The sequence below is a fragment of the Carex rostrata genome, chromosome 26 (assembly GCF_964058835.1).
Source record: "Carex rostrata chromosome 26, lpCarRost1.2, whole genome shotgun sequence".
NCBI lineage: Eukaryota > Viridiplantae > Streptophyta > Magnoliopsida > Poales > Cyperaceae > Carex > Carex rostrata.
Window position 1 is genome coordinate 7,329,652 of NC_135943.1, and position 253,885 is coordinate 7,583,536.

Consider the following 253,885-nt stretch of genomic DNA (forward strand, 5'->3'; position numbering starts at 1 on the left):
TGTTGCTCTACCATAGGCGGATGGGTCATTCTTATTTTAGTCTTTTGAGTCGTTTGTATCCAGCTATGTTTGAAAAAGCTAATAAAGAGAGACTTGTTTGTGATGCTTGTGAGCTTGGCAAGCACACCAGGAGTTCGTATGTTAGTACAGGTAGTAGGAGCACCTGTAGTTTTGATTTGATACATTCTGATGTGTGGGGACCTTGTTCCACAACTTCTGTTAATGGTTTTCGATATTTTGTGTCTTTCATTGATTGCTTTTCTCGTACTACTTGGCTTTATTTGATGAAAAACAAGAATGATGTGCTTGCTTGTTTTAAAGATTTCCACAAAGGGGCTCAGACTCAATACGGGGCAGTAGTGAAGGTATTGAGGTCTGACAATGGGACAGAGTACACGAACAATGCGTTCAGAGAATACTTATCCTCCCAGGGAATCCTGCATCAGACCACGTGTCCGTACACACCAGAGCAGAATGGAGTGGCAGAAAGAAAGAACAGGCATCTCCTTGAGGTAGCGAGAAGCATGATGATCTCAATGAATGTACCAAAGTACTTGTGGGGACAGGCAGTCCTGACAGCTGCGAGACTGATCAATAGGATGCCGTCACGTGTGTTGGAGTGGAAGTCCCCGCTTGAGTTATTGAAAGGTGAGATTAGTGATAGTCTCCCCTTGAAGGTATTTGGTTGTGTGTGTTTCGTGCAGAACAACAGACCAAATGTGGGAAAACTGGATCCGCGAGCGGTCAAATGTATCTTTGTGGGGTACTCGGCCACTCAAAAAGGCTACACATGTTGGAGTCCCGTGGAGAGGAGGTTGTTTGTTAGTATGGATGTCACATTTCGAGAGCATGAGCCATACTACTCCTCTCAGGTTACATCACCTTTTGGAGACTCGCACTACTAGAATTCTAACTTATTGCATGCCCTGAAAAATAGCTTGTTGCAAGGCGATACTCTTGCAACAAGCCCGAAAACACTTGTTGCATGCGTTTACCCTTGCAACTATACCCTTGTAACAACTTCCCTCACAACTGCTAAGTAGTTGCAAGGACTCCCTTGCAATAGACTTGTTGCAAGCCTATACCCTTGCAACAAGGGCGCATGCAACTACTTTCAGAGTTGACCCCATTTTTAGTACTTGCAAGGGGAGGCAGCATAGGTCCCACCTGACTATATGCAAGGCTAACAATCGTGGGTCCTACTGGACTATATGCAAGGCTAACACCCGTGGGTCCCACCTGACTATATGCAAGGCAAGGGAATATGGGTCCCACCTAACTATTAGCATGAGAAAATTATTAACTTATTGCATGGGTGATTATTAACATGTTTTGAATGCAGTTCATACTATTTGCATGGACATACCAACGTATATAATAATAGGAAATAGCTAAAAATTAGCATGCTCCAATTCTACAATCCTCCCTCTTTGTACCAATCTGGTACCAACCCATTAATTTTTTACAATTCCCAGTTTTCCATTCAATAACATTCACATAAAACACATTGAAACATAAGTATAAAGCAACTAATAATCATTTACTAACATAGTATAGTTATCTTACATTGAACCAAAATTTAAAAAGAAATAAAACAACATCATTGATAATAAAAGAGGTGGCTTCTAAATATATCCAAAATGTGTCCACCTATCAAGCATTAACAAAATAAACTCACCCCCTATGAGTTAACAAAATATTCCCACAATATAACCTGCAAAGTAATATAGCATACTTCATTAAAAGTTGCAAATAATTGAATAATACAAATCTACAGAGAGAGGCATGGGAGGGAGAAATACCTGAAATGCACCTTCAAGAAGCTACATCATTACCAACTTGCATACTATGAACAACCTTTAGAAAAACATTTGCAAACTATTCATAAGTACCTAAAAAATAGTTGAAAATTTTATTTAAAGGATAATGAACAAGTAATAGGGATTGTACAACATATTGTCCGAAAAGGACAGTTTGAGTCTGGAACTGATACACCATAATTGTGCAATTAAGCTTCAATCGGCCTTAAAGTAAGCCACAACAACCCTCCATGCACCCTTTGATTTATTCAATTATCAAATGAACAAAGAAAAATAAATGCAAAGTAAAACTTACTGGAAAGACAAAAAAAAGGGAAGATTACCTTCTTGTACCAAAATTATGTTTACACATACACATGTTTGGCCACTGTTTCTGAACTTGCCAGCAAACTGAAAACATTAAACATTTTCAAGTCATGAACATAAATTCATACTAGTCATGAACATCTGCAAGGTGCACTATCAAGCTCTATTTTATTGATATGAGGTGCAATTTGAAAAAATAAAAAATGCTTTGCATATAATCATGGTCACACAAGCAAGGATGGGTATAATGAAGTACTAGTTTAAACTTTATTAAGCAACCAAAGCAGGCAACATTTTCGGAAATTGGCATACTACATACCTGAGAAGAGGCCAGTGATGCTCGAAGAAATATCCTAAAATAATAAATTCAATGCAAGTGATAGTCAGTACAAAGGTTTGACAAGTTAAAAGTAGCTCCTAAACTGAAAATAATAAATTCACTCACGCCACAAGGTCCAAGCACCTGCTGCCACAAGGCGTGACACTTACTGTCATCTACTGATGGTGTTGTTTGATGTGAGTACCATGTATTGATACAAAATTGAAATATATGATGGGCTTAATATATATACTGCTACTCTTTATGGTAATATCTGGCTAATTCAAAGAATCTGAACAATTAAAAGAAACGAGTCAAATCACTAATTAGAACTTTAGATTGTCCTTCTATATATAATATGCCTAACTTTTTGTCCTTTTTTATTATAAGACACAACATCTAAGAGACAAAAAAAAACACACCTGAAATTATCAACTGTGCATTTTTTATTATAAGACACAACATCTAAGATCCACAAAGTACAACATTCTTCAATGTTATCAACTGTGCCGCCTCCTACATGAAATTTGAACAAATAAATTCAATTATACAAGTAAGAACAAAAACTTAACATATGAAAATAAGAAGAGAATTAGAAGCTCTGGAAAACTTGTATTGAACCCTACCAATACTCATTTACCCAATTAACCAGCTTGTTCCACAATTACCCAATTATATCATGCACAATCCAATTACATCCAACACACTTGTAGCCTACAACAAATTTAAGGAAAAACATATCATGTTAATAACATCAGCAGTAGTGATAATGAATTAGCAATATTATTAATAGAAAATATAGAACCAGATTGCTAATGATCAAGAAATTAAAAAAAAAAAACACACTTCCTTAGTTTTCAATATTGTGGTAAGGTCACTGAAATCATTAAAATTATGCTCTAAGGATGAAAAAAGTGACTACATAAATTTTCATTCATGCACTTTGCTTGTTCCTCACCAGGTCTCGGACCAACCGGTACTGCACTAATCAACACAATTCACCTAGCTAGGAATAAGATCTACAATAATCAACTCCTAAACCACCAAACACAAATTGAGTCAATTTTGCAAGGACACGGACAAATTATTTCTAAGCAAGTTGAGGAGCAAGAATATTTGAGAATTGAGCCTAGGAGCAAGAATTGAGCCTCTTTCCTTAATAAGCAGCCCATATATTTGAGACAAATTTGTGTTAATTCTGAATTTATAACATAAAGAAAACCCAGGATAAAATTAGTGGTCCTTTAACCTGACAGAAGGAGCAGGAAGTGGAGAGGGGATGCACGAGAGTTGCAAGCAAGACATTCCATCATAGGAGAAATGACCTACTTAATTATATCCCCTCTGTATCTCTCAAAAATCAACTAATAGCACTCAATAAAACTAAGGAAATTGATCTCACACAAAAGGGGCAGCCTCGCCTGACGTAAATGAGCCGCCTCGCCTCGCCTCGCCTGACGACCAGCCCTGCTGCACGTCCGCACCTGGCCAGCGATCGACTGAACCGGCCCCACCTGAGTCGCCTCTTGCCTTGCACAAGGGTTTAGTAGTGGGATTGGGCAACATTTTAGTGGTTATATCGTAAGTGAAAAAGAAGAGGCGCGGCGCCATTTGGAATTTCCGAAAAAGAAGAGGGAAATGGCGGATAAAATTGGAGGGAATGGAAAAATTTAGGAGAAAAAAGGAAAACCTAAGTTACTAAGGAGGCTGCGCACAGGGAGGAGCAAAATGAAAAGTTAAATGCAACTAAAGAATTCATTTACTCTGAGGTAACATGATATTTGTGTTTAGATTGGACCGTTTGATCACCTTTACACACTACTATCAAAGGATTTTCTGCATCACGTACCGCCAGATTTAAACAGAAATATTATGTTACATCAGATTATAAGGACTTCCTACCCACATCTATTCAAAATGAATAAATCAGAACCGTTATTCTCTTATCAAACGGCATAAAAACTTGATATTTACAAATCACCTAATAGATGTACAGAAACACATATGAATAATTTTCAGAAAAAATAGTTTTATTTTTTTTACATCTTATATAGTCAAATAATACTTATACATATCATTTTTATAGACTTTCATTATTATATGCCTCTTCAAATTTATAAAATATTTTCGGACCGTTCATTTTCATGCGGAAAATCAATGGTCGATCTGCAATAAAAAAATTTCAAATCTGTTTTAAAATGATCAAGGAAGAACATTGAACGTAACTAATATAAAAGTTCGGAAGTTTTATTATGTATGGGCTTCGATCCAACACGGAATATTTATGACCATACGATACTTTAATTTTCAATCAATTAGATGGATGGGTAAATAAAAACAAAATTTGATCAAACTTGGATACAAGACAATAAACGTAGTGCTTTTTAATTTAAACGGTTCCGATCGACCAACAAATGATATATTCTCGTGCTTCTTCATTAACTCACTAAACAAGAGTTTATGTTTCATGTTCATGTATAGAAGATGTGAGTCATGTAAGCAACATACATATAATGCTATTTAATTTAATATGTCAAAATCATTTAATTAAGTAATAAATATGTTATAACAGTAATTATTGCATAAATTTAATTAATATAATTTTCATTACAAAAATACTTGAATAATATTCACTCCTAATTTTATTTTGACTTTATAAAATTCGATTTTGACTTGAATAATATTCACTCCTTCTTAGATAAATTTAAATCTAAATAAACTAAAATTGACATTTATAACTATTATTTGGCCATAAAAAATATAAAAAATTGTAATTTTTATTTTTATTTTTTCATAGTATTTGTTATACATGAATTATTTATCAAAACCGTGTCACTGACTAGTGAAACCCATTTGTCAGCTCCGAATTTTTTTGCTCCCCTCTCTGTAAAATTTGTTTTATCCATGTAATGCTATATTATTTAATGTGTCAAATTCATTGAATTAAGCAATAAACATGTTATAATATCAAGATGAATGAATTTCATTAATATAATTTTCATTACAAAATATTTTCTAAAATTGAAGTCGATTTTTGATGTTAATTGACTAAATTTTACTAAATATTTTCACAAAAATTAACACATGTTGAAGGGCCTAATTATGATGAAATTTTATAAAATATAATATAACTATGGGTTAACTAGTTGCATGGGTATGGGGTTAAGTACTTGCATGTACCTCTAATAAAATATAGTATCTTCCATGTGATTAAGTAGTTGTAAGGCAATAATTTGGAGTTATTGCATGGACCTCCAATAAATTATAATATCTTACTTTCAAAACGTAGTTGCAAGGTGAGGTATAAAACAGTTGCATGGTTGCACATCAAACATTTGCATGCGATACATGTTGCATGGGACTACCCTTGCAACAAGTTCGAGTCCTGATCAAACGCCATTTCTATTGCAAGGACCATCTCTACCTTGCAACAAACAGGTGCTCCCCTTGCTATAAGTTACAATTCTAGTAGTGTCGCTCGATACTGGAGGTATAAGGCGAGAGGGGGAGAGTAGCAGTGGTAGTGAGAGGAGGATGGTGGGTGTGAGCGATGTCCCTTGCGCGCCAACAGTTGAGGAGTCGACTGTTGTGGAATCGGCTGTGGTGCCGGAACGAGGAGGGGATGATCCCGATAATGGTGGCACTCAAGCTCAAGGGGAGTTGCGAGTGTACACGAGGAGAAGGAGGCAGGTTGAGGATACCGCGCCTACAGTGCCGCTTGTGCCAAGTCCCTTGTCCCTTCCTACCCCGACTTCTGAGACACCATCCACTGACTCAGAGCACACAGGTGATATGATTCCTCTCTCTACTCCTCCCACTCCCATGTCGGTAAGGAGGACTCCTCGCCTCAATGCGGGAGTTCCCCCTGATCGATACGGTTTCCCACATGATATTGCCCAGTTTGTTTCTTATTCTCACATCTCACCTGCACATGGAGCATTCATTGCATCTCTGGACATTGTCTCTATTCCTAAGTGTTGGCAGGTTGCTAAGGAGGATCCAAAGTGGAAAGCCGCCATGCTTGAGGAACTTGAGGCTCTCGCAAAGAACAAAACCTGGACGCTTGTGCCATTACCACCAGGAAAGAAGGCGGTTGGATGCAAGTGGGTTTTCACTGTGAAGCAAAGCCCAGAGGGTCGGGTTGAGCGTTACAAGGCCCGGTTGGTGGCAAAGGGGTACAGTCAGACGTACGGTATTGACTATGATGAGACTTTTGCACCCGTGGCGAAGATGAGTACAGTGCGGACGCTTGTTTCCTTAGCAGCGAATGGGGGTTGGAAGTTACATCAGCTTGATGTGAAGAATGCCTTCCTTCACGGCGAGTTGTTGGAGGAGGTGTACATGGAGGTCCCACAGGGTTTTGGCACGAAACAAATGGAGGGTAAGGTGTGCAGACTTAAGAAATCTCTTTATGGGCTGAAGCAGTCCCCTCGAGCCTGGTTTGATAGGTTTAGGAGGGCTATGGTAGGCATGGGGTATCAGCAGACCAATGCAGACCATACAGTGTTCTTCAGGCGACATGGAGTTCACATTACGATGCTGGCAGTGTATGTGGACGACATGATTATCACTGGTGATGATGAGGGTGAGATTGCATCACTGAAGAAGAGGTTGAGTAAGGAGTTTGAAGTGAAAGACTTGGGGCAACTCAGATACTTCCTTGGGATTGAGATAGCTCGTGGTGCAGAGGGGATTGTTTTGTCTCAAAGGAAGTATGTGCTGGATTTGCTTACAGAGACAGGTATGCTAGGGTACAAGCCTGCGGTGGCCCCGATCGATCAAAAGTCTAAGCTGAGTGCTGAGGCAGGAGAGCCAGTTGATAAGGAGAGGTACCAGAGGTTAGTTGGTCGCTTGATCTATTTGAGCCACACTCGTCCTGACATCTCCTTTGCGGTGAGTGTGGTGAGTCGCTACATGCATGACCCTAGAGAGGGTCACATGGATGCTGTGTACCAGATCCTGAGATACCTGAAGAGTGCACCAGGCAAGGGGTTGATCTTTCGCAAGAATGGGCATTTGAATATTGAGGGATATTGTGATTCAGACTGGGCTAGTTGTGCCGATGATAGGAAGTCCACGTCTGGATATTGCATGTTTGTAGGAGGCAATCTGGTCTCCTGGAAGAGCAAGAAACAGTCGGTAGTTGCGAGGTCCACAGCCGAGGCAGAGTACAGGGCCATGGCTTTAGGTGTTGCAGAGATGATGTGGTTGAGAGCTCTGTTGGTGGAGCTCAAGATGGACCAAGGGGCACAAATGAAGCTGTGGTGCGACAATAAGTCAGCTATTAGCATTGCTAATAACCCTGTGCAGCATGACAGGACCAAGCATGTGGAGATCGACAGATTCTTCATCAAGGAAAAACTGAATAGCGGACTACTTGAGCTGGGACATGTAGCTACTAGAGAGCAAGTGGCTGACTGTCTCACTAAAGGGTTTAGTTCGTTGGATTTGTCGAGACTATGTGACAAGATGGGCCTAGTGGATATTTTTCGTCCGTAGGCTCATCTTGAGGGGGAGTGTTGGTATGTTTATCATTGTATTAGGATAGTTTGAGGGGGTTATTTGTAAGAGTGTTTGTAAGGCTCTATATAAGCCTAACCCTTGATTAATAAAGATAATCTTTTTACACAAATCTAGTGTCCCTCAACCTAAAGGACCTATTTGTTTGAAGAGATCTTCAAGAATGGTAAAGGCATGCTGCCAAAATTTCAAATTTTTACTATTCTTGAGGGACTTAATTGCAAATAAGTGAGAGGCAGAGGGCATGAATGCCAAAAGACAGTAGCTATGACTACTTCATGTCATTTGCACTTCATTCCCTATGACAAGCCTTGATGATTTGTCCTTTAATCAAGTGAAAAGTTCATAAAAATTATATTTTGCATAAACCAGGGACCTTTTTGCATAAATCTTGGTTTTGACAGTCCCTTGAAATGCTTTAAGAATGTTGAATGTTGAATCTTGATGTTTTGACTTGATTCTCATGCATATTGGTACTGTCACAGTGGTTTTCAAACCCTTAAACATGATTTTGACCCTAACCAGCCTTTTAATCATGATTGAAACATTTGAGAATTGTTAATTATGCAATATATGACTTGAACTCAGCAGCCATCAGTGATCATATACCACTGGTACAAGCAATGCCTTCAAAAAGGCTGATTTGACTCCTTCTGACAAAACAGTAATTTCTGACACAGAGAAGGGTTAAAGTGTAAAATGGTTTAAACAGTCAGATATAGGACTCAAAAACACATAAAATAGACTCAAATTTTATATTTTTAGGATTTTTCTACAATTTCGTATGAATTTCTAAACTTCAGACTTTAAAAACAAAAATTCTGAAAATAAATGAGTATATTTACCATTCAATACCCCTGGTTTTCATAAAAAATCTTAAATATAGGAATGAATTCTCTAAAATTGTAAAATTTGGCATGCAAGCCTCTGATATACACATCTTTGATTTCATGAAAGAAACTACACCACTGTGTGCAAATTCTATGAGAAATTAACTTGAAAATATCTTAAAATATGTAGCCCTCATGTCACTTTGATTCAAAACTCGGTTCATGCAGAACTAAAACTTCTGTTGTACTCAAACTCTTTCAAAATAGTCAAAACAAGCTCTTTGAATCCTCGAACCAGTTTCAGACCTTCTGTACCGGTCATCGGTACCAAGTTAACACCTTGTCAGTATCTGAGATCCATAAATCATGTCTAAATCTTATTTAAATTTCAAATTGATTCCTTTAACGTCTTCTATGACTTTATATAAGCCCAAATGATTAAATTCCAGAAGAAAATTGTAGCTAAATCGATCAAAATCGAGGTAATGCTCAATGGTACCGATGGGCACTGTTCATGCCGATATTGCCGCCTCCAGTGACCGCCGACGGCCGAAAACACTACCGTTGGACTGCTGACACCATCACGATCACAGCCATGCCATTGGTCGGCGTTGCCGTGACCGGAGTCGGCTAGAACTAACTTTGTCAGAGCCTTGTCAGAGCTAACCCCAATCCTTATCGGGTTTGCACAATTATTGATGCACCCGTTTGATCCAATGAACCGTATTTAAATTAAATCCAACGGGTTCTGACATGTAGAACCCATTTGTGAATCATCTGATTAATTAAGTGATCTAGTACGAATCTCAAAGCCCATGTGATGAAATCCTGACCTGTACACACCTATGAAAGGACCAGTGCGCTTGTTAAGGCCTCAAAAGCCCAATCTCAAAGCTCTTTGAGCAAATCAATCTCAATGCCAATCTCAGAGCCCAAATGGCAAACATCCAAACTTGTATACATATTTCAAAGGCCCAAGCCTGAATCCTAATGTCCCAGCACTAAGCTTGATGGAGCCGAATGAAGTTTCTTTTACAAATAAGCTCTTCTGACAAGTCATATTTAAAATACAATTCCTACAAATTTACGCTTAGGTCTCTGACTGTATAAAACACTTAAAAATATGCCCTTGAAAGCCCAAATTGCATGTTGAATCCTAACAGAAACCCATATTACATATCCAAGGCCCTTTAATAACTACAAATAAGTCCCTGGAATATAAAAATCTTCACAAACAGGTCCTTTTAGTTCATAACTTCTTCATTTTAAGTCCGAATCAATTCAAACCAGTTTCAAATGACTCCAAATTAAATTCTCTATTATTTTAGATGAAATCTCAGATGTGTCCAAGCTTCGGCCATGACCTGAAATGACCAAACTACCCTCTTTATAATTAAAATTTCATAGATAAATTGTAAAATTCTCAAAAGACATTACATATCTCATATCATAATTAAAATGTCAACATGTACAAACTTTTCCATAACATTGTCAAATGACCAAAGTACCCCTTTTCATATGAACGTCATGTTTTCCCAAATAAGTGACACAAGTTAGGAACATAGATGCATATAGTCACATGCAATATACACATACACATGACAACATAGATGACCAAGAATAAACGAGAACCAACCACACGACCAAAGATGACAATACATGAGCCCTTTTAGCCCTATCTCAGTTCACAACCAATAGGCACAAATCCTGAAATGAACGAGGTATTCAGCTTGACTCGAAAAGTCTTTCTGATGTAATTAACGGTGGGAGCTTGCACCCGTCGGGAGTTAAACATCCCCACAATAAAATAATAAAACCCCGATGGGCTGATCATGAACTTAGGTCCGTCACAAGCGTTAACCAGGAGAAATGTAGAAAGATGTCCAACGAATGCCCCGAGTTCGGTGCCCTGCTCATGGTCTTTTGGAGAACTAGAGCACTGAACCCATGCGGGAGCATTTCCTCGTTTAAAACATGCCCACACCGTTAGCTAACCTAGCCGTGCAACTTTCTGCGCCCTACAGATACAAACACCTCACTTTTTTATCCAAGAGGCATATACACCTACCAATATCATATCAGTCAACTAATCCTTTGAACAAAACAAAAAATAAAAATCCGCAAAAAGTCAAGGAAAACTTTAGCCTACAAAATTCCAGAGATAGAAAAACTAATTCATATCTAATAGACTAAATGAGTAGCTTAGAAATCACCAAAAGCTAAATCATGTCAATCACAAAATAGCAGTGAAGGACCTTGGATTTACCGGTCCTCAAATCGTGCAACAGAAAGCCTCCCAGTCTTATTGCTCCAATCCCATCTTTTAATGTTGTAATAGAAACTGGTGTATCAACCAACAAAGCAGACCCGCCCCTCCAATTAGTGATTTTATATTTACATTGTAGATCATCAAAAAAATTAACGCAAAAAAAGTAGAAAAGTGTTGCATTGCACCCAACTACATAATGAACAACGAAAGTGAGCCACGTGACACTCTCAATTAGAATCCTCGTCTCACCATGCATCTCAAAGGCAAAGCGAGTTGGTACCCCAAATCTAAAAAAGTCCACGTGAGTCTTATGATTTCTAGTCAAATGGCTCTCCAATAGATATCCTGAGCCAAATCGATAGAAATATCTCGGGATTGGTCATCTTACGGATTGGGCATCTAAGATGAGAATATTTACAAGATTTTTCTACATGATAAATCACTTCATAAAAAGGGAATTTTTCGTTTCAAGTCTGGATCTTATTTGGACAGACATCCGTAATGGTATTAAGAATAACATTCAGAACGGTGCAGGGAAAAGTATATTTTTTGGACACAGAACAAATGACTGGAAAGACACTGTAGTTTTTAAAACATATATGATCAATGAGAAAGAAGTTGACAAAAATATGTAAAAAACAAATAATGTAAGGGGGTCCTTGTAACTTTTTTTTTGTTACAGGTCCTTGTAGTTGCACATAATATAGATTGATTTCTCTTTTGTTATTGTTTGGTGGAAAGCCAAGAATCACAAATCAGGGAAAAAGATGAATAGTTTAATAAGTGCCATAAATAAGAGCAAGTCAAGATGTCTTGTAATTCATATTCGGTCTTTTTCAGTAAAAGAAATTTAGCTAAATTCCTAGCCTCCAATAGGCTCAAACAGTGACTCTCCCATATCTAAAATTCAGTGAATTTCACACAGAGCTAGGTTTTGTTTTGGCGCCAAATCTTTCAAAAGTAAAATGAACAAATAATAATAATCTATCGGACGAAATCAATAACAACAACACTTAAATATTGATTCTTCATAAAAAAAATACATTTGTGAAAACTTTCTATCTTAATAATTACTTCTTTTAATTAATTCCTAATCAACAGCAAACTAAATGTATCTACAGAGTAGAAACATTAATCATTAATCGATAAAATAATTACCTGTCTGATAGGCACCGTGAGTGGATTGGAACAACCATTATTTTGACAACTGATCAGTAGATCCATGTTTGTTATATTTTAAATCATTTCTAATTATTGAGTTGATTTTAATAATTTTTAATTTTGATTTTCTCCAATATTTAATAGAGTCAAAAGTGTCCCAACAAAAAGAAATATAATTGCCGCCGTTTTTTACTTGAAAATAGTGACAAAGATAAACTAAAATAAAATAATAATAAGAAGTGTAGTGCAAAGTATTGGTAATTGTATTTAAAGGAGTTATGCGACATGTAAAACTTGTGTAGTACTCAGAGATATATCACTAATTAAAAGTGAGTATTGCATGTCTTTTTTGTGGCAATTTTGTGACCATTGGCACCTGGACCAATTCAACAAAGTCCGTAACGCATGAGGCAATTTGTGCAAATATATAACCAACGGACCAGATTCAAATTAAAAATTCTGTTACTTGAGTGAAATGAATTTGGGGGAAACAAATCTACAGTGATTCATTCTTTGATAATCACATAACTTAGTTATTTTAAATCCGCTCCTTTATTTATTTTGAGATTTGTGTATAGAAGAAAACAATTTTTGAAATTTATAGGGTTAAAATGCATCATTGGTTTTGTGCTCCAACCATACCTCACGTTTCTATCTCCGTTTACAAAGTTCAAACAGTTAATCCAAACCGTTCATCTTGTTCTACATATTAAAATGTGCTTAGAGACCAAATTCTATATTTTTTGGAATATTTTTTACTATTTTTTTAGATAGGTACAAAATCACTGCATTTGGACCATCCAAAAACAGTGATTTTGTACCTATATAAAAAAAATAGTAAAAAATATTCCAAAAAAAATATAGAATTTGGTCTCTAAGCACATTTTAATATGTAGAACAAGATGAACGGTTTGGATTGACTGTTAGAACTTTGTAAACGGAGATAGAAACGTGAGGTATGGTTGGAGCACAAAACCAATGATGCATTTTAATCTCACTCATAAAAAAAAAAAAGAATGAATTTTAAAAAACAGGATCCTATAATTCTCAAAAAATCACACAAGTAGACAACAGATTTATTTTCGAATTGGGGAGGCTAATGGAGTAAGCCGAACAATGTTTGTTGGGGGCTTGGGATAGATAGTAGGCGGCCATTTTTATTAATATCCTTAAAAAAAAAATTAATTTTAAAAATACCTCCACATTGAATTTCTTTTTAAAAATGTCCCAACCGCTAGGCCCACGGGCGGCCCAAAACAAAAGCAGACCGCCCGTCCCACTGGCGGGTCACTTTAACTAGCGGAGCGCCCGTGGCACGGGCGGTTCACTGTTCACTGTTCACTTTTTTTTTTTTTTTTTTTTAGTATTTTGATTTGAATAATTTTGTGAAAAAAGTTTTCTTATTTATAGTGTATGCCAAAAAAATAAAATATTTGATATAAGTGATGTCGTAAATTTTTATAACTTTAATTTTTTTATTTTTTTGGTGAACTTTGATTTTATTTGTCAGTTGGATATCACAAGTCTAAATATAACACTAATTAAGGACTTGACCTTTATTCTGGTTTTAATAATATATGTATAATTAGGGGTGTACAAAAATACTGTCGACCCACCCGACCCGTCTGACCCGATCCGTATTTTACCGGGTTGAGATGTTATTGGGTCGGGTATGGGTTGGATTTTGACAAACCCGTTACTCTGGGTCGGGTCATGAATTTGCTCTTAACAACACGTTTATACCCGGACCCGCCGGTCTCAAATCTATGTTTTTACATTTTTACATAACTTCTTAATAGATTTGTATTCAGAGAAGAGAAAGAGGAGAATTAATGAATCAATCTTTTTATTATCTTGATTGAATGATTTTACAGAGAGAGAGTTCGCATATATAGGTTCAGTAGTCAATTGTTATTACAGGATTCCCTAACTGCTATTTTACATATTGGTACAATCTAATTTGCCTAATTACATAAATGACCTCTATTACTTCTCTTTCTATTTACTCCTCCCCTCACGTTTAAAGCACTATTTATTTCTATCCAATTCGAGGATATTTAAGAGTTTTAAGTTTAATTTGAATTTGAATTGTTATGCTTTTTTATTTCATGGATTTTATATGCGATTGTTATATGTCGCTGCCTTTTTTTTTAGGATATTACATTTTGGATATGTTTTTTTTTTTTTGTTATGGATGTTATATGCTAAATTATTTCTATTTTATTTATGTTTCTCACTTTTATTTGTACCTAGTTTTAATAAAAATAGTAAAAAATATATAATATATTTTCGATCAAAATTATAACCCGTCTAACCCCGCATAACCCGTAATAACCCGTATATAAAAAAATAGATGGGTTGGGTTAGGTTATGGGTGGGTCAAGTAAATAATTATTTTAACCCGGTGTAATTGGGTTGGATTCAAATTTTAATAAAATATCATCGACCCGCCCGTTGTACACCCCTATGTATAATATACACATATACATATACACATATACACATATACACATATACACATATACACATATACACATATAAACATATACACATATACACATATACACATATACACATATATACAATTTTTTTTTATAAACTCATTTAATTATAATATATATATATATATAGAGAATGGCTAAGCTCAAATCGTTTGTTCCTGGGCTTAGGAACAAACGATTGGGTTCTCCAATTTCCGAAGTTCAAACGGCCGATCCAAACCGTTAGATGTTTAATCTATATTAAAATGTGCTTGGAGACAAAATTTCATATTTTTTGGAATTTTTTTACTATTTATTAAGAGGGTTTGAAAGTTGCTGTTTTTATTAAAATTCTGCACCATAAAAAAACAGCGACTTTCAAACCCTCTTAATAAATAGTAAAAAAATTCCAAAAAATATGAAATTTTTTCTCCAAGCACATTTTAATATAGATTAAACATCTAACGGTTTGGATCGGCCGTTTGAACTTCGGAAATCAGAGAACTGAATCGTTTGTTCCTGAGCCCAGGAACAAACGATTTGAGCTTAGCCACTCTCTCTCTCTCTATATATATATATATATGAGATGGGCTACGGTGAGTTGTGAAGTAAAGCGACTATTTTACTTCACGCTCATATTTTGTGATTTTAAAGTTCAAAATGTCGATCCGAACCGTTCATCTTGTTCTCCATATTGAAATGTGCTTGGAGACCAAATTTTACATTTTTTGGAATTTTTTTACTATTTATTAAGGAATTTTGAAAGTCACTGATCTGATGGTCCAGGAAATTTTACTGTTTTTCACTGTTCACAGCAAAAACAACAATTTTAAAAAATGCTTAATAAATAGTAAACAAATTCCAAAAAATGTAAAATTTGGTCTCCAAGCACATTTCAATATGGATTAAATATCTAACGGTTCGGATCGGTCGTTTGGACTTTCAAAATAAAAATACGGCGTGCAGTAGAAACGCGTTTTACTTCGCAACTCACTGTAGCCCATCTCTCTCTCTCTCTCTCTCTCTCTATATATATATATATAATAAATATATACATATACATATATTATATATATAATATACATATATATACATGTAGAGTAAGGCTACGCTACTTCATGAATTAAACGGAGCACTAGTGGAGCGCCCGTGGGATGGACGGTTCTCTAATTTTGAAGTTCAAATAGCCGATCCAAATCGTTAGATGTTTAATCTATATTAAAATGTGCTTGGAAACCAAATTTTACATTTTTTTGAATTTTTTTACTATTTATTAAGATGGTTTGAAAATCGTTGTTTTTTAATGCCTACCATCGAACGAAAACTTAAACTAAAATTTTGAGATCCTAAACGACATTTTTTTGAAATTCTGATGCTTCCGATACGACGATGCCCGGTGTTCCACCGGGGCAAAACGGATCCGTCTCGTTCTCCCTTTTCCGAAAAGTGCTCATATGCGTAAATCCGAGTTTCCTAGCCAAAGTTACAGCTGTTTAAAGTTTTTTCAAAAATTAAACTTTGAAAATTCTTAACTAATTGTAAAAAAATGCAAATAAGTTGAAATTTATATCAATTATGTGTATTTTTGAATGCTCTACATGTGTATATGTGTATATATGTATGTGTATATTATACATATATTATAAAAACTAGAATAAAGGCCAAGTCCTTAATTATTGTTATATTTAGACTTGTGATATCCAACTGACAAATAAAATCAAAGTTAACCAAAAAAAAAAAAAAAAAAAAAAATCAAAGTTATAAAGATTTACGACATCACTTCGTAAATATATCAAATATTTTATTTTTTGGCATACACTCTGAATAAGAAAAAAAAATTTCACAAAATTATTCAAATCAAAATACTAAGATCTAAAAAAAAAAAAATTTGTGAACAGTGAACCGCCCGTGCCACGGGCGCCCCACTAGTTAAAGTGACCCGCCAGTGGCACGCGCGGTCTGCTTTTGTTTTGGGCCGCCCGTGGGCCTGGCGATTGGGGCATTTTTAAAAAGATATTCAATGTGGGGGTATTTTTAAAATTAATTTTTTTTTAAGGATATTAATAAAAATGGCCGGACAGTAGGTCGAGCCCAAGGATAAAGTTAAACTCACATATATCTATAATTATTATTTTAGGTTAAACTCACACCCAAAAATTTGGTGTCCGCGCCAAAAATTTGCCAAATTTATAATATCATATTTACCCTTCTAAATATCAATACTTGCAAATTTATGCAATTTACTGTTTTTTATATTAATATTCATTTTAAACTCATAAAAAATTTATTTTTCACTTTATTAAAAAATATATATATATATATAAACCATGCATGTAACTTTTTTTAAGTAAAGATAGTAATTAAAGTCACCAAACGATTTAATATCCATAAAAGATTGCTCCTTAATTACGGATTTCGATTATATGATATCCCACATGAAAAGTATTATATTTGTCATTAGATCAAAGAAAAAGAAATATTCAATCTAATTTGTCAGTTTGTGAGGGCAAATATTTATAAAACAAAGACTTGAACATATATTTTTGTTTTTTGCATTTTATTCTTTTTAGTAGGTTAAGCAGAAATTTCCGATTTGACGAGGACACCAATGTTATCAACTTTGCGCTTGTCTTTTCTGGGTTTTGTGCAAATAAGAGTTTCAATATTTCGGATCTTAATTTGTCATATTATCCACTTCGATCTCTTGGTACCCTATGAATTTAATTAATTTATTCAATAATGTTAACTAGCTTGCTTGGTTTAATTTGACGTCCACACAATTAAATTTATCTCCTCCGCTTTATCTATAGGGAATATTAATTGTTGAAAATTAAATCAACTTGCTGATCTCGACTAATTGATGTGCTTTTCTCCGCTTTTTCTACGGGGAATATTGAAAAATCAACTTGCTTGGCTTTTGTTTGAATTAATAGGGGGAAAACAAAATGCGGGCGGCTATCGACACGTTGAATGCAACCGTACATATATAAATGGACAAATTCCCTGTCCCATTCTTCATTCTTCATTCTTCATTCTTCTAGTGGAGATCGACATATTGATTTTTGCTAGTTAAATAAGACGGATATGTATCGTATTCAGGGCCTCAGGGGTAGGGGTGTGAACCGATCGGATATTATTATTAAGTCACTGTTGGATCAACAATTTTCAAAGTAGCTTAATAAATAGTAAAAAAAAATTCAGAAAAATGTAAAATTTGGTCTCCAGGTACATATTAATATGGAGAACAAGATGAACGGTTTAGATCGACTTTTTGAATTTTGAAATTTCAAATTTGGACCGTTTGTATTTCGGCCCATATGCTACCGAAAGCACATTAGCCTATCTATCTATCTATCTATCTATCTATCTATCTATCTATCTATCTATCTATCTATCTATATATATATATATATATATACACACACACACAGAGGAGGGATCAAGTTACAACAATTTTTGAGTTACAACAAGTTACAACAACTATTTTTTACATTTTCAAAGTCCAAATCGTCGATCCAAACCGCCACAATAAAATGTGCTTCCAGATCAAATTTTACATATTTTGGAATTTTTTACTATTTATTAAGATGGTACAAAATTTAATGGTTTGTATTTGACCAGTTTTTGTACCCATCTTAATAAATAGTAAAAGAATTCCAAAAAATATAAAATTTGGTCTCCAAGTAGATTTTATTGTAGAGATCACATCTAACGGTTTGGATCGACGATTTGGACTTTAAAAATATAAAAAATAGTTGTTGTAACTCAAAAATTGTTGTAACTTGATCTCTCCTCATATATACATGCATAATGATTGTTGGTGATATATATATATTAAAAAAATGTGGGGGCACTGTAGCAGTATCAACTGAATACCCGTAGTAATTAATATATAAGTAGTGCTTGGGTTGTGAGTTTGGGATTTTGAACCAAAAAGTGAGATAGAGAATTAGAGATCGATGGAGTACTTTCACAAGTACCGCAGGCATCTCAAGGATTCGCCGCAGACCCAAAATTCTACTGCTCAAGGTACGTAAATACCATAATATATTTTATAAGATTTTAATTAAGAGTTTCTGTTTTCAATTAATATTGTTGGTTTGCTAGCTTATTTAGATTTCTAAATTAAGAAATTAACATCCAGGGATACAGAGCAAATCAAATTCTTCTTCAGCTGAGATTCCAGTAGTGGTTTCGATTTTAGTGGTGGTCATATGTTGCACATGCTTCTATTTTATATACTGTTGGAGATGGAGAAAAAGAAACGGTAAGACTTAATAATTACCTACCTACCTACTTATGTGTCTTATTTACATGCATGTACATCTTTTTTTTTTCTTTTTAAATAACAGAAATAACTATTTTGTTTACTTCATGCATGCATAAATATATAGCAATAAGAAGAGCTCAGGTCCAGAGCTTGGTTACTTTGTCAAAATTAGATCTGCCGTTGATGGATTTCTCTACAATTGTTGAAGCAACAAACAGTTTCTCCGAATCAAACAAGCTTGGTGAAGGTGGATTTGGCCCAGTTTACAAAGTAAAATTCATTTCCTGATTTAATTTACTCTCTATTTCTTCAGCAAAGATATATAACTCATGGCAATAATATATATGTTTTCACCTTTTAACATTTAAGTTGAGGTAAATAATTTTACTTGAAATATTATCTCTTGGTTAGGGTGCTTTGAGCAGTGGGCATGAGATAGCCGTGAAGAGGCTCTCGGCTAAATCGCGTCAAGGAACAGTGGAATTTCAAAATGAGGTGGAATCAATAGCAAAACTTCAACATAGAAACCTTGTGAAATTATTGGGTTGTTGTGTACATAAGGAAGAGAAGTTGCTCATCTATGAGTTCGTTCCTAACGGAAGCCTTGATGCCTTTCTTTTTGGTAATTATAGCTTCCTTACTCTTTTTCTTTTTTTTTTGAATAATTATAATCATCTCCACACCTCTATCTCTCCATTTATTTCCGCATTTTCATTAAAGAAAAATTATACTATGATCCCAACTAATTATATAGTTCTCATTTTATAGTTAACATTCATAAGTATAAATACTAAAATATAAGAAATTAATACTTGCATGCATAACTTGATATGATCACCTATTTTTCAGCCCTCAATGGTCCCTGCGTCAACCTTCATCAAATGAAGTAGTGGGGACCCTGCATCCTCGCATCAACCTTCCCCAATCGTCCCTGCATTAATATTTTTCTAACAAAAATAGTTGATCACATAGGTATAAATTGTCCATTATAAATACTTGTAATACTTGATATTAATACTTTCATATATCAGCCAGTATCTTATGTAAAAAGTACTTGCAAGTATGTATAAATACTTGCACGACGAGGTATAAATACTTGTGTGACGACGAGCCTGAAAATATAAAATTATGGATCTCATTTCAAAGAGAAAATTGTATAGAAGACATTCGTGGTTTTAAATTGGCAAAATTCTTCATAGATCGTCCAAAATGTGGACGAGATTGAATGAAGAAAAAAATCCACCTCTAAAAACATGTATAGCTCACCCATGTAATTTGAGATTTTGTTATAGAGACAATTATTTATGTAAAAATTATTCACCTTATAGGTACTTTTCTTCTTAGGTATAAATATTTCTGTGCATGGAGATTAATACTTAAAAAAAAATCAGTGATGGAGCTTTTGTGATCTCCAAAACAGTTATAGAAGTTAAATGCAAGGATAAATAGGAGAATAGAGGTGCAGAGACAATTATCAGGATCATTTTCTTTTATTAAAGGATCTCAGTATTCCGGAAATTTTAAATGATATTTTTCAAAAGAAAATGTGTACCTTTTTTGGTATTCCGAATCTTTTAGATGATATTTTTCAAAATCAAACTTGAATATTTTCGGAGAGATACAAAATTTGCACAATTGTACTTGTATGGTTCTTAGCTAGTAGTTAGCCTCCTTACTTTAATATCTTTACTATTTTTTTTAGATTTTTTTAAAATCAGTGTTTTTCATAAATAAATAAAAAATTCATGATGAGAAGTTCGGATTGACTATTTGAACTTTGAAACTAGAGATATGAGCGCAAATTAAAACACCCACTTTAACTTGCAAAGCATGATAGCCTCTCTCTCTCTCTCTCTCTCTCTCTCTCTATATATATATATATAGGTTGGCTATTCTACTTACATAAGCATATGTGGGTATATACTTATAACTCGTTTTTGCGTTTTCAATGTCCAAATGGTCGATCTGAAGCACTCAACATGTTCTTCATATTAATATGTGTTTGGAGACCTAAATTTATATTTTTTGTATTTTTTTACTATTTTTCAGAACTTTTCAAAACAATCATAAAAAATATTAAAAAAAATTATAAAAAATTTAAAAACCCTATTTTGAAAAATTCTGAAAAACTAATAAAAAAAATTCCAAAAAATATAAAATTTGGTCTCCAAACACATATTAATATGGAGAACATGTTGAGCACTTTAGATGGACCATTTGGACATTGAAAATGCAAAAACGAGTTATAAGCATATGCTTATGGAAGTAGAATAGTCAACCCGCCCTCTCTCTCTCTCTCTCTCTCTCTCTCTTTTTTCGAGAACCTGGCAGAGGCTGCCAGATATAAATTTTATTGAAGATTAAAGTTTCCTTACATCATAGTTTCCAAATAAAAATACAAATACAGAGGCTGCTTCTAAAAAAAAGAAAAAAAAAAAAAAAAAACAACATAACCAATAAAAAAAATTGAAAAACAAACACCACGTCCATTCCTCTGACAGCACTCTATAATTTCCTTAATCTGGCTCTTCAATTAGAGTGTGATCACGCATTCTTGTTCCCAGATTACAACATTTCATCCACAATTTTGTTTCAACAATAACCCTGTCAACAATTATTTGTGCCGGCACCATCTTCCCAGCAAAAATACACTCATTTCTTTGTTTCCATAACAACCAACAAGTGCACATGAACAAAGACTCCCATGTCTTTCGGCAATCCTCCCCATGCATTGCTACCTGTTCCCTCGATTTTTTTAAAATTTCATCAATCGTCATAGCGGGTATCATTACCCGAAACCCAAAATGCCTAGAAACTCCAAACCAAACTTGAACCGCATAAGGGCACAGAAAAATCAAATGCAAAGCCGATTCTGATGGGCAATTTCGGCACATTATGCACTGGTTCCCCCCTCCCATATGCCTCTTGGCCATCACATCTCCCGTTAGAATTTTCCCTTTTATCATCAAGTAAGAGAAAATACGTACCGTCGGCGGTATTCTCAATTTCCATACATATGAATGAGAAAAATTCACATTGCCCGCTGTGATCATCATCTTGTATGCTGAATTCGCCGAATAGGTTCCATTAGCCGTCCATCGCCAAAGCATTGTATCTATCCCAGTATTTAAATGAATAGTTAATTGAATCTCCGGCACCAGGGTGTGAGCAATCGGCTCTGCATCTCTCAGCGAAATCTTTGGCTGAGTTATTCCTCCTTGCTCCACCACGTCAACCAGTGATCGACCACTCCACGCATCATACCAAAAGGAGATAGAAGAGCCATCTCCAACCACCCATGCCGTGCACCACCTAAAAATATGGAGAATTCTTCTCAAAGCTCTCCAGAAGAAAGACCCTGCCACCATCCAAAAGTTCGGACCAGTGGCATTGAACCCAGTCCACTTGAGAGTTTTGATTGTTGATGCCCACAAGCTAGTATGATTAGTATGTGCCCTCCACCACCAGCGAAGAAGCAAGGCTGTGTTGTGCAAAGGTAAATCATGTAGCCCCATCCCTCCATTCTTTACTGGTAAACAAACAGTACTCCAGCACACAAGTGAAATTGCCCTACTTTCCTTCTCATTTCTTCCCCATAGAAAACCCCTCCTGATTGCATCAATCCTATCAATTACCCACTGCGGTAGTTTGAAACACATCATGTAATAAATTGGTATCGCTGAAAGAACCGACTTGACCAATTGTAATCGGCCGCCCCTCGATATAAGTTTTCCTTTCCACCCCTCCATCCTTTTTTCCAATTTTTCAATGAGCGGCATAAAATCTCTACGTACCGGTGCATTTATAGACAAGGGCATTCCAAGATACTCAATAGGCAAGGACACCTGACTGAACATCAGAATTACCTTCGCCTCCCACGTTGCTCCTCTATCCAAGTTAAAGGGTACAAAATTACTCTTTTCATAATTTATCTTGAGCCCCGATAAGTTTGCAAATAGTCTCAGAATTATTTTTAAAGTGACCAAAGTTTCCGTGCTAGCATTTGCTATGATCGCGGTGTCATCCGCATATTGTAGGGCTATTATTGATTGAGAGCATTTGTTGGAAAGTGATTTCGGCAGAATTGCATTTGCCGAGTCTATCATCCGTTGGAATACATCAGCGGCAATGATAAAAAGCATAGGAGAGATGGGGTCTCCTTGACGGAGGCCCCGCTTGTGAGTGAAATAGTCCGAGTGGTCACCATTCATAACCACCCTGGACTGTGAAGTGGTCAATACCGTTTCTATCCACTTTATCCACCTTATTGGAAAGCCTCTAGCCTCCATCACTTTGATCAGAAAATTCCAATCGATTGAATCAAACGCTTTGGCGAAATCAATTTTTGCAAAAATTGCTCCCTTTTTGGAGTCTGAGACATGTTGCAATATTTTTCGAGTCGATAGAAAATTCTCTGCGATGTGTCTGTCACTTACGAATGCTGTTTGGTGGGAGGAAATTAGACTCGGCAACACAAGTCGGAGTCTATTTGACATAACCTTTGTTAACAGCTTTGGAATGATGTTTATAATACTGATCGGTCTGTAATCTCCCATGGATTCTGCCTTTTCCTTTTTTGGTATCATGACTATATTAGCCTTGTTAACATGAGTCAGGTTCAGTCTATGTTCATAAAATTCAGCAAACATTTGCATGATATCACCTTTCAGATACTCCCAATATTCCTTAAAAAATTCATGCGGCAGGCCATCCGGGCCCGAAGCTTTGTTATTAGCTAGTTGCCTTACCGCCTGTTGCACTTCTTGCAAAGTGAAACAGTTCTGCAAGTGATTTAGATCCAGAACCTCCTCATGGTATAAAGCTTGCGGGTTGAACTCCAAAGAACCGACCTGTGACCCCAGTAGCTCTTTCATGTGTTTTAGAAACGTCCCCAAAATAATTTTTGGCTCTTTTATTGTTTCACCATCCACCTGCAAGGTTAATACTGCTTTCTTTCTTGCCCTAGCCGAGGCGTAAGCATGAAAGAAGCGTGTGTTTTGATCACCATTTTCCAGCCAATTACATCTAGATCTCTGATGCCACCTAATTTCCAAGTTGTTTGCTAGTTCATAAGCTTTTTGACGGACCTTCTGTCTAAGGCCGAACTCCCTCCTATCCAGCTTTCTTTTCTCTTCAATTTTATCAAAAAACGAAATTGCCAATTTGCAATACTGTAGTTGATCATTCATGGTATCAAACCTTTCTCTATGCCACTTCCTTAGGTCCTGGTGCAACTTATTTGCCTTTTCATCAAAGGCAAATAGGGTATTTTTTTGTGTTGTGTCATGATTTTGACTCCAAATGAAAGCCACCTTTTGTTGTGCATACTGATATTGAAACCAGAACCTTTCCAACCGGAAAGGAGCACGTTTTGTTGGGGGAGTTTTGCATTGTAGTAGCAAAGGCACATGATCAGACACGATCATTTCAAGTGCCGTGAGTGTAATGGACGGAAAGCGAAGTGCCCATTCGGGTGACAACAAACATCTGTCTAATTTTGAAAATATCGGTACTGGTTGCTTGTTGCACCAGGTGTAATCCCGGTTGAGCAGTGGGACATCAAGTAATTGGAGATCTCGTATCAAGTCATTGAACTCAAACATCAAGTCAAAACCTCTCATTTGACCCGAGCGATCAACAAGCCATCGAACCAAGTTAAAATCTCCCATCATTACCCATGGATACTGAATCAACTCTGCCACTCCTCTAATTTTTGTAATAAATTCCTGTTTGCATTCATCCCGGCTCGGTCCGTAAACCGAGGTGACTACTAAACAACCCCCAGTAGTCGTTTGCTTGAGTAAGACAGTGCATGTGTGCCTAGTCACAAAGCAGTTCAACATCTCATAGGCGTGTTTCCAAGCAATTAGAATACCCTGCACAGTTACTTGCATCCAACACAACACATCTCCTACTAAAAAAATTAGGGAGCACATTCGAAGCATGAGAAAACTCAAATTTGTTTAATTTTGTTTCCTGCATGCAAACAATGTCACATCTTGATCTTCTAATCACATTCTTAACAACATGACTCTTTTCAACATCATTCAAACCCCTTACATTCCACGAGAGAAATTTAATTTTTGTAATATTCATAAAAATATGTTGAACATGAAACACTCAAACCTTCACTATTTTGAGACTGCACTGATCATTCCTCTTCGGACAACAGTTCGTCTTCAGAATCAGGGTCGAAAGAGACATCGTGATCTCCTATTCCATGTCCTGTTTGAGGCCTCTCTTCATCTTCCTCACCCGACTGCGGTTGCTCAGTAATTTGTCCTCTTTGCATATTATCCTCTTTTATTGTTTGAACAACATCCGCTGGTTTGAGTCCACATCCATTAGCCATCTCTACACAGTGAGAATATTCTACATGGATCTCAAAAAAACCTTCACTATTTTTTACCAGGCCCGTTTGCCTCTCTTTGCGCGGCCCTGAGGATCCTTGAGAAAGGCCTGCTCCACTTGAACTTCCAAGCCCAAAAGTTAGCCCCACAGCACTCGGCCCAGAACTTGATGATTTTCTCTTTTTCCTTACTGACCTACGCAACTCCTGCAACGGTCGGTTGACAGCACATGGCGTGGTTTGATCATTTAATGCCCCCTCGCCTTCCGTACCCGACAAATCCCCCATTCGGTTAAAGAGTTGTGTTTCCGAGGTCCTAGGATTTGATATGGTACTGACCTCCATACCCAAGTTGTTTGGTGAGGGAACGCGTGGCTCAGCCATAGCTTCCTTGAACAGTGGGAAATTCTCATTTTGTTGGCCTATAGCTTCAGACTGTGTAGCAAATTGTGTAGCAGTTTGTTGTAATAGAGTTTCCTGACTCGCATCTCCAAATAATACTTCATTCTGCTCACCTTGATCCCCAAGTGCATCACCACTTTTTCCTCCTTTGCAATTAATGTCTCGCACGATTTCTTTTAGCACAGCAAAGGACTTCCCTAGTCCTGTACGTGATGCATGGATTCTCTGTGCCTCATCATCCTCTCCTTGTGGCATAACAGGTTGGCGTGTGAGTAGTGTAAAACCCGCTACAGGGTCGGTGGAAGTAGTCGTGATCGGGTCTAAGTTTGTTGTGTGCAAGACCGGTGTAACCATTCGTGTGTTTACCGGCAAAGATTTTTGTGGATCATTCGAGCTCTCACCGGCCGAGCCTTCCCCAGCCATGAACTCCTTTAGCAATGGTGGCAGCATGTTTGGTTCGAAAGCTTGACACAGCTCCCTCAGCACTCTACGAGACATGGGGATCATTTCCTCATCTTCTTCATTGCTTTCTTCCATGCTCACCATTTTTCTTTTACTAGGAGCCATCTCCTGTGGCATGGGAGGTTTAACAAATTTTTTCGGCCGCTTGGGATAGTCCTCATCACTGTATATTTTCCCCTTACACCAGTTGATCGGTTTGAGTGGAACCTTGTGTTTTAGTCCCTGTGCTATCATAGTGACCTGTAGAGGTATGTCCTCAAGCTTTTCAGTCGCAACGACGGCCGTCCATCTTGAGATATCATCTTGGTTCTGTTGTGCCACAGTGCCGAGATAAAGTCCAAACTTGCTCACCGCATTGATGACTTGTTTTTCACAGTACAAAGGTGGTGGTATGTCTATGAAGTCCACAATAGTTTTGAACTCAGGAATCATACGTTCAGTGTCTTCCAAAGGATCCCATCTCTGAAAAGACAGTCCTTCATCCCAAATTCTACGAGGCATTGCTTCAATCAGAGTTTCAGGTGCCATTTCTTGAGGCAGGATTATTATGAACCTACCCCTGGATATACGCGCAATGGTTATCTCATGTTCCTTTATGACTCCAGATTCAGCCACCCACTCCGCCACCTTGTCTACTGATAGCTCGAAATTGATGGCCAGTTCAGTTGTGTGTACCACCACCGCTTGGTGAAGCCGGTTCACCTCATGGTCATATTCTTCGTCACAGTCCACATAGCACTTAATATCTTGGGGCCTGTTTTCCGGCATGGGTGGTGGGTTTAGTGGCCTGTCGGCCTTGAGCAGGTCCATGAACCCCGGCTCGCTTCTTGCCTTAACCGTTGGTGCTGTTGGTGGAGCAGTAGGCATAGGAGCTTGTTTCTTGTCACTTTGGGTGCATTTGTTTCCGATGTGTCCATTTCCCCAGCAACGACCACACTTTGGTGGATTCCGACAGTTGGCGATCGCGTGTCCAGTTCGACAGCATCGGAAACACCTACCCTTCCATTCATCAAACCTTGGCGAAGGAGGGAAGCGCAAAGGGGTGGGGCTATGAGGGGAAAGGTAGTAGGTGGGGGAGTGTGGTGAGGTAGGCGGGGAGGTGGGTGGTGTCTTGTTAACTGGTCGGGTGGAGCTAGTTGGCGTTGTGACAGCATGGCGAGCCCAGTTCGCCGCAAGTTCAGCATAAGTTGGATGGGTTTGGAAAGGGATGTAGGTTTTAGATCTTGGGATAAGGACAGCCGGCGAGGCTACTGGGCCCGGCCGCCAGTGGTCAGGGAAGCTGCGCTTCCTGCGCACTACTTGCCAGGCGGGTGGCTGTGGGGGAAAAGCTTCACGGTTTCTGTCAATGATTGATTGAATGCTCAGCCTCTCTGAATTTTTCGCCATTTTCTCTCTCTCTCTCTCTCTCTTCTCTCTCTCTCTCTCTCTCTCTCTATATATATATATATATATATATATATATATATATATATTGGATACTCTATTTAAAGAAGCATGTCATCTGCTCATATTTGTGTTTTCAAAGTTTAAATAGTCGATTTGAAGTGCTCAACATGTTCTCCATATAAAATGTGATTAGAGATCAAATTTTACATATTTTGAAGAAATTTTACTATTTTTTTTAGAATTATTCAAAACATTGTTTTAATATGGTAAATAAAATATAATAAAATAATAAAAAAATATATGAAAAACACTATTTTGAAAAATTCTAAAAAAAATAGTAGAAAATTAAAAAAAAATGTAAAATTTGGTCTAAGCACATTCTAATATCAAGAACATGTTAAGCACTTCAGATCGACTATTTGGATATTAAAAACGCAAAAATGACTTATAAGTGTGTGTGTGTGTGTGTGTGTGTGTGAGATTGTGAACATTAGCAGTCATTTGGTATGAAATACTAACGTTACAACGCATATAGAGTTTTTCTAAGTAGAGTTCATTGTAAATTTTCTCTTGGTTAACTTCATTCCTTTTTGTTTATACTAGTATTTTTTGGTATGAATCCACAGATTCAAAAAAGAGTTCCCAGCTGGATTGGAAGACAAGGCATGACATAATATTGGGCATTGCAAGAGGCTTGATTTACCTACACGAGGATTCTCAAGTGAAATTTATACACAGAGATCTTAAGGCTAGCAATGTTCTGTTGGATGATAGAATGAATCCCAAAATCTCTGATTTTGGTTTGGCAAAATGTTTTTATGGCGAAGATAGCAATGAAGTTAATACTGGCAAAGTTGTCGGCACCCTGTAAGTTAGACAATTAACCATCAAAGTTTTCTCAAAAAATAATATCATTTTTTTAGAAATGGCCTAAAAATATTGCTTGTTGCGTATACATGTATTAGTACTCCTAGCAATGATATTAATTATATCTATAACATATTTTGGATCTTAATTTGTAAATTACTGCAGAGAGGTTTTGTTTAATAAACTTCTGGTACAGGTTGTTTTAGAATTAATTGTTTATACAAGATACAATCAATAATCAATGGACTAGAAACTAGCTACCACAAGGATATCAATTACTGTATTTTAAAATTTCAATGTAGAGCAAAATAATAATAGTCAAAAGTCAGTATCTGTATTTCATTCCTTGGTATATTATTTGTAATCATATATTAAAAAACGTTGCTTCTACAGCGGATATATGGCTCCAGAGTATGCATTGAATGGAACATTCTCCATAAAATCAGATGTTTTTAGTTTTGGTGTTCTACTTTTGGAGATACTTAACGGGCAACGAAATAGTAGTGCTTATCATTTACAACAGCATGACGACACTCTTCTTCATCATGTAAGACATTTCAAATTAACTAGTTTCTAATATTTCTCATACTTTGCAAATATTTGCATATGAATTACCAGTATATTAGCATAGTTGAAATAAATCTGCTGCGATTCCAAATCCCTCCCTTCATTTGTTTAGAGATTTGTACATAAAAGGTAACTCCTCTTTGAGATTTGTGCATTTTAGAATCTCTAAACAAATGAAGAGATGGATTTGGAATCGCAGAGATTGCAGGGAATTTGGAATCGCAGAAAATTTATTTCCCATTAGCAGCTAGTAGTTGAAATGGACACCACTATGATAATGTCCTTTACATAAAAAAATATGAGTGAGTCTATGGTACTATGCATATTACGATTTATTATTGTGCTACGGCTCTATATTTGAGTTTTCAAATCCTAACGGTCGATCCGAACCATTCATCTTGTTTACTATATTAATATGTGTTTGGAGACCAAATTTTACATTTTTTGAATTTTTTTTACTATTTTTTTTAGATTTATTGAAAATCACTGTTTTTGGATGGTCCATAATTTTCAGATCAAGTGATTTTCTAAATATCTAAAAAAATAGTAAAAAATTTTCAAAAAATGTAAAATTTGGTCTCCAAACACATATTAATATGGAGAACAAGATGAACGGTTCGTATCGACCAGTAGGATTTGAAAACTCGAATATAGAGCCGTAGCACAGTAACAAATGCATAGTACCATAGACTCACTCAAAAAATATTGAGAAGATTGCACAAATTGCACAAATTTATGTTTGATATAGAAGGAGCCTGTGGTATTGGTATGTTTCCTTCCATTACATGTTTTGTGAATATATATCTACATTTACACATTTAAAAGGCTTGGATATTATGGACCGAAGATCGAGCATCAGAATTCATAGACCCAACACTCAGCAATTCATGCTCTGCCAATGAGGTGTCTCGGTGCTTCCACACAGGACTGCTCTGTGTGCAAGAAAACCCCGAAGAAAGACCAACTATGTCAACTGTATTGCTAATGCTAATCAGTGATCAGATGCAGTTGCCTTCACCAACCGAGCCATCAAATTATGCAAGATCAAATACAGTGTTAGATTTTTTGAGGGGCCGTGACACTGCTTCATCTCATAATGAATCTCTAAATGGGGTCACCATAACTTCGATTGGGCCAAGATAGAAAATAACTCTAAATGGGGTCACCGTAACTTGGATTGGGCCAAGATAGAAAATAACTCTAAATTGGGTCACTATAACTTGGATTGGGCCAAGATAGAAAATAACTCTAAATGGGGTCACCATAACTTCGATTGGGCCAAGATAGAAAATAACTCTAAATGGGGTCACCATTTACATGTCGTGAAAATACAGAAACATAACATCTTTTTGTTTCTTGTAAATGTAGAACTGTTTGTAACTATGTTCTGGTGTTTACTCCATTTGCACAGGGGATTAAATTGTAAGTTTCATATCAATTGGATGAAGTGATTCTGTTCTTGGAAAATATTTGAGTATTGTACAATAAAGTGTAGAATAGTCAACTTCCTAGCTTATAAATGAAAGGAAAGAGTTTAGAACTAGCTAGATTGTGTCTCCTCTCTCCTCTTTTATAACTCTATGAATAATGTTCGTTTGAAGGTCAAAATTCTTTATGATATGAAAATGAACCAGGCCGGACAATGTTTGTCGGGGGCTTGGGATCGATATTAGCTAGGTAGAGCCCAAGCATAAGGTTAAGCTCACGCAGGTTATTTAAATATTATGATGTATTTGAAAGGGTTTCAATAAATTAACTTAATTATCATGATGGTTGTGTATTTATAAGATTAAATTAGACATACTAAAGAAAATTATTATTATTATTTAATTTTGTGCTTAAGATATATGATTTAGAATTAAAGAAATGTATAAATGGTGAATAGTTAGACTGGGATAGCTAGGGCCAGACTTGAATTTGCTTGCCTGAAGACTCAGTCTCAGAGAGCTGATTTCACAGTGCTAGCTTTACCAGAAGAAATGCCCCTACTTTGAATCTTGGTTTTACCCTCAAACTCAATCGCTGCTACAACAGTCTCTAAAACCTCATTGTGAAACGAATCTAGTGCTTCATTGGTCATCGTAAATATTAAAAGTAAACCCTCTTCACCATTCTCTAGGCGGTGAGAAACCACGGCTGCCACCATTCCAGGCTCATTACCAGTCCCAGCTCTCCCAGGCCCACCATACACTGCCCGACCCCATCCAAAGTCCACATCAGCAAACCTAAGCTTGCTTTGATCTGAGATCACAAATGCTTCTTTTCCACCACGAAACCCAACCTTTCCCTGGTACACTTCCAAATAGTCAATCACTGACGAACGGTACTCCGGTTGCGAGGCTAGGTGCTTTGTCATGGCAATCTTTGAAGCAGCATAGCTTAGTGGTTGCTGACACAGCTCCTCTACAGGCACTGACACACAAGGGAAAACAACAGCAGCACCGTAATAGCATTTGGGCAGAGGTGAGGCTCCCTGAAGGTGCCGTGTGTCAACAGGAAAGAGGAAATGAGCAATTTCAGTGTTGCCAAAGCCAAGTGCCCGGGCACGGGATCGCCAGAACAGAGCAGCAACTGCATCAAAAGAGGCACTGGCTCCTGCTAGTGTTTTAATAGCCGAAACAGAAGCTTGTGGTAGGAATAAGGAGGATTGCATGTGTGTGTGGAAATCAGAAGGATGATAAATCTTGTTGGATTTAGGTTTTTCGTACTCCGGATGAGAAAAGGAAATGCGTGGTGGGCTCCGGGGGATGAGGGATTTGCGTGACCAAACTGGAATGAGAGAAGGATTGGAAAGGTGTGGGTTTCGAGCCATCTCAGCAACAGCAGTGATGAACTGGAGAGCACCGGCGGCATCACAAGCACAGTGGTTGAAACTATAAGCAAGAACGAAGCCACCACATGCAAATCTTGTCACCTAAAAGAAAAATAACATATGAATAATCTTGGTGATTAATTACTGATTAGTAGCTGACAATCTGACATATCTAACATGAAACAATGTTTAAAGTTTACACTCATGTATGTACCAGTGGATCACAAACTGAAAAGACATTTGTACTTGTACATACACGAATCTGGCCTCATTAAACATTAATTGTGTAAAATACTAGATTGAACTTTGAAGTGACTAAAGTATCGATTCACAAACGGCAGAGCAGATAGCCTTTACCTGCATGCGGAGCAACGGACAGTCAGTAACAGAAAATGATCCATACACATCATCAACTAGAAGCTGGTCCCACTGCAGAAAGGGAGGAACAAACCCAATCTGGGTCTGTTGCAGTTGCTCAATTGTTGCATCTGCATCAGCCTCACGAAAGAAGACCCCTTCACCGGTACACTCAACAATCAGCTTTTCATTTTCAGCATGTCTAAGACGGCCAGCCAATGGATAGTAATACACGAGAGCACGGGATAGTGCATGTCGAACAAGTCTCACTGGATCGGCTGAAGAGCCGCCTTTTTGCAAACGGTAAATATGTGCAAAAGGAATGTGATTCTGAAGACCGAGCTGGTTGTCTATGTTTGAGAGATACTTGAACTCGTATGGAGTTGGTTTCTCTGGCCGGACCAACTCTGGCTCGGTAACATGTATTGTGAAATGTTTAGAAGCCATATATATTATATTAATATTGTCTCTCACACACTCAGTCACATTATTTAAATGCATGGCTGCATCTTAAGCTTGTTGATATTTATGGAGAGAAGTTCCGTTAAAGCTATATATGATGCATGCATAATTTTCGGACGGTTAATTTGTTGTACAATAAATGAAAGTAATAACATGTATATATGTAAGAGATAAGATAAGATAAGATGAACAAACTTCAATACTAGCACCCATGCATGCATATCTAACTTTAGAGGGCGCCTTGTTCATGAAGTTTCCAAATTCTAACAAATTTGTATTAATTGTATCTTAGAATTTCGAATAACGAATAAATTCTTAACTATACTATTGGTGTCATGGACCAGTTGATGAGTTGAATTCAGCAGCAGTGAGCAGTGAGCAGTGAGCAGTGAGCAGTGAGCAGTGTCATGTGTCAAACACTTTTAATTCAATTATATTATTAGGCTTGTTCAGCCTTGTTACTAATCCAGAAAAAGACAAAGTGGGCCTATTTTTAAAGCCCATATTTCGGATTTTGCACTTCTCTCTCTACCAGCCGCCGATTGAGCTTTGAGCGTCCTTATATATTTTCAAATAATTTCAAAATCAATTCAAGTGTTTAAACTTTAAAGCATGCTAACTAATGGATGCACATGCACTAGTATTAATTATTTAGTACTTTAGCGAATGTTTATGATAGTAATTTTGAAAAAATAATATTAATTGCAACGCAAATTAAGTAATGGAGTGGGTATATATATAATTATATACTAGCTGCTTAATTTCTACCATAGTGGGAGGCCTAGCTAGCTAGTATAGCAAATTAGCAATTGCCCAATATATAACCTTTACTATTCGAAACCATATTCTTTTTATTTAGCATATAATTAAAAAGTTCTTATATATATACGACAAAAATAGAAAGAAAAAGAAAAAGAAAAAATCAAATTACTTTTATTGCATGACTGTCAAAAAATTAAGGTGCTACCAGATGCTAATTTAACTCTCTTCCCTAGCTTCTAACAATTTGATAATTTGAATACGGTAAACAGTTGCAAACATTGTCCTTTTAATCAATTAAACTTTAGTGGTTTATTGTCCTCAATGTTTTAAATGTGTTAATATCTTAATTATTTATTAAGTGCGTTTAATGCGTTCAGGATAAGTTAGGTTGGCATACTGCATGATAAAATATATATCTGAATTAATCTAGTCTGCTAAGTGCTAATTAATAAAATATTGCTTAGAATTATTCAAAGCATACTATTTACATACTTGAAGGCTAGCTGGTGGATATCTCATATCGATCTAAGGCATTACCTACATTTTAGCCGTTTGATACTGATCTTATGATTCGTATAATTAAAGCAAAAAATCATGACAACACAGATGTGTTCACATTTATTAGATGAGAAATTAAATCAGACACCATAATTGTTTAGTAATTTGTGTATGGGGATGATTTTTAAAGGTTAATGGGTCTTAAAAGAAAGCCGCAGATGGCATGGCAGTCTTGTGAAGAGAGAGACCACGGAATATTTCATTTCATTTCCTTCCAATATCTCAAAAATGCACGTGATAGATATATATATAGAAGATAAAATTAAAGAGCCGTCATATATAATTCCTAAGTTAATTAGCAGCCGCAGACCCACCCTAGCTATGGACTAAGCACTAAGGACTTTATAAGGACTAAGGAGAAGGAGATACAATTACAGACGCGCTCTCTCTCTCCATTGAGCTACTTCCCCGGCCCCTTCAAGTATTTGAATGTTAAAAAAATGAAAAATAAAAAGGTACCCGCTCTGTTCCCGAGTGCGTATCCTCTGAGTCTCTGAGATATCTCAACTTTTGCGTGACCGGCATCGGTGCCTGTTCGGGGGAGTGCGTATCCGCCCAGTACCTGAGGTGCAATTTAAAAGAATGAACAAACGGTTCAGATTAATTCTATTCAAATCAAACTTATTTCGGTAGCTATTGTGACTGTAGGGGATGCTTTAAGATTTGTGCCATCCTAAAAGAACGGTACTGATTTTGAGCTTGCACCTCAAGTACCTGGGGTGATACGGATTCTATTTGGGGATAGATAGCACGAGATCGTATCCTATCAGGTATTGCAAAGGATTATCCTCACTTTACGGTTTGAGATTAAATCTCAACCGGTTTAGAATTTGGATGACTATAAATCTATAATGGGGCAGTATTATTGAGCTTTGAGATTCGTGCCAAGTTAAAAATAACGATCCAGATCTAGTAATTGTAAAATATTTCCTTATCATATATTGGAGAAGGATGTGATTTCAGATAGCACAGGGCCGGTGTTATTTTTGCTTTCAGATTGTGCAGAGTGTATTTGAACGGTTGAGATTTTCCGGAAAACACTCAAAGTTCTCAGTTATCTCAGAGGATGCGACTTCTTTGTTCACAACCTCACATGGATCGTTCGTGAATTTTTTTTTATAAACCATAATTAGAAAAAAAAATATTGTTATGAAACCCACATGATTATTAATTTTTTTTACAAAAACCATAAGAACCGAAATATTATTTTGGTTTTCAATTTTTTTTTGAACTGAAATGACAATTCGCTCTGAAGTATTTTTACAATTTTTTAACGTATTTTTTTTCGTTCGATGGAAGATTGATACTCATTAAATCCACCCTCTCCGCGATGCCACTCCACTTTATGCAAGCCTTCCGCATACCAAAGTGGGCAATTAAACACATAAACAGAATCAGGAGGAACTTCCTTTGGAAAGGCCAAGATCCATGCAAACCACTCAACTGCCTGATTAATTGGAAAAAAAACATATCCGCTCAAGCGAAATGGAGGTCTCAGAATAATTGACCTCCAAACGCAAAATGACGCTCTCCTCGTCAAATGGATTTGGATCCTCCATACAAATGCCCAAAGCAACTGGTCCCATGCAGTTCAGTCTCTCTACAATACCACGGACATCCATCAACTGAGCCTCATCACTCACACTTCTTTCATCCTCAAAGATTTACAAAGGCTCTCCCATTCTACAAAATTTCAACTCATACAGACCCTTCCGCGGATGCGACTGCTTGGTCATGAGAACCATCAGGCCGATTCTCAACCTCCTCTGCCTATAAAGTTCTACATAACATAGGAATCATCTACCCCTTCTCCAACAGATTGTAAAAAATCAGGGCGCCACCTAAAGTCCGTGTCTTTATCTGGGTTATGTTACAAAACAAACTATTAACTCGATTGATTCTATACAAAAGGGGTTGTGGGATGATTATGAGTTGCACACTCTGCCAATCGCAAATCCTAGAAGATGCTCGGCATTTGCTATGGGAATGTCCCTACACACAGGTGCTCTGGGGAGCGCTATTCATTATGCTCCAACTCCCCTCCATTCCATCAACCGCGGCAGATCACATTCGGCTATGGCAATCCCAACCGCCACAGGCACTGCGCGATTGGGATATTGCCTGAGCAATGGGCCTCTAGGGCCTGTGGTGGGAACGGAATAGGAGAATTTTCAACCATACTTCTAAGCCGACATTAATACTGGCCCGAGAAACTACATTTGAGGTCAGTCAGTGGCGGGTTCATTGCAGTGGATAAGAGATTCCACAAAGTTATGTACTGAGAAATCATTATGTTGTATATATGTTTTTCCTCTTCGTTTTTTGTTTTCATTTTCTTATTATTTTTCTTTTAGTATTTGTTGATTAATTACGGGCCGTTGGGGTCATAGAAATACGTTTTTTTTATCAATGAAAAACCGTAAGATGGCTTCTTGCCACTTTACCTTCCAAAAAAAATTATTCGGGTTTAGTTTGGCGAGGTCAAAAATTTGTGATTCGGGTATAATTCGGGAATAATTCAGAATTATCCGGATCAGAGATCTCAGTCCTGCAAGAGAGTAAAAAAAGAACCAAAAAAAAAATTATGGGAAAATTCGAAAAAAAATCGCGAATAATTCGTAAAATTTGGGGAAAAAACCCGTAAAATTCGCGAATTATTCAGGTTTAATTCGGTCAAAGTTCAGTCAACCGAATACTTTGATGTTCGGTTCAGTATCACCAAAAAAAAAAATTATTTGGATATAATATTCAGGTATAATACGTGAATTGTCACTATGATTTTGCGGATGTTTTGAAGCTTTCAATTTCAATATGTGGAACGTCGCACGTGGATGCTGCCAGGATGAGCCACAAACCATCCTAACTGGAGACGTCCGTGGCATTAGGGATTCACCAACTTGTATTGTCATAATTCAGAGTAGGTCGGATACTTATCGGACCTATTTTTGATTTGATGGATTCGATCACCCGTTAAAATGTGTGTGCTTTGTTTTAAAATTTGTGTCATATGGATTTTTTAGAATGCATATCTTCTGATATATCTCATATTTTGCGTGACCGACATATCCGGCAATAGCAAGGGGCAGTATTATTTGAGCTTTGAGATTTCTGGATAACGTATTTTGAAAGGTTAAAATTTCCCAAAAAGTCACGCAAAATATGGGATATCTCAGACTCAGAGGATGCGAATTCGATTTCTTATGGCTGATTCCGTTGTCAAGTTGTGTGTTGAGGCTCCCTTTTAAGTTTAGAAAAAGTTTTGATTCATCTGATTTTGATCGGAACCAATACAGCAGTTATTTTATTTTATTTTTAAAAAGAAGGAGAAGAAGAAAAATAAGAAGACAGATTTTCATTTTGCTTCTAAAAGAATCCATCAGATGATGATCTGATGATCTAGAAACAATATGCACATTGTCTGGTAATTTATCTCTTACCATTATTCTATTTTCAAATAGAAAAACAGACCATAAAATTAAGAAAATCTATACTCTAAAAGTATATTTGATATACCTAAGATTTTGTGAAAAAATCAAAATAGTATATAAATTTGTGAACCACAGACAGTAATGTTCAGGAAGTGCTATATTAAGGTTAAAATTATAATATTAAGGGCTGAGAGAAAATTTTCTATCTAAATATTTATTTTACCCTTAGACTCATCTCTTTTACATCCGTCTCATTAATTGTCTTATTAATTGAGATTAATAAAGAAAATGCATGGTTAATAAGGAAGTTACTTGAGCTATTCCTTCAATTGATAGTTATTTTAGTGAAAATTTTTTGTTGGTTTCTTTATTTCTTTTTAGAATGAAATCTTTTGCTAATCTCAATCAATGGAAACACGATCTTGTTGAATTTTTTTTATAGGGAAAATTGTGAAAATGCCATTCCAAAACTGTGAAAATGTGAAAATACCATTCCGAATTTGGAAAAATGCCACTGCAAACTTCATAAATTGTGAAAATGTCATTATTGCTGTATTAATCTTTAAAAAAAAATATATAATACCTAAAATACGCAAAAACACGAACTCAGCGTATTCATACTGGAGACGAACCGTAGCCCCAATCCCTTCCGCCTGGAGACACGTAAGATCTCGCCATTTAGCTATCCTGAACAAGTAAGATCTCTATTCAACATTTCTCACTATTTATGCTCTTCTGTTTTGTTCACCCGCTCATGCAATTTCGTCGATTGTTTCACAACGATTTAATGAGCAGCCTCCAATCTGTGCCTATGGTAGAGGTTATGACTCTTTTCTTGATGTGGAAAGATATCTCGTCGTTTCTCTGTTTTTCCAAGTTTATTTTGAGTCTATTGATTAAAGGAATGATTGCAGACGCTCTAGTGTTCTCCTGTCCATAAATACAGTCAAATCCTGTCATATTCTCCAATCTGTGTTCAGTTTATATTAATACTTGATCGAATTTCATCTTTTTCGTCTTGAATCGTGCTTATGTAACTAACTGAGACTGCTTAATTGTGCATCTACATTAATGCCATCATATACTGCTATTTTATTCAAATCTATTAGCTAATTCTAGTACTTACGCCACCTGGAGGATAACTTCGTTATTCCTCACTTCTTCTAAGCATTTAGTGTTTGTCTATGACACTAGTGATTATTCAGCTGTTTCCATGTGCTTAACTGTGCTTCGTTAATTAGGCCCTAAATCGTGACTTTAAGTCAAATATTGACCAATTGTAGTCAATTTGAGGTTATATAACCTAAGCTTACTGGTATGGCACAATACCAGTACAAACCATTTGAACAATGGAGGGTACTATACTGCCTTGTATTTCTTTGTACAAACAAAAAGGGTTCCAAAGGTAAGCAACACCATCTCTCAAAAACCTTGTCCAGATTTTAAATCAGCCATACAAAGTGTTTGAGTAGGAGAAATAGAAGGGCATAGCATAGATGCATCTGTGCTATGCACCTTTGTGTAGTTTTGATTTTTTTATGCTTTTCTTTTGATTTTTTAGGGAAGGAGATTGGTATCGGGTCACTACATTCTTCTAGCAATGTGCATTTGTGAAGGAGCTTGAGCATTCCCTAAATCCTAATTTGTGAAAAAGACTGGTACCGGTACTGTACCGGGTCAATACAGCTCAAGCATATGGAGAAAAAGCTGCATTTGTGAAAAATAATTTTGATATATTGTAACTTGGAAGAATGTTTTCTATATAATTTTGATATTTTAGAGAAACTGATAAAAATAATTGTTTTTTTATGTATGCAAATGCTGTCATAACTCGATGATTGTCCTTGCTGTTGTTTTTTCTTCTCATTTGTATTGTTTGAATCATGATATACTAGTCACAACTAATCTAGTCTCGCACTATAATTTGAGAATGGTTGTACTAGTAACATAATTGACAACAAACTCTTCTAGCAAAATATATACGTTTGACCTTAAGGTTATGTTGAATTTCTGTCATCAATTATTCACAAAAGCAGCACTTGGATTGTTCCCTGATTTCAATTGCTAAAATGTATGCTAGCACTTAGTTATTAATTTCCTGGAAAATAAATTACAAGCATGACAATAAATAGAAATAGAAATAGAAATATTTGAATAGCATCAGAGTTGTTTTCAAGAGGCATTGTTATCATAAAAATAAAATATCATACTGTACATAATTTACATAATTTACAAGTATGAAAATAAAAAGAAATAGAAATATAAATACTTGCATAGCATCACAAAGACACATAAAAGTTGTTTTCAAAGAACATTGTTGTCATAAAAATAAAATTTATAAAGATTTATATGATAACATTGCCACAAATTGAAATAAGGATTCTATACATCAACAATCTCCAAAATTTATAAAGCTCATTATTTTAACTCTTATCAGAATTGTGCTTCTCTCTGTCGTAATCTCTCTATACTTGGTCCAGCAGTGGATCTCCTGGCCTTCTATTTTTTTCGTAGGTCTGATCACCAATTTTGACCTCATATGCATGGCAACACTGGGATCACAGTTAGCAGCCGCTAGAGTAACCTCAGCTTGAGTTTGAAACAGAGTTTAAACATTCAGAATTTAATACAAGATAATAAACTTTGTAAACATGACATAAATTTCAATTATCTTAAACAGATTGCAAATTCATAAACTTCCTAAAATCATGTGAAAAAACTATAACAACCAGTCTCACTTTGATTAAATTTTGAATTGTGAATTTTAAATTTTGATTAAACCTGCTAACTCTGATAGAGAAAATGTGGTTTGCTAAATAGACATATAGCAATTGATCACCCAAAGAATATATAGCAATTAATGTTTACTATTTGCTAACTATTTTAGCGCCGTAGGTTCCCCACTTTGATTAGTCGTTGTTAATGAATGGACCACTGGTAACTGATGATCAGACAGTAAATGTACTGCCGTCTCCCCTGAATTAGACAAGCACATCACATAGTGCCGCTCACAGTTTACCCCTCTTCTTCGTAGCACGTCTCTTGTCAGTATCTTCCGCTTCATCATTAAATACCCAAAAATCCTCTGCATAATTACTCTCCCACCTTCAGCCATGATTTTGTATACGGATTTTGGCAAAATTGACACAGCCCCGAACAAAATTGACACAGTATAAGGAGGATTGCTTGATACCTTTTATGGTGAGTTGCGAGACTGATTTTCAGGTTGCCTCTGAGGTTTGAGACGATTAGGGTTACTGCTGGGTAGGAGAAGGAGGAGGAGGCGGCGGCGGCGGCAATTATGGAGGAGGAGGCAGCAGCGGTGATTGAAGAGTTTCGCGTGAAGAGTTCGCGTGTTCTTTGATCAGAGGAATGGCTCAACTGGAGGCATACGGTGTCCAAATAATTCTTTTAATTGTATGAAGGGTAAAATTGGAATTACATAAATACATATACAAAATAATATAAGAATACAACAGTAATGACATTTTCACAATTTATGAAGTTTGCAGTGGCATTTTCTCAATTTTCAGATTCGGAATGGTATTTTCACATTTTCACAGTTTTGGAGTGGTATTTTCACAATTTTTCCTTTTTTATATGTCATTTAATAAAAATTATAATAATAATAATTATTTCAAACTTAATTTTGAATTAGCGTCAAGATTCATAAAAAATAAATGGATTATTACTTTTTTTCTTTATTTGCAAATTACTGACGTTTTCATTTAGAAGAATCTTGTCATTTATTATTATAAAAATATACATATCATATATAAGGATATTGTGTAGAGTGTAAATGGATCGGATGCATATGGATAGTAATCGAATCGTATCCATGTCCATTATAATTTATCTAATATAGAGCAAAATAATTTTATTATCAAATAATCCGATTTAGTACTGCCGGCACTCATTGAGTAGATAAAAGCATTCAACTAGCATGTTTCCTTAGTTTTGTTGTAGTATTCAGAACAAAGCAGGTAATTAAGTTTAGGCGACCAAAAGAATTTCATTCTCAAAAAGATAATAAAAAAATAAATAAAAAGAACCAACAAAAGAATTTCACTCAAAATATTATAATATATATATATAGGGTCCGTCTAAATTGCTGCTGGCAGCATTTCAGCAGAGGTGTTGCCGGGGCTATATTTAGCCGTGTGATGTCCAAACAACAAATCCAAACCGTTAGATGTTTAATCTATATTATAATCTACTTGGAGATCAAATTTTACATTTTTTGGAATTTTTTTACTATATATTAAGCTGGTTTGAAAACCGCTGATTTCAGTAAATTTCTGCAGCATTGAAATCAGCGGTTTTCAAACCAACTTAATATATAGTAAAAAAAATCCAAAAAATGTAAAATTTGGTCTCCAAGTAGATTATAATATAGATTAAACATCTAACGGTTTGGATTTGTTGTTTGGACATCACAAAACAAAAAAATGGGCGACAGCACCGCCGGCAGAAATGCTGCCGGCAGCAAATTAGCCACAGCATATATATATATATATATCTTGAAAATCTCATATTACTTTACAGGTATCCAATCAGTGTTTTTGACGTTGTGGAGCACGGCTAGTCGGCTACCTACCCTAATTATTAAGTATTAAAAAGTATTAGCACATTGGTAAAAGATTTATATTATCTTATTAGAGTAGAACTAGGGTGCTCTTAAGCTCACCAAAGTTTTGGTAAGCTTAACTCTAAAACTCATCAAATCGATTTCAAATGACGAATCCGAACTATTGAAACCCGCCTACCTTACGTGTGATGCATCTACATGTGAAATTTTTAAACATTCGAATTAATTTAGTATAAAGTCAAGCAGTCAAAATTCGAAGGTTAATAAATTAATTTTAGTGCATTCATTTTTGAACGTTTTTTGACCGTTTGACTTTATACTAAATTAATTCGAATGTTTAAAAATTTCACATGTAGATGCATTACACGTAAGGTAGGCGGGTTTCAACGGTTCGGATTCGTCATTTGAAATCAATTTAATGAGTTTTAGAGTTAAGCTTGGTGAGCTTAAGAGCACCCTAGTTCTACTCATCTAATTAATATGATTGTTTAAAACGTACATCAATATTTTAAACACATAATAGTGTCTTTGGTATTTTAAAACACCATTAAAGGTCCCCAAAAAAAAAAATTAAAAAACATAATTAATTAAGATGTTATGGACAAATTAACGAACTTGCAATTAATTTTTTGTGTAAAACAAAACTGATAAAGTTCCTCAATGACATAAAAAAAAAAAATTGCAAACCTTTTGTTAATTGTACAATAAAAGTAACATCGTTTGCCGGACAGGACTACATGCCATAAAAGATTATAATTAACTGGAAAACCCCAATAAATGAATGGTTTAGAAACATTTTATATGTTACAATAAAGATCAATTGCAACTTTGCAAACCATTTATATTATTGCAAAACTTCTGTATTTATTTAATATGATAGTATGAGAGAGGGAGAGAAAAAAAAATAAAAAAGATATATGAGTAGGCCTGCTCCCCTGATTTGGCACATATATATACATATATATATAAGGTGGCCTATATATTTCTTTTTTTCTTCCATTTTATTTTCCTGCTGTTTGTTTTGTCAAAAAAATTACAATACGGCCCTGACCCTGACCCTGACCCTGACCCTGACCCTGACCCAAAAAAAGTTGAGAGCATTGGTCCCGTTCGGCAACACATGGTGGATTAAATAATAATCCGTGCTAAGGAGGGGTTGTTCGGTAAGCTAAAGGAAGGGGCGAAGGATTAAGATGGCTAAAGGAAGCTAAAGGAAGGGGGGGAGGTGCCTTAAGGAACGGGCAGGGGATTAAGATCCGGGCAAAAGGAGGCTAAAGGAGGTTGTCTTAATCCGCGCTAAGGAACCGGTGTTCGGCAAGATTAAGTGGCTAAGGAAGCTAAAGGAGGCTCCTTTAGCCTTAAGGAGGCTTAAGGAGGCCCTAGCCGAACGGGGCCATTAAGATGACAGTAACGGGTAATTGAACTCAAAAAGAAAAAGAAAAAGAAAAAGAAAAAGAAAAAGAGAGAGACAGTAACGGGTACGGATTTTATTAGGTCAGGTCATTTGAATCAAAATTTATAAACCAAATGTTTATTTTATGTCTATTGTTGGCCAAATGTGACCAATTTTGCATTTTTTTATGTGTATTGTACTATTGTTGGCTTATTTGAATAAAAACAAAAACAAAAAAGTTATTGGTAAAATTTGAATCTACACTTTCAGTTGCATTTATAGACAATGGAGCAATAATATATATATATATATATATATATATATATATATATATATATTTCGATTATATTTGCTATCTGAAATTAACTTTTATATATATATATATGAGCTAGGCTACGGTGAGTTGCGAAGTAAAGCGACTATTTTACTTCACGCTCATATTTTGCGATTTTAAAGTTCAAAACGTCGATCCGAACCATTCATCTTGTTCTTCATATTGAAATGTGCTTGGAGACCAAATTTTACATTTTTTGAAATTTTTTTACTATTTATTAAGCAATTTTGAAAGTCGCTGATCTGATGGTCCAGAAAATTTTACTGTTTTTTACTGTTCACAGCAAAACAGCAATTTTCAAAAATGCTTAATAAATAGTAAAAAAATTCCAAAAAATGTAAAATTTGGTCTCCAAGCACATTTCAATATGGATTAAACATCTAACGGTTCGGATCGGTCGTTTGTACTTTCAAAATAAAAATACGGCGTGAAGTAGAAACGCGTTTTACTTCGCAACTCACCGTAGCCCACCTCATATATATATATATATATATATATATATATATATATATATGAATGAAGTTGCTATTTTAGTATTTTCTACCTGAAAAGATAATTAATTACAACAAGTAGCTCATCTCATGCTCATGGGACGTGCTTAATTATTTGTTTGATATGGATCGAATATATATTGTAACGTCAACCCGACCCAAATCGTCCTTACTATAACAGCGAAAGGGAAACATAAAGGCGTATGAAAGCATTAATTGTTTTTTCTTCGTTCCTCTCCTCTCCTCTCCTCTCCTCTCTGAGGAATGAGACCTTTGGCCAACCAAACACTGAATTTTTATTTCTCTGTCCTTTCAAACTCGATTCACACTCCCAAGTCATCTTTATTTCTTAACCAAATTAAATTGGCGTCAAATAAAACCCTGCTCGCATGTATACAGTATATATGAGGAGGAGTTCAATCTAACAAAAGCCTCGATCATAAAATTTTTTTCTACTATTCGCTACTATATATGAAGTTTCACTTTCACACCCGCCGGTATCTTATGGATTCACCGGCACCGCACTCCCAAGATACTACGGATCAAGGTACGTAATACCACAATTTTAATTTATTTATGAGATTATAATACAATAATATATATATAGCCTTTCTGTTTTCAAATGTTGTTGCTAATTTAGATTTGTGAAAAAACAGGGAACCAAAGCAATTCCAGCTCTTCGTCAGCTGCCATGCCTATAATGGTTTCGGTTTTAGTAGTGGTGATATGTTGCACGATCTTCTATTTTATCTACTGTTGGAGATGGAGAAAAAGAAATGGTAAGTTCAACATTATATTTATATATATATATATATTTCTTTCTTTAGTGTTGACATACTTGAAGCTTTCTGTGACATGTTATTAGAGGTTCAAAAGCACAGTACGTAGTAAACCATGCACTATGTGGAATTTCAAATATAAAAGATGGTACTTACATATATAGTTATCTGAGTAATGCGGAATGTAGGATAATTGCTTCTTAATTTGCTAATTATACATTTTCTTTCGTTCTTACTGAATTTACTGTTTTTGTTCTGTATAGCAATAAGAAGGGCTCAGATCGATAATTTAGTAACTTTATCAAAATCAGATCTGCCATTGATGGATTTCAACACAATTGTAGAAGCAACAAACAATTTCTCCAAATCCAACAAGCTTGGTGAAGGTGGATTTGGCCCAGTTTATAAAGTATATTCTCCTTATTCATGATTCTCTCCTAAAATTTTCTTTATTCTTGGAAAAGCTAGTTCAAAAACTCCAAAAACATGGGGCAAAATAGTAATTTTGTCACTGTTAATCATTTTATCATTTTGGCATTGAAGTAATTAATTTAAGCAGAGTTGCATAAATTAGTATCCCAGCTTTTAGTAGTTATATAAAGAACATATCAAGAGAAACATTATTTAGTCCTGAAAAATTTAACCATCCCATTCCCATAATCATAAAAACCTTAAAAGTACAAATATTAAAGTTTATATATGGTTTTAATGAAATGTAATTCCCTGAATTGGTTAGGGCGTTATGAGCGGTGGACATGAGATAGCCGTGAAAAGGCTGTCGGCTAGATCGCGGCAAGGCGCGGTTGAATTTCGAAACGAGGTGGAGTTGATTGCAAAACTTCAACATAGAAATCTAGTGAGATTATTGGGTTGTTGTGTAGACATGGAAGAGAAGTTGCTCATTTATGAGTACCTTCCTAATAGAAGCCTTGATGCCTTCCTCTTTGGTTAGTTCCTTTTCCTTACCACAACACCTACTAAGATCTTTTTGTGTAAATAACTAAATATATTAACACAGTAGTAGTTACTTCAGGCAGCGCACTGACAAAGAGTCAAAACAGAGCTATGTATGATCATGCGCTGCATGAAGTAAAAATTCATCTGTCAATATATTTGCTCCCCATTTTTGGTCAATTAATTATTTTGATAGATTTTTCAATTCCGGGACCAACCGCTCCAAGGCAATATCTTCTGAAAAAGTTAATTACAGAAGATTTAAAAAAGTTGTAGATATTCACTTCACATTAGTAATTACGTACCTTGGAACTTTCGGTGCTTTGATTGACATTGTCATTATATGGAGGCTTAGGTGTTAGCTAGCATTCCCACTTATTTAAATTATAGCCTATAGGGACAGGTGCAGAGTCGTGCGGATGTGCAAGTGAAGAAAATTCCACACATTGTGTCGAAATTTGTTGAAATTTGAACCTACATTAGTCGAACAACTTTGAAAATGATGTGTAGTAAACAATGCGCACATGGCCATTTGCTAGCTCTTGATTTAAAAGTTAAAACGGATTTCCATTGACCCATGCCAATGACTCAACCATGCATGATATCTTCAATTAATATATATTCCTTAATTTGTATGCACAGATCCAGATAGAAATCCCCAGCTGGATTGGAAGAGAAGGCATAACATAATACTGGGGATTGCTAGAGGGTTACTGTACCTACATGAGGATTCTCTATTGAAGATTATACATAGAGACATGAAGGCTAGCAATGTGCTCTTGGACAATAAAATGAACCCCAAAATCTCTGATTTTGGTATGGCAAAAATCTTTGATGGAGAAGATGCCAGTCAGGTTAATACTGGCAAAGTCGTGGGCACCTTGTAAGTTCATTGTAATTAATTATAGTAGCTAGTTACTGGAGAGCATTCCAAGCATTCCTTTTTCTTTTTCTTTTTTAATTATATAAGTATAACACAGGACAGGGGTCAAGCCCCTGACGCTAGCTAGAAAGTTCTAGAGGTTTAATTTGTTCATTAATTTATCTTTAAAGATATTTTAGGATTGTCCTGTCCACATCAAATGTAACTTATGAAATTAACGATTAATTGAAAGCTACAACCTGGACATGGACAGCAACCTAGCTAGCTCTAATTAATTAATTGTAATTGTAATTTCAAATAAGGTCCAAGCTAGGTAATGAAAAATATATATATACATTAATTATAAATATAAGCCTTGAATTAATTAATTTACAGTGGATATATGGCCCCAGAGTATGCATTGGAAGGCACTTTCTCTGTAAAATCAGATGTGTTTAGTTTTGGCGTTCTACTTTTGGAGATACTTAGCGGGCAACGAAACGGAAATTATTACGTACAACATCACGGTCACACCCTTCTCCAACAGGTAAAGTTCTTTTTTAATATAAGTTAATTAATTGTACATATATGAAAGTATATATATGTCATATATTCCTGTTATATATATGATCTCCATTAATATAATCTCCATTAATTTAAATCTGTAATATATATATATATATATATATATATATATATAGGGTTGGGAATTATGGACCAGAGATCAGGCATCAGAATTCATGGACCCCACACTCGAGAACTCTTACTCACCCACCGAGGCGTCTCGATGCTTCCATATAGCACTTCTTTGTGTGCAAGGAAACCCCGAAGAGAGACCAACTATGTCAAAAGTACTACTAATGCTAATCAGTGATCAGATGCAGTTGCCTTTACCAGTCGAGCCGCCGATTTATGCAAGATCAAATACAGCAGATTTCTCCATAAGCACTAAAACGGGTTCAGCATATAATGAATCAGTAAATGAGGTCACTATAACTCTGGTCCAGCCACGATAGAAATACAAATACAAATTGGAGTCTAAACGCTACGGTTGTCATCAAATTTAATTTGAGGAATATTTAATTACATGTTTAATTAAGATGTATTTCCCTTTCTTTTTTTGATGTTCCTTTTAATTAATTACGGCAACCCTTCTATTGTGGATTTGTGGCGAGCTTTATTTTTTATGTAAAATTGTTTGTGTGAAAGTGAAAGTGAAACTGCTGTTTGATCCTCCCTTTAAAATTAAAAGAGGATTTCTAAGTTTAAATTAATTATTGGATAATTGAAGGGGTAAAGAGGAAAGTGCGAAAAGAACAATGATAATATCAGACGGTGTGATTCACACGATAAAGATAAAGATAAAGTTGAAAAGATATTGTGGAATTAAGTTATTCAACACAATTAAATCGTTTTCGTACGTAGGTGACTCACCTATGACCTAACCCGAGCACCGAGCATTATGTTATTGGTATGTACGAATCATCAATGAATTGAAAGGTGTCCCACTCCCTCTTGAGTCTTGCCAGTGAAATTAAATTCCTAAAGTACGGAAAGAAATGTCAAAAGATGTATCTGGTCTGGTCTGGATGCAATGCAATCATTTGGTTGCCATTTTTTTTTTTTTTTTTTTTACAGGGTTGGTCCAAATTTCTTGAGAAAATTAATTGTTTTATCAATAACCTATGGACATATTTATTAATCAGTCCAACCTGACTTATCCATTAATTCTTCATTTTCATTTTTATTTCAACACTTTACTTTATAAGTTAGACTAATTTTACGCTTTTTGAGTCCAACAACAATTAATTCAATTCAGCTACTACCAAGTTTAAAAAAAAAAAAAAACAATTAATTGAATTCATATAGCTACAATTAATTAATAATTACGCCTAGCTTGAACTGGGTTCGATTGTTATTAATTATGTAATATATATAATTGCTAATCTAATTAAGGTATAGCGCCTATATATGGGTCAAATGTAGAGTTTATCTGTTCAATATATATTTCTGTTTCCTAGCTGTCCAATGCATGATGTGGCATGCACCTTAAAATTAAATTTACACATGAATCCCCCTTAATCCACGGCTTAACGCATACCCCACCAGTCCCACACCACACACATTGAGTGTTCTTCCTTCTTTTTTTTTAATTATTCTTCTGTTTACCAAACATCGATCGCCTGTTTCTGGAATCTGGGTGCAATTAAACTGGCAGTATCTGCTTTAGGCCTCCGGTTATACATCATAATTATTGACAAATTTAGGCTTCTTCTCCAATCCGAGTTCAGGTCCACTAAAGCATGCACTTCATTGGAATTAATTAATTAATTAATTAATGGTCCAAATTTGAACCAATCTATATGAATTTTAAAACTATTGGTTTATTTTTAAGATGAAAGTTGGAGATGGAGTCTTCATTTGAGATAGAGATTTATATATGTATTTGTCACTCTATATGTAAATTTTTAAGATAAAAATGAAATGCAAATATTTTCAGAAAAGGGACAATACATACAGGTCGGTTAACTAATTAATATAAGTTTGTTGGTAAAGGCACTAGAGGGAGGTGAATATGCATTTTTATATTTTTGGTCTAAGTAATAATATTTTAACGTGTCTATAAGTTATTCTTGATGGAAACTAGAATAATTTTATCCTAAACTAAATGTAATGTAAATAAAGTAAATAGTAGAGTTTAGAGATACTTGACACGAGAGTTGTTTACGGAGTTTGGCACTAACGCCTACGTCTCCGGGGCTCGCGATGTTATAGATGGCGCGTCTTTCTTTACCCAATGAGAAAGGAGTACAAAGTGGAACCGGTGAGCCCCTACAATTCTTCTAGGAAATCATACAGCCCTAACAGGACAATCCGAGTCGCAAGGACTTCAAGGATTGCAAGATGAGCACAAAACTCGAAGTAGTAAATGATTCGATCACACAGGATCACTCTAGGAGTTGGTTAATTGATTGAATAAGTTTGGGATTGATTGTGTATATTGAAGTTGGAGTGCACAAGCAACAACAGCTTTCTCTAGATCTGTAAATACGAAATATTGAAGTTGGAGGCGGCTAGAGTAATACTGCAAACCTTGGTATAGCTTCTATTTACAGAGAGCTGATAAAAAAAGAAGTGGTGCTGACCGTTGTAATGGTACAGGAGACCGTCACAACGGTAGGTCAATCGGAGTGGTTTGGAGTATAATGGTGGTCACTGTTGATAACGGTAGATGATCGTCATGCCCGGTCCTGTGGCAGGGCACCCAGGGCGATGACCCCGGGCCCAAGGATCCAAAGGGCCCCAAAAAAACTTTTAGTATGTATATATTACAAAAAAAATTATTTGTATATATAAAAGCACTAAACTTTTCTATAAATAGGAATGATCTATTGGCATATTAATAAAATAATATATGTATATAAAGGTAAGGGTATAAATGGTCGGATACGGATCGAATAGTGATCAAACCGTATCTTTATCCGTTATATTTTTTTTAATACAGATGCGAATATGGATAGTCTTGGATACGGATACAGATACGGATCGGATATTAAATGTATACGAATATGGATGAGATATCGGATGGATATGAATATGATTCGGATAATTAAAAAAATACTAATATACATTCTAGTAAAGTATAATATCTAAATATAGTTTTTTGTTTTCATTCATTAATTAGATCTAATATTTTTCATAATAAATTTGTTGGATCAAAACATATATCATATTACCAAAATATTAGTCACTATTCATCTCCTAATATTATATTGTTAATCAGAAATATCAATTTAAGATCAATAATATTTTTGTCTAAGCATACAGGACAAAAAAAACAAAGAGAGTCTTGAACCAGCTACATTAACGATCATATATCAATACTATGCAACTAAAATATAAGTAATAAATCATTGGTATTTAACAAATCATTTCTTGTGGAGTAGAGGTGTAAATGGTTAGATAAAGATAGTTACGGATAGTTAATTATTAAACCGTATCATTATCCATTGTAACTTTTCGGATACGAATATGGATGCGGATACAGATAGTTAATTATTAAACAATATCCTTATCCGTTATAACTTTTCAGATATGGATACAAATATCGATAGTTTCGGATACAAATACAGATCAGATAATTTAAGTAATTTTTCTGATTCGATCCGAATGAAATCGAATAATATTTGATTTATTTACACCCCTGTATAAAGGACTCAAATTTTTATCCCGCCCCGAACCCCAAAATCTTCAGGACCGGCCCTGATGATCGTTACAATGGTTTCCACCACGGAAATCCTCTGGAAGGATTACTGTTCGGTGACGCTAAAACCTATTTTATGCGTCACGGGATTTGTACATAATTTATTTATTCCGTTGTCATGGTCACTGAACCGTGACAACGATAAACCTCACTTAGGTCAATATCAAGCTTATTTTACCAATCTTACATATACGTTATCCTTAATCTTGAATTAATGTTTTTGCTATCTAGTGTCTTGTGTCTTCATGACCATATCCATGATGTTGTATTGCAGTGTATTAATTCATCTTTGATGTGTAAAATGCAATTATATATGTTTTGCAAATCTAGTCAAACAAATAAGTCGAGGGCTCCCAAAAGCCAACAATATGTGTAATATGTCATGTAATACCTATTTTTACATATTGTTAATTTCATTTTTACATTATTTAAAAAAATGACAATCAGTCGGAATAGCCTGAACATAAGGGCCATGTCCTTGTTCCAGATCATAGACTCGTTAGTTTGGGAAGATGACGACACAATAGGATTCCGATGTGGTTGGATTTACTACATAAGAGAAGAAGAGGACACCAAGCCAACTGAGATACACAAGAAAGTCATAACAGAGCTAGAAGAGATGCATGAGGTATTTAATTTAATTTTTTGTATTCAATTTCAACTTTTAAAAAAATTATTGAGACAATGAGATTTAACAGTCATTATTTCTTTGTAAATTTGCAGGTTGAGAGGCAATCCATGGATTGAATGTTTATTTAGGAGCTAAATTTATGTTTATGTTGTATTTGATGTTTTAATTGTATTTGTAAGAATATTGTTTCTTTATGTCTATTAAACGTATTTTTATTGTACTTTTCAGAACAAATTTATCATAGTATTGTTCTATTTATAGCTTCTTTTAATTTATTTTCAAAACATTAAAATTAGAGTCTCGTAGATTTTATTTAAATACAACAAAACTAACTAAACAAACAAACAAAATAATAAAAACAACCAACAAATATCTATGTTTCTATTTTTAAAAAATATATGGTAGGCCGCAGACCTCCTATGAGGTCCTCTATCTAGGACCACAGACTGGCTATGCGGACCCCCTTAATTGGGACCGCTAGGTCATTTTGGAATTAACCTGGATAATGATGAAATTTTCTCAAAATGGAGGTGTTTTGATTTTTTTTTTTTTTTATTTCTTATTATGCTATTAATAAAATTTTCGCGTTAAGAAACAGCTGATAGGTAACAGTGAAGTCACTTTTTCATAAACAGCTGATACATACGTAGGATGATAAAGTCCCCTATATATTTTTTCATAAACAGCATATGAAACAGTGAAGTCACTTTTTCAGAGAAACGTCTAAAGATCTTATTAGTTGTCAAATATTTCATCATGAATTTATGTATTGTATCGATTATTTTCAGAGTACTATTTCAATGTATAATACATTAATTATTTCTTAGTACTTTAAAACTCAACAGTTAAAGGAAAATGTTTGACTGCGACCATGCATGCATATTTTAACCATTGTTACTACATATATACTATATACAAATTAAAATATTGAAAATCATGTCAGTCCATGTAATATTAAATTTATATAATTTAGTGTTCAGATTAGATATCCTAGTACTCGATCAGAAATCTTGTTTAGAATTCTTAGTTGGGATAGGTTATATATTATTATAGTTAGGTCCCTTATCAATAAATTACGTTCAATTTGTCAAAAATTCATAAATAAATTCTAACTTAAGGTAATTAACTTACTATTCATGTTATGTGTTATTCTAAGTCAAAGATCATTTTTTTAAATATGACTTATTGGTTAGACTGAATTGCCTCAAAATATTATATTGCAAGTCTTAATTAATGTTCATTTTTAGCTTGTTCAAAATTCACAGTACGTACGTAGATGATTTAATTTGGTGTGTCGGACTAAACCGATTTTTTTATTTATATCCAAAAAATAAATTAAATCACAAAAAATAACCATTGTGGTGTTGAAATTTGAAAATTACCCAATCCGGTTATTCAGTAACCGGATTTTTATTTTTTTTCCGGTTACCCAATTCCCGGATTAGTGAAATGGGTCCGGTTATTGGTTAACCGGAAAGGATGGAAATGTTTGATATGTATATGTCCGGTTAATGGTGCACCGGTTTTGTGGTTTTTTTTTTTTTTTTTTTTTTTTTTTAAAACAGAAATTTTTTATTTTTCTTTATTTTTTGTATTAAAATATTAGAAATGTTGAATATATTTCTTTGAAAATAGATGGAATACAATATAATTTATTTTATTAGAAAGACTGCAACAAATAACCCGGATCAATATTTTTCAGATCGAATTTTTCGCGGCTGTAAGAAAAATTAATATATTTCTTTATGTGTTATTGGAAAAAAATAAAAATGCTTAGATTCCGAGTTATTGATCCCGGTTCAAAAGTCACTTCTAGGTAATCTAGAAAATATTATGATCTTTCTAGTACATTTAATTTATTAAAAGTTGTATCTATTTTGAGAATTATTTTTGAATAACAATCATTAAATAAATTAAAGTTTTTATTTTTTTTTCAAAATAGATACAACTTTTAATAAATTAAATCTATTAGAAAGATCATAATATTTTCTAGATTACTTAGAAGTGACTTTTGAACCGGGATCAATAACTCGGAATCTAAGCATTTTTATTTTTTTCCAATAATACATAAAGAAATATATTAATTTTTCTTACAGCCGCGAAAAATTCGATCTGAAAAATATTGATCCGGGTTATTTGTTGCAGTCTTTCTAATAAATCAAATTATATTGTATTCCATCTATTTTCAAAGAAATATATTCAACATTTCTAATATTTTAATACAAAAAATAAAGAAAAATAAAAAATTTCTGTTTTAAAAAAAAAAACAAACAAAAAAAAACCACAAAACCGGTGCACCATTAACCGGACATATACATATCAAGCATTTCCATTCTTTCCGGTTAACCAATAACCGGACCCATTTCACATTTCCGGTTAACCAATAACCGGACCCATTTCACTAATCCGGGAATTGGGTAACCGGAAAAAAAATAAAAATCCGGTTACTGGATAACCGGATTGGGTAGTTTTCAAATTTCAACGGCGCAGTGGTTATTTTTTGTAATTTAATTTATTTTTTGGATATAAATAAAAAAATCGGCGGACTAAATCTTTCAAAATTTTAATTAAAATTAAGAAATGAGGAGTCGGTTGATATGGGGAGAAGTAGCTAGCTAGCTAGGACGCACCGCTTAATAGTTAATAATATATAGAGCAAAATCAGTTGGTACTATATTAATTAATAAGGAGATTTTAAAAGTAGAGCTAGTCTACCACAAATAAAGCTTCTTTAATTTATACATTGAAAAAGAAAATTAATTGTTCTCTAAAAAAGAACTAATTTTGAAAACATGCACAGAAAAGGTTGTCACTGGCCTTTCCTTAATTTACATATACATAATTAATCATCCTCATATATATCTAATTAAAGAGAACTAGAAGCATTTTCTCACTCCTCACTGATTGGCGATTGCTCCGACTAGAATCGCAACCTAAAATTTGTCTCTCCTTTCCGTACGTGTTAGGATTTCTCATTTAAGTGATAATTAAAATGAAGCATAGCCAAAGTGATGAACTTGAGATATATCACATGCCATGCCAGCTGGAACAAAACATTTCCACGTGATCGAATTAAGTTGCCTTTTTATAATTAGATGATTAATGTTGTTGAATCAATGCAAATATCTTTGATCATTTGTGCCATTGAATTATAATTAGTTAGTGCATAGAATTAAGTGATCGATGAGCAAAATAGTATAATTAATATAAAGAGTTCGTAATCTAAAAAGTTGGTGTGCATATCAAATTAATTAATGTTGTCGATATATATTTATATATAATCTTTTTCATAGTTGTCTGCAAGGTTAATTATAATCTGTTGAACTTGTTTTTCTCTTTCAGGGCAGGCATATATATATATATATATGCAAGCATGTGGTACATGATCAAATAATTAATTAATGTCCCTTCTCAAGAACAGGTACGGCGCCTAATGAGCATTTTTTTTCTCTATAATTAGAACTCATGACCGCTTTCTATTCCTTTCATCTATCAGTAAAAGTCAATATATACATCAAATAATGAATTCTGCCTTGATTAGTGGTGCCAACGTGTCTGATTTGATCGGAGATGGATCCAAATTAGTTATTTGTTTTCTATAAGAGGGTTGATAACAAGTCGCAAGTGTACGTTTTCGTCAAGCTAGCTAATTAAGAGTGACGCATTGCAATTTATATAAGAGGAAGAGGGTATGATATGAATGTATGTATTGTATTGTATGATCGATTCTTCCTCCCCAGTCCCCAGTCGGCCAGTCGGCCAGTCCCCAGGATAATGATTGATGGATGGAATTAATTATCCCAAGAAAATTAAACTGGAGCTTAATTTGTGACAATTATATTATATTATATTATATTATATTATATTATATGCATCGAATCGATCATAGCAAGGCAAGGCTTACTTTTGGGCTGATTTTATCATTCAATCAAATATATTTTTAGCCCAAAATTGTAAATTGTATTGTCCCTTATTACAATACAGGCTAACAAAACCCAAATAAGCATCTTCAAGTCTAATAAATGTCTTAATGGGCCTGTAGAGCTAACTAACCTATCTTCTTATTTTCTCTATCCGAACAAGTAGCTGCATTCTCCTCTCTGAATTTTTATTCATACAAACATCACTGCATGTCAAAGGAACAAGTGGAATCCTATGATTAGTTTTCAGGATATTAATTTATCTTCCGTTGCATACCCAAAAAATGTTTTGAGCAAATTGATGAAGCTCAACTTAAATGATAGAAATCAGATTAATTTCACGCCACTTCGTTTAAGGTGTTTCAACCTTCAACTAGTACAGCATGAATCATGGTGGTTCTGCAGCTTCATCATGACTGCATCAACATATTAAAACATTACTATAAATTTAATTATATAAAAAAACAAAAACAAAAAAAATTAATGTTTCATCAAAGATTTCTAAAACTGTAATGTCAAGAAAGGTTCAGTTTTATTAAAACGAATAACTAAGACTCCCATTGGTCCGAATTTTCTTTAGGGAGCACCTAGCTATTCTCCGCAACAATCTCCCATTTATCCCCCAGTCATTAATTACTTAAATAACTACTAACTACCTAGGGGGACCACTTACTATTTGAGGACCATCTAATATTTGAAAGATTTTACAACTGTATTCATCTATAACACGTCAATTATTCATATCTAAGATATCAAGTATTTAAAAAAAAAACTGGACACGTTTTTAGAGGTGGTTTTTTTTCTCCGTTCAATGTAATCAATATTTCTAACGATCAGTGAGAAATTTTGCAAATCTAAAACCACGAATGTTTTCTACATAATTTTATCTTTCAAATGAGATCCATGATAACATATTTTCAAGTTGTCCATTGCACAAGTATTCATCCTCATCGAGAAAGTATTCATCCTTATTGTGCAAGTATAAATATAAAAACTTAATACATCACTCATCCATCTTTTACACGTTTTTAGAGGTGATTTTTTTTTTCCGTTCAATATAACCAATATTTATGATGATCTGCGAGTAATTTTGCAAATTTAAAATCACAAATGTTTTTTACACAATTTTATCTTTCAAATGAGATCCATGATGACATACTTTCGAGTTGTCCGTTGCACAAGTATTCATATCTCATCATGCAAATATTCATATCTCATCATGAAAGTATTCATCCTCGTCGTGCAAGTGTAAATACAAAAAACTGGACACGTCACTAATCCATCTTTTACACGTTTTTAGAGATGGTTTTTTCTTCTCTTTTAATTTAAACAATATTTCTGACGATTTGTGAGAAATTTTGCAAATCTAAAATCACAAATGTTTTCTACACAATTTTATCTTTCAAATGAGATACATGATGATATACTTTCGAGTTATCTGTTGCACAAGTATTCATGTCTTGTCATGCAAATATTCATAACTAAGATATTAAGTATTCATTGATACACATTGAAATATTCATTCGTATACCTCTATTTTTTTTCAAAAAAAATTTATATCATTTCTTAGTACATAGTGGCTTAATTCATCATCAATAAAGCTTTGTTCTTAACAAATAACTCTCTACTTTATGAGGAAAGATAACATAGACATGAAAGGGATTAATTGCATCCACAGATACAAAAATATTTTAATACGGTCGACAGTGGTGGATCTGACCCGGCAGAGGCGTGCTCAAGTATTCATTCATACACGTTGAAGTATTCATTCATACATGTTGAAGTATTCAATCCCGGCAGAGGCATGCTTGATTAGGATGGAGTGACGGATGATCTCCGGCAAAACGTCCGTTGGAGCAGGAGCTGCAGGCATAGATGAGAAAAATAGAGGCGGAGGTAGAGGTGAAGGTATAAGAGGAAGGGAGCTTATCGTATTTACTATTTCGAGGTGGGAGAGGGTGAGAGGTGGGAGAGAGAGAGAGCTTATCGATGAAAAAACGGAGGCGGAGGCGGAGGTGGGAGAGAAAAGTGGAGGCATAGGTGGGAGAGGGAGGCGGAGGTGGAGGTGGGAGAGGGAGGTGGGAGAAGAAGATGGATGTGGAAAATAAAGATGGAGGTGGAAGAAGAAGAGAGAAAGAGGAAAGAAATAAAAGGTTGTTAGAAATGATAGTTATAGTTAAAATGGAAAGTTAGTTAGTTGGGGGGATGAATGGGGGATGAATAGGTGAGGGATATTATAATTACTCTTTTTTTTATTTTACAATCTTTGGAAAAAAAAAAAAACAATAGCTACTTTTTTTATTCAAAAAAAAAATGAAATTATATATTTGTCCTAAATATCAACATTATCTAAGTTTTATAGAACAATAAATAACACCAAATTGATTAAGAAATTATAATATTCATATTGAATCAATACAAAGTCCAAATTGCGTCTCAAAATATCCATAGTAATACTAATCATAAACTATCGATCTTTTTCTATTCAAAATATCTTAAGCATCATGACATAATCTATCTTTTTTCTATTTAAATTACAAAATAACATATACATCATGACATAATTAACTATCTTAATCTATTCATAATTAATTGGGTTTTTATTTACCTTTTTAACTCATTGATGGACAACAGGAGTTCCTTCTCACTTAAATTAATAATTTAAAAACAATCACAGTTAAAGCCAAAGCCCAGTTTATAAAGCCCATATAAATTGAAAAAAAAAAAAACCTCATGTTGCATAGCGTGCGCTATTTGCACTACACGCTATGCGCTATAGCGTCCATAGCTCAAATAGCGTGTTTTGATGCCATAGCTTAGCGTTTAGTCTCGAAAAATGTTATAACGTGTTATATAGAACACTGTACAAAACTATGACCAAGAATGTATTATATTTTATACAATTAGGATAGTTCTCAGCCTTCATTCTGAAAATAATAATATTCATTTGAAAGTTGATTAAATTTTAACAATGCTAATTTATATAAAGAATATTATAGTCAAGTAAGTTTTCATAATAAAAAAAAATATTTTTTTTTCAAAAATCTAAAAACCTATATAATAAAAAATAACACTATTTTTTGGATATCCGTGCAACCTATATAATAAAAACTTATATTGTAAATATTTTTCTTATTAATACAGATGTTGGAAGGCTCTTAGCCACCAACCTTCAAAAAACAAAATTATCTTAGAAAATTTAATTAAAATTACAATATGTTTAACTCGTACAACTTCCATGTAAAAAGTTAGTTTAGTTTGATCTTTGCGATTCATTTACGGAAGCGGCTGATTTAAAAAAGAATAATTGAATGAATATAATAAAGTGGATTTAAATTATGTACAAAAGTTCATTATTGTTTGCACCCTTGTAGATCATTACTCTTATATTATATTTTATCTTACTTGAAATTTGACTGGCGAGGGAAAGGGATACAACTACAAGTCTACAACTAGAATTAAGTAGATCGAAGACATGAGACATCACTTCAGTATGCCTACGGGCTTTTCCTCAAAAAAAAAAATCACTTCAGTAGCCTAATATGGAAACGCCATTGAATCCATACTGGAGGTGGAGCCGTGGAGGGGACCAAATCACGGATTTCTCTCTCCTCTGGCTCTGGTGATATCAAATTCACGGGACAGAGACACCGATCGATATCAACTGATTTCACTAATTAATTTAATTTAATTTAATGAGTCGATCATATTCATATATAATTGAGTTGTGTTTTACTTTTACCTGCGCCGCTGCGCGCATTGTTTAATTTAATAATTAAAAAATATACAGGACCCAGCTGGTTAAATCTGTCGATAAAGTTTCTCTTCTTATACAAATACAATCAGAGATGAATCTCTATATATATATATATAGATGGGCTACGGTTAGTGTATTAATTATCGGGCCGGGCAGGACGGACCGGGCATACCCGGGCTCGGGCACGGGTATCTCGGGTAGACGGGTATCACGGACCGGGCATCCTCGGGTTTCTTTTCGAAAAACCGTGCCCTGCCCGTCCTAAACCCTTGCCCGCAGTACCCGCATGGGGCAAGGCGGTCCGGGTAGGGGGGCCGTCCGGTTCGGTTTTTTTTTCAAAACTGTTTTTTTCTATTTTTTTTCTGTTTTTTTTTTACGGTGTCGTACGAATATTAATACGTGTTTATAATTCGACATTTAAAATCTTAATAGACATAATAGTTCAATATCAAATAGTGTAAAGTCCGGTTTTTTTTTTTCTGTTTTCTACTCATTCTGTTTTTTTTTTCTGTTTTTTTTCTGTTTTTTTTACGGTGTTGTACGAATATTAATACGTATTTATAATTCGACTTTTAAAATCTTAATAGACATAACAGTTCAATATCAAATAGTGTCAATATATATACATAAAATTATCAAGTCACATCTTTATAATTTCTAAATAAAAAAAATTTGTAACTTATATATAAAAAATATTCGTGCGAAAATTTACATGTTTATTCGGCTAAGTACAAATGTATTTATTTATTTCTTTACACGAGTCATTTTATTTTATTTTCAAATTCTCATTCTAATTATATAGTTTCATAATTTATTTATATCTCAAAATTTTTAGTTTACATTTTAAATTGTTAATATATTTTCTAAACGTTCATTTTAAATTAATAATATATTTTGGAAACGTTCATTTATTTTCAATGGGTTAAATAAAATATAAATAAAAAATATCTTAAATCAATTTCTTTAAAATAATAAAATATAAATAAAAAAATTCTTAAATCAATTACTTTAAAAATAATTATGAATTATTTTAAAACAATAGATTAAAAAATAAAAGTTACCCTCCTCCTTTATTCCGAGCTTGGGACCGGCTATGTAAAATAACATAGGCGAAGTTCTAACTTTTTTTTTTGTTAGTAATTTTTCTTTAAAATGAATAATTTAAAAACTAATTAAAATGTTTAGAAATTTATAATTTAAGAAATAACCATAAAGATTAAAAGACGTACAAAATTTATACCGACACTACCTATCTAGAAGTTCGCATTCCTATACCATTCTTCGCTCTCTTCTGCACCGTCTGAATCCGAATTAGCCTCGTGTCGCGCCTCGGTACCACTTTCTTCAGTGTCGACTTCGGATGATGATGCTTGTTGATGCGTATGTTGCTTGCGCTCTTCAGTCTGAATCCAATCTTTCAAGCACACAAGTCTCTCAAAAACATGTGGACCCAACTTACTGCGTTTATCGGAGAGGATCCTGTTCACCGAACTAAAACAACTTTCGGAAGGGACGGTTGACACGGGCATGGCAAATACGTCGCGGGCCATCATCGCCAGCGTTGGATAGGCCCTTTCATGCCGCCTCCACCATCTCATGATGTCATGTCCATCTTCATTTTCGTTGCGCATTGCAAAATAGCACATTAGCTCGTTTGCGGATGTCTGCGGTTGGCTCTCCGACTGAAAATCTGCTAACAATCCACCACTGCTAGTGCTCCTGGGAGTAGAACTATTAAAAAATTAAAAAAATTAGTGGACAAATAATGTAGATATTATAAATAATAAAGATTAAAAATACATGTATATTTATATTCATACCTAGGGCCGGCACGGGACGAAGACAGGCGGTTTTGGTTGCTACTCATTCTTGAGTGGTATATGTTAAACATCTCATCGAAATTTGAATTCACGTATGCCTCCACCCTGGTTGAGTCTAAATGTAGATTCTGTTTGTACCTTTGAACTGCTAAAATCGTGATATGCTTCTTGTATGCCGGGTTGAGACAGTTTGCGATAATGGCCAGGAGGGGTACATCTTCCCAATATTTGAGATATTTTTGTTTCATGGCTTCTATGATCGGCGTGAGAAATTTATCGTGGATTTCAGCTTCTTCCAATCTAATATACACCTTGGAGATCTCATAGAGATGTTTGAGCAACTGAAATGACGTCGGTGAGTACGAGCAGGATAGTTCGACGGTTGCTGTAAAAAAGATTCCTAGGAAATTGCCAAGCCTTTGTAGTTGCTCCCATTCTTCGTTGGTGAGTTCCAATTGCATTCCCTCGGGGGTGGAGCTTCTCAAAAACTCACCAATGACAGCTTGGTAAGGAATGCATCGTTTCAACAGCCTATAAGTAGAGTTCCAACGGGTATCTATATCCCATGGTACTTTTAACTTGCTCAGTCGAGAGTTGGCGCACATGAAGAAATTCAAGATACATCACACAATACAATATCTGAACTAGATCAGATTAACCCACCTCTTGATTTTTTGGCTGATGAGCATCTGGAAGTACCAAGTCCACAAGTAGTTGTGGATGAGGTTCTAGTCTCGAGCTCAAGTGTTTCAACGCAAGTTGAAGTAGAACTGGATCCGCAGACAGTTGTGGATCAAGTTTGACAGCCTGAAGAACAAGTGCTACATAGGTCAACGAGAACAGTCCATGCACCCGAGAGGTACTTGGGACTGCACGAGGTCTCAGTTTTTTGACACTGAAGATCCTCTGACCTATGCGGAAGCAATGGATAGGCCTGACTCTGATAAATGGCTGGAGGCCATCAGATCCGAAATACAGTCCATGTATGACAACACGGTTTGGAACCTAGTTGTACCACTTGATGGGGTGAAGCCCATAGCTAACAAGTGGGTTTTCAAAGGAAAACAGACATGGATGACAATATGACTATTTACAAAGCACGGCTAGTAGCGAAAAGGTTTCAAACAAATTCTGGGAATTGATAAAACTTTTTCACCCGTGGCTATGTTTAAGTCAATTCGGATACTCCTAGCAATTGCCGCATTTCATGATGATGAAATATGGCAAATGTATGTCAAAACTGCCTTCTTAAATGGAAATTTAAGAAGAGGATGTGTACATGACACAGCCTACGGGTTTTGAAGATCCAAAGAATGCTGGGAAGGTATGCAAGCTTCTTGAATCCATTTATGGATTGAAGCATGCATCACGGAGTTGGAATCTTCGATTTGGCGAAGAAGTCAAAAAGCTTGACTTCGTCAGATGCGAAGAAAAATCTTATGTGTACAGGAAAACTAGTGGGAGTGACATCGCATTTCTTAATCTTATATGTAAATGACATACTCTTAATAGGAAACGATATTCCTCTATTGCAATTAGCCAAGTCTTCATTAAAGAAAAGTTTTCTCGATGAAGGACTTGGGCGAGGATGTCTATATACTAGGCATAAAAATCTACTGAGGTAGATCAAAGAGACTTATAGGATTAAGTCAAAGCACGTACATTGACAAAGTGCTGAATCGGTTCAGCATGCAGGATTCTAAGAGAGAATTCCTGCCAATGAATCATGGTACACAACTTAGCAAGACTCAGTGTCTTTCGACAACTGATGAGCAAAGCACTATGAGTAGAGTACCATACGCTTCGGCTATTGGCTCTATCATAAACACCATGTTGTGCACTCGCCCTGATGTCTCGTACGCTTTGAGTGTGACGAGTAGATATCAGGCTAATCCAGGCATAAAGCACTGGAATGCAGTAAAGAATATCCTTAAGTTCTTGAGGAGAACTAAGGATATGTTTCTCGTCTACAACGTTATCACCTAATACGAGAGATCGTAAACATAATAAGATGCTTATAATTAATTATAAAAGATATAATTAATATAAAGGTGATGTAAAGGTTTGCAAAAAAAAAAAATTGACACAAACAGCAACACAGCTGATCCACTCACAAAATCTCTTCCTCAAGCCAAGCACGAGATGCTTAATGCTTCTATGAGTCTGGAACACATAGAAGATTGGCTGTGTGATTTTCTCAGGATCTGCGAGATCTTAGAGAATATAGAGTTTTGTATATAAGTAGGGCCTACGATGATTGGCTTCTAGCTTAAGTGGGAGATTGTTAGTGTAATAATCTAGAAGTCAATAATACGATAATTTATCATAAAGCTTTGTTCATGAATTGGATGATTAATATCATTTTGTTGCCTTGAGTATTATTGCATTTATGGATCATTTCGAGTTCATGACTGAAATTGTGAAACTCCATAATATAGATGATATATACTCTTAAAAGGTCACTGACCAAGGTAATTAGCAGGAACACTAATTACCGCTGTAAGGTTAGTATGTGGATTAAATGATGGTCAAGTTTTACAGACCATAGACAAGGAGTTGTCATTTTAATCACATAGATATATGTTCCAGGAACATGATATCTGACAGACCCCGAATGAAACATTATACGGAATTGTGTTCGTGTCATTAATGCTTTCATTCAATGTTAAGTTCTAAAGTATGAGGTATTCATCTTTCCTACTAAGAAATGTATATGTGTGATTGTTATCAAACACTGTCAGTAAAATGCAGTTATAACGGTAGCTCTTCGGTATACATGGCTTAGGTGAGGTAGTGATGGTTTACCAAAAGTACTATTGTCCCTCGTATCTCTATACGAGCTATAGCATCACTGGGCCCCTTGATAGAGTAAGATTATCAGCGCGCGGTATGATTACAAGAGTAATCATATTTGATAATCTGCTCAAGATCAAGAAAAGATTAAGTTTATAAGGATGACACACACCTACCTTGAAACTAATCTGATAGCTATGTGACAAAAGAACTGACACAAGTAAATTGTTTACTGGATCGTGATATTGTACTGTACAGCATCATCTGTGTAATTGGATGGTCATGATGTGTTGCCAGATGCCACTCATGATTATAGAAGTTAAAACAGTTTTAACTCTATTTACCAACATAACACAGATCCTATTGGGTCACACCATATAGGAGTTAATCGGAGAATCTTATTGTGATTGATTATAAATTGGTTATGATCAATAGTAAGATGGTTATAATTAATTATACGTGTTATAATTAAATTATAAATGTTATGTAAAAATAACAAGCAAAAACATTGGTTAATTTATAAACGTGTGTGACACGTTGTATAAAAGTTAACCGGTTAATTTATAAATGTGCAGGACACGTTGTATAAATTATCGAAACAACAACCGCAAGAAAAATATATATAATTGTTCAGAATAATTATACGAATATTATTTGTATTCGGGCCGAGGGCATTCGGGTCTTTTCAGATTCGTCCTTATCCGCATGACATGTCATCGATCCTATCCAGATGACACGTCATCGATCTTATCCACATGACATGTCATCCTTATCCATTCAATGGCATATCTTGTAAATAGGCATATGTTGAGGGGTATTTCGGTCTTTTGCGAACCTCCTCAAAAGCCTATAAATAGAGGGGTGCATGTAGAGAGAAAAACCACTAATTCACTTGTATCGTTTCGTGCAAGAATCGAATCGGTATTTCGGTCTTTCTCGGTTTCTCTCCCAAATAGTGTTTCGGTTGAGAAAAGAAAGTTATACGTAGTTGACGTATAATCTTGCGGGTTGTTGTGGAGAATATTTATGGGATCGATGAATAGTGTTTTACCGAATTTCGCAGTATGTCAGTTTTGCTCATTTGATGAAACTGAGTAACCGAAAATTCGTGTTTACGGGTTTTCGTCTTTTTCCCTGTGAATAGTGTTTTTGCAGAATTCTGTGGTTTATAGTATTTCTGGCAAAAGAAATAAACCGCTCTCTGGTTAGTCCTGGTGGATAACCGATAGAGGTATCACACGTGTGATACTCCGAGTCGATTCCTTCCCTGGTGAGGCTCTACTCGCTCGGTCTACATTCCAACTGTGATTTGGAAACAAGGTATAAATATGCTATATTAATCTATTTAATTGGTAAGTAGATTAAAGTTTTAGAAATCAATCATGGAGTAGATCTGTAAAAGGATTAAATTGAGTTTTGATGCCAAAGGAATACTGAAGGTGGACCGCCTTGGAAAGTTTCCTGACATACCCCGTTTAATCCTGAGCTTAAGTTGGCTGTAGAAATTTTTGTTCTACGGTCATTCCGCACCTTAAGCCTAAACGGGTTTTGGTTACAGCACCGCCGAAACCCCAACAATTTGGGAGGAAGAACTATCAAGATAATTAGGTGGATAGTTTTCTGAATAATTAGGCGGTGGCATAGCGGGGCCAAAAATTGAGGCCGACAATCTCGCAGCAAAATCTTCCCCCGAGTGGCGATGAGGAGTTGTCATTTTTTTAAACCTATTGAAAAAAATAAACATAAATTACTTCACATATTCCAGAAAATAGAAATTTAAAAACAGAAATTAAAAAACAGAAATTAAAAAACAGAATTTAAAAGACAGAAATTAAAAAACTGAAATTAAAAACTGAAATTAAAAAACTGAAATTAAAAAACTGAAATTAAAAAACTGAAATTAAAAAACAGAAATTAAAAACAGAAATTAAAAAACAGAAATTAAAAAACAGAAATTAAAAACAGAAATTAAAAAACAGAAATTAAAAAACAGAAATTAAAAAACAGAAATTAAAAACAGAATTTAAAAAACAGAATTTAAAAACAGAAATTAAAAAACAGAAATTAAAAAACAGATATTAAAAAACAGAAATTAAAAAACAGAAATTAAAAACAGAAATTAAAAAACATAATTTAAAAACAGAAATTAAAAAACAGAAATTAAAAAACAGAAATTAAAAACAGAAATTAAAAAACAGAAATTAAAAAACAGAAATTAAAAACAGAAATTAAAAAAAAAAGAAATTAAAAACAGAAATTAAAAAAAAAACAGAAATTAAAAAACAGAAATTAAAAAACAGAAATTAAAAAACAGAAATTAAAAACAGAAATTAAAAAACAGAAATTAAAAAACAGAAATTAAAAAACAGAAATTAAAAAACAGAAATTAAAAACAGAAATTAAAAAACAGAAATTAAAAAACAGAAATTAAAAAATAGAATTTGAAAAATAAATCTAACATTTTTTTTAACCTATTAAAAATAAATCCGAATTTGAAAAATAAAATCTAACCTTTTCAAAACAAATCTAATTACTTCACATATTCACAAAAATAAATCTAACATCTTTTTTTAACCTATTAAAAATAAATCCGAATTTGAAAAATAAAATCTAACCTTTTCAAAACAAATCTAATTAGTCATCACTGCTTATAAAAAATTATTATAAAAAATTCATGTTCATGCAAAGTTTACCTAAATTAAAGCTTTAGAAATAACCAAAATGTGAACTCTCTATCAATAAAAATTAAGTTTTGCATCGCTAAAGAGCAGAGTGGATTAGTCATCACTGCTTATCCCTACAAGAAGATAACACCAGAAAAAGGAAAACAAATCATCAGAGTGAATTTCTTGTACGATCCTTGAAAAAATTCCATAATTTTGGCACCAAAAACACAATATCAAATAAATTTCAGAATCTGTCCTTGCCAAAAATAAGCCTTAGCATGACCCTCCCTCTCACGAATTGCAAAACCAGTATCTAATAGAGCACCATTGAAATCCCCTAACTTCAATTTGCAAGTCTGAAAAAATACCAACAAGGTAACGTTCAAAATAAAATTTGCAAATGGAAGACAAAATTAACATCAAAGCTCTTAAATCACATGCAAATCCACTTTGTTAATAGACCTAAAATTAACGGTAAAGCTTACTGAGTGGAGAGGGTGAGGCGAGAGGGAGAGTGGCTTTCAGAGGTAGAGACGGAGACAGAGAGAGAGAAACACGGAGGAGAGGGAGAGATGGAGACAGAGAAAAAGAGAGACACGGAGGAGAGGGAGATAAGAGAGAGGGATGAGTTGAGACTCAAACATTTTGGCTAAGTACAGAGCTGCGAAACGAAAATAAAGGGATGAGTTGAGACTCAAATATTTTGAATAAGTACAGAGGTGGAAAACGAAAATAAACCCTAGTGCTACATAAGCATTAGGATCAGTTAATTCCAAAAAATCGATCCTGATACTATTAGGATCGGTTATTTTAACTGACCCTAATTCCAAAAAAAAACATTTAGGATCAGTTATTTTATACAACCGATCCTAATAGTAGTAATCTGGATCGGTTATTTAAAATAATCGATCTTAATTCTAAAAAAAAAAACTTTTAGGATTGGTTATTTTAAACAACCGATCCTAAATTTTTTTTTTTTTTTTTAGAATTAGGATCGGTTATTTTAAACAACTGATCCTAATAGTAGTAATCTGGTTCGGTTGTTTAAAATAACCAATCCTAATTCTAAAAAAAAAACTTTTAGAATCGGTTATTTTAAACAACCGATCCTAAAAGGTTTTTTTTTTTAGAATTATGATCGGTTATTTTAAGAAGACCGATCCTAATAGTAGTAATCTGGACCGGTTGTTTAAAATAACCGATCCTAATTCTAAAAAAACAAAAAACTTTTAGGATCGGTTGTTTAAAATAACCGATTCTAAAAGTTTTATTTTTATTTTTATTAGAATTAGGATCGGTTATTTGTTTAAACAACCGAACCTAAATTTTTTATTTTTTTATTTTAGAATTAGGATTGGTTATTTTAAACAACCGATCTTAATATGTGTTACATTAGGATCGGTTGTTTGTAAAAACCGATCCTGATAGTATCAGAATCGGTTCTAAAAAAATCCGATCCTAATAGTTCATAAATTAGGATCGGTTGACCATAAAACCCGATCTGAATAGTTTTTAGGATCGGTTTTTTTAATAAAACCGATCCAGATAGATATTAGAATCAGTTGTTTCATATAGTCAATTCAGATAGGCCGATCCTGATTTCAGTTTTTTCACTAGTGTTAACTAACTGTTAGCTAGAATGCAACTCTATATATTAGGTTAAAATATTATCTCTCTTTTTTTATGGACACAATGTATGCATGAAATTGATCATGTCTAATGTAATAAATGTATATATATTTTATATGTAAAAAAATATTGTTGGGATAATTCATTTATTCAGATGATCCCTTCTTTTGATTTCACCAAATATTTTTTTAGTTTCGAACACATTTTAACATTCTTTAATTGCAAATTTAAAAATAAAAATCCAATTCGGTCTTTATTGAAACTTGATCCTAGTTAGATAGATCTCTATGACACAAAATTATATGAATGTAATGAAACCGTAAATGAGGAGGGTTCAAATGCGTCTATGTTTTTGTGCCTCCATCATGCCTCCATTTCTCTCCATCATTTTTAAAGTTCAAACAGTCGATCCGAACCGCTCAACCTAACCTCCATACTAAAATATGTTTGGAGACCAAATTTTATATTTTTAGGAATTTTTTTACTATTTTTTTAGATAGGTACAAAATCAGTAAATCTGAACCATCTAAAAACAGTATTTTTGTATCTATCTAAAAAATTAGTAAAAAAATTCCTAAAAATATAAAATTTGGTCTCCAAACATATTTTAGTATGGATGTTAGATTGAGCGGTTCGGATCGACTGTTTAAACTTTAAAAATGATGGAGAGAAATAGAGATACGATGAAGACACAAAAACATGGAGGCATTTGAACCCTCTCACCGTAAATTCAACGACAATGCGGCTTTTAAGAGGTGAGGTGACCATTATATTTATATATTTATATGGCTTCATTCATTCTTTATCGGTGTCTGTGTTAGGGTTTTACCCATTAATTTATTATTTTATAATTAATTTGTGTCATTCAGTGCTGTTAGCCTGTTAGCTAAGCTAGGGAATCTAAGCCTAGGGCTTTGGATACTAATATTCCAATTTGATAAAATACTAATGGGGTTAAAACAAGACAAGGTAAAGATTAATTACGCACGAGCTAATTGAGGTTGTGTTCGTTAAAACTGCTGCTAAATTCTTGAGACGTATTAATTATTTGAGAGCCGATGCCGGAAACGCTAGACAGACCCAAACAAATTAAAACAACATTTTAATATTGATTTAATGCGATATATCGTACGTATGATGTATATATATATAAAAGGAAAAACAAATTGACAATTTTTTTATTCGGCAACCGCAACGACAGAAAAAGCAGATCAAATCAGCAAAATATAATTATAAATATAGATACTGTTCCATTTTTGTAATAATATTAGTAACATGAAAAGTTTCTTAAGCAAGTATTTTTGTTACATTGTTCATAATTTAACTAGTAATTTTGAGAAACTTAACACATCTCTTAAAAAAAAAAACTCAGTATAATGCAACGCAAAGTTTTAGAAGCAAGCTGTCTTTGCATCCCTTTTAAGGTACTTTAGGTCTAGGATGCAATTAATTGCCTGGACCAGAACCCAAAGGACTGACTCCATCGATAGAGAGATAGAGAGATAGAGAGAGACCTACCCGACCCGACCCGTGACTCAAAAAAGTTCACGAGTCAGAACAGAATTAATGGATCTTCTAATATAAAGCGCTAGCTGTCTCCATTTTGAATGTATATATACTATATGTATACCAAAGCAAAGACAGCTTGAACGACTTTGCAGATTGGCATTTATATATGCTTAATTTGAAAACAGATGCTACTTACGAGTTACGACAGCAAAATCAAATTGATAGTATCAGCATGATATATATATATATGGTATTACTATTACTAGCTCTATTAGTCTAAGAACTAATTAATGGATCCACTTAGAAGACATTCATGTAGCAACCTGTTGAAATAAAATAACATATAAAAATATGTAGACATATATATGTTATATACTTTTGTGTACTTCTTATATACATTAATTAAAGTAATGTGATTTAAAATGTAAGTGCACAATTAATTTACTGTTTTAAAAGTTAAACATTTTCGTTTTTACAGTATTTTAACAGTACTTAGTAATACTTGTGTATTTTAAAATTTTAATTTTATAAAATCTTTACTTCTGTTGTGAATTTTTGTTAGTGTTTAAGTGTTACAAGTTTAATATAACATAAAATACTCATTTTTACATACCAATATTTATTATAAGATAAACAAAATTACTAATTGTCAAATAAAAATTATTTACAAAAGAACTGTTATTAGTCTTAGCTAGGGGCGGAACTACTGCTTGACTTGGGGTGCTTAACCACCCAGCTCGTGATTTTAAAATTTATAATTATATATATTTAAATTTAATTAATTTTTTAAAGTGTTTATATATTGTTAGTCCTCTCATAAACGGCTAATACGTGTATGTAGGTTAATGATTAGAATTTTACTTTGTAATCACACAAATTTGGATTCAAATTTTGACTATATGTATTTTACATTTCATCTCTCTCAATGGACATTTTCTAGTTTGTCTCTAAACTCTATGACTCAATTGATTTTCGGCTTGAATATAATTAGTAAACATATCAAACTAGTTTTAAATTCATATTACTAGAGCTTAGATTTTTGTGCAATCCCTTTTTTACACATAATATATATACCTTCTCACAAAAAGTAGAGCAAATTTATGGTGTGATGTGCTCATTGAGAGAGTTTGGTGAGAACAATTCCAAAGGTCTATCGGATTGACTTTAAATAACAAATTCAAGCCATTGAAATACATCTACTTTATGAGTGATGCATGTATATGAAATTTTTTGTAAGTTTCGAATTTATTTAGTACGAGAACAAGCAGCAAAAAAATGAACATTTTATAAGTTATTTTAGAAATTGTTTTATTATGTATTCATTTTTTATCATTTTTTTTGACAACTTGACTTTGTACTAAATGATTTTCGAAACTTTCAAATTTTCAACGGGTTGAATTTTTTGCTTAAAGTCAATTCAATAAACTTATAAAGTTGTACTCATCAAATTCTATTATATCACACCCTAGCTTTGCTCAAAAAAGTATCTAAATGTGCGCACTGTCCTCTCCCTACGCACGACATAAACGAAAAAGAAAAGAAAGCTAGGGTTTGGGTTTCTGCCGTTTTCAGAGTCGGAGGCGCCACCCTCTGCCCCTGCCCCTACCCCCGCCTCGTCGCCCCTCGCGCTGCCTCCGCCCCGCTACCCTTCACCCCGTCCACTTACTGAGCAGATGAGGTTCTCTTTTCGAGCCAAGCCGACAAGCTGACAAGGTTCTCCTTTCGAGACGACGCTTCACCAACTACTACCACCTCGTTTCCATTGAACTGACACTTCCACTTTGGATATAGTCGCGGCTCATTTACTCCGCCTCATTTTACTCTGTCATCCTCGTCACAATCTGTCAGCGACGATATGGATTTCTCATTTCCGCTTCCTCCAACCTCGGATTGCACTGAAGTCCACCTTCCCCTACTTCGTGATAGCACTTGGTAGCATCGATCTCCTTCTTGTCTCTTCTCTTTATCTATCATAACTATATATGTGAATAAGTTACATGCTTTATGGTTGTTGCCGATAATGAGATTGCAAAGAGTTGTCTCCTTCCTCATCTCGTTCTTCTTTCTCCTCTCTGAGTGGTGACTATCCCGGTCCGGTTGATTCACTTTCCATTCCGGTTTGATTTAGTGCATTTTCAGCTGAGTGGTGACTGTCTCGGTCTGGTTTGATTCAGTGCCCTCTCCTTCCTTCTCTCTGAGTGGTGACTGTCTTGGTCCGATTTGATTCAATGCCTCTCAGCTATGCGTTCCTCTGGGTGGCGTAGATTTTAGAAAGAATAAGATGTTTCGTTCTTAAGGAAGGATTACATATCATATCCAACTCAAAAATTACTATTGTGTCTATATTCCTAGAGAAGGAAATTAGAAGGCCCACCTACTTGCTAATCGGACGCAAATAGACTAATTCACATTCTCTGACTTCATATATATGTTATTTTCTGACATAACAAATTAAATAATTTTACAAGTAGCTCAATACATAAGTTTCATGCTTTTTAATTTAAACAAAAAACCCATATAATAGGTACCTTGTAAATGAATGAATGCAATCGGCTTTCAACCAAAATATATATATATATATATATATATATATAGAGTACGGCTAACGCGCTTCCTCTAGCATATGGGCCGAAATGCTTCCGGTGGAAAGTTAAAATTTCAAAATCCAAAAAGTTGATCTGAACCGTTCATCTTCTTCTCCATATTAATATCTGCTTGGAGACCAAATTTTACATTTTTCTGAATTTGTTTACTATTTATTAAGCCATTTTGAAAATCGCTGATCCAACGGCAGCTTCTGATTTTTACTGTTTGGTAAGCCACCGTTGGATCAGCAATTTTCAAAGTGGCTTAATAAATAGTAAAAAATTTCAGAAAAATGTAAAATTTGGTCTCCAAGCAGATATTAATATGGAGAAGAAGATGAACGGTTCAGATCGACTTTTTGGATTTTGAAATTTCAACTTTCCACCGGAAGCATTTCGGCCCATATGCTAGAGGAAGCGCGTTAGCCGTACTCTCTATATATATATATATATATATATATATATATATATATATCTAAATGTTAAAATATTTTTTGTGTACATCTATAATGAATGTTATGATGAAAATTGAGATCCTTGTTTCTATACTATATTTTATGTTATGTTATTTATTTAGTTAATATTATATTATAATTTTGTGGGGGATGGGGGGCACGGATATATTACGTTTGATCTGAAATAGGAGAGAAAAATTGAGCAATGAGAGAGTTGAGAGTGATAGGAGAATTTGGGGGCCATTATATTCACGGGCAATATGTGTATCAATTATTAGGCTGAGACCACCGTACCACACCTCGCCCCACCTCACCTCACATGATATTATCATGAGCATGGCACTATTCCCTACTCGGACGAGAGGCTTATCTAGGCGATACAACAATACATTCATTAATTAAGCACCTGGAATTAATTAATAATTGCGATTATCCTTAATCACAATATTTAATTAATTTCGATCTTGCTTATTTATTAATAATTTGTTTCTTAATTTGCTTGCTTGCTTAGAATTAATGTGGTCATTTCATCACACGTCCTTCAATTCCCTCTCTCTATGCATAATGCATGCAAATATGCAATGCAATCCTCAAGGAGCAATATATATATATATTATATACAACCAATTGCTGTTTACTGTTTAGGATTTGTTGTGATTTTAGCCATTAGTTCTTTTAAAAAAATATTATGAACTAAAATATATATTGCAAAATACCGTCAAATTAACGATGAATGGAAAAATATGAAAATTTTAATACCAGTGCTTATAACGGTTCCAACTGAATCAAACAATATTCGTATTTGATTCATTTAACATAATTATTATTGACTGACCCAATTTAATAATAAAGTTGATGGTTTATTCATTCTGAATATTTTTCAATAAGTACTTTATTCTGAATATTTTTTTAATAATAAATGGATATGGATTTTTCAATAAAGTTGATGGCTCAAAGAAAGGGCTAGTAAATTTGATGCCTTTTGAACTGTATATTGGGTAACAGAATAATGTTTGCAGAGAAAACATGTATGTATATATATATATAGTGTGGTAAGTGGTAACCTTGACTTGACCGACTGCTGAGTGCTGAGAGCCTGATAAAGGCAAAGGCATAAAGCCACTCAACTCAACTCAAGTGTTACAAGAAATGTTGTGCTAAAAAAAAAAAAAAAAGTATTAATTAAAGAAGTCCATGATTTTGCATGATGTTCTGCAATTGCATTAATGACCATCATCAATTCCTGCGTGCAATCTCGTTGGAATAAAAATAATGCATTTCATTTGTGTTATCTTAGTCACTACTCTTGCTTCTTCTCATCTAAAGAAAAATTATGATTCATGATCCACAATTCCATTCCAGATTGTATTGGTATTGTTTTTAATTTTTAACATGACCTAGCTCTTAGACTCTTAAGTCATGTTTGGTTGTGGAGTAAAGTTAAACCGGATTAAATTTCTTACTCCAAGCTAAACCGGAGTAAGTTAATCATGTTTGGTGGAGTAAGCTAAACCACCCCTCTAGGTGGTGTAAGTTACTCCGGTTTAACTCAAATCTTACTCCATCTTAAACCTCCTATGTTACTCCTCGTTTGACTCCTTAAGCGTGGAGTAAGGGGTTTACTCCACCTCTTACTCCACAACCAAACATGGCCTTAGTTCTTACTCCACCAGTCAAACAAGGATCAGATTCTTTGGTGCAGTTCAGTGTGGCGAATTGTATTGTGAGTTATTCCAAAAGCTCCTACGACAAACATTAAACTCATTATATAATTACTGGGTCCCTTGTTTACCTTTCTAACAGTGCTTGGCTGGTACCATGAAGAATTAGCAATTAATCAATAAAAAGTTCAGATACTGTCTGTAACTAACAAGAGAATTATATTAGGAAAATGGAAATACTCACCAAATAATATTTGAGTGTGAACAAATATTGAATGATGCCTCAAAGAATCGAGTCTGTATTCAAATATGTTTCTGGAAAGGGAGCGGAGAGTTTCCAATGGACACCGAATCCAAATATGGCTCGAATCAAAATCCGGATTTGTCGAATAATGTTAATTTTTTTTTTTTCAAAAATAGATGAAGTAACTTTTAAATAAAAATTTGAATGTACTAAAAGAATTATAATAATTTCTTAATTTACTTACTCAGAAGTAACTTTTGAATCAAGATCAATACTGGTATGATCTTTGATATCAACATTGTGCTTTAAAAACTGAATTCCCTCAATTGTTTTCCATATGTACTACTCCTAATGTCACCGTGCAAGAGGTCGTCGTTGCGTCACAGGGAAATTGCATATCAGGTTTAGGAGATGCCTTAGTGGTATTTTAGCTCAAGAATGACAATCCATTTTACACCTTATCAGCTCGGTATCATTTACACATGATCAAGACCAACTAACTTGGGCGGGAGAAGCCTCGGGATTATATAGTGTTAGATCATTGTATAATTAAATTTTTAAACTTTCGTGGTGAACAACCAATTAAGCCTTTATTGTGGTGGAAACTACCTATACCTCCCAAAATTAGGGCTTTCATGAGACTTGTAACTAAAGATAAAATTATCACCAAAGTTAATCTCCAAAAGAAAGGCTGGTCAGGAGATGTATCATGCCAATTATATATATATATATGTAATTGTCCTAAAGATGTTAATCACTTATTTTTCCATTATTTTTTTTGCTAAACATGTTTGGTTCTATATGGGACAATGTCAACAAACCTTTCTCTCGTGGCATTCAATGGATGATGTCATCCAATTTGCTCTTACCCTCCCCAAACATAAAAGACATGCTTTCTTAATTGTGATTAGTGCTGTTACGTGGGGAATTTGAAAACATAGGAATGATCTTTGTTTTAATAATATATTCAATTGTTCACTCATACCGTAATGTGATTCTAACTATTATTTCACTTATTATATATTGGATATATTGGACAGGGAAAGCACCTATATATGCAGGTCAAAGTGGAAACCAACAACTGGATGCCAAAGAATATTGATGAGATACCGGTGCAAGTGATACATCCGGCAGTTCAGCAGCTTGTGGAATGGATTTTCGATGAATCCGATTAGGATATGACTTTGTATCTAGGAGTCTCCAATACTGTTATTTTGCTCATATAGCCCTGATGTGGCTTAGTATCTAGGTTTTTTTTCTTATATACCAACTAGTATTTGGGTGCCTGTGTGCACAAGCTTGTGGTTGTTGAGATGGTTTAGACATCTGTTTTCCCTGGGGCTACTATGATTTTTTTGTGTAAAACTTCTAAGTTTCATCTAATGAAACGGGCTTATGCCTTTTTTTTAAAAAAAAAAAATCAGGATCAATAATTTAGATTCATAATATATATATTTGTTTTGGTAACACACTAAGAAATATTTTAAATTTTTTCTTACAGCTGCAAAACACGCGTCTAACTTTATAAATACTGATACGGATTATTTGTCACAGTCTTTCTGGTAAAAAAATATACAAAATTTATAATATTTCAATAGAAAAAAATAAAAAAAATCATAACATCTTCTATTTAATTAAAAAAAAAATCATAAATTCTATTTCCGCATAATAATTACGTGGAAAGTTGAATTTCGGATCTGCATAATAATTCACTAGCAATTCAACGAATTTCTAATGAATTATTTTGCGGATTGTGTAGTTTTCGAATTTTGTTCAAAATAGATGTGGATTTTGATATTTTGAAATTTTTTTGTATGTTAATAAAAAAATTCGGAATAAAAAATAGGATATACTGTAAAAGTACCACACACTAGGGGTGACAACGAACCGAACCGAACTTACCTTAGGTTTGAGTTTGGTTTGAATTAATTTCGAACCGAACCTGGTTTGATTCGTTTCGAACCGAACTCATTTCGAACCGAATCCATTTCGAACTACACATTTTTCGAATCGAACCCGAATCGAATCACGAACTAAATTATTTTTTAGCAGTCCTAGTTATACTGGTAGTTTGGACTTGGCTACGGTGCTATGGGTAGCTAAGAGGCCTCCCGTGCTACGGCTCAATATTCGACTTTTCAAAATTCTAACGGTCGATCCGAACCGTTCATCTTGTTCTCCATATTAATATGTGCTTGGAGACCAAATTTTACATTTTTTGAAAAAATTTTACTATTTTTTTAGATTTATTGAAAATCGTTGTTTTTCAGGCAAATCTGGACCATAAAAAACAGCGATATTCAATAAATCTAAAATAATAGTAAACAAATTCCAAAAAATGTAAAATTTGGTCTCCAAAGACATATTAATATGGAGAACAAGATGAACGGTTCGGATCGACCGTTAGGATTTTGAAAAGTCGAATATTAAGCCGTAGCACAGGAGGCCTCTTAGCTACCCATAGCATATTAGCCAAATCCCTGGTAGTTTATACATTAATTTTTTCTTGCGGGACAATTCACATGGCTTCTTTTTACCGGTATGAACTATGAAATGAGTGTTTTTAAGTTGAAAAATTGTTCATGAAAAAATACATCAGAGACAGCTTTCCTGGTATGAACTATGAGAGACGACCGAAGAGAGAGGAGAGACAGTCATCTAGGCCGGAGAGAGGAGTGACAGCCGGAGAGATAGTTAGTCGCCGAGAGCGTCAGCTAGATTTTAGAGCTAGAGGGAGAGTGAGTTAGGGAGAGGTGGAGAGAGAACTAGGTTATTGAGATTTGAGAGCGAGGGAGTATCGGCTAAGTTAAATTATGACTCTCTAACTTGAATTTTAATTTCATAAGGTAAATGGACGGCCGATGTTATTATGAGATTTGAACCATAAAAATGATCGAACCCATTTCGATCGAACCAGGCTAGGTTTGGGTTTAGTTTGAATTAATTCCGAACCGAACCTGGTTTGATTCGTTTCAATTCGAACCCATTTCGAATCAAATTAAACTCGAATCAAACCCTAATCGAATCACGAACCTCGAATTTTTTTGCCAGCCCTACCACACACTAATAACTCCTAGTTCAAAATGTCCATAACAATAAAAAAAAACAAAAACAGAAACAAAAGAAAATTATCCTAAATTCCCAATAATTACTTATAGTGCTATTCCTTAAAATGTGTTCAATACTTGTATTTTTTTTTTTTTCATGTGAAAATGTAATTTGGCTCTATATTTCATTATACCAACTAGAAAAACTTTAACAGCATGTTAATTACATTTATTCCCTTGACAGCCGCTGTGAAGCCACTCTAAAAAAAAAAGCATCGCATGTTTCAAATTGGCAACAAAAAAAGGTAGGGACTAGGGAGTGATCACACAGTAACACAAACACTATACTATTTGAAGCCAGGAACAAAGCAAAGCTCCCCACTCCCCAGTCCCCAGCACTGCCTGAGCTGCTTAGCTTTGCTAGCCCTCTCTCTTCCTCTCTCTCTCTCTCTCTCTCTCTCTCTCTCTCACTCTCCAGTTCCACCACCACCTCTAAATTCTAATCCAACAAAAAAGCAAAAGCTCACCAGTACTCACCACCGACCAATCTAATCATTACTCCCTCCCTCTTCTCAATCCTCAATTCCTCATCATACCCTCAACTCAACTCATTCCCTCACTTTTCATTTTTCATTTTCACTCCTCTCTCACTCTCTCTCTCTCTCTCTCTCTCTCTCAAAAAGCACAATGTGTGCTCAAACTCAAACCCTAGTTCTTCTCCTCTCCCTCTCTCTACTCTCCCTCTCTCATTCCCTCCCAGCCATACCCAATCCCTCTCTCGTCATTCCCTCCACCACCGATACCAACCCCACAGCTACCACACCTGCTACCTTTGACACCACTATACCGGCCTTCCCTGAGCAATCCGATGTTGCCTCTCACACATGCCCGTTAAACCCTAACGATGCTCTCCTCCCTTCTCTCTCTATCTCATGCAACCCTAACCCTAACCCTAACCCTGCCTCTTCTCCCCTTTCTCTCTCTAAATGCTGTCCTTCTCTAGCCGCCTATTTGTACGCTGCATATGCCGCCACCTCTCTCCAAGCTACACCTGATTTGACTGTTTCCCCCTCCACCCGACCCGACCCGTTACCCGTTTTGCCCGATGATGCCGAGGCTTGCTCTGGTGCGGTGGACAGGGTTTTGAGAGAGAAGGGGGTTGAGTTGCCACGTGGAAATGGTACTTGTGATTTGGCGCTTTGTGGATGTGGGGTGAAGCTGAGGAGGATGACATGTCAGAGCGGGATGTTTGCTAACGTGGAAGGAATGTGGGTCCCGGTTCCTGGCGTTGCGAGGCGGCTGGAGAGGGACTGTGCTCGGCCTGGGTTGACCAGGTGCGGTCGCTGCTTGAGAGCACTTAATTTGGTCAGTATACCATTTCTTTATTTGCTTGTACTATATATACTCAAAATTAAGCCATCCTTATGTTTGGTTTTCTGAGGATAATATTTTTAATGATAATATATATTTTATATGTTGTTAACAAATGAGCTAATAAATGCATCTATATATCTTTAATTCTTTTTCTTTTCGATCAAGTGACTAGAACGACAAAGAGATGATCTAGACGGACTCGCGTTTAAAACCGTACATAATAAAATCTGAATGCATATATATGTAGTATATGAGGATGTTGAAGGTTTTGAAACGGAATATGATTATGCCTTTTTTAGTGATGTTCTGCTTATAAAGTTATAAGCACGCATTGTCAGTGCAGCTTTTGTTTTATTGGTTTTGCACATTTGCATAGAGATTCGTGCTAACTGGGGCACTCTCTGATGACATGTTTGACCTAACATTAACGAGTCCAATAGAAAATAGTGTCAGAGACTGAGACTCAGTTCATTTTTTTTTTTTTTTGGGTCCAAGTGGGTACATAACGGGGGATCTCTGCTTGCCTGTCGGTGTCGATGATAATTGTATGGGTCCTGTTGTCAGTGATACAAACTAACGGAGATCCTCTACTCCATTTGTTCGAGTTTAGCTCCTCTCCAGTTATACGAGAGAGAGACTCGTTAATCTGAACGTAATACCATTGTAACCAAATTTCTTTCTCATAGGCCGTTTAATTTATTTATTCTTATCTTTTTCGTAATTGCACAGTTAAAGACAAGAGGTGGAAACACCACAGCAATAAAAAAGATGAAGGAGAGTGGGGCCCACGAGCAGGAATGTCAGCTAATGGGGGTGACGTGGCTTCTAATGAGGAATGGGACCCGCTATCTTCCTGCTGCCACCGGTGCCTTGCGTGCTCTAATTGCAGCCGATCTATCTGGTTCCAAGGTTGACCCCACCACCTGCTCTCTATCCACTAACAATCTACCACTGGCCGTTGGATCTGAACAGATTAACGGTCAAGATTCGTCCTCAGCTCATCGACTACTGGCGCTGGCCCCGACAAATATCAATTTTCCGTTGGTTTTCTTTGTTTCTGTTTGGTTATTACTGGTCCGTGCTATGTCGTTGTAACTGTCGCATTTTTTATTTTTTTTTATTGTCGATTAATGTTAGAATTAATTACTTTGAATGTAATTATTTACTTCTGTAGCAAATCTGTTTTCATGACGAAAGTATCCGATTTTTTTAAAAATACCCAAAAAAATAAATAAATTATTAATAATAACCAGTTTTTTGAAAAAAATTTAAAAATGTCCAAACCGCCTCAAAATTCGGCGGTCCTGAACTTTCATTCCGAACCGCGGTCAGTCCGATTTTTTTTTTTTGTTCGAAACCGCCGAATTTATGGGCGGTCCGAGATTTTTTTTTTTTTTTTTTTTGCATTTTTTTACATTTTTTTCATTTTTTTGCAAATCAAATTTGCAACTCTGGTTAACATAGTAAAACATTTTCAAAAATCGTGAAAATTGACCGACATGCAGTCTTGACATCGTAGAACAGGACTGTGAAGTTTCATAGAAAATCTCCGAACAGGTCGTGAGATATCAGCTCTCAAAAATTGCCCGAACTGCTGAATATTTCATTATGAGCCCAACTTTGCACATCTGCTTAACATAGAAAAAACACCTTCAAAATTCGTGAAAATTGACCGACATGCAGTCTTGACATCGTAGAAGAGGACTGTGAAGTTTCATACAAAATCTCCAAACAGATCGCGAGATATCGGCTCTCAAAAATTGCTCGAACTGCTGAATATTTCATTATGAGCCCAACTTTGCACATCTGCTTAACATAACAAAACACTTTCAAAAATCGTGAAAATTGACCGACATGCAGTTTTGACATCGTAGAACAGAACTGTGAAGTTTCATACAAAATCTCCTAACAAATCGTGAGATATCTGCTCTCAATAATTGCCCGAACTGCTGAATATTTCATTCTGATCCCAAATTTCCACATCTGGTTAAAATTTGGGCTCTCAATATCGGCTCTCAATTCGTGAGATATCGGCTCTCAATATTTCATTCTGATCCCAAGTTTCATGCTGAATATTTCATTATGATCCCAAATTTGGGATCAGAATGAAATATTCAGCAGTTCAGGCAATTATTGACAGCCGATATCTCACGACCTGTTCTGAGATTTTGTATAAAACTTCACAGTCCTGTTTTATGATGTCAAGACTGCATGTCGGTCAAATTTTACGATTTTTGAAGGTGTTTTGCTATGTTAAGCAGATGTGCAAAGTTGGGCTCATAATAAAATATTCAGCAGTTCGAGTAATTTTTGAGAGCCGATATCTCGCGATCTGTTTGGAGATTTTGTATGAAACTTCACAGTCCTCTTCTACGATGTCAAGACTGCATGTCGGTCAATTTTCACGAATTTTGAAGGTGTTTTTTCTATGTTAAGCAGATGTGCAAAGTTGGGCTCATAATGAAATATTCAGCAGTTCGGGCAATTTTTGAGAGCTGATATCTCACGACCTGTTCGGAGATTTTCTATGAAACTTCACAGTCCTGTTCTACGATGTCAAGACTGCATGTCGGTCAATTTTCACGATTTTTGAAAATGTTTTACTATGTTAACCAGAGTTGCAAATTTGATTTGCAAAAAAATGAAAAAAATGTAAAAAAATGCAAAAAAAAAAAAAAAAATCTCGGACCGCCCATAAATTCGGCGGTTTCGAACAAAAAAAAAAAAAAAAAAAAAATCGGACTGACCGCGGTTCGGAATGAAAGTTCAGGACCGCCGAATTTTGAGGCGGTTTGGACATTTTTAAATTTTTTTCAAAAAACTGGTTATTATTAATAATTTATTTATTTTTTTGGGTATTTTAAAAAAAATCGGCGAAAGTATGGATTCACAAATCATGCGTGATGGAGAATGATTTTAAACTGCCGTACGTAGGAGGCGTAATCACAAAAATTGACAACTTATGCATTAGCATTTACAAATTTAATTTAATAAAAAAAAACATTTATAAATTAAAGAATAAAACAGGATTAATTCCACATTGATTAGTAATATAAATACTTTGTATGAACAATGGAAAGACATCAACACAAGAGAAGCTAGCTAGCTAGGGGAGTTTGTTTGTTTGTTTGTTTGAAAGATAGTGGCCATGACAGACAGGTAGGCAATGAAGCAAGCAAGGATCCAGCATGCCATGCCGTTATGGTGCCCACATTTTATTTGTCTCCATTACAAATTCCCAATGTCACATCAAACTGCTCTCTCCATTACAAATTCCCAATGTCACATCAAACTGCTCTCTCCATTCTCTCAGCAGCCAACTCAGATAGTTTTGGACTAGCACCAAAACGTTGTAACAGTTCAATGTCTGTTTTTGTCAAATTATACTTTCCAAAGCTAGCGCAGTGGAGCATTGCTACAATCCAAAACTATACAAATTAATTTTATCCGTCCTACCTACCAAATACCAATCCATTCAAGGGAAAATTACCAAAGATTTAATTAATCCAATTTTCTGATTGACCCAAAGCCCAAATGAATAGGGAAACCTTTATTCGGCCCGGCCCGGCCCATCGTAACTAACTAACTAACTAACTAACGCTGGTTTCGTGACTAGCTGAATGACTTGACTATGCCTCCCTCAGTCCCTCAGGCCTCAAGTCAAGTCCCTTAATTCTATTACGAGAACATCGCACATTCACACTCAGACTCAGACTCAGGCTCAGCTCAAAATTGAAACCTTTGTCTGACTGCAGAGGCAGCTATGCTATTCTATGCTATGCTATGATGCAAAAGCCAAGCTATGTGATTGTGATGTCCTTTCAATTTCGTCAAATATCACAGCTGGTTAGACCTCATGCTACAATTGCTACTCATTTTTTTTCTAACGCTAGCTCGCAATTCCAAACTTTTCACAAGCCTGTTTTTCTCAGTCAACTATGCAACCAAGGAAACCTCAGACAAGCTTTTTTCTTCCTCTCCAATTCCAAATATCAACATGTTACACCAACCCCAAAAGAGTATGCATCACTTCTCGAGCTATGTGCTTTCAACAAGGCAATTTCACAGGGGAGGCAGATCCATGGCCATATTGCTAAATTGAGCTGTTTCTTGGTAGATGGGTTTCTTCCCACTAAACTCATCTTCATGTATGGGAAATGTGGCTTTCTCAAAGATGCACATCACTTGTTCGATGAAATGCCTGACAGAACAATCTTCTCCTGGAATGCACTTATTGGTGCATATGTCAATACTGGAGATCTATTTCATGCCTTGAATCTCTATCATAAAATGCAGATTTCTGAATTTATACCTGATGCTTGCACTCTTGCCTTGGTACTCAAATCGTGTGGTGGATTGGAGAACTTTAACTTTGGAAGAGGGATTCATGGCTTCATTATTAAATACGGGCTCCAGACAAACACACTAGTGATGAATTCTCTTCTTTGTATGTACTCAAAATGTGGATATTTCAATCATGCCTTTGACTTGTTTAGACAGCTTGATTATGAGAGGGACATGGTTTCATGGAATTCCATCATATCGGCTAGTGTGCAAAATGGTCAATTTTTGGATGCTTTGAATCTTTTCCGGGAGATGCAAAGACATGGACTTAGGTGGGATTCATACACCATAGTTGGTATTCTCCAAGCTTGTGCAGAATTATCTCTTTCAAAATTGGGTCGAGAAATTCATGCTATGGAAATAAAAAGGTTTCAGTTGATTGACGTACATGAAGGAAATGCATTGCTGGTGTTATATTGCAAATGTGGCAAGATGGATTACGCTGGAAAGGTGTTCAGCATCTTGCCCGAGAGAGATAATATTTCATGGAATTCTATGCTATCGGGTTACGTGAAAAACGGGTATAACACCAAAACAATGAAACTGTTTGATAGAATGGTCAAATTAGGGTTTCAGCCCGATGAGGTGTCAGTCATAAGTGCAGCTTCTGCCCTAGGGCGACTAGTTAATATCAGAAATGGAAGTGAACTCCATGCATATGCATTGAAACAGGGTTTTGGTTATAGTTTAGAAGTTGGAAATGCTTTGATAGACATGTATACTAAATGTGGCTACATCAACTATGCAAAGGCCGTGTTTGATAGAATGCGTATGAGAGACTATATCTCATGGACTACTATGATTGCATCCCATGCACAAATTGGAGGGCGTTTTGGGTATCTGAAGGGAATAAATTTGTTTAGAGATGCACAAAATAATAGAATAAAGGTAGATGGAATGATGGTTGGTAGTGTATTACAAGCATGTAGCGGGTTGGCAAGTCTATATTTGTTAAGGCAAGTGCATGGCTATGCAATCAGAAACAGGCTATTGGATCTTGTTTTGAGGAATACCTTTACAGACATTTATGGTCAGTTAGGTAAGGTTGAGCAGTCATTTAGCATTTTCAAAAGTATACAGAATAGAGATGTCGTAACATGGACTACCATGGTGAATTGCTACACTAACAATGGTTTGTTTAAGGAAGCTCTTGAAATGTTTTCTGAAATGATCAGATATAAAATTGAACCCGATTCAGTTGGTATTGTGAGTGTGCTGGTTGCTATTGGTGGCTTGTTTTATTTGAAGAAAGGTAAAGAGATTCATGGATTTATAATTAGGAGAAACTTTGATATGAATGTTGAGGTCAATAGCACTCTTGTGGATATGTACTCAAATTGTGGGAGTTTGAACAATTGCAGTACAGTTTTTGCTTTAATAATAAGGCGAGATGTGGTACTGTACACAGCCATGATTAAGGCTCTGGGGATGCATGGAAGAGAAATTTATGCACTGAAAGTGTTCAATGAAATGCTTGAGAGGAACATTGAACCCGATCATCTTGCATTTCTTGCTTTACTGCATGCTTGTAGTCATTCGGGATTAGTTGATGAAGGAAAATGCTACTTTGACATGATGGCGAGAGAGTACAATTTAACACCTTGGCCAGAGCATTATGCATGTATAGTTGACTTGTTGGGTCGTGCCGGTAAGGTCATGGAGGCATACGAGTTTATCCAGTCTATGCCTGTGGAGCCCACAGCTGTTGTCTGGTGTGCGCTGCTTGGTGCATGTCGGATCCATGGAGAAGAACAAATTGCATCAGTAGCAATGGCTAGGATTGCAGAGTTGGAGCCGAATAACCCGGGAAATTATGTGCTAATTTCGAATTTTTTTGCCTCCAGGGGTAAATGGGTAAATGTGAAGGATGTAAGAGAAAGGATGAGAGAGAGAGGTGTTAGAAAAGTGGCAGGTTATAGTTGGAATCAAATAGGAAATAAGATCCATAATTTTGTTGCCAGGTATAGTTCCCATGAAAGCTCTTGACTATTTTGATGAGAAATTGAGAGATAATATCTAGGATTAAAAAGCTTTTACTTGAGGGTATTATTCATCTAAACAAAGTTACTACTTGTCTCAAAGATCCAATAGTGATCCTAGACCAGTAATTATTGTAATTAAAAAAGTTGATTGCTTGATTGAAGTAGTTAAACCAAATTAGCCTGATTTCGAGACTTAACTGTTATCTGTGGAAGTTGCTTTTGTTATTTTACCAGCTGCCTTAACTAAAACTCTGGGACTTCTTATTTACTTTACACTAATTTTATAGGAAGCTGATATGAGTACCCGCGCTACAGTACCCGCACCTAAACTGCCATAACTGTTTGTGGGGACCAAACTGTCATAACTGCATTTCAGATTTGTAACTTTTTTTTTAATATTAATAGTCAAATCTTGAAGTATGTAGTTCAAAGAACACAAGTATTTATATCTATATAGTAAACAATGTAAATGATGAATTAATTATTTTTAAATAATTGTACCCGTACTTTTTTTTGAAATTTCTGATGTCGTACCCGCACCTAAACTGCCATAATTGCTTGTGGAGACCGCAACTGTTCCAGATCTGTAATTTTATTTTAAAATATTAATAGTCGAATCTTGAAGTATATAGTTCAAAGAACACAAGTATTTATATCTATATAGTAAACAATGTAAATGATAAATTAATTATTTTTAAATAATCATACCCGCACCCTTTTTTGAAATTTCTGACGTCGTACCCGCACCTAAACTGCCGTAATTGTTTGTGGAGATCGCAACTGTTCCATATCTATAACTTTTTTTTTAATATTAATAGTCAAATCTTGAAGTATATAGTTCAAAGAACACAAGTATTTATATCTATATATGTTACATTCAGAAATTTTAAAACTTGATTAAATTGATAAATCAATCAATTAGCTTAAATAAAAAGTTTAATTAACTTAACGATCGTTCAGAAATTTTCTGACCGACTAAAACGAAACTAAAATTTCGTAATATTAATAATGTATGAAAATATGTATAATAAAATTTAGAGATTAGAAATAAAATAAAATATAGCACTAGGAATAAAATTATAATTATTCGGTAAATTAGAAACTTAGAAAATTCGTTACAATTCTTTTTAAGTTTTAGGAAAGAAGAAATTGATTTAATTAACTTCGTGTAAATAAATAATTAAATTAAATTCCAAAATAAGAGTATAATTATACGAAATAATTCGTACGAGATAAATTATATAAAAGTTACCAATTTCATTTATTTGAGAATGTTGAGGACTTGATTTGATATTTATATATATATAGACATAGATACTATCCGATATCGATTTATTCGAATTCAAAAATTTAATATATATAATTATATAAAAGGAAAATCAAATTATTCGAATCTTAAATTGAGAAATAAATATACGAATTATATGTACAAATATAGTTACAAAATATTATGAAACTTCGACTCGAATTTATAAAAGAAACAGAATTAAAACCCATTTAAAAGAAACAATGTTTAAATTCTGAATTGTTTGGACCTTTGGATTTAATCTAACACGGATCTTAATAGTGTAATTTAAATGCTGGAATTATATCCACCTTTCATCTTGATCCAGCACGAATCTTAAAGCCACCCAATTTAATCCCTCCATCTCTATTTCTCTCCTCTCCCTCCCAACCCGTGACAGACCCACCCCCTCCCCATCCCGTCCCCTCTCTTCTCTTCTACGCCAAAGCCAAGAGGGCCCCGCCCTCCCCTCTTCCGTCGCCGGCGATCCCCACCGGAACCGCCCCCGTTCTCTCCTCTCCTTCCCTGTCCGTGAGCCCCAGCCCCTCCCGCCCCCTTCTTCTCTGCAGCGCCAAAAACAGGGGCCTCCGCCCCTCCCCTTCCGCCGCTGCCACGGCCAGCAGAGCCGCCGCCGCCCCACTGCTCTTCTCTCTCTCTTTCTCAGTTCGGAAAAGCCACAGCCGCCCCTTCTCTCTCTCGGTTTCTGCCCTCCCCTCCCCTCCCTTGAAACCCTAGAAACTAGGGTTTAGGCTTGGTGCTGCCTCGGTGTTTGATTGGAGCTGTCCCTGTGCGAAATTGGTGCTTGAAGACGCATGAAATTGGTAGTGTTGATCTGCTCCGACGGCCGTGAGACGGGACAATATTCGATGTTTTCTCTTTCGGTTAATTTCTAAAATTCTTGATTTGTGTTTTGATGAATTGATTAATGTCGTAGGATGTGAATTTGTTAAGTTTCGAGTACGGGTTGTTGATTTTCCCGACTCGATCGAATTGCTCGAATAAATTAAGTATGAGGGGTTATATTGCAAAATTATTTTATTAATGGTCGGAATTGTAAAATATAGAACCATGGTGATTTGTATGAATTAAAGGGACTAAAATGTAAGAAATGATTTGTTTGAAATGGTGGCCGGCCATATGTGAAATTATATTGAATTGGTATTGAACACCTTAAATATTCTAAGTGTTGGTATCAGTTTAATTGTGTTATTAGTTTATTAATTATTTGAAGTTACATGGACTGAATTGTTGAAATTGAAATATAACATAGTTCAAAAATGAATTATGAATCTCAAAATTTAGATTAGATTTGGACGGTTTTAATTTAAAATGATTTGGACTGTACATATATGGATTGTCAGAGTGAATATGAATTGGAGTGGATTTATTGGACGTGATTTTAGACTATTAGATTAAAATAAATATAAAGGAAACAAATAATATAATAATTGATAAACCATGTTCTTATTTATAAATGATGTATTGTTATTAAATTAAATCCAGATTGAGGGTGATTATAGATGTGACATATTATATGCATGGCTTGATATTATGAAGTCCTATATGGCTCTAAAATGTAAATAAATTAAATGGAGGGTTGTTTTGTGCAAAATACAAGCCTTGGGATATACTTGAATCGAATTGAAATGATTGATTGTTTTGGGCCTTAATAAATTGGACTTGTAATTTCATAAGCCTTGTAATATTGAAATGGATATGACATGATGTGTATATGTAAAATTTGAATTGGACTTGAATTAAAATGATTATAAATGAGCCGAAAGGTATAAAAGAATTGACGAATTGAAAGACGGCTTTTGGAAATTAAGTTTTGAGAATGTAACCGAACTAAACCAAGTAATCGTGTAATATAGGTGTAGGCTCAGTCGAGCCAGATTTCGCAAGGCAATTCGAGACGCCTGATCTTTAAATTAAGCGGTACGCTCGTCATAATAAGGTGCGGGATTCTTGGACTTGTCTGATACTTTATTTTCAGGAATTAAACTGTTTATTCGTTTGTCATGTTGAATGATTAATTGTTGCATATTTTGGAATTCATATTGCATATTGATTCTTGCATAAATGAGAATGATTGAATTGTTTTAGTTAAGGTTGATTTGCATGTTGGTACGGTTATTAATTGTTTAGTTCTATGAATTGTGCTTGTTGTGAATGAATCTGCCAGGCCGACCTGTTTAGGTGGCTGGATAAGGTAACGGTGACCTATCCGTTGACCTGTGTTTATGAATTTGCCAGGCCGACCTGTTTAGGTGGCTGGATAAGGTGACGCTGCTGACTTATGCGTTGACCTGTGAGAATTTGCCAGACCGACCTGTTTAGGTGGCTGGATAAGGTGACGCTGCTGACTTATGCGTTGACCTGTTAGAATTTGCCAGACCGACCTGTTTAGGTGGCTGGATAAGGTGACGCTGCTGACTTATGCGTTGACCTGTTATGATTTTGCGAGACGGACCTATATGTGTGGCTTTGATAAATATATTTGTTGAGATTAAGCAAAGTTGACCGGTATAGGTAACTTTGATTTCCGTGTGTTGCATTGTGTCAAGTTGACCTGTATTGGTGACTTGTAACCGGACCTTAGGAAATGGTTAAGCCAAACAGCAATTGCAGATGGGTGTCTGATAAAGGGTCCAGCGGTTGGCCATCTGTAGGCGTCTGTAACCCTACAGATGTGGGTTTGATAACGGTTCAGCTCGAGAGAACATTTGTAATTGCTACAAGCCCAATTGAACTGAGTTAGGAATCGAGTTAAGCCAAAATATATGTTGTGTTTGAAATCCATATTGTAAATTCCGTAAACTGTGTTTCAGGTTGATTAACTGTTGTCGAGTAGTGCCATTCTGTTATTTATTTTTCTTATATAACTGTTGCATTGTTATTGTTTGGGTTTCATTTTTGAATATAGAGTTTGATTGCAAGTCCAATAATCTAAACAGTGGCAAATTTCGCACTGAGGATTTATTCTCACCCCCACCCTCCCGATTATTTTCAGGTTTGTTGCTCGGACGCAGCAGATGAGGATATTGGCAATGCATATAAAAGATCCACTGCCTTGCGTGTATATGTGCCGCTTGATTTATACACGCGGCAGGCTGTCAGACCCCCGTGGATTTGGGGTGTGACAATATAATAAATAGTGTTGTAATTTTTACATAACTGCTTGTGGGGACCTAAACTGCCATAATGTTGTAATTGAATCCCTCCTCTTTTTACATATGACACTGAAAGTATTAATATCTAAATATTGAAAGTATTTATATCTATGCACTCAAGTATTTATTTTTACGAGGTCAACTATTTTTGTTAAAGAAATGTTGACACGAAATTAGTACCGAGGCTTTGAAAAGGTGCTGCTGGGATTTTATAATAATAATTAGTTGAGACTATATAATATCTTTTTATAATAATAATTAGTGAACACAATATAATTAGTGGGGACCATAATACATTATTCCTCTAAATAGAGTTACTGTAGCGCGGGTACTGTGCGGATACTGTAGCGCGGGTACAGAAATAATTATTCAATTTTATATGCCAGATTTTATACATGAGCTGGTTTCAGCGACAAAAAAGAAAAAGAGGTAATAAATGGTTAAAGCTCTGAGTGGATAATAAATATGTTTGATTGAAAATTATTTCATGTAATGATTTTTACTTTTTTATGTATTCTAGATTTATTAGGACTTGTTGGATTTCAATTAGGAAATAACAGAAGAATTCAAAGTTTCTTGAATGTAAAAAAAAATGTATTATCTTAGAGAACTTCTATATTTTCTAATGAGTCTTAAAAGCACCTCTCAGAATTTAAAAGTTTCTTAGATTATAATTGTTGGATCAAGATCTATTAAGTCTTAGAGCTCTATTCCTAAAATTGTAAGACTTTTTTTTTTATCACAATAGCAATTTTAATAATAAGTTTCATGTTATCTCTTCTATTTTTGCAATTTGAGTTATGTTTAGTAATTGCAAGTTTAACTAACTCCGTAAGGTCATATTTGATTGTGGACTAAAGTTAATGAGGTATAACTTGGTTATTCTAACTTAGGTCGATCTAAATTATTCATGTTTAGTTGATATCTAAAGTTATACCTTGACATAACTTATTTCTTGTTTGATAAGAATTTGATGGCTTAAAGCATGATTTGATTTTACAAATTATTTTGTTCTACAAAATTTGTAATAACAATAATAAAAGTATTATTCATATTTTTTTTTCTTTTCATTTTGATTGAAAGAAACTGTACAAGAAAATAAGTTATATATAAATTAATTATATATCTTAAAGAAGCACATTGTATTTAATTAAAGTTATATGTGTACTAATTTATTTGTCAAAAATATGTTAGGTTGATTAACAAAATTTTTATTATTTTGTAATACAATTTAAAAAATATTTTATTTAATTATTTTCTAGATTGCATATTTTGTTGATTTAAAAAGTTATGCCATTTAAAAAAAATGTTGATTCTATAATTGATAAAGTTATAAGTTTCTTAAAAAAAAAGTTATTCCATCTAAAAAAAATTAATTGCTTATTTTATATTTTTTAAAAGGTGATTAAAAATAATAAAAATAATAAAAAGTTAGGCCTCATACTCAATTAAAATTAAACTACCTAGAGAGGTGGTTTAGTTTAAGCCAATTTAGTCCGGCCTAAAGATTGGCTTATTCCGTGTTAGTCCGGCTCAATTAAACCACGTTTGGTGGAATAAGTGAGGCTTAAAGCCCTTATTCCACTGTTTTTGTCAATTGTTAGTTGGCGTGTTACTTTTAAATAGATTGCTAATTTAGTAAGAGGAATTATGAAATTTTTTTTGTAATTGAAATTGTAACGATTATATGTTGGAATTAATTTCATTAATTACAACATATATGAGCTTATATGTGTTATAAATATATATTGAATAATAGACTGTCAAATATCTAATTAAATCTATTATGAAGTGATCAAATTAAGTATTATTTATCGGGTTCAATATGTGTCATGAGAAGTGGGGCCTTCAATGTTTAGAATGCGTATTAGTAACTTTATGATTTAGTGATGATCTAAATTATATAAAGTTTATAAATAATATTATCATGCTATTGGTTTTTGGGAAACACAATTAAATATAACAATGTTATATAAATAAGAAAATACCCAATAAGACAAGTTTTGAATTCAAACCTGCTAAAGATCCAATAAAAAAATAAACTACAGATTCAATAAGAAAAACAAAATTAATTAATTAATTAATTAATCAAGAGGTGCCTATTCTCTTTTGATAAATCATGAATGGGTCTGTATCCTCTCTGATGATATACGGCTCTATATCTCTCTCTCTTATTTATCTCTAAGGACATACAGAAAATCAGAAAATTGAGAACTTGAATCGGATATTTTCCTTATGCAGGAAGAGAACGCTGTCGCTCCTGCCTCTTTTGCTCTCTCCATCGAACTTGAGAGAGATTACTTAGAAATCTAAAGGCTTCTAGTGATCAACGGTGATTGTGTATCTCTGAAAGACCATGGCTACCGATCAAGATAATTTAGAATTTCATATTAGAGGTTCACTGGAGAATCATGACATATCTAGAATTTATATATGCGATATGATTATGTATAAAATAAATCTATCATTATTACTAGTGGAAAAACTGGAATCAGGATCGGTTATATACGCATATTAGTATCAGAATACAACCGATCCTTATCAAGGCGATACTAATTGTCACACCCCCAAACCAGAAATTCTGGATTAAGGTGTGATCAAACTCGCCTCGTGTTTACTAATCGATAAACACGCAAGGCTAAAATCAACAAAATAATAAAGCAGCGAAAGCATAACAATATAAAATGTCAAGCATCAGTCACATATCAGATAAACAAATATAAATATAAATATCATACAGTCTGATCCGTCTCGGATCCAAAATAACATTATCTAGTGAAAGAGATACATAATCTACCGAGCCCGTATATATAATACAAGAAATACGAGACTCGTAAACCTAACAAAATCCTAACCCTAGCTAAGTCAAGCGATGTGGCCATCGGGGACAGCTCCTGACAACTCATGCTACGGGCTGCCAGGACCAGTACCTAAAACCCACGAAACAACTTATGGGTGAGCAACGAGTTGCCTAGTATGTGACCCAGAATTATCCCCTCAGGAATCCTCTACGGTCAAAGCACTTTTATTTATAAATTGCGTTCAGTTATGAATATAATTTAAAATATGCACAAGTATGAACCCATATTAATATCTAATAGAATTTACAATAATTTTAAATGATGCTTTGATGCGATCAATCTATTATGCCAACATGAAAAACAAACCCAAAATCAGAATATCATAACGGATAATAATCAAGTCGGAATCCAGTACTCCTAGCACTGTGTGCCCCAAATAAAATAATACTAATAATGATACAGATTAAGTAAATCACTCCGTGCCGTGCCAATAGGATCAAAAGATCCGAAATGATATATTCCAAGGACTATGTTCAGAGAGCGATGATACACGTGGCCTAGTGACATCGAGCATTGCCCACAAGATAATAGCACACTAGCCGATGGGTATATCAAAATCCGGTGTATCATCTCACCTAGATGATTCATAAGCCAAACATATCCAATAGGAGAAATCATACAATGCAAGTCATAAGAATGTCACCACCAGTGCCACAGAACTCGAGATCGAAACTGTGCACTCGAGATCGGAACCATGCAGTAGCGTAAAACAGACCTACACAGAACTCGAGATCGGAACTGTGCAGTCTCAAGTAATAAAAATACCACCACGAAACTCGAGATCAGAACCATGGTGGGGTAACCCGTTCTAGGCATGTAGCTCCTAATGTAGACTTGGGAAGCATCCCAAATCGTCCGTGCCACAGAACTCGAGATCGAAACTGCTCACGTAGAATAAAAATAAAATGATCGAAAAAGGGTATATATATCAAAGTGTATATATATAGTATAATCCTAATGGCCATCCGGGAATCAAGTGACGCCTCGGCTCAATGGCCGCGGCCCGTCCCATGCCAAGTGACACAAGACGGAATGAAGTCACTTGGCCCTGCTCAGCTCTCACCAATGCATGTATATGCACATAAAGTAATAATATATTGTCATCTACGAGAAGAAAACAACTAATGACATAATATTCTAATAATACATATATATAATATTATTTAATTACTCTACTCCTAAAATACAAAAATTTTAGATTTTTCAGGGTTTACGCAATTCTACCTACAGTGCAGAAAGGATAAACATGCTCTACAGTTTTAATGCAACTACTTAAAAATAAAGTGCGGATGTCAGGTCAAATGGATCGACTGGTAAGAGTAAGCCCACGAAAGGAATAATTCAGATATCCCACACCTGTATGGCTGGAGTCTCTGTGGCTAACCCTCAGCGAAATCAGCGTGCTCCGCGTATGCTCCGAACTGCATGTCAGCCAGATCAGACTTGTACGGAATGTGTAAGTAAAATTCTTGATTATTTTAGTTTTATAAAAATTATCGATTTAGTCAGTCTGACTGAACCAATTAATCAAATATTAATTATTTACTTTGATCTAAATAAATATAATTTTATTTTAATATAACTTGTATTTTTTTATAATTTAATTTGAAGATAAATTGCTTGTAAAAATTCAAATGTCAAAATATTCGCAAAAATAATTTTTCGTGAGTTACGAAAATTTTTGTATTTGTTTTATATAAATAATATATTCTAACTACTTATCTACTTGATTTACTTTAATAAAACATAAATAGTTTATTTGTTCGAAGTTCAGTTTCGAAAGCTAATCTATTGTTTAAAATTACTAATCCTAATATTTTAATAGAATATATAAAATGCATAATTATTACAAATTTTGTATTATTTTAGTATAGTATAGTTGTACTATACTATAAATATGAATTTAAAAATAAATTTAGCATACATTTTCATTCATAACATAAATTTAACCTATTCAAAAATAAATTCGAATTTTAAAAATAAAATTTAACGTATTAAAAAATAAATCCGAATTTTAAAAATAAAATCTAACCTATTCAAAAATAAATATAGCTACTTAACATATTCAAAAAATAAATCTAACCTATTTATATAACCTATTAAAAATAAATCCGAATTTAAAAAACATAAATTAAAACATAAATTAAAAACAGAAAAAAAATATGATGTTTCGGCCTCTGTTCCTGGCCGGAACTTGCCGTTTTGGCCTTTGCCGAAAAGCTGTATTTTCTTCAAAGGCCAAAACAGTCTGTTCCGGCCAGGAACAGAGGCTGAAACAACATATATTTTTCTATTTTTAATTTTTGTTTTATAAAAAAAATCTAATATTTTTAAAATAAATCTAACATATTTAAAAATAAATAAAATCTATTCAAAAATGAATATAACCTATTCAAAAATGAATCTAACCTATTCAAAATAAATCTATAAATTTTAAAAATGAATCTAACATTTAAAATCAAAATAAATCCGAATTTGAAAATAAATCTAACATTTTCAAAAATAAATCTAACCTATATAAAATAAATCTAACATTTTAAAAATAAATATAACCAATTTAAAAATAAACCTAACATTTAAAATTAAAATAAATCTAACATTTTCAAAAATAAATTTTAGTTCAATACTTCAGAGGTGATTTTCTTTACAATTTGAAAACTTTAAGCAGAATTTATTGTGGTTCTTAAATAAGGGAAGCATTGTTAGCTCTGTATTTTCTTTTTCATAATTTTTTGCAAGGAAAGGTAAAAAAAAAGGAGAAAAAATGTTGTGTACCTTAATATTAGGTGTAAGATGGTTATGCCACTTTTCCCTGCATTGTTTGCCTATTCTTCCAGGAAGCATTTGAGCAATGTGAGATCATTTTCTTATACCATACTTCTCAACTAATTTTATCAACCGTCTACAAAATAATAACACACACATACTAATTAAATCAAAAGAATTGAGATCCATGCATATCAATTAGCACCGCTGCCTCATAATAATTAACATGTTTCGAAATTTGTGAGTGAAAAGAACAGACGAAGCAGCCAAAATAAGTGTAAAGTCTATATTTGAAATATACAACAGCTACCTTAACAAAAAAAAAAATAATAATAATAAAGTAAATTCTTATAACGGTGATAGCATAACTTTTTGCCCGTACGGGAGAGAATTTGGAATAATTGATCACCTACCAAAATTATAGTACAAAGAGAAAGGAGAATAAAAATGAGCGGAATTAGCAATTAAAAACAATAATAACCTCTAAATGTAATACCTATCTTCTTCAAGTGTCCATTGACCTTTTATCATGTTAGTTTTCTTCTTGTTTTTACGGAGATTCCGACATACCGTCTTAATAACCATTTTGTCCTAATAGTTAGTCATTAGAATTGGTTATTTGTAACAACTGATCTTAATGATACTATTAGGATCAGTTATTTGAAATAATCGATCCTAATAGTTGGTCATTATGGTCTATTATTTGTAACAACCGATCATAATAATATTATTAGGATCGGTTATTTGAAATAACCAATCCTAATTCAAACTTTTAATATCGGTTGTTTAACCGATCCATATTAGTTTAATATTTATATCGCCTGGATCAAGATTGGTTATTTTTTGATCCTAATGTGAGTAAATAACCGATTCTAATTTCAGTTTTTCCACTAGTGAATAATGGCGCAACAAAGTCAAAATAAATACAAAATTAATCGTGTCACTATTTATAGCGCGAATGGGTGTTAATGTAAGCACCCTATGAATTTTCCCATTAAGGCAATAAATGTCATGAAAAACAATTCAACTAGCGGTATCAAAATGATACTCATTAACAAAGGAACATAAAAAGAAAATGATTCCTTTAATGCACATGAATACATATTGATCACATGACGTTCACTACAAAATATTTAAAAGTCTGTAAAAATCTATCTTTAACCTTCCTTTATCACGCTATGAGTATCTATCATGCACAAATTTTCCTCAATAGCCATATTATGCAAATTTTTGTGTTATATATATATACAATTCACTAATTTCAATATTCTGCCTAAATAATTATAGGCAAATTAATTTGATCAATTTTTAAATTTCAATATTCACTTATATTTTAGAAGACTAAAATTGATCGAATCGTGACTAGTCGTTAATTTCAAAATTCCGCCTATTTTAGAGGCATTACATTTGATCTTTAAATATAACTTCATTATATTCATGATTAAAAGAATCAACAATGATCAACTTAGTCGATTTCAAATCCCGTATAATTTCAATATGTATGCTTATATTTAGAAACGAAATTACTTGATCATTTCTAAAATTCAATATATATATTATTTTTGGAAGGATAATAATGATCAAATTAAAATAATTCTAATTTCAATATTTTCGCCTATTTTAGAGGCTCATATATTTGACCACATCTAAAAATGTCTAAATAAAAAGACAAAAATATGATTGATTCCAACAATATAATTTCAATACTTTGTCTAACTCAAAGGCACAACTTATTGTAACATCGTGAAAAAAAAAAAAAAAAAAAAAAAAAAAAAATTCCTAAAACGTTATAACGTTTTAAAACGTTATGTAACGTTTTTCGCTGTAAAACTTGATGAAAAACGACGATTTTATGAAGGCTGGATTCAATTAAAACGTCATAACGTTTTCAGAAAACGTTATAACGTTTTATACACCAAATTATGCGTTTTATACACTATTTCCTGCGTTTTTCACTAGCTGAATCGTTATAACGATTTAACAAAACGTCATAACGTTTTATCCGATAAAGTGAGGGTTTATTTAGCAAAAATTCCTGTTCTCTCTCCTTCTTTCTCTTCCTCCTTTCCCATTTTTCTCTTTGGCCGCCCCAACAGAGAGACACGAGAGAGAGATAGAGAGTGAGAGAGAGAGTCTGATTTCCCGCGGAATTGACCGAAACTTGAGAAAATCGTAGAGGAGCTCAAATCTCGCCCCTTCCTCCACTTGGTTTGGTAATCCCTCTTCTCGTTTGCTCTATTTTCTCGTCCCTTGATTTTTAGGGTTTCGGTGAAACCCGACCAAATTGAACCAAACTCGAGAATCAATGTCTTTGTTGCTTCTTGAGCGTTATTTGATTGATTTCATGTCTCAATTCCAACTAAAACCCGAATGGTGAGATTATCCCAAATTGATTAGGGTTTTTAACCAACTTTCGAACGAATTGAATTGTAAATGACCGTGATTACGAGTTTGAGTGAATTGAGACTTCCGTGTTGCTATCTATTCGATATAAACCCCAATTGAGAAGAAATGTGACTTAAACCCTAAAAAAAAAGGGTGAATTGCAAGGGTAAGATGGTAAAACGTCCGAATTTGTTGAATTGACCGTTTACGAGTATTAGAATGCGATTGGGTATAGGAATTATGAAATATATTGAAATTGACTTGCTATGCCATGTAATTTAGGCATAGACCCGATTGACCGAGGATTAGCGGATTAGACGAGGTCGTCGAGTTTAGCGATACCGGATCCTACCCAAGTGCCCTACTTGATCAGGTGCGGGGGTTCACGGGATCTGTTTTGGATTCTATTACTTAGAATTAAATAACGGTACATGTATATATATATATATATATGTGCTTATATATATATACCGATTGAATTGTTAATTGACTTATTGTGCATGACCTCATGTTGGATCTCTATTGTTAGCATTATTTGCAGCATTGCATGAAAATAAGTAATGATATAATTGAATTGATATGATATTGTTGATCTAGCATGTTGGTATTGTTATTCGATTGATTGTTCTATCGTTTTGATAATTGAATGGAACCACAGTACTGAAATGTGAAGAGGGCAGAGGATAAGTTAATTGTGAATGAAATGAGTGAATTGTAGGGACAATGTCTAGCTAGCTACTAGACTTTGTCTCAGGGCCCATATGCGCATACGGTGAATAACCCTAATTGTGGAGGGTATCGGTAACCAAGGAGAAAGGCAGAGCTAGGTTAACTGATACCAAAAAGGTAGAGTATAGCAGGAGGATTGAAACTGTGGATAATTGATTGTTATTGGTCTCTCTTTGGAAGAGTGACAACCCGTTGCATGATCGAGAGATATGCAATCCTAAATTGGAAATTGACGAATTGATATGGATGTTTGACTATAAACCAGACCAGAGAAATGTTAAGCCAAATGAGATGGATAGTCGATATCTATCAATTGTAACCGGACTTAGCAATTGTATCTGTTATACCAAACCATTCTATGAATTCTTCGATTTCATTTGATTGTGATATGAGTTAGATTTCAATTGCTTCTATATATGTTGCATATGCATTTCTTTTATCGAATTGTTGAATTGAAACTCGTTGCGGGTTTCTTTAGTTCCGGTAATGGATTTCTTACAAATCCAGTAGCCCTGACTAAATTCCGCACTGAGAAAACGGTTGACAAGTTTTCTCACCCCCTATCCCCTCGGGGAACTTTATTCTTTCGTATGTGTTAGCAGGTAAACGCGAATAGAAGGGATTCGAGTGCTCGACCAGTGAGGTTTAAGCCGCATAGCGATAGGGTATGCCTCACATTGAGTCCATTTTGATGTCGATAGGGTTTTGGTATGGTATTTGTGTATAACCTTGTTATCGGACCGTGTCGAGTGGTTTTGTAAACCTAATTGTATATTAAACGTTTACTGTGATTTAATATGAATTTTCTTTTATGTTTTAAACTGTGTATAAAATGTTAATGGGAATGGTTTATATTGATTTGGAAATATGGGGATCGATCGAGTTGAAATCGGGGAAGAGAAATGGTATAAAATGGGAATTGATTTGGGATTGTTTAATCTTTCGATTATATAGTTATTGCACGAATTTATACATATACTATTGAGTATAGTTTGATAATCTATAAATGTATTTGTATAAACATGATTTTAAATCGGATTAAATGATAAGTGGTGATGTTGTAAACCGATATTATGTTAGGTTTACACCGTAATTGCCTTGTGAATGTATAGTCATCTATATATTCACGGCGTAACTGCACGACCCCTAGTTCCGGGGTGTGACAGTTATAAGTTGGTATCAGAGCACAAGTTTGGTTCGTTTTTCAAATCCTAACCAGACCAAACCATAACCAGACTTGATAGGATTCGCGAGTGGGGATTAAAAGTAGAATGGGACGGTAGTTTAAATTGTCGTGAAACTTAATATGAAGCGTATTAAGTGATCAGATAATGGAGCGCGGTCTAGAGGAGATGTTGATTGCGGCCTACGAGAGAGGTCGTAGAGCCGAGCAACAGGCACAAGGACCAGCTGCACCGGTTGCTCAAGTGGCACCGGGAGAGGAGTTTAGGCAACTCTACGACGCGTTCATGCGCTCAGCACCCCCTCGTTTTGACGGGGCAGGGGGATACCCTGAGGCGGAAGAGTGGATGGTGAACGTGAGGGCCAAGTTCACTCTGTGCCGGATTCCGGATGCCAACAAGGTGGAGTTGGCCGTGCAACTGCTAGAGAAGTCAGGCAGGCATTGGTGGGAAGGCGTGAAAGCGGAATATGAGGGAGCTGAGCAAGACATTCCCTGGACATGGTTCGAGCAGATGTTCGGGGAGCAGTATCTGAGTGTTATGCATCAGGAGGCTCTGAGGAGTCAGTTCCTGAACTTGCGTCAGCGGGAGAGGTCGGTTGAGGAGTACAACCGAAGATTCTTTGACTTGTCCAGATATGCTCCAGATGTGAAGGCAGATCCTGCAAGGTACCGCAGGCAGTATCTTGACGGGTTGGACCCGAAGGTTGCTCTAGCCATACACCACTCCACAGCTGCAGGGATTCCAGCCCTAATGAAACAAGCGGAGCAAACCGAGGTGTATCTCAAGAGGAGTGCACAACAGACCCACCCGAGGAATGTTAGGCCAAAGTTTGATCACAAGAAGCAAGCAAGTGGGTCGGGGTCTCAACCCCCAACTTCGGGACACCCGACTGGACAGTTAGTGGTATCGAGGTTTACACAGGGGACCACTGGACCCTGGTGTAATGTTTGTCAGAAACCACATACCGAGGCATCCTGTCGCCGCATCAGAGGAGCCTGTATGTTGTGCGGTGACATGAACCATTGGGCTAGAGAGTGCCCAAAACAAGCTTACTCGGGTGCTTCGGGAAGTAGTGGCAGAGGAGGCTATCGGGGTCCACAGGGGCGTGGAAATGGAGGCCGAGGCACTCCACCACAGACGCGAGGAGGCCGTGCAGGAGGCCGGGTTGGTGCTAATGCCGTGCATGCGATCGAGCTGCCGGATAAGGAAAGCGAGCGGGCATCGGGATCCGCTCAGAATGATATGTTGGCAGGTATTATTTCTATCTCCGGGCATCTTGCATATGTGTTGATCGATACGGGTTGTAGTCACTCGATAGTGTCTAGTATATTCGTTGAGAAGTGTGGATGGCCAACCGAGTCGAGTGGGAAAGTTCTGGATGTTCGTACCCCACTCGGTTCAACTACCAAAATTGCAAAAATCTGCCGAAACCTGAAAATAAGAATCGATGGGAGAGACTTGTTAGCGGATATGTTAGTAATGGATATCTCAGAGTATGATGCATTGTTGGGTATAGATTGGTTAACCCGACACGTAGCCACCATTGAATGTTTGCGTCATACCGTGAAATTTGCGTTGCCGAGTGGTTCGAATTGTACCCTTAGGTGTAGGGGCGTGAAGGAGGTGGTACCGTACATCTCGGCGATTGAGGCAAGAAACTTAGTGGAGTCGGGATGTACAGCATACCTGGTGATGATTATGGGTGCCGACACGGAAGTTTCCGAAATAGCGAACATTCCGGTTGTTTCGGAATTTGTAGATGTCTTTCCGGAGGAGATTCCCGGGTTACCCCCGGCACGTCAAGTTGAGTTCAAGATAGATTTAGTACCGGGTACAGCTCCAATCTCGAAAGTTCCGTATCGAATGGCTCCTGCGGAGCTAAAGGAGTTGAAAGTGCAATTAGAGGAAATGTTGGAGAAAGGACTGATAAGGCCAAGCACGTCCCCGTGGGGCGCGCCAGTATTGTTTGTGCGGAAGAAAGATGGAACTCTGCGGTTATGCATCGATTACCGAGAGTTGAATAAAGTGACAGTGAAGAACAAGTATCCGTTGCCACGGATTGACGATCTATTTGATCAGTTACAAGGGTCGTCAGTCTATTCCAAGATTGATCTGAGGACGGGGTACCATCAGCTGCGGATATGTCCGAGTGATGTGGAGAGGACGGCTTTCCGTACTCGGTACGGGCACTACGAGTATCTAGTCATGCCATTTGGGCTGACGAATGCACCCGCGGCTTTTATGGACCTCATGCAGCGAGTGTTCAGAGATCTGTTGGACACTACGGTGGTGGTGTTCATTGATGATATCCTGGTTTATTCCCGGTCATATGAGGAGCATGCAGCTCATCTCAGAGTAGTGCTACAGCGGCTACGCGATCACCAGCTGTATGCGAAGTTTTCTAAGTGCGAGTTCTGGATGGACCAAGTGGCATTTCTGGGCCACATTGTTTCAGGTGAAGGATTGGCGGTTGATCCTGAAAAGATTCGAGCCGTGACAGAGTGGAAGAGACCAACTACCGTGACCGAGATCCGTAGCTTTCTCGGTTTAGCCGGTTATTACCGGAGATTTGTGATGGGGTTCTCTCAACTAGCTCGACCTCTCACCGAGCTGCTGCATAAAGGGGTAAAGTTTGAATGGGGTGAGTCTCAAGAGAAGAGTTTCGAGGAGTTGAAGAGTCGGTTAGTGTCAGCACCGATTCTTGCAATGCCGGTAGTTGGGAAGGACTATACGGTGTTTACCGATGCATCGCGTTCGGGTTTGGGATGTGTTTTGATGCAGGATGGGCATGTGATTGCCTATGCGTCTCGTCAGCTGAGACCACATGAGCAGAATTACCCGACACATGATATGGAGTTGGCGGCGGTGATCTTTGCTTTGAAAATCTGGCGACATTATCTGTATGGTGCAAAGTGTCAGATTTTCACCGATCACAAGAGTCTGAAGTATATATTTACTCAGAAGGAGCTGAATTTGAGGCAAAGAAGGTGGCTCGAACTAATGAAAGATTATGACCTCGACATTCAGTATCATGCAGGTAAGGCGAATGTAGTTGCGGATGCGCTGAGTAGAAAGAACCAGGTGAACCTGGCATCCCTGGTTACGAGAGAGTCACACTTGATAGAGGAGATGCGGAGAATGAATTTGCACGTGGGCGCTTCTCGTGAATTGGCTGTGGCAACAGCAACTCGCTTGCTTGGAGCTGAAGCGGGTACGAGTGCATCGGCAGCTATGTCGATTATTTCTGCTGCTATTGAGGTGAGACCCGAATTACACGATCGTATTCGGGTAGCGCAACATGAGGATCCGAAATGTCAGAAATTCCGAGATCATGCGACATCAGACAGAGAGACTCCATTCCGGATAGATGATGAAGGAATCTTGCGGTTTGGCAACCGTATATGCACTCATGAAGATGCAGAGTTGAAGACCTTGGTTCTATTGGAGGCACATGATTCGGGATACACTATCCATCCCGGGGAAGTGAAAATGTACCAGAATCTGAGGCGATACTTCTGGTGGCCCAACATGAAGAATGACGTGAGGAAATACGTCGAGAAATGCCAAGTCTGTCAGCAGGTGAAGGCTGATAGACGAAGGACAGCCGGATTACTCCAGCCGTTGGACAAGAAAAGAGTTAAATTTGAGATAATTACGATGGATTTCGTAAGTGGCTTTCCAAGGACAAAAAGGCGACATGAGACCATATGGGTGATTGTGGATACGCTGACTAAGGTGGCTCATTTCATTCCGCTTGGACCTGATACCTCGGGTCGGGCCTTAGCGGAGATATTTATGAAATTTTTCTTCAGGTATCATGGTTGTCCACGTGAGATCATATCGGATCGAGATACGAGATTTACCTCTTATTTTTGGAAGAGTTTCCAAGAGGCTATGGGAACAAAACTGAGGTTCAGTACCGCGCATCATCCGCAAACAGATGGACAGTCAGAGAGGACCATTCAAACCCTGGAAGACATGCTTCGAGCGTGTGCGTTGAGCTTCCAAGGGTCTTGGTTAGATCATTTGCCCCTAGTTGAATTCGCTTATAACAACAGTTACCACTCGAGTATTGGGATGCCACCGTTGGAGGCACTTACGGGTGAGACATGCCGGACACCCTTGTGGTGGGGTCCCGCGGGCACTTATTTGCCTACAGGACCAGAAATGATACAAGAGGCTGCAGAAAAGACACAGGTTATCTTGAGCCGACTAAAGTCCGCTCGAGATCGACAAAAGAAGTACGCGGATGTACACCGGCGGCATTTGGAATTCCAAGAGGGTGACCATGTGTGGCTCCGAGTATCTCCAGTCAGGGGAGTACATCGGTTTGGTGTATCGGGCAAGTTGAGTCCGAGATATATCGGTCCGTTTCAAATTCAGAATCGAGTGGGACAAGTGGCATATGAGCTTGCGTTACCTCCGGCTTTGAGCCGAGTTCATCCAGTGTTTCACATATCGCAGCTCCGGAAGTATGTAAAGGATCAATCTCATTGCATCGATCATTCTGACCTGCGAGTAGATGAGAATCTGGCGTATAAAGAAGAACCAATGCGAATTCTGGACCGAAAAGAGCAAAGGTTGAGGAACCGAACGATTGGACTCGTATTGGTGCTATGGGGACGACACTCGGTAAAGGAAGCAACGTGGGAATTGGAGTCGAAAATGCGCGAGCAATATCCTGAGCTATTCGACGGTTCAGGTACGTAATTAAGTTCAAAGGATTGAACTTTGTTTTTAAGTGAGGGAGAAATGTAACATCGTGAAAAAAAAAAAAAAAAAAAAAAAAAATTCCTAAAACGTTATAACGTTTTAAAACGTTATATAACGTTTTTCGCTGTAAAACTTGATGAAAAACAACGATTTTATGAAGGCTGGATTCAATTAAAACGTCATAACGTTTTCAGAAAACGTTATAACGTTTTATACACCAAATTATGCGTTTTATACACTATTTCCTGCGTTTTTCACTAGCTGAATCGTTATAACGATTTAACAAAACGTCATAACGTTTTATCCGATAAAGTGAGGGTTTATTTAGCAAAAATTCCTGTTCTCTCTCCTTCTTTCTCTTCCTCCTTTCCCATTTTTCTCTTTGGCCGCCCCAACAGAGAGACACGAGAGAGAGATAGAGAGTGAGAGAGAGAGTCTGATTTCCCGCGGAATTGACCGAAACTTGAGAAAATCGTAGAGGAGCTCAAATCTCGCCCCTTCCTCCACTTGGTTTGGTAATCCCTCTTCTCGTTTGCTCTATTTTCTCGTCCCTTGATTTTTAGGGTTTCGGTGAAACCCGACCAAATTGAACCAAACTCGAGAATCAATGTCTTTGTTGCTTCTTGAGCGTTATTTGATTGATTTCATGTCTCAATTCCAACTAAAACCCGAATGGTGAGATTATCCCAAATTGATTAGGGTTTTTAACCAACTTTCGAACGAATTGAATTGTAAATGACCGTGATTACGAGTTTGAGTGAATTGAGACTTCCGTGTTGCTATCTATTCGATATAAACCCCAATTGAGAAGAAATGTGACTTAAACCCTAAAAAAAAAGGGTGAATTGCAAGGGTAAGATGGTAAAACGTCCGAATTTGTTGAATTGACCGTTTACGAGTATTAGAATGCGATTGGGTATAGGAATTATGAAATATATTGAAATTGACTTGCTATGCCATGTAATTTAGGCATAGACCCGATTGACCGAGGATTAGCGGATTAGACGAGGTCGTCGAGTTTAGCGATACCGGATCCTACCCAAGTGCCCTACTTGATCAGGTGCGGGGGTTCACGGGATCTGTTTTGGATTCTATTACTTAGAATTAAATAACGGTACATGTATATATATATATATATATGTGCTTATATATATATACCGATTGAATTGTTAATTGACTTATTGTGCATGACCTCATGTTGGATCTCTATTGTTAGCATTATTTGCAGCATTGCATGAAAATAAGTAATGATATAATTGAATTGATATGATATTGTTGATCTAGCATGTTGGTATTGTTATTCGATTGATTGTTCTATCGTTTTGATAATTGAATGGAACCACAGTACTGAAATGTGAAGAGGGCAGAGGATAAGTTAATTGTGAATGAAATGAGTGAATTGTAGGGACAATGTCTAGCTAGCTACTAGACTTTGTCTCAGGGCCCATATGCGCATACGGTGAATAACCCTAATTGTGGAGGGTATCGGTAACCAAGGAGAAAGGCAGAGCTAGGTTAACTGATACCAAAAAGGTAGAGTATAGCAGGAGGATTGAAACTGTGGATAATTGATTGTTATTGGTCTCTCTTTGGAAGAGTGACAACCCGTTGCATGATCGAGAGATATGCAATCCTAAATTGGAAATTGACGAATTGATATGGATGTTTGACTATAAACCAGACCAGAGAAATGTTAAGCCAAATGAGATGGATAGTCGATATCTATCAATTGTAACCGGACTTAGCAATTGTATCTGTTATACCAAACCATTCTATGAATTCTTCGATTTCATTTGATTGTGATATGAGTTAGATTTCAATTGCTTCTATATATGTTGCATATGCATTTCTTTTATCGAATTGTTGAATTGAAACTCGTTGCGGGTTTCTTTAGTTCCGGTAATGGATTTCTTACAAATCCAGTAGCCCTGACTAAATTCCGCACTGAGAAAACGGTTGACAAGTTTTCTCACCCCCTATCCCCTCGGGGAACTTTATTCTTTCGTATGTGTTAGCAGGTAAACGCGAATAGAAGGGATTCGAGTGCTCGACCAGTGAGGTTTAAGCCGCATAGCGATAGGGTATGCCTCACATTGAGTCCATTTTGATGTCGATAGGGTTTTGGTATGGTATTTGTGTATAACCTTGTTATCGGACCGTGTCGAGTGGTTTTGTAAACCTAATTGTATATTAAACGTTTACTGTGATTTAATATGAATTTTCTTTTATGTTTTAAACTGTGTATAAAATGTTAATGGGAATGGTTTATATTGATTTGGAAATATGGGGATCGATCGAGTTGAAATCGGGGAAGAGAAATGGTATAAAATGGGAATTGATTTGGGATTGTTTAATCTTTCGATTATATAGTTATTGCACGAATTTATACATATACTATTGAGTATAGTTTGATAATCTATAAATGTATTTGTATAAACATGATTTTAAATCGGATTAAATGATAAGTGGTGATGTTGTAAACCGATATTATGTTAGGTTTACACCGTAATTGCCTTGTGAATGTATAGTCATCTATATATTCACGGCGTAACTGCACGACCCCTAGTTCCGGGGTGTGACACTTATTGACCATTTATTACACTTCAAAATTATATCAATTAGAAGAATCATCAAAATGATCAATATATTCTTAAATTTTAATATTCATTAAAATTTCATACTATAATTTCAATATTTTGCCTAGAATAAGAGGCTAATATACTTGATCGATATTTTAACCTCAATATTATCTTATTTTAGAAGAATTGAATGATCAAGTTGTGTTTATTTTAACTTCAACAATTTCATGACTAAAAAGAATCAAAGTTTCATATGTTGCACTACATAGACTTCAAAATTCAAACTTAGTGTAAATTTACATGCTTTAATTTCAATATTTTATTGATATTATTATTTATATGCCTTAATTTACAATTTTACTAAATTAAGGGGGAGTGCATGAATTAAGGGAGAGCCCTTTCTTCATTTTGAGCATAACTATGTTTTATTTCTAACCCTTTTGTCCATTTTCAAAAGGGGGGGGGGGATATTACAAGTTCATGCTCTATTGGTATTCCATGACACACTACACACTACACACAAGAACAAGGGAAAAAACAAAAACTTCAAAAATTTCAAATTTTCTGAACTTGGGGAATAACCAATTTATGTACTCACTTGATATGCATGTTTTGCAAATCGTCAAAATGGGAAGATTGTTGGCTTTGGAGCCCTCGTCTTGTTCATTTGACTAGATTTGCAAAACATACATAAATTGCATTTTACAGTTTTTCTTCTTGAGAAGTTGTGCAGGTTCATGACAACTGAAGATTTAATAAATACACATCAAGGATGAATTAATGAACTACAATATAACATCGAAGATATAGTCATGAAGCACAAGACTTTGGATAGCAAAAACATTAACTCAAGATTAAGGATAATTAATTTGTAAAATTGGTAAAATAAGCTTGAGACTGACCTAAGTGAGGCCTACCGTTGCAACGGAATAAATAAATCCTCAGCTGAGTCTATGAAGGAGAAAATCGGAATTAAGCGTTACTTGATGCCAAGCAATCCAGAGCATTACCGTTGGCTTAACCGTTGTAACGGTTAGCGACCGTTGTAATGGTTAGCGACCGTTGACAACAGTATCCACCGTTGGCTGTTGATAATCCAAACCTGTTCAACTTAACCTACCATTGTAACGGTCCTTGTACCGTTGCAACGGTCAGCATCACTTAACTCATTCTAATTAGGTCTCTGTAAATAGAAGTTATACCAAGATTTGGATTATCACTCTAGCCGCCCCTAACTTTAACATTTCGTATTCTTAGATCTAGATAAAGTCATTGTTGTTTGTGCACTTAAACTTCAATACTCACAATCAATCTCAAGCTTATTTAATCAATTCAACAACTCCTAGAGTGATTCTACTTGATCAAATTAATTACTACTTCGAGCTTTGTGCTCACCTTGCAATCCTTGAATCATCGCGAATCGGATTGTCTTCCTTTGAGCCTTTAGTGCTCGTGTTGAGGCCATATGACTTTTCAGAAGATTGTAAGGACTCACCGGTTCCACCTTGTAATCCTTTCTTATTGGGTAAAGAAAGGCGCGCCATCTCGAAGGTCGCGGGCCCTGAAGACATAGGCATTAGTGTCGAACTTCGTAAACAACTCTCGTGTTAAGTGTCTCCTCTAAACTATACTATTTACTTTATATTTTAATTTAGGACAAAATGTCCCATTCACCCCCCTCCCCCCTGAAGTACTTTTGGGACCAACAATATTCTCCATCTCATCATCCTATAAGAGAATTGTTTTAGTGAGATCATATCAAGCTTATATTATAAAACCGCAATTATGTTTATGTATGACTAGTCTTTAACATAAGAATATATAAATCCTCTTTTCAACCATAATGGGAGATCGAGAAAAGCATAGTGTTATTGATGTTGTCAAATTGATTGCTGTGTAACTACACTTCTATTAATTGGTTTTGGTACAGTAAAAAGCTCTCATACTTGATTCTTTTTCTAAAAGGGTTGAGCGAATAACCACTGGATGATCCAACATAAAATACTATGATAAATTTTAACAAATTATTAATTTTTGAGATTGTTAAAATTACAAACAACAATATTTGATTGACCAAATCCTAGAAGCCTATATATCATGACTTTTGTACTGTATTATATATAACGAGGAGTTTATATTGATTCTCCACTTGGCAATAATTTGATATATTTTGATCATACAATTTTACAATCTAAAAAAATTTAGAGAATTGATTGAGGAGTTTGCGATTCTTTCATCAAAGAAATAAAATTTACAATTATATATGAACAGGTTTGCCAAAAATGAGGAGCATGATTCTCCCTTTTGAATCCGAGTACAATTTGCAAATTGAAAGCAATAATTTTTATACAGAGAAATAAGATTACATCAAAGAAAGGAGATGTTGGCAGTGAAGACTAGAAAGAACTTGGAATCATGATCGGTGGTGAAGTAGGAGGAGATGCGATACATGGGGAGTCAATCGTGACGATTTTGCGCGGAGGAGATAAACAGTCACGATTAGCTATCATTTTTGCTTTCGAACTGGAGAGCGGCAGCAGATTTTGAGAACCAGAGAGAAATGAGCACGATTAAGCGCGGTTTTTTGGAAATGAAGTCTCAGGGAGAAGAAAATCTGGTCTACTCTCTAAAATAAAATGTACAGTTAAAATTTGGAATCAGGTTCGGATAACAAAAGGAGGGTGTATTTTAACCGGGTTTAGGGTTTAGGGTTTAAAATCGATACTAATTTTACATATTTATAGGAGTAAAACTAGAGTGTTCTTCAGCTCACCAAAGTGTTTGGTGAGTTTAACTCCAAAATATATTATATCAGTTTCAAACGACAAATCTAAGCCATTGAAATCTATCTACTTCACAAGTGATGAATTTACATGGAAAGATTTTAAGTTTTCGAATTATTTAGTATAAAATCAAGCGGTGAAAATTAGGTAGAAGGCTTATAAATTAATTTTAGTGCATTCATTTTTTGAATATTTTTTGAACACTTGACTTCATACAAAATTAATTCTAAATTCTAAAAACTTTATATGTAAATTCATCACTCGTGAAGTAAATCAGTTTCAACGGTTTAAATTTATTATTTGAAGCCAATTTAATAGGTTTTAGAGTTAAGCCCATCAAACACCTTGGTGAGCTTAAGAACACTCTAGTTCCACTCTATTTATAGATTTTTTTTCAATTTTATACCTCTCTGAAAATAATTATCAAATTCGTCAAGTTTAGATAATATACGTTTTACTGAGTAGAACTATGGTGTTCTTAAGTTCATTAAATCCTTTTGTGACTTCAACTTAGAAATTTAGCGGATTGGCTTCAAATAACGAATCTGAACCGTTAAAACCCATCTACCTTACGAGTGATGCGTCTACATGTGAAAATTTTAAACTTCTAAATTATATTTTTATAGAGTCAAGTGGAAAGAAATCATTAAAAAAATGAATGCATTAAAATGAATTGAAAAATCTTCTAATGTTTTACTTCTTCACTTTTTTAAATTTCCACATGTTCATCACTCGTAAGGTAAGGTAGATGAGTTTTAATGATTAAAATATGTCATTTGTAACTAATTCGATAAGTTTTTGAGTTGAATTCAAATGTTCGCAGTTGAAAATTGTTGAGTATAAAATAATACAAGAATCAAATTCAGCCCAAAAATTTTGGGCCTGAGTTGTACTTATTGTAACAATCTTTTTGGCTGGGCCTAAATTAATTATGATTCAGCTGATTTGCAACACATGGTTATTTGATTTTTAATATTAGTTCCAATTTGAAAAAGTCTCGCAGCTATTCGTTTAACATTAAGATTCGTGCCTACTTGATAAGCACGAATCTTGGTGCAGAATTTACTAAAGTTCATGACAGTACTTCCTTTTAGTCTAGATAAACCAAAAGTTAGAATTTTCTATAAATTACAATTTACAATAAATTGTTTTATTCTACAATAATCGGAATGTGGATATATCAATTTTAATGCAATGGGTCCTGTTTATTTCACAAATAACATCTATGTTTGAATGCATAAAGATTGTATTAATTTGGTAATAATACAGCCAATTTTATTTGGCTGTACCATTAATTGTAATACAAACATATTTTTTTTTTTTCATAACACCGTTGATTATTTACCACTTTGTATGCTTAAAGAAAAAGGAGACTTTGTTTTTTTTTTTCTTTAGATGTTGAGTCTATTGAGGTGTATTCATGGTTGAGGTTGGATGACTCAATTTGAGTTATTTATACTCTATTATTACTTTATTTGTTGTCGAAATTATAATTTTTTTTTATAAAGTTTATTAAAGTTCAATATATATTTTATTTCCTAGTAGATAGCTTTATTATCATTGCATTTGGAAAAAAAAAAAAAAAGTTGATGTTGCCTCATTTTCCTTATTTAATAAATCGAATAATTTTCATTGGTGCGAATGCTTTCAATCAATATGTGAATATATATTTGTATCCCTAATTATTTTTAGATGTCTTACAATCAATCAAATGACTGTACAAGAAATTTTTCAATAAAATGAGAAACTTGTGACCTGATTTTAAACTCCTTAAAATGTGAGGGTTAATGTGACTCAAATTTCTTTATAAAGGAGGAATTTCACGTATACCCCTCAAAAACTTCAAAATTACGTATTCCCCCCTCTAAATTTTAAAATTACGTATTTCCCCACCAAATTTCAAAAATTCACATATTTACCCATTTCATTGTCTTTTATATTAAAACTCATTCTAAATTTATAAAATACCTATTTACCGTTCATTAAAAGTATAAAGTGCCCTATCGAACTCAAATTTGAATCTAAAGAGTTTCTCTACCATCCGATCCGCGCTCATTGCAATAAGATTATTGTGTGTTTGCCTCAAGATTCGTGCTAATCTAGCCCGGACGAATCTCAAAGCAATTTTTATCCGTGTGCATTGCATTAAGATCTATGCACATTGCTTTAATTTATGTGTTTCTTTGCTTCAAGATTCGTGTTGACCTAGCTCGCACGGATCTCAAAACAATTCGAACGGTAGAGGAGCCTTTAAATTCAAATTGGAGTCAGATGGGTGTTTTATGCTTTTTAATAAAAGGGTAAAATAGGTATTTTAAAAATTTAGAATGTGTGTTAATAGAAAAGACAATAAAATGGGTAAATATGTGAGTTTTTGAAGTTTAGAGGGAAAAATATGTAATTTTAAAATTTAGAGGGGGGGAATGTAATTTTAAAGTTTTTGAGGGGTATACGTGAAATTTACCCCTTTATAAAAGTACAAAATAAAGTTTTGCAGTATATTTGATGTAGTTGACATTTAATAAATAATAAGAAGTTTGAAATATATATTTTATAAGTTATTGGAGGAAGTTAAATAAATATTTTGAGGATCTACGAGTAATTTACAATGTTTTGTGAAAAACATCGATCGTTTTTAATATATCTGTTGATATTTGTGAAAACTTTTGTCAAGAAGACGGAAGAATTATGATTAGTTCTAAATTTGGATTCCTTCTTAAAAAATAAAATAAAAATCATCTTGGAACTGATATCATAATATATTTTTTGGGTACATGCATACATGTCCTTCTACTTGAGTATGCATGTATACCCAACATATATATATGTCCGTGTCCGTGAACTTAATTGCAAAACTAACATTTTTTTAGAAGACTTGTGTCGTATGTATAATTTCTACATATTGTGAGTTTAATTTATTTGTAAGAATTTCTATTAATGTTTGTCATATGTACGTAATAAGGATTTAAAGCTTGCATTAAACAGTACTATATATATATATATATATATATATAATAGCCTAATTCCTCTGCATGAGAGTGGTTTATGGAGACTTAAAACTTAATTGTATTATATTTAATGGGTGTCGGTCTCTCTCTCATTCTCATACTAGCACCGGTTGTAAGTTTAACCGCTGCTAAGATACATACAGAACCGGTTTTGTCAAATCCGGTGTTGTTTGACCGGTGCAGATTTGAAACTCTGTAGTAGTGTATGTTTTTTTTTTCGTGCATGTGTTTTAATATTATTATTTCAGGTTATTCTAGTTTAGGAGATATCAATGTTTTTCCAATCCCGAGACAGTCTCATATCACATTAATTAGATTCTCGTTTTGAAAGCAATTTTGTTTCCGTTTCAGTTTCAGTTTCAGTTGTATTTGAATTTTGTAACATATATAAGCACTTATTTTGAGTATAGATAAAATATAATTAATAACAAAATAATTTATATATAGTTTGCTGGGTGGAGGTTTATAATATGATTTTCTTTTTTTATGAAAACTAGTTTATGTGAATGTATGCAACTTAAAATAAATCTCCGTTGGCACTTGACATCCTTAATCAAATATTCGAACAGCTTGTTTTTTAAATGATTCTTACAAATCTGAAATGAATGCTTATTTCATTCAAGAGTTGTCAAAACTTAAATTGTGAAAACACAATAAAATTATTGTTTAAATATGGTAAAACAATAAAAAATTGTTTTAATATGGTAAATCAATTCAAAAAATCCGAAAAAATAGTAAAAAGTTTCTAAAAAAATAAAATATGGTCTTCAAGCACATTAAATATCGATAACACGTTAAGCACTTCAGATTTACTATTTGAACTTTAAAATCTTAAAAATTCATTTGGTATATCGTGCTCTATGCCAACGTTGCTATATTAGACAACCTCGTATAAAACAATGATTTTTATTTTCAAAACTTATTAATTGTATAACCAAGATCTTGGTGTTACCAATTTCTTTTTTGCGATTTCAAAGTTCAAATAGCCACTCTAAAGTGCTCAACATGTTCTTCATGTTAAAATATGTTTGGAGACCAAAATTTATATTTTTTGGAGATTATTTACTATGTTTTTATGAATTTTTAAATATCACTATTTTTAAGATTTTATTTATTTATTTTTTATTATGAAAAAGTTATTTAAAAAATCTTTAATAAATAGTAAATTTTTTTTATAAAAATATAAAATTGGTTTCATCACATTTTAATATAGAGAACATGTTGAGCACTTCTGATCGACTATTTAAACTTTAAAAATCATCAAAACGAATTAATTGTACCAAGACCTTAGTCATATCACTATATATGACCTTATCCAATCTCTCTAGTCTCTCACGCACCATATATATAGAGAGAGAGAGACTACCATGATTTGCAAATTAAAGTGGATGTTTTAATTTGCGCTCATATCTCTAGTTTCAAAATTCAAAACGTTGATTCAAACCGTTCAAGTTGATATCCATATTAAATTATCACATTAATTTTTTTTTATGTGAATCAATAAGTTCAAAAATCAACGTCTAGAAATCATCCACATTAGTGCGTTTTTTTATAAGTTATTGATGACAATCAAAATAAAATTGAAATGTCATAATTTTTTACACGTGCATAGATAAAATGATGTAGATCATATCCAATGGTTTTATTTTGACTTTTAAGTTTTATATTTGAATTATTAAAGTTTTTAAAAATGGAGGCATGGTGGAGGCACAAAAGATGGAGGCATTTGAACCCTCCTCTCTCTCTCTCTCTCTCTCTCTATATATATATATATATATAGTAAGGCTACAATGCTTTGCAAATTAAAGTGAGCCTTTTAATTTGCACTCATATCTCTAGTTTAAAAATTCAAAACGTCGATCCGAACCGTTCAAGTTGTTATCCATATTAAATTGTTCTTGGAGACCACATTTTATATTTTTTTTGGAAATTTTTTACTTTTTTTAGAATATTTGAAAATCAGTGTTTTTCAAAAAATTATGGACCATCAAAAACAGTGATTTTCAAAAATTCTAAAAAAATAGTAAAAAATTTTCAAAAAAATATAAAATTTGGTCTCCAAGCACAAAATATGGATATCAATTTGAATGGTCTGGATTGACGTTTTGAACTTTGAAACTAGATATATGAGCACAAATTAAAACACCCACCTTAATTTGCAAAACATAATATCCTTACTCTATATATAGAGAGAGAGATGGGCTACAGTGAGCCATGGAGTAAAATGAGTTGATGCTCCATGGCACTATATTTTTATTTTGAAAATTCAAACGATCGATTCAAACCGTTCAACATGATCTCCATATTGAAATGTGCTTGGAGACCAAATTTTACATTTCTTTTGGAATGTTTTTACTATTTATTAAGCAATTTCGAAAATCGCTGATCTGATGGTCCAGAAATTTTGACTGTTCACAGTGAAACAACAGTTTTCAAAATTACTTAATAAATAGTAAAAAAATTTCAAAAAATATAAAATTTGGTCCCCAAGCACATTTCAATATGGAGATCACATCTAACTGTTCGGATCGGTCATTTGGACTTTCAAAATAAAGAGTAAAGGAAGATATTCATGTTAATATGCTTTAAGTAGCATTTTCAGTTTATATGATTCCAGTCCAAAACCCATATTATCATATTTAAGCGAAAAATCCAAATCGTTCAAACCGATGTTCTTCTCATTTACATATATACTTTTTAATTTTTTTTAACTTATTTAGTAACAAATCAAGCGGTAAAAAGAAATGAAGATTTTGTGCACATATTGATGCATTATTAGTATCATGGTATGTCAAAAAGGGCTCTCATTCAAATATCATAAAACAAGTAATTAAAGAAATTATAAAAATAGTAAAATTGGTTTTCTACAATTTTAATATATAACTAATTTATTGAGCTACTTAACTCGACATTTCAAATATGAAATTTTAAATTTTGATCCATAAGCATTTCGCTAAAGTGCTTACAAAAGCATATTAGAGATTGGCTAAGGTCATATTGATATGACCAAGACCTTGTTATGCCCAATTTATTTTGGTGATTTCAAAGTTCAAAAAATCAATATTAAATTATCAACATGTTCGCTATTAAAATGTACTTGGAGACCAAATTTTATATTTTTTTTAAAATTGTTTACTATATTTTAGGAATTTTTTCGAGATCATTATTTTTCAGAATTTTTTTTTTCTTTTCAAAATTTTACTTTTCATTTTTAATCTTATTTATTATTAAAATATTGATTTTTAAATATTCCAAAAAATAGTAAATAATTTTCAAAATAGTGTAAAATTTAGTCTTCAAGCATATTTTAATATGTAGAACATGTTAAGAACTTTATATCAACTATTTGAACTTTGAAATCGCAAAAATAAATGCTGAATCAAACTGGTAGTATCAAAGTCTTGGTCATACTACGTGTGTGTATCTAGATATAGATATACGTTGCACAGAAAACTTCAGATTAACAATATGCGAAGAGTAAAGAAAGATAAAGACATTAACTGATCAGCCAAATAAACGGCTCATGTCCTTCTAATTAATAACTTTTAAAATAAATTTAAAAAGTTTGTGAAAATTCTAAATTCAAGTAATTAAGTTGGGCTCTTAATTCATCCTTAAACTACGTTATTAACTTATGACTTTAAAGATTCCAGATTTTCAGTGTCACTTTTTTTGTTCAAAATTGCATGTCAGATTATTACAATTATATATATATATTGAGATTTGTTTGGGTCATATACTAAAAAAATTCAATATATTTTTTTAATATTAATAACTTTTAAATAATAAAGTATACTTGTAGGAATCAATTTGCTATATGGATTCCATTCGGATGAGCACTACAAATGATCTAAAAAAAACAATAATAAAGTTTGAATTTAATGCATGCTAACTTAAGGGCTCTCTTTAATTTCCTCCTGTCTACCCTGTACGTAATATCTCTTATTAGAACCCCATTCTGCCACCTTATGTATACTGCTACAATAAGCTCCAAGCCACCCCCCAACAAACACACACACACACACACACACACACCAAAATCCAATGGATTTGGATTTTGGATATTTGAAACCTTGCACTGATATAACACAATTGGATTATTTGCATGATGATATTCGCCAAGTAAATGAAGGTTCAATTAATGGTATTATATCAGGGGATTGTTTGCATGACATACCACCATTAGAGACTTATTATCAGATAGCAGAGTTTTCTTCCTACGAAGAGGGGGCATTTTACAACAATGCCCCTATGATGATGCTACAAAAGATAGAAGATGAAACTTGTAACATGGCTATGGTGCCTATTATAACGCCAAAAATTTCCTTCTCTTCTTCTTCTTCTTCGACCATGATGGAGAATCGGTTTTTGGGGTTTAGAGAATATGCAGAGAGCAACATGGTTATCAAGACACTGCGTCAGAATCTTAGTAAGAACAAGAAGAAAACTAACATGGTGAAAGGTCAATGGACACTTGAAGAAGATAGGTATTACATTTAGAGATTATCACTATATTCCTCTCATTTTTATTCTGCTACCTCCTTGTACTCATAAATTTTGGTAGTTGATCAATAATTCGAATTCTCTCTCGTACCGGCAAAAAGTTCCGCTATCACCATTAAAAGGAATGAGTTTGTTATTAATTAATTTTTTTTTTTGAGTAAAAATTAGAGGTCAAGCCACCCAACTATTTAATACTCTTGTTATTACAACAAATTATGTTATTAATTAAAATTTTATTCTTTGATATTTCAAATATAGACTTTACACTTAATTTTGTTGTTTCATCTGGTGTTTTCCCTAATAAATATTGAAACATGGAGATGAGGTGATGACACAGTTGGTTAGGAGAAACATTCCTAGAGCAGTGGTTACCCAAAGGTCAAGAGTTCAACTTCCTCTCACAATTTTGCACCTCTGCCAAGCTTTAAAATTTTTTATTGAAAATGTTGATTATTATGATACAGCGGTGCTAATTAATGTGTATGGATCTCAATTCTTTTGATTTAATTAGTGTGTGTGTGTGTGTGTCTGTTTTTATTTTGTAGACAGTTGATAAAATTAGTAGAGAAGCATGGTTTAAGGAAATGGTCTCACATTGCTCAAATACTTCCGGGAAGAATAGGCAAACAATGCAGGGAAAGGTGGCACAACCATCTTAGACCTAATATTAAGGTAGAACATTTTTTCTCTCTTTTTTGACCTCGTAAAAAAATTATCAAAATGAAAATACAAAACTAACAATGTTTCCCCTATTTAAGAAGCACACTAAATTCCACTTAGGTTTCAATTTTGTTTAAGAAAATCATCACTGAAGTATTTTTTTTTTTTTTTAAATATGTGCTAGAGGTCACTTCAAACCCCTACGTATTAATATAGATCGATTTTCCCTCTCTGTGGATTTCAAACCCATGACCTAATTAATCACCCTTGAAGTATTGAACAATTAATTATCTCAACCAATAATCACTTAACTAATTATTTTAGATTGTTATTGGAGTATTAAACAATTTAAGTTTGTAAATTTATAATTGTTTTTCTCTAACAGTTTCTTTCTTTTTTACGAAAAACGGGGTTTTAACTCTAAACCCCCAACCCTACCAAATGCAGGTATATATAGAAGCATGACGTACTCCTATTATTTCCTAAAATAAAATAAAATAAAATAATCAACTAATTTCCAGAGGCTTAAATTAATTAACAAGGGTATTTCAAAATGCAGAAGGACAGCTGGAACGAGGAGGAAGATAAGGTGTTGATCGAGGCGCACAAGGAGGTCGGCAACAAATGGGCAGAGATCGCGAAGCGGCTTCCTGGAAGAACCGAGAACTCGCTCAAGAACCATTGGAACACCACCAAACGCCGCCAATTCGCTCGCCGTCGCACCCGCACCACGAAAAACTCTCGAGGAGCAACGAGCAACACAATTCTCCAAGACTACATAAGGAGTCTTGGCATCACAAACAATAATAACATGCCGCCTCCAACATCCACCATGCCTATTTCTCTAATACCTCCGGAAAATGGTGATACGTTGAAGTCAGCCAAAATAGAGAAGGTGGAGATGGAAGCAGAGGTTGATATGCTTCCGAGCGGCGATTTGTTTGCTGATATATATAGCTTGTTGTTTGATGGAAATGACAAGTTGGTGCCTGAGAAATGTGTCAGCAGCTTTGATATTACCGGAAATGTTGTGTTTGATAAGATAGATGAGGTTATGATGGAAATGGTGTGGGATGTCGATGAGTTAGTCTATGGTGATACCGGGCTAGTGGTGATGCCGGATGACAATGAGGTCATTGTGAAAAAAGAAATGGATCTCATGGAGATGATTTCTGAAAACAGCAGCACAAGCAATTGTGCCGGTTATTCCTACGAATGATCGTTGTACTGAATAAATGGATTGACAACCGCAAAAGAAGAAGGGAAAAAATAAAGAAATAGAAGCCAAGCTACTGAATAAGTAATAACACAGTTCACATCTAATTAAAGCTACTTGTGAGATAGTTCGTATTTGAGAAATGTATTTTTTTTTTTTTATCGTGTTGAATAAATTGGTTTATAGTAACTTTTAAATTTTAATCCTCGTTCATGTATTGAATTTTGGTGATTATGTTTTATGAAGCAACAGATCTAGACATCAGCCAAGCAAACGAATCAATTAAAGGCCATATGTGGGTAAAACAGATATTTACCCACAAAATCTGATCGAAATGCATTGCATTGCATTGATTTCTGTTACAAGCCCAAAAGACTTGTCAATCTAGCAATTGCTGGAGCCTAGAGCTAGCTTCTATTCTATAATTAACTAAAAACTAAAAGGCCTCCCTTCCATATACAAAGCCCATGGCGCGCAGTAATTAGAAATTCGGGACTAATTGGGATTATAGGGGTCAGCTATAAGATTCGTGTCAGATTAAAAAAAATGGCTTGGATCTTATTCAGTACCATAAACAGCTCAAGTTGTACCGGGCTTCCATAAATTAATTGAAAGACAATTAATAATTTAATATAGAGTATAATAAAAATTCCAATTATATATATTGACTTAGTCGGCAAACAAAATTTATAATACTTGTACCAGGATGAATTAATAAATAATACCTATATATATTAGAAACACTGTGTTATCAAAGTTAAGGATTCGCTGTCTTGCTTTATTTTCATTTATTTTATATATTAAATAAATTTTGATATTGCTTGATTATCGTTTTTGTTTGTTTCGTTGACATATATATCTTCTTTTATTTAAATTATATTATATTATATTATATTATATTGTTGAATTTACCATAACACATGCAAAAGGGACAAAATTTGAACTAAGCCGTCAACCCATCTTCTCTTTGGACTGCCAATTAAAAGCTAGAAAAGATTCATGATTTAGATTTATTAATTGTTTGAAACTGTCAATTTGTGATAATAGATTCACTCCTAGTCCCTAGTCCCTACCTCAGCCGTGGCATCGCCTGATCCCTCGGTAATTACTCTTTCGCCCTCGAGTTCGTTTGGCAACGGCCGGGTTTGGTTGTAGCTGTTGCGGGGGTTGTTTCGTCTTTTTGTCAGCTGCGAAGAAATTTGCAAATAATTAAATTAAATTTACGAGCTGCTGTTGTGGTAAACTGGCAGGTCTTTTGGTTTAAAGTTTACTCTTTTTTTTTGGTATTTAAACAAAAATCATTTTTGTGTGTTAAATATGAATATTTTCTAAGGATGTCTTTTTTTTTTTTTTTTTGTTTGGCAAACTAGCAAAATATTGTGGTAATATGTTTTTGTTGATTAATATGATCTTTTTTATGATTGAGAAAAAAAAAATGTATATGATCATTATATTTGTTGATTACTGAACAGGCTATATTTAATATATTACTTATAGCTAGGTTGGTTGAATTAGAAACATCCAGTTGAACTTATAAAAATATGGCATGATTTGGTATAATTTACAAAATGTCATAACTGACAACATTGAAGATAATATATATGACTAGAATATATTCAATCATTTGTCACATCAATCATTTGCCCATATTCGTTTTCTCTTCATATTTTCTCCATTATCTTATATCTTTTTTTAATCATTTTAATATAATAAAACTGAAATGATCTCTCGAATAAAACCGATCTAAACCTTGATTATTATTTTACCAGTACTTGTATAACTAGTAACACTAACCAAATGGAAATATTTTCAGTTATAAACAAAAATTAGCTTGTGATGCTTTTTCTAAAGAGGATAATATCATTTGAAAATATAAATCATATGACTATTAGCAATTTCGGTTCTTCGAACATGAAAGATAACAAATAGTTGTAACTGTAGAATATGAAAAAAATCTAATAGAAGATGGAATAAAACTAAAAGAAGATAAAATACAACTAGAAAAAAAAATGAAATACTAATTTAAATAACTAAATAAAAAATAAAATAAAAATTTACCAAAAATTACATGTTTTTGCTTCTGAAATAAAAAATAAAATAAAAATTTACCAAAAATTACATGTTTTTGCTTCTGAAATTGCCTCTTTTCTTTTTTTTTTCCTCTTCCTCTTCCTTTTCTTCTTTTTCTTTTCTGTTGGATTTGAGTGAGTTGTGAGTTGGATTGTACAAAAAGTTCGTAGTTCATGATTCGATTTGAGTTTGATTTGAAAAAAAAATTTGTAATTAATTCGATTCGAAATTAGTTCGTTCTGAAACAAATCAAACTCAAACTGGGTATAATTTGTTCGAAATTGATTAGCGAATTATTTAGGTTTGAATCTCAAATAATACAACTAATGGATCCTACCATCAATCTTTAATAATACAGGAACCAAACTTATATCACAGCTCAAAATTGTTAATATAATGGTAATTTATAATAGGAAAATATTTCAGTAGCGTAACAAATTAACAATGTAATAAGTTCCATTTGACTAGGTCCATGCCATGATTTTAATCAATCAAACAGCGTAAAAGGTAAGAAAATCTTGAATTGGCCCATAATCCATCAGTGTGAATTCGTGAAAGGTAAAAGAAAACCGTGTGAATTTTGTTCCGCGAGAAGAAAAGTAATGCATAAACTACCGGTATAATTACGGCTGCCAAAAAAATTTGTAGTTCGTAATCCTATTGACTTTGATTCGAAAAATTTGTATTTCGCAATTAATTCGATTCGAAATTAGTTTGTTCTGAAACAAATCAAATCAGTTCGGTTCAAATTTTATTCAAACTCAAACTGGGATAAGTTCGATTCAATTTGATTCGTTTGCAGCCCTAGTTGTGAGTGGGAGAAGAGAAAAATATTACTTATATAGCCTATTTCACAGGAAAAAAAATTCTCGGCCGTCAAGAAATTTGACAGCCCAGTTCTTTTCTCGGCCGTTAAGTTTCTGTGTGGCTTGGAAAATTTTAAAATTCTGCAAAAATCATGGACAATTGTATTATTTTTTAAAATTTTAAAATTCTGCAGACGACTTAAATATGTGACGGGGCATTGTAAGTGGCAGAGTGGCCTTGCTGCCACGATCCACTGAGATCCAGCCCCACGTCGAATGGATTCGGCCCTCCCCACTTACGCACACACCGCTCATGCGAGCTGGCTGGGGGGTATGTGGGAGGGGGGGGGTGACTATATGCGACGGTGGTCATGGATGTGTATGCATGCATGCATGCAATGCCTTGTATCAATGGGCAGCCGCTTGCTGACATGCACATAGGATCTCAAGCTAAGTATTCATATTCGTGTCCAACAAGTCCGATATAATTCATGGAGGCCTCTTATGACCCCATTATTAGTTAGCCTAAATATTATGCATGCACATGCAATTTGTATCGATGGGCAACCGCATGTGCATTAATCATGTCCAACAAATCCGAAATAAATTCATGTAGCCTTATGACCCCATTATAAGTTAGCCTTTGCAATTTTGCATGTAAGCATGTATGTATGCATGCATGCATGCATGCATGCATGCATGTGATGGGCAACCACTTGTGCATTATTCATGTCCAACAAGTCCGAAATAATTCATGTAGCCTTATGACCTCATTATTAGTTAGCCTATGGATGGATGGATGGATGGATGGATTGATGCGCGCAAAAGCGTATGCACAAAGCTTCAGTACAATTAGATGTACCTTTTAAACCCTAAATATGCTTTTGGTTCAGATTGCAAGTATACAATCCTATCAAAGTAGTATATTGTCGGGTATCGATCCACAGGGAGTATGATAAATACTTAGTTTAAACTTTACTAATTAATTTCAGAAAATAAAAGGAAAGTAAAGTGCAATAAAAGTAAATTGGGGGGAGGGGAGTTTGTTCTAATTAATCCTAAGTTTGGGTTCAATACCCTAAAGAGAGGAATTAAAAACAATTAAAGTAAATAAAGGAAAGAAAGATTGGTTTGCTTTCAAGTAAAGGAGATCTAGGGGCATTCGGTCTACAATCCCTTGCTAATTCTATCTATTCGGTATTTGTTTAAGTTCATGTATGATTTGATGAGGTTTCTAACCTAATATGTCATTAAGGGTCACTTTCGTGAATTAATAACATGCCTAGATAACTAGAACTTCTCGATGAAGCCCCCCACCCTAGTTACCTAGACCCATTGAGCTCTTGTTTGTCTCTCCTCTCCTCAAATATTGATACTTCACGATTAAGTCCTTCATACCAATACCCGATTTGATTTGAGATGTCCTAATTAGGGTTTGCCTTCACGGTTAGGTACTTCACCAAATTCCTAACCTTAATTTATGTAGTTCCGGCTTAGATTACAAATTGGTTAGATCCTAATCCAAACCTAGGGTATTTGCATTCATAATTTGGTACTCTCCTCTCATCCTAACTTCTTTGGATCCTTTGCATGACAAAGAGATGCCAAAGCAGAACTACTGCGATTTCAAGTACTAATCATGTAATTAACACAAATGATAAATCACAGAAATTAACATCAAATCCCAATAAACAATCATAACAAAGACAAATAACCGAATAAGATACAATTAAACAAGTTCATGCATTGACCTAAACCCCTAGAAAGAGAACTACTCCCTCATGGAGAGATCCATTACAAAAATTGGCAAAGTAAGAAGAAATGAAATAAAAGAAGTAATTACACCCTTTAACAAATCAAAAACCTCTATCTTGCCGACTTCTTGCTCAGAAAACCCTTCTTCTCCTTGCTTGAAAGCTTTCATTACTTCAGAATTTATCGCTAAGTATTGTGTGTGTGTAGAGAGAGAGATGAGATAATGGATGGATGGATGATTGATGGATGGATGATCTTTGCGAAGAGATGCCTCCAATGGAGAATGAACCCCCTCTTTTATAGCCGAGGACCATGCTCAATTAAGAGGCTAGGAAGTGGAGTTAGTGGGTGCTATATTTGGATTGTTTCCCAGGATGCTTTGTCCAATTTTGACTGTAAAAACGTGTCCATGATGCGCCAAAAATAGAAACCGTGTTGAAAACGTATAATTTTGACTTTCTACGAATTTAGTGCATTCGACTGACTCCAAATTTCTTTTTTTAGTTTCTCATGCTGTAGATCTTTTTTCTAGCTTTCCAAAAAGTGGTCGCAAGCCTAAATCGGAGTTACAAGTCAAAAGTTATGGCTATTTTAAGATCAGGCTCCAGTTATGCGTTCTGCTACAGTGCGTCCGCACTGCTACAGTACCATCCGCACTGCGGCTGCATCGAGATCCGTGCGTCCGCATCGATATCCGTGCATCCGCACGGATTTTTGACAAATAGCTTATTATACCTTTTTAAAATTGGTACGCGTCCAGAAATCCATCTAAGTACTTATTATGCCCGTATCGTAAACCGTGCGTCCGTACTGAGCATTTTTCTTCGGTTTTCTTCGTTTTTCTTCATTTCCTGCAAATGAAAAGCAAGTAAACGCAATAACTTGATCTTAGGTGTATTCTATTCACTTTATATTCAAAATACAAGATATTTGATGTTATTTCGTGATAAAAATCAGATCGAATATGTATATAATTTAGGCTTATCATGGATGTATGCATGCATGCCCTTGGCTTACCGCTTGCGCTCATGCACATGGATTTCAAGCCAAGTCTGATATAATTCATGTTAGCCTTTAGAATTTATGACCGTTTTGGAATTTTCTAAATTATTCGGGCACAATTTTAGAATTTTCTAAATTTTTCTACACTATTTTAAAATTTTCTAAATTATTCTACACTATTTTGGAACTTTCTAAATTATTCGGACACCATTTTGAAAATTTCTAAATTATTCTACACTATTTTATAATTTTCTAAATTATTCTATAATATTTTGAAACTTTTTAAATTATTCGGCCACCTTTTTTTAATTTTCTAAATTATTCTACACCAGTTTGGAATTTTATAAATTACTCTAAACAGTTTTAATTTTTTTTAAAACTAATGTAAACCGTTTTGAAATTTTCTAAATTAATCTAAACCATTTAGAAATTATCAAAATTATTTTGACAATAATCTAAACCATTTTAAAATTTTCTAAATTATTGGAACAACAATCTAAACTATTCTAAATTTTTGAACTAATAATCTAAACAATCTAAACAATATTATAAATTCTAAACATTCTAAACAATATTCCAAATAATTCTAAATAATATTCTACTATTATAATATTCTATAAATTAAAAAATAAAGATTAAATAAAAAAAAACCTGAGATGCGTCTCTCACTGCCCCTCTTCTCTGCCTCTCTTCTCTTCCTTTTCTGCCTCTCCCTTTCTCCATCTTGCTTTCGCTACCTTTTTTCCCTCTGGCTTTCTCCCTTTCTCCCTATTCTAAACCGACGAAATTTCGTAACTTATAAAAAAAAAAACTTTCCGGTTACTTAATAACTGAATCCGGAACCGGTTACTAAATAACCGGACAAACCCCCTCCTTTCCAGTTATTTAGTAACCGGAATGGGCATTTTTTGAATTCCATTCGAAAAATGGGTAGATCCCGTAATTTTGTATAATTTTTGGGTTCTTTATAAAAATTTCGGATTTTCTAAAATAGTTTTAAATATTTTGAAGTTCAAATACCTTTATTTTTTTTCTCCATTATATGTCTGTTTTTAAACTACAATAGCGGAAAACTTAAATATCAAAATAAAACCATTGAATATAATCTATTTTACTTTTTCCATGCACTCATAAAAGATTAAGACATTTCGATTTGTTTTAATTAATATTAAGAGTTTGCACAAATATTTTAAACATTGATTTTTCAACTTATTGGTTCATATAAAAACTAAATTGAAAAGTAATAATCTTTTATGTGCATGATACAGAATAATATATATCAGATTTAACGGTTTTAATTTAACATACACATTTTAGAATTTTTATTATTACAAAATTAAAAAGCGGAGATATGATGAAAGCCAGAAAATGGAAGCATTTGACTTGAATCCTCCTATTTCAACATATACATCATCAAGTATCTAAATATAAAATAAAATGATAAATACGCCGTTCATCATTTAAATATGATACATTTAAATAAAATGATATAGTACAAAAAATGTCTTAAGAGCGAATTCTGATATGCCCGTTGCCAAATTACAAAAACTTAAGGCTTTTATATATTGCATTTTTTAGCCTGAAATGTGGAAGTCTAGCTATAAATAAATTACATTCTGTCATAATATTGGCACTTCTTTCAGATAAGAAAAGGTAGAAATTAAAGAACAATACATGTATACTTCAGAACAAATTTGTTCAATTTGTACTTTAATAATCCCATGTACAATTCGTAACAGAAAAGTAACAATTGAAATACAAGCCCACCTATAAATAAATTACATTAAATCAAAGAATGGACTGTATAAATTTCTTCTCCGAAGTAAATGTTACTTGCACCAATATATATTGTCAGTGTAAACTTGTAAATTTCATAAGAGAAGGGTAACTAACGCAGCAGTAAGGATTGTTCCAGGAATAACAATTTTTTTAACCTTTTCTGTGATCCCCCGTTGTAAGCCGTCGGATTGGTCATCTAGTGTTCTCTGTTCAAGCAAACAACGCGGCAGTAATTATTTTTCAATATTCTTAAATTCCAATGAAAGCTTACTTATCTCTTTTTGGTCAGAACAAAAAAAATGTTAACTTCACTACGTACAATTTACCATTGAGTTAACTGTTACAAATCTAAGCTTTCAGAATAATTATCAGAAGATATGTAGAAAACAACGTGCCGAATCAAAAGATGTAACTCAACATTAATTTTATAAGATCATTTTATTTAGAACAATTTCGTAACACTTTAACAAATATTTATGAGTGAGTCTATGGTAATATGCATATCACGATTTGGCACCGTGCTACGGCTTTATATTTGAGTTTTAAAATGTTAACGGTCGATCTGAACCGTTCATCTTGTTCTCCATAGTAATATGTGTTTGGAGACCAAATTTTACATTTTTTTGAAATTTTTTTACTATTTTTTTAGATATTTAGAAAATCACTTGATCTGAAAATTCTGGACCATCCAAAAACAGTGATTTTCAATAAATCTAAAAAAATAGTAAAAAAATTTCAAAAAATGTAAAATTTGGTCTCCAAACACATATTACTATGCAGAACAAGATCGATGAACGGTTTGGATCGACCGTTAAGATTTTAAAACTCAAATATAAAGCCGTAGCACGGTGCCAAATCGTAATATGCATATTACCATAGACTCACTCAATATTTATTAGAACAATTTCGTACAAGCACATCAAGTTTTATGCAAAATTAAATTATATCTAATTCAATTCAGTAAATAATATCTAAATAATTTCAATACTTGACCAAATTAATTAGACTGTTATTTTCCGAATAATTCCTGAAACTTAAACAAATTATAATGAATATGGCTAGTATAACATCAGTGTCATTTAAACCTATATAACACCAACTTTAAAATCTATCAAATTGACTTCAAACGGTGAATCCAAACTGTTCAAACCGATCTACTTCATTAGTTGTGTGTTTACATCCAAATTTATGAATTTTCAAATTTATTTAGTATCAAGTCAAGCGGTCAAATGAGTGAGTTTTTAAGTTAATTTTAATACATTCATTTTTCAACATTTTTGCCGCTTGATTTGATACTAAAATAACTCGAAAATATAAAAAAAAATTACATGTAAACACATCACTCATAAAGCAAATTGGTTTGAACGGTTTGGATTAATCGTTTGAAATCTATTCAATCAATTTTGAAGTTAGTGTCATATGACACCAATGTCATACTAACCGGACTCAATTATAATAGAGAGTATGGCTATTATAACATCAGTGTCATTTCAGTCTATATAACACAAACTCCAAAACCTATCAAATCGAGTTCAAATGGTGAATCCAAACCGTTCAAACCAATTTACTTTATGAGTGATGCGTTTACATGCAAACTTTTTATATTTTCAAGTTATTTTAGTATCAAATCAAGCGGCAAAAAAATTAAAAAATGAATGTATTAAAATTAACTTAAAAACTCAAACATTTAACCGCTTGACTTGATATCAAATAAACTCAAAAACTTATAAATTTTACATGTAAATGCACAACTAATGATGTAGATCGGTTTGAACAGTTTGGATTCAACATTTGAACTCGATCTGATAGATTTTGAAGTTGGTGTTATATAGACTGAAATGACACTGATGTTATATTAGCCATACAAAAATATACCAATTTTTATGCCACAAAGAGGTTTTCTGAAACTTCAAATTACATGCATAATATATATTTTCCATTAAGTCTAAAGTCATGCAAGTTATATATTATATAATACTTGCAAAAATAACTATCAGAATGATTTCAAAAGAATACATCTATTTTTTGTGTGAAAAAAAAATATATAATAATGAATTTACAACAAATTACATGTATATTTGTTATTTGATCGTTACACCCTGAAAAATTGCTAAAACCAATACGAATTATTATTAGAAAATAGGTGTAGTGTAGCTGTTATTGTAAATTGCATGCATAACTAATGTTTTCAATATATTTAGGAGTCATTTCAAGTTATTAAATTGTTGAAACTGACAGGTATACTTGAAATGAAATATTATCTCGTAATTTACGAAATAATTAGTAGAGCAATTTTGCAAGAATACGACAAGTTTTACGCAAGCAAAAACAATAGTAATGCATTTACAACAAATTACATACATTTTTAAACATTTTTCGTTTAATTTTGACATATTTAAAGTAATAAAACACTAAAATAACAGTTTTGCTCCAAATAATATCTAAAACATTTTTCGTTTAACTTTGAAAGGTTATGTAAGATATTTTACACCATAAAAGATGCTTTCAATTAAATCTAGAGTTATTTCAAGGTTGAACCACCAGAAGTAGACAATATAATTAGGTCATATATTATCTAACAATTGCAATTATAATTATAGAGCAAATTCTAAGAGTTCAATTTTTATGCAAACAAAGTCTCTAATAATTCAATTCAGGACATGCTTCAAGTGATTAAATCATCAAAATTGACGGTTATGCTCTCAATAATACCCAAAACTTGTGAAATTGTTATTAGAATAATTTTGAAAAGATGTGTGTGTGGGTCAAAAATAGATATAGTATAGCATTTATTGCAAATTCCATGCATAATTAATATTTTCAATTTATTCCGGAGTCATTTCGTGCGTGGAATCGCCAAACAATTATATTGAAAGAATTATATAATAATTAAACAAATAAATATTAGAGCAATTCAAGGGGACAAACCTATATATGTTTGTGTGAACAAAAATAATAAAGCACGTACCAACATCAAATTACAAGTTAATTTATGTCTTCTATGTGTACAGATATATATTTATTTATGTTAATATGAACAAATAGAACAGATATTAATTTTTAGGAAATTTTGCTAGAACAATTCTAAGTGACAAAGTTTATAGGATGGTTTCCAAATGGTTTTGCGTTTAAACTCGAGGTGGCATGGTACTGCTGCTCAAGAAAGATTGAAATGATTTTACATATGAAATTGAAATTAATTAATACTCTAATATTCTATCAATTAATGTTTTTTTTCATTTGATAACTTGTATAACACATCTTCTTTCATATTCTAGTAATCTTAACAATGCAACACACAAATTGATTCCTTAACTAATTAACACCAAAACTAAAATCTCCCTGCAACTTAGGAAACAAAATTGATTATTGATTCAACCAGTTGAACTAGAATGCAATGCCACGAATGAAGCGTACGCGCCATCTGAAATTTGTATCAAATCTTCATGTCTCCCTTGCTCAGCTATTACACCATCTTTGACGATTGCAATTTTATGTGCGCCTGAGATAGTTGATAGCCGGTGAGCCACTACTACCGTTGTTTGTCCAACCATTACATTATCCAGTGCCTCCTGTACGAACCGTTCTGACTCGGTATCCAGTGCACTTGTCGCCTCATCCAAAAGTAAAATTTGCTGGTCCTTCAATATTGCTCTGGCTATTGCAATACGCTGCTTCTGGCCACCTGACATCTGGAGCCCCCGTTCTCCCACATTTGTGTTATACCTGTTTTTCGCCATGGATTCAACAAACAGACTTTTGTTCAGCTTCAAAAAACATGAACATTATTTTCCATTCTATATATATATATATATATATATTTTTTTTTTTTAATTTTGCTCTCTTCTGAAGCTCCCTCCAAGCCTGCTTTGTCAGAATGTGTACTTATTCAATAATATTTTGGCTGATGACATTATGGAATGAATTTCAGAAAATAGGAAATCATGCAAATTAACAAAACCTATTCAAAATTGCACTACAACTTGATAAAATAATAAAAGGCGAAACATACCCATCACTGAGGGCAGAGATGAAGCCATGCGCATTTGCTGCAATTGCAGCTGCAACAATCTCGTCTTGAGTCACTTGGCCTTCTTTTCCATAGGCTATGTTGGCTCCTATGCTCTCATTGAACAATACAGGCTCTTGCCCGACAAGACCCATTTGCTGCCTCAGCCAATTTAACTTGAACGATTTTAGGTCACACCCATCAAGGAAGATGGAACCTGAGTCAGGGTCATAGAACCTTTCTAGCAGTGAAATCACCGTTGATTTGCCACTTCCGCTCTCCCCAACTAGTGCTACAGTCTTAGTCAGATTTATTAAGAAAAAAGTTAGCTAGCATCATCCAGAAAAAAAAGAAAAAGAAAAAAGTATACTTCCTGTCAAGATAAAAAAAATAAAACTTTACCTTTCCAGAGGGCATCTTCAAGCAGAGGTCCCTAAAAATCTCTACATTTGGCCTGTTTGGATACCTGAAAGCAACATGCTTGAGCTCAATTTCCCCTTTCAAGTTCACCAACTCCCTACCTGTATCATTGCTCGAGTCAATCTTAGACTTCCTGTCAAGAAATTCAAAGACAGAAGCTGCCGAGTCCTTGGCTTTGTTCATATCAGGACCCAATGCACTTGAATATGAAACCCCAATGGCTGCCATGGTCAATGCAAAGAAAACCTAAATTTTTTCAAAGCAAACAACCCTGTATTTGTTAACAGAGAACTATTCATAAAATAAAAACAAAATTTAAATCAAATCTGCTAGTTTACCAGACGATACGACTAACTACTAAGTAACAAATGGGCTTTGGTCTTTAGCTTAAAACTTTAAATAAGAAAATATAATAATTTTGTACTGACCCGAAAGACTTGGCTGAAGGTAGCTATATCCTTGTGAACAAAGAGAGCGCCCACATAGAAGCAAAGAGCATAGCTGCAGTAAAGCAGCATGTATGCAAAGCCATAGCCAATTCCACTTACAAGTCCTTGCCTCACTCCCTGCTTCACCGGCTCAGCACATTTTTTCTCATAAGCCTCTAGAACCCGCTTCTCTGCACAGAAGGAAGCAACAGTGCGTATGCTGCCTACAGCGTCGTTAGCCACTGTGCTGGCTTCTTCATACTTTTTCTGTTTCAAAACAAAATAAAATTCTTTTGTATAAATGTAAGGTTCAATAAGAGTGGTTTAATTCTTAATTGCATCCGATTTCTTTTCTCAAGGTGTTTGTTGTCATTTTTATATCCAAGCTATTGAATAAAGAGTTTTATTTACCTTCGCATCACCGCTAAATCCCTTCAGAAACATCATTTGAGCATATCCCTGTGCTCCAATGAAAGGAAGAATGCATATCGCAATTAAAGCCAGCTTCCAGTTGGCAACCATTGCAATAACAAAGCCAGCAGTAACAGTAGCCAAATTTTGGACAATTAGTGCCAGTGAATCACCGACAAGTCCTTTTATGGCCGCCGCATCTGCAGAGAGCCTTGCACCTATTGCACCACTGAAAAAGAAACTATTTTAAACAGAGAAAATTGGCAGAAAAAGAGAGAATCGTTTCACTTTGAAATGTGTACCTAGAGTGCGATGGTTCATCAAACCAGGCAATTTCCTGATGCACAATTTTCTCGAAGCACAACGAACGAATCCGTTCTATAAGCTTTCCTCCCGCAAATCCAAACAAATAATACTGAATAGGGAGTGCAACAAAGCCTATTGCACCTAGAAGAACAAAAATACCAGCCCAAAACCTTGAGTCCTTTCTCAGTTGATGAGGTGGCTCAAAGAAGATCTTAATAGCTGTAGAAAGCAACAAGCCAAACACTGGTAGAATAACTCCATGCACTGCCGCTGCGATGGTACCAAGTAATAGCACTGGGGTTTCTGGCTTGTTGAGGCTCGCAAGACGTGTGATTGATACATCTCTGTTCCTTGGTATTTCAGTTCCGAGTTTTTCTTGATCATCAGAATTCTTTTGGGCCGAACAGTTCTTTTTGAAGGAAAAGGAGAAAGAACTTCTTTGGCTTAAGCTGTGAGATGAAATTCTGGACATTGACTGCTCAAAAGAAGATCTTGAACCATTGGATAGAGCAGAGTTTTTCTGTTCAATTGCTAATACGGCTTCTTCGTTTTGTGCATTAAACTCTTGTAACCGTATGAGTTGTGAGTATGCCCCGTCAGGATATTTTATCAATTCTGCATGTGAGCCTGTTTGACAAATTAAAGAAGAATACAGTAATGAAAAAGACAACATTAATATAATGACAAATTAATTATTTTAAGATGTAAATTAAAAACCAAAAGAAGAAACCTTGTTCAATTAGCTTCCCTCGATGCACCACTGATATTGCATCAGCACCTTTTATTGTGCTAAGACGATGTGCAACAACTATAGTGGTCCTGTTTACCATGATCTTTAAAAGAGCATCTTGTACTACTTTTTCAGACTCTGCATCAAGAGCACTTGTCGCTTCATCGAGGAGTAGAATCTTGGGATTCTTTAAGATTGCTCTAGCTATTGCTATCCTCTGTTTTTTACCTCCTGACATCTGGGTCCCATGCTCACCTACCATTGTATCAAGCCCCTGCAAGATCATATCCATTTATAAAACCAAAATCAATCATTCTACATCGATTGTAATGGACAATGACAAAAACAAAAAAAATATCGAAGTTCCTTATATTGGGCAACTTGTCGATGAACTTTGCGGCATTGGCCATCACAATTGCTCTCCTGATCTCTTCATCTGTTGCACCTTTCTTTCCATACTCAATGTTCTCCCGAATAGTAGTTGTGAACAAAATTGGCTCTTGGCTCACAAGCCCAACCTGCTCCCTTAACCAACTCAACTTCATGTTCTTTACATCAACACCATCTACCAAGACCTCACCAGATTGAGGATCGTAGAATCTTTCTACTAGACTTATAACAGTAGATTTGCCGCTCCCGCTCTCTCCAACCAAGGCCATAGTTGTGCCATGTGGTACAAACAATGAGAAATTGTTGAATATTAGTTGGTCGGGTCTTGCAGGGTAGGTGAAGCATACATCCTTGAGTTCTATGTCACCTTTCATATGTTCTAGAATGATGCCATCTGGGCTGTAAGAATCAATCAAGGGTTTACGATAGATTGTCTCAAACATTTTGTATGCTGCTGATTGGCCTGAAGCAAAGGCATTTATGCAAGGCGATGCCTGGCCTAGTGACCTGAACAAGAAATCATAACAGAGAAAAAAGGATGTAGTCAAAACAGAGAGTGCAAACCCTTGTTTGAATTATATCTTATTAGTTTTCTCCTTTTTGTTCTTGTCTTTGTTGTCAATCAGACGAACATGTGGCTAGATTAAAGCTAATTTACGCTCAATTGCTCAATTAAGGGTATTAATTTAATGATAATTTCTCTGTTACAATATTGAGGGTTATTAGAGATTAGATTGAGCTAAATTCATTTCCTTGCAAAACTGAGGACAATTGGTACCACGGCGAACATCCCAAATTAGAGAAACTTACATTGCACCAGTCATGATGGCCATGATTACATTGGTGACAGTGCCTGCTGTGTAACCTTTATCTATGATCAGCCTTGATCCATACCAGATGGCTAAACCATAGCTAGAAAATATACAAAAGAGAACTGTTCCAGTTCCCGTGCCTGCAGCTGTACCCTGGTGCACTGTCACATTGCGAGCTGATTTCAAGAGGTTGTCATACTTCCCAGTTGCCTTCTTCTCTCCATTGAAAGAAACAACCTAAAATTTCATGTAATCAAACTTCTTCTTAGTATATTTCAACATTGAGTTAGCTTTTCCAAAAAGATTCATGGTAAAATGACATTAGTTCTCTTAAGCTTCAGAATGCCACATTGGCTTTAAATATCTTAAACGAAATAATACTCTGAAGCTAAATGAAATCTTCACGAGAAGTCCTCAGAAAGATTGCCAAAAAAAACAAAAATCTATGGTGTGCTTTAAAAATAATTTATAAAATTAAAATAAAGCAAAGAAAAAAATTATAATGTCGTAAGATGACGACACCGCTCCAACTTTAAACTAAAACAAATTAAAATCATAATCCCTTCAAAGATAGCAACGTAAGGTCTGACATTACTAAAATCAATTTTTAGAAGAAAATTCTGAGTAAAATACAGCCAAGAGCAAAAAAAAAAAAAAAAAAAACAATTAACTCAGAGTACGAATTGCCCCTATGGTCTGTTCGACCACGTTCCCAGCTTCAGTGTATGCCAATTGGCTTCTGGCTGCAAATTTTGACATCAGTACTGACATGAACCCACCGGCAATTGCTATGGGAGGCAAGCAGGCAAGCAAGACAATAGCTAGATGCCATCCTTTGATAAAAGAAATCACAAATCCACCTACAAACGTCGATACCAGCTGGAGAAACTTCCCAACCTAACAAAAGTAATTGGTGAGAACAGACCATTATAATTACAAAATAAAGCACATATACAAGTAATTATATCTTCAACTCTGTAGTGCACTAGTTCTTGAAGTAATTATATGTGGTGACATTTCACAATTAAACAGCCCAAGGGTATTTAGGAACCTGATAAACAACAAACATGTCCTCATATAAGAATTTTATCGAATACCTTGTGCACACTAAATACAATAAAACAAGTTACACAGGAAGAAACTCAAGAGACATTCTGTCATCGCCTCAAATCTCTCTACTAACTATAGAGGTTCACCACAAACAGACTCATATCTGCTATTCATAGAGGATTAAAAAACAGCCAACATTGCCAAATACCAGATATCTCACCAAAAAGAAAGTTGCCAATACCAAAGGAAGGTTTCAACAATACACACCCGATTCCAAACATCCAAACCGCTACATATTTCTTCTTCTTCTTCATTATCATCATCATCATCATCATCATCCTCCTCTCTCCTTCTATTCCTCTTTCATTGGTGTCTAAAGTGACAGAACCAGAGAAAATTCCCGGGTTTGGGGCTATGCCTCTCACTCCTTGTGCTTGGCAGGCAATTAAAAATATAAAATGCTTCCTCGAGAAAGTAATAAAGAAGGAAGACATCATACCTTTTCACCAATGGCATCTTGAATCAAGATTGTGTCACCAGACATTCTTCCAATCACTTCTCCCGTTGTTGTCTCGGTGTCAAAAAACGCAATATCTTGTTTAAGTATTGTCTTAAGGTATAAACCGCGAATTCTTGCTGATTGTCTTTCTCCCGCCACAATCCAACTTCCCACCTCTATCAATTCATATGTTAATTATCTCTCTCTCTCAAAAAAAAAAAAAAAAAAAAAAAAAAAAAAAACTAAAGGAAGCAAAATTCTTATTGCTCACTTGCAACTCTTTATCATGATTAATGGAATCAGAACAAATTTCTCAGTTACAAAATGCTGGGCTGGTTTGTCCAAGATTAAACGTTTAAGCCTGGTACATGACTTGTTACAATTTTGAAAAAAAAATTGGTCGTTTTTGATAAAGTATACATGTTTTACTGATGATGTCAATATCATACAACTAAGCACTAAAATGTAGGTAATTAAGATTAAAGGTAAGCAATTAATAGATTTAAAATTGGCAATTTCAAGAGTTTGTGTGGCACCCATCTAATTAGAGTGTTGTTTGAATTTGGAAAACGTAAAACCTAATAATCATGTGAAAAGTTGATATTTCAGTGTCACTAAGGAATTGAATCATTCACAAAATAATCTAAGATTAAGACATATTATCCTTGTTGGGTCAAGTAATAATTGATATTCCATTTCCTTGGTTATGGTTAAATGCACTTAGTACTTAATTATCATGTAAGTACACTTACGAAGAAATGCAGCAACCCCTGATCCAGCAGCAAGATATACAAACTTCAAAGCTATCTGAAAAGTAAAAAAAAAAAGAGGAATATATTCACCATTTTCAGATTGTTAGGTGGTACATAGAATCATAGATATCACAAACATTTGAGGAGAGTTCCAATTGACTACCTTTCGTACCTCATCATACCTCATTTTTATATCTTTATTTTCAAAATCCGAACTGTCGATCTGAACCGCTCAACATGATATTCATACTAAAATTATGTTTGGAGATGAAATTTTATAATTTTTTAAAAAAATTTACTATTTTTCTAGATAGGTAGAAAATCACTTTTTTTAACGGTTCAGAAACAATGATTTTGTATCTATCTTAAAAAATAGTAAAAAGTCTCCAAATATTATAAAATTTCATCCCCAAACATATTTTAGTATGGATATCATGTTGAGCGGTTTGGATCGACAGTTTGAACTTTGAAAATGAAGATATAAAGTATGAAGTATGATGCGGTGTGAAAATCATAACGTATTGAAACCCTCCTCCAAACATTCTGGCATTGGCCGGAAAAAAAATATATTTTTAATATATTTCAAGCAATCTAATTTCTCAAAATTTAGATGTAAAAGTTTTATTTAATTATTTTTCGTACTTTTTAATTGGTTTTATAAAAGTCCAAGGTAGGCCTTAACCTACATTTAAAAAGATTAATACTTCATTCTGGCGTTGAAACTAAGCAAAAAAATTGCTAGAACCATTGTTAAGAATATACTCTGAAAAAGAGTACAGTATTTTGTACCAAAATTGAACCAAAAACAAAAATCCCACCAGCAATCATAAACGTATGATATATAGAAAACATTAAAAATTCAACTAAATCCTAGTCTAAAATTGTTTATATCTTTTCCATGAATCATCACTATTCAGATAAAAAGAAGAAGAAAATCTCGAGGTAGGACAATATATTTTTGCCCCTGAATTCAAACCGTCTAATTAAACTACAGAAACTATTTCAAGAAAATATCAAGAAATATTTTTCACATTAATTATTGTGCACAGTTTCATTTTCCCTTGAGCGAAATCCAATAAAAAATTGTCACCTTTGAAACCTGATGCACAACATCATCTTTAATGGTGGTTCCAAATGCATCAATCAATTGAGCAAAGATGAGGGTCATCAAAGGCATGGCGAGGCCATTGGCAATTGCTGAGACAAATCCAACAAACATCAGAACCTTGTCGTACCCGTCAGAGAAGGCAAAAAGCTTGTAAAATGGAACTCTTTCATCTTTCTTGCTTTCTTTTTTGTCGTCTAAGGTTGCCATCTGATCTCCTTAATTCCTACAATGCGACGTAAGAACTATATATGCTTTAGGTTTAGGGTTTAAAGAGATATCACAAACATTATGTTTGTGGAAAGTTTAAATAATTACTTTCTATAATACCTACACAATTAATTCCCTCTCTGTCTTTCCCTCTTTGGCTCTTTCTTAAATAATTACTTTCTAGAAGATCTGAGGTCATTTTTTAAGATAAATAATAATTCGTGCTGAGGTAATTTTGAATTTTTTTTATAAACCATAAATAATTAAATGAATTTTACGGAATCAACATGATTTTTTTTTTTTTTGAAAAATCACAAGTACCGAACGGACTGTTTGGACTCAACTTTTTTTTAAAAAAAAAATTTTCACCTTTTTCACACCCTTTTTCACAGAAGATCAAACAAAGCCCCAGACCGAACCAACCGTCTGATCTCCTTTTTTTTTCCCCAAGACTGGACCATTCATCGGATCTCATTTTTTTTTTACCCAAGACCGGACCGTTCATACGTTTATTTTTAAAATATTAATAAAAAAATTTAAATCATAAATGTCAACTTTTAATTCTCACATACGTTAAATACCGCATGCACTTTGTTAATTATTTTATCAATCTATTAGATGCAGCCAATTAATTAGTGAAATAAAAGGAAGTATGGTGCTGCCAATTAAAGTGTGATGCTAAGCTTAGAGTGAGTGAGTCCCCTTTGGGTCTTCTTTGAGTGAGTGAGTCTCCATTGGATCCTTATTGGATGAGCAAGTTCCTTAAGAGCTGAATGAGTCCTTTTTTGGTTGATTAGCCCTAACAAATATTTTGTATCATTACTATTTTATCAATAAAATTTTCTGCTTTTTAAGATTTCGCAATCTCCATTATGTTTGTAATATTTTCCACTATCACTATTGTAGTCTTGTAATCCTTATTGCTATTATGTGTGGATTGTATCTTAATTACTATTAATGTGGATCTTTAATCTTTATTGCTATTATGTGTGGATCTACATCCTTAAATGACATACAACGAAATAAAAAATTGCAGTGGTTATGTAAGGAAGATATAGGAAAGTTTTCAGAAAAAAATGAAGAAATCATGACAACCACATGTGGTGAGTATAGAGTATTTATACTCGGGCGGGTACGGGTACCCCAGGTATACCCGACTCGGGTACGGGCACGACTCGGGTACGGGTATACTCGGGTAGAAGGGTATTCGGGTACGGGTATGGCGGGTATAGTTTTCAAAAACCATACCCTACCCGCCCTATACCCTTACCAGTGTACCCTTGACGGGTAAGGCGGGTACGGGTACGGGTAGGGCGGGTACGGGTATTTTTTTTTTTTTTTTGGTTTTTTTGTTGTTTTTTTTTTTGCTGTTTTTTTTTTTCTTTTTGTTTTTGTTTTTTTTTTTTTTTGCTGTTTTTTTTTGGGTTTTTTTGTTGGTTTTTTGTTGATTTTTTTTTTTGTTTTTTTGCTGTGTTTTTTTTGCCGGTTTTTTTGTTGGTTTTTTTTTTGTTTTTTTTTTTGTTTTTTGCTGTTTTTTTTTCTGGTTTTTTTTTTGTTTTTTTTTTATTTTTTTTATTTTTTGTTGTTTTATTTTTTAACAATGTCGTTTAAATGTTATTACGTGTTTATAATTCGACTTTTAAAATATGAATAATTCAATATCAAATAGTGTGTGTATATATACATAAAATTATCAAGTCACATCTTTATAATTCCTAAATAATTAAAATTTGTAACTTATATATATAAATTATTCTTGCCAAAATTTGTTTGTTTAGTCGCCTAAGTACAAATGTATTTATTTATTTCTTTACACGAGTCATTTTATTTTATTTTTAAATTCTCGTTCTAATTATATAGTTTCATAATTTATTTATATCTCGAAATTTTTAAAACAATAGAAGTTACCCTCCTCCTTTATTCCGGGCTTGGGACCGGCTATGTAAAATAACATAGGCGGAGTTCTAACTTTTTTTTTGTTAGTAATTATTATTTAAAATGAATAATTTAAAAACTAATTGAAATATTTAGAAATTTATAATTTAAAAAATAACAATAAAGACTAAAAGAGGTTAGAAATTTATACCGACACTACCTATCTAGAAGTTCTCATTCCTATACCATTCTTCGCTCTCTTCCGCACCGTCTGAATCCGAATTAGCCTGGTGCTGCGCCTCGGTACCACTTTCTTCAGTGTCGACTTCGGATGATGATGCTTCAGGCACATGTTGCCTGCGCTCTTCAACTTGAATCCAATCTTTCAAGCACACAAGTCTTTCAAAGACATGTGGACCCAACTTACTACGTTTATCGGAGAGGATCCTGTTCGCCGAACTGAAACAACTTTCGGAAGGGACGGTTGACACGGGCACGGCAAATACATCGCGGGCCATCATCGCCAGTGTTGGAAAGGCCCTTTGATGCCTCCTCCACCATGCCATGACGTCAAGTCCATGTTCACTTTCGTTCATCATCGATACATAGGTCACTAGCTGTCACACCCCGGGACAGGGGGTCGCGCAGTTTCGTTTTAAAATGCGGTTTTGTTCATGCAGATATATATATATATTGATATATGTTTATGTGGGTGAGCCTGATTCTATTAGTATGCGGGGGGTGGCAGGGGGGCGGCATCCCCCTGCGAGCGTTGTCTGAGGTTACGAAGCACCGCTCAATAGAGCCCGGAAAATTTTATTTCAAAGAAGTCAAATGGCATCAAAATCCTTTAACCGACGGCCCAGATTAGTCAAATTATCATATGATTTGATTTAAAACAAGTTTGGTTCAAAACCGATTTAATTTGGCTAAGTTATACCCAAAACAGTATTTTTGGGAACCCATTGCGGCCCGCAATAGGGCTGTTGCGGCCCGCAACCCTTCCTAAAATTTCCAGCCTCTGCAAACTGCCTCTGACTCCATTCATTGCGGCCCGCAACAATTTCCAAATTTCCCAGCCCCTGAAGGGAGCCTCTGCCTCCATTCATTGCGGCCCGCAATAAAGTTATTGCGGCCCGCAATGACCTGGTTGGAAGTCAGCCTGCGAACTTCCCTCTGTCTGCTCTCATTGCGGCCCGCAATAGGGTTATTGCGGCCCGCAATAAGAGTACTGTTTTTCATTCCTTTGCCCATTTTCGTGGAATTTCACCCCATTTTCAAACCCGATCAAATCCCCGTATACTTAAACAATTACTCCCCATTCACTGGACCTTTTAATGACATTAAAAATGCAATTTCAACATTTAAATCATAACAACTATTTAAAACATACCGTTAGGGTTTTATAACAGAATACGGTTCGATAATAACCTATACATCAAAATAACCGACTACGGGTTCAACTACACATTCAAAATGGACATAAAAGGGTTTGGCATAACCTATTAGCCCGGCCTAAACTCACGTGTCGAGCCCGAGTCCCACTTCACTCGCGTTTACCTGCACATATCAATTCAAATGGAAAAATTCCCCGAGGGGAGGGGGTGAGAAAACCTGTCATCCGTTTTCTCAGTGCGGAATTTAACAGGGCTACTGGATTTGTGAGAAATCCATCACCAGAACTAAATACACTAGCAATAGAGCTTCTATTTAATTATTCACCAACAATAATAAATGCACATGTACCGGGAATAGATTCAAACGGATTTCAATTCACATCTCATCAACATCAATCAACGAATTTCCAGAAAGATTTGGTTTCACAGATATAATATATATACGTCTGGTTATGAGGTACAGATATCAACTATCGATCACCTCCGGCTTAACAGTTCTAATTTCTGGTTTCAAGTCATACAATTTCATCAATTCATCACTTAAAATATGCACGGGCATATTCCGCGAATATGCAACAGAATATAAATTTTCTCAAAAAGAATCACTGACACTTTCACTGAATCACTGAACCACTGAACCACAGTTCTACCTAAAATTACACTGCACTTCCCTTACCCAACCGGTACTGGGTTCACTAGGGCCATTCTCCAGATGCGCATAAGGATCCTGGATGAAAGTCTAGTAGCTAGCTAGACTTTCCACTATGATACACTGTTCACTTCACACAATCAATCCAAGTCATACTGTGGTTCCACTCACTTATTCAAAACGACAGATCAACAATCGATAAACCGTACCAACATGAGAATCAAAACAGTTATACAATTCAATTTCACTAATATCACAATTAATGCAATGCGGCAACAAATGCTTTCAATCAGAGATTCAACATGCTATGCACAGTTTATTTAAATCAAGCAATCAACATAAATATAATAATATGCACCGTTATTTAGTTCTACGAATAAACCCCAAAACAGATCCCGTGAACCCCCGCACCTGGTTATGTAGGGCACGTAGAGGGTCCGCGATCTCGCGACTCGGTAAGCTCGTCAATCCCGCTAGTCGTGCTCGTTAGGATCTATCCATAGGTCAATTTATTAAATTCCGGCACTTTTACAATTTAAACCCTAATCAATTTTTGGGAAAATCCGTAATTTGGAAATTTGGTGGCACTTTGGAACACGGAATCAGTCAATTTACACTATAGAAACAACAAAGGCACGGAATAATCAATTTGGTACGATTCTACGGGTTTTCACCGAAACCCTAAAAACAAGGAATCACGAAATGAGAGAGAAATAGAAAGGGGAATTACCGATGGAACGGATGGATGTACGAGATTTGAGCTCCTCTTCCTAAATCTCCGTTTTCGTGAAATACGGTCACCGGGGTGTCTCTCTCTCACTCTCTCTCTCTCTCTCGTTCTTTCTCTCTTGGCGGAAACAAGGGAAAAGAAGAAAAGAGATGGGGGCAGGAAAGGAAAGGAAGGAGGGGAAGAGGAGGGAATGACAAGGGGCCCCCACTTGTAAGTGGTATTTTTGCAAAATAAACCCTCCACTTGTTCGATATTGTTTAAATGATTTATATAACCCCAATTGCTCCTCTCTCTTAACACAATTAATCGTATAATTATTTTTCACCATCCACGTCACTAATTTCGTATATACGTATATATATATTATTTGATTTAACCACTTATTATTTTAATTAAATCTGAATTTTAAAAGTTCACGGTGTTACACTAGCTCGCTTGTTGTTTGTGGTTCGATCTCCGACTGAAAATCTGCTAACAAACCACCACTGCTAGTGCTCCTGGAAGTGAAACTATTAAAAAATTTAAAAAAGTTAGTGGACAAATAATGTATATATTATAAATAATAAAGATTAAAAAATACATGTATATTTATATTCATACCTAGGGGTGGCACGGGATGAAGACGGGTTTTGGTTGGCACTCATTCTTGAGTTGTATATGTTAAACATCTCTTCGAATTTTGAATCCACGTATGCCTCCACCCTGGTACTGTCTAAACGTAGATTATCTTTGTACCTTTGAACTACTTTGATCGTGTAAAACTTCTTGTATGCCGGGTTGAGGCAGTTCGCGATAATCGCGACGAGCGGTACATCTTCCCAATATTTGAGAAACTTTTGTTTCATGGCATCTACGATTGGTGTGAGAGATTTATCGTGGATTTCAGCTTGTTCCAAATGACAATACACCTTGGAGATGTCATAGAGATGTCTGAGCAACTGAAATGACGTCGGTGAGTATGAGCAGGATAGTTGTACGGTTGCTGTAAAAAAGGTTTGAAGGAAATTGCATAGCCTTTGTAGTTGCTCCCATTCTCCATCGGTGAGTTCCAATTGTAATGCCTCGGGGGTGGAGCTTCTCAAAAACTCCCCTATGACAGCTTTGTAAGGAATGCATCGGTTCAACAACCTATAGGTAGAGTTCCAACGGGTATCTATATCCCAAGGTACTTTCAACTTATCCAATCTATATTTGGCACACAGAGCCCCAAACGTTTGTTTTCTTTCTTGGCTCGAAACAATGTGGTTGAGAGCATTTTTAAATTTAATTATCAATAGTTTTACGGCTTCTGTTTTAAGACCCGCCTTCACGACGAGGTTAAGTATGTGGCATGCACACTTTTGGTGAAACATTTCACCATTCATGATCGGGTTTAGTGACCGTTTAAAAATCTCAATGGAAGCTATGTTGTTGCTCGCATTATCGAATGAGATAGAAAAAACCTTGTTAGCCATATCCCTCTTAAGGTTATATTCTTCTAAAACAGAAATAATGTATTTGAAAATTACATTTGCAGTGTGCGGGGAATCTAGCACTCCAAAACTTAATATCATTTTTTGTAATAACCAATGATCATCGATCCAATGCCCGGTAACACAAGAGTACCCAAGTCCATGTTTACCGGCAGTCCATATATCGGATGTAATCGAGACCTTATTATTTTGGTATGCAAATAGAGCTTTGAGGTCATCTTTCTTAGAGAGAAACTGTTTTTTTATTTCACCAACCATCTTTTTATGATGCATCCTCTTGTACATTGGTTGGCCTAACCCCCGAATGCATAACCGGGAAAAACTCATGCAACTACCCATACTTATTGGTTGTTCTTTGTGGGTAATGTACCGAGCCAATTCACTAAGCATTTTTGATTCATCGAATTTTGGGTTGGTTCTGGTACCATCCGCGTTAATAAGGGTTTGGATTATTTTCGGTTGAGCATCTGCACTTGGTTCCTCATGCTTTTTTTCATGCATTTCGGAATGTCTTTTAAAGCTGCTCATACCACTACCTCCTTTATACTCAAAATGTCTATTGCAATTTTTTACCAGACAATCTAGATATTTCATAATACCTCTTTCATCTTTGGTAATCTCATAAAATCTCGCCCACGGTTGATTGTATTCGGGAGGAGCTCTTTCTCTTTTAGTCTTCTTTTCTGTTGGTGCTTCTGGGGGTCTACTTGTCGAAGGAGTGACAACTTCTTCTTGAATTTCAGGTTCAGCTGCCGAAGGGGCAGTGTCAGTGAATTGACTCGATGCTACAGAAGAGCCCATGCCTCCATATGTATACGATGGTGTCGGTTGAAGTGATTCTTGTGGAATGAATACGTTTGGATCGTTTGAAGTATAATACGGTGGCGGTGCACTCATTTGTGGGGGTTGTTGATAATTTAAATCTAGCATTTGGTCCCTTCTTTGATAATTTTGTGGATAATTATGTGGATAATTTTGTGGATAATTAGGTGGTGGCATTTGGGAGGAAGAACTATCAAGATAATTAGGTGGATAATTTTGTGGATAATGAGATCGTGGCATATCGGGGCCAAAAAATGAGGCCGACAATCTCGAGGCAAAATCTTCTTCCCCGTCCCGAGGAGGAGTTGTCATATTTTAAACCTATTCAAAAAATAGAAACAAAAAGACAAAAATTAAAAAACAGAAATTAAAAAACAGAAATTAAAAAACAGAAATAAAAAAACAGAAATTCAAAAACAGAAATAAAAAAACAGAAATTCAAAAACAGAAATAAAAAAACAGAACTAAAAAAACAGAAATTAAAAAACAGAAATCTAAAAAACCGAAATCTAAAAAACAGAAATAAAAAAACAGAAATTAAAAAACAGAACTAAAAAAACAGAAATAAAAAAACAGAACTAAAAAAACAGAACTAAAAAAACAGAAATAAAAAAACAGAACTAAAAAAACAGAACTAAAAAAACAGAAATTAAAAAACAGAAATCTAAAAAACAGAAATAAAAAAACAGAAATAAAAAAACAGAAATAAAAAAACAGAACTAAAAAAATAGAAATTAAAAAACAGAAACAAAAAAACAGAAATTAAAAAACAGAAATCTAAAAAACAGTAATAAAAAAACAGAAATCTAAAAAACAGAAATTAAAAAACAGAAATTAAAAAACAGAAACAAAAAAACAGATATTAAAAAACAGAAACAAAAAAACAGAAATTAAAAAACAGAAATTAAAAAACAGAAAATAAATCTAACCTATTCAAAATAAATCTAACATTTTAAAAAATAAATCTAACATTTACAAAAATAAATCTAACCTATTCAAAATAAATCTAACATTTACAAAAATAAATCTAACCTATTCAAAATAAATCTAACATTTTCAAAAATAAATCTAACCTATTCAAAATAAATCTAACATTTACAAGAATAAATCTAAAAAACAGAAATTAAAAAACAAAAATGAAAAACACAAATAAAAAAACAGAAATAAAAAAAAACAGAAATAAAAAAACAGAAACAAAAAAACAGAAATTGAAAAACAGAAATTAAATCTAACCTATTCAAAATAAATGTAACATTTTCAAAAATAAATCTAACCTATTCAAAATAAATCTAACATTTACAAAATTAAATCTAAAAAACAGAAATCTAAAAAACAGAAATTAAAAAACAGAAACAAAAAAACAGAAATTAAAAAACAGAAACAAAAAAACAGAAATTAAAAAACAGAAATTAAAAAACAGAAAATAAATCTAACCTATTCAAAATAAATCTAACATTTTCAAAAATAAATCTAAAATTTACAAAAATAAATCTAAAAAACAGAAATTAAAAAACAGAAACAAAAAAACAGAAACAAATTTAATTACTTTACATCTAACAAATCTAACATAAACTAAATAAATCTAACATATTCAATAAATCTAATAAATCTAATTACTTAACAAATCTAACATAAAATAAATCTAACAAATCTAAATATCTAATTACTTAACATCCAATAAATCTACATAAACTAAATTTACTCTACAAAAATAAATTAATCTAACATGAAATAAATATAACCTTTAAATCTCGCGGAAAAATCTTGCGGAAGGTCCCGAACTTCGTAATTTCGATACCTTCGTATTCCGTTTGCTTATTTGTAGAAGGAATTAAATGTACAACTATATTTTTTTTTAACAACAAATTTAAAATTTGAGAATTATAGAAATTTAGATTAAGAGAATAAGAGAATGAGAGAATGAGATTGAGATGGAGATGTAAAAATGAAGGGAGGAAGAGGGGTATTTAAAGAAATTTTGGTTGGAGGGATAAAATTTAAATTTTTAATTTTTAAAGAATAACAGTAACAGTAACAGTAACAGAAACAGAAAACAGTAAACAGAAACAGAAAAGAAGAAAAAAAAAAAAAAAAAAAAAAAAAACCGTCCCATCCGGTCGGTCCGGTCCGGGTGGGTCCGGCCGGTCGGGTCCGGATGGGATGGCACCGGTTTGGGGGGGAAAAATCAAATTTTTTGAATTTTGAACTGTGATGAACAGTACTCGGGTATACGGGTATGGGTACTCGGGTAGTCGGGTACGGGTTAACTCGGGTAGGGTAAACTCGGGTATTGGTCTAAAATAACGGGTCCGGTCCGATTTTTGCCCGTACCTGCGTACCCGAGTACCCGACCCATACCCGGGCTCGGGCACGGGTACCCTAGCTGGCGGGTACGGGCGGGTATACCCTTAACGGGTTTTATTCAACCACTAGGTGAGTACAATGTCTAAATAAATTTGGACTTGTACATGTAGAAAAGCATCAAAAAGATGCATAGAAGGAAAAAAAACAAATTGTTTGATTGAAGGGCTAATATTAAATCTAAAATTTCATATTTTGATCACGACTGCTAGCGGATCAGGACATTTATGTACTTAATATAAGAATAGAGATTATTTGTTATTATACCTAATCAAGCCACCCATGACCCATATCTTTTCCTGCTGTCTATCTAAGAAAAAGAAAATTAAGAAAAGAAAAGAAAGATCAAATTAACCTACTGTATTTCGTTTCTTCTATTTACCACAAAGTACCTAATCAAGCCACCCTCAAGAAAAAAACAGAATACCTAATTAAGCCACCCTCAATGTTCTTTCTTTTTATTATTATACCAAACGTTGATGTTTGCATCATTGCATAAATCAATATGAGGCGATGCTGAATTGAGATTGATAAGAGAAGGGGGAAAAGTAAGGGGAATTCATACCCCTGAAAATTTTAAAATATATAATTTCATATTTATCTTTTAAAATTTTAAAACTCACATATTTACTCAAATTATCGTCTTTTCTATTAAAATTCATTTTAAATTTATAAAGTTTTTATTTTTCTCTTTATTAAAGAAAATAAAAATAGTATGTGTAGGAAAAATATTTAATTTTCTAATTGGTCGATTTTCAAAGACAAATGTGCTATTTCTCTACTAGTAATGTATACATGTAACATTTAGGATACATTTGCATATACGTCACAGGTAAGAAAATGAACCATTTGTTCTCACCACCGATCAATTAAGAAACCAAATATTCCTCTTAAACATGCTAAATATGTTTATTTTTATTTTATTAAAGTGTACAATGGGTAATTTATCAATTTAAAATGTGTTTTAATAAAAAAATACAATTAATTGGGTTGTGAGTTTTTTAAAATTTAAAGAATAAATATGATATTATGAATTTTAGAGGCGAAAATAGATAATTTTAAAGTTTTTTAAGGGTAAAAATTCCCTCCGAGAAAAAAGGAGGAAATAAAAAAGTGAACGATTGAATGGAGGATAATATAGATGATTGCAACGAGATGAATTGATAATGAGGAGCACTTATAATCCCCACTCTCTTACACAAATTCGGCCTAGTGATATCCATGTCTAACAGCAGCAGCAGCAGCAGTGTAGATCCTCTTGTGGTAGGAAGGGTGATATATATGTTAGATTGTGCCGTTTAGCGATGCCATTTTTCTACCGCTTTTAATATTTCTTTAAGAGAAAAAAAACACAACGACATTCTTTGAAAAGGACAAGCTCTTTGTAAAATATCGCATCTTATTCAAACTGAATGCCAAGTGTGTTCCATCAAAGCATACAAATAATTGGAATCTGTAACTAAACAAGTAAAAAAGAAATTGATTCCTATAACGTTTTTAAGCTGTTATAAATTAGGGTTTCCACAGGATCTCCCTTTAATAACTACATGGGAATGGGAATGGGAGTGATAATTTAAACAATAAAATACTAGTCCCTCTATTAACTAAATGTTCAACCACCCAACTTAATCTAAAGTGCTAAACTCTCGACCAAAACGAAAAACGAAAAAAAAAAAAATAAGTATACAATAGGAGGATCTTGCAGCCCCAACACTACCTCTCTCAACTAAACAAAATTGTAAATTAAAAAAAAAAAAGGTTTTCTAACTGAGTTCTCTTTTCTAAGTTCTCCAATTAACAAAATTATAATTCATCGTGGAGCTCAGGTTGTGAATCACTGGGTTTATTTTGTGAATCGGGCATCTCTTCGCTCTCTTTTTGAGAAGTTGTTTCATCGGGAGTGTCAGTTGAGCCGCTTGTGTTAGTTTCATCTTTGGTTGTTGTTTCTTCCTTCGCTGGTTTGTCAACCTTGGGTTTTGGTTTTGGTATCCTGTTCACACTCGCCACCTAAATTTACAAGAGGAAGAAACTTGCTTCATGACAATGCCATGTAGTAGAACAAAATTTAACCAATTACATTTTATACAATATTTGTCGACCATAATCAAATCAGTGGTACCTTTTCTTGTAGCTTTGCAATCTTCTCAAAGACTTCTACAGAAGTGAGGACTGGAGTCTTGTAGTCAGGTGTACTAAAAACATTGAAAAAAGGAAAATGAGATTGTAATTTTGTTAAATTATGATTTAAGGAATGCAACTACAGAAACGTTCAATAAAATCAAATTAGTGCAGCACTCCTATCTTGCCCTGGTTATCGTGAGCTTGTACCGATATCAGACCCGATATGTACTATACTAGGAACAATTGTAGGATTATTTTTGTAAGTTTTATTTTACAAGGCTACAGTGTATCTCATGATTAATGTAGAATGTCAAAATGCATCATACATACTTCTTTTGAAGCGTTTCCTTCTCTTCTAACCAACTTTTGACCTTTTCTGCCTCCTTCAAAACCTAATTAAAAGAAATCACTGTCAAAGCCTTGCCAATCAAAAAGAATATAATTAAGATGAGTTATATAAAGGCTAACCTCTTCTATTCTAGATTTTGGCAACCACGGCTTGTTTGTCTCCCAGTTACTTATGATCTGCACGAAAATGCAGAGGATTACAATTAAACTCATTTGACAAAATTATTGGAAGTACCACAGTAACCAGTAGTCTTAATATTAAATAATATGTCACAAGCCTATTTACCAACGGTAGAATAGATGAAGGCTTGTAACTCACTCAATGAAAAGGCAGCATACCTGCTTGTGCTAAAAGCCTAAAACAGGCATTAAATCTCAGACCTACACATTCTCTTCTTATCTGGCTATAGAAACCTAAACAATGCTGAAAGCTCAAGCCACCCAAATGGAGCGACTTCTTGAAGGCTGGGAACACAGTTCATCAAATGTATTTTTCTGATTCAATTCATCAACTTTCTAGATCTCACAATGCTAAAGCTGATTGCCTAGCTAAGTTTGTATAAATTTTCTGAGCAGCAATGCCATGCCCAAGTGCCTTATCCTAGAAAAAAAACTAAATAATATGGCACTATTTTAGGGTAAACTTCTACACTGGTCTATGATATGTTATTACCTTTTGCACCTCACTCAGATAGGACCTTGCATATTCACAAGCACTTGGTCTAGCAGTTAACTCAGCCAACCTAGCATTGCAAGGGAGGAAAAAAGCAATGAATAATGAAGGTTGTCACATTAATTTACAATTCTATCAGAAAAAAATAATAAATTTAAAATCAATGAAGGTATACCTGGAAAAGATGGGATCGCCAATAGAAGTGAGAAGATCAAGGCGTTCTTCAAACTCCTTTGCTTGTGCATCCTCTCCATCCATATATAACCATTCTTGTACCTATTATTTAATAAAATTATCCAAGATAATCTGCGAAAAAGATTGCTGTTGCTGGATGTAAACCTGAAAGTAGTTACTAACCTCAGAAAGCTTCTCCAATAAGGATTTTCTCTCTTCTTCTGTTGAAACCTTGTGTATATCTTCATTCTCCTCTAACTACACATCAAAATTGCAATAAGAACATATGCCAATATATTGAATTTTCTTAAATTTAAATTGTTAGCACCTTCTCTCTTGTGGAATAAATGTACTCCTCTAAGCGGTTTTTCAGCTCAGCAGTTCGTCGTCTCTCGGCATCCTTCTTATTAATTTCCTCTAATCTACTCTTAGCCTCTGCAAATTGTTCTTTTGACAAAATTTGCCCTGGCCCTGCTGTTTTCTCCACTATCTGTGTATATCATCACACAGCAAAATAAATTAAATAACAAACTTGAACTTGAGCATGCAATGCTTTTATATAAGCTTTCCAATTTATCCATCATATTCATTTCTTTTTCAACAAAATTGCAATAAGATATCTTTTACCTTCAGGGGAACCCTAAACGTGCGCTTCTTCAACACTTTCTCTGTTTTAACTTCTTCAGTGTTTTTCTTTTCTTCTTCCTTAGTGGAACTTGAGTCACCATCGTTAGCATTATTTTCAGGGTTCTTATCCTTGGCACCATCTTTTGTTGTGTCATTGTTTGTTGATCCAGCCTCAGGGCTAGTGGTAGTGCTATTTTCGATATTACTTTCAAGTGTTAAGTTTTTCTTTATTGGAACATCAACCCACTCTGTTATCTCAATGACAGCCTCAGCTCTGTCCAGAGAAACAACCCCACTTCTGGAAAGAGAGAAGTGCATTGTTGCTTTGATTGGTGCTGACAGGTTGCGAGCAGAATACCTACCAAAAGAAAATCAAAATATCTCATAATTGTTTTTAGCATAAAGGGTTCATTGCAAATCAGAATTGATAATATGATTACTATTGCAAATAATGCAACATAGCTGCCACTTTCAACCAGGTCAACAACATACGAATTTTCTGAAGATAACATCTAGCTCTTAAAATAAAGGTGAAGTCAAAATGAAATGACCAAATGCCATTCGTGTTTGAATTTAATTCAATAAAAAATTAGCACAGTTCCTTTTCTTTCTTTGGTCAAATGAAGTCTTAACAGTTTAATAAAAAAAGATAGAATTTCGGAGCCTACTTGTCAGCGGCATCTTTCAGACCAGTAACAGAGTAGAGAGCAAAAATATGAGAAGAAACACCAGGTGGCAGCAGCCCATTGGATGATTCATAGCTCAGAGAAACTTCAAAATCCTTATCATGTTTTAGAGACCTATACATCTACAAAATACAATGAAATTAAAAGAAAAGGCAATATTATCACCACTGTGAGTATGATAAAGAACAAATTAAACAGAATGAACTGGGCAAGCTACATAGAGATGAATAACATTTCACTATCACAGCATGCACATGGATGGAGAGTTTCAAATACCAATCAACAAGTCAGTTATGTCAAGTATTTGTACCGAACAAATAAGATTATACCTACAAGTCTTATTAAGATTAATTTTTGATGTTCATAGTAATGCATACTAGGCCTGAGCTAGAATTAACATCCCTAACCTTAATAGGCATTTTCTTCATGCGAGGCACGAGCAACTGGTCAAAGTTCTCATCTTTGACCAAATCAGGGCCACTAACATCAAGAAGAAAACCATAAGTTGAGCCATCAACCATCCCTAATTTGCGATTCAGTTTTATTCCATCACTTATATTTGCAGCATGCAATGATGCACCAAGAACTATTGCCTCGTCAGCATCTAAATGTTTATCCAGATCACTTTTCCCCAAAAATTCCTGGAGCTTAGCCTAAGAAAAGTGAACCAAAATAGAAAAAAAGACAAATAAAAAAACAGAAAAAGTGGTCAAATTATTGATGTTTTGTACATCACAGCTCAATCTGGTTCATTCAACAAGAAAAGCATATATTTCATTTAAGCCTGCTGGGTAAACAGAAATGTCTCATATGTCTCCAAAGCAATAAACGCATATCAAAGATAACTCAAACTATGTCCTCTTTTCTTTTGTATATTATGTGTCAAAGAGAAAAATCGAGAATCTGGTCACGTAAGCACAGGCATTTTTCATAATTACAGGAGAACCAGACCTTTCTATATTTCACATTTTGCATAGGTCTTCGTGATCTTTCTCATTTGGATTTAGCAAGTTTAGAAAAGGCAAATGGCTACCTTTATTTTTGGTACACGGGTGGCACCACCAATTAGCTCCACAGCATAGATATCTTCAACTTTCAAATTTGAACTCTGAATGACTTCTTTTAGAGGTACAAGAGCCTGGTCCCACAAGTCTCCACATAATTCCTCAAACTTCTCACGTATTATAGTGCTCCTAGTTTAATACAAGAAAATAACTTATGAGGATCTAGAAAGGTGGTCATAACATAGGAGTCTGACCTTGGATGTCTGACCTTGGATGTCTGAGCAGGCAAATTGTTTATGATAGAATTGATTTTATTCATACAACACAAGAAATGGGAATTCATAAGAGATCTTTGGCAAAGCACAATCCTTTTCTTTGGTATACTATAAGATTACAGAAAGATCACCCTGTCAACATACAAAAGCAGGTTACCTGAAATCAAGGTCATCATACAAGGATTCGACCGAAATGGGAGCAGCAGTGTTTGCACTCAGAATCTCTTTTGTGCGCTTGACTTGCTTTTTCAACTTAGCCATTGATTTGGGATTCTTTCTCACATCAACTCCATTTCCCAACTGCTTGTTAAACTCATCGGCAAAATACTCAACCAATCGCAACTCCATATCTTGACCCCCAAGCCTAGCATTCCATCTCACATCTTTCACCTAAAACAGTAAGTTCATTGCATTATATACCGCTTTACCACTGTGCTAATTGTACACATATTTTAAATCATTGCAGATAACACCCGAAAATTTGTAACATTTTGCAAAAAACCAATATATCAGTAATGATATATTTTCCCAAGTGATACCTAGCCATAAGGGTGATACAATGGAGGATGTGAACATCAACAAATACTGACAATTCTAAACTAAACTCCAGATAATTTTCCCTCACCAGTCGACTTGTCACATTTTGCAAAAACCTAATATCAGTAATGAAATATTTCCCCGAATGATACCCATGCATATGGGTGGTACAAAAGGATGTTAAACTTCCGCAAATATTGACAATTCTAAACTAACACTCTGGATATCTTTCTTTTACCAGTCAGAGCAAGCCAAACTGATCAAACTCAAGAAAAAAAAAATTCTTGCTAGGTTCTGGGGTTTGTTGAAGTTACATGGAACATAACCCTATTTACCAGAAATTTGCTCATTTTGTGTATAGAACAACCTTTTTATACCAGTCAGGTTTAAGTTTACAAAAGCAACCAAATAGAGTTTTGCCTTACTTGCAAATTGGGCATAGTTTTAAATGAAAATACAGTAAGATATTAGGTATAATTTGCAAAAATCATTTGACATTTCTTAATGGTTTCCTAGCTGCAAATTCATGTATAGGACCTAGTATACCGGTTTACTGTAAGAGCTTGTACCAGCATCCAGAATTGCATCCTAGTAAAATAACAAATACTAATGCCATAGCAACACTGAGCCTGTACCAGTATGAACAATCTGCTACGAGTAGCGTGATTTTACCTGAAATTGGTTAGCCGAAACAGTTTTTCCAAACTCCTTTGTGTTATATGCCGAGAAATACACCAAAGCTGCATATGTACTACCTGCGCCCATGTCATAGAACACCACGTATCTCGAATTATTTGTGAAATCTTTATCGATTCCATATTGCAAAGCTGCACCAGCATGCTCGTTAATCAAACCCAATACATTAATTCCTGCTAATTTAGCAGCTTGCATGACTCCTCTCCTCTCTGCTTGACCAAAATAGCCTGGCACGGATATCAAGGCATCCTTTACTTCACTTCCCACGTGTAATTTGGCCAAGCCGATTGCATAGCCGAGTATCATGGCGAGTATTTCCTCAACAGTGTAGACCTCTCCAGTATCTGTACGGAAAGATACTGTCCCTCTAGAATCTTCCACCAGGTCGAAAGGAAGGTAGAGAGAATCTGTGAATTGCTTGACATAGGAGTATGGTTTGGTAATCATGTCGCGTACATGGGAAAATACTTTGGTAGGGTACCTTGCAGCCACTCCTGTGGCTTCTTCGCCTAGGAGACGCTGACCTGAATGGATTGCAGCAAGAGCTGGCGATTTCCTCTTTGACATTTCATTGATTGCAACCGAAATGGGAGGTTGGCCTGGTTTAAGATTGACTACGGCGACTTTGAGCCACTCTGAGCCCAGATCGATGCTTGCCACCGCCGATTCAGATCGAGTGAAGAGGGAGGAGAAGATCGAGAGCAGAAGAAGTGTTAGTAAGATGCCCCGGGATCGGGATCCAGACCCCATGTTGGATAAGATTCGCTTTTGGAGAAGATCGTAGTGTAGCCTGATACAGATTACAGATACAGCGCTGACAAGTGTAGAATTCACTGACGCAATTTCATAGCATTGGTTTGGTTGATCTTGATCAACAATGGAGTTCTGTTCAGTGGAGGGATATGATTTAGCGAACGAGCGAACGAGGCGGAGGGAAGTCTCGGGGTTTCTCGTTCGTTTTCTTTTCTTTTTGTTTCTTTTCCCTTTTTCTTCGTTTTAAGTACTAGGCCGATGGAGTGCCAGACAGACGGGTCCATGACTGCGCAAGACTTGCTAGTAGAACCAATGACAGGAGAACACGTCAGACACTCTCCACGTGGCGTGATCTGGTGGGTCTGATGCGGTGTAAGCGAAGCGCCACAGCGGAGCGGTGCTGTGCAATCTTCTGTTTCGTGCTCCGTGTTTCTACTTATAATGCGAGTTCGTTTTCACAATAAAGGATATTCTCATATATTGTTACAACGGAAACCCTCAAGAATATAAGAATTCGCATCCTTTATAACAAAAGTTCAAATCAAGTGATTCTACCTTTATAAGAAATATTAAATAAAAGTCTAAAAAGTGTAAAATTTGGTCAACAAGTACATATTAATATGAAGAGAATATTAATATGAAGAGAATGTTGAATGATTCTAATCGTCTGTTTGGACTTTAAAAATAATAATATGAGTCCAAAACATGAAGCATTGTGTAATATTACATATTACTATAGCCTCACTCATATTAATTTTTTTTTTTTTGGTTATTCGTACAAATCATTTTTTTTTTGTTCATTTAAAGACTGGCATTTCCAACTCTATCTATAAGGATTTAAATTACAGAATCTTTTGCTTGAGTGTTTAAGAAATATAAACATTTCAAATATATAGAATTTTGATTTAGGCAAATAATTTGTGATTGCTCATAAGTAGTATCCGCTACAATATAAAAACAAACAATTTGTGATTGCTCATAAGTAGATAGGTAAAACATATTTCATTCGTTCGTCCCTCACAAGGTTCGTGCAAGTACCAATATTGAGATTTTTTTTATAGAAAATGACAATGGTACGGTGCGGATGGAACGAAGATATAAACATTTTTATAGACTTAAAGTTTAATTATATTTGTATTTTGTTTTTATCTATCAAGTATTATTTTTACGAGAAGGGTTAAAATGCATCTTTTTTTGTGCTCATAACGTGCACTCTCTTTATATTTTCATTTTCAAATTTCAAATAGTTGATTCAAACCTTCTAACGTGTTTTTCATATTAAAATGTGCTTGGAGACCAAATTTTACATTTTTTTTGAAAAATTTTGCTATATTTTCAGAATTTTTAATTAAACTAAACAATAAAAAAAAATTCAGCAAAGTGATGATTTTCAAAAATTCTGAAAAGATAGTAAAAAATTGTTCGCTTACAAAAGTATGTTACAAAGTTTCAAGTACAGCTAGCCGTACCAGTTTAAACCTTGAATCTACTCTCGTCTAAGATTTCAAGTGCACAATCATATCCGTATAGTATAATAAGGTATCGATCCTCAGGGACGGTATAATTCGACTCTAAACTCTTACTAATCTGAGTTAGGTACTAGAAGTGTGAAAAGTTGGGTTTGGTTTGTTTATATTTCCTAATTTCGAGTGACAATTCAATTAACAGTAAATGAAAGCAATTAAAGGTTTTGGTTTTGAACAATGATAAAAAGCGTTCCCAGGGTCTCAGGTTTCATCCCAAACTTTACCTTCTCTGGACCTATCATGCGACTCGCATCATCTCTGATGCGACCCGTATGATGCGACTCGCATCATCTCTAATGCGGGTCGCTTGGCCCTCGAGCTGAGCTGACATGTGTTCGTATCTAAGTTGATTTCTTGTGCGAGGCTTCAACCTGTAGCTCTCACCTACTGGTATCTAACCTAAATTGATTGTCTGGTTTGCTAGAAGTATCCACAACCTTTCGATAATGGAAAGTTCACCTCTCGGCTACTATTGATCATAAATCTACTTCAAATACTAAATCTCAATTGCAAGAAACATCAAGGCCAAATTACTAGAAGAGATGCTATAGACATCTAACAGTAGACAATCAAGAATCAATCAAGCAATCAAAATCAAGCAATCAATGAATACTCAAACAAAGAATCACACAAGTTCAAACTTAGATCAAAACAACATGCAACTCAAAGACAAAGTTTAGAGACTACATCCTAACCCTAGGAACTAAAGATCTACTCAAGCATGGTGAAAGAAAGCATAAAAGAGAGAGAGAATAGGCAGATCATGATGAAGCTCGAAGATCCAAGATGGATTGGAGAGGATCTTGCAATCTTCTCTTCTCTTCTTCTTCAAGCAAGCTCCAATCTCTTTCTTCTCTCTTGATCTCTGCTCTCCAAGTGATCTGGAATGTAAAGGGGGGAAAAAGCTCCCGAAATTCTGGCATAGGACCTCCTTTTATAGGCAACGGGTCTGACTTGGGGCTTGTCAGGTTCAATTTGAATTGGGCGGCAACCCGTGATGCGACTCGCATCAGGTGGATGCGACTCGCATCATCTGGTCTTCAAGTGAGGAGTGAGGGTCGCATCGCAGGTCGCTTTGGGCTTTGATGCGACCCGCATCATGGGTGATGCGACTCGCATGAGATCTTCCTGAAGTCTGCCATTTGCTTGATTTTGCCCGATTTCGCCTGATTCCTGCAAAGTAAGAACCAAAACATAGCAGTACCACATTCTATGGATATTCAATGTAAAAGGCAATATTTGTTGGTTCAAAACATAGATTTTTGTATGGAAACAAGTCGAAATAATAGGTCTAATAAGGTGATATCAAAAATTTCCAAAAAATGTAAAATTTGGCCTCCAAACACATTTTAATATGAAGAACACATTGGAAGGTTCAAATCAACTATTTGGACTTTCAAAATGAAAATATGAGAAGAGGGTGCACGTTAAGAGCACAAAGGGATGGTGCATTTTAACCCTCCTCTACTTTTATTTGTATTTTATTTTTCTTCATTAATCTTAATGGATAAAATATAAATAATGAATAATTATTAAATTGATAACTTATATAACCTAAGTATATAATTTAAAATATAGCAAAAAAATAAAAAAAATGAATTACTTGATAAATTTTTATTTTAACAATATTTACATCTTAATAAATAAATTTTAGATTCAAAATCAAACATTACAGACATGATTTATATTATTCAGATTTTATGTCTATAAACTACAATGAGATTTCATGTATATTTCATTGTACATCAAGTAACTTGAAATTACAACAATATGAAATTAACACTTCTTCATACACCATCAAATAATACTCGAATTGCATGAAATTTCATTGCTAGACTATTTATATATCCAATAGCATACGTACAAATTTACTTTTCAATTTTCACTTTTGTTTGAATTTTTGTAAATATCAATTGTTGACAAAATGATCTTTGTAAGTGATCATCCTCAAGTAAATATATTAAATTAAACACATCATGCACATATATCATAAAATATAAAAAAAATTATAAATTACAAACTTAGTAAAATTTTATAAATGTTGTATAAATCATTCTTATTGGAAATTATTCAAATTATATAGCTATTCAAATAAAAAAAAAGGTATCATTTATAAAATTTAGGATTATGATAATTGTCTCCATACCTCTACCTCCCTCTCTCTCCCCTATTTATCCCTGTACTTAACTTCCGTAACTGTTTTGGGACCACAAAAGCTCCAGCACTGATTTTCTAAAGTATTAATCTCCATGCACATAAGTATTTTATACCCAAGAATGAAAGTATTTATAACCTATAAGGTGAATAATTTTTACATAAATAATTGTCTTTCCAACCAAATTTCAAATTACATGGGCGGTACACGTTTTTAGAGGTGGATTTTTTTGTTCTTCATTCAATCTCGTCCACAATTCTGACGATATATGAAGAATTTTATGAATCTAAAACCATGAACGTCTTCTACATAATTTTCTATTTCAAATGAGATCCATGATGACATATTTTCATGATCGTCATCACACAAATATTTATACTTATACTTGAAAGTATTTTTTACATATGACATTGACTGACATATGAAAGTATTAATATCAAGTATTACAAGTATTTATACCTATACATTAGAGTATTTATATCTATGTAAAAAATACTTGAATAATCACCTCGTATAAGTTTATCATGATAAATATCTTTTTGTATGGATAAATAATTAGTGGGGACTATAGTACAACCTCTAATTTTAGAAGTGGATCTTCTAATTTTAAAAGTGTTTAAATAATTAGTGGACCATAGTATAACCTTTAAATAATTATCACCTTCCTTATTTAACATGGACCCTCTAATTTTATAAGTGTTTAAATACTTAGTGGAGACTATAATACAACATTTCTAAATTGTAGATGTGAGGAGATAGAGGAGATAGGAGTGTGGGGATGAATATAATTATTCTAAAATTTATTCCTCATCCCATAGAGTAATAGATATGAAATTATGTTTACCTATATAGTTATATTATATCCTGAGTATGGCTAAATTGCTACCGGTAGCACTTCGACCTAAGTACTTACAGGATCAAATTTTAGTATTTGATGTTCAAACAACAAATCCAAACTATTAGATGTTTAATCTATATTAAAATGTGCTTGGAGACCAAATTTTATATTTTTTGAAATTTTTTTACTATTTATTAAACTGGTTTGAAAACCACTGTTTTTCAATGATGCAAAAATTTAATAAAAACAACGGTTTTCAAACCAGCTTAATAAATAGTAAAAAAATTCAAAAAATGTAAAATTTAGTCTCTAAGCACATTTTAATATAGATTGAACATCTAACAGTTTGAATTTGTTATTTGAATATCAAATACTAAAATTTGATTCCGTAAACACTTAGGTCAAAATGCTACCGGTAGCAATTTAACCATACTCCTATATCCTTCCAAGAAGCTAATAAATTTTTTGTCTTACCCGTACCTTTAATTACCTTTTATACTAAAGAGAAACTTTAGGAGGAAAAGGCCAGGAAAACAACACGATGAATAATATTTTTATATAATGCATTGCTTCTGAGTTCTGACAAGGGTGTCAATGGCACTCTTTTACCCGTTTATTCAACCAGTATCGTATTCAAAATCAGGAGTAAGGATAATATTTTTTTTCCGTTAGCTAATCGGGTATGGGTAAGGGTAATGATTTGTTTTCGTTATCTTATCCGTTTTCATATAAGATAATTTAAAAAAAATAAAATCATATATATATAGATATATATTTGTATGAAGATGATACATGATACAATAAAGTTTTTATATTTTATTAAATTTTCATAATACAAATTAGTTGTATTCATTATTATTATTTTTTATTTTAAAAAATATTTTATCGAAAACACAAGTCGAAATGTTAATGACATTTTTTTATCCATTTACCCGACCCGTACCGTATTCGAAAATACGGGTAAGGATAAATTTCTTTTTTCGTTATCATAACGGGTACGTGTATGAAAATATCTCCACCCGACCCATATCGTATCCATTGACACCCCATAGTTCTGACGAGTTATCCTTCAGCATTTAAGATCTTAGCTTGTTAACTAACTTTCAGTTTTTTTTTCTTCTGAAAATATATGACCTCGAAAAAACCGATTTTATTTTCACTAAACACATACATAATTATATGTATAAATTGAAAGATGAGAATCAAATAGCTTCCAAGCAAAAAACAAAGAAAAAAAGAATCAAATAGCTAAACAACCTAGAACAAAACCACCACCTTCTCGACTATGGAAGTCTCTTTCTCTCGCAGCTATTTGAAAAATTAACTTAGGACGATAAGATGCGCTAACAATTAATAGACCTAATTCAATAATTTTGAAAACTGTTCGAATATAAATTTGTGATCGGAGTCTTGCATATTAACTCGAGTAAAAAATACATGATCCAATCCTCCCATTAAATTAGATGCTATATATAGTTTATGTCTTTGAAGTTTTGATTAGCTACCACGATCACTATATAATTAGAGGAGGGTTCAATACCTTTAGTTTTTATGCTTCTATCATGTTTTTATTTTTAAAAATGTTAATAAATCAAAATTTAAATCATAACGTCAAAATAAAACAGTTAGATGCGATCTATGTTATTTTTTCTATGTGATCATAAAAGAAGTTTTACATTTCAATTTTTTTTTTATGTGAATAAATCATTTCAAAAATCAATGTCTATAAATTATCCACATTAATACGTTTTTACTAGTTCTTGATGATAACCAAAATAAAGTTGAAATATTACAATTTTTTACACGTGCATAGATAAAATGAGATAAAATTATGTATATCATATTTAACAATTTTATTTTGACTTCTAAATTTCAAATTTTAAGTTATTAAAATTCTTAATAATAGAATTATGATGGAAACACAAAAAATGAAGACATTTGAACCCTCGAATAATTATTATATCAGAAGTTATATATAACTTAGATATTCTAAAATGATATGACCCACTAACAATAGGTGTTAGTCAATATTTAACTACGACAATCATTTTTGAACAAAATTAATATGAATAGTGAGTTTGATTAGTATGATATCGGTGTTATTTAATTTAAATGATATTAACTTCAAAATCTATCCGGCCATTTTTATTAATAACTCAAAAAAAAAGTTTTTTACAAAAGTAACTCCAAAATCTGAGTTTTTCCAAATATAACCAAACCGCCAGGCATGCTGGCGGTCCACTTCTATAGCGGACCGCCAGGGACACGGGCGGTCTGCTAGGGACCCGACCGCCAGCGTTCTGGGCGGTCCGCTTTTTTTTTTTTTTTTTTTTTTTTAGAGATCTGATTTTTTTTCTTAATATTTTCATTTGTGAAGTTTTAGTTTTTTTTGCTTAGGGTATTTTCCAAAAAATAAAACATTTGATATATTTATAAGTGATGTCATAACTCTTTATAACTTTCAATTGATTTGTCAGTTGGATATCACGAGTCTAAAGATAACACTAATTAAGGACTTGGTCTTGATTTACAACTTTTTTTAAGAGAATAATTGGAGAGCGAGAGAGAGAGTAATTGGATTATTCACTAGTGGAGAACTTGGAATTAGTGTCGGCTGTTTATGGGTATTAGTGTCGGACATTAGGCGACACTAATCGGGCTAATACTAATACTTTGTAAATAGCCGACACTAAAAGTAAGGCATTAGTGTCGGCTATTTATTAAAAAGCCGACACTAATAAGTATTAGTGTCGGCTTTTTAATAAATAGCAGACACTAATGTTTTTTTTTTTTAAAAAAAATAAATTTCAAAAATTCACTATAAATCATAGAAAATTCTAAAAATGAAAATTTTTGTTCTGGAATGCTCATATATTTTTGCTGAACTATATATAAAACAAAGATATCAAATAATTCATCATAATTTACAAATAACACTCACTAAATAAAATATCATCCAAATTGCTCATTTATTGTTATCATACAAACCCTAAAACAGAAAATACATAAAAGATACATAAAAGACCCTAAATAAAATATCATACAAACCCTAAAACAGAAAATACATAAAAGATACATAAAAGACCCTAAAAACTCTAAAATTATAAAGACTATACCAAAAGTCCATGAAGGAAGACTCGGATCGCGAATCTGAGCCCGCAAAATTTCAGCCCAATCCAACGGACGGATCAAAAGTTACGCCCCTTTTTGTGAAGCATGCGCAGGACCATATTGCATCACATCTTCTGGTATTTGCCTAGAAGAAGCGGCTAGGTTTGAGAAGATCAGATCGGAGAGAAGCATGAAGCGAAGTGAAGGCTATCTATGTTTTAAACCCTAGGCGTGCGTTTGAAAGAGGTGCGCGGGACTTAAAATGAATTTTTTTTAGCTTTAGTGTCGGCTGTTTATAAATAGGCGACACTAATAACTGAGAATTTTTTTTAGCTTTAGTGTCGGCTGTTTATAAATAATTCTTGAATAATCTCTTAGGCTTTTAACTAAACAAAATACCGATCGTTGTACGAAAACTTAAACTGCATTTTTGAGGTACTAAACAATGTTTTTTTTTTAAATTCTGATGCTTCGGATGCTCAGGGGTTCTCCCTAAATGACGTTTTTTTTTAAATTCCAAATTGTTAGATGTTTAATCTATATTAAAATGTGATTGGAGACCAAATTTGACATTTTTTTGAATTTTTTACTATTTATTAAGATGGTTTGAAAATTGTTGTTTTTTAATGCCTACCATCGAACGAAAACTTCAAATGGATTTTTGAGGCCGTAATCGACGTTTTTTTGAAATTCTGATGCTTCCGATGCGACGGTGCCAGTGTGCCACCCGGGCAAAATCAACAAGCTGTCAGAGCTTGAAATTTTTTGAATCAAGGCCAAGTCCTTAATTAGTGTTATCTTTAGACTCGTGATATCCAACTGACAAATCAATTGAAAGTTATAAAGAGTTACGACATCACTTATAAATATATCAAATGTTTTATTTTTTGGCAAATACTCTAAGAAAAAAAAACTAAAACTTCACAAATGAAAATATTAAGAAAAAAAAATCAGATCTCTAAAAAAAAAAAAAAAAAAAAGCGGACCGCCCAGAACGCTGGCGGTCTAGTCCCTACTGAACCGCCCAGGTTCCTGGCGGTCTGGTATGGAACTGGACTGCCAGCATGCCTGGCGGTTTGGTTATATTTGGAAAAACTCAGATTTTGGGGTTACTTTTGTAAAAAACTTTTTTTTTTGGGTTATTAATAAAAATGGCCGAAATCTATCGAATAGATTGTAAATAATGAATTTAAACTATTCAAATTGATCTATTTGATGAGTGATATGTTTACGGGGAAAATTTCCTCCATGCCACCTCAAAACTTGAAAAATATCAAATTGCCACCTCAAAACTTAAAATTACTTATTTGCCACCTTAAAATCATCAAAATTATCAAAATGCCCCATTTTTACATCTAATATACATATCTAATTAATTTTATTCTGAAAAGTGTATTATAAAAAACGTATTTTTGTAATTCCAATTTTACCCTTCAATTCATCTGATAAAATTTAGAACTTGACTCTCCAGTCCCACAGATCCGTCCCCTTCGCCTCCTTCAACTTCCCTTCGCCTCTCTTTAACCCTACCGTCTCCTGCTCCTCTCATCCACCCCTCTCGTCCTTGCCACCTCCGCCCACAGACCCGTCGCTCTCATCTCTGGTAGCCTTTCTTTCTCTCGTCGCTGTCCACTGACAATCCACCTCCGTCGATCTCCACTGACGCCTACTTCACCAAGGTTATTGGAGGGCTCGGCAATGATTTTTTAAGGCGCCTACTTCACCAAAGTTATTGGAGATCTCCACTGACGCCTACTTCACCAAGGTATACGAATTTTTATATCCAACTCAATTTTCTTTTGGTATAATAATGTTCGACTACCAGATGCTTGTCAGAATTGAGTGAATGTTTGAATTAGGTTGCTTGGCCGGGCTGTAAGGTACTGGTACACTGCCTTTAACTTAACAGTGGGTATGCCATTTTTAGCAGGTGACCAAATGAGCCTATCTGGAATTGAGGAAGTTTACCCCTTAATTGCAATCAGTCTAGGCACTGCCCTAATTGCTATTTAGATAGTGTCTCTTATAGCTCAGCTGCCTTACGATTACGATTACGATTACGATTACAATTACTAATGAGGCGCCGAACTACTTTCCTGGTACGCGCCACTCTCTCTCTCTCTCTCTCTTTCTCTCTCCCGTGAGCGACCAGACCACACTTTAATGTCAATTTCGTGAATAATTTTTATTTTGATTTTACGCAGAGAAATGAAGGTTTTGATCAAAGCCTTTCAGGTCTCTCTGTCGCTTTACTTTAGTTTCATATTTATTTTGATTTGAAGGTACCTTAATTTCTCATGTACGTGCAGATGAAGATGAAGATATTGAGGATGAATTGGATGAGGTGACGTATGATAATGATTGTACTGAAAAACTACGCTCCCTTTTTCCAAATCACAACAAGGTAATCAATCAATGTCTGCTATCATTATCATTATCATACCACTAAATTCAACCCTACCCTTACCAACTCACTCAATTTTTTTTTTTTTTTTTTTCTTCCACTTTATTGTGCCCACATCAGACTATATATATATGTTTTGCCAGAATTCTGTACCAATTTGCTCAAATGCTGTCTAAATATCTGGCATTGCCTACTGATAGTTATTACAGGCACAACAAAATCTGAATTTATTTTTTCTATTGTGTTTTTATTTGTTCAGAATTTATCCAGCTTCTCAGATTGTTATCAAAGTGTCCATAAATCAGGTGACAACACAAATGAACCCATCCAGTCTCACTCTCAGTATAAAGATGACCATCTCAGTGATTCCTTTAATGAGTCAATTTCTGATGAGGTACCTAATATCATTTCCACCTTTTTTCATATGAATTCTACATTGTACTATCCATGTAAAAGATAAATGTGTATTATTAAATAACTCCTACAGGCTACAGTATGAATCATTTGTTCATTTCATTGTTTCATAAACAGGATAACTTTGCAGTGACTGAAAATTCTTTAGCATACCAGTGTGGTACCTCAACAGTTGGAGAGAAATACAATAGCAGCCATAGATTTGAAGGAAGCGAAGCATCGGAATGGAATCAAATACTGGACGAGTTAGATTTCAAACCCAAGAAGCCAGTTACTATTAGTATGTCATTTTCATTTTGCTACAATGTTTTGTTATTTTGATATTCATAGATGGCTTCTTTCCATATTACAATTTTCCATCTGACTTTTAATAGTGGACAAAGGGAAGACAAAGCTCAAGTTCTCCATACATTCAAATTCAAATCAAGAACGACCGATTCAAGAATTAAAAATCAAGAAAGAAAACACATGCACTGAAGACAAAAAAGTATATGCAAACGAAGAGTTTGATATTTTAGAAGATATTAACGAAGAAGATGATATTGTACCTTACAAATTGATTCCGTATGAGCGAAAGGAGGGTCCATATCCTTCCATGGCTGAGCTTCTAGAAGGTCTCCAGGGGAACAATGGCACCCCGTCCTTTTTAAATTCAAATGTGGTAAAGTTCATTGTTGTTTCACCCATCAAATAAAAAGTTAGTGTAATTACCAAAATACATACCCTTCAATGATTATTTTTATAACTATTAAACTATTATTTTCTCTTCTGTGGAATTTGGTGCAGAAGGATAGAGATAGAGAAGAGAAAAAGAGAATATTGCCTAATTTAGGGGAGAGAACACTTGGAAATGAAGAAGACCCACCTGAGTATATAGCTGATCATTCATGTAGTGATGAGGAGGTGAGAGGTTTCCAAAAGATTACATGCAAATAAAAAAATAGATGTCTTTCTTATAACTAAAAGATTAGATATGCAACCATGTCAGGAAGAAACTTTACAAATAGTTCACCTCAAATATTTCTCTCATAATTAAAATATCTAAGTCAGACAGAGCCAAGAAATCTAGCTAGCAGGGTACTTTCAGTTAAGAATATTTTAGATACATTTTGTGGAATGAATCTGAAAGTTCATATAACTTTTAGGTTTTTTTCTAGAATTCCAGTGGGGTCAATTGACCCCACATGGTGTACCGTGGCCCTACTGCTCATCTATGTTATCTTTCTAATATGCTTGGCAGGTTTTGCATGGTCATGTGCAATATGGTTGCATCTGGGACAATTATCCTTTTTTTGGGGTTATATATTCCAATGCAAAACTTTGAGGTATTTTGATTTCGATTTTGCAGGTGCTAAATCAGAACAAGTTAAGTTTGTTACCTCAGCAAATTGAAGGACAAAGGCAAACTATGGCAGATCTCTTTCAGGAAACATTTAATGCATCTAATGAGACGTGGCCTGCACTTGCTGCAACTAATCCATCAGGGTATGCATATAGTTCATATTTCTGGCACTATTGTGCATACACATTTGGAAATAAGACGTCAAGATTTTACTTTAATCAAGCAGGAATAATTATCATGGAAGGCTTTTACAAGTGATGCAGCTTGAGAAAGAAAGACATGCTGAGTTCTCAAGGTTTTTCAATGCACTGCATATCTCTTCTAGCAAGATAGGTAGGTAATAGTTACACTCTCACTCAGTTGTATGTACCAGGACAAATGCAGACCTCACATTATTGCTTATGAGCTAAATACAATTTCTCTTCTTGATTTTTTCGATTCCAGATAAATCTACTGCAATTACAGTGCAAATTATGTCAAGATCTTTGGAGGGTCGTCTTACTGTTTGCCATTGCTTGTTTCAGGTTCCTCTAACTTTCTTGATTATTTAATTATATTATTAAAATCATTTCTTTGATGATTTGGAGTTGGTTACTGATTTTTTACATTTTTTTTTTAATATATTTTGTACATTTCTGTAGCTTCCTTTAGATGACAATAAGGAATTTGAAGGGTTCATGGATGGAGATGCAACAAAGGAAAGGACAGTAATATTCAATCCAAAGATGTGTGAAAATGTGGATCTTGTAGTCGGAAACTTCATTCGCATTTATCCCCCGTGGTACAATCTTTATCTCACTCTTTTTTTCTTTTTGAAAGCTTGCCAGTGGCTGGCATGGTACAGTCTCTCTCTCTCTTTAATGTACATCCTATTATAGGAGTAAAGGCCTCAAATGGTGCACAACTCTTTAAGATAGGTTGGGCTCTTTGTAATTGTGGGGTTGGGTTGGTATAAACATAGGTTAAAGTTGGTCTCCTGATCTTGTCCTGGTTCAGGGGTAATTTGGGTAGTTACACTGACATATTTGATGCAGACTTGATGTCTGTGGATAACTCTAGATCTAATAGAGTCATTGGGTTCCAGGTTGAATTTTCGGGTAGGTTGATTTGGGACTTGGGTTTACTCAGGGTTCAGGTCAGGTGCATGTGAGGCCTGATTAGTGGCTGAGTCTTGGGTTGATTCTGATTCGGTTCTTGTCAGGTTGGCCATTCATTTTCAAAAAAAGAACTCGATTTTGGTTCAGGCATAAACTTGAGTGGGGTCTGAATTTTCCAGCTATAATTGAACAATGCAACTATCTCTTTTATTTATTTTTGGATAAACAGGAAAGAAGTTATAGTGAAAGAGGAGAAGATCATTCTTTGTTACTATTACTCGAGTGATGTTGCCTGATTGTAATTTCAACTGGTGAAGGTAAATCTGTTGTCTAATTTTCAGCTTTATCATTATTGGTTTATATATCCTTTAATTTAAAGTTTGAATATTAACTTGTGTCGCAGGAAAGTAGGCACAGATTTGGCATGCTTGACTTGAGAAAGGGAAAGCAAAGCAGTACATACATGAAAAATATAAGCATTATTTTATTTGTTTGTGCTTTATGAAATACATCATTCTAGGATCCTTTTCTTCTAGAGGATTTTGCCTTGGAATTCAAGTTGCATTGAAATACATCATTCAAGTGCATTGGAATTCAATACGTCATTCTAGGTATGGTTGTCAGATATATATAAAAAGAAATTTGTATGCCGGAGAGAGAATAAAATCTAATTAGATATGAGATAAAAAAATAAAATAAAAACATAATAAAGAGGCAACAAAGAAAACATGTGAACTCTCATAAAACAAAAACAAAAGATAGTGTTTTGTTGCCTACAGGCCTACACAAACGAAATAGAACAAATTGCGTACGGATAGTGGGCCGGATAAGTAAGTGCGTTTAACAGGCCGGCCTATCCAACCAGTAACGTGAAGCACACACGCTCCTTAAACCCCTGGCCAGGCCTGGCCCTCTTCTTATTTTGAGTTCTTATCAAAACCTCTCCTCTTCTCCAGTTTCTATTATCCTCTCTCATAGTCATAGTCATGGCTAGAGCCTTTACTTCACCGGCATCAGGCGTAACTCCACTTACTCGCAATTCCTCCTTCAACATTCCAATAACACTTCGTCCTTCCTTTTCTCTCTTTTCTGCTGGAAATGCTCCTCGCTTTCTCTACCTCTCTTGTGCAAGTGTAACTCTAACTCCACTTCCATTTCCGCTGCCAAATCCAGCAGGAAACCAGTCATTAGTGAAGGAAGGGATGAGGATCTGACCCGCCACATATGCCCTGGCTGTGGCGTCTTTATGCAAGATTCTGACCCTAATCTACCTGGTTATTACAAAACGCCTACTACATCTAAAGATGCTCATGCTGATGCTGTTCACTTGCCTGATTCTGATGAGTTTTCTCAAATTGAGGATGAATTGGTGAATGAGCTGTCCGAAGAATCTGATTCCGATGAAGAAATGGACAATTTATCTGATTATGTAGAAATTGATTTGGGTTCAGATTGGGAGGATAATCGAACTTTGGAGAAATCAACCAAAGGTAAAACGTTCAAATTTGATATGAAGAATAAAGTAATGGATGAGTTGCCTCGTGCCTCTTTCTCTGATTTTGTAGAAATTGATTTGGGTTCAGATTGGGAGGATAATGGAACATTGAAGAAATCAACCCAAGGTAAAACGTTAAACTTTGATAGGAAGAATAAAGTAAAGGCTGAGTTAGCTAGTGCCTCTGTGGAACAAAATGATTTTGATAAAGAAACAGTTGAACTATCAGACTTAGATCAAATGGGTAATGGGGTTTCGAGCAGGATTCAAATTTCAAGGAGGAAGAGATTTTAGAATCTGAAATGGACAAAAACATTGGGGAAAAATCTAAGGGAAACAAGAAGCGCTCATCTAAAAGAAAGTCTAGAAGAAAGTCTAGGTTCAAGTTTTCCGGTTTGGACCAATTTCTAGAATCAGAAGAATCAGAAGAATCAGAAGATGGGTCATTTTCAATTTCTGATGTCGATGAAGGATTTGAAGAATTTGAAGATTTGGATGAAGAAGAAACTGATTGGGATAAGGATTGGGATGAATTAGACGAGGAAGAGAGAAGGAAAATGGAAATGGATGGGTTTGCCCCTCCTGGAGTTGGATATGGTAACATAACTGAAGAGTACTTAAAAAAAATAAAGAAGGAGAAGATCTCAAAATCAGAGAAAAAGAGAAAGTTGAGAGAAGAGGCTAAAAGAGCAAAGCAGGAAGCTGGAATGGTCACAGTTTGTGCAAGGTGCCATTCTTTGAGAAATTATGGCCAAATTAAAAATCCTAATGTTGAAAACCTAATTCCTGATTTTGACTTTGACCGGTTCATCTCCACCCGTTTGATGAAACCGGCAGGTGCCACCTCTGTGGTTGTGATGGTTGTTGATTGCACCGATTTTGATGGATCATTTCCTAAAGTGGCTGCAAAATCCCTTTTTAAAGCATTAGAGGGTGCCAGATCAAAAGTCAGCAAATTACCAAAACTCATTTTGGTAGCAACAAAGGTCGATTTGCTTCCCTCCCAAGTATCACCTGCCAGGCTAAATAACTGGGTGCGTGGCCGTGCAAAGGCTAATGGGGCCCACAAGCTTGATTCAGTCATCCAGGTGAGTTCACACAAGGATCTGAACATTAGGAATTTGATTTCTTGCATAAAACAATCAGCCGGGCCCCGGGGCAATGTCTGGGTTGTGGGTGCCCAGAATGCAGGGAAATCGACTCTAATAAATGCGTTTGCAAAAAAAGAAGGGGTTAAGATTGCAAAGTTGACCGAAGCAGCAGTCCCGGGGACGACTCTGGGGATATTGCGGGTGACAGGCATCTTGCCAGCTAAGGTGAAGATGTATGACACCCCCGGGTTGTTACACCCGGGATTGATGATGAATCGGCTGTATAGGGAGGAGCAGAAGATGGTTGAGATTAGGAAGGACCTACGGCCACGTTCTTATCGGGTGAAGGCAAGTTTTTTTTTTCTTTCCCCTTTTTATTTTCTTCTTACTTTTTTGTTGAATTAGATGTTGTTTCTTTGAGCTTTAGAAGTTTTTTTGATTGATTTGTCCTAAATTAACTTTTAGAATATAAAAAAAATATTCTGAAAAGATTCTTAATATTTTATTGAAGAAAAAGAAGATTCTTAATATTAGAGAGATTGTACTAGTAACAGGGTTTTATTTAGTACCAACCTCATTTTCCTTGTCTTTCAAGTTCAGATTTGTAGTATTCCTTTTATCTAGTGGCATGATTCTTAATAAAACCTATATCTTCTACAGTTTGAATGTATTTCATGGTATAAGAGGATCAAGACGTAGAGTCATAAATAGAGTTTTAATGCATACTTTTATTTATGTGTTAGCATCCATTGGCAGATAACATGTTAGAAACTGACAGTCTTGACAATTGTCTGAATCAAATTTTATATAAGAAATGCAAAATTGTAGGCGTGATCTACGTGGTTTATTATGCCTATACAAAAATGACGAGACCTTATGTATGTTTTACTATTCATTAAATGATTTGAACTTTTCAATGGTCTTTGATTTAATGAACCGTGATGCATCATGAGACAATATGCAAATTGAATCAAATTTGAAATGTAGGCTATTTATATGTCTAAGGATGTGCGCTCGTATAGTTTGTTTTATCAGTTTTCAACTGTTTTTGAATTGATTTGAGCATATGTGAAGATCGTCAAATAATTCCATTGTCAGTGGATTTCATCCCTTTATTTCTTTACTTGTGAGTTTATCTTTATTGACAATTTTTTCTCTTGTTGTTTTTATAAATTGATTCAGGCAGGGCAAACAGTGCATGTAGGGGGTTTGATGAGACTTGACCTAATTGAAGCCTCTGTTCAGACCATCTACATAACTGTATGGGCTTCTCCTAGCATCTCTCTTCACATGGGTAAGATAGATAATGCTGATGAGTTGTGTAAAAGCCATTTTGGTGCAAGACTTCAGGTAAGTATATATATATATATATATATATATATATATATATATATATATATATATATATATATATATATATATATATTTTGTTTTTTTTAGTCTTTTGGGTTTGGGAAACTTTATAGTTGATCATGTGTTTTGTTGCTCTGGTATTTATCATGGATTACCTTACCTGAGTTAGATACTGGTTTGCAACCATTACTTTGTACCTATAGAAGTTCTTTTCTGTATGTACTGGATCAGACATCTTGTTTCCCAATCAGAGATATGTTGTTGTTCAATACCTGAAAAGTATATATTGAAACCCAAAGTTACTCTTTGACATCATGCCTAATTAGCATGTGCGGCTGTTATAGCCACCAATTGGACAGGATCGGGTGGCCGAACTAGGAGACTGGAAAAAAAGAGACTTCAAAGTTTGTGGCACAAGCTGGGATGTCAACAGTGTAGACATTGCTGTGTCAGGTGCAGGGTGGTTCTCTCTTGGAATAAAAGGCGAAGCAAAAGTTGTTTTATGGACTTTTGCTGGGGTTGAGGTGGTACAAAGAGAACCCCTGGTTCTTGACCGAGCCCCATTTTTAGAACGACCTGGGTTTTTGCTACCTCAAGCAATTTCTGATTTAATTGGCAAGGAGAATAAGAGAAAGTCAGAGGCAAGGAAAAAACGTGAAGAACAAATTGAAGATGAAGAACTATTTTTGGAGGCAAGTGTCTAAAATTCTTATTTTTGTTGTCCTTAGCTGGCTTGTGTTTGTAGAAATTTTTGTGTGAGGTTTGTGCTCTAAGTGAATTTTATTGGTCATGTATTTAGAGACTATGCATATGCCTTTCTCATAGGTTGGCTAAAAGGAACATAGCAGTGATCTTATTTGTTATTTTAGTAATAAAATGCATTAATTGTCAGTGAGGTATATGTCCGTAGTTCTATTACCTGTTATTTTCGTCTTCTTTTTTCAAAAATACATTTTTTATTTGTATATCTTTAATCATGCCACCCTACAAATAGTTGCACATCATTCTTTAAATATATGCCATCCTGATCCTGATACTGATCCTGTTTTTTTTTTTTTTTTTGAGATGTTTAACGGAGGAGCCATCAGGTAATGATTGTATTAAAGAAGAAAAGTTTTTTACAGCACCTCTAGATGTCTATTACATTCAAAATCTCTATATAGTACAGTGTAGCTATCATAGGACCAAATAAGCCCACAAAATGATCCTGCTGTTCTGGTTGACAATCTAAACTTTAAAAATACTTGTGCTACACTATGAAGCGAAAGGTTTAAGAGGTATCTCCAGGTTTTGCAGGTCACTAGACAACATCTGCACCACTCTCGTCATATGTGGTCGTTCTACTGGATTCCATTGTATGCACCAAAATGCCACAATAATCAACTTTTTTGCGATGTCAGCTTCAGTAGTTGATATAAACTCAATAGCAGAGTCTAAATCTTCTCCCCTAGCTAATTTTTCATAAATAAACTCAGGGTAGTAGACCTCTGTATCAGTCTGCAAGTTGGGTTGGATATTCTTTTCACCAAGAACCATTTTCAGTATCAGCATTCCAAAACTATAAACATCTGATTTATATGATACAGTTCCAAAGTTTCTGGAGTAGACCTCTGGTGCTATATAACCTATGGTTCCTTTAGCTGCTGTTATGGTGACATTGCTGTTATCATCTGAACACAGCTTTGCTAGGCCGAAATCCGAAATTTTAGGATTTAAGTTATGATCCAACAAAATATTATGCGGCTTAATGTCAAAGTGTAGAATTCGGTGATTGCATCCTTCATGCAAATATTTGATGCCATTAGCTACTCCAGTTGCTATTTTAAGAAATGTTTCCATGTGGAATGCTCTACTACTGGCATTGTTTTCAGTTTTGATAGAAATGTACTTATCTAGTGATCCATTTGGCATAAATTCATAAATCAGGGCATGCCTCTTCCCTTCAGAGCAAAACCACATTAAAATGGTGGATAGTTCCAATGGTTGCCACTTCATTTATAAAATCTTTACCATTGGAATCTGTGTTAGATCTTTCTAGAATTTTTACCGCAACATGGATCCCGTTTGATAACTCGCCTTTGAAGACGCTTCCATATCCTCCTTGGCCTAGCTTATCCCTGAACCTTTTTGTAATTTTTTTTATTTCAAGGAAGCTATATCTCGTAAGCTTATTGCCGTACTTGGCAAGAAGCTCCTCGTGTTGTGAGTAGTCATTACCGCTGCCTTTTCTAGATATATACCATAGAAGTGTGACCAGTAATAAGAGCACAACCAATCCGGTAGCAGATGTTGCTGGAAAGGAAGCAAAGAAAAAATAATGGTGTTGGTATTTTGTTGAAATTAACTTCCAATTAAATTTGCATATGTAACAGCTAAATTTAAAATAGAGATGCATCAACTAGCTAGCATATTACCTCCTATAAGCTTGCCATTTCGACCTGCAAGGAAACAAAAGAGTTAGTTCAAGACATTATAATGTAGAATTAAAAGACTAACGTAACGTACGAGTGTAAACCGAAATAATACTATATATATATTCAACTCAAAATTAACCAGTTTATGCTGAAAGAGATTTAGACTTACTATTATGCTTGCAAAATGATTTGGTTGCTGCACACTGTTTTCCTTCTGCCTCACATATTTTACATTCGTCAGTGACACCAGAGACATAATATACAAGCGTTGCATTAAAATGTTCCACCAATCCTTTCCCCAAATTAGAATAATCATCATGAATCCAATTGTCTGTAAATGGTACTGTAAGATTGTTATACAAGACCACACAAAAAGAAGGCAAACTTGATGCTGCATAGATCCCATCCACCATATATGTGAGCTGAGTGGCGTTGCTTAGGCATGGAATTGGTCCACTTTGAGAAGAGAAAAAGGAATCTGACTGGTTAACTTTGTCCTTTTGACATCTCACTATATCCATGTTGGTCATAAAATAAGGTTGAAAAATTTCAGTAGTGAGGTTAATGGAAGTGAGATTGTTGACAGGGCACAAGGAGAATGCATCTCCAAGCTCAACCGTAATTTCACCATTGACGTAGTCGACCAAAAGAACTTTGCACCGGCCCACATGGTGTTTAAGAATGGTGTCATTTCCTGAGCAAAACAACTCCATGCCTATATATAATTTGAGCACATTTAAGATAAGAATATCACCCTTTTGTTTACAAATGATTAAGAGTTTAAGAAGAGAATTCCTTCATATTTAGAGTCAATAAATGTTTTGTGAATGGAGAACTAGTCCTCTAGGTGTGTAGTTACCTAGTAGTAGTAGTATTGGCATTGACAATTTGCCAAAATAAAAGGTCAGCATGGATTGGCAAACTAACTAACGGTCATTACTTGCATTGTACAATAAAATTTATAATTAATTAAATTAATTTTAACATTCTAGAAAACATTTGCTCACCTGGGGCTCCGCAATAAGAAGGTTGTGTTGAAAGCCGGAAAGGATATCTGATCTTTGGGCTGCCATCTCCGCACATAGAAGGAGGGCATTTCATAAAAAAATCATGTTCTTCACCTTTTCCATAAGCTGGATTGATCCAACTTTGCAGGTGAAGAGAAAAGACTAGTATCATGAGTGGATGCATTGCTGCTGAAGGAGATGAACAAAGTGAACAACCAAAAAGCAAAGAGGAAAAAATTAATGACAAAAGAAGAACCCCACTTGCAACCGTACGTGAAGATGAATACCTAACAAGTAATTATAAAGAGGTTTCGTTGATTCATTTATTAGATATGTCAACTTCTAGCTGTTACTAGCCAACATTTTTGACTTTGTCTAATATTGACCTTGACCTATATATCTAGCCGTATTGGTTGTCCAAAGCTGACTGGTTAGGCTACTTGACTTCATCCTAGTCTCCGAATAAGAATGATCTTTAATTTGCAACGAACAAAATTACATCAAATACATCAAATTAACCATCTATAATTGTCTGCCCCCAGTAACATAATTTGACATTGGTACACAAACAAACAAGACTAACCACATTTCTCAGAATCCCAAATCCAAACCCTCGCATTATATTAGTCTGTTTACAAATTCACTGAGCCAACTTCTCATTATTCAATGCAGGCCCCTTAAATAATCAAGCTCCATGGATCTCAATTGTCACTGATAACATGTTTTGCAATGTGAACCAGACTATATTTTACAAGATTTTGAGGAGGGATCCAATTACACCATTTTATGGTGATACATAGGGGTGAAAACGGAACGGATAATGCTGATACCATATCCGCATCTGTCGGATAATGAGCGGATACGAATACGGATACGGATAGTAAACAGATATTAAAATTCAAAACCAAATCCGTTTTAAACGGATACGGATACGGAACGGATAGTCCACGGATACGGATTCGAAAGATACAAATATTAATTAAAAAATTAAATATAAATATTAATGATAACTATAAGTTGAAGGAGAGGGGGAAATAATGTATTGATATAATATATAGACAAAACAAAGGAATAATAACAAAAGATTGATGTGGTGTAGTGGTTCCAACCTTAGTCACTAAAGCTCTCTACATAGAGTTAGAGGGTTCGCTCTCTGTTGGGAGCAAATTTAACTCTCCTTTTATTACTTAGCGGGTCCGACATGTTTCCTAGCGGGTTTCTAGTGGGTCCGACATACCAATAGGTTCCAGATGGATTTAATTGCTAGCGGGTCCGATCATATTATTAGTGTATGATTTAATTGCTAGATGTGTCACTATAAAATGGTATAATTAGATCCCTTACAATATGGATGGACAACCTTTCCAGTAGAAATTATTCAAAACCATTGATTTTGTAAGGACACAACCGATATATATAATTATCAGCACATATGGATCATTGAGGAAACTATAAAAATATCCTATAAATCATAAACTAATAATATGATATACTAATCATGAAAACCAATCTCCACAAAATGTGCAAATCATATAGGAAGTACAAAAATTAATGACTAAAGGCATGCCCAGCTCAAATCTGATTAACAATGGTTCATAATTAATAGGTACACCTATTCTTTGTCAGTGTTTTCTGGGTTTCAGAAATTATCGCCACCGGAAATATGCTCTGAGGAATGTCCTCTTGAGCAAGAGAAGAATGGTCTAGGTGGCATTGTTAAGCTATTCAAACTATCTTCCGCAAGCATCTCCACGACTTTGCTCATGGATGGACGATCTGACGGTTTTATTTGAATACACCATAATCCAATTGTAGCTAGCTTTGCTTCCATCTCAGCAATTTCTGAACTTACTTCATACTCTCTATATTGCACTAGTTGATCATAGATCCATGTTGGATAGTACTTCTGATTGTTGCTATTCATTTCCGGATCCCAAATTCTCTTCCCCCCAGTCATATCCAGGAGTAGCATTCCAAAACTGTAAACATCAGACTTGTCAGATATAGCCCCAAAGTTTCTAGAGAGCAACTCAGGAGCAATATAACCAGCAGTGCCTTTTGCTATGCTGACTGACACCAGGCTGAAGTCTTTTGGATACAGTTTTGCAAGTCCGAAATCAGATATTTTTGGAATGAATTTGTTGTCCAGGAGAACATTATGGGGTTTTATATCGAAGTGTATAATTTTCATATCACATTCTCGATGTAGGTAATCAATTCCCCTGGCCACCCCCAAAGCTATTTCCTTGAGTTTTTCCCAAGAAAAGGGTTGAGAATTATTATTGGTTTCTCCAGTTGAAAATATATGCTTATCAAGAGATCCATTGGGCATGTACTCATATATGAGAGCCCTTATAGATCCCTCTGAGCAATACCCGATAAGCCTAGCTATGTTTTTGTGGTGAACTTTACAAAGAGTCGATACTTCATTGATGAATTCTTCATCATGGAGCTGTGAACTTCCCAGTATCTTAACAGCAATATGCCTGATACTGAGAATAGTGCCCTTATATACTGATCCAAAGCCGCCTTCTCCTATCTTCTCTCTGAAGTTCCTTGTAATTGCAATAATTTCTGTATAAGAGTATCTCCTTGGTGCAAGCCCTTGCTGGTATTCGAGAAATTTTTCAACGTTATTGAAGGGCATCCTTGATCTCCAGTACTTGTGTGCCAAGAAAGCAAAAATGACCAATGGCATACAGATAACCCTGATAAATAACAATAGAACTGAAATGAACCCTGTTAGTTTTTCTTGTAAAGTAACTAGATATATCTTATTTTTTAATGACTAAAAGAGTGAAAAACTAATGGTAAAAAGAAACCTATTACTGGTTTAGTTGTTTGATTATTTTGGGAAGATGGGTTAATTGGAGAATTGTACGAAAATCAGCAGGACCGCAGGTACTAATCCCAAATATTTAATTTAACAGCAAACAATTTGTTTTGTTTCTCTTAGGTTTAAAAGATATGATTTAGTGGCCAGTTTGCACAATTATCTATTGCAAAATATGTACAACAATTTAGGTGTCCGTAGAGAATAGCTTTTACATGACCTTACCAATTATCAGTTGCAAAATCTGTAACAGAATGAAGATAACTATAATGCTGTACATGACTGCTTCTTCCATCTCTTTATTTATGTATCCCAAACTTCTCAAAGCCTCATCATTTTCATCCATGCATTCCAAGAAAAAAAACTCACTATTCACAAGATGAGATATCAAGGGCAATTTCATGTGCCGACCATACCGGCTCAAGGTGTCAACTGGTCCCCAGTACCAATCTGGGTCACGTACCAGGAGCTGTTCTCTATTTTCTTGTTTGTGTTTGATCTGGTCACGGAAATACCTGCATTGAATATTGTATTATCTTATATGAATATTATAATATAGAAACAATTCTCAATGCAAATTCACTACAGGATATCAGATTAATGCAGGATATTTATTTATTTAGTGATAAAGAAAAAAAGAAAAAGAAAAGAGGAGGGTCTTTTGGGTGTGAAAAAAATTCCCATAAAATGATTTCAATGAAAATATTAATTCTGAAATTAAATTACCACAATGATGCTTTCAAACAGCGCCCAAGGAGCATACTTAAAGATTTTCTGTACCAGCAAATCTGGAAGCCTTCATGCAACACATCCAAGCTTTGCTTGGTAGTGCCCGATTTGAAGTTGACATCAGAGATGAAGGTCTTGTTTACGTATTTACATGAAGGCTCCATATTAGATACTGTAAAGATATCCCCCATTAGCACATAAACAAAGGAATCATTAGTATTACCACTCATGCAACTGATGTAGTTGGGATTCTGTATCTGCTTAGTGCAACTCAGAAAGGTTGCAAAATTACTTATCCCACATATCCCAATAGGACCTTCGAACTGATATATGTCTTCCACCGGATAGATAGGAAGCTTGCAGCTGTTCTGATCCATGTAAGCTGGATCCACCACATTTATTGTCTGGTAAAAGTACGAGATGTCCATGATGTAATATTTTCCTGACTTCCACTCTAAATATGGTTGGTTTTCAGCATCGCATATAATCTCGAAATAGGATGAGCCACAGTGTGCCGGGTCAGATTTAAGGCGGAAGGGGTGATGGATGTCATGGAGATGGCCACATGAGGAAGCACAATTAGAAGTAGGATGGTTTTGGGTACGGCTGAGTGTTAGGCCTCCATCTCCATTACAGAGTTGAGGAGAGAAAACAGCCAGGATGCAAAAGATGGTGACAAACCTGCCGTCCATTAATGAGTTGAGGAGATCGAGAATTTTGGTTCAAGGGTTGGGGATGAAATTAAGAGGTTTTTCTTCCTATGTCATATGATTTTATATAATATAAACATTTCCAAAATAATTTTTAGTTAAATTAATATAAACATTTCCAAAATAATTTTTAGTTAAATTAATATAAACATTTCCAAAATAATTTTTAGTTAAATTAATATAAACATTTCTTATAATTAATGAATTACATAAAAATTGATATTTAGCAGCAGTTGTAGTAGGGCACTTGAACGAATATTGACACTGATTTGTGCATTGAATCTTTTCAAGTTTCTAAGCGCGTGTTTCGAGGGTTGGAAAATTAGTTAAATTTTAGACTCAAATAATTTATAGAATCTTCGGATATTCTTTTTTCTAGTATGAATTGGTTTTTTTTTTTTTGGAAGCGTCTAATTGTCCACAGCTTTTTGTCCACCATTTGTCCACAGCTTTGACTTGCGTGAATACTGTAAAATTACTTCTACATGCTGTATAATTAAACAATATATCACATAAAATATATCAGTTAATCACAAAATATCCAGCAACTATTTGAAGTGGTCCCATGATAGTTAGAAAAAGATTTGTAACTTGCACAACATGACAAAATAAATGTACTTTCAAATTGTACTTTCGGAAATTACAGTTATAGGAAGTTATTGGCAGTTAGAGTTAGTTATTAGCGGTTATTGGCAGTTAGAGTTAATTATTAGCGTCCGCACTGGGTTGAATCTTATATACTGTAAAATTGAATCTTGTATACTGTAAAATTGAATCTTGTATACAGTAAAATTTTCAATTGAATCTTGTATACTGTAAAATTGAATCTTCTACACAGTAAAATTTACATCTTGTATACTGTAAAATTGAATCAGCAGAACTGTAAAATTGAATCTTGTATACTGTAAAAATTAAATCTTATATACATTATAATTTTCAATTGAATCTTGCATACTGTAAAATTAAATCTTGTATACTGTAAAATTTTCAAATAATACTGTAAATTTTCAATTAAATCTTGTATACTGTAAAAAGACAATTAGATAGGAGTGGATAAGGTTGTGGACAAATGGTGGACAAAACCTAGTAGACAGAAACATTTAATTGTCTTGCTTGTGAAATTTCTACTCTCCGAGGTCTTAGTCTACAAGGAAATTAACACCATATTAATTGTCTTGCTTGTGAAATTTCTACTCTCCGAGGTCTTAGTCTACAAGGAAATTAACACCATATTAATTGTCTTGCTTGTGAAATTTCTACTCTCCGAGGGCCCTGAAGGATACTACAATTAATGATTGAGAAACCTTTCTATACAATTTGTAACAATATATAACAATTTATAACGATTTCTAACAATTTAAAAAGTAATTAAAGAGTAATTAAAGAGTAATTAAAGGGTAATTAAAAAGCAATTAAAAAATATTTACAAAGTAATTAAAAAAATCCTGGAGTCGTCAAAAAAATCATCCGAAATTGCTTTTCTCTTTTTTTCTTTCTATTTCTCTTCTTCTTTGATGTTACAATGAATTTTGAGTGGACAGGAGAGAGAAAAAAAAACCTATTTATAGTGGTTTTATAGCTTATTGTTCCAATAGGGGGCGGCCAGGTTTCGGTAGGTGACCGCCTCCCACTGGGACGGTTTGATGGTGAGAGTGGATCGCCCCCTGCAGGGGCAGTTAGAACAGTTTTTTAAAAAAAAAATCGATGGCATATTCATTAATTTAATTATTTTTTAGGATATTAATAAAAAATAGGTCCAAGGTGACAATCGCTCCACTAAATACTCACCTTTGCTTTGAGTTGTCAATAATTGAGTTTCGATAATTCCGCGTAGGGTAAATTTATTCATTTGGGACCCACAGGGGCCCATTGACAATTGTTCCTTGAATAATTGATACTTATCTCTTATAATTAATGAATTACATAAAAATTGATATTTAGCGGCAGTTAAATTAGTAGTGGGGCACTTGAACAAATATTGACACTGATTTGTGCATTGAATCTTTTCAAGTTTCTAAGCGCGTGTTTCGAGGGTTGGAAAATTAGTTAAATTTTTGACTAAAATAATTTATAGAATGTTTGGATATATATTCTTTTTTCTAGTATGGATTGGGTTTTTTTTTTTCATCTCTATTGTCATCTTTTTATAAAACTGTGAGAAAAATAAAAGAACTTAGGAAACGAGCTCATTATATATATGTGTTCAATATTTGTACTGGTGTTTGTTTTCGTTTCGAGATGAAATCCATCCATGTGTGTTCCTGGAACCGGACCCAATTAATATAAAATATGAATTGTAGGGACTGAATTTGAATTTCATTCATTCTCTTAATAGTTAATAGTACAGATCGATAAAATGACAATTGATTATTGAGAGGATCACATTCACAGGAAGAGTATACTATACACTAGAGATCTTAATTAATTAAATAAATAGTAGGAGCGAGTAATATCCTTTGAGTTGTATGATTGTATCTTATTTAATTTGATGTTGTCCTGACGATAAATTTTCAGTCTTAGTCTTAGTCTAACACCATATTAATTGTACAACTTGCTTATGAAATTAATTTATAATCTCCGAGGGCCTTGACCTTGAGAAAAGAAATGTCTACAATTAATTAATTAATCAATGAGTCCAAAGATGACTGAGAAAACCACCTTGCTATATATACAAATTTTCAGCCTATGACCGATCGAGGTGCTGGTGCTGCTGTCTATAAATTGGATTTGCAAATCTTCTCTCTCCTTTTGGGCTAAAGCCCAAATTCATTTTCTTTTTTCGATGAGTGACCCATAAATCATAAATCATAATAGAAACTTTACTAAAACTTGCAACACAGAATCTACGCTCATGAGACACCAGTACAAAATTGGATTATTAATTCAACATTCAACTTATATGCTCAGTAACCGGTTATTCAATGTTGTGTTTTTTTATAATTGACTTAATTAAATAATTATTTAAATAGACTGAATTAATCTACACAAATTTACATCAAATTATGTTTACATATTTAACAATGATAACACATGAGTCTAAATTATCAGTAAAATAAGTCACACAATATTCACACATTTGAAATGTCTGCCACAAACAATTTTCATATTCTCAGAACACACAATCATATCATTTCACAATTTAAATTGGAACCTCAGACCCATTATGCCGTTAAATATATCCTCATAATCCAATACCCATATAATCCAATATCCAATTCAGACATTCAATTCAACTATATAAAACAAAAACATAAATTATAGAGAAGTCCGGTTATTTAATAGCGATCAATCCAGAAATCTAAATCAAACTGCAATGACAATTCAGAATCAACGTGATGTAAACAGAATTCCAATCAAACAATAAATCAAATAATATTGAATATCATAATTTTGTATCAAAATATTTCTTTTGATTTTCCGATTTCTTTCTCATTTCTCTGTTTTTTTTTTCAATTCGGTTTGTTTTATTTATTTATTTGAATTTACAGAGAGAGAGAGATTCCTTTTTGAGGTAAATATGGCGATAGGGGATTTACCATGAATATAGAAGGCGATATCTATTGTCACATAGGTTGTTTTTACTCCGGTTTTTTTATTAATAGAAATAAAATAAAATAAATATTTAAAAATAACAGAACTTTTGAATTTTTGTCAAAACTAGGCAGATCGGGATTAGACAACCCGTCCTGGTTAATTAGAGGTCTCACTAATCCTTAGAATCCTTTTCCGGAAAGAAAAAGACAAAAAAAAAAAAAAAGGAAAAGGGCGGACGGGTTAACACGTTCCGTCCAGACGCGCCAAAAAAAAAAAAAAAAAAATTAAGTCGGACGGGTTAAGAAACCCCGTCCCACACGCTTTATCCCCCGCCCCCCACTTTTTTTCTTCCCTTTCGCTCTTCCTTCTTCTGTCTCGCGGCGCCTTCCTTCTTCTGTCTCACACGTCGGACCCGGCTGCAGAGTGCAGGACGGACTGACACAACCCGTCCGGATCGTCAATTTCTCCGTTTCCATCGCTAATTGAAGGTTTGTTTTCTTTTAAAATCTGTTAATTAATGCTAATTTATAATTTGATTTGTTATCAAATTAATGCTAATTTATAATTTGATTTGTTATCAAATTATTGACTATAGTAAATTTTATTAATTTGTTAATTGCATTTTAAAAAAACTAATAAATTAGAGTTTTACGATTTGAAAAAATTGGTTTATTTTTAAACTCATTTGATATGGTATAAATTAATTTAGTTTAAATTAGTTTATAGCATAGAATTGAGAGTGTTGATTAGGGGTGTTTAAACGGTTCGGTTTAAACGGTTTGGTTTAAACGGCTCGGTTTAAACGGCTCGGTTTAAACTGTTCGGTTATTTCACTTTATTGAATCGGTTCGGTTATTTCAGTTTATTGGACCGAACTGAATTAGAATTTAGATTGTTATTCATTTTTTTAAAATATCATGCATGCAGAATGTCAAGCAGTCGTGATTTATTTTTAAACTCATTTGATATGATATAAATTAATTTAGTTTAAATTAGTTTATAGCATAGAATTGAGAGTGTTGATTAGGGGTGTTTAAACGGTTCGGTTTAAACGGCTCAGTTTAAACGGTTCGATTTAAACGGCTCAGTTTAAACGGTTCGGTTTAAACGGCTCAGTTTAAACGGTTCGGTTATTTCGTTTTATTGGATTGGTTCGATTATTTCGGTTTATTGGACCGAACTAAATTAGGGTTTATATTGTTATTCATTTTTTTAAAATATCATGCATGCAGAATATCAAGCAGTCGTGATTTATTTTTAAACTCATTTGATATGGTGTAAATTAATTTAGTTTAAATTAGTTCATAGCATAGAATTGAGAGTGTTGATTAGGAGTGTTCAAACAGTTCGGTTGAAACGGTTTGGTTTAAATGGCTCGGTTTAAACGGTTCGGTTATTTCGCTTTATTGGATAGGTTCGGTTATTTAGCTTTATTGGATCGGTTCGGTTATTTCAGTTTATTAGACCGAACTGAATTAGGATTTAGATTGTTATTCATTTTTTTAAAATATCATGCATGCAGAATGTCAAGCATTCAAGATCCGGGTGGTCCTTCACATGCTGCAGCCACACATGATAATTTTGGTTTTGAATCGACATGGTCAGCAAATAAGTTTAGCAATTTATTATGGATGCCGCATGACCAACATAAAGTCTCACGAATCCATGATGATGTAAGTTACTCCATGAATCATATAATTTTGTTTTTTTTATAGAATGATATAACTATTTGAATTACAATATTTTACTTTAATTAAATTGTATAACATTGACAGGATTACAGAAATGTAGGAGTGGACCCTCGAGGTATCTGGACTGGGATTAAGTACAACGACCTTTACAAACCATTCTTGCTTAGACTCGGTTTGTATCAGGTTTCTCAAATGGCTCACATAAAAATTGATCCAGCACTCCTCGCTGGTCTCGTGTGCATATGAGGTGTAGACTAACTTTTAAAAAGGGCCTAGACTACGTACAGAGATCTTTAACTTATGAGCAATTTTAACTGTTCAATATCTATGGTGCTGTTCAATCTGCGCAACATATCTATCACTCTACTACTGGTACGCTCTCAATCACTCAATCCTATTCCTATGGAGTCAAATGAAATCAGTAGGTCCTGGTGAAAGTGTACTGTCCCGCGGTCCCGGCATCTTTCCCAATCGAGCAAACACCACCTCACTTGTTGGGAGGGCATCATTGCAAATACGCCACAGAAAGATTCTTATTCAAGGTAAACTGCTCTTTCTCTTCCAAATTGAGTGCCAGAATTGCTTAACTGCAGTACTGATGTATCAACTGGTACCCCTCATGTACCAAAAATTTGCCAGATTTGCTGAAGGCGACACCAATTTATTGTCTAGGTCAATCAGCCATGTGTCCATTCAGGTCTATAAGATCGCTAGCTGAAATTTTCATTGATTTATTATGTGAGGTCTATGATTCAGTTCAGCCAGTCTGAGAACCATAGCTGAGAAAATGGGTACCATGTTAACCTACATCTTTGACCAATGACACTATTGTATTGCCTCTAAAAGGTACAGCGCTATACTGAGATTTGTAGCTTTGAATTTCTGATACCTTATGGGGCAAATTCAGTTCCAGTCAGGTACCTGACCTGGTAGAATGAGATCCAGGCCATTATTTATTTATTTATTTTGAAAAAAAGGCATAAAACCCCGTTTCATTAACTGAAACATTAATTACATACTCTTCACAAAACAAAAACCCAGAACCACTAGAAAACCCCTAAGGCACAGCATTGATCTCGCCAACACACACTACTTCATGAAACATACAATATACAAATTCTCACTGCTTTTGTTACCTTGTACCAGTGTAGCCAGTACATGCAAGAAAAGAGACAATTCAGCTAACCCAATTTTGACATCATTGACCTGTGCAAACAACTCAAAATCCTAGACCATTTTTGTGTCCCCTCAATTGAGATTACTACTTAAACATTCTCAATAAACCTATGATCAGAAAACCAAATTCCAAACTAAACTGGTACACCTTGTTAATTACCAGCCCCCAACCTGAAAGTTTCCCTTGAACTCCTGTTGCTCCCTTCTTTGTTACCCGGACAAGCCGTGCACCCTCAGTCTGAGGCTTCTCGTCAGACGCAAACTGCCTCCTTTTGGAGTTTCTTTACTCACAACCCTGGTAACCTTTTGAGCAGGGACAATGCCAGAATCAGCTTGGGTTTGAGCAAGGGTCGATAAAACTAGTTTTTGTCTAGGAGTATGCTTCAGATTTTATGTTGTAACCAGATACCGGTGGCTTCTTTTGTGACTCATTTTCATCTTCCCATCTCTTTTCTTCTTGAGCATTGATACCTGCCATGGCTATGTCCATGTCATATCTTCTCATTTTCATCAGTGCTAACTCTTGCTTTATCTATGCTAACTCCATCTCCAGCTTCTTGATTGAATTCATAACCGATTTCTGGTCGTATACAGATATCAACTTCGGGCCAGTCCTGGATCCTGCTGAGATGATGGGTGTTATACTCTTCAGTCTGCTACCAGTACTGAGATATGGGGGAAGTGTTCTAATAATTAGCATCTGGTCGCTAGGATGGGCTAAATCCAAGTTCGGAAAGGGTGTTGCAGTGGATTTAGTTTCTAGATCTGACATTTTATGGGTGCTGTGTGAGAGTGATTTAGGAAGAGGTTCAACTACTGGTGCCCGGCACTGGATTGATCTGTGACCTAGCCTATTGCACACAAAACACAGCACTGCATTACGACATTGCAGTGCAGTGTGACCTCAGTCGCTGCACCTAAAACAAATGGGGATCGAGGAGGAAGATGATTTGCAAAGTTCTTTGATCTATAATTGCACAAAATCAGATCGAACGGGTCGATCTGGTATACCTGTAGACTCAATTATCATCCAGAAATTTTGATCTTCTCTGTTGTGAGACCTGGTTGCAACATGAACTTGATTTGAAAATTGAAACCCAGGTTTCGTTGTCATAGTGGATCGATTAGGCTCAGTAAGCAACGCTCCTTTGTAGGATTTCTGATTTGGAGGCTTTTGGATCGACTCCAATACTTCTGAGAGTGCTACAGTGAAAGCCCTTAGCGATGAATCTAACTTGTCTAGTGGACTACCTGAGCCTGAGGGGATACTCACTCTTATGGGGTTGGATCTCTATGGCCTTGGGTGGCTGATCATCACCATTGTCATTATCATCTATATTTTGTGATGCATCAGGAGGAGAGAATAATTCATAAAATGAGGTAAAATAATAAAAATAAACACATGATCACCATTTTTTTTTCTGTTTGACATCTTATTGCAAAGCACACGATCACAACTCAGTAAAATTCACCCTAACACATCTAAATGCAGCCATACCAGCAAATTAAATAGCAAAATCATAAGAATTTATGCAGAAATACACCATTTTGTGTTCTATTCAAAACAGCACTGGAACTAGTAATACTTCATCAAGACGAGATAGCAACAATCTGTATATTTCACAATTTTTAAAACATATATTATTCATGAGAAAACATCTTAACATTAGGATGAGGCATACAATTCTTTCAGTTACAAGATTATTTTATATTTTTATTCAAATTTCTGATAGTATAAAAGAAATTTTGACTTGAAACTTGTTGTCAACGTGAGGCAAGTGACCTGTTTTTATTTGGTTCCACCCAGGGTGCATGCATCCGTCTTGTGCTGAACAACCAGATGGCCTAGGTGGAAAATATGGAAGAGCAAATTGCAGAGGTGATGCCTACCTACCAATCTACCACGGTGGATACCATTACTCTACAGCTGCCTAAATCTTTTGAAAAGGAGGAGAGTAAGCATTTGGAAAGGGGCAAATTTGTCATCTGAGTAAGAGTGTGGTATTGCTGATTGTATACAGTTAGAACATTTAATTATGATAACAAAGTTTAGCTGTAATTAGAACATATAGATTAATATTTTAAGTCCACATTAACATATCTTATAAATAAAAAATAGAAGGAAAATTACAGCACCATAATAACACAGTTAGCATTCCAATATCTCTACAAGTACCATCAAGACCTTTTTCTTGGATTGCTCCTCTTCAGTGTCTCTCACCCAAGTAATTTTGCTCGTGCTGAACTCAACTCCTTGGAAACTTCTCTGATTGCAATGCGCTCTTTTGGTAACTCCTTAGTGCACTGAAGTCCACATTGAATCACTGATATCAGGCAATCATAAACATTCTCTGGCGCATACTTATTGTCTTTTCCATCACTCAACAATAACAAATTGGTATCAATTATGTCTATGACATTGTCTGGAAAAGCCATCTCGACATGCTTACAAAGACTAAATCCATCTCTTAATTTTTCGTCAGTGGGGCTTACTCCGGTGAATATCTCGAGCAGAAGAATGCCGTAACTATACACATCTCCTTGTGCTGATGCTTGAACCCCCATCCCATACTCTAAAAATAACAAAAGTACCCTAGTTATTAATTCGTAGAATTTCATCTCCTATTGTCTTTTTTCTATATTTTTGTATTTTATCTGCTCCATTAGGTTTTATTTGGTCATAACTGTGATTTGCGATGTCTTATTACTATACTTGCACAATTATCCAATTATTTTCAAAGACTACATATTGGAACAAGAGGGTCCTATTTACTGAATAATCACAACCAATTTTCAATACAGAGCCAAAAAGTTTTTTTTTTCTTGTTTTACCCATCAATTAAAGCTGACTAGTCTTATTTTAAATTAACGCTTAAATTTGATATCAATCTTTGTCAATTTATGAAGCTTTATATAAAATCTTCAATACAGTAAGGGCATACCTGGAGGTATATAGCCAATAGAACCCTTGATTCCACAGGTGCTTGTCATTGAAAGCAAGGTATCAGCTATAACCAAAAATTTAGCCAATCCAAAGTCACCAACACGTGCAGTCATGTCAGCATCCAACAGTACGTTGCTAGGTTTAAGATCACAATGCACAATTGGTGCCGGTCCATCGTTGTGGAGATAGTCCAATGCTGCAGCAACATCAATTGCTATGTTCATTCTCTGGATGAGGCTAAGGCTTCTGAAAGGGCGATTAGTGCATGTGTTTGGATGCAACCATGCTTCTAAACTACCATTTGGCATGAACTCAAAAAGCAATGCCTTAAATTCATTACCTTGGTGATCTGTGCTAGAGCATACACTTAGAATCTTCATAAGGTTTCGGTGTCTAATATTTCTTAAGGCCTCACATTCAGATATGAAACTTCGAGAAGCGCCATGCTGCTCAAGGTTCAGCACCTTCACAGCAACAGTTGGTGCATCCTCAAAGCTCATAATAGCTTTGTATACCGATCCAAAAGCACCAACCCCAATGAGATTCTTTAATGAGAAACCTTCGGTAGCTCTAAAAAGGTCACTGTACGAGACATTTTTGAATTCATATTTCATAGCCGTAATAAGTTGCTCCTTGTGTTTAGATTCCCTTCTCCAATAATAACGAACAAAAAACCACATGACTATGGTCAAGCATATGAGAGCACCGGCTGTAGCACACAATACTGTCATTATTCTTCGGGAGTAATTGCTCTGTGTTTGGTTACTTGAAATGCATACTGGCAAATGCATTTCAGGAACTCCACCACAAAGTTCTGGATTTCCTCTCAAGTCAACTCGGTTGGAATTCTTAAAAACCCCTTCTTTTGGCAACTGCCCCTCAAAATTGTTGAAAGAAATATTCAAGTATTGGAGATTAATTTTGCCAATAGATTCCGGTATTTGGCCAGATAATGTATTATTTGCGAGATCAAGTTTTTGGAGCCCTAATATATTACTCAAAGTGGATGGGATGTGTCCATGAAAGAAGTTTTTATCAAGATAAAGGGTCTGCAATACTTGGCATCCACCGATTGTGCTAGGTATTTCACCGGATAATCTATTGTTTGATAGGACAATTGTGTGTATATTTCTCAAGTTACCAATTTCTAGCGGCAATGAACCATTGAGGTAATTATGTGATAGGTCAAGGCTACCGGAAAGAGATGGAAGATTGAGGAGTTCTTTGTGGATTTCGCCGGTCAATTTATTATAAGAAATATTCAAGAGCTCTAGAAATTGCATGTTCCTTAATTCTATTGGTATACTCCCTTGTAATGTATTGTTGTACAGATAAATCCTACTCATTCGGGTTAGGTTACCAAAGTTTGATGGAATTTCACCTGATAAAAAGTTGTCCGACATATCTAATGCTTGCAACTTTGAAAGATAACCAATTTCGGTGGGAATGATACCCTCAAGGTGTGCTTGGGCCAAGTTAAGTGCGATTAAATTAGTTAGTTTCCCAATGCTATTGGGGATACCTCCTGAAATTGAACTCATAAACAGTCCCAAATAATTCAGACTGGATGAGAGGTTTCCTATAGAACTAGGTAATTGGCCTTGAAGTTGGTTGTTTCCAAGCCACAATGCATATAAGTTTGTACAATTGGTCAATGCATCAATAAAGCTCCAGTCTCTATTGCTTTTAGCCTCCAGTTGATTATTAGCCACATTAAGTCGGTAAAGGTTTCCCAAGTTTCCTATGCTTGAAGGTACTTTACCAGTGAAATTATTAGAGTCAAGTTGGAGGTGTATTAGAGCTGAACAATTGGATATTGAAGCCGGAATCTGACCTTTAATTTGATTTTCGTACATTAGCAATGCTTGTAGATTGAAAAGAACATCACACATGTCAGAAGGAAGACTTCCTTCAAGCTGGTTACTGCTAAGGCTTAACTGAACCAAGGCCGAGATATTGTAAAGGGAATGAGGAATCTTGCCTGATAAGTTATTATGGTCAAGGATAAGGTGCTTAAGGTACTGGAGTTGGCCAAGTGAAGCTGGAATCGGATCATTTAAGCTATTAAAACGGAGATCTAGAGCAAATAAGTTACTAAGGTTGCCTAAGATGGGAGGAATAAGTCCTATTAGATTATTGTAAGCTAATGACAAGGCAGTGAGTTGATAGAGAAAACCGAACTCCGGCGGTATGCGTCCCTCGAGAAAATTATTTCTAAGATTAATAACCTTAAGATTTCTGCATTGCACAAGAGTTGAAGGGATTGTTCCTTTGAGGTTGTTGTTTGCCAATGAGAGACTTTCAAGATTGGAACAATTACCAAGAGTAGATGGGACATTGCCCTCGAGAGAGTTCATGCTCAAGTTAATAAATCGCAATCGATTCAAATATCCAATCTCTTGTGGTATTCTTCCAAAAAGTTGGTTGTCAGAGAGACTCAACCTCTGAAGGAAGGTGAGCTTGGCTAAAGAGGGAGATATCTGACCTGACAATTGCAAGGAGTCTAGAACGAGCGCAGTTACTCTGTCAGGATGACGGCGGCTGCACATAATTCCCTGCCACTGGCAGTGGTGAAGAGAATCATTCCATGAGACTAATGCTGCTGCTGGGTCACTAGATATTTGGTACTTGAAGGAGAGAAGCGCAGATTGGTCAGTTTCACTGTTAACGGCTTTGGCATTTAAGGAGAGAAGAGCAACAATGAGGATGAGGTGAAGAGCAAGAAAGAGGCAAAGACAATGCATCTTTTTTGAGGTATGAAATGTGAGGCGCTAGCTATCGTCTGACATTTAAACAAATCATTAAAATTAAGAGGCGGTGAGTTTGAAAATGAAAGGTAGGTGATTGAAAGAGTTGACATGTTCAATGACAGAGAAAATATTTGGGAGTCGCTTTCTTAATTTAAAAGCAGAAAACGCTATTTCTTTCTAATTAAATTGAACAAGCATCGTGTTCAAATTTATATCTAAATTAAGTATGACAATAGAGAAATTATGCAACCTTTCGAATTAAAACAGCTCAACTAGCTATATATTATCGTTTGTTTATTTATTTATCTCGTTTTCATCTGGTCTTTCGCAATCATGCATGCTGGCCGGCTCCTCTCTCACATAAAGGCACCCTAGTGAATTAAATTAATGGTGATGTTTTCAAATTCTAGTTGAATGACGTCCCATTCAATATATATATCGTTTCATCTTAATTATTTTGAAAATTGAAATTGTTGTACAGTCCAATTAGGTACTTGTGATACTTAATTTGAATGAAGATAGAGCATCTTAATTAATTATTTTACTCAGATTTTATTTTTTCTTAAATATTAATTGTACCAGTTCTAATTAAATTAAGTAATACATCAATAATCGAAGTTCATGTTGCAACCAGGTTATGAAAACGATCAGGTTAATTATGAGTGCAATTTATATTGTTGCATGCTACTACCTGAACGTACGGTTTGCTTCTATCATAGAATTTCACCTTATTAATTTGATTTTCTCAATATTTTCATAAGTTATGTAACTACAAGTTACTGAATTAATTATTTTCAAATTAAGATGAGAACCTCAATTATTTTAACCAAGTAAGATATATATATGTCTCTCCGTAAAAAAAGTGTGTATAATTAATTTCAAACAATTGAAGTTGGTTGAATTCAATGTTATTATTATTTATATATTTTGCTTTCTGGGGGTAAATGCATGAGTTGAATTAAGGGGGAGAAAGATTGATTTCTTTTTTATTTCCTCTCCATTTTCTGGGCAGCGAAAGTCAACAGACAATTACAAGATATTTGAAAACCATTAAACCAACGCTAACGGCGTCAGTACGTCAACATCACTATAATAATACAATTAGGTATTTATTAATAAATTTTCTATTAAAAATCAGCAACGTGTTCAAAGTACATTGGCTTATCGCTTTTTGTGTATAAAATAAAGTTATCATACGTATTTTGAATCTGATAGACTACTCATGTTTAATTGTAAGTGGAAACACAAACCGAGAGTACGTGTTGATAGGAAAAAAAAAATATGGTTTTTCTTTTGAATTATTCATATCCTTCAAAATAAAATAAAAGAAATATAAATAGCCATTGTAGATTTCAATTGTATGGTACAATTAAAAATTATGATGAGTATATACAAATTTAAAAATTATGATGGGTATACACTATATAGTATATAGTATATACATATATAGAGTTAGTCTACGCTACTTCATGAATTAAACCGACTGTTTTAATTCACGTTTTTGACCCTCCGATATGCTTCAAAAGTAGTGCTGATCGGAGATGATGAGATGTCAAAAATTCGGAACTGGACGTTTCCTGTACAAAGCCCTTAATATATCGTTTTGAAATTTGAGAAATGGAGATCTCCCATTAGACCCTAAACCCACTCCCGCTGTTTCTCCTTCTCTCTCTCTCACGCGAAAAAGAAAATGGCAGCGACGCCCATCTAAACCCTAAGTCGCGACTCTCAGGCGATCACGCGAAAAAGAAAAGAGCGCCTCTCCAGTGGTCTTCTCTTCCTCTCTTCCTCACGCGAAAACAGAAAAGAGGCGCCTCCGCCTCCGATTCGCTGTCTCTCTTGCCAGGTGCGCTTTCCCTCTCTGATCTGTTATTTTACTGGTACCTGGTAGCATAGTAGTTCCTGATCTGTTATTTCTCAATAGCCATGTTTTTTCTTTTTCTTTTTGACTTCGGATGAATCAGATGTTATTTTACTGGTACCTGAAGCATAGTAGTTCCTCAAGCTTTTCTGTAGAATTGAATTCAGGATTGGAATTAATTTGACACATTATAAACAAAGTTAAGTCTAATATAATTTTCAAAAAGTACCAGATTGATCAGTGAATTTGTAAGGCTGATCTCAATTTCAATTTTGTTTCCAATTTTCTTTTTCTTCCCTTATTCTGCTGCACTTTCTTTTCTTTATGAATGTTTTAGTTCCCTAAACTAGTTTTATGCTTTGATAATCAAGGCGTCATTCACGAGAAATCATTGTTTTAAATTGAACCCAACATATTCCTACAGTCACAGATTGTACCATAGTTGCCATCACATTGACTTACTCCATACTTTAGAGTTAACCCCTACTTGTAAACCGACATTTTTACAAAATAAAAAAGCAAGCCAAAACCAAACAGTGGATGATTCATAAGATAGATGCATGTTTTAGTATACTAGTCCAAAAGCAAATGCTTTGATCAAAATGAGATATGATTTAGTCTTTTTTTCATGAATTTTTTTTTTATTACTGATGGGTGCGGGTGCTATTTATTTACAACCCAATATTGTCTATTTTAATTTCATGACACTTGGTCTATTTTGGTGTCTTGTAGCTTTAATATCTAACCATGTTTTGATTTTATTTTTGTAGACGAAATGCGACATCACTACCGATTTCAATAACATAACTCAATTGCAACATCACAAAAAGGGTTCAAGATATAGGTTTGAAGCGGAAATCACTTCGGTACTCAAGAAAATACTAGTCGGAATAATTGTACTTTGTGTATTGATGTGTGTACTTTGTGTGTTAATTGTTGTTAATTAGTGTAGTTTGTTAATTGTACTTTTTAGTAAGAACCTTATGCTTATGGTGCATGTTAATTGTACTATTTTGTAAGAAACTTATGTTAATTTGTGTGTTAATTGTTGTTGTCAACTTTGGCTTATTGTAGTCTATGGGGATGAAAGGTATATATAGCACAGTATAAGTTGTGCTATGAGAATTATAGCCTATGGGGATGAAAGGTATACATAGCCTACTGGGTTTGTACTTAAGTGCATCACTGTTATAACTCTCAATCTTCTATGTAGTCTCTTATGGCATATTGTTAAATTTGAATTCTCTTATGGAATATTACCCTTGAACATTATAAAGAATTCTATTCTCTCACTGATAAGGTGCACATGCATTCAGACGTCAACAAATTAACATAGTCCAAACAAATTACCCTTGAATATTACTCTTGTAGCAGTAGCAGCAGCAGCATATTTAAGTTGCAAATCTAAACAAAGTCCAAACAAATTAACATAGTCTAAACAAAATACATCAGTAGTAGTAAGTAGAAATTTAAGTTGCAAATCTAAACAAAGTTCAAATAACATAGTCTAAATTAACATAGCCTAAACAAAATACACAGCTCATAAATCTTCTTCTTCATACTTGTAAATTTTTGCCAGCTTTTCAACACCACTCTCCTCATTAGCAACCGCCTTTCGTTTGCCCTTTCCATTGTTTTTCAACTATCACAACGAGCAAGTTTTTGTCAGAATAGATGGTTATATATAAGTTTTTGTCAGAATACACATTGGCAAAAAATGAACAATAGTTATCCTATGATGGTTATGTACAAGTTTTTGTCAGAATACCATGCTTAACCTCCAAGTAGTACTAATCCACTAATTTAGTCCAAAAATGTACTAATTAGTGATATTCTTTAGAAGACCTTGTAAATTGGAAATACAACTGTGACTGATTTCATTAGACTACATATATACTTAGAAAGAGATGCGCATGGCAACAAAACATGCCAATTCTCAGTTCAGAAAATAGAAAGAGATGCTTAAAATAATTTATAAATTTGGTGAAAATTCTCATTAATACCACATGGCATACTGGTACGATTTTTTTTTTTTTGTGAGTGAATGCCCATAGGCGCTAATTTAGATGAGATGAACCAGATTACAACTTGTCTAAGATAAAATTAATCTAAACCTGAATGATTCCAGCTACCTGCAGCCTGGAATATAGAACTCAAACTGGAAGAAAAAAAAGCTAGGTGAGGTAAACCTGGATTCGCGAAGCAGCGACTAAGAGAGGGGAGAGCGACTGAGAGAGAGACCGTCGGAGTTGGGGCTGCGCTGAGCGACAAGTCGGAGGCAGCGACTGAGCTTCAGCTTCGCCTCTTTTCTGTTTTCGCGTGAGGAAGAGAGGAAGAGAAGACCGCTGGAGAGGCGCTCTTTTCTTTTTCGCGTGATCGCCTGAGAGTCACAACTTAGGGTTTCGATGGGCGTTGCTGCCATTTTCTTTTTCGCGTGAGAGAGAGAGAAGGAGAAACAACGGGAGTGGGTTTAGGGTCTAATGGGAGATCTCCATTTCTCAAATTTCAAAACGATATATTAAGGGTTTGTACAGGAGACGTCCAGTTCCGAATTTTTGACATCTCATCATCTCCGATCAGCACTACTTTTGAAGCAGATCGGAGGGTCAGAAACGTGAATTAAAACAGTCGGTTTAATTCATGAAGTAGCATAGACTAACTCTACATATATATAGGATTTGGCTAATATGCTATGGGTAGCTAAGAGGCCTCCCGTGCTACGGTTTAATATTCTACTTTTTAAAATTTTAACGGTCGATCCGAACCGTTCATCTTGTTCTCCATATTAATATGTGCTTGGAGACCAAATTTTACATTTTTTGGAAATTGTTTACTATTTTTTTAGATTTATTGAAAATCGCTGTTTTTTATGGTCCAGATTTGTCTGAAAAACAGCGATTTTCAATAAATCTAAAAAAATAGTAAAAAATTTCCAAAAAATGTAAAATTTGGTCTCCAAGCACATATTAATATGGAGAACAAGATGAATGGTTCGGATCGACCGTTAGAATTTTGAAAAGTCGAATATTGAGCCGTAGCACGGGAGGCCTCTTAGCTACCCATAGCACCGTAGCCAAGTCCCATATATATATGTGGCTTTTCTGATATCAATTGTACGTATGGTAGAATTAAAAATCCTTCGTTGGACATTAATTTGTCCTTGATCTAAAGTAAATAAATAAAAAATTATCATGGGTACAGCCGTACAGGATCAGATGGAACCCCAAGTCCCCAGTTCAATCATCTCATGAATCATGATCGATCCATCCAGAAGTGATCGAACCACAGAGTTTAATTTAAGCTAATTTAATATTCTGGTTTTGACCCAATTAAATTAAATTAAGCTGGCCTGGACGGCCCAAATATTGTCACTCGTAGTCGTAGACTCGTAGTCGTAGAGTTAGTTATATACCTTTTGACCCAAACCCCTACCGAACCCTAATCTTTATCGATCCTTGTATAGTATAGACAGTCAGTTGTATTACGTAATTAAGAAAGTTTATTCCGAATGAATATATTCTACAACTACAAGTCCTTTCCCTTCCCTTCCCTTCCCTTCAAGTCCTTGTATAGTAATAGGAATCCATGTGTTTCTCTGACGACTGGGCCAGGCGTCGACTACTACACCGCACTCCATTTCCTCATAACGCCATTTCAATTACTTGTGGGACCAGACATACATACTTGCCACAATCATTTAAGTTGAATAGACCAGGTTCACCGCATGCCTACCTCCATCTCTCTCTCTCTTCTCAATCTCACCTAGTCTAGTCGGCTGATCGGCTCTCTTCTCTCTTCTCTCTTCTCTCTTCTCAACAGCACAGTTAGTGGGTCTAATCTAAATATGACCTCCATTTCTCTCCTTAAACCGCCATGGCTACCCAAACCACTCACAACAACCAAGTGCTTCCTCCTTTCCTTAGATGCCAACCAACCCAACCATTTCTCGCTCCCAATTAGGAGACTTCAATTTCCTTTTTTATCTCCTCCACTTTCTCGCTTCAAGGTCCAAGCTTGCTGGATTCCACCGAACGAGGTTTCAAGGGACCAATTCGGTGGCTGGCTCACAGATACACCTCAGACTGTACAAAGAAATGGTACCTTTTGCTATATATTGCTTCAATTATCTTAAATTCGCCTCCAATAAGTCAAGACTTTTCCCCGTTTCTCTTGAAACCAGTTAAATCAAACACACAAATGGAATCTACTTATTAATGGAAATGGGTAACATTAAACCAAGCATTTAAATGGGGGTGTGTGCTTGTGTAGCACATGATGAAATTAATTCTCATACTCTTATTGTATGTATCTTTCTGCAAGAGAGATAAATTGAGTAGGACGACAGATTTCATTTCTTCTAACGTGAGGAGTTCTGTTAATGCAGGATTGAACAAGTATGTTTTTGTTGGAATTACTGCTCCAGTGGTCATACTGTTAGCTGGATTAACCTATTATGCTTATCACAGAAGAGGTTTTTAGTGCTTACCATCTTTCTTTTTTGTTATGTTAATTGCTACTTATTCCGTGACTAAAACATCTAGTCATACTAATGAAAACTCTTTCCAGGTATCAAATATTCAATTCCTTCCCCATCTGTGTCTTTTAGAGAGAATTCTACCAAGTCAGATAAAGATAGTGACACTAGAGAAAATGAAGCCTCACAGGTTTCAGAATCAAACCAAGATGAGAGTGCCAGCGTGTCACTTGACAAACTTAAGGAAACCTTTTTCTCAGGTACTTGCTATGTCATATTTAATTTCACTTCTATTAATAATAAACCAACATTGTCTCCTTTTATTTTTTATTATAATGGCTTAGATCAATTTATATTATTTGTTCTTTTCTGGTGCCTCCATCGGAAGACTATAGAGTTGCTATAACTGTTCCAGCAGATACTGCTCAACAGAATGCTCTATCTTTGTTGAAGAAGTTAGAGGTATGTATACGCACTAAACTGGTTTTGAACATGAACTTTTTTTTTTTTTTTGAATCGGATATTGCAAATCCTAATGAACAGAAATCTTTGTTAACTTAATACTACACTTGTTCTCATTTATTTTGTTGGCACCAGATTGTTGAAAATGATGCCAATGCCGATGAACTATGCACCAGACGCGAGTTTGCAAGATGGTTTGTCAGATTGAATTCTCACTTGGAGAGGTACTTGATAGTTCTGAAAACTATGTACGGTTTGTTTAGTTTTATAAATTTTAATGAATTGTGGTATATAATATAGGAGTAGAAGGCACAAGATTACCCCAAGTGTTTTGGTTACGGAATCTGTCGTTAATGCTTTTGATGATGTTGAAATCAATGACCCTGATTTTTGGTGTATCCAGTGTAAGCTGTCATGCAATTTAATTATTTCGTGCGTAAAAACCATCCTTGAAGTTTTACTTGACTATGGTCTTTTATATCTGATTTCATGTTTAAAAAGGTTTAGGAGAAGCTGGCCTTGTACCAAGCAAGCTCTCTTCTGTCAATTCTAGGTCTTCAGGTTCTTTATTTCTTCCTGAAAGGTACTTATTTTAATTAAAAAAATTATCATTGTTTTCCTGTGTACTCCCCTTGATTTTACTTAGATATTGGAAATATTCTCTTCTAGACCCTGAAAATCCCAAGATGTAATATATATCCCAAACTAACAGTACAGATATGTTCATACAGAACAGAAAAATTACCCTAGGAAATCCATCTGGCATCGTTCAAAAAGAAATGCCGCAATTGTACGTCTTCATGCTATTCGAAGAGGAAGAAAGAACGAACTTATATTTTGCTGTTAAGCAAATTAGGAAAGGATGGTTATCCAACTATAGTTTTCATTTCTCGGGGAATGTAGGATGTTCGAGGCATGTTTGTGATATGCATATGAGAAATATCATCATTTACCTCTCATTCCCTGTCATTTTCTTTATGTAGTTACCTCTCTCGGTTTGACATGCTCAATTGGAAAGCCCTAGTCGAGTATGCAACCACGACAGAAATAGATAAAAAGGTATTGCTAATCTAATTAAGCTGAAGTTCCTTTTTTTTTTTTTTTACTTCGTTATATTCATAGTTTTGTTATTATGAATTGTTTTATGAAGTCTGACATGTTTACAGTCCAGATAATAAACAAAAAGGCAACAGTTTTGGATTTGAGAGCATGTCCTGGTGTATCTGCACCTTTGTTTGCAGACCTGGTATCTGGTGAAAGCAGCATATTTAGCCGAGTTTTTGGTACGGTTTCATACTCTCTTTCAGATCCAAAAATATGTTAGACTGGCATTGATAAATTCGTAAAGAATTGAGTTCTGTTCGAACTAGTTATATTGCAGCATCTGTTATCTGGCCTTGGTTTCATACCATCTTATGCTCTCCTTTTTTTCCATTCTAATTTTTATTTGAAGTACAACTCATGAACATCACTTGAAGGTTATTTAATCTAATGCATCTATTTGGGGAATGTTACAAGTTTAAATAATTATATCAGTATCCTAATTCTTGTGATATTTTTGAGGAAAAATGTTATACATGACAAGCCTCATGTTTTCATAATTTTCTGATTAAGTTGATTCCATTTAATTTTCAAAAACCATGAAATTAGGCACTCCACACATGAGGTTTGGTACACTTTTGGGCTCAGTTTATTTTGGCAACAGAGTAGCCTTTTTTTTCCCTCTTTTGTCAAATAAGAGCTTAGTAACCAATGTATATTTGACTGACATCAGGTTAAAGTTCCCATGAATATATATATCATTTTGACACCCCCAACTTTTATTAGCTGGTAGCATGTAGCAACCATGTATTCTTGATTAATGTATCAGTTAAATAATTATTGCAGGAAATACAAGGCTTATTCAACCATATAAACCTGTAACAAAAGCACAAGCAGCAGTTGCACTGACCAGTGGCAGAATGGAAAAATTAATTCACAAAGAATTGACTAGAATTGAGATAGAAACCAGGTTAAAACTATCTGAAATGGAGGATATAAAAAGGGAACTTACTCAAAAAGGTGAAATAGAAAGATTCTGGAAGACCAAAATTGAAAAGGAGCAAGAAAGAGAGAGAAAGAGCCAGGAGGCTCTTGAGAGTGCATTGTTAGAACTAAGGAGGGAAAGGAAGGAGGCAGAAGAGGGCCTTTCTGAAAATATGAAGGAGAAGATTGCTTTGGAAGGTGAAAGAGCAATTTTGTTGGGCCTGAAGAAAGAAATTGACGAGTTATCAGAGAAAGTATATAATGAAAACAATCAGGTTATGAGTGAAAAACGGAGCATCGAGAAAATATCTGCAGATGTTAATGGGAAATATGAATCATTAATTGAGACCAAGTCAAGGTTGGAAGCTGAAAAGGAGGCTGTGCATGTTCTAAGGTGAGGATCAATATTTTCAATTTTAGACCTACTCATGGTACTGCTATATGCACAAGCCAAACCAACAGGCGATAATCATGGTTATATTTTATTCCAGTTATTTTTATTTTAAACAGTTTCGACTCCTGGATATAAATTACAATCAAAAGCACACAGTACCAAATTTGGTAGTCTCATTCTTTCGATGTAATTGTGTTGTACCCCGTTTGCATCACAAGAGGTGAAGAATAAGAGGGAATGGGAAAGAAAAAGGGATGGGAGGTTGCTATACTTCCCATCCTCCATTACATTCAAATTTGGAAAGTAGGAAAATATAAGGTTTAGGAGATTAAAAGAATAACATTTATTAACCTTACCCTCCAATTATATATCCAAACAAGAATCATTTATAAAAATAATTTATTTCCCTTCATTGGTCTATCCTCCATCCAAACAAGGGTAGGCTATGAAAGTTTCTTAAATTCAGATTTTGTATGTAGATCTTGGGTTGAAGGGGAAGCTAATCGACTTCAAACTCGAGTAAACATTCTGAAACAAGCAGTGGGAAGATGGAGGTATAGTGAGAATGAAGATTGAGTAATCTAAATAAATTCTCCCATGTTCCATTTTGGTTGCACTTCTCTGTGAAATTTGGTGCTCGTACTTTTTTGGTACCTTTAATAATCATTCAAAAAGATGTCATGCTTATGGCACTTTTCTTCTTTTTCTTCTTCTTCTTTATTTTTTATTTTTATTTTATTTTTATCTTTTTTTATTTTTGGGAAGGACACGATGGTAGACAATTGGAGGAAAGTCAATGAAATTAAGTCCCATTTTAGTTACAGTACTACAAAATTGATAGCATTGTAAACGAAGGTGCCTACACATCACATGGTTTATGTAATATTTCCCGCATAGAGTTTACATAAAGGCTTCAACATTTTTCTATGAAGCAGACTCTTTTCCATTTTAATATGAGTATGAAAATTAAATTATAGTCTTTTTATTATTAGAAATTTAAGGAAAAAAATCATTTGGAGAGTGTCTGGCGTTGAAATTGGTATAATGAGAAAACCATTGTCAATAAACAAAAAGTTGAAAAGATGTTCATCACAAATAAAAAGCTTAATTTTAGATGTATTGGTCATTTATTAATTAACTCTTCAATTTGGAGGATGTCTACAAATTAGAATGAGCAAGTATGAAAAGATATGATATTTGAATGAAGCTGTTGATCTGACTGAGCCATTAATTCATTCATTGTCATTGAAAGATTTTGGAAGCCAGGCCATGGGCTCCCCGATGTAATCCGCATGCTCTGCAATCTGCATTATGGCACCGTTTGAGTTAATTTTTGGGACCGTCCGATCAGAATTCGGACCAATCCGGCCCCCGCCTCTAACGCACGTGGCACTTTAATATTAGTGCGGATTTAAATCGAACGGTACTGAGGATACGAATTGGGTCGAACTGAACATTTGGAGTTGTGTACTGTCGGTCGGGTCGGGTATGGGTTGGCCGGTCGGTAATAGTCAGTGATAGTGATAGCGATAGCGTAGCCGTAGGTAGAAAATGAGTTTCGTCCCGGAAACGCACCAATTTCCGCTCAGTTGCAGAGACTTGCAGTTGCAGCCCTAAATTAAATGGCTAGTCATAGTACTCTCCTACTTCTCTCCTCTTCACTAAACCCTCTCATCCCAAAACCTACAACTACAACTACAACTAGATCTAGAACTCGACCACTTCTAATAATGGCGACCTCAGGCGACTCAATTCCCGCTCAAAACAAGCCCCCAAAGCTGGTGACTTTCATAGGAAAAGGTGGCTCCGGGAAGACCACCGCGTCTGTTCTTGCTTCACGGGTGCCTTATTTTCCCCTCTATCTATCTATCTATCTATCTATCTATCTATCTATCTATCTACTATAATTATTACTTATGTACAAGTTTTGATTAAATTGTTTTTCTAGTATTATGCAAGTGAAGGACTGCGCACATGCTTGGTTGTACATTCTCAGGATCCAACAGCCGAGAATTTAATGGGTTGCAGCTTCCAAACTACTCCCACTCAATGTGGGACCAACACCAACCTATTTGCTGTCAAGCTAGAGACTACCAAAGTACATTTCCTTTTTGCCTCATTGCCCCTTTTCTTCATACTTTTCATCAATTGTGATTCACCTTACATCAATTCATGGAATGAAATATGAATTAAAATTTCCAAAATAACATTCCTTTCAAAGAAAGTTAGCAAATAGAATCAGCGAAAAAATCTCTTACTGGGTATTGATTAGATAGGTAATGTGACAATGCCAGCCCTTTTTCCAACATTTGCGACATTTTGCTTTAATAACAATTCAACCAATTATAAGGAAAAGGATGCATCAAATTAGTCATACTTACCACCCGTCAAGGAATTAGATGCTAACTAATTATGCAGTCGCCACACATACACACTTTAAGGAGAAGCCAAACTGCCAAAGGTAGTTTTACTGACATCAAAAGGGGAAAAAGAGATTATGAGGTTTGTACAATTGTTAATTGAATCTATTAAATTCCCAATATTGAGTCTAAGTGCTCTCTAAATTTTAGCAATAATGCCTCCAATTTCTCTATTTAAAGAGTAGCTGTAAAAAATTAGTATTGATAGCACCATTGCTTATGATTTTCCATCATTAATTGTTTCTAATATTACTGAAAAACATAGATGTTACTGGAGCCTCTTGATCGATTAAAGAAAGTTGATGCAAGACTCAATCTAACTCAAGGAATCCTTGAAAAGGTAAATCTTTCGTTAAGTAATATTTATCAGGGGTAAAACTGGAAAGTGTACACTAAGCATGAATACTTTTGTCCAATAGGATAGATTGTAGGTGAAGAGCTAGGGGTGCTGCCGGGTATGGACTCTTTTGCACCAGTATTAGCTCTTCAAAATCTTATAAACTTATTTTCAGAACAAAAAGGCAGTTCTGAGAAAGAGTACGATGTGGTGGTATTTGATGGGATGAGCTCAGAAGAAACATTACGCCTCATAGGTGCTACAGAAAGAGCAAGGTATAGAAATATGTGCTGCATAGTATACATTATATGCTATATGCTATATATTATCGTGTTTCCTTTGTTATGATGCCATCAATTCAACTCCTCTTTGTATCTTTATTAACAGGTCATACTTAAAGTACGTGAAGGATTTGGCAGAAAAAACCGATATTGGGAGATTAACCTCTCCTTCTATAATCAAGCTAGTATATGACTCTGTAAGGATGCATGGTAGAACAAGTGAAGGGAAAACAAGCAGTGAGATTTGGACTGAAATTGAAGGCCTTATTGAGGTATCTCTTTATTAGTATTGTACCAGTCATGACTGTACCAATGGAATCTTGTAAAACTGTACTTGGTTTTTTGTGTTTATTTTGATTTGTGTATATTATTGTAATATTTTTTATTTCATTTTTCCTTTTTCATCTCCTGATATTGTACAATAAATATTTCAAGACCACATGACACAGCAAAGACAAGATTAAGGTATAAACACACGTAAGCTTCAAAGAAGCCCCAATAAGAAATACGGGAGGAACCAGGATACCAAAAGAAAAAACAAAATATGTATGGTTTTTTACTTCGTCATTGCTTATTTCAGTGCAATCCTTCTTAAAAATATATAACAACTGTTTCTTTTCAGAAAACCTCATTATGGCTTACAAATCCTAGAAACTTTGGATGCTATATTGTAATGGACCTGACTCAACCGGCATCTGTCTCAGCTGCATTACGATACTGGGGCTGTGCGATTCAAGCTGGAATCCATGTGTCAGCAGCATTTGGTTTTCTCCCTCAAGTTTCTCCAGTTGAAAAAGAAGCTTCTGAAAAGTTCTCTCCATTACCTTTCTCGATACTTCCTCTGGATTCATCTGTCAGTTCCTTCACCACTAGTGCTAAAGAGCTTCTAAAGTGCAGCCCAAAATGTAAATATTCATATGTTACTTTTGATCCCAAGGAGAAGACGGTGACTCTTTTCATGCCAGGATTTGACAAGTCAGAGATCAAGCTTTTTCAAGTATGTTATGCTTAGATATTTTCATTTTGTTTCCTTTATTAGTTATTTCTTTGTGGCAAAGAGCAAGAATAATAACATTAAACTTATGCAAAATGAAATTAAAGAAAAATGCAAAATGTAGTATCGTGGTGGGTTGGAGTTGTTGGTGGAAGCAGGGGATCAGAGACGTATCATCAAACTGCCAGGCGACATGCAGGGGAAAGTAGCTGGTGCCAAATTTGTTGATAGAAACATCATCATCAAGCTTCGGTGATTTTTAAAATCTAATTGTAAGTAACAATTTTTTTTATTTATATTTGGAGGAGCTATTTTCTGTGTTCACCTTTTTGAGGAAAATACTGTATCATTTTTGGTCATTTATTTGCATGAATAATATTTCTAACGGAAGGTTAAGCTGGATTTGAACTTGCACAAATAATTATTAGAGGAATTTTGAAAGAATATATCAGTTTTAAGGAAAACAATCTGAATAATTGCAAGAGGATTGTCAACTAGGGTTTTGCACTGCTTTGAATGGTGACTCAGAGTGTGAGGTAGAAAAACGGTGTTAGGTCTTACTTTTTGGACCAGTCCAGTACTCAAATGAAACAAGGGAAGGGTATAGTTTTCATCTCAGGGCAAAAGGCATAGTCAGGTTTTCTCTTGATTTGTTGTAGTAGTTAATTGAAGGAAAATAGAAAGGAAATAATGGATCATTCAGGTCATTTGGTTTTTTTCATTCATTATTGAAATAATAATTATTTTTTCTTATATATACATATATATATATATATATATATATGAAATTTAATTTATATGATTCTTAGATATCTGCTTAGCCTTGAACTGGTTAAACAAAATCATTAAAAGGGAAAGGTAGTTTAGTAATCTCTGTGTATAACTCAAATCTCATTCTACTCCTCTCCTCTCCTCCCACTCCATAAAATCTAAAGTTTTCAGTGTATATGTGTTCCCGTTAGTAAATAAAATAACCATCGAAAATGATGAGGTGAGGTAACATCATTAATTAATTAATTAATTTATTGTTTGAGAAGCTGCTGGCAGTGGCACTGTGGCAGCGAATAAATAAAGTTGGGTGCTTGAATGTTTTCCACTTTTTTGGCGAGCTTATCAGTTCCACTATCAAGTATCAAGTATCAACCCAACCCAGAATCCCAGATAGAAGATAGAATAGATATGTCATGTTATTAAAATCAAATTACTTTTCCAAGTCCCAAGTTCAAGATCCATATCACTAGCCTTTTGAAAATTCAAATCAACTACCAATGGTCCAATGGTCCAATGGTCCAATGCCACTAGTGGGTAGGTTAGCTTTACTTTTTTACAGAATTAAACCTTCTCATTCTCAAACCAAAAGCTAGCCTTCAAACCTTTATTTCAGTTGGTTTAATTAATTTCCCCTATAAATTCAAATAAAACTCATATTTTTCGTCCATCAATATTATATATATAGGTCTTGTCCAAATTCATACTCTACAACTGTTAACAGATAATATCTACCTACTTCAAAAATACTATACTATCAAAGAAAATACTTTACTTTAATTAATTGAAGCTCATGTTTATAATATATATCAGATTCTTAATTTCTATTAATTATAAGTCAAGTCATTTGCTGGATAATTGATGACAATTGCAGAATTATTATTATGTTATTTATATTATTTATTTACCTATATATATATATATATTATTCTGCTTTAAAATATGGATCCTGAGAAGAATACTGTACCCTAGCTGTAGGGCACAAATTAAAACAATTCATATATATTTTGTTTTCTTTGGCGTTGAATTTAGTTTTTTAAATTGTGCTCTTCTTGAAACAGTAATATATAGACCTAACAGCTAGCTAGCGTCTCTCTAATGAAAGAGATCCAACTAACAGATATATAACAGGGAAAAGGGGGAAAAAAAACAAACAAAGATAGAGCTAGTATATATTAATTTTGGCATATTTATATCCATATCAATTATATTTTACTGCTAGCTTATTTCTTCATTATTTGCTACTAATCTACATAGACACTATATATGATATCACAGAGCTGAACCAAAACTTAGAACATTAATTGAAAAACACACAGTTTTGTTGCCAAACAGAAACAGCTAGCTAGCACCTAATTAATTAACTGGTAATAAAATTTGCTACGTACGTACTTTCATCCTTAATTACTGGCGAAATCATATATATTACAACCTGCAATATAACAATTAAACCATCTATTTCCTATATATATATATATCGATCCTGTTCTTATTCAACTGGGCAGCATAGATATATGTTGCCCCAAGGTCCTTAGAGGGCTCCTCATAGGAGACCGAGGCGGCATGCTATCCAACTTTTTTCCATCTGCATCATAATAAATCACACCGGAGAAGTTCAACGGCTGACATTTCTCCCCCATCAGTATTGATTTCCTCCAAACTCCATCATGACCATTCAAATTTTCACCGTTCACCGGCCGGCGATTGCTTTCTTTCAGGTTGGTCTTTCTCTTTTTGGGGCTGGTGAGCGACCGGGCTACACGTGACATGTGCTTGGAGCATGTGTTAAGAAGCATAGTCACAGCTTGTACAACTCCAACACCAACAGCCATGGTGAAGAGAAGAGAGAAAACAAATGAGGGAAATTAAGGATGGCTGGTTCTAATTAAATTTAGAGTTTGAATTTATATATAGTGGAGAGGAGAGATGTGAGGTCGGTGGTTGATGCTTGGTGTGGCTGGGTCTGTGTTTATTTATTCTTTGATAGCTAGTGGAGGAAGAAACCGGGTCAAACAAGTTGGTCAGAATTAATGGTTTTAATAGGTTATCTCTAGCTATTAATAGATCCTTGAGAGAAGATCGATATATATTTGGTAATTAATTAATTACTTCTTTAAACTTAATTATCGTGCTCTTTAATTGTGTTCTTTGTTTTGAGTTTGATTAATGTTTACATATATATATAGCTGGTATATATAATTAAGATAATCCTGTCTGTTTAGATCCAGTATGTATAGGTTTTTTTTAATTTTATTATTTATTATTATATATTGGTTATATATATATAATATAAATTTGCAAAGAAATATGTTTGTTATTGGAATCCAACCGACCATTTAGCTGTTGGTAGGTTGATTATTTTTTTTTATTTGGATTCTTGGTTAGGCGAGTACAAAGATTGCTTTATAGCTAAATGTCAACTGGAAATCTCCATCATTATGTCTAATTCTATATATGTACCTAATTCTTAAAGTATATATGGTAAAAAATATTATCATGTTTGAAAGATCACATGAAAAACAAGTTTCAAAGATCCAGATTAAGATACTTTAGATTTATATCATATATATGAAATTAAGTACCTCGCAAGTGTCATATAATTTAGGGAAAATTGGTTATTTGCCACTCCAAAACCTTCAAATTGTAAAAATGTCATCTCAAAATTTAAAATTGCAAAAATGCCACTCCAAACTTTATTAATTTGTAATTTTGCTACTCTAAATAATTAATGACTAAAATATCCTTCCTTCTTCTCCTTTTCTTATTATATTTTATCCAATAAACTCTCTCGTTTGAGATATATATTTTCCCAGCATCGACAAATATATTTTTCAGCTCTGAAAACACTTTTTAAGTAATTTGTAGTAAGCAAAATTATTATTATTATTATTATTATTATTGAACATGCATATATATCTCTTCGTAGAGAAATGAGATGTGTTACCATCTATGTTAGAGATGTGGAGTTTTTCATAATAATTATGTTGGGAAAATTTAGTACGGAGTAAGTAATTACTACAATTTTTGTTTTTCGAATAGAGTAATTAATTATCACAAATTGTATATTTGGAGATGCATTTCAGAATTAAAAGTTGAAAGAGCTAGGTGTAATATGTATGTAATTAATTTTTCATAGAATCATTATTTAAGGATTACATAAGTAATAAAACACTTCAATAGCTTCCCATCACTGAAAATTGAAAAAATCCTTTCCAGATATATATGACAAAGTTCTAAAACTATATTAATATTGTTATCTACTTTAATTTCATATTACATTTAGTGTCAGCATTTATATATTGTGATTATATATATATATAACGAATTATCATTATTCTACCCGAATTACATGTTGATTATTTTAGGGATAAAGTTATATAATATGATTTGCAATAATTCTGATCATAGTCTAAATATTAACACTGTTAATTTCAGTCTTTTAATAATCGGTTCTTATTCGGTATTCGGCAGTGTTTTAAAATGTGGTTTTGTTCATGCATGCGGAAGGCCACTGCATACTGCATATGCGGTATGCGGACGCATATGCGGATTTTAAAATAAAAATTCATGTATATATATATATTAATATTCATATATTTAAATTTATTTTCACATAATGACATAACCAATAATAGTTTGTTGACTTTTTTTCACATAAATTTTAATTAAAATACAATCAAATTATCAAAACCGCATGGAAGGACTGTATAGCCGCATATTTTAGTCCGCATGGCCGCATATTTGGACCGCATGGCCGCATTTTTAATCCGCATATGCACTTTTTTATTCCGCATGACCGCATATTCGGACCACATATGCGGCCGCATGGTCAAAACCGAATGGAAAAACCGCATAGGCATTCTGAGCACGGCTGCCGACTGCATACTCATATGCGGCCTCATTTTAAAACACTAGTATTCGGAAAGCCACCGCATACCGTATATAAGGTATGCGGCCGTATATATGGATTTTTATTCGGATTTATATATTTAGATTTTCAAATAAAAACTCGTATTAATTTGTATACAAAGATAAGCATAGATAAACATAATAAAAAGAGAGAACAAGCAAAATAAAACATTAGAGGCAACTCATCAGTTTGTGTATAATCTCATCAGAAGTAAAATATCTGCCATTAGAATTATACCCAAATCCGTCACATGTTGAGCAAAATAAACTCATCAATTTAATACATCAAAGAGATGTCAGATAATCGAGAAAAGAGGGGCTGGGCCTGACAGAGGAGAGGCGATCGGCGATCGGTGACTGAGGCGATAGTGAGTTGGTGACTGAGAGTGGAGAGGAAGCCGGCGGAGGAGATCCAATGACTTGGTGACTGGCGATGGTGACTGATCGCATAGTCGCACAGGAGAGGAGAAAGGGGTTAAGGTTTGGCCGATTGATTTTCAAGAAGGATTAGGTTCAAGCATTTAGCCGCACAGGAGAGAAGAAAGTAATTAAAATATTAAATAATTTAAATTATAACTTATTCGGATTCTTATTCAGTATTTGAAAAAAAATTCAACCGAATAGATAACATATGAAAAAATATATGTGGCCAAATATTTGAAACCGAATATTGGGCCGAATAGATCGATTTTTAAAACACTGGTTAATTCTACGTGAATTCTAGCAGATTTTAAACAATATATGTTACTTTTGTAAAAAAGAAAAAAAAAAAAAGGAAAAAGAGGCAGTAAATGTTCTTAATTAATTAGCTTTTATTTATGGCTTTGGAATTGACTTGAATTCTGTAGAGAGACGGAGACGTTATGGACTACAATGTAAAGTATAACACAAAGAGAGGCTGAAGAACTATATAGCATTATTAGCTATATATTACATAATTTATTTTGTATTTTTTAAGAGAGAAAATCTACATGTTTTTTTAATTGACATCCACACATAATTTAAGGCACTATTGAACAGTCCGAAGTAGGCTGCCAATCCAATCATCAATTCAACGGGAGAATTAAAGGTTCAATCAATAAATTAAATTAAGAAGAAGAAAATTAAGGTGAGAAAAGACGAATTATTTTTGTCTTCTATGTAAATACCAACAGCTGGCTCCTGGCGGCTGCTTTTCCACAATAATAAATAATAATAATCATGCATGTCCTCCATTTCATCATATATATATAATTAAATTAAATTAATTTATAGATGAGGTAATTGCATGCTAAGTCTACCATGCATCATTATACTAACTAAAGGAGGATTAGGATTGATATTAATAAGGTAGTGTTGCATACGTAACTAACTCCACTATGATTCATTGATTTAATTGACCATACAATTAATTAATTAATTAATTAATTAAAGCACGTCCTTAATTAATTATAGAGTTTGTATCATGGATCTACAGTCAGTCATTGACGGATCCAACAAGCAGCAGAGAATTTGAAATCTCAAAGCATATTATATTATATTATATTATATTATATTATATTATATTATACAGTTTGTTCAAACTTCCGTCGCTGGTGATGCTAGCTGACAACTCAAGAATTAATATTAAGTTGGACCAATTATATTATATATTAAATGAAAGGAATGGCGCTCGGGCTCGGCTCGGCTCGGCTCGGTTGAACTTTTCATATTTGATATATATTTATCTTAAAACACAATTAATATTGTGAATAAGTCCAAAAAGAACAATAAAGAATTCAGAGTGTTACTGTTACACAGATATAGGTGTTCAATTGAGCACGTACCCATTTTTTTTGGAAGAAAAAAAAATCTTTGACTGGATGTTTTCTTTACCAAATGTTATTTTTTTATTTTTTTTTATAATTTCAGGAATGAAGACCTATTATTACATTATTAGAGAGAAGAAGCGAAAAATGATTGTTGACCAAAACACAGCAATAAATTAATATGCATGATATTGACACAATTAATTAATTAATCTTAATTTGTATGTTTTTTATTCTTTTTTTGAAACTGTGAATTAGTCAACTCAACTGAAAAATTCATTGGGCGGTTGGGCACTTAATTGGCGTATGAAATTAAACCGGATACTAGCTAGCTAGCTAGCTACCTAGTCAACTCTATGACCTAATATAATTAATTAATTAATTAATTAATTAATTAAGGGCTAGGCTAGTAGGCTAAGGCTAACGACTCGTTAGTACTACTGGTATTTCGACTTGGTAAGCGCTGACTATTATTTCATGCGCCATTTAGTCAAAACCTAATTCATCTGGCAGAATAATTAATTAGCAAAGCAAGACTAATTAATTAGTTTGATTTCTACACTTATTTGCTTTTAATCAATTTGTTCTTTTCTAGCTGCATTTGATCCACTATAGCTAGTATATCCATTTTCTCATTTTGAGACTGGCCTGAGTGTACGTGTAAATTAAGTCCATTGCTTTTGTTCGCAGGTTATCAAATTCAAATTCAAATTCAAATGAATCCCTATTCGCAGTTCCCTTCATTACACTTAATTCTATTTGATATACCAAAATAAATAAATCCTTCAAGACCATTTCTTTAAAGAAATTTGCATAACAAGTTCTTCTACTGTTCACGACTAAAGGAACATGCACTAACTACCGGCAGCTAATTTGGCTATATATCTATATTACCTCTTCAAATTTTTATCTGTGCCGCTCATTTTTCTAAACTTTTTATTTCTCATATAATTTTTTTAATTTCAAACATTCGATTTCATGAATTAAAAAAGAGGAGGGTTCCAATGCCTCATGCCTCATCATACCTCATCATATCTCATATTTTATATATTATTTTTCAAAGTCTAAATTGTCGATCCGAACCATTTAATATGATATCCATACTATAATATGCTTGGGGATGAAATTTTATAATTTTTGAAATTTTTTTACTATTTTTTAAGATGGGTAGAAAATCAATATTTTTTTAACGGTCCAAAAATAGTGATTTTGTATATATCTTAAAAAATAGTAAAAAATTTTCCATCCCTATACATATTTTAGTATAAATATCATATTGAACGGTTCAGATCAATACTTTGAACTTTGAAAACGAAGATATAAAATATGAGTTATCATCGGGGCAGAGCTGGTATGGGCCAACTGCCTACCCCTGTATTTTGAGAAATACTTGTAAATCTGTATAAAATTCGATTATTGCCTACCCCTATTTCGGTCTATTGCCTACCACTGTCATGATTCTTTCTAGATGTGGCTTGATTCAACCTTTTTGTGCATCAATTGAATTTATTAATTTTATTGATTTGGGAAAAAAAGAAGAGAACGGGGATCTGTGGAGAAGAAAGTTAATTGAATGCTTCTTCCTAAATTTCCTAAATACACTTGGTGTATTGATCCATTGAGCATTAAAATTAAAAATGATAATTGGTTTACATTGAAGCAGGGCCATGAGAAATTGTTTGGGGCATGAGAAGTTATTTGGGCTCTCACATCAATCAAAATAATTATGCCTTGTTATTTAGATGTTTTTAACATGCAATCAGTTTACTTTTTAAGTTATAAAGAAAATTGTCTAAATCACAAATTATTTTGAAAATTTTAATTATTATTTTTTATTATGATTTAATGTTTTCATACATGTACATTTAAAGTTAAAAATATATCATATATATTGTGTATGGTTAATTTGTAAATGTAGTAAACTTTAGTAGAGCAAAACTAGGGTGTGATGTGCTCATCAAGAGAGATTGGTGATCACACCTCCAAATGGTTATTGGATTTATTCCGAACTACAAATCCAAACTGTTGAAATTCAAGTACTTTGTGAGTGATGCATGTACATAAAATATTTTAAAGTTTCGAATTCATTAAGTACATGGTCAAGCGGTCAAAACAACAATGAAAAATTAATACATAAAACATTTAAAAAAATAATTTATAAAATATTCATTGTTTTGACCGCTTGACCATGTGCTAAATAAATTCGAAACTTAAAATTTTTTGCATGTACATGCATTACTCACGAAGTACTTGGATTTCAACGATTTAGATTTGTAGTTCGGAGTCAATCCGCTAGTCATTTGAAGGTGTGCTCACCAACCCCTCTTGGTGAGCACATCATACCCTAGTTTTGCTCAACTTTAGTAATACATGCTTGTCCTAACATTATTTTTATACAAATTAATTTTTTACAATTTGTTTCTATTTTAATACAAATTAACTCTCATGCTAGGTAGTATGAAAGTTATTTTAATATGATCTTTTTACTGCATTGTTTAGAAATAAAAAAAAGATCATTATTTTTACGAAATAGTTTGTTGACAATTTTAATTTTATTAAAAAATAATAATAATTTAATAATAGCTCATTTTTTGTCTATTCCTGGTGAAATTCCTGGCTACGCCACTAGATATGATGAGATATGAAAAAATGAAGTATTGGATCCCTCTTCATTAAAAAAAAAAAAATAGGGGGCATTATTCCCCGGAGCTTCTTCTGGATGGTTGATTTTTTTTTGAAGAAAATCCAAAATATGCCCTTTTTCAAGAGATGTAAAAAAATAGAGACGTAATTTTTGTAAGAAGCCCAAAACTGTATTTACCAAAATAAAAGAGCGTAAATAGAAGTAAGCCCTTTATCTCTGGGCCTGCTATTAAAATTAAGGTAGAGACAAGTCTATAATTTTAATTCATTTATGGTTGTGTTCTGGACTTATGGGCTGAAATTTTATACAACTGACCGCTTTAAAGTTAAACTATGCCAGCAAAATTAATGTTTAATGTTTATGGCAGTGTCGTAAAAAACGTCAGTTTAGGCATTAATCGACCGATTAGTTATTGGTGGTGACAAAACTGTTATGGATATTTTCTGACTAATTAACCGATTATTTTCAATTAATTGCTTGACGGTACCTATCTGTCCGACAATCACATACCGTTATTTACAACACAAATCCTGATTTATGGTAAATGTAGGGGTGTAAACGGATCGGATAATATCCGATTTCGTCCGAATCCGAATCCGGAAAAGTACTTAAATTATCCGATCCGTATCCGTATCCGAGACAATCCGTATCCGTATCCGAAAAATTTTAACGGATACGGATACGGTAAGACATTTTACTATCCGTATCCGACCGTTTATACTTTAAACCACAACAAATGTGATCTATGTTTTTAAATTGATTTATTAAATTGCATATTGTACGAATAATTTATTAAATTGCATATAGATATATATTTTGATGAACAATATAATATTATGACATAATTAGTGACTAATATTTTAATAATATAATAGATGTTTGGTAACTAACAAGCTAATTATGAAAAATATCCGTATCCGTCCGATATCCGATCCGTATCCGTAATATTTAATATCCGATCCGTATCCGTATCCGAGACTATCCGTATCCGTATCCGTATCCGAAAAATTATAACGGATACGGATACAGTAAGACCACTATCCGATCCGTATCCGACCGTTTACACCCCTAGGTAAATGACATAAGAATCAGATATGCATGTATCAACTAAGTTCGTTAAAACAAATTTTCTTTTGAAATTAATTATCTTCCTTGCACTAATAAATAAAACACTCAAAACTCAAAAGGAATAAGAGCTCTTGCTACTTTAGACTTTTCTCCCAACACTTTAGCATCTAGAAAACTAATTGACAAATGTAACACTTGAGCAAGCCACTGAATTTAAACCTCTCCTGACTCCTCTCCCCTGTGCCTGTCAAAGGAATCGGATCCCTAGCTAATTACAAAACAAACAAATTACAAAAAGAAAGGTACGTATGAAATAAATTAAAAGGAATATTACGAAGCGATCGATCGATCGATATGCATGTATCTATCATTGTCATTGTCCCACGTACCCATCATAATCATATTATTCTCCATTCCATTAATTCCATTAATAATTAGGCAATTGTACAGGCATTTGGATTCTCCTCACTAAAGATGGATGTTAACCGGTTTGCATCAGTGGAAATACTGTAAATACCCTCGCGTACAGGGGTCGGATAACATTGGTACTCTCTCGAGAAGTATTCATGCCTTTTTGGTGTTGCGGCCCACCGTGGCAGTGGGGATGGTACATATCGGCCGTACCCATATGCATAACCATGCCCTAAATGAGGCTGACCCGGTTCGTGGCTTACGTCAGGCTGCTGTGGTCTATGCATTGCTTCAGGCTGATTTGCACCCACCGGTGGGTATGGTCCATGAACAAACTGGACCCCTCGATGACTAGGAACCTGCTCTGGTTGGTTTGAGCCGTGTGGATCCGGTGCATGGACATGCCGAACCCGGCCCTTGACCGGCACCTTATCCTTTGGCTTGTGCACCTCTGACTGAATGGGAGGAGCTTGAGTCGGCTCGGGTTGGGTCATATGGGTCTCCGCTATATTTGGGGTTTGAACCGGCTCATTCGGGATTATGTAAACGGAATTATTATTGCTGAAGGTGACGGTTTTCGCCATTGTTCTTGTCTGGTAAGTTGCAGGTGGGGAGTATGCCATATTGTAGGCTGAACTACTACCATTGTCCCCTTCTGTCAAACGAAAAATAAAGATTAACTTAAAATTAAACTAGACAAAACAAAAATACATTATATAGAGTGGAAATTAAGCTAGCTAGCTACTTGAATTATTAATTATCATGATAAAGTGATATAACAACTAGATGGTGGAGTCTGAATTAATTATATAGTTTGATGAATTGTGTACGTGTTGTAGAGTGATAAATTATCTAAGAACATGCATGTATGCAAGAAATTATATTTTCAAAATATTAGAGTAACGCCAAATGAAATATTAATTGCTGGTAGTTCACTTTAAGGAATTTTACTTTTTCTTTTAGGAAAAACAGGGGTTTACGGAATTAAATTTTTTTAATTGATTTGATATATAAACAATATGTTGTTGTTCTATATTATGTTTGGTCTGCACAAATTTCTATTTCCATATAACATAGATAACAATCTAATTTTAATCATAAAACTACTAATATATATTGAATTTATGTACAAAAAGAGAGAGAGAGAGAGAGAGAAGGGATTTCTGCTCAAAACAAAACATGTATATTATATACAAAAATATGAAAAATTTGCTCTTGCTTCTAATCAAATGATTGTTAATAAAAAAGTTTATAGTCATATTATGACTATGTGGAAGCTAATAGAAGCAAAACATGAAAATTTATTTAAAGCAATTTAGGAAAGAGAGGTATCAAAGTTTATGTTGCATGGGGGAAAAAAAGGAGAAGAAACATTACCATAGCACTTTGTCACTACCTTGGATAATTTCTTGCCAAGAGGATAGCAACCCATCTCTCTCTCTCTCTCTCTCTCTCCTCTCTGTTTCTGGCTTATATTCTTATATCCACCATAAGAAGAATTTTTAAAGTAGCTAGAGGAGTATGGGTTTTCAAAAGGATCAAATTAAGAATCTCAAAAGAACGATTGATCACCTAACTATTTTGACCCATAATATAATATAATGTTGTCTTCTCTAATACACCAATTAAGCCTTAACAAATATTAATGGTCCAGAATTTCATTGGATAAACTAGTGGGAACTTTGCATATATTCTTGCGGGCTCCATGCATGCTTTTTGTTGTTTCTTTTTCGCATTCAAACCATAATTAGTTTCTTTCTTAATTTGTCAATTATATATTATCCTAAATGGTTTTTGTTCGTACAAGGTGCCGACATTCTTATTAATTAATAACTAACTTTAAATATATTTTATTAATAAAAATGTCGGTACAAGGTGCAACATACAAATTGTCTCGCTCAGAAGTAATAAAAAGGAGTAATAATTAGATATTGTGATTTGTGAAGAACAATTAATCAAGAGTCAAATATAATTCTTCTAAAGATCAGGAAATTAAGCAAAATTCATAGTTTAATTAGTTATTAGGACCACATGATCACTCAACTATAATATTTTAATTAGTTTTTTTTTCATTTAATCAAAGGATGCAAGTTGAAAGCTATCATTTTTTTTAACATAAAAAAGGTGAAGTAGGATTTGAATTTTGAAGCCCATTAAAATCATATCCTGCACTTTTTTTTTTTTTTTTACATTCTCTCTTCTCCCATACAAGGAATCTAGCTCCCTATGATTAATTTCAAAACTATTACAAAAAAAAAAAAAAAATTCTCTATCCTCTCAGCCTCTCTCTCCTAGAAAAAGAAAAAAAAAATTGGGACTGTACACTCAACGGGGAGACCACCGACAGCTTCCTGCTCCACCCGAAATTGCTTTCAGTTCTCCACTTAAGGGTGCAAACGGATCGGATATTATCCGTCCGTATTCGGATTCATATTCGAAATAAGTACCGGTATCTAACATTTGAATATCTGTGCACATACAGGATACGATTTTAAATTTTAATTATTCTTATCCGAATAATAGATATATATCATATAGTTTAATAAATATTACGAAAAAATTTATATTATTCACAGTTATAAAAAAAACGGATATCCAATCCGTATCCGTTTAATATCCAATCCGATATGTATCCGTATCCATCTAATACCAAATTCGTATTCATATTCGAAAAATAAAATTGGATATGGATAGGTTTCCGCGCCGCATCCCAGTTCTAAGCAAAGCAATAGAGAAAATTTTATAGATGAGAAAGAGCAAAGATGGTCTCTTTCGTAGCGCTTCGTAAGGCGACTAAGATGGCAATTCTGGAAGCCATCGCAACCTGCAACTATACCCACCCAACCAAACGAACATATGCGCAACTCACAGCAAGTTTCACCCCAACATCCAAACCCCCACCTACCACTCCTACAGAATAAGTGACTGTACACGGACATAAACAAGCGAGCTACACAGATTTCTTGCCGCGTGGAATGCGAGAGTGTAGAAATCCCTGAATATTTACACACGAATATTTACTCGTGTACAATTATAAATAAAAGTGCTTTGACCGTAGAGGATCTATGAAAAAATAATTCTGAATCACATACTAAGCGATTCGTCACTCACTCACAAGTTGTTTCTTAAGTTTTTAGGTACAACATCTAATGATCCGCAGCAAGAGTTGCCAGGAGTTGTTCCCGATGACCACACCACTTGATTAGCTAGAGCTAGGCTTTTAATTAGATTTATGAGTCCTGTATTTCTTGTGTTATATATACGAACTTAATAGATCATGTATCCCCTTATATTATTATGCTTCCGCTGCTTTTGTTTATTATGTTTATAATTAGCCTTGCATGCTTAATGATTAATTAAGCACGAAGCAAAGTTGATCAAGCCTTAATCCTGAATTCCTAATTTGGTGGAGTGTGACAGTATCAGTATTCGTATGCACTTTGCTTTACTGGTGACCTGTGACAGATGACTGAAGACAAAAACCGATACTGATATTGGCCGGTACACCTTACCATATGACACAAAAGAATAAATCAATATGTTAACATGATTACACAAAAGAAAACAAAGGCACCCATTGAACAAAGCATAGTTGGCAATAGTTGCAATTTTGCAACCCGATTGTCAAATAACAAAGTTTAATCCAATATGAACAAAGTTTATTATCAATGTTTTGGCTTCTGAATATCTGTACAATCTACCAGTAGTGAATTGAGCCAGTACCAGCAGCTCCAAATTTCAAAGGGAAGTTCAAGTAAGAACAGGAGGGCAAGTGACATTATGTATAACAAAATAAAATTTAAATCGATATTTTAATAACAAAAAACAATCAACCACAGTTTACCTTCTCTTCTGAACAGAAAGCACTTACATGATTAGTTACCTTGTTGGTGAAGACAAACTATTGTTAACATGATCATTCTTTTTTAAAAATTGTCCAATGTCTAATTCACTCGGCTAAATTATAGAACACTAGACCACCAAGCATGAAGAAATTCAATTAGAAATGTAAAACACAAGAGATAGTGCTTAAGCAGCTCATCCAATGACCAATTTGCAGCACCATTTCCTGCTTTAATTAACCGAATTTTGCCTACGCATTCAACAAATCCAAAATGCATTATTTGGGAAACTCTTTTGCCTTCTTCTAAATGGATGTTGTTGAGGGAAGCAATTTTAAAGATTAATTAAAAGCAATACCTTCACGCCTCACAGTAAAAACACAAAAATGCTAGGAAAATGTAAATAAAAAATCATGTTGGAAGGAAAAACATAACCTCCCAAACAGTTAGAGGAAAGGGAAACAAACATACTCCTTCACCAACTGACGAACTGCATAGTTGCCTAAATTCTCATTTTGCATCACATTACGATGCAACTGTACCGGCCTTGGCACATCTGTACCTCCCACAATTCTCTGATTGAACATTCCACCAGTACCAACAGTTAGTATCATCACTGTGTGTCCATTTCTTATATTTTCTGCACTGATGGGTCCCGAACTTTTCCACAAAGAAATGCCTAAATAAAATGGTATACTGAAATTTATCAACAAAACATGAATATGAAGCCAGTGATGCAAGATACTGGCAAAACCTTGGTTCTTGTGCAAGGGCGGAGACAATTTTATAGATATGCCCTTGTTCTTGTGGCTGCAGGTTGGCTGGTTCTGGTACTTGAAAGGAAGATCCGAATTAAACAAAAAAAATGAAAAAACAGAAGCACGCCCAGATGTGCGTTGGTTCACAAAAACCAAGATTAAAAAAGAAAAGAATAGGCTGATGGCAGAAACAATACTTTCTAGCATGCACATACCAGAAAAGGTACGAGTTACCACCGATTGAGGTCTGGTTAGACAAGCTACTCTCAAAGTGAAGGTCTAAAACTATGTATTGGATCTAAGAATGGATTTTTATATAAATTAAATTGAGAATTTGTACCTTATAAATACCCCTGAAGCCCCAACCCCTTTCGGGGTCAACATTTTCTGCTGCAGCAGCTTTCTGTGTTTATAATTTTGTCATTGTCTAAGTTATTCATCTCTGGGAATTCATTGAATAATGAGGTTGAGTAGTTGTATGCAGGAGATTTTGTACTGAGGTCTGCATAAATTAAAAAATCAGATAACCCAAAGCCTGTGGACCATATTTAACTAAAAATTAAATTGGTACTGCATGCTTTATTCATAATATCAGATAATAGACTTCTCATACTTCAGATCCAAATGAGTAGAAAAACCATAACAATTGAATTAAGATTTTCTGGGAATGGGAAAATTAATTACCAAGTGAACTTCTTTGTGCTGCAATCCTTTTCAAGCTCTGCAAAAACCTAGCACTCAGTGAACCCATATTCAATCACAACAAAGAGACATACACACAAAAAGGAGGTTAGTAACAAGAATATTGCAAAATAAGCAAGAGTACATCATACAGCACCTCTTAATAGAAGTAAAAACATAAGACTAATTTGAATATCATGCCAGCTAATTCAGGTTTTTTTTTCTTTTGAGAAACTTTTTCATATAATAGAAGTAAAAGCTAACATCTCATAAAAAAAAATTCAAGAAATCAGAAGCAGGATTGCCTCAGTAAATTACATTTCATCATACCTCCACACAAACTGACAGCTAATTGAATGATATTCAACTAAAATTGCTTATTAATTGGGTCAGGTTAAATTTTGTCACTTCTAAGATAATATATAGAAGTAGAGCAAAGTGAACCCTTCAACATTTAAGGTCAAATAAGTACCAGAAAAATTCATTGTTCCAGTTTAAATAAAAAAAACAACAACAAAGAAAAACATGAAACTAATGAATTTCATGTACAGAAGATGACAGTCCATTTGATTCCAGCATCAATAGAATGCGTAAATTCAACCACAACCAATTGTCCTAATTTCTGCACATTTTCCATTTATCTCTAATTTAAGCTGGTTTATTATCTGAGCATGAGATCAAACTCAACAAGAAAATAAAAAAAATAATTGGACTTTCAAAAAAGGACAAACCTTTTCTTCTTAGGGAGTAGCTTATTCTCATTAATCTTGCGACCACCACTCGCTGTAGTGTTGCTCGCACTTTCCTTCCACTTGGCTGGTACGATAACCTTTCCCAATTTCTTCTCACCTTAAGAAAACAAAAACAGTAAGTAGTAAGAAAAATCGAAGGGAAGACAAAACAAAAACTCAAATTTAAGGTATATTCTCAAATTGGGTTAGCGGCAGGCTAACAGGAAGAGAGATTAGGGTTAGCGTTAGCGTTAAGGAAAGGAGAAATGGGAGCACTGAGAAAGAGAATTGAGAGATATTTTCGGTAGTGGGAGGCGATTTGAAGGGATGAGAATGGAGGATACGGAGAGCAGAGAAAGAGGAAAGGTCTGGCGGAGACGAGAGAGAGGGTTTTGCCCTTTGGGTCTCACGCCAAACAAATATTCGCGTTTTTTTTTACTTTCAGAGAAAGGCCGGCGCTTACTTGCGCGATCGAGGCCCCGTTCGGCTAGGCCTCGTCAAGGCTAAAGGAGCCTTTTTTAGATTCCTTAGTCACTTAATTTTGCCGAACACTGGTTTCTTAGCGTGGATTAAGACAACCTCCTTTAGCCTCTTTTTGCCCGGATCTTAATCCCCTGTCCGTTCCTTAAGGCACCTCCCCCCCTTCCTTTAGCTTCCTTTAGCCATCTTAATCCTTCGCCCCTTCCTTTAGCTTACCGAACAACCCCTCCTTAGCACGGATTATTATTTAATCCACCATGTGTTGCCGAACGGGACCATAGTGTATTAATTTTACTAGAGGCGGGCAGCCCATGTCCGCTCCGCCCGAGCCCTATGTCCGGAGTACCCGTGTCTGAGCCTGGTTATAGGTTATAGGACGGGTAAACGGATATACGGGTAAGGACATTAAACAGGTCGGATCTGATTTTTCAGAAAAAAAAAATGTGCTTACCTGGGCCCCCGTACCCGTTAACCTGTACCCGTGAATCTGTGTACCCATGCTCGTGCCCTTGTACCCTTGTACTCTATACCCATGTATCCGTATCCGTTTAAAATTTCAATTTTTTTCAAAATTCCCCCCCAACCGGCAAACCGAGCTTGGACCAGTCAAATCAACCCGGACCAGTCGGACCCGTGCTGCCACGGGCCCCAGTTTTTTTTTTTTATTATTTAAATTTCAAATTTTATTCCCCCTCCAATATTTTCTTTAAATACACCACTCTTTCTCTCCATATTTTCACTCTCTCATTATCTCAATATCTCATTTTATTATTCTCAATTTTTAAATTTATTGTTTTAAAAAAATATAGTTGTAAATTTAATTAATTCTACAAATACGTAAACAAAATTACGAAGGTATCGAAATTACGAAGTTTGGCACCTCCCACAAGATTTTTCTGCAAGATTTAAATGTTACATTTATTTCATGTTAGATTAATTTATTTTTGTAGAGTAAATTTAGTTTATGCTAGATTTATTGAATGTTAAGTAATTAGAATTGTTAGATTTGTTAGATTTTGTTAAGTAATTAGATTTGTTAGATTTATTTTATTTAGATTTGTTAGGTTTATTGAATATGTTAGATTTATTTAGTTTATTTTATATTTGTTAGATGTGAAGTAATTCGATTTGTTTTGAATAGGTTAGATTTATTTTTGAAAATGTTGGATTTATTTTTAATAGGTTTAAAAAATTGGTTCGATTTTTTTTTAATATGTGAAGTAATTAGATTTGTTTTGAAAATGTTAGATATTATTTTTGAAATTCGGATTTATTTTTAATAGATTAAAAAAATAGGTTAGTTTTTTCTTGAATATATGAAGTAATTATATTTGTTTTGAATAGGTTAGATTTATTTTTGAAAATATTGGATTTATTTTTAATAGGTTAAAAAAATTGGTTAGATTTCTTTTTTTGAATATTAGAAGTAATTAGATTTGTGTTGAATATGTTAGATTTTATTTTTAATAGGTTAAAAAAATACGTTAGGTTTTTTTTTGAATGTGTGAACTAATTATATTTGTTTTGAATAGGTTAGATTTATTTTTGAAAATATTGGATTTATTTTTAATAGGTTAAAAAAATAGGTTAGATTTTTTTTTAATATGTGAAGTAATTATATTTGTTTTGAATAGGTTAGATTTTATTTTTGAAATTCGGATTTATTTTTAATAGATTAAAAAAATAGGTTAGATTTATTTTTTTGAATATGTGAAGTACTTAGATTTGTTTTGAATATGTTAGATTTTATTTTTGAAATTCGGATTTATTTTTAATAGGTTTAAAAGATAGGTTTTTTTTTAATATGTGAAGTAATTATATTTGTTTTGAATAGGTTAGATTTAGTTTTGAAAATGTTGAATTTATTTTTAATAGATTAAAACAATTGGTTAGATTTAATTTTTTGAATATGAGAAGTAAGTAGATTTTATTTTTGAAATTCAGATTTATTTTTAATAGGTTAGATTTTCTATTTTTTGAATATGTGAAGTAATTATATTTGTTTTGAATAGGATAGATTTTATTTTTGAAATTCAAATTTATTTTTAATAGGTTACATTTTTTTTTTTGAATATATGAAGTAATTAGATTTGTTTTGAATATGCTAGATTTTATTTTTGAAATTTGCATTTATTTTTAATAGGTTAAAAAAATAAGTTACATTTCTTTTTTTGAATATGTGAAGTAATTAGATTTGTTTTGAATATGTTAGATTTTATTTTTGAAATTCGTATTTATTTTTAATAGGTTAGATTTTTTTTCTTAGATAAGTGAAATAATTAGTGATATCTCCATATTATATCTAAATTACAACCCTAATTTACACTAAAACCTGTGTTTTAGAGCCTATAAAAGTGGGCTTTTTACTTATATTTCGATGAAATGTGGTACTGCTATGCTTTGTTTGGTATTTTGCAGGAAAAAGGGCGAAAAACTGGATCTGACAATTTTTCATACGGCCCGTATGACATTTCCTACGGCCCGTACAAGATCTGCCCAACCACACAGAAGGTTTCCACAACAGAGGCACAAAGTCTCCAAGACAAAGCACAGGCATACGGCCCGTACGGGGTCCCCTACGGCCCGTATGACGCTAATTCGGAAAATCCAGCTGGAATATGAAATGAGCATAATTTAAGGAGGTCGAAAAGGAAGCCTCTTGGGGCGTAATCTGAGGTATTAAATGAGATATTCCACACCATAAAAAGGGGATTTCGTGGTTGAACCTGGACAACCTTCCCTAGGGGGAGCGACGGCTCGGCTTGGAGAGCAAGTAGAGAGGAGGAAAACGAGAGTTTTGCGACGGATCTTCTTCGTTCCTCGAGCTTTGCCATGAGCTTCCTTATCATTATCTTTACTTGTTTTATTTGTTTTCTTTTCTTTTAGTTTCTAGGGCTAAGATGTAGTTTCTAGTTTGGTTTTGTTTGCATGCTACTTGGATTTTGTGTTGAATGCTTTGTTTTTACCTTGTTGTGTAGTATTTTGATTGCTTTATTTGTGGTTGCTTGAATCGATTAGTCATCCCGTTAGATGAATGCGCACATCTAAGTGTTAGGAGCCAAGTCTATGACATTTAATCCAACCGAATAAAGTATATGAAGTAGGGTGAAACCAAGGAGTACCCGAAAGGTGAAACTTTCCTCGAGGCGAAAGTCCTTGGATACTTTTAGTAAACCGACAAGTGACTTAGATAAATTAGGCCAAAATGCGAAAGTTGAGGTTTAACGCATCTAAGAGGGAAGTATTTGAGTCCGGTAATCGGGTACTAGGCCAAAATGCGAAAGTTGAGGTTAGGTATCTAGATCTGGTCGATAGAAACCCTAAACATTAGCACCAACGCAGAAAACAGTAGCTGCAGCATTAACTCGGGGTCCCCTACGGGCCGTATGGGAATCCATACGGGCCGTATGCCTCGGGGCTGAACAGAAATGAAATCTGAACCCTGGAAACACCTTTTTATTCTTATTAAACAAAACCCCAAAAATATTTATTGTTTTGAATATCATTATTTATCTTTTTAAAAACACCAAAATCACATTTGCAACTTCTAGAGTTTATTTAATTTAAGTAAAGTCCAGTTAAGTTTCAACCGTCCCTGTGGATCGATACCCGACAATATACTACTCGATAGGACTGTGCACTTGCAGTCTGAACCGAAGGTGTATTCAAGGTTAAAAGGTACAGCTTGCTGTACTGAAACTTTGTGCATACTTTTGTGTGAACAATTAGATTTGTTTTGAATATGTTAGATTTAATTTTTGAAATTCAGATTTATATTTTGTTTTTTAAATTTCTCTTTTTAAATTACTTTTTTTTAAATTCTTTTTTATTTCTGTTTTTTAAAATTTCTGTTTTTTTTATTTCTATTTTTTAATTTCTGTTTTTCAATTTCGGTTTTTTAATTTCGATTTTTTAATTCTGTTTTTTCTTCTGTTTTTTATTTCTGTTTTTTAAATTCTGTTTTTATTTTGTTTTTTTAATTTCTGTTTTTTAATTTCTGTTTTTTTAATTCTGCTTTTATTTCTGTTTTTAAATTTTTGTTTTTTAATTCTGTTTTTTCTTCTGTTTTTTAAATTTTCTGTTTTTTCAAATGTATGTTAGATTTATTTTGAATAGGTTAAATAAATAGGTTAGATATATTTTTTTAATTTGTTAAGTAATTTACATTTATTTTTTTGAATAGGTTTAAGATGACATCGCGAGAATGTCAGCCGATCTTTTTGGCGAGCCACTACCAAATTATCAACAAAATTATCCGGATAGTTCCTCTCAAATGCCACCACCTAATTATTTACCAAATTATCAAAGAAGGGACCAAATGCTACAAACAAATTATCAACTACCCCCACAAATGAGTGCACCGCCACGGTATTATACTTCAAACAATCCAAACGTATTCATTCCACAAGAAACATTTCAACCAACACCATCGTATACATATGGAGGAGGCATGAGCTCTTTTTTTGTAGCATCGAGTCAATTCACTGACACTGCCCCTATAGGAGGTACTCCTTCGACAGGTGAACCTGAAATTCAAGAAGAAGTTGTTCCTCCTTCGACAAGTGTCCCGCCACAAGAACCAGCAGGAAAGAAGACTAGAAGAGAAAGACCTCCTCCCGATAATCAACCGTGGGCGAGATTTTATAAGATTACCAAAAATAACGTCTGAATTATGCACTATCTCGGATGTAAGGTAAAAGGTTGCAAGAAAATTTTTGAGTATAAAATGACTAGTGGTATGACTAGCTTTAAGAGGCATGCCGAAATGCACGAAAGAAAGTGTGAGGTTTCAAGTGAAAATCCTGAACCGAAAGAGATCCAAACCCTTATAAATGCGGATGGTACCAGAACCAACCCAAAATATGATGAATAAAAAAAATGCTTAGTGAATTGGCTCAGTACATTACCTACAAAAAATAATCAATAAGTATGGGTGGTTGCATTAGTTTTGCCTGGCTGTGTATTCGGGGATTAGGTCAACTAATGTACAAGAGGAAAAAATGGTTAGTGAAATAAAAAACCAGTTTACCTCTAGAAAAATGACCTACGAGCTATATTTGCATACCAAAACAATAAAGTTTCAATTACCTCTGATATATGGACTGCCGGTAAACATGGACTTGGATACTCTTGTATTACCGGACATTGAATCGATGATCGTTGGGTATTACAAAGAATGATATTAAGTTTTCGAGTGTTGGATTCCCCGCACACTGCAAGTGTAATTTTCAAATCCATTATTAAGGTTTTAGAAGATTATAACCTTAAGAGGGATATGGAAAACAAGGTTTTTTTCTATCTCATTCGATAATGCTAGCAACAACATAGCTTCCATTGAGATTTTTAAACGGTCACTAAATCCGATCATGAATGGTGAAATGTTTCACCAAAAGTGTGCTTGTCACATTCTTAACCTCGTCGTGAAGGCGGGTCTTAAAACAGAAGCCGTAAAACTATTGATAATTAAATTTAAGGATGCCCTCAACCACATTGTTTCAAACCAAGAGAGAAAACAACGGTTTGGGCTTATGTGTGTCAACCATGGATTTAGCAAGTTGAAAGTACCTTGGGATATAGATACCCGCTGGAACTCCACCTATAGGATGTTGAACCGATGCATTCCTTACAGAGCTGTCATAGGGGAGTTTTTGAGAAGCTCCACCTCCGAGGCACTGCAATTGGAACTCACCCATGGAGAATAGGAGCAACTAGAAATACTTAAAAATTTCCTAGGAACCTTTTTTACAGCAACCGTCCAACTATCATGCTCGTACTCACCGACGTCATTTCAATTGCTCAGACATCTCTATGACATCTCTAAGGTGTATTGTCAATTGGAACAAGTTGAAACCCACGATAAATCTCTCACGTTGATCGTAGATGCCATGAAACAAAAATTTCTAAAATATTGGGAAGATGTACTGTCACACCCCGAGACAACCCGCCACGTATTTTTACGTAAGGCGTACACACATCACATACATTATCAATAACAATATAAATAAAGCCACATTTAATTCATAATCAAATGAGTTTAACAAATTATCATGGCGGACATGGCTAGTAACACAAGCACTGCCATGCCTGCTCAATGCATCAATTATTGAATCATGGAAACAAAACTAAACAACATGTGGCAATTTATTAATCATAAGCTTTCCCGCTTAGTCTCACTCTTGTTCTTGCTTGAATCCTTCTGCTTCATTACCTGGAACCCACATAAAAGTGGAACGGGTGAGAGATCGAACCTTCTCTCAGTGCGGGATTTAGTTCCAGCCTAGAGCTTATAAAACATTTACTTATATTCACAAATATGAAAATACATAAATAAAATGCGTATGCTTCTTCCAATGCAATGCATATCCTATTGTTACTTCATTCATTTACTTTCATTTATTTAAAGAAAAATCCGTTAATCTTGTTCGTTTGCCTCACTAGACGGTGAATTCATATGCCGCTAGGTCTTGGCGTGATAGGACCGCTTCCGCCTACAATCACGTCCGTGAAAGGACCGCTTGCGCCTACGATCACGTCCGTGAAGGGACCGCGTCAGCCTACAATCACATCCGTGACAGGACCGCTTTCGCCTACAGTCACGTTAATGAGGGGTCCAGTCGAAACTAAACTGTTACGTTACGAAATTTTTACAATTAAATTAAAATGATTTAAAAGAAAGAATCAAGTTAATTGTGTTAATAAAATGGAAGTTTAAACCTTAATTAAGGTTTCCCTAAATAAGTAAGTTAATTGTGAATTGAATTCGCGTCGAAATTTCGAGATTTCGGAACTTTATAGGCTCAGTGCGGATGGGGTCCATCCGCAGTGCGGGTAAGGGTCCATCCGCAGTGCGGGTAAGGGTCCATCCGCAGTGCGGGTGGGGTGCATCCGCACTCATGAAATTCTGTGTTGGTCCAAAATCGGCTAAGTAGTGAGTGTGGATGGGGTCCATCCGCAGTGCGGGTAAGGGTCCATCCGCAGTGCGGGTGGGGTTCATCCGCACTAGGCTCGGATTTTCTTGATTTTAGTCTGAAAACTTTCTAAGTCCCGAGTGCGGGTCAAGCCACTCGCAGTGCGGATGGGGGCATCCGCACTCGGGGTGATTTTTGCCCTAAAACTCAAATCCAACCTTCTCTCTCTCTCTCACTTCATCATTTCCCCATTTTTAAGTTATTTTCGTCCAAGAGAGAAGGAAAAGAGCCCGTGAGTTTCCGTTTCTTTCAGACTCCTGATTGTTGCGAGAAATCGAGTCTGGAACCGAGAAAGCAGCCGAGGATCTTTCCGAACCCTTCTATTTGGTATTTCTTTCTCTCCTTTTTGCTTTCGAAACCTCGAATTTTCTCGATTTCTCAGATTCTCGTTTTAAACCCGAGATTTGTGTTCGAATTGCTCGATGATTAGTTCCTCTACACTCCTTACTAGTTTGTTTGCCAATCTTTTTCCCGATTTCTTTCGATTTATGAAATCTGATTTCTAGGGTTTCGTGCCAAAATTGAAAGTTGGCATAATCGTGAATTGATTTGTTTAACCCGACCAATTAGACTTGTAATCGGTAGGGTTGCCTCCTGATCGTGAATTTTTAGAACATTTAACGGCTGATTTGAGGTTTTGACCAAATTAGGGTTAACCAAACGGTGAATCGAATTGATCCGAGAACCAAAGTAGTGAAACGGTGATTGATGGTTACCAAAGTGAAATAGTATAAGGCTAGAGGGCCTAGATGGAATTGTGTACCGTTATGTGAGATTTTGGTAAGAAAGAAAGAACCGAAAAGAATCGATACCAAAACATAAGAATTGATTTAGGACTGTACAAACCCTAAGTAAACGTATGGACCACTGAATACAAATTAAACCAAGTATACGTATAATATAGGTGTAGGCTCGGTCGAGCAAGAACTTGCGAGACAATACGAGACGTCCGATCCTTAAATTAAGCGGTACGCTCGTCATACTAAGGTGCGGGATTCTTGGACTTGTTTGATACTTTATTTTCAGGAATTAAACTGTGTTTTCGTTTGTCATGTTGAATATCATTGATTGCATCACTGAATTGCGTAGAGCATTTGCATAGCCCAATCAAATTAAACTCGAATTGATCTGAATTGAATGATTTGCATACTGGTATGGTTATAGGTTATGTCGATCTATTGTGATCTGATTTTGATTTAAAGTCACCACGAGTGGAATTGATATGTGTGTGAATGGATTTACGAAGTTAAGCACTTGGATCCAATTAATTTGCCAAGTCGGGCTGTATGCTGACTTGGATTCCCAGGATCCTAAATGGCCTTAGGTGAACGGCCCTCGATATTCCCAGTACCGGTTGGGACGAGGGAGGGTGATTATGTTATGAGATGTGTGATTGGAAATCGTGGTTGACTTGTGTAACGTCTATGGCTCGGTAGCATTTTCCTACGTGTTAATGCATTTGAACGGTCGATTGAATATGACGAATATTGGAAACGATTCTAAAGTGGATTTTCTTTACATGATTTGAACCAGACCTTAATAAACTGTTAAGCCAAGCGGTTGCAGATGGGTGTCAGATAAAGGGTCCAGCGGTTGGCCATCTGTAGGTGTCAGTAACCCTACAGATGTGGGTTTGATAAAGGTTCAGCTCGAAAGAACATCTGTAATTGCTACAAGCCCTACTGAACTGAGTTAGGAATCGAGTTAAGCCAAAATATATGTTGTGTTTGAGATTCATCTTGGAAATTCCGTAAACTGTGTTTCAGGTTGATTAACTGTTGTCGAGTAGTGGCATTCTGTTATTTATGTTTTCTTATATAACTGTTTGCATTGTTGTTGTTTGGGTTTCATTATTGAATATAGAGTTTGATTGCAAGTCCAATAATTCAAATGTGGCAAATTCGCACTGAGAATTTATTCTCACCCCCACCTTCCCCGTTATTTTACAGGTATTGGTGCGACTGATTCCGGAGAGGCACGAGAGTAGTAGGCCTTAGTAGCTTACCAGTATATGACCCTAGATATCTTTTGTTGTATAGATTTAGGGTAGGCCTCGTGGTTGGTATCCGGATGAGATACTTTTGTTGTATTATATGCTGACCAGACTGTGTACTCTGATATATATATATTAGAAACTTGTTTGAATTGCTTGTTGTTTGGTTTGAAATGTGAGTAGCCTTGTAAGCATACACGGCGTTGTATGCTTACGGCGGGGGACTGTTACGACCCGTGGCCGCGGGGTGTGACATAAACCCAATGTATACATCCCAATATGCAAGCATATTGGCCCCTGTTCAATTAGCATATTCATTCTTTTTTTTTCAAAAACACATTTATTCAATCACACAGTTCATGCCATGCTCAACACATCCTATTCATGCAAGTCCATTGGTCAATATATGAATCCTATCATTTCATGCAAGTTATTTGTGTCTAATCAAGTCATACGAATGGTTCGACAACAACATGCATAGATCCAACTAATGCAATAATAATAAACAATTGAATGACAATAGGAAAGTAAAATAGTTTTATAAAGTCTAGGAAACCCGCACCTGTTACTGTAGGAGAATCCTAGTCAATCTTCTTGTCTTCTAGTATTTTGAAATTTGAACCTAAGTCACGTAAATGCTACTTCTAATTAATATTGTTTCATGACACTTGTCTGTATTTTCTGACGTTCTTTAATTGTTCTTTATTTAAAGTTACATTTTAAAAATCAAAGTATAATAAAAACAGATCCGAGAATAAAAGCAAAAATTATAACTCCAAAAAGAATGTTAATTATTACTAATATAACTAAATGAGAGTGAGAAGTTAATTACAAAACCATATAAAAACTTGTAATATTATTAATAAAATTTGCTTTAGAAACTATTGTCACTAAAATATATTACTATATATGCAAACAATAATTAATAAGTTATATAACTGTAGATAGTGTAATATGCATTTATAAATGCTAACGACATGTAAATTGTAGGAACAAAGACTAATTCCAAGCTAAAAGAATTAATTAAGATATTATTTGCAAAAGTTATGCATAAGCAATATTTAGTATATGGTGTTAGAATGAGAAGTATAACATAAATTTAGTAACTGAAATTAGGATTTTCTACTTTGCTATATATATGTATAATAAATAAATATTAATTATATACTATTTTATTTAAATGTTAACTGAAATAAAATATAGTAAATGATTTTCTTAATTTTCAGATCAAGAAGGAAATATCTAAAGTATTTAATATATTAATTCAGTTGTACAAGTATATTAGGAACTAATTATTGTGCATCATAAGGTAAGACATATTTATTTCCCCTTTAATATATTATATAATATAGTTGCCTAGTAAATAATTACTCATCAATATTTCAAAAATTGTAATATAATTAAGTTATGAAACATAAAATAAGCGAATAAGAGAAGATTGAACGAATAAGAATTTTCACTTATTCAGAACGGACGAATAATATTACTCTTGGTCTCAGCCATGTGTACCCAAAGATTAGATTATGACATAAGATTTAATTAGTTCTCACAATTTAAACTACATTTAGATTTATTATTTGAATCATTAACTTAAATGTTTGAATTTAATCAACGGACTTGGGTTACCTCCAGAGCTTGGAATACGCAGGACGGAGGGTGGCAGCCGCAGGTTGGAGTAGGAGCAGCGGTCTCAGGTTGTATGTGATAGGGGAGCGCACGACAACAGTGGATAGGTTGTTGCGGCATACGTGCTACGGTGGCTGCCGGGTCAGAGGGGGTGCGCCTCGGGTGGGCTGCTGCCTTAGTTTGGGGTAGCTATCAAAACTTATTTATTTATTATTTTTTTTTAATCAAAGGGAGACGCCGCTAGGTAATGAAATGGCAGCATATTGCATCATTATTTGTAGAGAATTTGCTTGATGCATCTAGGCGTGTAAGTGACCAAGTTCAATTAGAGTAATTATGGAATTCGATAGAATTACGGAGTGATTAGTGATATGCCTTTTTAATCTATATTTGAAATAAAATCATGAGCACTATATTTCTGACCGATTCGGAAACCACCGCTGAAATGTTTGTAGATTTGAGTACGTGCATGATTACAGACCTGCTACTTTGATTGGTTCAGAAGAATAACTTTGGGCTTTTATGTATTTTGTTTCAAAAGGTTTAATTGAGCAATTATATACCTTGGTTTATCATCTGTGGCTATATCAAATGACTAACAAAAGGAATCTAATACTTCCATATATCTTAGGTTTTATACATAAAGTATGTGTCACACCCCGCGGCCACGGGTCGTAACAGTCCCCCGCCGTAAGCATACAACGCCGTGTATGCTTACAAGGCTACTCACATTTCAAACCAAACAACAAGCAATTCAAACAAGTTTCTAATATATATATCAGAGTACACAGTCTGGTCAGCATATAATACAACAAAAGTATCTCATCCGGATACCAACCACGAGGCCTACCCTAAATCTATACAACAAAAGATATCTAGGGTCATATACTGGTAAGCTACTAAGGCCTACTACTCTCGTGCCTCTCCGGAATCAGTCGCACCAATACCTGTAAAATAACGGGGAAGGTGGGGGTGAGAATAAATTCTCAGTGCGAATTTGCCACATTTGAATTATTGGACTTGCAATCAAACTCTATATTCAATAATGAAACCTAAACAACAACAATGCAAACAGTTATATAAGAAAACATAAATAACAGAATGCCACTACTCGACAACAGTTAATCAACCTGAAACACAGTTTACGGAATTTCCAAGATGAATCTCAAACACAACATATATTTTGGCTTAACTCGATTCCTAACTCAGTTCAGTAGGGCTTGTAGCAATTACAGATGTTCTTTCGAGCTGAACCTTTATCAAACCCACATCTGTAGGGTTACTGACACCTACAGATGGCCAACCGCTGGACCCTTTATCTGACACCCATCTGCAACCGCTTGGCTTAACAGTTTATTAAGGTCTGGTTCAAATCATGTAAAGAAAATCCACTTTAGAATCGTTTCCAATATTCGTCATATTCAATCGACCGTTCAAATGCATTAACACGTAGGAAAATGCTACCGAGCCATAGACGTTACACAAGTCAACCACGATTTCCAATCACACATCTCATAACATAATCACCCTCCCTCGTCCCAACCGGTACTGGGAATATCGAGGGCCGTTCACCTAAGGCCATTTAGGATCCTGGGAATCCAAGTCAGCATACAGCCCGACTTGGCAAATTAATTGGATCCAAGTGCTTAACTTCGTAAATCCATTCACACACATATCAATTCCACTCGTGGTGACTTTAAATCAAAATCAGATCACAATAGATCGACATAACCTATAACCATACCAGTATGCAAATCATTCAATTCAGATCAATTCGAGTTTAATTTGATTGGGCTATGCAAATGCTCTACGCAATTCAGTGATGCAATCAATGATATTCAACATGACAAACGAAAACACAGTTTAATTCCTGAAAATAAAGTATCAAACAAGTCCAAGAATCCCGCACCTTAGTATGACGAGCGTACCGCTTAATTTAAGGATCGGACGTCTCGTATTGTCTCGCAAGTTCTTGCTCGACCGAGCCTACACCTATATTATACGTATACTTGGTTTAATTTGTATTCAGTGGTCCATACGTTTACTTAGGGTTTGTACAGTCCTAAATCAATTCTTATGTTTTGGTATCGATTCTTTTCGGTTCTTTCTTTCTTACCAAAATCTCACATAACGGTACACAATTCCATCTAGGCCCTCTAGCCTTATACTATTTCACTTTGGTAACCATCAATCACCGTTTCACTACTTTGGTTCTCGGATCAATTCGATTCACCGTTTGGTTAACCCTAATTTGGTCAAAACCTCAAATCAGCCGTTAAATGTTCTAAAAATTCACGATCAGGAGGCAACCCTACCGATTACAAGTCTAATTGGTCGGGTTAAACAAATCAATTCACGATTATGCCAACTTTCAATTTTGGCACGAAACCCTAGAAATCAGATTTCATAAATCGAAAGAAATCGGGAAAAAGATTGGCAAACAAACTAGTAAGGAGTGTAGAGGAACTAATCCTCGAGCAATTCGAACACAAATCTCGGGTTTAAAACGAGAATCTGAGAAATCGAGAAAATTCGAGGTTTCGAAAGCAAAAAGGAGAGAAAGAAATACCAAATAGAAGGGTTCGGAGAGATCCTCGGCTGCTTTCTCGGTTCCAGACTCGATTTCTCGCAACAATCGGGAGTCTGAAAGAAACGGAAACTCACGGGCTCTTTTCCTTCTCTCTTGGACGAAAATAACTTAAAAATGGGGAAATGATGAAGTGAGAGAGAGAGAGAAGGTTGGATTTGAGTTTTAGGGCAAAAATCACCCTGAGTGCGGATGCCCCCATCCGCACTGCGGGTGGCTTGACCCGCACTCGGGACTTAGAAAGTTTTCAGACTAAAATCAAGAAAATCCGAGCCTAGTGCGGATGAACCCCACCCGCACTGCGGATGGACCCTTACCCGCACTGCGGATGGACCCCATCCGCACTGAGCCTATAAAGTTCCGAAATCTCGAAATTTCGACGCGATTTCAATTCACAATTAACTTACTTATTTAGGGAAACCTTAATTAAGGTTTAAATTTCCATTTTATTAACACAATTAACTTGATTCTTTCTTTTAAATCATTTTAATTTAATTGTAAAAATTTCGTAACGTAACATTTCTCCCCCCCTTAGAATAAAGTTCAGTCCTCTGAACTAAATTGCGTACCTGATTCGTTGAATAGTTCCGGGTACTTCTCACGAATGGTTTCCTCATGTTCCCATGTTGCTTCCTTAGTCGAATGGCGTCCCCATTTGACCAGGACAAGCTTAATCGTCTTGCTCCGTAGTTGCTGTTCTTTTCGGTCCAATATCTGTATTGGCTCTTCTTGATAGGACAAGTCACCTTGGACATGCAGGTCCGAGTGATTAATGCAATGAGATGGATCTCGTACATATCGGCGCAATTGTGACACATGAAACACCGGATGAACCAGGTCCAATGCTGGTGGCAATGCAAGCTCATATGCCACCGGTCCCATTCGCCTCAAAATCTGAAACGGTCCAATGTATCTAGGACTCAACTTGCCTGATACGCCAAATCGGTGTACACCCCTGACGGGTGAAACTCGAAGCCACACGTGATCCCCTTCTTGAAACTCCAACGGTCTTCTATGCACATCTGCATATTTCTTTTGTCGCTCTTGGGCCGACTTAAGCCGACTCAAAACGACTTTCGTCTTTTCGGCAATCTCTTCCAGCATCTGAGTCCCGGTAGGTGAATACGTACTTGCGGGTCCCCACCACAGCGGTGTGCGACACTGCTGTCCCGTAAGTGCCTCTTGTGGTGACATTCCAATGCTCGAATGGTAGCTATTGTTGTACGCAAACTCTACCAAGTACAAATGGTTGATCCAAGATTCTCGGAAACTCAAAGCACAGGATCGAAGCATGTCCTCCAATGTTTGTATGGTTCGTTCGGATTGACCGTCGGTTTGCGGATGATGGGCTGTACTGAATCTCAGTTTCGTGCCCATGGCTTCTTGAAAGCTTCCCCAAAAGTGAGATGTAAATCGAGTGTCTCGGTCGGAGACAATGTGTCGCGAACATCCGTGGTATTTAAACTGGTATTGCAGGAACAAATCGGCTAGCTCTCTTCCGGATGTCTCGATCCGGAGTGGAATGAAGTGTGCAATCTTCGTCAACCGATCCACTATCACCCATATGGCATCATATCGTCCAACGGTTCTCGGAAATCCAGTCACGAAGTCCATAGTGATAGACTCGAATTTCCGCATGGGTATCTCCAAAGGTCTTAGTAAGCCCGCCCTCTTCCGTCTATCTGCCTTAACTTGCTGACAGACCTGACATTTCTCCACATAGTTTTGCACGTTCCTTTTCATCTTTGGCCACCAGAAATATCGCTTTAGATCTTGATACATCTTGACTTCACCAGGGTGAATGGTATACCCCGAGTCATGTGCTTCTGACAGAATCAGATTCTTCAGTTCTGAGACATTCGGAACGCATATGCGGTCATGGAACCGCAGAATACCATCTTCGTGGAGTTGAAATGGCGAGTCTGCCTTTGACTCGAAATGTTGCCGAAATTTCTGGCACTTTGGGTCCTCTTGTTGTGCTGCTCGAATCTGCTCGTGTAACTCTGGTCGAACCTCGACCGCAGCCAAGATAATCGAGGCAACTGTAGCTGTACCTGCACTATTGCTCGCTCCAATCAATCGAGATGAGGTTTCCAATGCAAACTCACGGGATGCACCCACGTGCAGATTCATTCTTCTCATTTCTTCGAGGAGGTGTGTCTCGCTGGTGATAATCGATGCCAGATTGATCTGACTCTTCCTGCTTAGCGCATCTGCTACCACGTTTGCCTTTCCGGCATGATACTGGATATCCAGATCGTAGTCCTTCATCAGCTCCAACCATCTCCTCTGCCTCAAATTCAACTCCCTTTGAGTGAAGATATACTTCAAGCTTTGGTGATCCGTGAAGATACGGCACTTCACTCCATACAGGTAATGCCGCCAAATCTTTAAAGCGAAGATCACTGCAGCTAGCTCCAGATCATGGGTCGGATAATTCTGTTCGTGTGATCGTAACTGCCGAGAAGCATATGCTATAACATGGTCCTTCTGCATCAATACACATCCCAAACCAGATCCGGATGCGTCGGTGTAGACGGTATACTCCTCGTCGGTGATGGGCATGGCAAGAACCGGTGCAGTTACCAACCGACTCTTCAACTCCTCAAAACTTTGATCTTGAGTGGCACCCCACTCGAACTTCACACCTTTATGCAAAAGCTTCGTAAGGGGAGCAGCTAACTGTGAGAATCCAAGTACGAACCTTCTATAATATCCGGCTAGCCCCAGAAAACTGCGAATCTCCGTAACTGTTTCTGGCATCTTCCAATCGGTCACCGCCCGAATCTTTTCTGAATCCACGGCCAACCCTTCACCTGATATCACGTGCCCAAGGAAGGCCACTTTCTCAAGCCAGAACTCACACTTCGAAAACTTTGCGAATAGTTGATGATCCCTCAATCTCTGTAACACTATCCGCAGATGTACCTCATGCTCCTCACGTGACCTTGAATATATCAGGATGTCATCGATGAACACCACCACAGTTGAATCCAATAGGTCGTGAAACACTCGCTGCATCATATCCATAAATGCAGCCGGAGCGTTCGTTAGCCCGAACGGCATCACCATATATTCGTAATGCCCATAGCGCGTTCGGAAGGCTGTCTTTTCCACATCAGTCGGACGTATTCTCAGCTGGTGGTACCCCGTTCTCAAGTCTATCTTGGAGTAGATCGAAGATCCTTGCAGCTGATCAAACAAGTCATCGATTCGGGGTAACGGGTATCTATTCTTGACGGTCACCTTGTTCAATTCACGGTAGTCGATACATAACCGCAAGGTACCATCCTTCTTCTTCACAAACAGCACCGGAGCACCCCATGGAGATGTGCTCGGTCTAATAAACCCGCTTTCCAGCATCTCTTCTAATTGGGCCTTGAGTTCCTTCAATTCTGCAGGAGCCATACGATACGGACTCTTTGAAATTGGTGTCGTACCTGGTACCACTTCTATGCCAAACTCCACTTCTCGTTCCGGTGGTAATCCGACTATTTCTTCCGGAAACACATCCACGAACTCCGACACCACTGGAATCGTATTCATCTCAGGAACTTCCGTATCAGTGTACACTATTGCTGCCAGATATGCAGTGCACCCTGACTCGATCAGGTGCCTAACTTCCACAGCCGAGATGCACGGTATCAACCCTCCAACCTTCCTACAGTTCAGCATGCACGACATACCACCTTTTGCGGTCACAAAACAAATCCTGCGGTGCGGACAGTCGATCGTTGCGGCATGTCTTGTTAACCAATCCATCCCCAATAGAACGTCGTAACCCGTGATCTCCATAACCAACAGGTCTATCTCGAGATCCCTTCCATCAACTCTGACTTTTCGGTTTCGGCATATGGTTATTTTTCGGTCAGTCGAACCGAAAGGGGTTTGGACATTCAGGACTTGGTTATTGGTTTCAGTTGACCAGTTATACTTTTCTACCCAAGCCTTCGATACAATGGAATGGCTACACCCAATATCTATCAAACAATAGGCACTCTCATCCGAGATAGAAAGTATACCTGTCATCACATCAGCTCGAGAATCAGATGGTTGCGAGCCTTCACCTTCCTATAGAGCCCTCGTTGCGTCATATGCAACATCTGCTATGCCGAGTGCGTGGGCAGCCACTCGACCTCCAATCCTGCCTCCGCTGGTCTGTGACGCACCTCGACCACGGAATGGTGGTCTACCAGATCCACGTCCCATGGGCCCTCTGCCACCGCCGTTCCTCTGGAACCCTAGTGCCGCATTCGGGCACTCTCTTGCCCAATGCTCCATGCTGCCGCAGGTGTAACACGCTTGGTTGCGGCGTCTGCAATCGATCTCAGAGTGTGCTTGGTTGCATGAACGGCACCACACAGAAACGAAGCCCGGCCGGAGTACCGGTGCTGCTATCTGCCTCGGAGGGGGTCTAGGTGCCATAAACTGTCTCGGGGGTGGTCTAGCTGTCGACGGTCCTCCCCTTGACCTAAACCGTCGGTTTTGGTCCTCCCTCTGCTTCACATTCCTCTCTGTCATCTCCGACCTCCTTCTCTTGCTGTGCAACTCCACTTGCTCAGCGTGATCCATCATGGCCTGCAACTCAGTAGCCATAGGGGTATCCACAATCATCGATATCCCTCCATCCAGTCCATCCAGGTACTGCCTATGGTATCTCACCACATCAGTCTGCACATCAATCGCGTACCTGGACAAGGCAAGGAACTCATTGTTATACTCCGCCACTGCTCGCCCACTCTGCTTTAAGTCTAGGAACTTCCTCCGCAGCGCCTCTCGCTGGATGTTACTCAAAAACCGTCGAGTGAACTGCAGTTCAAACCACTCCCACGGAATCTTGGCCTCCTCCCCGACATAACTACGTCGGGCTCCATCCCACCAGAACCTCGCACCCTCCTCTAACTGCTGCTCTGCCAGCTCCACCATATCTTGTTCTGGTGCTCTACATAGAACTAGCTTCGCACTAACGCTCGCGAGCCATTCTTCAGCAGCGGCATACTCACCAGTGCCATTAAACCGAGGTGGATTAAGGCGCATAAAGGAGTCGTATAACCTCCTAAAATCTTCCGGACCTCCTCGGGGAGCCTCCGGTGCCACCTCACGTCTTTCTGCTTGGCGACCTCTCTCGTAAGCCGCGATCAACCTATCGTCTAGATCTCGGTCCCGGTTCTGCGCACCTCCAGGTCCAAGATCAACTCTCTGGACCTCAGGCCCTGCAGATCCGGCCTCGCTCGCATGAATGATCGGTTCGTTCAGTGGGTTCCTGGTTCTAGGTCGTCCCCTACCTCGACGTCCTTCCATAATTCTTAAATAAGAAGAAAATAGTCATTAGATTTGCATATACTTATCTCATAGAACGAACAAGTCGTTAGCCGTGACGACCCGAAGTATAACGTACCCCACTCACGTATCCTATCAGTCTGGTTAGGGTTTAAACCTTGAGCTCTGATACCACCGAAGAGAGCTGTCACACCCCGCGGCCACGGGTCGTAACAGTCCCCCGCCGTAAGCATACAACGCCGTGTATGCTTACAAGGCTACTCACATTTCAAACCAAACAACAAGCAATTCAAACAAGTTTCTAATATATATATCAGAGTACACAGTCTGGTCAGCATATAATACAACAAAAGTATCTCATCCGGATACCAACCACGAGGCCTACCCTAAATCTATACAACAAAAGATATCTAGGGTCATATACTGGTAAGCTACTAAGGCCTACTACTCTCGTGCCTCTCCGGAATCAGTCGCACCAATACCTGTAAAATAACGGGGAAGGTGGGGGTGAGAATAAATTCTCAGTGCGAATTTGCCACATTTGAATTATTGGACTTGCAATCAAACTCTATATTCAATAATGAAACCCAAACAACAACAATGCAAACAGTTATATAAGAAAACATAAATAACAGAATGCCACTACTCGACAACAGTTAATCAACCTGAAACACAGTTTACGGAATTTCCAAGATGAATCTCAAACACAACATATATTTTGGCTTAACTCGATTCCTAACTCAGTTCAGTAGGGCTTGTAGCAATTACAGATGTTCTTTCGAGCTGAACCTTTATCAAACCCACATCTGTAGGGTTACTGACACCTACAGATGGCCAACCGCTGGACCCTTTATCTGACACCCATCTGCAACCGCTTGGCTTAACAGTTTATTAAGATCTGGTTCAAATCATGTAAAGAAAATCCACTTTAGAATCGTTTCCAATATTCGTCATATTCAATCGACCGTTCAAATGCATTAACACGTAGGAAAATGCTACCGAGCCATAGACGTTACACAAGTCAACCACGATTTCCAATCACACATCTCATAACATAATCACCCTCCCTCGTCCCAACCGGTACTGGGAATATCGAGGGCCGTTCACCTAAGGCCATTTAGGATCCTGGGAATCCAAGTCAGCATACAGCCCGACTTGGCAAATTAATTGGATCCAAGTGCTTAACTTCGTAAATCCATTCACACACATATCAATTCCACTCGTGGTGACTTTAAATCAAAATCAGATCACAATAGATCGACATAACCTATAACCATACCAGTATGCAAATCATTCAATTCAGATCAATTCGAGTTTAATTTGATTGGGCTATGCAAATGCTCTACGCAATTCAGTGATGCAATCAATGATATTCAACATGACAAACGAAAACACAGTTTAATTCCTGAAAATAAAGTATCAAACAAGTCCAAGAATCCCGCACCTTAGTATGACGAGCGTACCGCTTAATTTAAGGATCGGACGTCTCGTATTGTCTCGCAAGTTCTTGCTCGACCGAGCCTACACCTATATTATACGTATACTTGGTTTAATTTGTATTCAGTGGTCCATACGTTTACTTAGGGTTTGTACAGTCCTAAATCAATTCTTATGTTTTGGTATCGATTCTTTTCGGTTCTTTCTTTCTTACCAAAATCTCACATAACGGTACACAATTCCATCTAGGCCCTCTAGCCTTATACTATTTCACTTTGGTAACCATCAATCACCGTTTCACTACTTTGGTTCTCGGATCAATTCGATTCACCGTTTGGTTAACCCTAATTTGGTCAAAACCTCAAATCAGCCGTTAAATGTTCTAAAAATTCACGATCAGGAGGCAACCCTACCGATTACAAGTCTAATTGGTCGGGTTAAACAAATCAATTCACGATTATGCCAACTTTCAATTTTGGCACGAAACCCTAGAAATCAGATTTCATAAATCGAAAGAAATCGGGAAAAAGATTGGCAAACAAACTAGTAAGGAGTGTAGAGGAACTAATCCTCGAGCAATTCGAACACAAATCTCGGGTTTAAAACGAGAATCTGAGAAATCGAGAAAATTCGAGGTTTCGAAAGCAAAAAGGAGAGAAAGAAATACCAAATAGAAGGGTTCGGAGAGATCCTCGGCTGCTTTCTCGGTTCCAGACTCGATTTCTCGCAACAATCGGGAGTCTGAAAGAAACGGAAACTCACGGGCTCTTTTCCTTCTCTCTTGGACGAAAATAACTTAAAAATGGGGAAATGATGAAGTGAGAGAGAGAGAGAAGGTTGGATTTGAGTTTTAGGGCAAAAATCACCCCGAGTGCGGATGCCCCCATCCGCACTGCGAGTGGCTTGACCCGCACTCGGGACTTAGAAAGTTTTCAGACTAAAATCAAGAAAATCCGAGCCTAGTGCGGATGAACCCCACCCGCACTGCGGATGGACCCTTACCCGCACTGCGGATGGACCCTTACCCGCACTGCGGATGGACCCTTACCCGCACTGCGGATGGACCCTTACCCGCACTGCGGATGGACCCCATCCACACTCACTACTTAGCCGATTTTGGACCAACACAGAATTTCATGAGTGCGGATGCACCCCACCCGCACTGCGGATGGACCCTTACCCGCACTGCGGATGGACCCTTACCCGCACTGCGGATGGACCCCATCCGCACTGAGCCTATAAAGTTCCGAAATCTCGAAATTTCGACGCGATTTCAATTCACAATTAACTTACTTATTTAGGGAAACCTTAATTAAGGTTTAAACTTCCATTTTATTAACACAATTAACTTGATTCTTTCTTTTAAATCATTTTAATTTAATTGTAAAAATTTCGTAACGTAACAGTATGAGTATTAATTATTCACTTCTAGGTTTATTGATAAATAATAATAAACAAATAAAAATTAACGTGACGAAATATTACATGTACCCCTCCTGGTCATTATCGCGAACTGTCTCAACCCGGCATACAAGAAGTTTTACACGATCAAAGTAGTTGAAAGGTACAAACATAATCTACATTTAGACAGCACCGGGGTGGATGCATACGTGAATTCGAATTTCGATGAGATATTTAATATATACAACTCAAGAATGAGTGACAACCAAACCCCGTCTTCGTCCCGTGTCACCCCTATGTATGAATATAAATATACATGTGTTTTTAATCTTTATTATTTATAATATCTACATTATTTGTCCACTATTTTTTTTTAATTTTTTAATAGTTCCAATTCCAGGAGCATTAGCAGTGGTGGATTGTTAACAGATTTCCAGTCGGAGAGCGAACTGCACACATCCACAAACGAGATAGTGAGCTATATGTCGATGCACAACGAAAATGAACATGGACTTGACATCATGGCATGGTGGAGGAGGCATCAAAGAGCCTTTCCAATGCTGGCAATGATGGCCCGCGACGTATTTGCCGTGCCCGTGTCAACCGTCCCTTCCGAAAGTTGTTTTAGTTCGGCGAACAGGATCCTCTCCGATAAACGCAGTAAGTTAGGTGCACATGTTTTTGAGAGATTTGTGTGCTTGAAAGATTGGATTAATGCTGAAGAGCGCAAGCAACATGTGCCTGAACAAGCATCATCATCCGAAGTCGACACTAAAGAAAGCGGTACTGAGGCACGGCACGAGGTTAATTCAGATTCAGATGGTGCGAAAGAGAGCGAACAATGGTATATGAATCCAAACTTCTAGATAGGTAGTGTCGGTATAAACTTTTAACCTCTTTTAATCTTTATGGTTATTTTTTAAATTATAAATTTCTAAACATTTCAATTAGTTTTTAAATTATTCATTTTTAAGAAGAATTACTAACAAAAAAAGTTAGAACTCCGCATATGTTATTTCCTCTTTAATCTATTGTTTTAATATATTTTTCATATATTTTATTTAACTTATTAAAAATAAATGAACATTTAAAAAATATATTATCAATTTAAAATGAACGTTTAGAAAATATTTTATCAATTTAAAATGTAAACTAAAAATTTTGAGATATAAATAAATTATAAATACGTGTAAAGAAATAAATAAATAGATTTGTACTTAGCCGAATAAATATACAAATTTTTCGTATTTATAATTTTTATATATAAGTTACAAATTTTATTTATTTATATGCACTATTTGATATTGAACTATTCAGATTTTAAAAGTCGAATTATAATTTATAAACATGTAATAATATTCGTACAACACCGTAAAAAAACAGAAAAAATAGAAAAAAAAGAAAAAAAAAGAAAAAACAGGAAAAAAAGAAAGAAACGGACTGGACCGGACCAGCCCCTACCCGGACCCCCCCCCCCCCCCCCCCCGTTGGTATGACGGACACGGGTATAAGATGGGCAGGGCGAAACCTTTTGTTGATTTTACAAGAACTAGCCATTTCCAAAAGGTTTGAGGTTGGCTGGTGGTATATCAAGAAACTTTAACTGGAATCAGGCATTACTTGGACAAGAAGTTCATATCTGCCCTTCTGCATGTTCTGTATTTAACCAGGAAAGGCCATTCATTTTATATTTAGTCAATTTATAAATTTTCAAACTAATCTAATATGAAGTTAAGTGGTGCATAGAAAGAACACAAAAGATTGAAAAAATTATCAGCTCGAATAAAATCAGAGGGGGTTTACTGTTGTCGTACTTGTAAGGTATTAGGCAGGCATCACTCATAAAGCATGGCAATAATACTGGTGTCACACCCTGAAACAAAGGATCGTGCAGTTACGCCGTGAATACATAGTTTCCTATATACACACAAGGCAATTACGAAATATAATTTCCAAACATACATTTTAGATTGCCATAAATTTCCATCACAGTAACATTTGAACAAGCTGTTTATAATTCACAATCAATCAGAAACACGTAAACAATATATTTTTACTTAGGTACCTACAAGAAGGTCTGATGGTAGTATCTGTACAAGAAAACAACTTTACAAATCTACAACCAGATAACATACACTGTTCTAGTAATATGGCAGATTTCTATACATACAAGGTTTAGTATTTCACAATTTTTACATGACAACAAACTCTAGTTGAAAAGACTGTACAACAAAACAATATACATAGTTTCGACCAGTAATACAAAAGTTGTCATGGTAATATGGCATATCCTATACCTACTCGGCTTACTCCTCACTTGTCGTGCCCGGGCCCTTATTCTTGATTTCCTGAAATAAAAACCCACGAGGGGGAAGAGGGGTGAGAAACTTGTCATCCGTTTCTTAGTGCAGAATTTATTTAGGGCTACTGAATTTGTAAGAAATCCATTACCAGAACTAAATAATCACAATATTTCAATATCAAGTTATTTATTTATCAATAATGAATGCAAATGCTCAAAAAAATGAGATTCAAATGAGATTCAACCAATATCACAATCAAAGACAATCAAAGAAGTATTATTCAGAATATTTGGACCTAAACGATTAAATTACCAAGTCAGGTTATAAATGACAGATATCATATATCTATCATCTTTGGCTTAACAGTTTTATATTTTCTGGTTTATAGTCAAACATACATATCAATTTAGTGGATCAGATTTTCAATAATTTATTCCAATAATATACAACAGATTGTCACCCTTACCAAAAAGTGACAAATAAACATTCAATATACCACAGTCTACTATTCCTGCAATCACAATTTACATTATCCTCTACCCAACCGGTACTGGGTTCAGTTGAGGTCATTCACCTTATGCGCATATGGGTCCTGAATCAAAGTCTAGCGTCGACTCTAGACTTTGCAGTAAACAATAAAATAAATCAATTCAATACTGTGGTCCCATTCAATTTTCAGAAACGAGAGGACAGACAATCGATAAAACAGTACCAAAATGATAAATCATCACAATTATAACAATTTAACTATGCTACTATCTTACCTCATGTAAATGATGCAATGATGCTTTCAATAAGAAATTCAACATGCTAATATGCATAGTTATTTAGTTCTTAGAAATAAAAATTCAAGACAAATTTCGTGAACCCCCGCACCTGATCACGTAAGATGCGTAGAGGATCAGCTATCACTAGATTCAGAACTTCAGACGATCCCGCTAAGTCGTGCTCGATAGGATCTATGCCTATGTTAACATAGCATAGGTGAGTTAGTAAAATAAAAAAAAAACAATCTTAATTATATAACCCTAAGCTCCAATATATAAATCATATGCATATATGCATATTTTTCCATGTCCAGTACTTGAATCTCATGCCCAGATTTGCTTTTATATGCATATTTACATTTCTAATCTATATAACTTTTTTCTTATTAAAGTTTGTATGCTGTCAGGTATCATCATTTTTTTATAACCTAACATATAGTTCCTATAAGTATTTTTCTATATCCAGTGGCATTTAGATTTTCCAAAAATTCATTTGGACCTTGTACATTTCATTTTAAACACACTTATAATTTTTCCCCCAAGTCATGTCTATTGAATTATTTATACACAATTCAGCTAGTGACTTCATCATTAAACATTTCAGTCCCTCTGACAAAGTCAATCCACTAAATTAGGTAATTTTACAAGTTCAACCCTTAAACTTTAAAATATACTATAACTTAGTATAGACACTGGTACGGAATGGTACCGGTGTCAAGAGGTATAAATTTAATAACTAAATACTTCCAACTCCAGATTTTTAGTAAGAAAATTAGTACGATAAGATATTGGTACGATACTAGGGTTTAAACCGTACTTTCCCCTAATTTCATTTCAGTACCAAATTGGTACAGCAAAGAAAAGGGTATTTGACACTTCAATTTAGCATTGTAACAAATAAAAGAAATATAGGATAATTACCCAAACTTACTATCTAAATCAGATTCAAGTCAAGGTAAAAGAAAGGTATCCAAACTCTAATCAATTTTAGGAAAAATCAGAGAATCGATTCAAGGAGCATAAACTTACTATGCTATTCACCAATTGCATGTGGAAGAGACAGAACTAACACACTTATCAACTTCAATTTGCAAAAACGAAATCAAAGAGAAACCCTAATCTAGCGATATGTGAAGCGAAATAATCAGAAAAGAAAAACGAGGGTTTTGGAGAGAGAGAGACAGAGATATGAGGTGGAATAAAATGAAAAGATAGAAATGGGTTTAGACCATGTATTCCTCTCCAAGGCCTACGGCCCAAATTGAAATAAAATGAAACTAAACCAAATTTTAATTTGGTTATTACCAGATATCGTACTTTAGATAAATTTTCAAGTTTATCATTTCCAGATTTTTCATGATTCGGGGAATGGCATAATTTAAATTTGAAATTTTGGTAATTTAATCATTCACATTATTATATTCACTCTACAATGAAAATGATTTTGATGCTTAACCAATCAATTAATATAAAATCCTGTAAAGCATCAGAAAATTTAGAATTTTTAAACCTATATTTAGTTTAACATTTTGAATTTTATTTTTTTATAAAATTCACAATGTTACATTTCTCCCTCACTTAAAAACAAAGTTCAATCCCTTGAACTTAACTACGTACCTGAACTGTTGATTAACTCGGGATATTGTTCGCGAATTTTCGTTTCAAGTTCCCACATTGCCTCTTTTTCTGAGTGTCGTCCCCACTGTACTAAAACAAGTCCAATCGTTCGATTTCTTAACCTTTGCTCTTTTCTGTCCAGTATTCGCATTGGTTCTTCTTTATAGGCAAAATTCTCATCAAGGTATAGGTTAGAATGGTCAATGCAGTGAGATGGGTCTCGTATATATTTTCGGAGCTGTGATACATGAAACACCGGATGAACCCGGTCCAAAGTTGGAGGCAATGCAAGCTCATAAGCTACAAGTCCCACTCGGTTTTGAATCTGAAATGGCCCGATATACCTTGGACTTAGCTTACTTGACACACCAAACCGATGTACTCCTCTAACTGGAGATACTCGGAGCCACACATGATCTCCTTCTTGAAATTCTAAAGGTGTTCGATGTACATCAGCATATCTCTTTTGTCGATATTGAGTTGATTTTAGTCGACTCAAGATAACCTGTGTCTTCTCTGCTGCCTCTTGTATCATTTCTGGTCCTGTAGGCGGACAAGTACCCGCGGACCCCACCACAATGGTGTACGACAAGACTCTCCAGTAAGCGCTTCTAGTGGTGGCATTCCTATACTTGAGTAGTAACTGTTGTTGTAAGCAAATTCAACCAAATGCAAATGGTCTAGCCAAGACCCTCGAAAGCTCAAAGCACATGCTCGAAGCATGTCTTCCAATGTTTGGATTGTCCTTTCTGACTGTCCACCCGTTTGCGGATGATGCGTGGTACTGAATTTCAGTTTTGTACCCATGGCCTCTTGGAAGCTCTTCCAAAAATGAGATGTGAATCTAGTATCTCGATCAGATATAATCTCTCGTGAACAGCCATGATATTTGAAGTAAAATTTTAGAAATAACGCAGTTAATGCCCGACCCGAAGTATCAGGTCCAAGCGGAATCAAGTGTGCTACTTTGGTCAATGTATCTACAATAACCCATATAGTATCGTATCGGCCGACCGTTCTTGGAAAACCAGTCACAAAATCCATTGCAATAACTTCAAACTTACCTCTCTTCTTATCTAAAGGTTGAAGTAACCCGACTGTCTTTCGTCGATCAGCCTTCACCTGCTGACAAACTTGACATTTCTCAACATACTTTCTCACATCATTTTTCATGTTCGGCCACCAAAAGTACCGTTTCAGATTTTGATACATTTTTACTTCACCAGGATGGATAGCATATCCAGAATCATGTGCTTCTGATAGGATTAAAGTCTTCAATTCTGAATTTTCAGGAATGCATATATGGTTGCCAAACTGCAAGATACCCTCATCATCAAGTCTGAAAGGAGTGTCTCGGTCTGATTTTGCATGTTCTCGAAATTTCTGACATTTCTGATCTTCATGCTGTGCTACCCGAACACGGTCATGTAAATCAGGTCTCACCTCAATTGCAGCAGAAATAATAGACATACCGGCTGATGTACTCATATCCGCTTCTACTTCAAATAAGCGAGTTGCTGTTGCCTTTGCCAATTCATGAGATGCCGCAACATGTAAATTCATCATTCTCATTTCTTCAATCAAATGTGACTCACTTGTAATCATGGATGCTAGGTTCACTTGATTCTTTCTACTCAACGCATCAGCTACTACATTGGCCTTACCCGCATGATATTGAATATCCAAATCATAATCTTTCATTAATTTCAGCCATCTTCTTTGCCTCAAATTCAGTTCCTTTTGAGTAAAAACATACTTTAAACTCTTATGATCAGTAAAAATCTGACACTTCGCACCATACAAGTAATGTCGCCAGATTTTAAGTGCAAAAATTATTGCTGCTAGCTCCAAGTCATGAGTCGGATAGTTCTGTTCATGTGGTCGCAACTGTCGAGATGCATAGGCAATAACTTGTTCATCTTGCATCAAGACACAACCCAAACCAGATCGGGATGCATCTATATACACCATGTAGTCCTTTCCAGTCATTGGCATTGTAAGAATCGGTGCAGACACCAACCGACTCTTTAATTCCTCAAAACTCCTTTCTTGTGCTTCACCCCATTTGAACTTCACACCTTTATGGAGCAACTCTGTAAGAGGACAGGCTACTTGTGAAAATCCCAGCACAAACCTCCGATAATACCCGGCTAAACCGAGAAAACTACGGATCTCTGTAACAGTTGCTGGCCTCTTCCATTCAGTTACCGCTCGAACCTTCTCAGGATCTACTGCCAAACCTTCACCTGAAACTACATGGCCCAAGAAGGCCACTTTATCCATCCAAAATTCACACTTTGAAAGTTTTGCATAAAGCTGATGGTCTCGTAACCTTTGTAACACAACTCTCAGATGGGTTGCATGCTCCTCATATGAACGTGAGTAGATCAGTATATCATCAATAAAGACCACTACATTAGAATCCAACAAATCTTTAAACACTCGCTGCATAAGATCCATGAAAGCTGCAGGTGCATTCGTCAATCCAAATGGCATGACCAGATATTCGTAGTGCCCGTACCGAGTACAGAAAGCTGTTTTCTCCACATCACTTGGACATATACGCAGCTCATGGTAACCCTAGGTAATTGGTTTTTCTCCCCCTATCAATTTTCAGGTTTCTCTCTTCTCTTGATTATCTTCTCTTTGATTCTCCTTTCCATTAGAATGAACCTTGCACAATTACTGACATATCAGTAATAGTAATAATGGTGTTTTATAATCTTATCCTACTTTGCTTGCTACAAACTGAATGCTCGCTACATTTCATAAATTATTTTATCAGTTGCAAGCCTTATTAAGTGTTGCATGAATATTGCTGTGCTACAACTTTTGTTAAGAATTTATAAAATTTTGCACCAACAATTACATATGCCAGATGACTTCCATTTTCCTCTTAGGTATCCAATCCTAATCTGGAATCAACCGAGTAAATGGATCAGGGCACACATGTAAGCTGTAACCCCAACACCGGCTTGGGCAGGTCACGTGTAGGATTGTTAAATACGCCTATAGCAGGCGGGGTTCACAGAACTGGTGAATCTGATGCTTTTGCGTCATCCAGCCTTTAATCTCCGCATAAGGGAGGGAAAATATATTGAAATAGAACCTTAAACCAAGGACGAAGCAGATCCACCAGACCCAGCCGCTCGAATCCAACCCCCCAACACCCGATTCCAAGAGAGGTCCAGCAGTGCCAGCAGGAGTAGTCGATTTTTTATTGCGTGCATCGCTTTTTCTCTCACTGCTGAGGTATTGTTCTTCTATCTCATTGTTATATTTCTTTAATTTCATAATAAACCGTTGTTTTCATCTCTTTTTTGGCTGAAACTCCATTTGTTGCCTTAATTTTGCTTAAATTGGGAAAAGGAAATAATTGAAGATCACCGGATAGGATTGTACACAATAAAATTCTGCTGGAGTGTATCGACAAAGAATAGAGGAAGAATCACAAAATTTATGGACAACTCTCAACGCAAAAGATTGAACAAAAATTTCTCACGACTTTATATTTGTTGACAAAGAGGTACTGTTCTGTAAAACTTTTCATATCTTCAAACGTATTTACAACAATTATTTTCATTGCCATGCATAATTTCCTACCAATTTTTTTTTTACCTTCGTTAATTTATCATAAGTTTAATATTAGAGACTTTGTTAAATTTGAAGGACCACCATAAGCAATTTATAACTTCCTGTCTATTATTCGCCAATTAAAAATGTTTCATTTCTCCCAACATTTAAACTAATTGTAGACTATTGTATTGGTTGGTTTTAATATGTGCACGAAAAACCTTACTTTTATTAATTTAACGAAAAAACAATTAATTATGTCAGAAAGATGCAATATTTCCAAATATGTCCTTATCAACACAAACCAAAGAAAAATCATTTACTGACAGCTAATTCACTAATGTGGTACACAAATTAAATTACTGAACGTTGTAAATCCCTATAGTTGCTAACAAGCTGTCTTTATTTATTTAGAATACAGCAATAGAAGGCTTCATTAGAATCAATGACCTGGAGGAATACAGTACATTACAACAAGTAGAAGAAGGTTTGGTCTATGAATTTTACAAATTCATACTGTCACACCCCCGGACAACCCGCCGCGCATTTATGCGCTAGGCGTTAAGCACATCACATACATCATCAATAAAAACATTCAACAAGCCACTTTATTTAAAAATGATGGAGTTCACAAACAAACAGAAAGGGGACGATATGTCAGACATGGCTAGTCAAACAGTCACTGCCATGTCCACACAATATATTGTTCATACAAATATAAAATAAACAGAGAGTGGCTATCTTAACAACTTCCGCTAATTTCCTCACCCGCGGCCTTCCTCCATGCTTTCTTCTTCGTTTCCTGGAACCCACATAACAGGTGGTACGGTGAGAGATCGAACTAACTCTCAGTGCGGGATTTAGTTCCAGCCCGGTGCTTTTACAAATCAATGCATTTAATTCCCCAAATAACATAAAAAGAAGGTTTTTGAATTTTTCCCCATGTCCCTATCAATTCGGATATGCAAATCACTTTAAAATAACCAGTTTTTATTCCCGCCCCTTTTTAACTCATTTCAAAAGGTTTTAAAATTCCACACTCTGGGAATCCATGCCCGTACATGAAAACCCGGCGAATCGCCACGCAAGGACGACCCGATTATCACACTCTAGATGGGCCATTTCGGGGACCCATCCGGCGAACCGCCGCGAATTTGGCGACCCGTTCTGTTCTGTTCTGTTCTGTCCTGTTCACACACTGGGCTGCCACACATGGACAACCCGCTTTTCAAAAACACATGCAGAGCCGCCTCACACGGACGGCCCCAATTTAAAACGATTCATTCAAGTTCCCCATTCTCAAATTCACAATTCAATTCCTATCAATTCAATTTCATGCATCAAGAGTTCCTATCATGCAATTCTACACAAATTCAAACGATTGTTCGACATTCACAACATGCAGTTTATCCACCAGATTAAGAAAAATGACTACTTACCTCAATCCATGCATTTTTTGTATTATTTGTAAAAAGACCAGGAACCCGCACCTGCTATTGTGGTGTAGTACGCTACCGCTTCTTCGTCACTCTTTACTTCAGAACTCAGACCTAGACCATGTAATACGGTTCCCAAATTAATATTTATACATTTTAGATGTTGTTTTGTCAATTAAGAAGTCTAGGTTATTTGATCCTAATTATATCCGAAACTTAATTAGATGTAATAGATTATAAATACAATGATATGATCAAAATTGAGTCTCTGGTTATATATAAAAAAAAATAATAATTTCGGTTTTTTTTAAAAAAAAAAAGGAGGTTATTATAAATAAACTAAAAATTTCAGATTAAGAATAATATATAAGGTTTAATAAATTAAATAAATTAAGTTTACTTAAATTAAACAATTTACTTAAATTAAATAAATAAAATATAAGAATTGATCTTCATGAACTAAATTAAGTTTATGGAAATTCATTGTTGCATCTAAGGATTTATACAAACGTTAATTCACTTTATAATATTATCAAAGAACTATTCGATAATCAATTAAACTTTTATTAAAGGTTACTTTTAACTAATTGAACAAGTTTATAAAATTTCAGAAATCTAATAATAACATAACAAAATAATCTACGTAATTTTCAAAAAGTCCTATCAAATTGAATTAATATCCTAAATTATATACCATACAAAGTAGCGGAATCCAATGAGTAAGTATAAAAATTATCAACCCAGAATATGCAAAATCGGAAATCAAGGCTTTTTAAGAAAGAACGAAAATTAATCAAGGTTTAATTAAGAGAAAGGGACAAAATCGAACAAATCTAATATTTCTCACCTTTTGATTCCCGTGGTGATTTGCGGAGAAAAAGACAAAGGGATGTAACCACTGTTTAATT

The 253,885-nt window shown here is 35.0% G+C and overlaps 12 protein-coding genes, 4 long non-coding RNA genes and 3 pseudogenes across 24 annotated transcripts; 9 read left to right on the forward strand and 10 right to left on the reverse strand.

Annotated features, from left to right (window-relative positions):
* Window positions 1–1,647: 1,647 nt before the first annotated feature.
* Window positions 1,648–3,431, reverse strand: LOC144544608 (uncharacterized). Its single transcript, XR_013508267.1, has 4 exons — window positions 3,086–3,431; window positions 2,144–2,210; window positions 1,803–1,892; window positions 1,648–1,714 (listed from the first exon to the last, which is right to left on the reverse strand). It is a non-coding gene; the product is annotated as an uncharacterized LOC144544608 (long non-coding RNA).
* Window positions 3,432–18,582: 15,151 nt separating this feature from the next.
* Window positions 18,583–30,391, forward strand: LOC144544565 (cysteine-rich receptor-like protein kinase 44). Its single transcript, XM_078293096.1, has 7 exons — window positions 18,583–18,734; window positions 18,850–18,972; window positions 19,100–19,245; window positions 19,387–19,597; window positions 28,201–28,441; window positions 28,835–28,988; window positions 29,834–30,391. The coding sequence occupies exons 1-7, from the start codon at window positions 18,665–18,667 to the stop codon at window positions 30,149–30,151; spliced, it is 1,263 nt and encodes a 420-aa protein (XP_078149222.1). The 5' UTR covers window positions 18,583–18,664; the 3' UTR covers window positions 30,152–30,391.
* Window positions 30,392–30,805: 414 nt separating this feature from the next.
* LOC144544292 (benzyl alcohol O-benzoyltransferase pseudogene) lies at window positions 30,806–32,624 on the reverse strand (annotated as a pseudogene). The gene is made up of 2 exons (XR_013508197.1): window positions 32,178–32,624; window positions 30,806–31,922 (listed from the first exon to the last, which is right to left on the reverse strand). The product of XR_013508197.1 is annotated as a benzyl alcohol O-benzoyltransferase pseudogene (transcript).
* An 11,834-nt stretch (window positions 32,625–44,458) lies between these two features.
* LOC144544610 (cysteine-rich receptor-like protein kinase 44) lies at window positions 44,459–48,063 on the forward strand. Its single transcript, XM_078293150.1, has 7 exons — window positions 44,459–44,740; window positions 44,850–44,972; window positions 45,236–45,381; window positions 45,709–45,919; window positions 46,569–46,809; window positions 47,185–47,335; window positions 47,490–48,063. The coding sequence occupies exons 1-7, from the start codon at window positions 44,665–44,667 to the stop codon at window positions 47,802–47,804; spliced, it is 1,263 nt and encodes a 420-aa protein (XP_078149276.1). The 5' UTR covers window positions 44,459–44,664; the 3' UTR covers window positions 47,805–48,063.
* Window positions 48,064–78,441: 30,378 nt separating this feature from the next.
* Window positions 78,442–80,321, forward strand: LOC144544422 (putative GPI-anchored protein At4g28100). The gene is made up of 2 exons (XM_078292927.1): window positions 78,442–79,134; window positions 79,873–80,321. The coding sequence occupies exons 1-2, from the start codon at window positions 78,457–78,459 to the stop codon at window positions 80,236–80,238; spliced, it is 1,044 nt and encodes a 347-aa protein (XP_078149053.1). The 5' UTR covers window positions 78,442–78,456; the 3' UTR covers window positions 80,239–80,321.
* Window positions 80,322–82,931: 2,610 nt separating this feature from the next.
* OTP86 (Tetratricopeptide repeat (TPR)-like superfamily protein) lies at window positions 82,932–85,572 on the forward strand. Its single transcript, XM_078293235.1, has one exon. It carries the CDS (start codon window positions 82,957–82,959, stop codon window positions 85,471–85,473), a length of 2,517 nt encoding a protein of 838 aa, XP_078149361.1. The 5' UTR covers window positions 82,932–82,956; the 3' UTR covers window positions 85,474–85,572.
* Window positions 85,573–87,352: 1,780 nt separating this feature from the next.
* Window positions 87,353–89,898, forward strand: LOC144544168 (uncharacterized). The gene is made up of 3 exons (XR_013508159.1): window positions 87,353–87,635; window positions 88,629–88,711; window positions 89,768–89,898. It is a non-coding gene; the product is annotated as an uncharacterized LOC144544168 (long non-coding RNA).
* Window positions 89,899–100,638: 10,740 nt separating this feature from the next.
* Window positions 100,639–201,565, forward strand: LOC144544659 (SLH domain protein). The gene is made up of 12 exons (XM_078293205.1): window positions 100,639–100,642; window positions 197,352–197,620; window positions 197,908–197,994; window positions 198,090–198,257; window positions 198,386–198,459; window positions 198,595–198,683; window positions 198,760–198,863; window positions 198,961–199,042; window positions 199,443–199,518; window positions 199,631–199,742; window positions 200,347–200,878; window positions 201,358–201,565. Exons 2-12 carry the CDS (start codon window positions 197,368–197,370, stop codon window positions 201,452–201,454), a joined length of 1,674 nt encoding a protein of 557 aa, XP_078149331.1. The 5' UTR covers window positions 100,639–100,642; window positions 197,352–197,367; the 3' UTR covers window positions 201,455–201,565.
* On the reverse strand, window positions 129,935–137,878 carry LOC144544638 (ABC transporter B family member 9-like). Its single transcript, XM_078293192.1, has 13 exons — window positions 137,624–137,878; window positions 136,534–136,588; window positions 135,782–135,957; window positions 134,909–135,129; window positions 134,231–134,470; window positions 133,378–133,927; window positions 133,031–133,304; window positions 132,297–132,927; window positions 131,995–132,223; window positions 131,584–131,850; window positions 131,138–131,401; window positions 130,739–131,034; window positions 129,935–130,452 (listed from the first exon to the last, which is right to left on the reverse strand). Exons 1-13 carry the CDS (start codon window positions 137,846–137,848, stop codon window positions 130,101–130,103), a joined length of 3,780 nt encoding a protein of 1,259 aa, XP_078149318.1. The 5' UTR covers window positions 137,849–137,878; the 3' UTR covers window positions 129,935–130,100.
* LOC144544656 (heat shock protein 70 (Hsp 70) family protein) lies at window positions 148,595–155,299 on the reverse strand. The gene is made up of 14 exons (XM_078293203.1): window positions 154,272–155,299; window positions 153,220–153,452; window positions 152,817–152,976; window positions 152,191–152,436; window positions 151,766–151,905; window positions 151,098–151,455; window positions 150,799–150,960; window positions 150,654–150,728; window positions 150,472–150,572; window positions 150,297–150,366; window positions 149,744–149,800; window positions 149,606–149,667; window positions 149,274–149,346; window positions 148,595–149,161 (listed from the first exon to the last, which is right to left on the reverse strand). Exons 1-14 carry the CDS (start codon window positions 155,043–155,045, stop codon window positions 148,958–148,960), a joined length of 2,715 nt encoding a protein of 904 aa, XP_078149329.1. The 5' UTR covers window positions 155,046–155,299; the 3' UTR covers window positions 148,595–148,957.
* On the forward strand, window positions 164,155–169,035 carry LOC144544661 (kinetochore protein). Of its 4 annotated transcripts, none has more exons than XM_078293207.1 (14): window positions 164,155–164,443; window positions 164,606–164,777; window positions 164,883–164,913; window positions 164,988–165,082; window positions 165,342–165,476; window positions 165,614–165,776; window positions 165,871–166,157; window positions 166,283–166,399; window positions 166,845–166,981; window positions 167,065–167,171; window positions 167,283–167,362; window positions 167,480–167,619; window positions 168,165–168,252; window positions 168,339–169,035. In XM_078293207.1, the coding sequence occupies exons 2-13, from the start codon at window positions 164,754–164,756 to the stop codon at window positions 168,229–168,231; spliced, it is 1,383 nt and encodes a 460-aa protein (XP_078149333.1). In that variant the 5' UTR covers window positions 164,155–164,443; window positions 164,606–164,753; the 3' UTR covers window positions 168,232–168,252; window positions 168,339–169,035. The 4 variants fall into 4 exon arrangements, 3 of the variants coding, with proteins under 3 accessions (XP_078149333.1, XP_078149332.1, XP_078149334.1); XM_078293206.1 differs by having other exon boundaries at window positions 164,609–164,777; XM_078293208.1 differs by having other exon boundaries at window positions 164,609–164,777; window positions 164,994–165,082.
* LOC144544293 (GTP-binding protein BRASSINAZOLE INSENSITIVE PALE GREEN 2, chloroplastic-like) lies at window positions 168,437–172,769 on the forward strand (annotated as a pseudogene). Its single transcript, XR_013508198.1, has 4 exons — window positions 168,437–168,517; window positions 168,930–170,873; window positions 171,708–171,871; window positions 172,219–172,769. The product of XR_013508198.1 is annotated as a GTP-binding protein BRASSINAZOLE INSENSITIVE PALE GREEN 2, chloroplastic-like (transcript).
* LOC144544658 (rust resistance kinase Lr10-like) lies at window positions 172,873–175,495 on the reverse strand (annotated as a pseudogene). The gene is made up of 4 exons (XR_013508289.1): window positions 175,296–175,495; window positions 174,458–175,003; window positions 174,289–174,312; window positions 172,873–174,166 (listed from the first exon to the last, which is right to left on the reverse strand). The product of XR_013508289.1 is annotated as a rust resistance kinase Lr10-like (transcript).
* On the reverse strand, window positions 176,736–179,586 carry LOC144544657 (uncharacterized). Its single transcript, XM_078293204.1, has 3 exons — window positions 178,855–179,586; window positions 178,354–178,643; window positions 176,736–178,022 (listed from the first exon to the last, which is right to left on the reverse strand). The coding sequence occupies exons 1-3, from the start codon at window positions 179,547–179,549 to the stop codon at window positions 176,935–176,937; spliced, it is 2,073 nt and encodes a 690-aa protein (XP_078149330.1). The 5' UTR covers window positions 179,550–179,586; the 3' UTR covers window positions 176,736–176,934.
* On the reverse strand, window positions 188,041–191,656 carry LOC144544627 (uncharacterized). The gene is made up of 2 exons (XM_078293169.1): window positions 188,911–191,656; window positions 188,041–188,541 (listed from the first exon to the last, which is right to left on the reverse strand). Exons 1-2 carry the CDS (start codon window positions 191,654–191,656, stop codon window positions 188,186–188,188), a joined length of 3,102 nt encoding a protein of 1,033 aa, XP_078149295.1. The 3' UTR covers window positions 188,041–188,185.
* On the reverse strand, window positions 194,889–195,992 carry LOC144544016 (uncharacterized). The gene is made up of 2 exons (XR_013508134.1): window positions 195,713–195,992; window positions 194,889–195,165 (listed from the first exon to the last, which is right to left on the reverse strand). It is a non-coding gene; the product is annotated as an uncharacterized LOC144544016 (long non-coding RNA).
* An 866-nt stretch (window positions 201,566–202,431) lies between the features above and the next one.
* Window positions 202,432–205,379, forward strand: LOC144544662 (P-loop containing nucleoside triphosphate hydrolases superfamily protein). Its single transcript, XM_078293210.1, has 7 exons — window positions 202,432–202,719; window positions 202,827–202,976; window positions 203,564–203,638; window positions 203,723–203,910; window positions 204,023–204,188; window positions 204,539–204,913; window positions 205,035–205,379. The coding sequence occupies exons 1-7, from the start codon at window positions 202,501–202,503 to the stop codon at window positions 205,164–205,166; spliced, it is 1,305 nt and encodes a 434-aa protein (XP_078149336.1). The 5' UTR covers window positions 202,432–202,500; the 3' UTR covers window positions 205,167–205,379.
* A 9,755-nt stretch (window positions 205,380–215,134) lies between these two features.
* Window positions 215,135–217,023, reverse strand: LOC144544688 (uncharacterized). Of its 2 annotated transcripts, none has more exons than XM_078293242.1 (2): window positions 216,875–217,023; window positions 215,135–216,152 (listed from the first exon to the last, which is right to left on the reverse strand). In XM_078293242.1, exons 1-2 carry the CDS (start codon window positions 216,927–216,929, stop codon window positions 215,521–215,523), a joined length of 687 nt encoding a protein of 228 aa, XP_078149368.1. In that variant the 5' UTR covers window positions 216,930–217,023; the 3' UTR covers window positions 215,135–215,520. The 2 variants fall into 2 exon arrangements, with proteins under 2 accessions (XP_078149368.1, XP_078149369.1); XM_078293243.1 differs by having other exon boundaries at window positions 215,135–216,149; window positions 216,875–216,998.
* Window positions 217,024–219,275: 2,252 nt separating this feature from the next.
* On the reverse strand, window positions 219,276–221,943 carry LOC144544663 (uncharacterized). Of its 2 annotated transcripts, XR_013508292.1 has the most exons (4): window positions 221,510–221,943; window positions 220,782–220,818; window positions 220,438–220,599; window positions 219,276–220,018 (listed from the first exon to the last, which is right to left on the reverse strand). It is a non-coding gene; the product is annotated as an uncharacterized LOC144544663 (long non-coding RNA). The 2 variants fall into 2 exon arrangements; XR_013508291.1 differs by having other exon boundaries at window positions 220,782–221,942.
* Between the last annotated feature and the right edge of the window lie 31,942 nt (window positions 221,944–253,885).

Excerpts from the sequence above, each read along its gene's own strand:
- LOC144544565 (XM_078293096.1), top strand. The coding sequence starts at position 18,665 with ATGGAGTACTTTCACAAGTACCGCAGGCATCTCAAGGATTCGCCGCAG. Across the intron at positions 19,246-19,386 it reads GATTTGGCCCAGTTTACAAA|GGTGCTTTGAGCAGTGGGCA; the intron begins GTAAAATTCATT and ends TCTCTTGGTTAG. Across the intron at positions 19,598-28,200 it reads CCTTGATGCCTTTCTTTTTG|ATTCAAAAAAGAGTTCCCAG; the intron begins GTAATTATAGCT and ends ATGAATCCACAG.
- LOC144544610 (XM_078293150.1), top strand. The coding sequence starts at position 44,665 with ATGAAGTTTCACTTTCACACCCGCCGGTATCTTATGGATTCACCGGCA. Across the intron at positions 44,741-44,849 it reads CCAAGATACTACGGATCAAG|GGAACCAAAGCAATTCCAGC; the intron begins GTACGTAATACC and ends GTGAAAAAACAG. Across the intron at positions 44,973-45,235 it reads GAGATGGAGAAAAAGAAATG|CAATAAGAAGGGCTCAGATC; the intron begins GTAAGTTCAACA and ends TGTTCTGTATAG.
- LOC144544422 (XM_078292927.1), top strand. The coding sequence starts at position 78,457 with ATGTGTGCTCAAACTCAAACCCTAGTTCTTCTCCTCTCCCTCTCTCTA. Across the intron at positions 79,135-79,872 it reads GCTTGAGAGCACTTAATTTG|TTAAAGACAAGAGGTGGAAA; the intron begins GTCAGTATACCA and ends GTAATTGCACAG.
- OTP86 (XM_078293235.1), top strand. The coding sequence starts at position 82,957 with ATGTCCTTTCAATTTCGTCAAATATCACAGCTGGTTAGACCTCATGCT.
- LOC144544638 (XM_078293192.1), bottom strand. The coding sequence starts at position 137,848 with ATGGCAACCTTAGACGACAAAAAAGAAAGCAAGAAAGATGAAAGAGTT. Across the intron at positions 136,589-137,623 it reads TTGTGCATCAGGTTTCAAAG|ATAGCTTTGAAGTTTGTATA; the intron begins GTGACAATTTTT and ends TTTACTTTTCAG. Across the intron at positions 130,453-130,738 it reads ATCTCTGCCCTCAGTGATGG|GTATAACACAAATGTGGGAG; the intron begins GTATGTTTCGCC and ends GGCGAAAAACAG.
- LOC144544656 (XM_078293203.1), bottom strand. The coding sequence starts at position 155,045 with ATGGGGTCTGGATCCCGATCCCGGGGCATCTTACTAACACTTCTTCTG. Across the intron at positions 151,456-151,765 it reads CTGAAAGATGCCGCTGACAA|GTATTCTGCTCGCAACCTGT; the intron begins GTAGGCTCCGAA and ends TTCTTTTGGTAG. Across the intron at positions 150,573-150,653 it reads TATTGGAGAAGCTTTCTGAG|GTACAAGAATGGTTATATAT; the intron begins GTTAGTAACTAC and ends ATTAAATAATAG.
- LOC144544661 (XM_078293207.1), top strand. The coding sequence starts at position 164,754 with ATGAGGCGCCGAACTACTTTCCTG. Across the intron at positions 165,083-165,341 it reads TTTTTCCAAATCACAACAAG|AATTTATCCAGCTTCTCAGA; the intron begins GTAATCAATCAA and ends TTATTTGTTCAG. Across the intron at positions 167,620-168,164 it reads ATTCGCATTTATCCCCCGTG|GAAAGAAGTTATAGTGAAAG; the intron begins GTACAATCTTTA and ends TTGGATAAACAG.
- LOC144544657 (XM_078293204.1), bottom strand. The coding sequence starts at position 179,549 with ATGGACGGCAGGTTTGTCACCATCTTTTGCATCCTGGCTGTTTTCTCT. Across the intron at positions 178,644-178,854 it reads TGTTTGAAAGCATCATTGTG|GTATTTCCGTGACCAGATCA; the intron begins GTAATTTAATTT and ends TATTCAATGCAG. Across the intron at positions 178,023-178,353 it reads GATTTTGCAACTGATAATTG|TTCTATTGTTATTTATCAGG; the intron begins GTAAGGTCATGT and ends GGTTCATTTCAG.
- LOC144544627 (XM_078293169.1), bottom strand. The coding sequence starts at position 191,656 with ATGCATTGTCTTTGCCTCTTTCTTGCTCTTCACCTCATCCTCATTGTT. Across the intron at positions 188,542-188,910 it reads TATTGGCTATATACCTCCAG|AGTATGGGATGGGGGTTCAA; the intron begins GTATGCCCTTAC and ends TGTTATTTTTAG.
- LOC144544659 (XM_078293205.1), top strand. The coding sequence starts at position 197,368 with ATGACCTCCATTTCTCTCCTTAAACCGCCATGGCTACCCAAACCACTC. Across the intron at positions 199,519-199,630 it reads CGACAGAAATAGATAAAAAG|ATAATAAACAAAAAGGCAAC; the intron begins GTATTGCTAATC and ends TTTACAGTCCAG. Across the intron at positions 199,743-200,346 it reads CATATTTAGCCGAGTTTTTG|GAAATACAAGGCTTATTCAA; the intron begins GTACGGTTTCAT and ends TAATTATTGCAG.
- LOC144544662 (XM_078293210.1), top strand. The coding sequence starts at position 202,501 with ATGGCTAGTCATAGTACTCTCCTACTTCTCTCCTCTTCACTAAACCCT. Across the intron at positions 203,639-203,722 it reads CTCAAGGAATCCTTGAAAAG|ATTGTAGGTGAAGAGCTAGG; the intron begins GTAAATCTTTCG and ends CCAATAGGATAG. Across the intron at positions 204,189-204,538 it reads AAATTGAAGGCCTTATTGAG|AAAACCTCATTATGGCTTAC; the intron begins GTATCTCTTTAT and ends GTTTCTTTTCAG.
- LOC144544688 (XM_078293242.1), bottom strand. The coding sequence starts at position 216,929 with ATGGGTTGCTATCCTCTTGGCAAGAAATTATCCAAGGTAGTGACAAAG. Across the intron at positions 216,153-216,874 it reads GGTAGTGACAAAGTGCTATG|AAGGGGACAATGGTAGTAGT; the intron begins GTAATGTTTCTT and ends TTCGTTTGACAG.